Source organism: Gorilla gorilla, chromosome 4, assembly GCF_029281585.2.
Source record: "Gorilla gorilla gorilla isolate KB3781 chromosome 4, NHGRI_mGorGor1-v2.1_pri, whole genome shotgun sequence".
Lineage (NCBI taxonomy): Eukaryota > Metazoa > Chordata > Mammalia > Primates > Hominidae > Gorilla > Gorilla gorilla.
This window is the reverse complement of record NC_073228.2, coordinates 81858009-82142029: the sequence shown is the minus strand read 5'-3', so window position 1 is coordinate 82142029 and position 284021 is coordinate 81858009. Positions and strand designations below refer to the sequence as shown.

Below are 284021 nucleotides of genomic sequence, written 5' to 3'. Positions count from 1 at the left end.
AGACAAGAGACCCCATCCACAAGGGCAGCAAGCTCAAAGGCCTGAGGGCTCAGGAGGGAGAGAAGGCCAAAAAAAGCACAACTTTCTTTTCAACTTTTAAGTACAGGGATACAGGTGCAGATTTGTTATATAAATTGACTGTCTTGGGGGTTTAGTGTACAGATTATTATTACCCAGGTAAGAAGCGTAGTTCCTGATAGGTAGTTTTTTTCCATCCTCACCCTCCTCCCACTCTCCACCCTCAAGTAGGTCACCGTGTCTGTTGTCCCCATCATTACGTCCATGTTTACTTAATGTTTAGTTCCCGCTTTTAAGTGAGAGCATGAGGTATTTAATTTTCTGTTCCTGTGTTTGCTTAGGATAATTGTCTCCAGCTCCATCCATATGGGTGCAAAAGACATGATCTTATTCTTTTTTTATGACTGTGTAGTATTCTATGGTATATATGTACCACATTCTCTCCCTTTTTTTTTTTTTTTCTTGATAGGGAGTCTTGCTCTTGTTGCCCAGGCTGGAGTGCAGTGGCAGGATCTCGGCTCACTGCAACCTCCACCTCCCAGGTTCAAGCGATTCCCCTGCCTCAGCCTCCCAAGTGGTTGGGATTACAGGCGCCCACCACCACACCCAGCTTTTTTGCATTTTTAGTAGAGACAGGGTTTCACTATGTTAGCCAGGCTGATCTCCAACTCCTGACCTTGTGATCTGCCCGCCTCGGCCTCCCAAAGTGCCGGGGTTACCGGTGTGAGCCACCGCACCCGGCCGATTTTTGTATTTTTAGTAGAGACAGGGTTTCACCATGTTGGCCAGGCTGGCCTCAAACTCCTGACCTCAGGTGATCCGCCCCACCCCCCTCGGCCTCCCAAAGTGCTGGGATTAAAGGCGTGAGCCACTGCACCCAGCCTGTGTTACAGCTCTTTTAGCCCCACCATTTGGCAGGTCCCGAGTTCTTGTCCTGCATCCAGGAAGAATGGGGTAGGCAGACAAGTGGAGAGTGAGCAAGACGAAGAGGAGCTTTATTGAGCAACAGAATACTTCAAAAGAGACCTGCAGTGGGGCAGCTCCTCTCCATAGCCAGGGTTTCCCCACAAGTGTTCAGATTTCAGCAGAGAGGGTAGCTCCTCTCTGGTAGGCAGCTCATCCCAACAAGTGTCCAGCTCTCAGCAGAAAAGGTAGTTCCTCTCTGCAGCTGGTTTTCTCCCCATCTACCCGTCCTCTCTTTGAGTCTGGCTGAGTCCAGGGTTTTTTATGGACCTCAGAGGGGAAGAAGTGAGTGCTGATTGGTCCATGGGCGGCCATAGGTGGCCATGAGCAGGCCTGGGGAAAAGCACCACAAGTTCCCCGCTGTCGTACTGGGACTGGTGACCTGGCCCCCAGGCTTCAGGCCCTTCGAGGGTTGAAGGTGGGGCTTCACCAGGGACCCGCCCCCTTCCACCGAGGAGCTGTCTGCATCCTGCTGCTGTTCATGGCGCCCAGGCTGTTCATGGCGCCCAGGCTGTTCGTGCCAAGGGGTACCTGCAGGCCAACACCAGGCTGTCCTCATGCCCCCCTCGGCCGTTCTCCGATGCTTGTTGGCGCCCAAGTCCGGAGGGGGCCAAGGAGGCAGGGGGCTGGCGTGTCAGTGCTGCCCCGAGCGTGTGCACTCCCGGCCGGGCTGTGACAGCGCCCTGGCTCGGCCCGACTTTGCTCCGAGACTGAAGCAGGCACCAACAGCAGGGAGAAGCCAGGCAGCAGGAGCAGGCACTTCCGAGCCTGCGAGGGGCAGTGGAGCCTTCCCAGGTTCCCAAGAGCACAGAGATGCTGGGCCAGAGCCGCAGCAGGGCAACTGCAGCAGCACCTGGGGAACTCCCGCCCCGCCAACTCAGAAGGGGCGAGGCTCCTGCTGTGCCTTCTAGATTGAGTTGCCGTTGCAGTTTTTTAAAAACTCCATCCATCAGGCAGCGCACGGTGGCTCACGCCTGTAATCCCAGGATATGGGAGGCCGAGGCGGGCGGATCACCTGAGGTCGGGAGTTCGAGACCAGCCTGACCAACATGGAGAAACCCTGTCTCTACTAAAAATACAAAATTAGCCGGGCATGGTGGCGCATGCGTGTAATCCCAGCTACTCGGGAGGCTGAGGCAGGAGAATCGCTTGAACCCGGGAGACGGAAGTTGCAGTGAGCAGAGATCGCGCCATTGCACTCGAGCCTGGGCAACAAGAGTGAAACTCCGTCTCAAAAAAAAAAAAAAAAAAAAAAAAAAAAAAAAAAAAAAAAAAAAAAAAAAAAAAAAAAACAAACTCCATCCATCCTATTTCTGTGGATCTATTTCTAGACTCTCCTATTCTGTTCCATTGATCTGTATGTTTCTCCCTTCGCTATTAGCAAACTGTCTTGATTACTTTAGCTTCATAGTAAGTCTTAATATTAGGTATTGTGAGTCCCACAACTTCTTTTTCAAAATTGTTTTAACTATTCTAGTTTCATTGACTTTCCATATAAATTTTAGAATGAGCTAGTCTATATCTACACACACACACACACACACACACACACACAACTTCCTTGGTTTGGTTGGAAGTGCACTAAATCTGTAGATCAATTCGGAGTGACTTGACTTCTTAATTATGTTGACTATTCCAATCCATGAACACAGTATATCCCTCTTTTCTTTGGCTTCTTACACCAATGTTTTGTAGTTTTCAGTATACAGATCCTGCATGTGTTTTGTTGATGTATACCTAAATATTTCACTTTTTGGTTTCTTTTGTTTTGTTTTTGTTTTTTGAGACGGAGTTTTGCTGTCATTGCCCAGACTGGAGTGAGTGCAATGGCGTGATCTCGGCTCACTGCAACCTCCACATTCCAGGTTCAAGTGATTCTCCTGCCTCAGCCTCCTGAGTAGCTGGGATTACAGGCATGCACCACCATGCCCAGCTAATTTTGTATTTTCTTTAGTAGAAACGGGGTTTCTCCATGTTGATCAGGCTGGTCTCGAACTCCTGACTTCAGGTGATCTGCCTGCCTCAGCCTCCCAAAGTGCTGGGATTACAGGCATGAGCCACTGCACCCAGGCAGTATTTTTTAAATTTAAATTATTTTGTTTGGGAAAACTAAGACACATCATAATCAAATTGCTCAAAGCCAGAAATACACAGAATCTTAAAAGCATCCAGAAAAATAAAGACACATTATATACAAAGGAACAAAAAAAGAAAAGGATGGGCCAGGCACGGTGGCTCATGCTTGAAATCCCAGCACTTTGGGAGGCCAAGGTGGGCGGATCACAAGGTCAGGAGATCGAGACCATCCTGGCTAACACGGTAAAACCCCGTCTCTACTAAAAATACAAAAAATTAGCCCGGCGTGGTGGTGGGCGCCTGTAGTCCCAGCTACTCAGGAGGCTGAGGCAGGAGAATGGCGTGAACCCAGGAGGCTGAGCTTTCAGTGAGCCGTGATCACGCCACTGCACTCCAGCGTGGGTGACAGAGTGAGACTCCGTCTCAAAAAAAAAAAAAAGAAAAGGATGACAGCAGACTTTTTGTCAGAAACAATGCAGATTACATTAAAAATGAGCAACAAGGCCGGGCACAGTGGCTCACGCCTGTAATCCCAGCACTCTGGGAGGCCGAGGCAGGTGGATCACCTGAGGTAGGGAGTTTGAGACCAGCCTGGCCAAGATGGTGAAACCCCATCTCTACTAAAAATACAAAAATTAGTTGGGCATGGTGGTGCGCACCTGTAATCCCAGCTACTTGGGAGGCTGAGGCAGGAGAATTGCCTGAACCTGGGCAGTGGATGTTGCAGTGAGCCGAGTTTGCACTACTGCACTCCAGCCTGGGCAACAGAGTGAGACTCCATCTCAAAAAAAAAAAAAAATGAGCAACAGATTTGAATAGGCACTTCTCCAAAGACATACAGATGGCCAATAAGCACATGGAGAGACACTCAACATCACTATTAACTAGGGAAATGCAAATCAAAACCACAATGAGATACTACTGCATACCCATTAGGATGGCTATTATAAAAAACCAAAACAAAACAGAAAATAACAAGCATTAGTGAGGATGTGAAGAAATTAAAACCTTTATGCATTCTTAGTGGGAATGTATATGGTACAGCAACTGGGAAAAACAGCATGATGGTTCCTCAAATAATTAAACATAGAATTACCATTTGATCTAGAAATTCCACTTCTGGGTATGTACCCAAAAGAATTGAAAGCAGAGTCTTGAAGAGATATTTCTATACTCATGTTCATACCAGCATTTTGCACCATAGCCAAGAATTAGAAGCAACCCAGGGTCTATGAATGGATAAATAGATAAAATATGACATACATAATGGAATATTATTTAGACTTAAAATAGAAATGAAATTCTGACACATGGTACAACATGGATGAACCTCGAGGATATTATGCTAAGTGAAATTACTCACAAAATGACAAATACTATATGAGTCTTAGATGAGGTATTTAGAGTAGTCAAAGTTATAGAACTAGAAAGTAGAATTGTGGGTCCCAGGAGATGAGGGGAGAGGAAATGGAAAGTTATTTAATGGGTAGAGTTTCAGTTTTGCAAGATGTGCTCCAGCCTGGCGACAGAGTGAGACTCCATCTCAAAAATAAATAAATAAATAAATAAATAAATAGGCCAGGTGTGGTGGCTCACACCTGTAATCCCAGCACTTTGGGAGGCCGAGGCAGGTGAATCACCTGAGGTCAGGAGTTTGAGACTAGCTTGGCCATCATAGTGAAACCCTGTCTCTGCTAAAAAAAAATACAAGAATCAGCTGGGATGGTGGTGGGCACCTGTAATCCCAGCTACTCCAGGGGCTGAGGCAGGAGAATCACTTGAACCTAGGAGGTTGCAGTGAGCCGAGATTGCGCCACTGCACTCCAGCAGCTTGGGCAACAGAGAGAGACTCTGTCTCAAAAAACAATGAAAAAATAAATAAAATAACAGTTAGAAATTAGCCAGGCTTAGTAGTGTATGTCTGTAGTCCTAGCTACTCAGGGGTCTGAGGTGGGAGGATTACTTGAGCCCAGAAATTTGAGGCCATAGAGAAGTATGATCATGCCACTGCCTTCCAGCCTGAGTGACAGAGTGAGACCCTGTTTTTAATAATAATACCAATAATAATAGACTTCAATACCTTCCTTCAATAAGCGGTAGAACAACTAGGCCACAAGGAAATAAAAAACACAAATAATACTAAACCAACTAAACATAATAGACATCCACATCTATAGAACAACGCTCCACCGAACAACAGCGGAATACATGTTGTTCTCAAGCACATATGGGACATTTTCCAGGATAGGCCATATGCTAGTCATAAAACCAACCTCTATACATTTTAAAGAACTGAAGTCATACAAAGTAAGTAGTCCAACACATTGCTTACACTGGAGAGCAGTAACAGAGGAAACTTTGGGGAATTCACTAATATGTGGAATTTTAATTACATACTCCTAAATAATAATGGGTCAAAGGAGCAGCCACAAGAGAAATAAGAAAATCATTGGGAAAAAAAACGTAAATGAAAAAACATCATCCCCATATTTACACAATATAGCCAAAGCAGCACTTAGGAGGAAACTTATAGTTGTAAATGCCTATATTAAATAAGGACCTCAAATTAGTAACCTTTCACTTGAAGAATCTAGAAACAACCAAATCCAAAGCAAGCAAAAGTAAAGAATAACAAAGATTAGAGCAGAAATACAGGCAATAGAGACTAGAAAAATCAAGGAAACCAGAAGCTGGTTCTTTGAAAAGACCAACACAAATTGATAAACCTTTAGTTAGACTTACTAGGAAACAAAGAGAGAGGACTCAAATTACTAAAATCAGGAATGAAAGAGGAATATCCCTACCCACCTTAGAGAAACAAAGAAAAATATATATATGAAAATATTATGAGCAATTGTATGCCAAAAATTATATAACTTAGATGAAATGAACAAATTACTAGAAAGATACAAACTGCCAAACCCCATGACTCATATTCATATTTTCTTTTTCTAGTTCAAGAATAAAAAGAAAAAGAAAATATGAATATGCATATAACCATTAAAGAAGATTGAATGAGTAATTTTAAAAAACTTTCCCAAAATAAATGTCTAAGACCAGATGGCTTCACTGGTGAATTGTACCAAATATTTAAGAAGAAATAATAGCAATCCTTCACAACTCTCACAAAAAATCGAACAGAAGGGAACATGTCTCAACACATCCTGTGAGGCCAATTTACTCTGACACCAAACCAGAGAAAGATATCATAAGAAAAAGAAATCACATAGTAAGAACTCATTTCTAAAAAAAAGATTTTTTTGGCCGAGCTTGGTGGCTCATGCCTGTAATCCCAGCACTTTGGGAGGCGGAGACAGGCAGATCACCTGAGCTCAGGAGTTCAAGAGCAGCCTGGGCAATATGGTGAAACCCCATCTGTACTAAAAAAATACAAATATTAGCCGGGCATGGTGACGGATGCCTGTAGTCCCAGCTACTCCGGGGGCTGAGGCAGGAGAATCGCTTGAACCCGGGAGACGGTGGTTGCTGTGAGCTGAGATCATGCCACTGCACTCCAGCCTGGGCCACAGAGGAGACTCTGTCTTTAAAAAAACAAACAAACAAAAGCCCGGGCACAGTGGTTCACGCCTTTAATCCCAGCACTTTGGGAGACCGAGGCGGGCGGATCACGAGGTCAGGAGATCGAGACCATCCTGGCTAACACGGTGAAACCCCGTCTCTACTAAAAATACAAAAACAAAATTAGCCAGGTGTGGTGGTGGGCCCCTGTAGTCCCAGCTACTCAGGAGGCTGAGGCAGGAGAATGGCATGAACCTGGCAGGCGGAGCTTGCAGTGAGCCGAGATTCTGTCACTGCACTCCAGCCTGGGCGACAAAGACTCCAACTCAAAAAAAAAAAAAAAAAAATTTAATTAGCCAAGTGTGGTGGTGCACACCTGTAGTCCCAGCTACTTGGGAGGCTGAGGTGGGAGAGTCACTTGAACCCAAGAATTAGAGGCTGCAGCGAGCTATTATTGCCCCACTGCACTCCAGCCTGGGTAACAGAGCAAGACCCTGTCTCAAAAACAAACAAACAAACAAAAAAAAAAAAGGTGCAAGCAAGCCAAGTATCCACTGATAGATGAATGGATAAATACAAAGTGGTATATATGTACTATGACCTTGAAAAGGAAGGAAATTCTGGCACATGCCACAACATGGGTGGACCTTGAAGATGTTTTGCTAAGTGAAAGAAGCCAGTTACAAAAGGTCAGGTCTTAAAAGATTCTGTTTATATGAAATGTCCAGAATACAGGCAAATCTATAGAGGCAGAAAGTAGATTAGTAGTTGCCAGGTGTTGTGGGAAGGGTGAAATTGAAACTAATTGCTAAGAGCCTGGGCAACATGGTGAAACCCCATCTGTACAGAAATACAAAAACTAGCCAGGTGTGGTGGTGCACACCTGTGGTCCCAGCTACTTGAGAGGCTGAGGAGGTCAAGGCTGCCATGAGCCATGACTGTACTACTGCACTCCAGCCTGGGCAACAGAGTGAGGCCCCGCCTCAAAGAAAAAAGAGAATGAGGCCGGGCGCGGGGACTCATGCCTGTAGTCCCAGCACTTTGGGAGGCCGAGGCGGTGGATCACGAGGTCAGGAGACTGAGACCATCCTGGCTAACACGATGAAACCCCATCTTTACTAAAAATACAAAAAATTAGCCGGGTGTGGTGGTGGGTGCCTGTAGTCCCAGCTGCTCGGGAGGCTGAGGCAGGAGAATGGCATGAACCCGGGAGGCAGAGGTTGCAGTGAGCCAAGATAGTGCCACTGCACTCCAGCCTGCGCAACAGAGTGAGACTCCATCTCAAAAAAAAAAAAAAAGAAAAGAAAAGAAAAGAAAAAAGAAAAAAGAGAAGGGGAGGGAAGGGGAGGGGAGAGGAGAGGAGAGCTAATAAGTATACTGTTTCTTTCGTGGGTGATATAAATGCTCTGGAATTAAATGGTGATGGTTGTGCAACACAGCTTTAACATGGGTGAATTGTGTTATGTGAATTATATATTTAAATTTAAATAGTATTGTATTATATGGATGTATATAGTATACTCACACTTTAACATAGTGAATTTTGTTATGTGAATAATATATTTAAAATGAATATAAAAGTAGAATAAAAGGAAACACCGTTTTATAATATATAAAACTGCAAAGGGAAATAGGCAAATTCACAATTACTGTCAAATATTTTAATATTCCAGCTGGGCGCGGTAGCTCACACCTGTTATCCCAGCAGGCCTTTGGGAGGCCGAGGTGGGCAGATCACTTGAGGTCAGGAGTTTGAGATCAATCTGGCCAACATGGCAAACCCCATCTCTACTAAAAATACAAAAATTAGCTGGGCATGGTGGCGCATACCTATAATCCCAGCTACTCAGGAGGCTGAGGCAGGAGAATCACTTGAGCCTGGGAGGCAGAGGTTGCTGTGAACCAAGATCATGCCACTGCACTGCCGCCTGGGCAACAGGGCAAGACTCTGTCTCAAAAAAAGCAATTAATATTCCTATCTTAATAATAGAACAAGTAGACAGAAAGCAAGTAAGGATATAGAAGCCTCAAAGAACACTGTCAACCCACTTGACCTAATTGACATTTCTATGACATCCATACAACAGCAGAATAGACATTATTTTCCCGTGCATATAAAACATTTAAAAAGATAGGCCATACTCTGGGCTGTAAAAATATCCTCAATACGTTTTAAAGGATTCAGAGTACACAGAGTATGTTCTTTGATCTCAATAGAATTAAATTAGGCATCAATAACAGAAAGGTCTCTGAAAAATTCCCAAATATTTGTAAACTAAAACATACTTCTAAATAACCCATAGATCAAAGAAGAAATTAAAAGAAACATTAGAAGGTGATTTGACTTGAATTAAAATAGAAATATGGAAAAAAAAAAAAAAGAAATACAGCAGGGTGCGGTGGCTCATGCCTATAACCCAGAACTTTGGGAGGCCGAGGCAGGTGGATCACTTGAGGTCAGGAGTTTGAGACCAGCCTGGACAACATGGTGAGACCCCATCTCTACTAAAAATACAAAAATTAGCTGGGCATGGTGGCACACTCCTGTAATCCCAGCTACTTGGGAGGCTGAGGCAGGAGAATCGCTTGAGCCCAGGAGGCAGTGTTTGCAGTGAGCCGAGATGGCGCCACTGCACTCCAGCCTGGGACACAGAGTGAGACTCCATTTCAATAAATTAATAAATTAAATAGAAATACAATGCATCAACATTTTTCGGGTATCATTAAAGTAGTGGCAGTTATTTAAACAGACATTTCACCAAAGAAGATGTACACATGGCCAATATGCACATGAAAAGATGCTCAATATCATTAGTCCAAGGAAATGCAAATTAAAACCGCAGTGTGATACCACTTCACACCTACTAGGAGGATTAAAATGAAAGAGACTGACCATAGAAAATGCTGGCAAAGATGTGGAGGAACTGGAAGTCTCACACACAGCTGGTGGGATGAGAAATTAATTGTGCAAACACACTTTAGAACACATTTGGATGGTTTCTTAAAAAGTTGAAACAGGCCAGGTGGGGTGGCACACGCCTGTAATCCTAGCACTTTGGGAGGCCAAGGCGGGCTGATCATGAGGTCAGGAGATTGAGACCATCTTGGCTAACACAGTGAAACCCTGTCTCTACTAAAAGTACAAAAAATTAGCCGGGCATAGTGGCGGACGCCTGTAATCCCAGCTACTCAGGAGGCTGAGGCAGGAGAATGGTGTGAACCCGGGAGGCGGAGCTTGCAATGAGCCGAGATTGCACCACTGCACTCCAGCCTGGGCAACAGAGTGAGATTCCATCCCAAAAAAAAAAAAAAAAAAAAAAAAGTTGAAACATATACCTACTGTATGAGCTGGCTATTCCACTCCTGGCTGTGTACCCAAGAGGAAAGAAGATATGTTTATATAGAGACTTGTACATAAATATCCTTAGAAGCTTCCTTTGTAAGAGCTAAAAGGTAGAACAACCCAACTGTCCATCAACATGTGATAAACAAATTGTGATACATCCATATAATACAATACTATTTAACAATAAAAAGGAACAGGCGGCCGGGTGTGGTGGCTCACGCTTGTAATCCTAGCACTTTGGGAGGCCGAGGTGGGTGGATCATTTGAGGTCAGGAGTTCGAGACCAGACTGGCCAACATGGTGAAACACCCGCCCCCCCCCCCCACTAAAAATGCAAAAATCAGCCAGGCATAGTGGCAGGTGCCTGTAATCTCAACTATTTGGGAGGCTGAGGCAGGAGAATTACTTGAACCTGGAAGGCAGAGGTTGCCGTGAGCCGAGATTGCACCACTGCACTCCAGCCTGGGTGAAAGACTGAGACTCTGTCTCAAAAAAAAAGGAGGGCCAGGTGCAGTGGCTCACGCCTGTGCTCAAGCCTGGGTGCAGTGGCTCCCAGCACTTTGGGAGGCCAAGGCGGGCAAATCACAAGGTCTTGGAGTTCGAGACCAGCCTGGCCAACATGGTGAAACCTCATCTCTACTAAAAATACAAAAAATTAGCTGGGCATAGTGGCAGGTACCTCTAATCCCAGCTACTTGGGAGGCTGAGGCAGGAGAATCACTTGAACCCGGGAGGCGGAGGTTGCAGTGAGCCAAGATTGCGCCACTACACTCCAGCCTGAGTGACAGAGTGAGACTCCATCTCAAAAAAAAAAGGAACAGGCGCAGTGGCTCACACTTGTGATCTCAGCACAGCATTTTGGGAGGTTGAGGCAGGAGGAGTGCTTGAGCCCAGGAGTTGAAGGTTGTAGTGAGCTATGATCATGCCACTGCACTCCAGCCTGGGTGACAGAGCAAGACCCTGTCTCTAAAGAAAATGAAAAAGAAACAAACTAAGGACAAATGAAGAATATAGATGAGTCTTAAATTAATTATAATGAATGAAATAAACCAGATAAAAAAGAATATCTACAATATGATTCAATTTATATACATTTCTAGAAAATGTTAACTAATCTATAGTGACTGAAAGCAGATGGGGGATGTGGGGGATGAGAGGTATTTGCAAAGGGGCTGGGGGAACCTTTGAGGAGTGATGGATGTATTCACTACCTTGATTGAGAAGATGGTTTAACAGTGTGTACATAAGTCAAAATGTATCACATTTTACCAACAATCTATCAAATTTCTATCAAACTTTAAATGTATGCATTTTCTGTTGGTGAATTATACCTCATTTTAAAAACAGAATTCAGGCCCAGCGCAGTGGCTCACTTTAGGAGGCCGAGACGTGCGAATCACCTGAGGTCAGGAGTCAAAGACCAGCCTGGCCAACATGGTGAAACCTGTCTCTACCAAAAATACAAAAATTAGCTGGTCATGGTGGTGCACACCCGTAATACCACTACCCGGGAGGCTGAGGCAGGAGAATCACTGGAACCCAGGAGGCAGAGGCTGTAGTGAGCCGAGATCGCGCTACTGTACTCCAGCCTGGGCAACAGAGCGAGACTCCGTCTGAAAAAAAAAAAGTAAACAATAAAATGATAAAATAAAAACAGGATTCAGCCAGGTGTGGTAGCTCATTCCTGTAATTCTAGCACTTCGGGAGGCTGAGGTGGGAGCATTGCTTGAGTCCCGGAGTTTGAGACCAGCCTGGGCAACACAGGAGACCCCACCTCTACAAAAGAAATTTTTTTTTTTAATTAGCCAGCCTAATGGTGTGTGCCTGTAGCACTAGATACTTGGAAGTCTGAGGAAGTCGAGGCTGTAGTGATCCCTGATGGTGCCACAGCACTCCAGCCCAGGCAGCAGAGTGAGACTCTGTTTCTAAAAACAAAGCAAACAAACAAACAAACAAACCTCAAAAGTTTTATCCAAGAAATGGAAAGAAAAAAGACAAGTGAAATTGAGACAGTGTTCACATTGCTACATTGCCAAATCCATCTTTTCCTGAAGCTGTAGTCACTTGCCAGTAACATGGGCTGGTAAATTCGCCTTGTAATTAAACCAGTCTAAATTGTGCTTTCTGCCACTTGCAACTGAGAATCCTGGGTAGTACAATCCAGATCTCCGAGGGGTTGAGATGGAGGCTAGAATGGAAGTTGTGTGTGGGTGCAAGGAATCAGAGGCTTCACATATCTTAAAGGTAGAAGTGGCCGGGCATGGTAGCTCATGCCTGTAATCCCAGCAATTTGGGAGGCAGAGGCAGGCGGATCACAAGGTCAGGAGTTTGAGAGCAGCCTGATCAATATGGTGAAACCACGTCTCTACTAAAAATACAAAAATTAGCCGGGTGTAGTGGCTTACGCCTATAATCCCAGCTACTCAGTAGGCTGAGGCAGAAGAATCGCTTGAACTCAGGAGACAGACATTGCAGTGAGCCGAGATCATGCCACTGCACTCCAGCCTGGGAGACAGAGCGAGACTCTCTCAAAAAAAAAAAAAAGGGTGGAAGTGGCAGGAAAGGATAGCAGATCCTCCAGACAATAGGGAAAAGGGCTCTTGCTTGGCCTCCCAGCTGTGGGTAATGTGCTGCTCATATGGATGCACCAGTGTTGTTGGCCTACGAAGGATGTGGATACCTGCTTGGTTGCCACATGCTGTCACGAAAAGAGGTTTGGATGGGAACGCTGGCAATGTAGTCCTACCTCTGCCACTGGTTGCTGTGTGACCTTGGGTAAGTTGCAGTCTCTCTGGCCTTGAGGGACTCAACAGTCATAGGAAGGGGTTGACAAATGGCTTCACACACGTTGTCGCTGGAATGTATCCATCCTCTCAAGAAGCAGATTCTGCACGTGGCTGTGGATGGAAACATGGACCTGCTAAGCTAACAGAAGAATGATTATGAATATATCTGGGAATGTGGCTGTATTGTAGGAAATGATTACAAGATTGTGGGGTGTGTCCTTGTCTGTCGTCCTCTCACCCCACACAGTCAATAGGCCCTACCACATCAAAATGTGTCACGTTTTATCAACAGCTGCTATGAAGGGTTGCTACTGTCCCATGGACTGAAATTGAATACTTTTCCTATCCTCACGTTTCCCAGTCGCCCAATACATATAGTGAATAAAAGCTCAGGACCTGGAGGCCAGGCAGGGTGGCTCACATCTGTAATCCCAGCACTTTGGGAGGCTGAGGTGGGTGCATCACTTGAGGCCAGGAGTTCAAGAACAGTCTGCTCATAAGCTGAGATGGTGCCACAGCACTCCAGCCTGGGCGACAGAGTGAGACTATGTCTAAAACGAACAAACAAACAAACAAAAAAAAACTCAGGGCCTGAAGTCAGACAGATATAAGTTTTAATCCTAGTGCTGCCAGTACCTGGCTGTGTATCTTTAGCCAAATCCCTTAATCTTTCTGAGCATCAGTTTCTGAAGGATGGGAGATAAACATTGTGTCAGATGACAGGCTAGGTTATGTTGCAATACCAATGCCAAAATCTCAGTGGCTTAACAATAGTTTATTTCCCACTCATTGTGGTAGGCGGCCTCTAAAATGGCTCCCAGAATCGCTTGAACCTGGGAGGCAGAGGTTGCAGTGAGCCAAGATTGTGCCACTGCACTCCAGCCTGGGTGATAGAGAAAGACTCAGTCTCAAAATAAAGAAATAGCTGGGCTCATGCCTGTAATCCTGGCACTTTGGGAGGCCAAGGCGGGCAGATCACCTGAGATCAGGAGTTCGAGACCAGCCTGACCAACATGGAGAAACCCCGTCTCTACTAAAAATACAAAATTAGCCGGGAGTGGTGGCGCATGCCTGTAATCCCAGATACTCAGGAGGCTGAGACAAGAGAATCTCTTGAACCTGGGAGGCAGAGGTTGCGGTGAGCCAAGATCGCTCCATCGCACTCCAGCCGGGCAACAAAAGCAAAAACTCTGTAAATAAATATGGTGGCTCATGCCTGTAATCCCAGCACTTTGGGAGGCCGAGGTGGGCGGATTATGAGGTCAGGAGATCGAGACCATCCTAGCTAATATGGTGAAACCCCGTCTCTACTAAAAATACAAAAAAAAAAAAAAATTAGCCAGGCAGGGTGGCACGCACCTGTAGTCCCAGCTACTCAGGAAGCTAAGGCAGGAGAATCATTTGAACCCGGGAGGTGGAGGTTACAGTGAGCCGAGATTGTGCCACTGCACTCCAGCCTGGGTGACAGAGCGAGACTCCATCTCAAAAATAAATAAATAAATAAACAAAGAAAATAAAAAATAAGATAAAATAACTCACAATAAACCCTGCCTCCTGACACGCTGTTGGAACATCCCTGCTCTTGAGTATCAGCTACACCTAGCAACTCACTTCTAATGGATACACTATGGCAAAAGGGATGGGACATTAATTCCAAGATTAGGTTACAAAAAGCCTATGACTTTAGCATTACTTCTCTTCCCTTTCCTATCCCCTTCAGCATCCTCCTCCCCCTCCCCCTCCCCCACTCCTCCCCTCTCCTATTTTCTCTTTCTCTGAGAATCCATCTGCCATGTTCTGAGCTCCTTTATGGAGAAGCCCATGTGGCAAGCAACTGAGCAAGGCCCCTGGCCAATAGCCAGCAAGCAACTGAGGTCCTCATTCAAGCAGCCTATGAGTAGCTGAATCATTCCAGCGACCATGTAAATGAACTTGGAAACAGACTATTTCCAGTGAGCTTTCTGATGAGACCACAGCCCTAGATAATACCCAATTGCTGTCTTGTGTGAGACCTTGAGGCAGAGGCACCCAGCTAAGCCATGGCAGAATTCCTGAAACACAGAAATTGTGACATAATAACTGAGAAATAAAAAATGTTAAGCTTCTATGTTTGGGGGTAATTTGTTTTACTTTATATATATACATATAAAATAAAACATATATATAGAATAAAACATGTATATATATACACAAATATATATAAAATAAAACACATATATATACACAAACAGACACACATACACATTTCCAGTGTGGGTTCAGAAGGGTGGTTGGTGGCTTGACCATCCTATCCTGGTGCCCTGACACTTAAAGCTCCCACCCAAAAGTGAAACATGCCACTTCTACTTGTGTTTCAGTGGCCAAATAAAGTCACATAGTGATAACAAAATTCTAAGGGTGTGAAAGGAAAATAAATGGAATATTTGTGAAAAGCCTGGAGGATTCTACAATAGCACCTGCCTGGAAGGATTATGTGGAGACAAGGCCTACAAACTGCTCTAGAGCCAGGCACGGTAATTCACACCTGTAATCCCAGCACTTTGGGAGGCCGAGGCAGGCAGATCACTTGAGGCCAGGAGTTTGAGACCAGCCTGGCCAAAATGGCAAAACCCTGTCTCTACTAAAAATACAAAAATTGGCTGGGCAGCTAGGTGCAGTGGCTCACGCCTGTAATCCCAGCACTTTGGGAAGTCCAAGGCGGGCGGATCACGAGGTCAGATAGAGACCATCCTGGCTAACACGGTGAAGCCCCGTTTCTACTAAAAATGCAAAAAAAAATTAGCCGGGCTTGGTGGCGGGCGCCTGTAGTCCCAACTACTCGGGAGGCTGAGGCAGGAGAATGGCGTGAACTCACGAGGCGGAGCTTGCAGTGAGCCGAGATCGTGCCACTGCACTCTAGCCTGGGTGACAGAGCGAGACTCCATCTCAAAAGAAAAAAAAAAAAATTGGCTGGGCATGGTGACTCACACCTGTAATCCTAGCACTTTGGGAGGCCGAGGTGGGCAGACTGACTGCAGTCAGGACTTTGAGACCAGTCTGGCCAACATGGTGAAACCCCGTCTCTACTAAAAATAAAAAAAGAAATTAGCCAGGCATGGTGGTGTGTGCCTGTAATCCCAGCTACTTAGGAGGCTGAGGCAGGGGAATTGCTTGAACCAGGGAGGTGGAGGTTGCAGTGAGCCAAGATCGTGCCACTGCACTCCAGCCTGGGTGACAGAGCAAGACTCCATCTCAAAATAAATAAATAAATAAATAAATAGAAATGGAGAATGTGGAAGGTGTTTACAACAGTGCCTGACACTGTTCCTGCCCCTCCCCAAGTGCTATCTACTATTCCTTTTTTACAAGTCATCACTTGAAAAAATTTGTAGACATTACTGAATCCGAAAATGCTTTGCATTTAAAAATCTGGACAAATCTGAGATTGCTATAGACAAGCATTTCTCAAGTGAGACATGCCAGGATCCTCCTCACTCCCTATATTCTAGCTGCACTGGCATTTTTTTCTTTTCCTGAAACACACCAAGCTTGTTTGGATTTTAAGACCTTTGCCCACCATGCATATCCCTCTGTCTCCAACTCTGGCCCCACATCTCTCTTAACTGGCTCTTTCTCATCCTTGAGGGCTCAAAGAAGCATTTCCTGACCTTCCTATACCCCCATCGCCATGCTTTATTTTCTTCATAACACATATTGCTATCCAAATTATGTATTTGCTTGCTTATTGTTTTACTATCCAAACCAGAACTTCATGTGACCCGGGACTTTCTGTCTTGTTCACAGACATATTCCCAGCATCTGGCAAAGCCTTGACACATATTTGATACAAAGTAAATGTGTGTTCAAAGAATAAAAGAACAAAAGATTAAATGTATCATATCCACCCACTGCTGAGCCATCCTTCCTTGTGAGGCATTCTCAAGTAATTGCCAGATTTTACAAAAGTCTGGCTTTAAAAAACTACAGGTGAGAGGGCTGGGCCCGGTGGCTTACGCCTGTAATACCAGCACTTTGGGAGGCTGAGGCAGGTGGATCACAAGGTCAGGAGATCGAGACCATCTTATCTAACACAGTGAAACCCCGTCTCTACTAAAAATACAAAAAAAAATTAGCCAGGCATGGTGGGGGGGACCTGTAGTCCCAGCTACTCGGGAGGCTGAGGCAGGAGAATGACATGAACCCAGGAGGCGGAGCTTGCAGTAAGCCCAGATTGCGCCACTGCACTCCAGCCTGGGCGACAGAGCGAGACTCCATCTCAAAAGAAAAAAAAAATACGAGTTAGAGGCCAGGCACAGTGGCTCATCCCTGTAATCCCAGCACTTTGGGAGGCCGAGGTGGGCGGATCACCTGAGCTCAGGAGTTTGAGACCAGCCTGGCCAACATGGTGAAACCCCATCTCTACTAAAAATACAAAAATTAGCCAGGCATGGTGGCACACACCTGTAATCCCAGCTACTTGGGAGGCTGAGGCAGGAGAATCACTTGAACCTGGAAGGTAGAGATGGAGATGAGCCAAGATCACGCCACTGCACTCCAGCCTGGGTGACAGAGAGACTCTGTATAAAAAAACAAAACAAGGCCAGGCACAGTGGCTCATGCCTGTAATCCCAGCACTTTGGGAGGCCGAGGCAGGCAGATCATGAGGTCAGGAGATCGAGACCATCCTGGCTAACACGGTGAAACCCCGTCTCTAATAAAAATACAAAAAATTAGCCCAGTGTGGTGGCGGGCGCCTGTAGTCCCAGCTACTCGGGAGGCTGAGGCAGCAGGATGGCATGAACCCGGGAGGCAGAGCTTGCAGTGAGCCAAGATAGCGCCACTGCAGTCCAGCCTGGGCGAAAGAGTGAGACTCCGTCTCAAAAAAAAAAAAAAAAAAAAAAACAAGTTAGAATATATTCAGGTTTATCCCTATAATCACGTCTCTTTCAGTCATTTGTTTTTGAGAGGAAAGAGAAGGGTGGAATTACTTTTAGCTGTTTTGAAATGTTATTTGCATGCTGGCTCATCTGGAGGCCACGGTCCAGATGCTCTCAGAATTTAGCACCATCAGAATTACCTGCAGGCTTGTTAAACTCAGATTTCTGGGAATCACCTTTTTTTTTTTTTTCGAGACAGGGTCTCACTCTCTTGCCGAGACTGGAGCGCAGTGGCATGATTTCAGCTCACCACAACCTCCACCTCCCAGGCTCAAGCGATTCTCCTGCCTCAGACTCCCAAGTAGCTGGGATTACAGGTGTGCACCACTACCGCCTGGCTAATTTTTATATAGGCATGAGGGTCCGTGCCCAGTTTCAGAGCTCTTGATATAGGAAGTCTACAGTGGGGTCCAAGAATGTGCATTTCCAAGAAGATCCCAAATGACGCTGACGCTGCTGATTGGTGGAGTCACAGTTTGAGAGCAGCTGCCACAACCTAAATAGGCAATAATAAATAAACAATCAAAGTATTATTAGTAGCTGTGGCTACTTTGAATTATTGTAGTGCTTTACTTATCTTCAACATTTTTGGCTTTCACCAAAATCCATGTATATCCATGGAAATGTGTCCCATAAGTCAAAATGTCTGTCTTGTGTGTTGCAAATGATCAAAGATTAAGGACCAATTGCTTCCATAGAACATTCAGGAGCATTTCCATCTTAGAGTACAAGTGCTACAGTCATTCATCTAAACATGTCTCAAGTTCACCAATTTATCCTGGTGAATTTATCTACACTTTCGAAAGAACTATTATTATTATTATTTATTTGAAAGAAACAGGGTCTTACTCTGTCACCCAGGCTGGGGTGCAGTGGCGAGATCATAGCTCATTGCAGCCTTAAATTCCTGGGCTTAAGTGGTCCTCCCACCTCTGCCTCCAGAGTAGCTGAGACAACAGGCATGCACCACCACAACCAGCTAGTTTTTAAAATTTTTTTTGTAGAGACAAAGTCACGCTGTGTTGTCTAGGCTGGTCTCGAACTCCTGGTAAAAGTAAAACTATTAGCATTCAAGGCATAATTATTTAAAGTATAATTACTACTATTCTATTTTATGTTGACTATTGCAATAGCTTCCTGTCTCCCAAGTTATCCATGTGAAGCCAGACAAATCTTTTTAAAATGCAATTTTTGTTGTTGTTGTTTTGTTTTTTGAAGTTGAGTCTCTTTTTATTGTCCAGTCTGGAGTGCAGTGGCCTGATCTCAGCTCACTGCAACCTCCACCTCCCTGGTTCAAGCGATTCTCCTGCCTCAGCTCCTGAGTAGCTGGGATTACAAGCACGCGCCACCACACCCGGCTATTTTTTTGTATTTTTAGTAGAGACAGGATTTCATCTTTCTGGCCAGGCTGCTCTTGAACTCCTGACCTCGTGATCCACCCACCTCAGCCTCTCAAAGTGCTGGGATTACAGGCGTGAGCCACCACGCCCGGTCCTAAAACGCAAATTTGATCCTGCCACCTGCTTGCATAAAACTCTCCAGTCCTCCCAATCTTCTCAGGAAAAAGTCCAGTACCTTTAACACAGCTTACATGACCTGGCCCCTGTCCACCTTACAAACTACTCCCCTCCAACCACAAGGACATTCTTTCAGTTCTTCATTCTCAACTAGCATGCTCCTTTCACATGCAGGGTCTTAGCACCATACTGTCTTCTCACTCAGAAATATTTCTTCCCCCTTATCTTATTAACTCTTCCTCTTTCTTCGTTGCTCAGTTTATGCCATTTCCTCAAGAAAGCCTTCCCTGTTTCTCCCAAGCCAGGTCAATCTCCTCTGTGACATGATTTTATAGAACCACGTTCCATTCCTTCAGACCACTAACTCCTTTTATCTAGGGTCTTCATGTGTTGTCTGCAGGAGAGAAGGACCGAAACTGTTTTGTTTTGTTTTGTTTGAGTCAGATTCTTGCTCTGTCACCCAGGCTGGAGTGCAGTGGTGCCATCTCGGCTCACTGCAACCTCCACTTCCCGGGTTCAAGAGATTCTCCCATCTCAGCCTCCCGAGTAGTTGGGACTACAGGTACCCATCACCAAGCCCAGCTAATTTTTGTAGTATTTTTAGTAGAGATGGCTTTTCACCATGTTGGCCAGGCTGGTGTCCAACTCCTGACCTCAAGTGATCCACTTGCTTCAGTCTCCCAAAGTGCTGGATTACAAGCGTGAGAGACTGCACCAGGCCCCAAGACTGTTTTTACTACCACTGTATTTCTAGTGCCTGGTACAACACATTGTGTCAGTAAACATATGTTGGATAAAATTTTAAAATGCATGTTTATTTTCTCAGTCCCTACTATGCAGCAAATCCTATGCTGGGCCCTAAAGGGGAACCAAGGTTAGTAAGAGAAATGCTTGACCTTAAGGAACTCCATGCCAGTTAGAAGCAATGGATCCGTAAACCAAAAGTATCTGAGACCAGTCTCAATGGAGAAAGTTTATATTGCCAAGGTGAAGGATGCGATGATAACACGGCCTCAGGAGCTCCTCAGGACATGTGCCCAAGGTGGTCGGGTACGGTTTGGTTTTATACATTTTAGGGAGACATGAGTCATCAATCAATACATGTAAGATGTACGTTGGTTAGGTTCAGAAAGACGGGCTAACTTGGGGCAGTTGGGGGGCTTCTACCTTATAGGTAGACTTAAAGATTTTTTGATTGGTAATTGGTTGAAAGAGTTATTATCTAAAGACCTGGAAGTAAATAGAAAGAAATATCTGGGTTATGATTATAAGGGGTTGTGGAGACCAAGGTTTATCATGCAGATGAGGCTTCCAGGTAGCCTGCTATTCAGACAGAATAGATTGTAAATATTTCTTATCAGTCTTGAGTCTACCAGTCTTAAGGTCTCTGTGTTGATGTTTGTGAGGCATGTCTGACTACCACTTCCCATCATGGTCTGAACTAGTTTTTCAGGATAAATTGGAATGTCCTTGGCTTCGGATAGGGTCCACCAGTCAGTTGGGGGGCTTAGACTTTTATTTTTGGTTTACAGATATCACATGGACTATAGAGACACATTTCTGTAACAGAGTAGAAGTGCAACATGAGAAGAACAAAGTGCTTTAGGCGACAAGCGGAGGAGGGAGACATCAATCCCAGATGGGAAAAATCAATTCACTTTCTTTTTGTGTGTGGTGTTACTTATTTATTTATTTTTTGCAGGGAAGGGATCGATTCATTCAACGTACACCTTGAATGAATAACTATAGTTCTCCCTACGTGCTATATGCACTGTCCTAAGTGTTTTACGTGGTTAAGGACACTAAGATTTTACAAATGGGGAAAACAATGCACACGACGGTCAAGTGACTCGCTCAACGTCACACAGCTACTAAGTGGTAGAAAAGGCAGTTGAACCCAGGCTGCTTGGCTCCAGAGTCTAATATCATGGGGAAAACCTCACGGGAGACGTGGCAACGAAGTTGTGCTTCACTGAAGTATCTGTCCAGGTGGAAAACCGCAAGGCCTCTCTAGGAAAATCCAGAACCAGAAAATACTTGCTTAATTATGAGTTTCGTTCCTTCTTTTGCCCACTATCCCCATGTAACCTGCGGAGGGATTTCAGAAGTGCAGTGAATAAAGAAGCAGGGGACTATGGAACACTAATTTCCGGCAATGGCGAATTCAGGCTGTTTCCATGGAAACAGTAACGGGTTGGCAGCTAGGTATACTCTCGCGGTGCTTGAACCAGCGGAAGTGACGTCGCCGCTCGCGAGGACCTCAGGTGGATCGCCGCGGCCCCTCCTCCCAGACCGGCAGCCTTTTCCCGCGCGTGCTGCCTTCGCCGCTCGGGCCGCCCGGGGGAAAACATGGCGTCTGCCCTGGAGCAGTTCGTGAACAGTGTCCGACAGCTCTCAGCTCAAGGTAACGCCCTAGGCCGCCGGGCTGGGCATGGGCGGGTACCGGGAACGGGCCTGGATCCCCAGGCGCCAGCACGGACGGCTGGAACAGCCCTTTTAGTCCTGAGACTCTTCTCCGGGGCCGGGCTTGGGGTTGCGGCGTTTAGATCAGGGCAGGATCGAGCGCGGCCGAGTGTAGGCAGCCCCCTCGCGCTCCGCTGTCCTCGCCGGCCGGCCTCCCCTCCCTCGGGCCGCCGGGAGCCCCCTCCCCCCGGCCTGGGCCCCTTCCACCGGGCGCTTTGCTTGACAGTTTGGGGGCGTGACTTCCGCCAGGAGCCATCTCGGGCGACTATTGGTTCCTTCTGTCTCTCTTGCCTTCGGTGATTGGCGCACCGCCATGTCATCTTTGCCGCCGATCCGCCGCTTGCTGACTAGGCCGCCGGGAGCGGGCGGGAGGCGAGTCCGTTCTGGGTGTCTTGGCTCTGTGGCTCGCCTCTGCCAGCTCCTCCGCTGCCAGGCGGCGCACGCTCGGGAACCTGTGCGCCTATTTTGGTCCTACAGAATGCTGCGGAAGCTCTCGCTCGTAGGACTCCATTTCTTCTTTTTTTTTTTTTAGCCGAGGCTGGAGTGCAGTGGCGCGATCTCGGCTCACCTCAACCTTCGCCTCCGAGGTTCAAGCGATTCTCCTGTCTCAGCCTCCCTAGTAGCTGGGATTACAGGCGCCTGCCCGGCTAATTTTTGTATTTTTAGTAGAGACAGGGTTTCACCATGTTGGCCTGGCTGGTCTCGAACCTTGACCTCAGGTGATCCACTGTCCTCGGCCTCCCAAAGTGCTGGGATTACAGGCATGAGCCACCGCGGCCAGCCCACGCGGCTAATTTTTTCGTATTTTTAATAGAGATGGGGTTTTTACCATGTTGGCCAAGCTGGTTTTGAACTCCTTACCTGAAGTGATCCGCCCACCTCGGCCTCCCAAAGTGCTAGGATTACAGGCGTGAGCCACTGCGCCCGGCCAGGACTCCATTTCTAGGGGTAGAATTGTGATGATTTTACTCTCACTTTCCAGGTTGTTTGGTTCATTCGTTGCATATGAATGTACCGAATTCTGGACCTGAAATTCGAAGGATTAGATGCTGGCTGTGAAGGCCCTTTTAACTATCCCGTGCTTCAGTTTCTTCATCTGCAAAATAAGTCCCTAGTTTATATAGAGTTGTGAAGATTCAATGAGAGAAACCATGTAAAAGCAGTTGGAACAGTGCCTGTCATAAGGGGTGCAATAAATATAGCTGCAAATTATTGTTACCGTCATTAATTGCAAAGTTCTAGGAGCTGCTTGACCTTGGACAAATCACCTTTAATCTCTGAGTCTTTTGCATCTCCGTTGTAAAAATGGAGGGGTGCTTTTACCTCACTGGTGTAAGACAAATGATCTGATATGGAGCTGCACTTAATAAGAATTCTTCCTCTTTTTCCTTTTTATTAATAGAAATTAGGTTCACAGGGAAGGCACAGGCTTGCCTTTTCTATGAATAAAGGAACCACTGGTTTGTTAATTTATTCGACAAATACTTAGTGTTCTCCTTCCTGGGGTGTAGTGTAGTTAGAAGCTTCAGGTTGAAATCCTGTCGCGGTCACTTCTTGCGTGAGCCACTTAATTTCCCTGGGCCAATTTTCTTAATTACAAAACAGAACTAGGGCTGTTGTGGTCTTCAGGTTATAGGATGCTATAGGAGCAGTCTGCTAGACAGAGATAAATATGGTAACTTTCATTGCTGTCGGCTACTGTGCCTCACACTCACTGGATAGGAAATCTTTGAGTTTCAGGCCAGGCGCAGTGGCTCACTCCTGTAATTCCAGCACTTTGGGAGGCCGAGGCGGGCGGATCATCTGAGGTCAGGACTTCGAGACCAGCCTGGCCAACATGGCGAAACCCTGTCTCTACTAAAAATGCAAAATTAGCCAGGCATGGTGGCGGGCGCCTGTAATCTCAGCTACTCGGGAGGCTGAGGCAGGAGAATCGCTTGAACCTGGGAGGTGGAGGTTGCGGTGAGCTGAGATCGTGCCATTGCACTCCAGCCTGGGCAACAAGAGCGAAACTCTGTTTCAAAAAAATAAAATAAAAAAAGTAAAACTCAAAAAAGGAAATCTTTGAGTTTCTGTTTTCTCTGCTCTCCAGAATTTTCTAATGTAAACCTCAAGAGAATATTATAATATTCAGCTTTTTCTAATTAGAATTTTATTGGCCCTCATGCCTGTAATCCCAGCACTTTGGGAGGCCGAGGCGGGTGGATCATGAGGTCAGGAGATGAAGACCGTCCTGGCTAACACGGTGAAACCCTGTCTCTACTAAAAATACAAAAAAATTAGCCGGGCGTGGTGGTGGGCGCCTGTAGTCCCAGCTACTCGGGAGGCTGAGGCAGGAGAATGGCATGAACCTGGGAGGTGGAGCTTGCAGTGAGCCAAGATCGCGCCACTGCCCTCCAGTCTGGGTGACAGAGCAAGACTCCGTCTCAAAAAAAAAAAAAAAAAAAAGAATTTTATTGGCCACATCTCTGGTTACACTGATTTCAAATGCACTCTGTGACACTTAAACTTTTTTTTTTTTTTTTTTTACTCTGCCCTTGGCCCTGCACTAATTAATTATCTGGTGATTTCATAGTGACCCAGCTTTTATTTCAGTCTCAACTTGGCACTGATTGTTAACTAGTAGAGAACTAATGGATTGCAATGCTTATTTCTGGGTGTTACAAATTATTGTTAATATATTTAGAGTAATGGTTTACAAAGGCAAATTATTCAACTAGAAGTTACTTCATACCTACCAGTGAGATCTGTAATACAATGATGATGAGTTGGTATTTCCCAGTTAAATCTGTGTGATCTCAAGAGGTGACACCTAATAAGATCACAGCTGTTTTATTCTTGTTTTGTAATGCATGTATAATAATGATACATTTCCTTTGCTTTCAGTAAAATGTATCAGATTGAAAAGTGTTAAATTATCAAAAGTACCTAGCTGTAGTCACTTGTATTTTAAGCATTATACTATGTTGTATTCTTTTAGTAAGGAAAAGATTATGCATTTAGAATATTTCTCTGTAGAAATAGAGAAGTTGGAAACTTGAGGTTAATGCCCATGGACTTAAATATATCCTCACTGTTAACAGAAAGACAGCTAGAGTGTGACCGTGGTATCTGTCATGACAGTAATTGTCAAAATTGATGGGTCTACTTAAAGGTACCAATTCAGGCCTGATTTTTTTTTCCCCCGAAACAGAGTCTTGCTCTGTTGCCCAGGCTGGAGTACAGTGGCGCAATCTCAGCTCATTGCAGCCTCCATCTCCTGGGTTCAAGGATCGTCCCAGGTTAAAGGATTCTCCCACCTCAGCCTCCCGAGTAGCTGGGATTACAGTTGTGTGCCACCACACCCAGCTAATTTTTGTATTTTTAGTGGAGACAGGGTTTCACCATGTTGGCCAGCCTGGTCTTGAACTCCTGACCTCAAGAGATCTGCCCACCTTATCCTCCCAAAGTGCTGGGATTACAGGTGTGAGCCACAGCACCCAGCTGAGGCCTAATTATTAATAGATTCTGTACCTTAGTTGTTAAAATGTAGCATTGCAGGCTGAGTGTGGTGGCTCATGCCTCTAATCCCAGCACTTTGGGAGGCCAAAGTGGGAGGATTGCTTCAGCCCAGGAGTTAGAGACCAAACTGGGCAACATAGCAAGACCCCTGTCTCTGCAAAAAACTTAAAAAATAAGATGGGCATGGTGACGTACACCTGTAGTTCCAGCTACTCGGGAGGCTAAGGTGGGAGGATTGCTTGAGCCCAGGAGATGGAGGCTGCGTTGAGCTGTGATCACACCACTGCACTGCAGCCTGGGCGACAGAATGAGACCCTGTCTCAAAAAACAAAACAAAACAAACATAGTATTGCAGTATAGGGGGAAAATAGATCAATTAGGAGATTAATTCAACAAGTAGCTGCTTGATGAACTGCTAAGTAGGTGATGTATTCTAGAGCTGGAGAAAGGGACAATCCCTCCACCTGAGTTTACTGAATTACCTAACCACTACAGTCCTATGCGAGGCAGAGAGGGCAGATACCCAGCTTAGCCATGGGGAAGGGAGCTGAGATGAGGGTCTAGAGACGCCACAAGTTGATTGCTGAATGCTGGATGAGGCTCAGTCAGGTAGCAAAGGATGTGGGGGAGAAGGACAGAGAACAGCATGTGTAGAAGCATAAAGAGGAGAGAAGATAGAATGTTGATTTTCTGAGCTTGCTGTGATCGAAGAGTAGGTGTGTGAGGGGAAGTAGCAGGAGATAAGGCTGGAAAGGTAGCAGGGACCAGTTATTGAAGGGCCTTAGTTCAGGCTGAGGCGTTTGCACTTCTTAAAGTCATTGGAATAACTTGATTGAATGCAGTTTATAGAACAGACAGTACTAATATGGAGTGCGGGTTGGAGGAGAGAAAGATCACAGTAGGCAGACCATTTAGAAGATTTATGATGTAGGCTGGGCGCGGTGGATCATGAGGTCAGGAGTTCAAGACCAGCCTGGCCAAGAAGGTGAAACCCCCGTCTCTACTAAAAATACAAAAAAATTAGCCAGGTGCGGTGGCAGGCGCCTGTAATCCCAGCTACTTGGGAGGCTGAGGCAGGGGAATTGCTTGAACTTGGAGGGCGGAGGTTGTAGTGGACCGAGATTGCGCCACTGCACTCCAGCCTGGGCGACACAGTGAAACTCCATCTTAAAAAAAAAAAAAAAAAAAGATGTAGTCCAGACAAAAAATGATGAGGATCTGAATTAGGGCAGAGAGGGGAGAGAGAAAGAAATGGAGCTGAGAGACTTTGGAAGTAAAACTAAATCATTTGGATGCAGAGAGCTGTTAATAGTAACGTGCATTTCTGGCTTGGGAGACTAGAAAACAGAATAGAGAAAAAGGTGAAACATTCAGGGTCAGAGAGAAGTGGGAGGTCCAGTGTAATCTCTAATTCGTTTTGAGACCACGGACAGGTTGTTTCACTCCTCTGGTCCTTCTGGATCCTCATCTGAAGTGAAGGAGATTAAGAATCATTTTTGGGAACTTCAGGCTCTGAAGTACAAAGTTGTGCTTAGAGTTCCATCAGTTTGGTTAGTGCTGTAGCTGAAATGCAATAGTGTTGTTCCTGTTTTCCAGGGCAAATGACACAGCTTTGTGAACTGATCAACAAGAGTGGGGAACTCCTTGCGAAGAACTTATCCCATCTGGACACTGTGCTCGGGGCTCTGGATGTTCAAGAACACTCCTTGGGCGTCCTTGCTGTTTTGTAAGGGCATCTTCTTTTATAGTTTTGTGCTTGTTAAAACGGAACACTCTGCACTTTCTGGCTTTATTTTTATTTATTTATTTATATTTTTTGAGATGGAGTTTCGCTCTGTCGCCCAGGCTGGAGTGCAGTGGCACAATCTTGGCACACTGCAAGCTCCGCCTCCCGGGTTCACGCCATTCTCTTGCCTCAGCCTCTTGAGTAGCTGGGACTACAGGCACTTGCCACCCGCCCCAGCTAATTTTTGTATTTTTAGTAGAGACGGTTTCACCATGTTAGCCAGGATGATCTCGATCTCCTGACCTCATGATCCACCCACCTTGGCCTCCCAAAGTGCTAGGATTACAGGCGTGAGCCACCATGCCCAGCCCTGGCTTTATTTTTATTTATTTATTTATTTTTTGGTGTAGAAAGTAAACCATTGTAAATAACATTGAGCTCTTTTGCAAAACTAAAGTTATAGCAGTTACAGTTTATTGATTCCAGCTAATAATTGCTTGTTATATTTTGTTCAATTTTATCATTTTTAAAAACTCCTTTATGTATCCGGGCATAAAGAGGTTGCAGTGAGCCGAGATCGCGCCACTGTACTCCAGCCTGGGCGACAGAGCGAGACTGCCTCAAAAAAATAAAATCAGTTGTTGCAGCTGGGCACAGTGGCTCCCGCCTCTAATCCCAACATTTTGGGAGGTAGAGGCAGGTGGATCACTTGGGGCCAGGAGCTCCAGACCTGCCTGGCCAACCGGTGAAACCCTGTCTCTACTAATAAAAAAATTAGCTGGGTGTGGTGGCGCATGCCTGTAGTCCCAGCTACTCAGGTGGCTGAGGCATGAGAATTGCTTGAGCCTGGAAGGCAGAGGTTGCAGTGAGCCAAGATTGCACCACTGCACTCCAGCCTGGGCGACAGAGGGAGACTCTCTCAAAAAAAAAAATCAGTTGTTGCTTTTCCTGCTTTGAGAACATACTAAGGGGGACCAAGAGTGAGAGCTATGGGCTGGCTGGAGGTGGGCAGCAGCTTAAGTTAAAGATGCTGCCACCAGCTGTGTGGTCTATCTGAGAATAACACTGACAGAACAACTGATGGGCAGGACAAGAGGAGTGGAGTGGTGAGAAGAGGGAGGACTCAGGTGATCCTTCCCAAGTAACTCAGACTGCCATGAGAAACACTCCAAGGAGGCACTGGTGATAGGTTTTATGGGAGAAATCATGTAAACTTAGCACTATTAAGGCATTGGTTGTAAGTAAATTCCAAATTCTTTAAAAAAAAAAAAAAAACTATTGAAATGTAATTTCAAGAAAAATTAGGCCAGACACAGTGGCTCACATCTGTAATCCCGGCACTTTGGGAGGCCAAGGCGGGTGGATCACGAGTTCAGGAGTTCAAGACCAGCCTGGCCAACACAGTGAGACCCTGTCTCTACTAAAAATACAAAAATTAGCCAGGTGTGGTGGCATGCACCTGTAGTCACAGCTACTCGGGAGGCTGAGGCAGGAGAATGGCTTGAACCTGGGAGGCGGAGGTTGCAGTGAGCTGAGACAACGCCACTGCACTCCAGTCTGGGTGACAGAGTGTGAGACTCTGTCTCAAAAAAAAAAAAAAAAAAAAGCTAAATGGATATTATCTAATCATAATTTCTACTACATCTTTTGGTTTATCTGCTTCCATCTATACTGTATTATTTGACTTACCAATGTCACCATACATCTGTATTTACACTTTGTAATTATCAAGACATGTCAGAAACAATTTCATTTGGAGTTCACAATAGGTCAGTGAGGCATTGCGACTGCCAGTTTATAAATAAAAATATGAAGCTCAGGGCCCCACAACTCAAAATTGGAAGAATATGTAGATTCAAAACCAGGGTCCTCAGCCAGAAGCTCAGGGTTCTTTCCATACCTTATCTAACATATACAACGGTAAACACCTTATAGCTTCAAAATGCTTTCATGTCCATTACTCACCTGATATACATGTTTATGTGAGTTTATGTGTGTATAAAACATGCATGCTCTCTGTTCTTTTTTGAGATAGGGTCTTGATGTCACTCAGGCTGAAGTGCAGTGGTGCAAGCATAGCTCACTGTAGCCTTGACCTCCCAGGCTCAAGCAGTCCTCCCACTTCAGCCTCCTGGGTAGTGGGGACCACAGGCATGTGCCACCACACTCGGCTAACTTTTTTTCTTTTGGGGGGACAAGGTCTTGTTCTGTCACCCAGTCAGGAGTGCAGTGGCATGAGCACAGCTCACTGCAGCTTCACTCTCATGGACTCAAGTGATCTTCCAACCTCAGCCTCCTGAGTAGCCAGGACCACAGGTGGACACCACCACGCCCGCCTAATTTTTGTGTTTTTTTGTAAAGACAGGGTTTCACCACGTTTCCCAGGCTGGTCTTGAACTCCTGAGCTCAAGCAATCTGCCCATCTCAGCCTCCCAAAGTCCTGGGATTACAGGCATAAGCCACCATACCTGGCCACTTTTTTTTTTCTGTAGAGATGGGGTCTTGCTATGTTTCCCAGGCTGGTCTCAAACAGAGCCTCCCAAAGTGCTAGGATTACAGGTGTGAGCCACTGTGCCCAGCATCTGCTCTTTCATATAAATAAGAAAATACAGACAGTAGAAATCCTTACCAGCACTGTCCAATAGAACTATCTGCAGTGGTGGAAATGTTACAAACCTGTGCTAAGACAAGGACATGTGACCACATGTGGCTACTGAGTACTTGAAACATGGCAAGTGCACCTGAATCTTTAATTTTAATTTAAATAGCTGCATATGGCTAGTGGCCACCATACTGCAGAGCATAACTCTAGATCCTTCCATTCTGACAAAGCTTCTTCTCTAAACTCTGCTCCGGACACATACCTTTGTCTCAGGAATCCCAGCGTAAGTGAAGCCAGACTCTCACTTTAAGTCAATTTCTTCTCAGTTTATTTATGTCATTTCAAATTGTCATGACAACCACAATATCCCAATTTATAATACTATAACATCAAGAGAAAAAGAATTCTACTGTCAAGTACACAGTTACAAGGAACCCCAATTAAAATAAGGTCTATTTAATTTGGTCTTAAATAGCTTAAATTTGTTTGAAGGGAATTCTAAGCAATGTTGCTTTGGATCTTTGATACTTTTTATTTTTTTGAGAAAAGGTCTCACTTTGTCATGTAGGCTGGAGTGCAGTGGCTTAATTGTAGCTTACTGAAGCCTTGAACTTCTGGGCTCAAGCAATCCTCCCACCTCAGCATCTTGAGAAGCTAGGACTATAGGCATGTACCACTACACCCAGCTAATTTTTTTATTCTTTGCAGAGATAGGGCCTTATTATGTTGCCTAGGCTGGTCTCAAACTCCTGGCCTCAAATGATCCTCCGACCTTGGCCTCCCAAAGTGTTGGGATTATGAGCAACTGTGCCCAGCCGATATTTTCATTCAATGTATTCTGCCATGCCCTGTGGCAGTACTCTTCCGAACTTCTTTTTAATTTAGAAAATGTGGACATTCTTATGGATTACATGGATAAAAGTATTCAGATAAATGCAAACTATAGTCCCCACAATTGAGATGGCCATTTTTTAAAACAAATTTTCAGGATTTGTGTAAACATAAAGGAGTTTTTTTTTTGAGACAAGAGTCTCACTCTGTCACCCGGGCTGGAGTGCAGTGGCACGATCTCAGCTCACTGCAAACTCTGCCTCCTGGGTTCAAGCAATTCTCCTGTCTCAGCCTCCCAAATAGGTGGGATTACAGGCACCCGCCACCACACCCGGCTAATTTTTGTATTTTTTGTAGAGATGGGGTTTCACCCGATTGGTCAGGCTGGTCTTGAAATCCTGACCTCAGGTGATCCACCCGCCTTGGCCTCCCAAAGTGCTGGGATTATAGGCGTGAGCCACCGTTCCTGGCCAATTTTTGTATTTTTAGCAGACATGGGTTTTCACCATATTGGCTAGGCTGGTCTCGAACTCCTGACCTTGTGATCTGCCCATCTGCCCACCTTGGCCTCCCGTAGTGCTGGGATTACAGGCTTGAGCCACCATGCCCAGCCTATTTGGCTTCATTTAGTGGAATTTTTCATCTTGAAAGTTGTTCCTTATTAAACATATATATATATATATATATATATAAACACATATATATGTTTAATATATACATGTTTATTGTTTAATATATATTATTAAACATGTGTGTGTGTGTGTGTGTGTGTGTGTATATATATATATATATATATAATTTTTTTTTTTTTTTTTTTTGAGACAGAGTCTCGCTCTCGTTGCCCAGGCTGGAGTGCAGTGGCACCATCTCAGCTCACTGCAACCTCCGCCTCCTGAGTTCAAGCAGTTCCTCAGCCTCCCGAGTAGCTGGGGTTACAGGCATGCATGCACCACCACGCCCGGCTAATTTTTTTGTATTTGTAGTAGAGACGAGGTTTTTCCATGTTGATCAGGCTGGTCTCGAACTCCCGACCTTAGGTGATCCTCCTGCCTTGGCCTCCCAAGGTGCTGGGATTACAGGCGTGAGCCACTGCGCCAGGCCTAAACATATTTTTCTTAACCCTTATTTGTGTCCGTTCTGTATAGTGATTGTGCAAAATAACCAGGTCAGGAAAATCTCATGGATTCTAGTTCTTATTTATTTGTTTTTTGAGACTGGATCTTGCTCTGTCACCCAGGCTGGAGTGCAGTGGCATGATCATAGCTCACTGCAGCCTCAACCTTCTAGGCACAAGTGATCCTCCAGCCTCAGCCTCCCAAGTATCTGCAACTACAGGCATGTACCCCCACGCCTGGCTAATTTATTTTTTGTAGTAGAGACAGGGTCTCACCATGTTGCTCAGACTGGTCTCAAACTCCTGGCCTTAAGCAGTCCTCCTGCCTCAGCCTCCCAAAGTGCTTGGATTACAGGCATGAGCCACTGTCCTGGCCTAGTTCTTAATTCTAAAAAATACTGTTGCTCATTTAATTTTACAGAGTATTGGAGGCAGGATGGATTTCTTGCATACGTTGTTTCTGTATTTTATCCCATGAACTATCAGGGTAATTTGATTCTTTTCTCCTTATTCTAGGTTTGTGAAGTTTTCTATGCCCAGTGTTCCTGACTTCGAAACGCTATTCTCACAGGTTCAGCTCTTCATCAGTACTTGTAATGGGGAGCACATTCGATATGCAACAGACACTTGTAAGCTAAATAACATTTTATTCTCCATTGAAAATATTTTGCCCTTGTGGTTATATTTATATTTTGAATATTTTGTTATTGTATCTAGTTGCTGGGCTTTGCCATCAGCTAACAAATGCACTTGTGGAAAGAAAACAGGTAAGAAATACTATTCAAGTATTCCTGGTTTTGTTATAATATGTAACTAGCTTACACAATGAATTACTTTATCAAGATTCCAGTTAGTACTGAACATCCACCACCTAGATATCTGTGGTCACTTGAGAGCACTCACAGCCATTGCTGTAAGCTCAGGCAGTCCCCACGTCCCCTGAATGAGGTGGGGGCACGGGGTGGTTTGGCACCTCAGGGAGGCTGCTGCTGGAACTACCAAGTAGTTGGAATTACCAAGCCAGTACCCTTTATGTTGTAATATGCTGGGTTTTGTCTGTTACATTTTTTCTTTTAACTTTTAATTAGGACATTATTTTAGCCTTACAAAAAGCTTCAAAAATAATATAAAAAATTCTCATACATTTTACCTAGATTTTCCAAATGTTAACATTTTACCACACTTATTCTTTTTTTTTTCTCTTCCTCTTTTATTCTGTGCCATTGTAGAGTAAGTTGCACATATGCTATTGCTGTTCTTTATCCCTAAATACTTCAGTGGGTAAAGCCTAAAAATTAGGACATTCTCTTACATAGTACAGTGTAATGGTCAGCATCCAGAAATGAACTCTTACTGTTTTTTTTTTTTTTTTTTTTTTGGAGACAGAGTCTCGCTCTGATGCCTAGGCTGGAGTGCAGTGGCGCCATCTCTGGTCACTGCAACCTCCACCTCCCAGGTTCAAGCAGTTCTCCTGCCTCAGCCTCCTGAGTAGCTGGGGACTACAGGTGCATGCTGCCACACCCAGCTAGTTTTTTGTATTTTAGTAGAGACGGGGTTTCACCATGTTGCCAGGCTGGTCTTGAACTCCTGAGCTCAGGCAATCCTCCCGCCTTGGCCTCCCAAAGTGCCAGGATTACAGGCGTGAGCCACCACGCCCGGCCTAGAAATGAACGTTAATATAATGCATCAACAAATTGACAGACCCCATTTAGATTTTCCACCAGTGAAAAGGACTGTCTTTTGCTATAAAAGGACATTAGCTGTTTGGACAGTGTACTATATATTATATAGCAAAAGAAAACCGTGGACCATGGATTGCATTAGACTGCTTTGTTTCTTTAGTGTCCCTTAATCTGAACAGTTATTTCATTCTTTATCTTTTATAATACTGACACAATTTATAATGTGGATTTTTAAAAAATTTATTTAGTTATTTATTTTTTTGAAATGGAGTCTCATTCTGTTGCCTAGGCTGGAGTGCAGTGGTGTGATCTCAGCTCACTGCAACCTCCACCTTCCGGCTTCAGGCGATTCTTGTGCCTCAGCCTCCTGAGTAGCTGGGACTACAGGCGCATGTCACCTTTCCCAGCTGATTTTTGTTTTGTTTTGTTTTTTGAAATAGAGTCTCGCTCTGTCACCCAGGCTGAAGTGCAGTGGCGCGATCTCGGCTCACTGCAACCTCCGCCTCCTGGATTCAAGCAGTTCTTCTGCCTCAGCCTCCCAAGTAGCTGGGATTACAGGTGCCTGACACCATGCCCGGCTAATTTTTGTATTTTTAGTAGAGACAGGGTTTCACCATGTTTGCCAGGCTGGTGTCAAACTCCTGACCACAGGCGATCCGCCTGCCTCGGCCTCCCAGTGATTTTTGTATTTTTAGTAGAGGTGAGGTTTTGCCGTGTTGGCCAGGCTAGCCTCTAGAACTCCTGACCTCTGGTGATCCGCCTGCTTCAGCCTCCCAAAGGGCTGAGATTACAGGTGTGAGCCACTCCACCCAGCCAGGTGTTTCTTTTTAATTTGAAAGTAAATTTAAGATTAGTGGTTTGAAAGAGGCTGAAAATAGAACCAGTTGTTATTTTGTAGTACTAAGTAACCATGTTTGAAAGAGATGGTTAAGAAAAATCATGAGTTTTTGAAAAAGCTGTAAGTTATTGAGCTATTTTTAGTCTCTTCACACATATATATATATATATATATATATATATATATATATATTTTTTTTTTTTTTTTGAGACGGGGTCTTGCTCTGTTGCCCAGGCTGGAGTGCAGTGGCGCGATCTCAGCTCACTGCAACCTCCGCCTCCCGGGTTCAAGCGATTCTCCTGCCTCAGCCTCCTGAGTAGCTGGGACCACAGGCGCATGCCACCATGCCCGGCTAATTTTTGTATTTTTAGTAGACATGGGGTTTTGCCATGTTGGCCAGGATGGTCTTGATCTCCTGACCTCGTGATCCACCCATCTTGGCCTCCCAAAATGCTGGGATTACAGGTGTGAGCCACCGTGCCCGGCAATTTTGGAAGAGACTATATTTTAGTCTGCCAAAAACTGATTATGCCTTACTTGACACTTGGTCTTGTTATTTATAATCAGGGCAGGAAACAGTCCTTTTGAAATCTATGGTGTTAGTTTTGGTAGTAATTTACTACCAGGTAAGGGGTAGACTGCCCTATGGGAAAATGCCAACACCCTTAGCCACAAGTAATTTTCCTAAGCATAGGCTGTTGTCTCTTGTATAATAAGTGATTTGGAAAGTTTTCATTTGTTTAGATGTTAATATAATAAACTGTTGAGAAAGTAATACTGTTTTTGATTATTGATCTTCATTGTAAAAATAAAAGCTTTTTATGATTTAAAAAATGGTGCTGAGTTATCTAAAAATTCCAAGAAACAGCTTAAGAAAAGTTTTCTGACTTAAATGGGACAGAAATTTCCTGAAAGAGTATGGAAACCTCATATTGCTATTTAAAGGAACCTATCAATTAGTGTTATTTTTTATTTATAAGTGACAACATAAGATCCAATGTGCTGCCATCTTTGAGAACTTATCTGAAAGAGATGTCATTTCTGACAGCCCCTGCGAGGAATTGGCATCCTTAAGCAAGCCATAGACAAGATGCAGATGAATACAAACCAGCTGACCTCAATACATGCTGATCTCTGCCAGGTAAACAACCAAAGTGTGTGATTCACACCAAGTCAGAGGTGTAGGTTGTTTATGGGCTTGCTCAACATTGGGTTTGATAAACGCAGGCAAGTTGGCGGATATTGTGATGTGTTATAGAAGTTGGAATATGTAGGTACATCTATTACATTCAGGCGGGTGCTGGATGCAAACTGTAGGATGGGGCTCAACTAGTAAGCTTGTCGAACAGATAGGGTAATTAATAGTTGTAACTCTTTTTTTTTTTTTTTTTGAGACAGTCTCGCTTTGTCGCCCATGCTGGAGTGCAGTGGCACAATCTCAGCTCACTGCAACCTCTGCCTCCCGGGTTCAAGCAATTCTCCTGCCTCAGCCTCTCGCGTAGCTGAGACTACAAGCACCCACCACCAAGCCTAGCTAATTTTTGTATTTTTAGTAGAACAGGGTTTCACCGTGTTGGCTAGGCTGGCGTTGAACTCCTGACCTCATGATCCACCCACCTCAGCCTCCCAAAGTGCTGGGATTACAGGTTTGAGCCACCACACCTGGCCCTAGTTGTAACTTTTTTTTTTTTTTTTTTTTTTTGAGACGGAGTCTCGCTCTGTTGCCCAGGCTGGCGCGATCTCAGCTCACTGCAAGCTCCGCCTCCCGGGTTCACGCCATTCTCCCGCCTCAGCCTCCCGAGTAGCTGGGACTACAGGTGCCCGCTATCACGCCTGGCTAATTTTTTTGTATTTTTAGTAGACACGGGGTTTTACTGTGTTAGCCAGAATGGTCTCAATCTCCTGATGTCGTGATCCGCTCGCCTCGGCCTCCCAAAGTGCTGGGATTACAGGCGTGAGCCACCGTGCCCAGCCTGTAAATTTTTTTAAAATCCTGAATCATTTTTTTTAAATTGTGGAGCCTGCCAGGTGCAGTGGTTCACGCCTGTAATCCCAACACTTTGGGAGGCTGAGGCGGGTGGATCACCTGAGGTCCGGAGTTCCAGACCAGCCTGACCAACATGGAGAAACCCCATCTCTACTAAAAAAAAACTGTGGAACCTGAGACTTAACATAGCTAACTTCTTACACCTTAAAATGTTATTCATTTATCTTTTTTTTTTTTTATTTTTTGAGATGGAGTCTTGCTCTGTTGCCCAGGCTGGAGTGCAGTGGCATGATCTAGGCTCACTGCAAGCTCCGCCTCCCAGGTTCAAGCAATTCTCCTTCCTCAGCCTCCTGAGTAGCTGGGATTGTGGACGTGCACCACTACACCCGGCTAATTTTTGTATTTTTAGTAGAGATGGGGTTTCACCATTTTGGTCAGGCTGGTCTTGAACTCCTGACTTCAAGTGATCCGCCCACCTCAGCCTCCCAAAGTGCTGGGATTACAGGTGTGAACCACCATGCCTGGCCTCATTTATTTATCTTATTTTGCGATGTTCAAAGTCCAGAAGGCAAAAGGGCAGGTATATAATGAAGTCTCCTTCCCATTCTGTTTGCTAGCCATCTATTTCTTCTCTACAAAGGAAACTATGTTAGTTATTTCTTGTGTATCCTTCCAAAGACTTTTTATGGACATAAAAGCAAATACGAATATATATTTTCTCATTTTTTACACAAATTTTAATTATCTATGCATACTCTTATGTAGCTTGCTTTTTGTATTTAACATATCTTGGAGATGATTCTGTAGCGGTACTCTACAGGTACGGAGTATTCTATAATATGAGTATGCGATGGTTTTAGAAGTCTGCATGGGATAATTACATTGTTTCCTTCAAGAATAACATGGTATGTGGATTATTTCAAACACATGTTCTAGTTTCATATGAAGATGTGCTTTTTAATGTTTTAAAAAAATTGTGATTGAGGTACAACATACAGACAGTAAAATACTAAAGTGTATAGCTCAGTGAGTTTGTACGCATGTCTACACTGCGTCTCCATTAGCTAGATAACTGTTCTAAGGGCTTGCTTTCTTGAGTTGCACAATTCCCTATATTTACCTAAAGGATTAATTAAAGGAACCACTTCTACTTGTATCACACCATGCTGGTCTCTTTCTATTCCACTAGTTCAGTAAAGAAAGAGGACACACTCTTTTTCCCTCTTATCGGATGGGTAGGGATAGGTTAAGAGATAAGTGAGTCTTGTCTGTAGAGTTCTCTATTCTCAATCATCTATAGCATGCTTGGCCTTATAGCTGTTTAGCTTTTTATAAAGAAATGCTCCCCCAAGTGAAGTGGCTCATGCCTGTAATCCTAGCACATTTGGAGGCCAAGGTGGACGGATCACTTGAGGTCAGAAGTTCGAGACCAGCCTGGCTAATGTGGTGAAACGCTGTCTCTACTAAAAATACAAAAATTAGCTGGGTGTGGTGGTGCACGCCTGTAATCCCAGCTACTCGGGAGGCTAATGCAGGAGAATCACTTAAACCCGGGAGGTGGAGGTTGCAGTGAGCTGAGATCACGCCACTGCACTCCAGCCTGTGTGACAGAGTGAGACTCCATTTCAAAAAAAAAAAAAAAGTAATGCTATTTTCTTCTGAATGGCTAAGAAAATGGAGCACAGGTTGACTATTCCTAATCTGAAAATTTGAAACCCAATCCGAAAATTTGAAACCCAAAATGCTCCAAAATCTGAAATCTTTAGAATGTCAACTTGGCACTCAAAGTGCTCATTGGAGCAATTGGATTTCAGGTTTTCAGATTAGGGATGCTTATCTGGTATGTATTCTGCAAATATTCCAAAATTTGAAACACTTGTGGTCCTAAGCATTTCAGATAGCAGATACATGAAATGTGTTGACATTTAGATAATTTTAGTCAATAAAATGTAAAACACAATTACATTATTTGGAAATTTCTGGAATCAATGAATTTTCTCCTTCTGCTAATACCTGCCTAAGTAAAATTAAAGTGATGATTTAATATCAATTTGTTCACAGCTTTGTTTGCTAGCAAAATGCTTTAAGCCTGCCCTTCCATATCTTGACGTGGATATGATGGATATCTGTAAAGAGAATGGAGCCTATGATGCAAAGCACTTTTTATGTTACTATTATTATGGAGGGATGATCTATACTGGGCTGAAGAACTTTGAAAGAGCTCTCTACTTTTATGAACAGGTAATCGTCTCTCTAAAAATTAGCTGAGGTTGTTCTGAACTTGTGTGATCAAAAAAGTGCTCCCATAGGTTTGTGGCTAGAATGGTCTGATCCCAGGGCCTCCGTTTCAGGTGTTGGTCCTTTCAGAGACTACTTCTCTGTGATCATGTAAATAGTGGTAACCTGATCCCTAAGTTCAGGAGCAGTGCCAGTGCATAGAAGAGCACTTGTTTGGGGGTTCTAATCTAGGCTTGCACTTGTACCTTATCTGATTTGGAATAAGTTATGACATCTCTTGACCTTTATAGCTTCCTTTGCATATAAGGAAGAGATTGAACTGAGTGATCTTGGTTGTGTCTTATTCTAAAACCATGTGTGGTATTTTGTTAAGTTTTATTTAATCAGTGAAACATTCTCTTGATTCAAAATTTAAAGGGTAGAAAGGAGTACACAGTAAAAGTCCCTCCCACCCTTTCTGTGTCTGTGTAATGAAACATAGTATACACAATTTGATAGAATATTCTGGAGGTTTACTCAGACTCTGAAAAAGAGATACACAATATTGATTAATAAACCACTTTACTTAAGGTAAATTAGTTAGATGTTCGTAAGTTCCTATTTAGTTCATAGCATGTATTAAGTAATAAAGGATATTTAAAACCTTCAGAGAGCTCGGTTTAGTTGGAATTCTAATACATAATACACATGCACACATGTACACACATCCGTGGCTCTGAACCATACCACAATGAGTGGTTGATGTGCCCTGTTGAGGGGACCTGAGGAGGGCCACCATAAGGTGCCAGTAGGCAGAGATGGTGTCATTAAAGCACGTGTCTAGCCAGGTTAAATCTTCAAGGTGGCTTCTCTTTAAGACTACGCATTCGGAAAATTATAAAAATGCACTTCATAGCCACTGGATGCATTATCATTGCTGTAGCCAAATATAGTAACTCATGAGCAAACTTGATCTTGAAATATCAGGATGAGTGGGTGTTAAAAAGGTAAGAGGCGTCCGAGTGCGGTGGCTCACGCCTGTAATCCCAGCACTTTGGGAGGCCGAGGCCGGCGGATCACCTGAGGTCAGGAGTTCGAGACCAGCCTGACCAGCGTGGAGAAACCCCATCTCTACTAAAAATACAAAATTTAGCTGGGCATGGTGGTGCATGCCTGTAATCCTAGCTATTCAGGAGGCTGAAGCAGGAGAATTGCTTGAACCCAAGAGGCGGAGGTTGCAGTGAGCCGAGATCGTGCCATTGCACTCCAGCTTGGGTAACAAGAGCAAAACTCCATCTCAAAAAAAAAAAAAAGAAAAGAAAAGGCAAGAGGCTGGGTGAGGTGGCTCACACCTGTAATCCCAGCACACTGGGAGGCCGAGGCAGGCAAATCGCCTGAGGTCAGGAATTCAAGACCAGCCTGCCCAACATGGTGAAAATGTCTACTGAAAATGCAAAAATTAGCTGGGCCTGGCAGCAGGCGCCTGTAATCCCAGCTACTCGGGAGACTGAGGCAGGAGAATCTCTTTTTTTTTTTTTTTTTGAAATGGAGTCTTGCTCTGTCGCCTAGGCTGGAGTGCAGTGGCACGATCTCGGCTCACTGCAAGCTCCGCCTCCCGGGTTCACGCCATTCTCCTGCCTCAGCCTCGTGACTAGCTGGGACTACAGGTGCCTGCCACCACACCCGGCTAATTTTTTGTATTTTTAGTAGAGATGGGGTTTCACCATGTTAGCCAGGATGGTCTTGATCTCCTGATCTCGTGATCCGCCCGCCTCGGCCTCCCAAATTGCTGGGATTACAGGCGTGAGCCACCGCGCCCGGCCAGGAGAATCTCTTGAACCAGGAGATGGAGGTTGCAGTGAGCCAGGATTGCGCCACTGCACTCCAGCCTGGGTAACAGAGACTCGTCCTCAAAAATAAAAAGACAAGAAAGTGGCCAGGCGTGGTGGCTCATGCCAGTAATCCCAGCACTTTGGGATGCTGAAGTGGGAGGATTGCTTGAGCTCAGGAGTACAAGACTGAACAACATGGTGAGCAACATAGTGAGTCAGCCTGAGCAACACAGTGAGACTCCATCTCTACAAAAAAAATTTTTTTTTTTGAGACGGAGTCTCACTTTGTCGCCCAGGCTGGAGTGCAGTGGCGCGATCTCAGCTCACTGCAAGCTCCGCCTCCTGGGTTCACACCCTTCTCCTGCCCCAGCCTCCCAAGTAGCTGGGACTACAGGCGCCCACCACCACGCCCGGCTAATTTTTTTGTATTTTTAGTAGAGATGGGGTTTCACTGTGTTAGCCAGGTTGGTCTCAATCCCCTGACCTCGTGATCCACCCACCTCGGCCTCTCAAAGTGCTGGGATTACAGGCGTAAGCCACCGCGCCTGGCCTCTACAAAAAATTTTAAAATTAGTCAAGCATGGTGGCCTACGCCTATAGTCCCAGGTACTCAGGAGGCTGAGGCAGGAAGATTGCTTGAACCCAAGGAGTTTGAGGGTATAGTGAGCCATAATTGCATCACTGCGCTTCAGCCTAGATGACAGAGTGAGACCCTGTCTCTAAAAAATGCATAAATAAAAATAAAATGAATTCTATCTCAATAAGGCTGTTATAAAAATAATGGGACATTTAAAAAGTATTATTGACTTATAATTAATGTGATACATGTGGTTGATTGCTGTTTGCTACTGTGGTATGTTCTCTTTACAGCAAGCATTCTTCTCTTGCCTAGGCTATAACTACTCCTGCCATGGCGGTCAGTCATATCATGTTGGAATCATATAAAAAGTATATTTTAGTGTCTTTGATATTACTTGGCAAAGTACAACAGCTACCAAAATATACATCTCAAATTGTGGGTAGATTCATTAAGGTAAGTTTTTTACATAAAACTGATTTCTTACGTGAGCATGTTAAGTATATAAAGAAATTGCAATGATACAGTTCTGTAACTTCGTTTTATACTGATTTAGCTCTCCTAACAGCTTCAGGTGAGCAGACATTTATTGAATGTCTGCTACACATTCTCATTACCTGATTGGGATGGAATATTTCTCAGGAACCCGTTTTCAAACCTGTGCTCTAGATACTTACAGCTATAGATGTTTAAGCTCCTATAACAGTTGATTTTTTTTTTTTCCCCTAGAGACAGAGTCTCGCTATGTTGGCCAGGTTGGTGTTGAACTCCTGGCCTCAAGCAGTCCTTCTGCGTCTGCCTCCCAGAGTGCTGGGATTACAGGTGTGTGCCACTGAGCCTGGCCTTTATTTTGTTTTGTTATATTTTTTATTTTATTTATTTATTTATTTATTTAGAGATGGAGTTTCGCTCTTGTCACCAAGGCTGGAGTGCAGTGGCGTGATCTCAGCTCACTGCAACCTCTGCCTCCCGGGTTCAAGCGATTCTCCTGCCTTAGCCTCCCAAGTAGCTGGGACTACAGGCGTGTGCCACCATGCCCAGCTAATTTTTTGTATTTTTAGTGGAGATGTGGTTTCACCGTGTTAGCCAGGATTGTCTCGATCTCCTGACCTCGTGATCCACCCGCCTCGGCCTCCCAAAGTGCTGGGATTACAGGCGTGAGTCACCATGCCCGGCCCTGTCTTCCTTCTTGCTAGCAGAAGTAGCAGATTGTCCTATTGCATCTGGTGAGGTGTGAGAAAGAGAGAGGGAGAGTTGGGAATGATGAATGTTTTGACTCCTTTCTTCTCTATATGATTTATCAGTAGAAAAACAGAAGCACTGATGAAGATGTGTGCCTTCACTAAATTCAGTGGGTTTTCACCTGCTGTGTTATTACTTGGTCTGTAGTACAAAATTTTGTGGAAAATGAATTACTCCATAGTGACTTTCTATCCCTGGTCTTAAAAACCAGTCATTTGCTTTGGGTAAATTATAATTTGTAGGGTAACAGTGTGTAGTTACCTGACAATATGGGATATACTTGCTTAAAAAATAGTATGTAAGTGTGTTTTTGCTTCCTATACACATTTGAGTCTTCTGAAGTTTGTTTGTTTGTTTGTTTGTTTGTTTTTTTTTTTGAGACGGAGTTTTGCTTTGTTGCCCAGGCTGGAGTGCAGTGGCATGATCTTGGCTCACTGCAACCTCCACCTCCTGGGTTCAAGCGATTCTCTTGCCTCAGCCTCCCAAGTAGCTGGGATTACAGGCATGTGCTATCACGCTCGGTTAATTTTGTATTTTTAGTAGAGACGGGGTTTCTTCATGTTGGTCAGGCTGGTGTTTAACCCCTGACCTCAGGTGATTTGTCCGCCTCGGCCTCCCAAAGTGTTGAGATTACAGGCGTGAGTCCCCACGCCTGGCCTCTTCTGAAGTTTTAATCTGAATTTTTTCCCTCCTTTGCATCTTTAGCCTCTTAGCAATGCATACCACGAGTTAGCACAAGTGTATTCAACCAACAACCCCTCAGAACTCCGAAACCTGGTGAATAAGCACAGTGAAACCTTCACTCGCGATAACAACATGGGGCTGGTGAAGCAATGCTTGTCATCTCTTTATAAGAAGAATATTCAGAGGCTAACAAAGGTGAGGAAAGCGCCACCTTCACAGGGCAGCTCCTGACCCCCTGGGGGCCATGTTTCCCTTTCTCTCCCTTTTCAGAGCTGAGGAAGCAGGTACAGGGCAGGACTTCTGTGCTGAGAGAGAACTCTCTTGTGATTGGCTTCTTAGAAAGAATTTGATTTATACCTTTGGTCTTTTCAGGGCTAGAGCAGGGTATTTGGAGCAGGTGAAGAGGAAGAAAGGTAGGAGACAAGGCTACATTGGGAGACAGTGAAAGGCAGCCTCAGAGAGGTCAGCAGCTCCAGCAGGGCAGATGAGGGATGCTAATGATGCACACCTCAGTGTACTGTCACCAGCCTTGCAACCTGTCTGTTCTGTCTGTGCTGATCTCTATTAGAACATCTTTTTTTTTTTTTTTTTCTCTTGACACAGTGCCTTGCTCTGTTGCCCAGGCTGGAGTGCAGTGACGTGATTTCAGCTCATTGCACCCTCTGCCTCCTGAGCTCAAGTGATCTGCCCACCTCAGCCTCCCAAGCAGCTGGGACAACAGGTGTGAGCCACCACGCCCAGCTAATTTTTGTATTTTTTGTAGAGACAAGGTTTCGCTATGTTGGCCAGGCAGTCTCGAACCCCTGTCCTCATGTGATCCACCTGCCTTGGCCTCCCAAAGTGCTGGGATTACAGACATGAACCACCGCACCCAGCCAATGAGAACACCTTATGTGAACATAGTACTACTCGGACATTACCATTTAGGCCAGGGTTGTACAAACTTTGTGCAATTGACTTCTAGGATGTAAGCCAATTATATAATTTTTATTTTCTTCTAGGATGTAAGCCAATTCTATAATTTTTATTGTCAAGATGAAAATAACCTGCTAGGTTTTGACTATAGAAAATATGCTTAATGTCAAACATTCAAACAGTACAGAAAAATAATGAAAAATGAAATCTTTTGTGTTTTAGGAAGGTATAGGCTGCAAGTTACAGGAATCCTGTAGCTCAACAAATAGAGGATTGCTTTTTTCTCTTGGGAAGTCTGGCCAGAGATGCATAGTTCACAGCTGCTGAGAACACAGTGCATCTGTTCCTGTGCACATCCTTTGCCTTGTGTCAGCCATGGTGATGGATGGTTGGGGACGAGCCAAGGAACCAGAATAGGGTAGCTGTTTTTTTGCTAGACTACCCAGCAATGGAAAAGGCTGATGGATTTGGCTACGTGAGGACTTAGGGGAGAGGTGACTTCCCCTACCCCAATGGAGAAGCTAGAGAAGAGAGGTGGGTCGGGGTGGCCGTTGAGGTGGGCAGACCTCATACAAGGATAAAGGATCCTAAGGAGAAGAGGAAGGAAGGTGAGGAGAGGGTCAATAGGCAAGAAAAAGAATCCTTCCAAATACTCTAGAAAGACTAGCCATAGCTTCTAGAATAGAAGGAAATCAGTAGTGAATTTGTAAAAAGTTAATTTTTATGAGAGAAAAATGAACGTGAAAGAGAAATCAAGTCAAAGATCAAAACCAGTGTAATTTGTGAGCCAGAAAAACCAGCTTGACCTACAGGTTTAAAAGACCAGGATCTAAGAGACTTAAATAACAAGCAGCCTAATTCTCTCCATAAAATTTTCTTTTTGGCCCAAGTGCCAACAGAACCATTCTAAGTAAATTTCTGTCTTTTGCCATCAAGAGGTAGCCATTAAAAAACAGCTGCCATTAAAAACGCGAACTCTGTTTGTGACTAGTAATTGAGGTTTAGATAAAAGAACCCAAATGCTAACAAACATAAAAGATAGTACATGTTGCAAAAGATGTTAAATTGCAAAATAGCAAATGAAAATTAAATAACGGTTTCAAAAATTAGCTGGGCGTGGTGGCACATACCTGTAATCCCAGCTACTTGGAAGGCCGAGGCAGGAGAATCATTTGAACCCAGGAGACAGAGGTTGCAGTGAGCCGAGATTGCGCCACTGCACTCCAGTCTGGGGGACAAAGTGAGACTCCGTCTCAAAAAAAAATTTTTTTTTGATCAAACAGGAAGAGTCTCAACTTGAAATGGTCTTTCCAGGGCTGGGGTAGTGACTCACAAAGTCATCAAGGTCCTGGGTCCTTCGTATGTTGACACGAAGTGGTGGATTGTGGTACACTGAGCTCACAAGCACTGCCTGCCAGAGGGACTTGGGGAGGGCTACCATAAGGTATGGTGGGCAGGAACCGCGTCTTTAAAGGACATAGCTAGTCAGAAGGTTACATCTGTGATAGTGGCTGCTCCATTTTTGGCATGATGTCCCAGTGCTAAAATGAAAAGAACGGGGAAACATCAAAGGATTTTTCTAGCCAAGTTTTTCTTACTAGAAAATCCAAAGAAGTCTCAACAGGTAGACTGTATCAGTAGGTGATGGCATGGCTGGGATGGAAGGCAGCTGGGGATGGGTTAAATCTGCCACCTCTCCCATTGAAATATACTTTGTGTTAACATTTTAGTAGATGTTTTTCTTTTTCTTTTTCTTTTTCTTTTTTTTTTTTTTTTTTTTTTTGAGATGGAGTCTTGCTCTGTCGCCCAGGCTGGAGTGCAGTGGCGTGATCTCGGCTCACTGCAAGCTCCGCCTCCCGGGTTCACGCCATTCTTCTGCCTCAGCCTCCCGAGTAGCTGGGACTACAGGTGCCCGCCACCACACCTGGCTAATTTTTTGTATTTTTAGTAGAGACGGGGTTTCACCATGTTAGCTAGGATGGTCTCGATCTCCTGACCTTGTGATCCGCCTGCCTCGGCCTCCCAAAGTGCTGGGATTACAAGCATGAGCCACCACGCCTGGCCTAGTAGATGTTTTTCTAGGTTCCTCTTCTCTGTTTCTTTTCTATGTGTATGCATAGACTCTCCCAGTTATATGTAATTGGGGTCATACTCTATGTGCTATTCTTGACCCTGCTCTTTTGTTTGTTTGGTATTTTTTCTTTTTTTTTTTTTTTTTCTGAGACTGAGTCTCGCTCTGTTGTCCAGGCTGGAGTGTAGTGGTGCGATCTTTGCTCACTGCAGCCTCTGCCTCCTGGGTTCAAGCGATTCTCCTGCCTCAACCTCCTGAGTAGCTGGGACTACAGGTGCACACCACCACACCTGGCTAATTTTTGTATTTTTAGTAGACATGGGGTTTCGCCATGTTGGCCAGGCTGGTCTCAAACTTCTGACTTTAAGTGATCTGCCCACTTTGGCCTCCCAAAGTGCTAAGATGACAGGTGTGAGCCACCGCGCCTGGCCTACTTTTACATTTTTTGTAGAGATGGGATCCCACTGTGTTGGTCAGGCTAGAATGTTGACTTTTGAGTCTTTATTTGTGTTAAACTACTTGTGTACTTCTTAAAGTTAGCAGTAATTTCAATTTCTTGGGTACTATTCTCTGAACTAAAGTATATGTAGGTTTTAAAATTACTGGCTCATCAAGAATTTATGGCCAGGCACAGTGGCTTACCCCTATACTTCCAGCACTTTGGGGAGCTGAGGCTGGAAGATAGCTGGAAACCAGGAGCTTGAAACCAGTCTGGGCAACTAAGTAAGATCTCATCTCTACAAAAAATAAAAAAATAAAATTAGCTGGGCACAGTGGTGCACACCTGTAGTCTCAGCTACTCAGGAGGCTGAAACAGGAGGTTCCCTTGAACTGCTATGAACTATGATTGCGCCTCTGCACTCTAGCCTGGGCAACAGAGCAAGACTCCATCTCAAAAAAAAAGGAATTTTCAAGATGAGGGTTTTAATATGCCCAGCTCTGAAAATGCCATTGTTGTAAATATTACCAGCTGCCATTAAGAATAGAGCTCTTTTAATATGTTTCTGAAAGGGGTCATTTTCATCAGATCCCAAGAGAGCAGTGGTAAACACTGGTTTCCCTCATGTATCACAAGTGTGTAGCCTCTTTTATTTAACTCCCCCATTTGTTTAAAAATGTTAACTTTGAATTTTGAATGATGTTATTTTTTCAATTATATTTAATAGATTATACATTTATAATACAAAATTCAAAAGATGAAAATCTTCATAATGATGTGCATACCTTGGATTCCTTTTCAGTTTACATATATATAAAATTCTTTTTCATTACTCCTCTAGGAAATTGACAAACTACTGGGTTCATCAGTTTTTATTTTTTTATTTTTTTTTGTGACAGAGTCTTGCTTAGTTGCCCAGGCTGGAGTGCAGTGGCGTGATCTTGGCTTAAAACAAGCTCCGCCTCCTGGGTTCACGCCATTCTCCTGCCTCAGCCTCCCAAGTAGCTGGGACTACAAGTGCCCACCACCACGCCCGGCTAATTTTTTTTTTTTTTTTTTTTTTTTTTGTATTTTTAGTAGAGACAGGGTTTCACCACGTTAGCCAGGATGGTCTCGATCTCCTGACCTCGTGATGCACTCGCCTGGGCCTCCCAAAGTGCTGGGATTACAGGCATGAGCCACCGTGCCCGGCCTATCAGTTATTTATTTATTTATTTATTTATTTATTTATTTATTTATTTTTTATTTTGAGATGGAGTCTCACTCTGTTGCCCAGGCTGGAGTGAATCACACGATCTCGGCTTGCTGCAACCTCCACCTCCCAAGTTTAAGCGATTATCCTGCCTCAGCCTCCTGAGCAGCTGGGATTACAGGTGCCTGCCACCATGCCTGGCAAATTTTTGCGTTTTTAGTAGAGGTGGAGTTTCATCATGTTGGCCAGGCTGGTCTGGAACTCTTGACCTCAATTGATCCACCCACCTCGGCCTCCCAAAGTGCTGGGATTACAGGTGTGAGCCACCACGCCTCGCTATCAGTTTTAAGTCATCTACACAAATTTATTCTGTACATCAATGGGAAGAGCTCTGTACACTTTTTTTTTTTTTTTTTTTTTTTTTGAGATAGAGTCTTGCTCTGTCGTCCAGGCTGGAGAGCAGTGGCGCAGTCTCAGCTCACTGCAACATCCACCTCCTGGGTTCAAGCAATTCTCTGATTCTCTTGTCTCAGCCTCCCAAGTAGCTGGGACTACAGACGCATGCCACCACGCCTGGCTAATTCTTTTTTGTTTTTGTTTTGTTTTGTTTTTTGTTTTGAGACAGAGTCTCACTTTGTCACCCAGGCTGGAGTCCAATGGCTCAGTCTCCACTCACTGCAACCTCCGCCTCCTGGGTTCAAGTGATTCTCCTGTCTCAGCCTCCCAAGTAGCTGGGACTACAGGCGTGCACCACCATACCAGCTAATTTTTTGTATTTTTAGTAGAGACGGGGTTTCACCATGTTAGCCAAGATGGTCTCAATCTCCTGACCTCATGATCTGCCCACCTCAGCCTCCCAAAGTGCTGGGATTACAGACATGAGCCACCACGCCTGGCCGCTCTGTACACATTTAATAAAATGTCCTTCCTTCGTTGTTCCTACCTGTGACTAATTCTGCTTCTGACTTTCAGACCTTTTTAACTCTATCATTACAAGATATGGCAAGTCGTGTGCAGTTATCTGGACCTCAGGAGGCAGAAAAATATGTTCTGCACATGGTAAGTGGATTTTCTTTTTCTTTTTCTTTTTTTTTTTCCTTTTTGAGATGGAGTCTCGCTCTGTCACCAGGCTGGAGTGTAGTGGCGCAGTCTTGGCTCACTGCAACCTCCACCTCCCGGATTCAAGTGATTCTCTTGCCTCAGCCTCCCGAGAGCTGGGACTACAGGCATGCGCCACCATGCCCGGCTAAATTTTTGTATTTTTAGTAGAGATGGGGTTTCACCATGTTGGTCAGGCTGATCTCGAACTCCTGACCACGTGATCTGCCCGCCTCGGCCTCCCAAAGTGCTGGGATTATAGGCATGAGCCACCGTGCCTGGCCTTGATTTTCATTTTTTTGAAAATTAATTACTGGATTTTTGTTACTGTAAGAGTAACAGATGTTCATTGTGGAAAATATTAAAAAGGAGAAAAGCGGGGGGCGCCTCCAAAGTCTACTGCTATTGAAAATTTGGTCTATTTCCTTATAGTTTCGAGTTTTAGTGTGCTCATATGATATACACATCAGGCTTGCGTCCTATTTGTGCTTCTTTTTTTTTTTTTTTTTTTTTTGAGATGGCTTCATCTTGTTGCCCAGGCTGGTGTGCAGTGGTGCAATCTCGGCTCACTGCAGCCTCAATTCCCTGGGTTTAAGTAATCCGCCCACCTCAGCCTCCCAAGTAGCTGGGACTACAGGCATGTATGTGTCACCATGCCTGACTAATTTTTGTATTTTTTTGAAGAGATGGGGTTTCTCCATGTTGCCCAGGCTGGGTTTGAACTCCTAGGCTCAGTCTGCCCTCCTAGGCCTCCCAAACTGTTGGGATTACATACGTGAGCCACTGTGCCCAGCCCTGTACTCCTTATTATTTTCTTTTATTTTATTTTGAGGCGGACTCTCGCTTTGTTGCCCAGGCTGGAGTGCAGTGGTGTGATCTCAGCTCACTGCAACCCCCACCTCCAGGGTTCAAACAGTTCTCCTGTCTCAGCCTCCCGAGTAGCTGGTATTACAGGCGGCTATATTTACATATTTTCATTATGAGAATTTTTGTAAACCTCATAACGCTCATGAAATATTTTTGGTATACAAAGAGGTATAAGGTAGGGCTACTTCCTCTGCTTATCTGTGATGAGATCACAAGCTTTTGCCAGTACGTACATCAAGCAACTGCTGCAGCAAGAAATCTTGCTGAACAATGTTTGCTGAACTACACAGTGTGCTTAGCGACATCATTGACTGACATTCTGACTTAGCCTCTTCCCTCACTGAGGGTTTTGGTCCATAAGCAGCACTGACATAAAGGAGGCCAGAGCACACACCCAGGACTTAGCACTCAGCTTAGGAAATGAAATAGCACCAGTGCCCTGACACTCCCTCTTTATCACCTGCCAGTTGCATATCCCCACTCTCAGCCCTACCCCAACCAGGCAACCACTCCTGATTTGGATAAGCATCATTTAAATGACTATATGATAACCCACCACATTGATGTATTGTAATCTACCTACCTATTCAGTTACATAAGTACGTAGTTCTGATCTGGTTTTAGTTCACTGAAAACCTGTGTCCTTAGCTCAGGACAGGCAAAGCTTCATATGACCCCTTGTATGATTTCAGAATTAGGAGTATTTTGATTGATTGATTGATTGATTGAGACAAGGTCTTGCTGTGTTGCCCAGGCTGGAGTGCAGTGGCGTAATCATGGCTCATTGCAGCCTTGACTGCCTAGGCTTAAATGATCCTCTCACCTCAGCCTCCCAAGTAGCTGTGACTACAGATGTATGCCACCACACCCAGCTAATTTTTAAATTTTTTGTAGAGGCAGGGTCTCTTTATGTTGGCCAGGCATAACTTGAGACTTCTGGCCTCAAGTGACCTTCCCACCTTGGCCTCCCAAAGTGCTGGGATTACAGCTGGATACAGCCACTGCACCCAGCTGAGTATTTCATTTTGATAGTTGAATTTACAAGTGTTCTAAAGGGTTTTTTGCTTCAACCTACCATTCAAAACATGCACACACCAAACAAAACCATACCTCTATGACTTGTGTCTGCTAAGAGCATCTTGGTAACCCCACAGGGGTTACACAGAATAAGCTATAGACGCTTTCCCCAAGAAATTCCCTCTTCAGTGGCGAGTGAGAAGAAATACATGAGTGGTTATGACACCAGACAGGACATACTAGCTAGCAACGCGTTGAGGGGTCAAAGTGGGTGTGAGTTTTGAGCCCTGCTTAACCAGCCCAGACACCCTGACAGGCTCTGGAGCAGTGGTTCTCCTCTGAGGGTGATTTTGTCTGCCAGGAGACATTAGGCAACGTCTGGAAGCAGTTTTGGTTTTCACAGATGGGGGTGCTACTGGCATCTAATGGGTACAGGCCAGGGATGCTGCTAAACGTCCTACAGTACCCAGGACAGCCCACACACCAAAGCGTTATCTGCCCCCAAATGTCAGGACTGCCAGGCTTGAGAAACCCTTCTGGAATGAAGGGTCTGTGAGACCAGGTTTTTTTTTTTTTTTTTTTAAAGTAAACATTGGAAAAGTACACTTAAGTGTACGGCTAAACACATTTTCACAAAGATTCCAACACCTAGAAGAAGGAACAGAACATGACCAGCATCCAGAAAATATCCCTTGTGCCTGCTTCCAGCCCTGTGCCTCTCTAGAAAGGTTGTTCCCATCCTGACTTTTTTTTTTGAGACAGAGTCTGGCTCTGTTGCCCAGGCTTGGAGTGCAGTGGTGCGATCTCAGCTCACTGCAAGCTCCGCCTCCCAGGTTCACGCCATTCTCCTGCCTCAGCCTCCCGAGTAGCTGGGACTACAGGCACCCACCACTACGCCCGGCTAATTTTTTGTATTTTTAGTAGAGACGGGGTTTCACCATGTTAGCCAGGATGGTCTTGATCTCCTGACCTCGGCCTCCCAAAGTGCTGGGATTACAGGCGTGAGCCACCGTGCCCAGCCTCCCATCCTGACTTCTAACATCCTATTTTAGTTCTGTTTGTTTCTGAGTTTGATGTAGAAGGAAACACACAGCACATTCTTTCTGGGAATCTGGTTTTTTGGCTCAGCATTGTGAGAGTCATGCATGATGCTGTATGTAGCCGTAGTTCATTCGTTTTCAGGGCTACAATGTTCCAGTGTTTGATACACCTTTCCATTTTAATTAGTTGGACAGGCTGGGCGTGGTGCCTGTAATCTCAGCACTTTGGGAGGCTGAGGCAGGCAGCTCACCTGAGGTCAGGAGTTCAAGACCAGCCTGGCCAACATGGTGAAACCCCGTCTCTACTAAAAATACAAAAAAAATTAGCTAGGCATGGTGGCGGGTGCCTGTAATCCCAGCTACTTGGGAGGCTGAGGCTGGAGAATCGCTCAAACCCAGGAGGCGGAGGTTGCAGTGACTGGAGATCACACCATTGCACTCCAGCCTGGGTGATAAGAGCGAAACTCCGTCTCCAAAAAAATAAATAAATAGGCTGGGTATGGTGGCTCACACCTGTAATTCCAGCACTTTGGGAGGCTGAGGCGGGCAGATCTTGAGGTCAGGAGATTGAGACCATCCTGGCTAACACAGTGAAACCCCGTCTCTACTAAAAGTACAAAAAATTAGCCAGGCGTGGTGGCGGACGCTTGTAGTCCCAGCTACTCCGGAGGCTGAGGCAGGAGAATGGCATGAACCTGGGAGGTGGAGCTTGCAGTGAGCCGAGATTGCACCACTGCACTCCAGCCTGGGCAACAGTGCAAGACTGTTGTCTCAAATAATGTAAATAAATAAATAGTTGGACATTGGGGTTGTTTCCAGTTCCGGTTTATTTATTATGAATAGTGCTGCTGTGGTGAAGGTAGGTCCAAATTTTGCTTAGATACAGTCCATCTGCTTAAAGAGTCAGCTCTCTGTGATCACATAGAGAACTATGCATTTTGTATAATATGTATTGGGCTGGTTACTGTTTCACTAAATAGCATCTATCGCTTCCAAAGCTAGAGAGAAGTAGGCCAGCAGTTTCACTGCTAACAAATGGACAAGTTATTATCACCGTGTGGAACATCTTGTTAGGAATAAAATACCTGTTTTGTACTTTTATTGGTATCTGACTTTTTAACTTCATGGGCAGGATTTGGCTTTGAGGATCAGTCAAATAAGTCCCCAGTAACTGATGCAAATAAATAATATATAGACCTTGAATCTATCTTGGAATCCCCAGTGGTAGTAAAGTGTTTTTGAAGAATCGGAAGATAGGTTCCACTGGGATGAAAAGAAAACGTGTTAGGCTTTACTTTTTAAAATACAGTGGCCCAGCCTGGCCAACATGGCAAAACGTCATCTCTACTAAAAATAAAAAAAATTAGCTGGGCATGGTGGCGCATACCTGTAGTCCCAGGTACTTAGGAGGCCGAGGCAGGAGAATCCCCTGAACCCAGGAGGTGGAGGTTGCAGTGAGCAGAGATCAAGCCACTGCACTCCAGCCTGGGCAACAGAGCGAGACCCCGTCTCAAAAAAAAAAAAAAAAGGCAATGTAAGTTATATTTCAGTGCAGCTAATGTTGAAAAATGCAAGGGCACCTCAAATACATCATGCTAAGGGAAGCCAGACCACAAAAGATTACATAGTATATACTTCCATTCATATATCCAGAAAAGGCAAATCCATAAGAGACAAGAACAGATTGGTGGTTTCCAGGGGCTGGGAGGAGAAGGAGGGAATGGGGAGGGACTGCTAATGGGCCTAGGGCCTCTTTCTGGGGTGACGAAAATGCTCCAGAACTAGATAGAGATGGTGGTGGCACAACATTGTAGAATGCATTAAATGCCAATTAATTGCTCACTTTAAAAAGGTAGGCCAGACGCAGTGGCCCATGCCTGTAGTCCCAGCATTTTGGGAGGCCGAGGCAGGTAGATCACTTGAGGTTAAGAGTTCGAAACCAGCCTGGCCAACATGGTGAAACCCCGTGTTTATTAAAAATACGAAAAAATGGCCGGGCGCGGTGGCTTACGTAAGTCTGTAATCCCAGCACTTTGGGAGACCGAGGCAGATGGCTCACCCGAAGTCGGGAGTTGGAGACCAGCCTGACCAACGTGGAGAAACCCTGTCTCTACTAAAAATACAAAATTAGCCAGGCGTGGTGGTGCATGCCTGTAATGCTAGCTACTCAGGAGGCTGAAGCAGGAGAATTGCTTGAACTCAGGAGGCGGAGGTTGCGGTGAGCCGAGATTGCGCCATTACACTCCAGCCTGGGCAACAAGAGCGAAACTCCATCTCAAAAAAAACAACAAAAAAATTAGCCTGGTATGGTGGCGGGCACCTGTAATCCCAGTTACTTGGGAGGCTGAGGCAGGAGAATTGCTTGAACCCCGGAGGTAGAGGTTGCAGTGAGCCAAGAACGCACCACTGCACTCCAGCCTGGGGGACAGCGAGACTCCATCTCAAATAAATAAATAAATAAATAAATAAATAAATAAATAAATAAATAAAATGGTTAATTATGTTGTGTGGACTTCACCTCAATAACAAAAATGCAAGGGCAGGGATTTTGTGTGTATCAGTTTTATACCTCTTAGCATCTATAATGGTGCCTAGCAAATAGTAGGTATTTAATAAATACTTGGATAAACAGATGGCGCTTAAAAATATACAAGTTTATTTATATCCATGTTGCCTTCCGTGCTTTTCTGTGATTATACTGGATGACTATTCATATAGCATTCAGGTCTAAACTGCTTTCCTGATTTTTTTTTTTTTCTTTCTTTCTGCAGATAGAAGATGGTGAGATTTTTGCAAGTATTAACCAGAAGGACGGTATGGTCAGTTTCCATGATAACCCTGAAAAATATAATAACCCAGCCATGCTTCATAACATTGATCAGGAGGTAAACATGAATGTCAGGTTTTTATTTTTTTAATTGATGGTTGAGATGTATTTGAAAATTGCTCCTATGTTCCAGGATAATTTTAGTTTTAAGTACAGGTAGTTCCCAGTCTGTGAACATCTTAGTTACTAGAAAGTTAGTTTCAAAATGGGCTGCTTAAGGAGAATTGCTTGAACCCTGGGGACGGGTTACAGTGAGCCGAAATTGTGCCACTGTCCTCCACCTTGGGTGACAGAGCAAGACTCTGTCTCAAGAAAAGCAGCAACAACAACAAAAGAAACCCAGAATGGGCTGCTTAAAACTCTTCCAGGCCGGGTGTGGTGGCTCATGCCTGTAATCCCAACACTATGGGAGGCTGAGGTGGGTGGATCACCTGAGGTCAGGAGTTCAAGCCCAGCCTGCCCAACATGGCAAAACCCCGTCTCTACTAAAAAAAATAAAAAATCAGCCGGGTGTGGTGGTGCACGCCTGTAATCCCAGCTACTCTGGAGGCTGAGGCAGGAAAATCTCTTAGAACCTGGGAGGCAGATGTTACAGTAAGCTGAGATCATGCCACTGCACTCCAGCCTGGGCAACAGAGGGAGACTCTGTCTCAAAAAAACAAAACTCTCTCAGATTGTATGGCTGTAAATAAATGGTGGGTTAGATATCCCAGCTAGCTCATCAAAACCTCCCTTAACTGTGAAAACACTTAAAGGACCTAGTATAACTTTATCTATTCGCAGCTGCCACTTACAACATAGAGCCTTATGTTTTTGCTGAAATGTCTGTGGAGTTCCAGGTTGGGAGATTAGGAAACATCTCTCCCTATGTGAGAAGCAGAGTCGGGGTGGCTGGAGGAGAAGAGCAAAGCCCTCCCTGACGGTCCCCTTTAGGCAACAGCCTGGCTACAGCTGCAGCAGTCACCTCTGTGTCTCCTGAGGGCATGCTGCCCCTGATTCTGGGGGCTGAACGGGGAGTTTTGTGGGTGGTCTGTGTTTCTTACCTCTGAGCAGGGAAGTGAACCGAATATTAAATCTCAGAAAACTATGTTTTTTTGTAACTAATTTGATGGCAAAATGTCACCTGAAATGGTGTCTAGTCTTCATGTATCTCAGTGTGAATATACTCCAGTTTCACTGCAAAAGATACTATGTGTTTGATTATGAGGTTTGCCTAGATCCTGCTGGGTGGGATATTGGGTATTATATGATAGATGTATTAGCTTTCTGAGTCCAAAATACTCTGGCTCCAAAACCCATGTGGCCCCAGGGGTTTCACATCAAGAGATTGTGAACCTATAGCACCCTTGTGAACAGTGTAAGTTAGAAAGGATGCAGCTGACCTAAACCGCCGCTGACCACCTTCTAATGTGCCTGTCATGCAGATGCTGAAGTGCATTGAGCTGGATGAGCGGCTGAAAGCCATGGACCAGGAGATCACAGTGAACCCTCAGTTTGTACAAAAGGTGATGAGGGTTCCCTTATTATAAGAAGTAGGCTGGGTGGAGAAGGAGGGGTGTTGTCACATCAGGCACAGGAACTAAGTTTCAGGTTATTAAATATTTCTTGAAAACCTTACCAGTATGGTCATGGAGAAATACTAGTTGAGAGCATTTTCAAATGATGGCCTGGAAGTACACTTAGGGATGCTTAGGGTGGTTCCTGGAATTGCCTGCCCTTGTTCACAGGGGGCTTTGTTCTGGGAGGGACAGGGTAACTGGTGTGCTTATTGGGCTGCCGGGGAACCCTTGATAAAAGCAAACATAAATACATAACTTCACTTTACCTTTACAGAGTATGGGCTCACAAGAAGATGATTCAGGAAACAAACCATCCAGTTATTCTTGAAACTAACATCCATCCTGAGCTAAACAAGAGAAACTACCATCTTGGCCAGTGACAAGTGTTCGGAGGGCAGCAGAGAGGACCAAGCCTGTGTCACCTGGAGACTAAGAAATTAAGTTTTGTTTTGACATCTTCAGTCCTGTGTGCTTTCAGAAAACCATTCTCTCTGCAAAGAAAGGAAACAGATTTGCAAACTTTAAAGTCTGTCGTGGATTTATTTATCCTCAGATTATTGTTACTGCATTAAATCTACCTTTTTGTTTTAAGTTGCTTGAACATTAATGTGTCTTCTGTATCACTTTTTTCTCCTCTGAAGTTTTTAATAAGCACATTCATTGTGAACAGAAATAGCTGGAATTTAGGAATTTTTGGAAGATTTGGATCTGAAAGGTTTTTATTTATTGACAAATTTGTATCTACAAAAAAATCTAAAAGTTGTAATCAGTGTCTTCAGAAAATAAAAAGAAAAGAAAAGAAAGGCCAGACAGACACAGTGGCTCACACCTGTAATATCCTAGCACTTTGGGAGGCCGAGGCAGGATTGCTTGAGGCCAGGAATTCAGACCACCTTGGCCAACATAGTGAGACCCTGTCTCTGTTTACAAAAAAAAAAAAGGGTAGGAGCGTCCTTGAGGCATAAGCTAATTTTTAAAATTAAAATTAACGCATATTAGTGAGAGTATGAGTTGTGGATTATGAGATGCCATTGGTGCTTCACTTTTTTTTCTTTTTTTTTTTAAGAGACAGGGTCTCTGTCACCCAGGCTGCAGTGCAATGGTGCCATCATGGCTTACCTAAACTTCCCAGGCTCAGCTGATTCTCCTACCTCAGCTTCCTAAGTAGCTGGGACTACAGGCGAGCACCACCACAGCCAGCCTTTTTTTTTTTTTTTTTTTTTTTTGTAGAGATGGGGTTTTGCCGTGTTATCCAGGTGGTGTCAAAAGCACTTTACAACCTTTAGTGGGCGCTACACTTTTGTAGTCTTGAAAATGGCTTTTCTCCCCCTCTCAACTTACAGTTTTTAAGAGACAAATGGCAGGCTTTCCCACTTTTTCTTGTCAAAGCATATCAGGTAAACTGATAGTTGCATTTTGATTATGTTCAGGGCCTCTCCTGTCACAGGAATTTGGACTAGGATTTACTGATTTAGCCCTGGAATAGTGTGGAGCAGAATAAAGTGTGGTCAGGTTAAAACACATCAAATTTGGTCCTTAAAAAAATCTCTCTCACTACAAACATTCAGTTCTTAAAATGTTTCAAGTTGTCTGGTAAGGCACATTTTCATTATTTAAAAAAGAAACCTCAGCTGTGTGCAGTGGCTTATGCCTGTAATCCCAGCACTTTGGGAGGCCAAGGCAGGTGATCACCTGGGTCAGTAGTTTGAGACCAGCCTGGGCAATATGGTGAAACCCCATCTCTACTAAAAATACAAAAAATGAGCTGGGCATGGTGGTGGGTGCCCGTAATTTCAGCTACTCAGGAGGCTGAGGCAGGAGAATCGCTTGAACCCGGGAGGTGGAGGTTGCAGTGAGCCAAGATCATGCCACTGCAATCCAGCCTGGGTGACAACAGCAAGACTCTATTAAAAAAAAAAAAAGAAAAGAAACCTCATGAGTCACATAAAAAGTTACCCTAATAGAGTCCACACTTAGGCTTTGGAGGTCATATGGCCTATTGTAACTGTGGCCATTTTAGTAGTAAAACTTTATTTATAAAAAGTAGGCAGTGGCCAGGCATGGTGGCTCATGCCTGTAATCCCAGCACTTTGGGAGGCCAAGGCGGGTGGATCACCTGAGGTCGGGAGTTTGAGACCAGCCTGACCAACATGGTGAAACGCAGTCTCTACTAAAAATACAAAAATTAGCTGGGTGTGGTGGCAGGCGCCTGTAATCTCAGCTACTCAGGAGGCTGAGGCAGGAGAATCGCTTGAACCCGGGAGGTGGAGGTTGTGGTGAGCCAAGATCACGCCATTGCACTCCAGCCTGGGCGACAACAGCAAAACTCCATCTCAAAAAAAAAAAAAAAAAGGTAGTCAGCAGGCTAGGTCTGACCTGAAGTCTGTAGTTTGCTGACCTATCAACTAAACTGTCAAATTCTCTAGCACTTGAATTAGGACTATTTGTGGGTTGCATCCCTTTCACTTGTTTACGTATACCTGCACTTAGGAAACAAAATATTTAATGGGAAATGATCTTTTATCTGTGTAATGAATTATAGACCCGGTTTTATTTTTAAAAAACAATTAGCTTCTCATTTATCTGGATCTGAAATCAAAATCACTTAGAATGTGTCTGTGAACTGCTAGTACTTGTCAGTCGTGACTATATAAGTGAAAAGTAACTCTACTGTGAGCTGCTAATGATGTGGATGCTATTATAATTTTTTACCCAAGGTGGATTCATTAAAATACTGCATTTTTTGGAAACTTGAACTGAAAGGGGATATGTTATTTAGAACCTTGTCCTAGTACCTGCAAACCCTGAGTCTGTTTGAGGGGAGGGCTGGTCACAATCGTTTCAGCTTTGAATCCCCTGTTCTGTGTTCTGCTTTGTGATTCTTGGGCTAGACCTCTGCAAACCAGCAGGAAGGGGATTAGAGCTTGGGGGAGAAAGTGACAGGCTCCCTGCATCTGCCTCTGTTGAGCAGCATGGTCCAGGCAAGTCTGCTTCCAGTGTGCAGTTTCCCCCATGCTCCTAGAATCAGCCTCAGCACAGCCCCTTAGAGATAAAGGGGCCCAGGAGGCAGGCCTCCCCCATCTTCCCACTGTGCCCTCCTTCAGAATTTTAAATTCTATTCATCCCAATCTTTTCCCTTTGTTCCCCAACCCTTAAGGGGTGGTATCTGCTCACTGTAGCTACTACCTCAGTGAGACTCCTGAATTTTTTTTTTTGAGATGGAGTCTCCTCTGTAGCCCAGGGTGGAGTGAAGTGGTGTGATCTCGGCTCACTGCAACCTCCACCTCCTGGTTTAAGCAATTCTCCTGCCTCAGCCTCCCTAGTAGCTGGGATTACAGGCACCCACCACCATGTCTAGCTAACTTTTGCATTTTACTAGAGACAGGGTTTTGCCATGTTGTCCTGGCCAGGCTCAAACTCCTGACCTCAAGCAATCCACCCACCTTGGCCTCCCAAAGTGCTGGGCTCACAGGCGTTAAGCCACCGCACCCAGCCGATTTTTTTTTGTTTCTTTTACAGCAGTACTTTTATTTTTCCTTACACAATGACGTGTTGCTGGGGCCTGATGTTCTCACATAACAGTAAAAAAAACAAAATGTGTTGTCATCTCAAAGAATCGAGAATTGAGTACAAGAAAACCCTACATAAATTAAAGGGATGAATACATTTACAGGTGAAAATACAAACTGCTTCCAACTCAAGACAAGTAGCAGCTCATGGTGTTCTGGCATGAAAACATCAGCTAAGAGAGGAAACTTGGTCCTATGGCTTGGACTTTTCCAACCCTGATAGACTGGCAAGACAGAAACAATTGGTTCAGGAGCCCTTACCAGGCTCTACAGCAGAACACTCTGCCCTGACACATTAATACACTGCACAGATCGGAGACTGCTGGCCACACAGACTCACCAAACCACTGACCTGTCTTCCACAAGCCAGTTCTTAACCTCAGCCACGAAGTGACCAAGCCACACGTACTAAGGGTTGAAATCAAAGATGTATAGGGCATTACACAAATACCAAGGAGAACAGCTAACTTGAATACAAGGTCAAAATCAGCAACAAGTTTTACAATACAGTGCTGATATCAGATACAAACCTTAAGGACAAACTTCTTTCAAAGGCTTATTCCAGTTTCGTGAGGGTAGTATGAGGTGTATGCATTTGCCAGGGGCAAATTTTTTTTTTTCTTTTGAGACGGAGTTTCGCTCTGTTGCCCAGGCTGGAGTGCAGTGGCACGATCTCGTCTCACTGCAAGCTCCACCTCTCAGGTTCACACCATTCTTCTGCCTCAGCCTCCAGAGTAGCTGGGACTACAGGCACCCTCTACCACACCCGGCTAATTTTTTTGTATTTTTAGTAGAGATGGGGTTTCACCGTGCTAGCCAGGATGGTCTTGATCTCCTGACCTCGTGATCTGCCCACCTTGGCCTCCCAAAGTGCTGGGATTACAGGCGTGAGCCACCACGCCCGGCCTCCAAGGGCAAATTTATACTCTGGAATTAACCCATGCAGTAAATACTACTCATCGGCTCACAGTCCGTTTAAAAGCGTTTGTGGTGGATGATGGAGGGGCCTGACTCATCTTACTCCTGCTTGCTGATCCACATCTGCTGGAAGGTAGACAGTGAGGCCAGGATGGAACTGCCGATCCACACCGAGTACCTGTGCTTGGGGCGGGGCACAATGATCTTGATCTTCGTGGTGCTGGGCACCAGGGCAGTCATATCCTTCTGCATCCTGTCAGGATGCCCCAGTACATGGTGGTGCCACCAGACAGCACGTGTTGGCATATAAGTCTTTGCAGATGTCCACATCACACTTCATGATGGAGTTGAAGGTGGTCTTGTGGATGCTGCAACATTCCATGCCCAGGAAGGAAGGCTGGAACAGTGCCTCCAGACAATGGAACTGCTCGTTGCCAATGGCGATGACCTGGCCATGGGCACCTCACAGCTATTCTCCAGGGAGGAGGAGGAGGTTGCGGCGGTGGCCATCTCCTGCTCGAAGGGCAACACAGCTTCTCCTTGTCACGCATGATCTCCCGCTCGGCCGTGGTGATCAAGCTGTAGCCGAGCTTGGTGAGGATTTTCATGGGGTAGTCAGGTCCTGGCCAGCCAGGTCCAGACACAGGATGCCATGGGGGAGGGTACAGCCCTTGTAGATGGGCACCATGTGGATGACCCCATCTCCAGAGTCCAGGACAATGCCAGTGGTGTGCCCAGAGGTGTAGAGGGACAGCATGGCCTGGATGGCCACGTACATGGCCCAGGTGTTAAAGGTCTCAAACATGATCTGAGTTATCTTCTCTCTGTTGACCTTGGGGTTCAGGGGGGCCTTGGTCAGCAGCACTAGGTGCTCCTCTGGGGCCACGTGCAGCTCACTGCAGAAGGTGTGGTGCCAGATCTTCTCCATGTCATCTGTATTAGTCCATTTTTGCGCTGCTGATAAAGACACACCTGAGACTGGACAATTTACAAAAGAAAGAGGCCTAATGGACTTACAGTTCCAGGTGGCTGGGGAGGCCTCACAGTCATGGTGGGAGGCAAGTCACGTCTTACACGAATGGCAGCAGGCAAAGAGAGAGAGAGCTTGTGCAGGGAAACTCCCATTTTAAAAACCGTCAGATCGGCCAGGCACGGTGGCTCACGCCTGTAATCCCAGCACTTTGTTTGGGAGGCCGATGCAGGCAGATCATGACGTCAGGAAATTGAAACCATCCTAGCTAACATGGTAAAACCCTGTCTCTACTAAAAATATGAAAAATTAGCCGGGCGTAGTGGCACCTGCCTGTAGTCCCAGCTACTCAGGAGGCTGAAGCAGAAGAATCACTTGAATCCCGGAGGCGGAGCTTGCAGTGAGCCAAGATCGCACCACTGCGCTCCAGCCTGGGTGACAGAGTGAGACTCCATCTCAAAAAAAAAAACACAAAACAAAATATGAAGTTTTGGGTTTGTAAGTCCTAAGTTTCTGGGTTCCAACCTGAACTGGTACCCACTTTGTGGAAGGTTATGTTATTTGGACCTAAGTCTGAGCAGTTGCAAAGGGGCCAGAGAAAATAAATGACTAGGTAAATCAGGTATCTGTGAATAAGAAAATGTGATGGCTATCATTGTAAGTAACTGAATTACTTAATGATAGTGAACAAAGAAAATCCTATCTGTATCCTTTCCTAACATCAAAGGCTGAAATCAGAGAACTTTAATTGCAAAAAGCATTTAATAAGTCTGAATCCATAGGCTGGCTCTATAGTTGATTGTTAGACAAAAATGTCAACACATGGTATTTAATAGGCACCTAGTAGTAGATTAAAACACAAAAGGCATAGCAGATGAATTCTAATTGGTGGAGAGAGGTTAATTTTTAAAAGCTTACAGAAATTGCTATGGTAAGAAATATTAAATTAATCCTAATGGCCTTTATTGAACCACTAATAACTCATACCTCGCAACTGACTGGATGCCTTATGTGCAGAGTTGATTGTCTAATTACCTAAAACCTGAACTTAGAAACTGTGCATGGGCTAGGCCGGGCGCAGTGGCTCACGCCTGTAATCCCAGCACTTTGGGAGGCCGAGGCAGGCAGATCGCGAGCATCCTGGCTAACACAGTGAAACCCCGTCTCTACTAAAGATACAAAAAATTAGCCGGGCCTGGTGGCAGACGCCTGTAGTCCCAGCTACTCAGGAGGCTGAGGCAGGAGAATGGCATGAACCCTGGGGACAGAGCTTTCAGTGAGCAGACATGGCGCCACTGCACTCCAGCCTGGGCAACAGAGCAAGACTCCGTCTCAAAAAAAGAAAAAAAAAAAAAGAGAAAGAAAGAAATCGTGCATGGGCTGGGTGCAGTGGCTCACTCCTGTTATCCCAGCACTTTGGGAGGGCAGATCACAAGGTCAGCAGTTCGAGACCAGCCTGACCAACATGGTGAAACCCCTGTCTCTACTAAAAACACAAAAGTTAGCTGAGCCTGGTAGCATGCGCCTGTAGTCCCAGTTACTCGGGAGGCTGAGGCAGGAGAAGTGCTTGAACCCGGGAGGAGGAGGTTGCAGTGAGCGAAGATCACGCCACTGTACTCCAACCTAGTGACAGAGTGAGACTCCGTCTCAAAAAAAAAAAAAAGAAATTGTGCATTTATCTCACCTTCTGAAATGTTACTCATTGCTTGCTGCCTTTCAGCAGCTGGCCAGACTCCTAAACTGTTCAAAACATCTAAAAACGGAATGTTTTCTCAGTTGCTGGAAGAAACAAAAACTTAGATCATTATTTTTATAACAGGGAATCAATTATAGTAACTTGAAAATATGAGATGTGATTAAAAATATTAAATTGAAATGCTTACAAATGAAATACACCCCTTCTTCCTGAAACTGGAAACTAAGAGTCATTGACATGTGGTTTGACTGAAAGATAAAGCCCAGCTGTATCCTACAGCTACATCAGAGCCCCTGTGGCTAAGGGTACATATAAAAAACTCTAAAACAAATTTCTGAATAAGATGTGACTTTTCCCTACCACTTGGCTCTATGGTCCTGGCAACTGATGCCTTGGAAGTGATTGATCAGTTTGGATACTCAGCTATAATGAAGCCTCTTGGTTTAGCAGTAGTAAGAAGGCAGAAAAGCATCAGAAAACCTTAATTCTGATTGAGCCTATTTCAGTGGTGGAAAAAAATCTTAATTCTGATTGAACCTGTTTCAGTGGTGGAAAAAACACATGCTGGATTGTGTATGCATGCTAGGCAGTAACATATCCAGAGCTTCTGGAATCATTTCATACAATTTCCATTATGGGATAGAAGCTTTGAGATTAGCATTGCATTTCATTTGGTTGTGAATTGTTGAACATTATTGGTATCTGTGCTTTCTGAACATTACTGCTGAGTTTCAATTATCTTTCCCATGAGAATGGGCACATTTTCCGACTTCTAAGATGTCCCTTTTGTTGCATGTCCTTGAAAGTTTTTATACCCCATAAGAGCCCAATTTAAATAACCTTTGGTACAATTCACTGAGGCAAAGATTTGGCAGTTGTTAATTTTTTTTTTTTAAGATTTATAGGTTTATTTAAGAAAGTACCTCCAAAAGAGGTAGGTGGCTGAAGCCAGTGGTGTTGGGAAAGATGTTAATGGCCTAAATTGAGACCAGCTGTGGTAAATGCACATTGACTTTTACTGAAAATACACTAGTTGAATAACCTTCCGCCATTAGCCCATCACCATGGATAAGGATAATCTGAGCAAGGTGGTGATCTCCACTAACAAACTGAAAAAGGTAATTCCTGGAATTAAAGTTACAAGGTGAAAAAAACCTTGTTCTTGACTTAAAAATCTCATTAGCAAACATTAGTTTCAAGAACTTGAACCCGGGAGGTGGAGGTAGCAGTGAGCCGAGATCGGGCCACTGCACTCCAGCCTGGGAGACATAGCAAGACTCCGTCTCTAAAATAAAATAAAGTAAAATCACCCTGTAACTTACTACCTCCTCATAAATTAAGTTTGCGCTGTCCAACAGCAAGAGGAATTCGCTTGATAAGAATAATTAAACACATAAAGGCAATGCCTAACCTCGTAACGCCACCCCATATTCCTTAATCTTTACCAAGCCACTATAAGACGGCAGAAAACACAAGCTGCACTTTCGTTCTTTTCTCGTGTCCCGTTTTCAACAGACCATGGATTTTTTTTTTTTTTTTTTAGATGGAGTATCGCTCTGTGCCAGGCTGGAGTGCAGTGGCACGATCTCAGCTCACTGCAACCTCTGCCTCCCGGGTTTAAGCAATTCTCCTGCCTCAGCCACCCGAGTAGCTGGGACTACAGGCGTGTGCCACCACGCCCAGCTAATTTTTTTTGTATTCTTAGTAGAGAGGGGGTTTCACCTGTTGGCCAGGATGGTCTCAATCTCTTTACCTCGTAATCCGCACACCTCGGCCTCCCAAAGTGTTGGGATTACAGGCGTGAGCCACCGCGCCCGACCAGAACATGGAAATTTAAAGAGAAAAAAATAAGTGACCTCTGATTTCAAAAACACAACCACCCACTTTTCTATTCTATTCCTGGTGAGCACATTCTGGAGACTCTGGGGCAACCATAGCCTCCGCCGCGGCGGAAGGCTCCAGGGCGGCCACACCTCAGGGGGCAGCGCGCGCAGGCGGGTCAGGCTCTGATTCCCATCTCTCTCCGGTCTTCACTGGAAGGACCCACGCTACATCACAAACTAATGGCTTTACAATTAACTTCTAAGTAGCTAAATTTAGTAATGGGTGCTCAAGTTTTAAAAAATATTATTCAGGCCGGGCGCGGTGGCTCACGCCTCTAATCCCAGCACTTTGGGAGGCCGAGGCTGGTGGATCACCTGAGGTTAGGAGTTCAAGACCAGCCTGGCCAACAGGGTGAAACCCCGTCTCTGCAAAAATACAAAAAATTAGCCAGGCGTGGTGGCGGACGCCTGTAGTCCCCAGCTACTCGGGAGGCTGAGGCAGGAGAATCGCTTGAACCCGGGAAGCGGAGGTTGCAGTAAGGCGAGGTCGCGCCACTGGACTCCAGCCTGGGCAACAAGAGCGAAAGCGAAACTCTGTCTCAAAAAAAGAATATTATTCAAAAACTGATTTTCACGTTTTTAAAAAAGACCCACTGAGGGAGGAAGACCGAATCCCACACATGCGCGCGCACAGCGGTTCCGAGTTCTGCAACCAACCTCCCACGGGCGCCGGGCCTTCTCCGCGTCACGTGACGGCCGTCTCCCGCACCTTCCATACTCTCAATGTAGGGAGAGGACGGGTTCCATCAGCAATTTAATAAAAACCATTGGTGAAGCAAAAAAAAAAAAAGCCTGCCAACCTCTTATAACGTTTTTTCTTTATTTTTCTCTTTTATGTGGACAGGAAGCCTTAGGTTGGCTATATTTACCCTCAAATCTCTTTTTAAAATGATTTTTAAGTTTCAGCATACTCCCGCGCTTAATAAAATGGTTTCCCCCAGCATCTCCAGCTGGTGCGGTCTGAACCATTCGGAACTTCCCGGAGGGGGGCACCGGAATAGGGGCGGCGGAAAAGGGTAATTGTCGGGCAGCGGCCCCTGCTTCCCCGTCAGACCTCGGAGTTGCAGGACTCGGACTGTGTTCCTGGGCTTGCGGGAGCTAGGGAGGCCCGGCTCTCCTCGCGGTGCAGGACGCGCTCGGACGGCTCCCGCACCCCCACCGCAGGGTTGAGTGGTGGTACGGCTCAGGGAGTCACGCGCTTGGGTCTCGGCGGGGCTGCGGGACCGCGAGTGAGTGTGGTCGCTGCTGGTTCTGCCAGCTCCCCTGAGAGCCTGAACCCGGGCTTGAGAGCCTCGCCACCCCGGGTGACGTCCCTGCCGTGGGCTTGGGGGCTCTGGGTGTGAACCCGCCGGTCCGGGTCCCGCAGCGACCACCTACCCAGCGCAGTCAGGGGCGGGGCTGGGACCCAGAGCGGGACCCCGGCTGCCGAGTCCAGGTGTCCCGCGGGCCTCGATTCGGGGAGCAGGTAGGCGGGGGTCTGAGGGGTTGGCGGAGGGGCATGTCCGAGTTTTCGTTGGTCCCAGGTGGACGAGTAATGGGGGAGGGTTTAGGGCCAGAGTCCAGGGCGTCGCCGAGACCCTGATTTGAAGATAGGTTGGGGGCACGCCCATTAACCAAGTCTATGGGGATGAGGACTGTGATCTCATTTGATGTTGCCATGAAACGGGATTGTTTGCCTTCCCTTCTCCCAGGTTTTGTCTTCGCTCTGTTTGGAGGAGAGGGTGTGTGTCATCCTCTTCTCCCAGTTTAGCGTTCAGGAGTGTCCTCTGATGCGCTAATAGGGTAGCACCGTGTCCTCCAGGGAGGGTGGAAGACCGCGCTTCTCTCCAGTTGAGAGTACTGTCAGTCGCGTCCTTGTCTCCTGGAAAGAATGGATTGGCTTGTGGATTGAAGTCCAAGGTGTGGTCACTAGCAGTCTCTTCAAGTGGGGACACAGGGCAAGGAGGAGCTTGCTGGAAGTAGGTTCTGGCTCTCTAGCCTTTGGCCACAGCCAGTTTAGTGCCAGATTATCACCGTGGTCATCAAGTAATTGAGTAATAGTGGCAGGTGACACTGCGTTTGCCCTTCTAGTGTCCTATGTCAGGGAGCTCTGTGAATGGAAATCCAGGGAAACGGTGGAAATAGAGCCACAGTGAGAGTGGATCTGAGCTGGCAGTCATCCCCTGCAGAACTTTTCACCCTGGGCTTGTTGGGATCCCAGCTGCTAACTTAATGAGGCTCCCCAGTGGGAGACTAGTTATAGAAGCTGTGTGTCCGTTGCTGGTTAAGATCCGTTATAGTGCCTTGTTTATTTAGAGTGCCCTTACTTAGTGGCCTCTTTAATTCTCCACGATGCTATGAGAACACCATAGGAAGTAGAGTTGAAATAGGGCCAGGGCGCACCACGGGTGGTGGTGAGGTCACTGTCCAGGTCTGGGACTCAGCCATTGTGGGAGGGGGACATGAACGGACACTCTACCACATCAGGGAATTTGAATACTGTCTTTGGATATGTTGATGAAGAGACTGTCAGCCAGGGCATTTCGGCTTCCTATGTGGCTTCTGGAAAGCTTGTTGGAAACAGACTCGTGAGACACAGTCAAACCAGTTTGTTTTCTTCAGCAAACACCTGGTAGAGATTGGAATTGAACAGTGAGTGAAGAATGACCTCACGCTGCCCAGAATTCTGATTCCATGTGTAATGCGAATTCTGAGAGGCCTCTGTTTCTCAGCTTTTGGGTGGTATTCAGAGAGGTCTAGTAACATTTGGTGTCACCTGGCTGGTGAGGGCAGGCTCCGGTGACCGCAAAGCTAAGTGCTCTGTAGGGCACCTCCCTCTCTTTCAGGGGCTGCCTGGGCCTCTGGTGCACATGATCCATGGAGTCAGAGTCAGAGCTCTCGTCTGACAAGTGCTTTTGTTTTCTTTCTTTCTTTCTTTCTTTCTTTCTTGGAGACAGAATCTCATTCTGTCGCCCAGGCTGGAGTGCAGTGGTGCGATCTCGGCTCACTGCCACCTCCGCTTCCAGGCTCAAACGATTCTCCTGCCTCAGCCTCCTGAGTAGCTGGCACTACAGGCACGTGCCACCAGGCCTGGCTAATTTTCGTATTTTGTATTTTTTGAAATGGAGTTTTACTCTTATTGCCCAGGCTGGAGTGCAATGGCATGATCTCAGCTCACTGCAACCTCCATCTCCCAGGTTCAAGCAATTCTCCTGCCTCAGATTCCCCAGTAGCTGGGATTACAGGCATGCACCACCACCATGCCTGGCTTTTTTTTTTTTTTTTTTTTTTTTTTGAAATGGAGTCTTGCTCTGTGGCCCAGACTGGAGTGCAGTGGCGCAATCAGCTCACTGCAAGCTGTGCCTCCTGGGTTCACGCCATTCTCCTCCCTCGGCCTCCCCAGTAGCTGGGGCTACAGGTGCCCGCCACCATGCCCAGCTAATTTTTTGTATTTTTTAGTAGAGACGGGGTTTCACTGTGTTAGCCAGGATGGTCTCAATCTCCTGACCTCGTGATATGCCCACCTCGGCCTCCCAAAGTGCTGGGATTACAGGCGTGAGCCACCGCACCCGGCCTAATTTTTGTATTTTTAGTAGAGATGGGGTTTCAATATGTTGGCCAGGCTGGTCTCGAACTCCTGACCTCGTGGTCCGCCTGCCTCAGCCTCCCAAAGTGCTGGGATTACAAGCATGAGCCACCGCACCCGGCAATTTTTCTATTTTTAGTAGAGACAGGGTTTCACCGTGTTAGCCTGGCTGGTCACGAACTCCTGACCTTAGGTGATCTGCCCTCCTTGGCCTCCCAAAGTGCTAGGATTACAGGCTTAAGCCACTGCGCCCAGCGAGTGCTTTTCATTAGAAGGAAAAACGAATAAGAGTAGCCCATGTTTTGGCCAGACATGGTGGCTCATGCCTGTAATCCCAGCACTTTGGGAGGCCGAGGAGGCGGGAGAATCACCTGAGGTCAGGAGTTCAAGACCAGCCTGGCTAACATGGCAAAACCCCATCTCTACTAAAAATACAAAAGTTGGCTGGTCCTGGTGGCGCACGGCCATAATTCCAGCTACTCGGGAAGCTGAGGCAGGAGAATCGCTTGAACCTGGGAGGCGGAGGTGGCAGTGATCCGAGATTGCTGCACTGCACTCCAGCCTGGGCAACAGAATGAGACCCTTCCACAAAAAAAAAAAAAAAAAAAAAAAAAAAAAGTGTAGCCCATGTTGGCTCTGGGTGCTGGGAAGTGGCTTGTCAGCGTTGCCTCAGGCCTATGGCCTGAAAAGTAAGTTGGTGTGATGTAGATGCTGCCAGAGCACCCCCTTATAACCAAGAGTAAGAAAGATGGGGACTTGGCTGGATGCAGTGGCTCATGCCTGTAATCCTAGCACTTAGGGAGGCTGAGGTAGGTGAATCACCTGAGGTCGGGAGTTCGAGACCAGCCTGGCCAACATGGTGAAACTCTGTCTCTACTAAAATACAAAAATTAGCCAGGTGTGGTGGCAGACACCTGTAATCCCAGCTACTCAGGAGGCTGAGGCAGGAGAATCACTTAAACCCGGGAGGCAGAGGTTGCAGTGAGCTGAGATCATGCCATTGCACTCCAGCCTGGGTGACAAGAGTGAAACTTGGTCTCAAAAAAAAAAAAAAAAAAAAAAGGAAAGATGGGAACTTGCAGCCTTGACCTCCCAGGCTCAAGTGACCTCCCAACTTAGTCCCCCAAGTAACTTGGACTAGAGGCATGCCCGGCTAATTTTTTTTTTTTTTTTTTTTTGAGATGGAGTCTTGCTGTGTCGCCCAGGCTGGAGTGCAGTGCCGTGATCTTGGCTCACTGCAAGCTCTGCGTCTCAGATTCACGCCATTCTCCTGCCTCAGCCTCCCGAGTAGCTGGGACTACAGGCGCCTGTCACCATGCCTGGCTGATTTTTTTTGTATTTTTAGTAGAGATGGGGTTTCACCATGTTAGCCAGGATGGTCTCGATCTCCTGACCTCGTGATCTGCCCACCTCGGCCTCCCAAAGTGCCGGGGTTAGAGGCGTGAGCCACCGCGCCCGGCCTGGCTAATTTTTTAAAAAAATTTTTTGTAGAGACAGGGTCTCACTATGTTACCCAGGCTGGTCTCAAACTCATGGGCTGAAGCAGTCCTCCTGCCTTGGCCTCCCGAAGTGTTGGGATTACAAGCATGAGCCACTGAGCTGGCCTCAAGACCCTATCTCTAAAAAAATAAATACAGAGATCCTTGATCAAATACTGGTTTAGAGTGCCTCAGAGGTGCAAGAGTTCAGCTAAAATGTCAGCTCCTGCTCAGAAGGTCAGAGGCCTGCTAAGCCATTCAGAACCCTGGGGAGTGTCTACATCCTCATCGGACACGTTCTTATTTGAGACTGGCTGTAAGCTGCTCCCATTATTTTTCATGCTATGAAGGCCTCTAATCTTAGAAATAGCTCTAATTTTTTTTTTCTCTTACCTAGAAAACGCCAGGTCTTCAAGGATGTCTGCCACCACTATGCCTGACCCATTTGGCAGCAGCCTCGTGTGTGGTGGTCTGGTGTGGACGGTGGAAGTGTGATTCTGCTGAGTGTCAGGTTAGTGTGGGTGCTCTGCAGGTGGGCTGAGACTTGGCCCAGGCTTGCTGTCCTGTGCATGTCTTGCTAGAAGGAACCTTGTTTCTCTTACCCTGATGCCTCTCAGAGAAAGGCGTGGCCTTCCTTTTCGCAGTTTAATGCCTTTACCTTTCCTTTGGGTCCTGCTACCCCTTACTCCATCAGTGGTCACCCCATCTCCTGTTGAGCAGTAGATTTTTAAGCCACTCATCATAGTGAACCCTGTGGGCCCTTTATTGAAACTGTCTGTTTGGTTCCTGTGCCACTAGACTCTGGCTCCAGCCTTCCCCACAGCTGTGGCTCCTGAACCTCTGCCGCCCCTAGATTCCGCCCCTTTCTTGGCAACAGCTGTCATCTTTCCAAGGGCGACTTCTCAGTCCTCTCATTTATCTAACACGTGAATGTGGTGCCTCCTGTGTGTCAGGAAGGCACTTTGGAGGCGCAGTTCTGCGATGAGGAGCGCTACGACTCAAAGCAGGGCAGGGGAGGGTGTCGGGGTGGAGGGGAGCTCTTCTGATGGGCTGGCAAGGGGTCCTCTAAGCAGGGGAGCAAGTGGAGGCCGAGTGGTGAGGAGTGAGCCAGGTGACAGTGTGTGGAGCATTCCTGACCTTTGTCCCCAGCCCTCCCCTCTCCTGTCCTGCAGCCTGCATCTTTGCTGAGTCCTCAGGGCCTTCCAGCTAGAAGTTCTGCCATCTCTTAAATGCATATGTTTCCTCTCCCGCTGCCTGTCTGCCTCCCTCTCGGAGTGCACCTACAGAGCACCAGCCCTCCATTCCCTGCCAGCCACACCCAGGGTCTCCCTCTCTGACTCCCACACCTGCCTCACTGCCAGCCCAGCTAAGGTTCTCTTCAAATGTCTGTTTTCTGTCTGCCTCTGCCATTCCCAGCGTGACCACTCGTGCTCAGCCGTATCTCAGGCAGGAGGACAGGTGCCGGAGCAGCTCGTGCAGCTAAGCAGCCAACTGCAGAAACGTCAGGTGGGTGGTGCATTCACAGGCATGCTGAAGAAGCAGTTCCAGGCATGGGCCGCCGGCAGAGAGGCTGGCTGCAGCACCCCCCACCACCATGCACATTGTGCTTTGCTTCTTCCTAGAGTTAGCGGCTTTGGCAGGCCATGCCTTGTTTGTGTTCACAGCCTGCCTGTCAGGAGCGAAGACAGAATGTCTGACTTTTGGATCCGTAACAGGGGTGGGGGCTCCCCAGAAGAGAAGAGGCTTTGGGTCCTGGCCAGTGTCCACTGCTCAGTCAAACATTCAGAAACTTACATGATTCTTCATCATCCCAAGCAAGTCTGACTTGGGCCCTTTATTGAAACTCTGTTTCCTCTCCCGCTGCCTGTCTGCCTCCCTCTCAGAGTGCACCTACTGAGCACCAGCCCTCCATTCCCTGCCAGCCACACCCAGAAAGCAATGGGGCTTTCTGGGAAGGCAGAAATATTCTGTGACCTGGGCTATTCAGAGGGGTGGCATGAGTCGTGTGTGCCTAGCAAACACTCAGGACATGGCCGGTGAGACAGAAGGGCTGAGCTTTTGTCCTAGCTAATATATTAATTAATTCATTCATTATTTATTTTGAGACGGAGCCTCTCTGTCGCCCAGGCTGGAGTGCAGTTGCGCAGTCTTGGCTCACTGCAACCTTCACCTCCTAGGTTCAAGCAATTCTCCCGCCTCAGCCTCTTGAGTAGCTGGGACTACAGGTGTGCGCCACCATGCCTGGCTAATTTTTTTTGTACTTGTAGTAGAAATGGGGTTTTGCCATGTTGGCCAGGCTGGTCTTGAACTCCTGACCTCAAGTGATCTGCCCACCTCGGCCTCCCAAAGTGCTGGGATTACAGGCATGAACAGCCGCACTCAGCCTATTTATTTAATTTTTTTGAGACAAAGTCTCACTCTGTCACCCAGGCTGGAGTGTAGTAGTACGATCTCAGCTCACTGCAACCTCCACCTCCCAGGTTCGAGCGATTCTCCTGCCTAGGCCTCCCAAGTAGTTGGGACTACAAGTGTGCGCCACCACTCCAGGCTACTTTTTTTTTTTTTTTTTTTTGAGATGGAGTCTCGCCCTGTCATAAAGGCTGGAGTGCAGTGACCTAGTCTTGGCTCACTGCAACCTCCGCCTCCCAGGTTCAAGTGATTCTCCTCCCTCAGCCTGCCAAGTAGCTGGGTTTATAGGTGACCGCCAACACGCCCAGCTAAGGTTTTTGTTTTATTTTGTTTTGTTTTTGTTGTTTTTGGTTTTTTTTGAGACCAAGTCTCACTTTGTTGCCCAGGCTCGAGTGCCGTGGTGCGATCTCGGCTCACTGCAACCTTGCCTCCCAGGTTCAAGTGATTCTCGTGCCTCAGCCTCCTGAGTAGCTGGGACTACCAGCGCACACCACCACGCCTGGCTAATCTTTGTATTCTTAGTAGAGGCAGGGTTTCACTGCTTCGGCCAGGCTGGTCTCAAACTCCTGACCTCAAGTGATCCACCCGCCTCAGCCTCCCAAAGTGTTGGAATTACAGGCTCATGGGATTACAGGCATGAGCCACTGTGCCGGCCTCTCCTAGCTAATTTAAATTTTAAATTTAAGTTGTCACACATGGCTGTGGCCACCGTATGGACAATGTGGGTCTGGCTGCATGTGTCAGGCTGTGTCACATGTCAGGCTGTTGGCTGTGGCTGTCCCCACTGTGCACCTTTGCTTTTGCGGTCTCGTTTCCAGAACTTCTCTGCCAGTCAGAACCCCATGACACACCCCCATTTTAAAGCCTCCTCTGGCTTTCCTGCATCCGTTAGGAAGGCATACTGCCTCATGCTGCCGCGGCCATCCCTCTGCAATGAGTGCATGGTGTCCCTCAGACTTTGTGCCTGCAGCTGCCCCTGGCCTTCACATGGTTCCGCTGGCATTGCAGCTGTACTGTGGCCAAGCTTGGGGCTTTCCTTGACTCCATGTCCCCACCAGGTGTCCCATTGCTGGCTCTGCCACGGAAACTCTCCAAAGGGCTCTCTCTACCCACTCCTGTGAGCTTTTTCTCCACCGGAAACTGTGTTAAGGTCACCTTTGACTTCATCATTGTTCTGCAGGTTACCACTCCCCCTTTTAAAAAGATTGTGGTGAAATAATACATGACCTAAAATGCGCCATTTGAACCACCGTTCGGCGTGCAGTGCCGTGGCATGAAGTATGTTCACAGTGCTGTGCGGCCATCGCCACCTTCCGTCTCCAGAACTGAGCCCTGCTCTTCCCTCCCAGCCCCCGGCAGCTGCCATTCTGCTCTCTGTCTCTACGGCTTTGAGGACTCTAGGTACCTCCTATTTAAGTGGAATCCTACAGTGTTTATCCGTTTGTGACCAGTGTAGATCATTTGGTGTAATGTCCTTCAGGTTCAGCCGTGCCGTAGCTTGTGGCAGGGTTTCCTTCCTTTTTAAGGCCATGTGACATTCCAGTCCCACCTTGCTAAAGCAGTTCACCTGGTCACTGGGGTGACCCTGGAGCTCCCCTCTGGCCTCACTGCCTGTGCTTGGTCACGTTGGCTAGCTGTCCTCCCTTCTCCACCTCTGAGTCTACAAGGGCTGCACTCCATGGAGGTCCCATGCGTCAGCCCCGACCGCAGCACTTGGCTCTGCTGCTGTGTCCCGTCCCCGTGAAGGCTCAGCAGGCACTCACTGGGCCTCCTCCCCTGCTCACTCCTCCTCCGCGCTCTGCACCCCACCCGCACTGTGCGTCTTCACCCTGCCTGGCCTGGGCCACTGTCCCTTTCTGCTCAGATCAGTCAGCAGGGTGCCTCAGCTTGTTCCCCACCTCCACCCTGGCCCCCTGCCATCTTTTCTGCACATGGGCATGAGTGAACCTATTCAAGTGAAATTCACATTTTCTCATGTCTCATCAGAACCCCCAAAGCCTCCCCAGTCTCTGATAACACATCCAGGGTCTTTCGGTGGCCTGGAGGAGCTATAAGATCTGCTTCCTACAGCCTCCACCCTGTCTGCTGCTGCTCTTCGGACACCGGACCCTACACACCCCTCGGACAGTACGGCACCCACCCTGTCCTTCAACTCTTGCTTGGCCCCGTAAGCCAGTCCTTCCAGGCTCCTGCCTCCTCTGGTCATTCCCTGCGTGGGCCTCTCGCAGGAAGCAGTTTTCCTGTGTCCCCCGCCGACCCCCTGCAGGAGGTAAGCTGCATGAGGGCAGTATCATGTCGCCTAGCACCTTGGCCCACATGGAGCAGGTGCCAGGCAGATATGTATTGGGTGGAGGACCCTCTCCCTGTGGCCTTTTATCTATTTGTTCTCACAGGGTTTGCCATGTTTGGTTGCAGTTCATGTCACTCGAGGACATTCCTTTCCAGCGCCGTTGGCTTTGTGGCTGTGGCTCTGTCACAGCTCCAGCTGTGCTATCATTGGTCCACATTGTCCCCTCCCCTATTTGCTGTGACTTCCATGGGAAGATCCTATCTCTGTTCCTCTCGCACTGGGGCAAAGCAGTGCTGGCAGGGGGCTGGGGAACTGGCGGGTGGCCTCTCCTGGGCAGGAAGTCCATGGCACCCAGGTGCTCCCTGTGCTCCAGAGGGGCTGGGGAGGTTTCATGGAGTCAATAGGCATTGGCAAGCTGACATGTCCCCTGTCCCACGCAGGCCTGTTGCAGTCTCCAAGGCACCATGAATGCCATCGTGGCTCTCTGCCACTTCTGCGAGCTCCACGGCCCCCGCACTCTCTTCTGCACGGAGGTGCTGCACGCCCCACTTCCTCAAGGGGATGGGAATGAGGACAGTCCTGGCCAGGGTGAGCAGGCGGAAGAAGAGGAAGGTGGCATTCAGATGAGCAGTCGGATGCGTGCGCACAGCCCCGCAGAGGGGGCCAGCGTCGAGTCCAGCAGCCCGGGGCCCAAAAAGTCGGACATGTGCGAGGCAAGTGTCTTTGGGGTCTTGGTTTTGTGATCCCTGCAGTAGGTGTGGGATGGACAGGAGGACCTGAGAGCAGTGGACGGGGCCTCCCAGGGTGACACAGACTGCTTCTCAGGGGCCCTTCAGTTCTTTCCGCTCATCCTGACTATAGCTTTTGTTTTGTTTTGTTTTGTTTTGTTTTGAGACAGAGTTTTGCTGTTATTGCCCAGGCTGGAGTGCCATGGTGTGATCATGGCTCACTGCAACCTCCGCCTCCTGGGTTCAAGCAATTCTCCTGCCTCAGCCTCCCGAATAACGAATTACACGTGCCTGCCACCATGCCTGGCTAATTTTGTATTTTTAGTAGAGATGGGGTTTCACCATGTTGGGCAGGCTGGTCTTGAACTCGTGACCTCAGGTGATCCACCTGCCTCGGCCTCCCAAAGTGCTGAGATTACAGGCGTGAGCCACCACACCCAGCCTGTGTTAACTTCTTTAACCTACTCTGCCTCCCTGCCATGGCCTTCATGTTTGTATTCACACACTCCAGCCTGTCCTGGAGGCGGGTCCCCAAAGTCCCGTGCTCCCAGTGGAGTTTCCTGCTCCCAGGACCCGCAGTGTTCTCGGTGGGTCACTCCATCAGCTCTCGAACTCTCGGGAATTAGTGTGAGTTTTCCCCAGTGGGCCACTTGTTTGTGTGGAGGACCTGGGTCAGGGCCCAAAATCAGGGCTGGGTGTTGGACCTGCCACTGCAGTGCAAACGGGAACCCAAGCTTGTTCTTTTGGTTCTGCTGCAGAAGCAGAGGACGTGTAAGAGCTGCATCCATTGCTGGAATTGCCTGTAAGGAATGGGGGATGGGGAGCACCTCAGACCTGGGAAGGAGAGCACCGCCAGGCTGCTGGGGCATCCTTGAGCTGGTTTTGGGGTTGCCCATGGAGGAATCCTGCGACACTGTGGGGAGAGTCTTGCTGACGCACTACCGCGCAGTCTTGGGGTAGGAGCAGCTCCAGGGCGCATAGCCTCAGCATCGGAGTGGCTGTGGCTGCAGCAGGGCAGCGGGGCAGCAGTGGTGAGCTGCCACACCAACATCCTGGAGCTTGGTGCTCGCCCTATTTATTGGGCCTCTCGCCTGTGGCTGAAGGCCCTTCCAGGTGTTAGTTCAGAACCAATGATGGAGGCTGGGGGCAGTGGGTAATGTTACCACCACAGAGCCCCTCACCCTCAGGCCAGCTACTTCTCACTTCAGCCTCAGTGTTGTCTTCTGTAGAATGGGGCTTCTCACTGACATTATCTCAGAGGGTGGCACTTGGGATTGAATGAGATGGAGCATGCAGGGCCCTTTTCATGTTACCTACTTCGTAAGCGCTCAGCAAATACCTGTTAGGAACAACCTCTGGCAATCTCTGTGATCTCTGTGTTCTGTTTTCCTCTTTAGGAAACATTTAAATCTTCAGATAAGTATAAATCTGGAAGCCAATTATTTTTATACAAAAATAGCTTGAGTTTTCCGAGCTCAGATTTGCATAAACCAAGAGAGTTTGTTGCCCTGCTTCCCAACTAACAGATTTACTTTTCCTTTTCATGGACAGGGCTGCCGGTCACTTGCTGCAGGGCACCCGGGATATATCAGCCATGATAAAGAGACCTCCATTAAATACGTCAGCCACCAGCACCCCAGCCACCCCCAGCTCTTCAGCATTGTCCGCCAGGCCTGTGTCCGGAGCCTGAGCTGTGAGGTGAGCCTTGTGGCCACAGAGCCTGTCTCTGTGGGAGCCCACATACTCCCAGGTGCTCTGGGTGGGCTCGGAGCCAGCATTGCACAGGGAGGCAGGCACTGGTCCTCTCTCAGGGCGGACCCGCAGATCAGCACCGCACAGGGTACAGGATGCCTCCCTTGTCCAGAATTGCGGGAGGAGTCATGTTGGACTTGCTGAGCATTTTCTGATTGAGTGCTAGCTTTTGCACTTTAAGCACCGAACTTTTGTTATTTGTCCTTTCTTTATTATTATTGTTTTCTTTTTTCCTTCTTTTGTGTCAGGGTCTCGCTCTGTCGTCCAGATTGGAGTGCAGTGGCGCCGTCATGGTTCACTGCAACCTCAAACTCCTGGGCTCGAGCGATCCTCCCGCCTTAGCCTCCCAGGTGGCTGGGACCACTGGTGTGTGCCACCATGCTCAACTGGGGTTTGTTTTTTGTTGTTGTTAAGACAGAGTCTCACTCGGTTGCCCAGGCTGGAGTGCAGTGGTGCAATCTCGGCTTACTGCAACCTCCACCCTGGGTTTAAGCGATTCTTCTGTCTCAGCTATCCTGAGTAGCTGGGACAACAGGCGTGTGCCACCATGCCCGGCTAATTTTTTGTATTTTTAGTAGAGACGAGATTTCACCATGTTGGCCGAGCTGGTCTCGAACTCCTGACCTTGTGATTTGCCCGCCTCGGCCTCCCAAAGTGCTGGGATTACAGGTGGGAGCCACTGTGCCCCACCTTTTTAAAATTTTTTTGTAGAGATGAGGTCTCAGTATGTTGCCCAGGTTGTTCTCGAACTCAAGCAATCCTCTGGCTCATCCTCCCAAAGCACTAGGATTACAGGTGTGAGCCGCCATGCCCAGCCCTGTGTGTCCATTCTTGATGGATGTATTCCTAAGATAGGAAGCATTTCTAGGTTAGGTGGTTCATTGCATCAACATCACCTTTTTTTATTATCTCAGTCCTCATTCCAAGTCTCAGTGATGATCCCGTGCTGCTCTCAGCCTGCTGAGGTGTGGATGATTTCTTCCTAAACTACGTCGCTGCTGCTGTTGCTCTTGACTCTGAGCTCAGGTCTTTGTTACAAAGAGTTAGTCGTTCAGTTACTAAACTTCCTTGTCATTGGTGTCCACCCAGTTCGACACACCAAGCTCCCTTACTGTTCTCATTCAGTGTGGCTGTGTGCCTGCCCTCAACCGTCCTCTCCTTTTAATTTCCTACCGCTGGTCTGCTAGCAGGCAGCTCGGCATGTCTGTTAGAATTGTGTGTTAAGGAAGAGTAAGTATGTCATGAGGAGGGACCAAAATCCTCTTATAAGAATAAAGTATGTGGGGCTGGGCACGGTGGCCCACTCCTGTAATCCCAGCACTTAGGGAGGCCGAGGCCGGCAGATCACCTGAGGTCAGGAGTTCGAGACCAGCCTGGCCAACATGGTGAAACCCCCTCTCTAAAAAAAATACAAGAAAATTAGCCAGGCGTGGTGGCACACTCTTACAATCCCAGCTACTCAGGAGGCTGAGGCAGGAGAATTGCTTGAACCCAGGAGACGGAGGTTGCAGTGGGCCAAGATCACACCACTGCATTCCAGCCTGGGTGACAAGAGCGAGACTCCATCTCAAAGAAAGAAAGAAAGAAAAAGAATAAAATGTGTGGATTTCAGTGCAGGGAGAGTGCAGTGGCTGCTCTGACCTGCTAGTTCTTCTGCATGCTCCAGGTGAGTAAGCTGGTACATTGGAGTCTGGGAGAGGTGTGACATATGCATGGGAGTTATTTATGGCTCAAGGTGGAAGAAAAGCAATAAGCCTTGTTACCGGCCCTTGCAGGCCACAATGACAAGTGTTGTTGGAAGCTTGATCACAGGAGCAGAAGAGTACAGTCTTCGGCTCTCATGGCCCCCACCGTGCCACTCTCCCCGTTATTAACGCTGGCTGATTTGTGCCAGCTGACTCTGAAAAGTCTGAAGAAGAGGCTTTGATTTGGTGTCACTAAGCGAGGAAAGGGCTGTCTGAGTCACCGGTGCCCCTCCAGGTCTGCCCTGGCCGTGAAGGCCCCATCTTCTTCGGAGATGAGCAGCACGGCTTTGTGTTCAGCCACACCTTCTTCATCAAGGACAGCCTGGCCAGGGGCTTCCAGCGCTGGTACAGCATCATCACCATCATGATGGACCGGATCTACCTCATCAACTCCTGGCCCTTCCTGCTGGGGAAGGTCCGGGGAATCATCGATGAGCTCCAGGGCAAGGCGCTCAAGGTGAATTCAGAGACGACGTGCCTGGGTGGCAGGGGGCCCTGCACTGCATGAGTCGCTCTGTGCTGAGGTTGAAGCCTGGAGACCGCGTGGCGTCTTCCCCTCTGCTTACAGCCAGTGCACTGTGTGAATTGTAGTCTCTTGGCTTCAGAGCTGGAGGTCGTGGTGAGGAGCCTCCCAGGCCATCCCGCCTGCTTTGCTGGTCTCTCTTGTCCCCGTTGTCCTGGTTCTCGCTCAGCTCTGGTTTCTTTGCTGCAGTCAGACCCCTGGTGTCTTTGTTTCCTCTGGCCTTCATCTCAGGGATGTCTGTTAATCCCATTGAGTTGCACCACCGAATGTAGGCCTCCAGCTGTGGAGATGCAGCTCAGGCCAGGCCAGGCCAGGTCGTGCTCTGGTAACAGCCTCGGATCTCAGCACCTTCAAGCCGTAGGTCCTGTTTCTTACTCATGATGTGTGCATTGCAGGAGAGTGGGGCTCTGCTTGCTGTGGTCGTCCTGGCAGGCAGAGCGGCAGCCATATGAAAATGTTTCCCCTAGGCCGGGTGCAGTGGCTCATGCCTGTAATCCCAGCACTTTGGGAGGCCAAGGCGGGCAGATCACCTGAGGTCGGGAGTTTGAGACCAGCTTGACCAACATGGAGAAACCCCGTCTCTTCTAAAAATACAAAATTAGCCGGGCATGGTGGTGCATGCCTGTAATCCCAGCTACTTGGGAGGCTGAGGCAGGAGAAACACTTGAACCCATGAGGCAGAGGTTGTAGTGAGCCGAGATCACACCATTGCACTCCAGCCTGGGCGACAGAGTGAGACTCCATCTCAAAAAAAAAAAAGAAAAGAAAAAATGTTGCTCTTTCTGCCCTCCAGAAGCACAGATGGTGCTGAGGGCCTTGTTTGTCTCAGCTCATTGGCCAGAGCCAGTCACATGTGCCTTAGCCAAGTAGTGCACCCAGAAGGGGAGGTGGAGACAGGTGGGGAGCAGCGCAGATGGCCACTCACGAGAATCCCCCTGGGTGCCTTGGGTCACTCATTAGGAAGGGGACAGGAGAAGCTCAACCGATTTCTGTTCTCGGATAGCTCCTGATGTAGCCGGGGCAGAACTATGCTGTTGGGAATGATTGGACTGGTGGCACTTTGTGTGCTCTGCATGGAGAGAGTATAGTGGGACTGATCCTCCAGGAGTCAGGTCCTGGAGTTGGCTGTGAACAAGTGGGGGTCCGGGCTGCTGGCAGCTTTGGCTTAAAGAGGCCATCCCTTCCCTTTGCATTTCAGGTGTTTGAGGCAGAGCAGTTTGGATGCCCACAGCGTGCTCAGAGGATGAACACAGCCTTCACGCCATTCCTACACCAGAGGAACGGCAACGCCGCCCGCTCGCTGACATCGCTGACAAGTGATGACAACCTGTGGGCGTGCCTGCACACCTCCTTTGCCTGGTAACGGGCATCTCTGCTTTTGGCATATCTGTTAGGATAGAGCAGTCACGATACATTGGTTGGCTTTTCCATGGATTTGGGAGAACAGTCCTTAGCCGTGTTTGCTTGCTGCCTCTGTGAGGAGCACTGGCCTGTGGGCACTTGTCAGTGAGCACAGATCTGGGCTGGGAGTCCTTGTTCTGTAGGCCTCTTCCCCTGAGTGTGCGGAAAACATATTGACGTGGAACTCACTTCTTCCTGGGTTCAAGTGATTCTCCTGCCTCAGCCTCCCAAGTAGCTGGGATTACAGGCGCCTGTCACCACACCCAGCTAATTTTTTTATTTTTGGTAGAGACGGGGTTTCACCATGTTGGCCAGGCTGTTCTCAAACTCCTGACCTCAGGTGATCCACCCGCCTCAGCCTCCCAGAGTGCTGGGATTACAGGCGTGAGCCACCGCGCCTAGCCTTTTTTTTTTTTTTTTTTTTAAAGCAAATCTGAGTCGTATCATTCCAGCCATAAATATAATCACAATACTGTGATCATGTTCGACAAAACGGACAGATTCCTGAGTGTTCTCCAGGCTGCAAGCCCTTGTGCAGTTTACCTTTTGTCTCACAAGTGACTGCATTGGCATCGGAGCAGCGCCCCAAGTGTCTCTGGTTTAGAACAGCTCCCCCTTGCATCCCCTCCCCTCCAAGTTCCTCCCATCCATCTATTGAAGGACCTTGGTCGTTGACTTGTGGAACTGCCTGCATGCGGGATCTGGCTGGTTGTGCCCTGCTGGTGTTCTTTTATACCCATTTTTTCTTTAAACTGGTAGGATCAGGGGCTGGGTGAGCGTCAGGTTTGCTTTTTCCTTTGGCGAGAACGCTCATAGCTGGTGCTGTGTTCTCCAGGCTCCTGAAGGCGTGTGGCAGCCGGCTGACCGAGAAGCTCCTGGAAGGTGCTCCGACCGAGGACACCTTGGTCCAGATGGAGAAGCTCGCTGGTGAGGCAGGGGTGCTGTTGCCGGGGCCTTGGCCCAGATGGCCGTGGGGCGGTACCAGCTGTCTGCTCTCCTGGCAGGAAGAGCTGAGGGAGGGAAACGCGGCTCTGAATCAGCCCAGGACGAGCCTTCGGGAAGCGTACCCTCTGATCTCGGTGTGATTGTTGTGATTTCCTGTCTCGTTTGCCTTGACCGCCATGTGAAAGAATCTGTTCCCCAGCTAGGTGGGGAAAAATCACAGGTGGGCTGTCTGTAGAGAGAACTGGCTGATTAAAGGCTTCTCGTCCCGATTTTGTGATAGCCAAGTGCTTGGCCTGGTCAACGGTCTTTGCTCCTTTACAAATAAAGTGTTCTGTTTCAGTTCGTCCCAAGTTTTCCATGAAGGGCAGTGGTTCCCTGACCTCCCAGGTGCCTGGGCTTCCCCAGGTTCCTGATCTGGGGCTTGGGGCCCTGTGTCTGGGGATCGTGGCATTGTGTGCACCAGCCCGGAAGCACTGGGCCAGTCTTGGCCAAGCTTTCCATCAGGGATGATTTGATCTTGGTGCTACAGGTCTGTGGTACGACCATTGTTCCACACCACATGTCATTAATAATGCTTCCCATGCTTCTGCTTGCAAATGACCAGCCTTCCAAACAGCCAGAGCTGTTTCGAGGTGTTTCTGCAGGCAGGTGCAGGCGTGCCCTCAAATAAGCTTTGCCAATGGAGTCTCAGCAAGAGCAAAACCTGGTCAGGAAAGACAAAGCCTGGGAATCCACCCCCATGCCCTGCGGGTTGGCTGGCCCTGGAGCCATTTATTATAGTGCCAATCATGTTTCTAGGCAGGTGCAGATGGCAAGGGCAGTGTCTTGGTGAGCTTTTTAGCACAAAGAGCCAGGTCTGTCAAAGCCTTTGTGAGAGCTGGAAACACAGGTGTGCTGGGCATGCGCTGGGCATGCGCAGTGTGGGGTTTCGGGCTCAGGGCTTGCCCTTTGGCATCAGACAGACCTGGCTTCGCATCCTGGATTTGCTTCTCATGTGCACCCTTCCCTTTGGGTCTCGTGATGTGAAATGGAGATGTTGTCATTTGTGAGGGCTCCATGAAGTTTCATTGAAATGACAAATACTAATTTCTTCATCTGTGAAATGGAGATAATAGTGCTGACCTCAGAACAGCTGAGAGGACTAAATGAAATGATGGATGCAGCCATAAAGAACGAAGTCAGGCACTGGTGCACGCCTGGAATCCCAGCGCTTGGGAGACCGAGACAGGCGGATTGCTTGAGCTCAGGAGTTTGAGACCAGCCTGAGCAACATAGGGAGGTCCAGTCTCTACAAAAAATATGAAAAGTAGCTGGGCGTGGTGGCGCATGCCTGTAGTCCCAGCTACTTGGAAGGCTTCGTTGGGAGGATCACTTGAGCCCAGAAGATTGAGGCTGCAGTAAGCCATGATCGTGCCACTGCATTCCAGCCTGGGCAACAGAGCGAGACACTGTCTCAAATAAAAAAGATGGGAATAGTAGACACTGGGGGCTCTAGAAGGAGGGAGGGAGGGAGGAAGGGGAGGAAGGGCTGAAATACTTTCTGTTGGATACCATCTGGGCATATTACTTCCTGTGGTTCACTGTCTGGGTGACAGGATTCATAGAAGCCCAAACTTTAGCACCACGCAGCATACCCTTGTAACAAAGCCGCACACGTACGCCCTCAAGCTAAAATAAAAGTGGACCGGGAGGCCGAGGTGGGGGGATCATGAGGTCAGGAGTTTGAGACCAGCCTGGCAGATACGGTGAAACCCCATCTCTACTAAAAATACCAAAAAAAGTTAGCCGGACATGGTGGCAGGTGCCTGTAGTCCCAGCTACTTGGGAGGCTGGGGCCGAAGAATTGCTTGAACCCAGGAGGTGGAGGTTGCAGTGAGCCGAGACTGCGCCACTGCACTCCAGCCTGGGCGACAGAGTGAGACTCCGTCTCAGAAAAAAAAAAAAAAAAAAAAAAGTGGAAAAAAAAGAAACAATGTGTAGATCCTCGAGAACTGTGGCCGACTGGGTGTGTTCCGTAGACACGCTGTTGGCATTTTTCTTACTGATTTGAGTTTTCTCACCAGCAAAGAACAGCTGACGGTCTTTCCATAAGTGCTTCTAAGAGAGATGTGTGGTACCCCGGGCTAAGTAGACAGCAACTGAGCCCTCCCTCCCACCCCAGGGCTCCCAGAGCAACAGGGAGCAGGGAGCATAGGACCTGGCCGCAGCCAGGAATCTACACTGACCGGCTCAGCCCATGAAGTATCTTGGGCTGAAGTCACAGGATGAGACTGTTTGTATCTGTAACTGTCCTTGTCATCTGTCTTGCAGATTTAGAAGAGGAATCAGAAAGCTGGGACAACTCTGAGGCTGAAGAGGAGGAGAAAGCCCCTGTGTTGCCAGAGGGTACAGAAGGGCGGGAGCTGACCCAGGGCCCGGCAGAGTCCTCCTCTCTCTCAGGCTGTGGGAGCTGGCAGCCCCGGAAGCTGCCAGTCTTCAAGTCCCTCCGGCACATGAGGCAGGTAGGCGGCAGGGGCACAGCGCATCAGGAGCTCAGGAGGAGAGCCAGTAATGGGCTTTCCCTGCCCACACGCCTTGCCTCTGGACCGTCCACTTTCAAAACCCTGCAGGAAGTGACTGACAGCCTTCTCGGTGGGTGGCTGAGGGCACAGGGCGTCGGGGGTATTAGCCATAGGATCAGTGCTCCCCTTTCAGTGATGACCTAAGTATCTTCAAAGAAAAGCCCAGATAGTTGGCATCCTATGGTCGTCTAATCCTCTAAGAAGCTCCTAAAGGCATTGAACAGCACCGTAATTGGTTTGGATGCAGCCTGGACCCTGCCCATTGAAAGTGATGGTCTGGCCGGGCGTGGTGGCTCTCACCTGTAATCCCAGCACTTTGGGAGGCCAAGGGGGGTGGATCACGAGGTCAGGAGTTTGAGACCAGCCTGGCCAACATGGTGAAACCCCATCTCTATTAATACAAAAATTAGCTGGGCATGGTGGCATGTGCCTGTAGTCCCAGCTACTTGGAGGCTGAGGCAGGAGAATCGCTTGAACCTGGGAGGTGGAGGTTAACAGTGAGCCAAGATGGCACCACTGCACTCCAGCCTGGTGACAGAGCGAGACTCCATCTCAAAAAAAAAAAAAAAAAAAAAAGAAAGTGATGGTCATTCTTACAAAAAATTAGGAACAACTTGCATATCAAACCATACTAGTAAACAGTAGCCAAACCGTGGAATATGATTAATTAGAAGAAATAAAGCAGGCGGTGTGTGTTCAGGGTGATGTATGTACATGTGTGCCTGCCAGACATGACAAAATCTAACAGTGTTGCCTCCAGTTACATCGAGTCAGATGCCGGGAGAGAGGGGTGTGGGTTGCTGGATTACAAGGGCAGGCTGCCTTCTTATAAAATTCTTCTGCATGAATTTTTCCAATGAGCACTGATTCATTAGAAGAGAGTTATTTGTTTTTGAAAATGGAGTGAGACTGATTTCATGGCAGATGTCCTTGGGGCTTCTGGATGTAAACACCCATTCCATCAAAATCCTGCATTTGGCTGAAACCTTCCTTGTCCGTTGCTTATGTCGATGAAGGTTGGAAGGGGTCTGGAATTCCTCTGGAGGTGGGACTGCTTTGAGGCTGTTGGGGTTTGGTGAGACATGGTATTGTGGCCTCTCTCTTATGTTGTGTTTCAAAGCTGGGTTTGGCTTCTTAGAAGCCGTGAGACAGCAGGCTGGACTCTCCTAAGGTGTCAGTGTCACGGAAGTTAATAACAGGTGGGGTGTGGGGAGAGGCTGTTCTAGGTTAAAGAATAAGGACGTGACAACTAAAAGCAATGATGGGTCCTGTAGTATCTCCTGGATCCAAAGAACAGCAGCCGTCAAGCAGGCAGCGGCCCTGGGCTTGTGCACGCGGCTGGATGTCAGATGCGTCTGTCCGGGCACTCCTGGCTGCAGTTATGGTCTCAGCTGTGGAGATGCCCTTATTCTTCTGGGTGCTGCCATGTCGAGGGCCCTACAGCTTGCTTTCAAATAGTTCAGCAGAAAGTGTCTGTAGAGAGGAGGTGAATATTGCACAAAGTTAACATCTTTTTGCTTCAAATTTTAAAAAACAAAACTGGGAGAAAGATCTTGGAGCAAGAGCTTTGGAATCTAGCATTTATGTGCAAACCTGGAACTTCTCTCTCTGCCCCTTTAACCCTGGGCCGGGCACCTGCCTCCCTGAGAAGATAAGTGTCTTTCTCCTGAGCCCTGTCTTTGCTCTACAAAGTTTTATGAACACACGAATAACTTCATGGGAAGGGAGAGAAAAACCATTTCTACTAGTCACGCTGAAAGCACTGCACTCTCTTGTTTAGGTCCTGGGTGCCCCTTCTTTCCGCATGCTGGCCTGGCACGTTCTCATGGGGAACCAGGTGATCTGGAAAAGCGGAGACGTGGACCTCGTCCAGTCAGCTTTTGAAGTGCTTCGGGTGAGAACATCTTTTCCTTAGGTGTGCGGCGCAGGGCAGTATTGGCCTGGTGCCTGGCGTCAGGTGGGGATGCCAAGGTGCACCGACTGCCCAGCACAGAACCGCTGTGCACCACACGGTCTCCACTGGGGGCGCAGTGGGCACGGAGACCCGGGTCTGGTCTGATGATGTTTAAATCATCAGAAGGATGCGTGTGCCTGCTGACTGCCTAGGCCTGAGAGGGAACAAAAATGCATATGACACAGTCTTGGTAAAAGCTTCTTTGTGGGATGCGGTAAGAGACAAACATCTGTGCAGGCAAACATTAATATGAGTTAACACCACAGAGCGAGGGGCGGTACAAGCTGGTGTGTGACTGGCAGTCCAGACAAGTTAGGGACCTGGTGGTGGAGGACCCTCCCCGCTCACCCCCACTGTGGGCTGAAGTCTGGGGACTCCTCTGGCAGGAGGGAGGGCTTGGACCAGGCTGCAGGAGGTGTGTGGGGTTTGGGTAGTAGAGCATGGATGGCCGGGGCTGAGGGCTTCCTCGTGTCCTTGGTCTGAGTCCTGCTGTCCTCCTCAGACCATGCTACCCGTGGGCTGCGTCCGCATCATCCCATACAGCAGCCAGTACGAGGAGGCCTATCGGTGCAACTTCCTGGGGCTCAGCCCGCACGTGCAGATCCCCCCCCACGTGCTCTCCTCAGGTGCGTGCCCCCGCGGGCTGTGGGGCCATGCCCTGCACTGAGGGTCCCTACGCCTCAGGCCCAGAGTGGAACCAGATCTCTGTCATGGGTTGTGGAGAGGAGGCCTCATTGCAGGGCCAGCTTCCCCCATGGCTCTGGGCCTCGGTGTTCTATCTTCACACAGGCAGCGGTGGGTGAGTGGACCTGATGGGAAGGGTGGCTGGCAGGGACTGTCGTCAGTGGGCTGCAGGTCACCATCCTGGGGTGGGAGGATGTGTCCCTGGCCGGAGGATCCTGGTCGTCCTGGTGATTGGGTGCCTATGAGACGGAGGCCTGCTGAACGCTGGGTGTGAGCTGCCTGCTTCTGTGGGCCCTGCCGTCCTCTCCTCACTCTTCTACTATTCCCCTGTCCTGCCTTCTGCTCTTCTCCAGCCTTTTTCTTCACCTCATGTGCCCGAGGTCTTCCCGGCCTTCACTGGTGTGGTCAGGGCTCAGCAAACCCCTGGTCTTTTGGTTTGGGGATGTCCAGGGATCAGCCCCCCAGGCTCATCAGTGACTTCCCCCAGCACAGCTGTGACCAGCAGCTGCTGACTCATGGTCCGAGTGGAGCTACCCTGAGCCCCCAATCAGCACCCAGGCTGGGTCCTGACTCCCTGCGAGGCAGTGCCTTTTTTCCGGGTAGCATTGGAAACACAGGCTCTGGTTTCAAACAGACTTCAAATTCTTACTACTACGAGCAGGTTATTTAACATCTCCAGGCCTGTTTCCCCATCTGTAGAATAGGGTCATGGTGAGACCACCCTCATAGGGCTGCTTAGCCAGAGGTAAATTGATGTATATAAAGTACTTTGTGATTATTGTAATATAATAAATTATTAGTTTAACTGAGGCAAAAGTTAACCCTTAACTATTCACAAATAACCTGAAAGGTTTTAAATACCAAAGCATTGATTTGGGCCAGTCTTTTCACCAGCAGCCTTCCCCACTGACCTGGGATGAGCGGAGTGGGGCCCACGGTAGGCGAGCGCAGGGGAGGTGAGGAGCATGGGGGAGATGAGGAGCCACGGGCCTTGTGTTGTTACAGAGTTTGCTGTCATCGTGGAGGTCCACGCAGCCGCACGTTCCACCCTCCACCCTGTGGGGTGTGAGGATGACCAGTCTCTCAGCAAGTACGAGTTTGTGGTGACCAGCGGGAGCCCTGTAGCTGCAGACCGAGGTGGGTGCCCCCAGGCGGAGTGTCCTTTTTGTGAGAAGATGCCCCCGCCCCGCGCTAACGCCTGTTCTTGCTCTGCCCCTGCCCTTCTCCCCAGTGGGCCCCACCATCCTGAATAAGATTGAAGCGGCTCTGACCAACCAGAACCTGTCTGTGGATGTGGTGGACCAGTGCCTCGTCTGCCTCAAGGAGGAGTGGATGAAGTAAGCAACAGTGTGGGTGAGGCCCCTTTGCTTGCGACCCTGGAGAAAACCTGGAGCTGTTTCCAAAAGAGGAGCTGGGCCGTGGCCACTGAGGGAGGAGCCGAGAGAAGAGGTTGGGGGCGGGGTTCCAACTCCACGTCCGCCACTGCAAAGCTCAGGTGGCCTCGGGAGGTGGTCATCATGTCTGCCTCTGGCTCCTGCATGGGGAGGTGGGGGTGGCGCCTGCCTTGGAGAGCGACTGAGGCTTGGGCAAGGGCTCCAAGCTCACAGGAGGGTTCATAATGGAAGCTCTGTCATCTGCTGTGCAATTAACTTCAAAACCTAAAAGCCCAGTAACCCATGCCCCACCCCACTTTTTATTTTTTTTATTTTTATTTTTTATTTTTTTTGAGTCAGAGTTTGGCTCATGTTGCCCAGGCTGGAGTGCAATGGCATGATCTTGGCTCACCACAACCTCCGCCTCCCAGGTTCAAGAGATTCTTCTGCCTCAGCCTCTGGAGTAGCTGGGGTTACAGGCACCCACCACCATGCCTGGCTAATATTTGTGTTTTTAGTAGAGACAGGGTTTTAGCATGTTGGCCAGGCTGGTCTTGAACTCCTGACTTCGTGATCCACCCACCTTGGCCTCCCAAAGTGCTGGGATTACAGGCGTGAGCCACTGCACCCGGCCCCCCGGGTTTTTTTTTTTTTTTTTTTTTTTTTGTAAGCAAATTTACTTTATTTCCTCCTGCCTCGATTCTTGGTAATTTTGGGGGTCAAATTTATTAATCAAACATTGTCCTGATTTAAAATCATGCAGTGAAGCTTAGGAGCAACCAGTGTCTTCCACGAGTTTAAGGAAGGTTTTTCTTTCTTTCTTCTTGGCGTCTTGACAACAGCTTGAGGGAGGGTGTGGGAAGTGCACAGGCCCCCTACCTATACCCGACAGAGGGCCGAGCCCAGCCCCGACAGCTTCCCTTCCTTGCTGGGACACAGCTCCTTTCAGCAGTTCAGGGGCCAAGCCTGCTGCCCCGAGGGTGTGGATTCCAGCTCTGCCTGCACAGCTCCTGCTGGTGCCAAAGCCGTGTCACCCCTGGTTGGCCCCGTGACCAGGGCTCGAGGGATTGTGCTGTGGTGTCTGAGTGTTTTGTTTTGGTTTTCTTCAGCAAAGTGAAGGTGCTTTTTAAGTTCACCAAGGTGGACAGTCGACCCAAAGAGGACACACAGAAGCTGCTGAGCATCCTGGGTGCGTCCGAGGAGGACAATGTCAAGCTGCTGAAGTTCTGGATGACTGGCCTGAGCAAGACCTACAAGTCACACCTCATGTCCACGGTCCGCAGCCCCACAGCCTCGGAGTCTCGGAATTGACCCGTCACACACACCTGCCTAAAGACAGGGATGGCTGTCCACAGGCTCCTCCAGCCCTGTGAGAGGGACTGTCCCTTGAGTTTCTCAACTGCTGGAAGGAGCTGTGTCCCAGCAAGGAAGGGAAACCGTCGGGGCTGGGCTCGGCCATGTCAGGTTTGGGGCCTGTGTGCTTCCCAGACTCTCCCTCCAGTCGCTGGAATCGCTGAAGATGGCAATGAAAGGCGGAGGGATGATGGGCTCTCTCTGTGTTCAAACCCCTTGGAGAGACGACTAGGAGGACAGCTTGCCTCTCAGGCCCCTTGTGGACTTAGACTCAAAACCTGCAGGAGAAACAGGTCTGACTCAGTATGCAGTCGCAATAACATGTCTGCTCCCGAGGTTAACATTCAAGCATTTCTACTTTGAAATTCAGCAAGAGTTTCTGGGCCTTATGTTTGAGGATACCTTTTGCTGCAGTTGTGAATATTCAGTACATTGCCAGCTCTTGGTCACTGAATGATTGAGTTAGGGCTCCGCAAGAGACTTTGGGGAGTGAAGTGGATCTCTTCCTCATCTTCTGGTCCTCTGAAATGTGTGTTCTGAAGCCATGGGGCTCGTCTTCTGGGGTGTTCCCCTGCAGGTGCTGGTGAAGGTAACCTGGGGCTTAACGATGGAGTCCCTGATCATTTTTGCACAAGACAGGTTGCTGAGGGGTCGGCAAGCATCTGACTTGCCCAATCCCCTGGATATGGTGAGCCCCACCATGCTTTTATTCTGTATCGCTTTTATCTTTATTGCTGCTTTCAACATTTACGTTTGGTTACAGTTAACTATTTTCGGAGTGTGGTGATTGAAGACAATTTCATCATCCCACTGTACTTTTTTTTTTGAGAGGGAGTTTCACTCTTGTTGCCCAGGCTGGAGTGCAATGGCACGATCTTGGCTCACTGCAACCTCTGCCTCCTGGGTTCAAGCAATTCTCCTGCCTCAGCCTCCAGAGTAGCTGGGATTACAGGTACCCACCAACACACCCAGCTAGTTTTTTTTTTTTTTTTTTTTTGAGATGGAGTCTCACTCTGTTGCCCAGGCTGGAGTGCAGTGGTGCAATCTTGGCTCACTGCAAGCTCCGCCTCCCAGGTTCACGCCATTCTCCTGCCTCAGCCTCCCGAGTAGCTGGAACTACAGGTGCCCGCCACTATGCCCAGCTAATTTTTGTATTTTTTAGTAGAGACGGGGTTTCACCGTGTTGGCCGGGCTGGTCTCAAACTCCTGACCTCAGGTGATCCACCCACCTCAGCAGCCTCCCAAAGTGCTGGGATTACAAGCGTGAGCCACTGTGCCTGGCCCTTTTTTTTTTTTTTTTTTTTTTTTTTTTTAAAGAGATGGCATCTTGCTATGTCATCCAGGCTGGTCTTGAACTCCTGAGTTCAGGCAGTCCTCCTGCTTCAACCTACAGCTACAGGTACCCCCCACTATACATTTTTAATAAGGATTCATGGCTCAGAGGGATTTTCTGATGGTTTTGCTGATTTGTTTCTAGTTTTTTTGTGTTTAACATGAAGACCAAGTTTATATAACTAGGTATCTGTATAATGCAACAACATTGGAACACAATAAAGATGTATTTTTGTAAATTGTTACTACATGGTTTTATTGGTTTGATGCCTACTATTTATTTGCGCTCAGGCACAGGAAATACTATGGTTAAAAAATACCAGTGAGTCAGCCGGGCGCAGTGGCTCATGCCTGTAATCTCAGCACTTTGGGAGGCTGAGGCAGGCGGATCACGAGGTCAGGAGATCGAGACAATCCTGGCTAATACGGTGAAACCCTGTCTGTACTAAAAATACAAAAAATTAGCCAGGCATGGTGGCGGATGCCTGTAGTCCCAGCTGCTCAGGAAGCTGAGGCAGGAGAATCACTTGAACCCGGGAGGCAGAGGTTGCATTGAGCCAAGATCACACCACTGCACTCCAGCCTGGGCAACAGAGTGAGACTCCATCTCAAAACAAAACAAAACAAAATACCAGTGAGTGGCCAATTCGCATGGTTAAGCTGCTATAATGATCGTAGACAATCTTCTCCAAGTTAGTCGTTGGAGTTGGTGTTGGAGAAGCAAACACTCATTTATCCCAAGGACATCTGTTGAGTATCTATGCCCATGTGCTTTTCATTTTGTTCAGCGTTAGAAATGGCTCATCCCTTAATAATGATGATATTTAAAAGACATGTCCATCTGAGAGGAAGATGGCTGGAATCACCCTGTGTGACCGTGGCAATCCCTAAAACAGCAGGGTTCACGGTTTAGTCATCTACCTCGAGTGGGAGGGGACCCCCTGGCCAATGTGGGTCAAGGGAGAGATGACCACCCACTGTCCTCCCCGGCTTCGGGTACAGATTCCTGTCTTTCTCTCGTGCATGGCATTCCTGGGAACGTGGTTCTATGCTCAGTTTTTGCCAGTTGTCTGCCAGTCTAGTGGCTGAATCCACTTGGCAAGTAGGAGCCCAGTGTAAGTTAGCTCTGCATTCACTTCAGGGGCATGTGTGACCTGGATTTCCCATGTCTAACAGAGCTCGCTGGCAAGGGGGCAGGCAAGGCCCTATGCCGACCGGTGGTTTTGTTTTTGTTTTTGTTTTTTGAGACAGAGTCTTGCTCCGTTGCCAGGCTGTAGTGCAGTGGTGTGATTTCGGCTCACTGCAAGCTCCGACTCCCTGGTTCAAGCAATTCAGCCTCAGCCTCCCGAGTAACTGGGATTACAGGTACATGCCACCACACCTGGCTAATTTTTGTATTTTTAGTAGAGATGGGGTTTCACCATGTTGGCCAGACTGGTCTCAGACTCCTGACCTCGTGATCCGCCCGCCTCGGCCTCCTAAAGTGCTGGAATTAGAGGGGTGAGCCACCGCACTCAGCCGCCAACTGGTGTTTCTAGGCAGCTATGGGCTTTTTCTCCCCACAGGCATGCAGTTCTTGAAGATTTTTCCTATTGGTCATGAGTGCAGAAGAGCACGAGGCTGAGCTGAACCTATGCCAGCCCAAGACCAGGCCAGACTCTGCTGTCCTTGTGAGGGAATAGGGGTTCCTGATTTTGTAGCTTTTCACAAAATGGAAGAGACAGAAAACAAGTTCCAGATCTTGAACCTTCCCCATGTGTTTGAAGGCAGTCAAGGGTTTCCTGATTTTACATTCAAGATACTTACACTCAGGGCCGGGCATGGTGGCTCACGCCTATAATCCCAGCACTTTGGGAGGCCGAGGCGGGTGGATCACGAGGTCAGGAGTTCGAGACCAGCACGGCCAAGATGGTGAAACCCCATCTCTACTAAAAATACAAAAATTAGCCGGGTGTGGTGGTGGGCACCTGTAATCCCAGCTGCTTGGGAGGCTGACGCAGAGACTCACTTGAACCCCGGAGGCAGAGGTTGCAGTGAGCTGAGATCGCACCACTGCACACCAGCCTGGGCGAAAGAACGAGGCTCCGTCTTAAAAAAAAAAAAAAAAATTTTATTGACATAATCACTGACATACATTTTTAGTTATTTACACCATACAATTTGACGTATGTGTATACCCGTGAAACCACCACAGTCAACCTGATAAGCACACATCCATCACTCCACTTCCTTGTGGCTTTGTTGGCCTCCAGGCTACACTGGTCTGCTTTCCCTCAGTCTAGTTTGCGTTTTCTAGAATTTTATGAAAATGGAATCATACAGTACGTACTCTTTTTGTCTGGCTTTTCCCACTCAGTATTAATGAAATTCATCCACGTTGTAGCACATGTGAGTACTGTTTTTTTTTTTTTTTTGGTGGGGGGGGATAGGGTCTTGCTGTGTCACCCAGGCTGGAGTGCAATGGCATGATCTTGGCTCACTGCAACCTTAGTCTCCAGAGCTCAAGCAATTCTCCCACCTCAGCCTCCCGAGTAGCTGGGATTACAGGCACGTCAGCGCACTCAGCTAATTTTTGTATTTTTTGGTAGAGACAGTGTTTCACCATGTTGGCCAGGCTGGTTTCGAATTCCCGAACTCAAGCTATCCTCCTGCCTCAGCCTCCCAAAGTTCTGGGATAACAGGCATGAACCACCGTGGCAGGTCACTTCATTCTATTTTATTGCTAAATAGCATTCCCTTGTATAGATATACAAAAGCTTATTTACCTATTTACCTGCTGACGCCTGTTTGGGTTGTTCTAGGCACATACGCCTGCCAGGACACGTGCTTGTGTTCATGGATCTCGCCCTTTCTCCTAGGAGTGGGATAGCTGGATCATATGGAAGGTGCAAGTTTAATATTTTAATAAACTTTTAATTTAGAATAATTTGCTTTACAGAAAAGTTTCGAAGATAGAACAGAGAGATCCATTTACCCCCACGCAGCTTCCTTTGTTAACCTTTTACATTCCTTTCATACATTTGTCAAAGCTAAGAAACTGACATTGGTACAATGTGATTAAGCTCCAGACTTTATTTGGCTCTCACCAGTTTTTCCGTGAATGTCTTCTTTCGGTTCCAGGATCCAGCCCAGACCACCACATTGCCCCGTTTCCCTATGCCCCCGGCCCAGTGCCCTCGGCTGCCTTAGTCTCTTCCTCTGTTTATGCTTAAAGCAGGGCAGGCCTTCCAACAACGCCGGCTGGAAAAAACCTCTTGGGCTAGGAAAAAACCTCTGGGCCGCCACCGCCTCCAGTATGCTGGGTTCCAATGCTGCCTCCAGCTGTGTTGATTCCCTGATTGTCTGTGTTCCCAGGTCATTCCCCAGCCCAGCCTAGCTGCTCCCGAGAAGACAGTGAAGGTGTGACCCCACATTTCCGGAGCAGCTCTGCTGTGCTCCATGCGAGGAAAGCCGGGGTTGCTGTGGCTTCTAGCGCGGAGAGCGGTCTCTGGCCTGGGCAGGTGACGGGTGTGCTAGGGCCCGTGGCCCGCGGGTGTGCAGGTGCTGCCTGGTGGCGTGGGCTTGGGGACGCGGCTTGGCACGTGGTGGGAGGTGGAACCTGGAGGGCGTGGCCGAGCGCCTGGCTGGAAGGAAAATGGGGGGCACAGCCTGGCGTTGGGGGGGGGGGGGTCCTGTGGCATGGGGCGTGGCCTGGCGCGTGGAGGGAGGCGTGGTCACCTGTTGAGGGTTGGGGGCGGGCTGATGGGAGGCGTGGGTTCAGCTTGGTGCGTGACAGTTGTGGGGGCATGGCGCGGCCTAGCGCATGGCCCTCGGGGGCTGAGGGCGAGACCTTGCACGTGGCCGTTGGTGGGGCGTGACGGGGGCGTGGCCTGGTGCGTGGCAATTGGCAGGACGTGATAGGGCGTGGCCCGGCGCGTGGCCATGGGGGGCTGGGCGTGGCCTGGCACATGGCCGCTGGCGGCGCGTGACGGGGGCGTGGCCTGGCGGTCTGGGGCTGGGGGCGCGCAGACTCCGCTGCAGCGGCGTGGCTGTGGGTCCCGGATTAGCGGCGGCATGGGACGGCTGAGTTGGCAGGTGGCGGCCGCGGCGGCTGTGGGCCTGGCTCTGACTCTGGAGGCGCTGCCTTGGGTGCTGCGCTGGCTGCGGTCCAGGCGGCGGCGGCCGCGGCGCGAGGTGCTGTTCTTCCCGTCTCAGGTGACCTGTACCGAGGCCCTGCTGCGGGCTCCGGGCGCGGAGCTGGCCAAGCTCCCCGAGGGCTGCCCGTGCGGCCTGCCCCACGGCGAGAGCGCGCTAAGCCGCCTGCTGCGTGCCCTGCTGGCCGCCCGCGCCAGCCTGGATCTCTGCCTGTTCGCCTTCTCCAGCCCGCAGCTGGGCCGCGCCGTGCAGTTGCTGCACCAGCGTGGGGTGCGAGTGCGGGTCGTCACCGACTGCGACTACATGGCCCTCAACGGCTCGCAAATCGGTCTGCTGCGCAAGGCAGGTAGGCCCGGCGGGGTCCAAGCGGAGAAGGCCGGCTTGGCCCACGCGGGGTCCTAGGCGCAAAGGTGGACACTTAGGGGAGGGGGTCTGGGGACGGGCTGAGGCCTCATTTACTTTCCTCGTGGCCTTGTGGGGTCGGGGTGGTGTAACGCGGAGAAAGAAGAGCCCCCACAGAAAGTCTAGCCGGCTGCGTGGGCATAAGCGAGCCGGACCCTCGGTGCCTCCGCGGTGGGGGCGGTTCTCTCAGTGAACTGTCCCGGCATGCTGGAAGCAGGTGGGCCTGCGTGTGCCGGGTTAGAGGCGGAGCAGATTCCCCTAGCAACTCCTCGGGCGCCGCCGGCGGAGTTTTCGTGACTGCTGCAGCCCGGGCCCGCCCTCCTACGCTGCTGGAGACCCCCGGACAGCCTCTGGTAACCTGCATCCTGCTGGCCGGGGAGCTGGACGCCAGGGTTGTGCTTGGACTTCCAGACTGAAGGGCTCTGGGGAGAGGCGGCCACCTGCTGCCCAGTGAATCTCAGGCCACCGGGCTCTGGGAGACCTAAACATGTTCTAGAAAGCAGCGCCAGGACATGCGGTTGTTTTCCCAGCTGCAAAAGGAGGGGAACACATATTTCTGGCGGGGGCGCCTCTCTCATGGCGTGAGGACAGAAGGGACCAGGAAATGTGAATAATTGGGATCCTTGTCCCACCTGAGGATTCTCAGTCCATCCTGGCCCAGTTTGGCGGCCCAGCCTGCTGTTGCCTTTTGTGTATTTGCACCCACAGACTCTTGGGCCTGTCTCTGTCTCCATCACTCAGGCGCCCAGAAAGTCACGCCTGCACGTGCAACCGTTGGATCTGATAATGCTGGTGGTCGCAGTGACCGAGAGATGTGCGGAGCCCTGGGAATTGTCCAGGCTGGGCAGTGGCCACCGCCGCGCCGTTCCTTCTGCACAGCCATAGCCTCTTGTTGACTTGGGCCTCAGAGCAGCCTCTCCAGAGTCAGCCAGGGTCCCTCCCTGCTCTGGGTGGTGTGGGGCATGTTGCACGCCATGTGGGAGCAGAGTGGGGCACGTGGTTTTCATATTGAGGATGTCTCCTTCTCCTTGGGGCAGCCACAAGAGCTGTCCTCCCATGGGTTGGTCATTTTAACGGGAGGTTTGGGGACCTCCAGGCGTGCACAGTACAGTTCTGTTTGAGTTGCTTTTACAGTCGTAGAAGCTGAGGTTGGTGAAGACCCTTCAAGGGCCCCTAGACCAAGGTCCCATCGGATCCCCTCTGGGATGGCCTCCCAGCATCCTCGCTGACTTTGAGGCTGTCCAGTGGCATTCATCTGTTCAAGGAATGTCCCCTCTGTGCCAGTATTTGTGAGGAGCTGGAACATCCTAGGCACAAGGGCACAAGGCCAGGTTCCCACGGAGATGCCAACTAAGTCACGAATATTTCATTTAGGGCACTAAGAAGGGCCAAGAAAACTTCATAAAGCAGGGTAAGGAGGCAGTGGTGTGGGAGGAAGTGGCGTGGGCCAGGTCAGCTGCCCAGGGGCAGTGACACTCAGGGCAGGGACCTTGCTGACACCAGTGGACTGTTCGGAGGGAGAGGCATGCGGCTGGAAGGGGCAGCAGCACAGTCGCCCTGGGTCACAGACTGACTTCCTTTTGAGGAAGGGCAGGAAGTCCCCTGTGGCCAGAGGTGGCAGGCCGCGGGGAGGGGACGGGGAGGTGGGCAGTGGATCCCAGCGGAGGCAGGAGGTGTGAGCGATGGTGGGGTTTTACATTGCCCACCGTGTGGAGGAATGTGTTTGGAGGGCTGTGCCGACAGGACGTGCCGGAGGAGTGGCCAGAGTGTGAGAAGAAGGGCTGGCTCCCCGAGGTAAGGAAGCCACCGCGTCTTCATCCTGCCAGGCCCAATTTAGGGGGCACAATTAAATATGAGTTCCATGCACAGGGAGTGATTTTTAGGGTATGTTCCCAGTACTCCATGGGATACACTTCCCTTCAAAGATTACTCTCTATCTGAAATTCCATTTAACTTGGATGTTCTGTATTTTGATTCGGAAAATCTGGCAACTGTGTTCCATGGCAGCCTGTTTAAAACTTGTTTTAAGCCCCATTTCTGACGGCCTCATTCCTTAAGCAGGTCGTGAGTGAGGCAGTGTTATTCCAGGGGAGACAGACACAGGCCCTTCCCAAGAGGAGTTTGAAAGCTGGGAAGAGCAGAGGCCGGGATGCCTGGTTCTTTGGTGAAGGAAGCAGGGGGGTGCGGAAGAGGAGAATTCATTTGTGCGTTGTTAGTTAGGGCCCTTCCTGCCTTGGTGGCTGAGGTTGTGCCAGCAAATTGGGCTCTGCTCTCAGACGCCGGGGCCCCTCTGGGCAGAGTGGGCAGGCTGTCAGCCTTAGCTGTGGAAGAGTCAGAACCTGAAGGCTCACACGCTATCTTTGCCCTGGTCACCTCTGACTGCGTTAGTGACAGCCTTGGCAGCAACCAGTAACCCCGAAGGGACATACTGGCTGGCATAGACTCGGAGGTGTGGTCTCACCCAGACCACGGCCTGCCCAGTCCCCCATAGCCTTTGTGTGATGCTCTGGCCCTGTGTGTGATGTCCCCTCTGTGGTTCTCAGCGCCCCTCCTGGGAGCTTAGCCACCACCACTCTGTGAAAGCATGGTGGGCTTTCCTGGCCCACCAAAGTGGAAACATATAGTAAAGCCAGTAGCCCCCAGGAACAGTCCACACTGGAGGCGCGGGACTCCTGCATGGAATGAAATCACCTTGTCCTTTCTGCAGGGATCCAGGTCCGGCACGATCAAGACCCGGGCTACATGCATCACAAGTTTGCCATCGTGGACAAGAGGGTGCTCATCACTGGCTCGCTCAACTGGACCACGCAAGCCATCCAGAACAACAGGGAGAATGTTCTCATCATGGAGGACGATGAGTACGTGCGGCTTTTTCTGGAAGAATTTGAGCGCATTTGGGAACAGTTTAACCCTACAAAGTATACCTTTTTCCCACAAAAGAAAAGTCACGGAAGTTGTGCCCCACCTGTCTCCAGAGCTGGAGGGAGATTGCTTTCATGGCACAGAACTTGCGGCACCTCCAGTGAAAGCCAAACCTAACCAAGAATGGGGCTGAGCCCTCCCTGCGGGCTGCTGTGCGTTCTGAGGGAGGGAGACCTCGGCACTAGAAAAAAATCGTTAAACCAAAGTCTCGTCTATTAGAATACTAAATTGAACTAAAGAAGGTTAGGAAAGGGAAATTTCTGTTACTTTGGTCAGTTATTTCGGGCCAGACCTTTTTCTTGCTCCTTTGCCAAAATAACTTCAGTCACGACCTGCCACGGGGTGCTTTCAGGAGTGTGGTCCGTATCTTGGTTTGGAATCGAAGCGTCTGCTACAGCACAGAAAAGGCACAGTGCCTCTTCCAGGTCGATCCCATTCCCTTCCCTGATTCTAGAAAAGTCCCTTCTGCTTGGGCTGATGTGGGCCTTTTCAGCATCTCCCTGAGATTTCATCCCTCTCTCCATGTGGCACGACTGGGGTTGGTTGGGGCCTACAGTCTCCTTGTCCCTCACAGTCTGCCCCTGTCAGGGTTCTGTCCTCAGAGTAAGGAAAGGAAATGGAAGTCAGGAGGAAGGGAAGATGTGAGTGTGCGGTGCGGGTGGCAAAAGCAGCCTTCGGGGCAACCCCGTGAGCGTCATTGCCACCAAAGGCTGGCTGTTCCCTTGATTCCTCGCATAATTGCTCTTTAAAACCAGTATGCACGCCAGTGCCAAGCTCTTCAGCAGCCTGTCCTTGGGTAGTAAGTGCTGTGGTCTGTCAGGACTGATGGCCGGCAGCTGTTTCTATTTCTATGTTGGGCTTTTAACTTTTTTTATTTTATTTATTTATTTATTTATCTTTTTTGAGATGGAGTCTCTCACTCTGTGGCCCAGGCTGGAGTGCAGTGGCGCAACCTCGGCTCACTGCATCCTCTGCCTCCTGGGTTCAAACGATTCTCCTGCCTCAGCCTCCCGAGTAGCTGGGATTACAGGTGCCTGCCACAACACCTGGCTGATTTTTTTTTTTTTTTTTTGTATTTTTAGTAGAGACAGGGTTTCACCATGTTGTTTAGGCTGGTCTCAAACTCCTGACCTCAAGTGATCCACCAACTTCCGCCTCCCAAAGTGCTGGGATTACAGGTGTGAGCCGCCACACCCGGCCGGGCTTTTAACTTTTAATTTCCTAATGTTTAAGGTAATTTTGTTGTGTGTTTAGAAGTGACCTTACGTTTAACACCCGTGGAGTTAGTGCGTACACGTTGCTGGCTCAGCGTAACCCATCACGGGACCGGAGGAGAGGAGAGGAGGGAAGAGGAGAGCAGCTTCAGGCCGTGGTGTCTCCCACATCTGTGTTCTTATTTGCAGCTCAGGGTTTGCATTCCCAGGTAGAACAGGTGTCGTACACTGTGAAATGTTCCGGGTTATTTGTTTATAATGTGTGTGTCATATACAGATAGCTCCAATGACATCTGAAGTTGTGACTTCACCATCTTGTTAATTTCTGTATGATGAGCCCCAGGGCCGTCCTGAGGTCTGCTAGCCATGTGCTTAGTCTCACCTCCCCAGCCCACGCTGGCATTACCACCCAGAGACCCTTCAGTGCTGTGTGTTTTTCCTTTTTAGGGTTACTTTTGACTCACAGTGTTAGGCAAGCCAGCTTGGAAGTTAACTTTTAAAAAAATTCAGTTGAAGCTGTAAAGTATAATATATAGATTGGAAGTCACCAGAAATTGTTTTAGTTTGTGAATTCCCCCAGTGTATGTTCTGAAAAGAAAATGGGAGAGCTTGTGAAGCATCTCCTAAATGCGAAGCCGCGTGACCCTGGACTTCTGGCACATCTGAATAAACATGTTCTTATTCTGGCATGTGAGCGCTGGGTGTCTTTGCCTTAGCTTGCTGCTAAATCATTCAAATAGGGGCTCCTCTTTGTTAAATATAATTTTTGGGGGGGGCAGTATACAGCTATTTAGAAACTGTTGGTCAAAGAACAGGAGACTCAAAGAGGAGTAAAACTTTAAGCTGTTATTTGGGTGAAGGAAATAAGGTATACGGTGGTCCATTTTTAAGACAAAGTGCCTTGAATCGGCTTCGGTCAGCAAACTACGGAAGAAACGGGATGTACTAGGCCCCTCAGGCTAGCCAATGCCTTGTCGGCTTCCCCGTCTGCCCCCTTCCCCCTTCCTTGGTTGCCCTCACCCGAACCAAAAAAGTTTAAAATGAAAGTTTACTGGCCTGCAAAATAGCTCGCTTTGTCTGTTCCTACCAGCTGGCCTAGCTACTTAGGTCATAAGTCAAATACTTGAAGAGCCCCTAAGCAGACTAAGATTGCAATGCACTGTGGGCTGTAACAAAATGCAGCAAGACAACCCTAAAAAAAAAATACCTAAAGCCCCCGCCTAACAACCAATAAGCAATATCTGGGAAGATTGTAACCCCATAGTACTCAGCCTGTAAGGAAGGAGCCTACACACTAGGGGATAAATTGCTTGTTGAAACTGTGCTGGGTGTGCCTGCTCATCAGACACCCGATCTTGGAAGACGTTATTAAAAGTATAGAAGTATAGAAGATCCTTGGCCCACACGTAAAGATTGCTGTGCCAGTAACAGGCAGGCATGCCCAGGAGACCCTAGAACTGCACGCCGGCCTCTGCTCCAACACCTGAGGCGAGTGATGCTAGAAGGCAGGGGCTCGCTGAAGATGAGGGCTGGGGAGGGGGTTGTGTAGTGTGTGTGTCACCTGAAGCCTCTTTTTGCCTACAAGATTGTCTTGGCTCCTCTCAGAGAGAAACTTTAAAAGAAGTAATAAATTTGCCAAGTAGGCTCAGCAGTCACAAAAGAGGCTCTAGGAAGATTCCCCTCTAATTGCCCTCTTCTCCTGGGATGAGCTTTCATCAGCTTAGTGGTTTGGATTCAATGTTGTTAACTATGTGGGCAGTGATACAGCTTGAGAACGGTGAAACCCCATCTCTACTAAAAATACAAAAATTAGCCGGGTGTGGTGGTGGGCACCTATAGTCCCCGCTGCTCGGGAGGCTGAGGCAGAATGGTGTGAACCCGGGAGGCCCAGCTTGCAGTGAGCCGAGATCGCGCCACTGCACTCCAGCCTGGGAGACACAGAGTGAGACTCCGTCTCAAAAAAAGAAAAAAGATCGGTCTGGGCAACATGGCAAAACTCCGTCTCTACTAAAAATACAAAAATTAGCTGGGTGTGGTGGTGTGTACCTGTAATCCCAGCTACTCTGGAGGCTGAAAAAGGAGAATTGCTTGAACCCGGGAGGTGGGGGCTGCAGTGAGCCAAGCTCACGCCACTGCACTCCAGCCTGGGTGACAGAGCTTGACTCTGTCTCAAAACAAACAAAAAATTCTGATAGTACCATATGCCCTTAACAGTCTGCCCACACTGTTGAATATTCCTAGGTTGTTGGGATGAACCAATGCAATGATGCCATATTTTAAAGCACTATCTTGGTTCTATAGGGTTTTTGTTTTCTTTTGAGACGGAGTTTTCGCTCTTGTCCCCCAGGCTGGAGTGTAATGGTACAATCTTGGCTCACTGCAACCTCCGCCTCCCGGGTTCAAGCGATTCTCCTGCCTCAGCCTCCTGAGTAGCTGGGATTACAGGTATGTGCCACCACCAAATCCAGCTAATTTTTTTTTTTTTTATTCTTAGTAGAGACGGGGTTTTGCTACGTTGGCCAGGCTTGTCTTGAACTCCTGACCTCAGGTGATCCACCTGCCTCGGCCTCCCAAAGTGCTGGGATTACAGGCATGAGCCACCACGCCCAGCCAGTTCTATAGGTTTTTAAAGCAACCCACAATTTTTTTTTTTTGAGACAGAGTCTCTCTCTGTTGCCCAGGCTGGAGTGCAATGGCGCAATCTCAGCTCACGGCAACCTCCGCCTCTCGGGTTCAAGTGATTATCCTGCCTCAGCCTCCTGAGTAGCTGGGATTACAGGCACCCACAACTAAGCCCGGCTAATTTTTGTATTTTTAGTAGAGACGGGGTTTCACTGTGTTGGCCAGGCTGGTCTCGAACTCATAACGTCATAATCTGCCCACCTCGGCCTCCCAAAGTGCTGGGATTACCAGTGTGAGCCACTGTGCCCGGCCCAATTTTTTTTTTTTAGTCTGATCCAACAGAGTATATTCATGTCAATTTCAGTTTACAATCCTTGCAGTCCCATCAGTTTGTGAGATTATGCCCAGGTCATCCACACTGGAGGTCTGAAAATGTTCTTAGTTGTACTCAAGTTTCACTAGCTGCATGGTTTTCTGGGATAGTCTCAAGTCACTTGAATCCTTTAAAGATGAAGCCCAAAGAACCATGGAGATGACTTTAGAGGCATTAACAATGAGCAGCAGAGGCAGCCCTGGGTGGATCCCATCTGGTGTCACTGGGAGTGACATGCCTGAGAGACATCCTACTTTGGGTCCAAGTGGAGGTGCTGACTCAGGGCAGCTGCTACAGTGTGGCTACTAGAGGATCCTTCTCCAGTCTCAGAAATTGAAGCTGAGAATGGACCATTTTCAGAAATTTCATCATCAAGATCCTTACACTCAAAATCTTAAGGTGGCTGGGCACGGTGGCTCATGCCTGTAATCCCAGCACTTTGGGAGGCCAAGGCGGGCAGATCACGAGGTCAGGAGATCGAGACCATCCTGGCTAACATGGTGAAACCCCGTCTCTACTAAAAATGCAAAAAATTAGCTGGGCATGGTGGCGGGTGCCTGTAGTCCCAGCTACTTGGGAGGCTGAGGCAGAAGAATGGCGTGAACCCGGGAGGCGGAGCTTGCAGTGAGCCGAGATGGTGCCGCTACACTCCAGCCTGGGCGACAGAGCGAGACTTCGTCTCAAAAAAAAAAAAAAAAAATCTTAAGATGATGGGTTTCCGCATGACTCTTTTCAAGACCACAGCCGACGCCTTTAAAATCATGACTGGCTTATGTGTTGACATGTATTCTCACACTCAAATTTCAGAATAAGGCATGAGGTGGATGTATGTGATGGCACCAACTCTGCTTTCTCTTTTCTAGTGACCACTCAGGCCCTGCCTGCACCTATTCTTACTCATTTTAGGGCTCCGTCCATTACTCTGAGCCTTCAACCTGCAGCTCTGCTTTTCGCTGTCTGCAGACGCTGAAGAAAGGCGTCACTAAAGGCCTCGGGCTGCTGGCTGCGATCAGCACCGATGGGAGCTGCCAGGATCCAACCCAGTTTTTAAAAACACACTTGATCAAGATTCACATACCATAAAATCTGCACATTAAAAGCATGAGATTCAGTAGTGGGTTTGAGTATATTAACAAAGTTGTGTAACCATCACCCCAGAAAGAAACACTGTTCCAGTAGTAGTCACTCCCCATTCCGTACTACCCTCCAGCTCCTGGCAATCACTAGTCTACTTTGTCTCACAGATTTGCCTACTCTGGGCATTTCATAGAAATGGAATCCTCTCTGCAGCCTTTTGTCTCTGCCATCTTCACCTCGTGTCATGCTTCAAGGGAATCTGTGCTGCAGCATGTTTCAGCACCTCATTTCTTAGTTTGGCTGAATAACATTCCATTGTATGGATAACAAATTTTGTTTGCCCATTCATTCGTTGGTGGGAATTTGGGTTATTTCTATCTTTTGGCTGTTATGAATAATGCTGCTATAAACATTTGTGTACAAGTGTTTGCACAGACATGTTTTCATTTCTGTAGTATACACCTAGGAGTGAAATTATTGGGTCATATAACACTATTTAACCATTTGAGAAACTGCTAGACTTTTTCCAAAATGGAAGTATCATTTTATATTCCCACCAGCAGTGAATGAGGGTTCCTTTTCCTCCACATCCTTGCCAACATATGGCATGATCTAACTTTCTGATCATAGCCCTTCTAGGGGGTATGGTGTCTCATTGTGGTTTTGACTTGCATTTCTAATGACTAAAGATGATGAATGTCTTTTCATGAGCTTATTGGCCATTTGTATGTCATCTTTGAAGAAATGTCTATTCAAATCCTTTGCCCATTTTTTTGGGTTGTCTTTTTATTGTTGAGTTTTAAGAGTTCTTTGTATATGTTCTGGATATAAGAATCCCTTAACAGATACATAATTTGCAAGCTGGGGACAGTGGCCAATGCCTGTAATCCCAACACTTTAGGAGGTCGAGGCAGGAGGAATGCTTGACCTCAGGAGTTCGAGACTAGCTTGGACAACATAGCAAGATCTTGTCTCTACCAAAAATAAAAAATAAAAAAATAAAAAATAAGATTAGCTGGGCATAGTGGCACACTCCTGTAGTCTGAGCTACTCAGGAGGCTGAGGTGGGAGGATCGCTTGAGCCTGGGAAATTGAGGCTGCACTCCTGCCTGGGCAACAGAAAGAGACCCTATCTCAAAGAAAAAAAAAAGTGGTTTGCAAATGTTTCCCTTCTTTGGGTAATAGGTGTTGATGGAATTGTTTGCAGCATGTAAGCTTTTGATTTTGGCATAATCTATTAATATTTTTACAGTTGTTGCTTGTGCTTTGGTGTCATAGCTAAGAAACCATTGCCCAACCCAAGGTCACAAAGATTTGCTCCTATGTTTTTTTCTGTCATATATATAATTTTTTTCTTTTTGAGACAGTCTCACTCTATTGCCCAGGCTGGAGTGCAGTGGTGCAATCTCAACTCACTGCAACCTCCGCCTTCCAGGTTCAAGCGATTCTCCTGCCTCAGCCTCCCAAGTTGCTGGGACTAGAGGCGCCCACCATCACACCCAGCTAATTTTTGTATTTTTAGTACGGATGGGGTTTTGCTAGGCTTGGTTTCGAACTCCTGACCTCAAGTAATCTGCCTGCCTCGGCCTCCCAAAATGTTGGGATTACAGGCGTGAGCCACTGCACCCAGCCATTCTTGTATATTATATTCCTATCACTCATACTTAGGTCTGTGATCCGTTTTGAGTTAATTTTTGTGTATGGTGCAAGGTAGGAGGCCCAACTTCATTTTCTTTTGCATGTGGATATCTAGTTGTCCCAGTACCATTTGTTGAAAAGGTTATTGTTTCCTCACTGAATGGTCTGGGCATTATTGTTGAAAATCAATTGACTGTAAATGTAAGAACGCTTTTTCTGAACTCGCAATTCTGTTTCACTGATTTATCAATATCTCTCTTTATGCCAAGACCACACTGTTTGTTTGTTTGTTTTTTTGAGACAGAGTCTAGCTCTATAGCCCAGGCTGGAGTGCACTGATGCAATCTTGGTTCACTGGAACCTCTGCCTACTGGGTTCAAGCGATTCTTGTGCCTCAGCCTCCCAAGTAGCTGGGACTACAGGCATATGCCACCACGCCTGGCTAATTTTTGTATTTTTAGTAGAGACAGGGTTTCACCATATTGGCCAGGCTGGTCTCAAACTCCTGACCTTGTGATCTGCCTGCCTCAGCCTCCCAAAGTGCTAAGATTACAGGCGTGAGCCAGTGCGCCCGGCCTTTTTTTTTTTTTCTTTTTTTTGAGACAGATTCTCGCTCTGTCGCCAGGCTGTTATGAAACAGTGTTGGATTTTCAAATGCCAACTGATTTTAAAAGTTGCATTTACATAGCTTTACAAAAATAGCGTATGTTAAAACCATAGGAGGCCGGGAGCGGTGGTGCATGCATGTAATCTCAGCACTTTGGGAGGGTGAGGCAGGTGGATCACTTGAGATCAGGAGTTTGAGACCAGCTTGACCAACATGGTGAAACCCCATCTCTACTAAAAATACAAAAAAAGTAGCCAGGTATGGTAGTGTGCTCCTGCAGCCCCAGCTACTCAGGAGGCTGAGATGGGAGAATCACTTGAACCCGGGGGGTGGGTGGTGGCGGAGGCTGCAGTGAGCTGAGATCCCGCCACTGCACTCCTGCCTGGGTGACACAGTGAGACTCCATCTCAAAAAAAAAAAAAAAAAATTAGACAACTGGAATAGCAGACTGAAAATGTGTATCTTTTTATGTCTATACTTAACTTTTTTTGGCTATGTTTTATACATTTCTTGACTTTTTGTTTTGTTTTTCTGAGACAGAGTCTCACTCTGTAGTCCAGGCTAGAATGCAGTGGCGCGATCTCAGTAACTGCAACCTCTGCCCCCCATGCTCAAGTGATTCTCTCACCTCAGCCTCCCCAGTAGCTGGGATTACAAGTGTGTACTGCCACGCCCAGCTAATTTTTGTATTTTTAGTAGAGATGGGGTTTCACCATGTTGGTCAGGCTGGTCTCGAACTCCTGACCTCAAGTGATCCACCTGCCTCGGCCTCCCAAAGTGGTGGGATTACAGGTGTAAGCCACCACACCTGGCCTCTTAAATTGATTTATTGGTAGAATCAACTTTTTTTCAATGTTATCTAGATAAAAGTTTAGATTCCCACAAATTTCACCCATTTCATTCTAAAGGTTGTGAATATATTGTTTAAAAAACCCAGTTTTTCTTTTTTGAGACAGGGTCTTGCTCTGTTGCCCAGGTTGCAGTGCAGTGGCACGATCTAGGCTCACAGTAACCCCCGCCTCCTGGGTTCAAGCAATTCTTGTGCCTCAGCCTCCTGAGTAGCTGGGATTACAGGTAGGTGCACGCCACCATGCCTGGCTAATTTTTGTATTTTTAGTAGAGACGGTTTCCCCATGTGGCCAGGCTGGTCTTGAACTCCTGACTTCAAGTGATCCACCTGCCTCAGCCTCCCAAAGTGCTGGGATTACAGGCATGAGCCACTGCGCCCAACCTAAAAATCCCAGTTTGTTATTTTATTTAGTGGGTCACAATCAGAATTTTTAAAAGTGAACGAAATCATCAAAGTATATATAGTAAGCGTGCATTATTTTGTTAAATTTCAGGTTGTTGGTGTGTGTGTATATTGGGTCATGATGTAAAATGCAGTTTCTGTTTTAAGCAAAAGGTAAAATTTTATTGTAAATAAATCTATTAATAAGAGGCACAGGGATGGGGAATTACAAGATCTTGATTAATAAAAGCATCACCACCATTAGCACTTCTCGTTGTCCCTTTAGCCCCTGAAGGCTTCTTTAACTGGGCAGTGTACCTTAATTAGATTCTGCATGTAAAGTATTTCTTACAATGGCTTGTGTGTGAACAGGTAAAATCCAAATTTTTATGTCAACTACCGTAATTCTAAAATGCTGAAAACTGGCCAGGCACGGTGGTTCACACCTGTAATCCCAGCACTTTGGGAGGCCAAGGCAGGTGATCACCTGAGGTCAGGAGTTCGAGACCAGCCTGGGCAACATGGTGAAACCCCATCTCTACTAAACAAACACACACACACGCCAGGTGTGGTGGTGCATGCCTGTAATCCCAGCTACCTGGGAGGCTGAGGCGCGAGAATCGCTTGAACTTGGGAGACGGAGGTTGTAGTGAGCTGAGATCGCGCTACTGCACTCCAGCCTGGGTAACAGAGCAAGACTCTGTCTCAAAAAAGAAAAAAAAAATCCACTGTAATTCAAAAGGAGGTAATGAGGCCCTGGCACTGTGTTCATGCCTGTAATCTCAGCAATTTGGGAGGCAAAGGTGGGAGGATTGCTTGAGTCCAGGAGTTCGACACCAGCCTTGGCCACACAGGGAAACCCCGTCTCTACAAAAAATGCAAAATTAATTGATTGGGTGTGTTGGTGCATGCCTGTAGTCCCAGCTAGTTGGGAGGCTGAGGTGGGAGAATCACTTGAGCCTAGGAGGCAGAGGCTGCAGTGTGAACCAAGATCATGCCATTGCACTCTAACCTGGGTGACAGAGTGAGACCCTGCTCCAAAAAAAATAAAATAAAGGCTGGGCACGGTGGCTCACACCTGTAATCCCAGCACTTTAAGAAGCCAACGTGGGCGGATCATGAGATGGAGAGCATCCTGGGTAACACGGTGAAACCCCGTCTCTACTAAAAACACAAAAAATTAGTTGGGCCTGGTGGCGGCGCACCCCTCTAGTCCCAGCTACTTGGGAGGCTGAGGCAGGAGAATCACTTGAACCCCAGGGGCAGAGGTTGCAGTGAGCCGAGATCCCGCCACCGCACTCCAGCCTGGGCAACAGAGTGAGACTGTCTCAAAAAGAGGTAATGAAACTGAAATCAACCCACTCTAGAGCTGGAGGCTACTGTTCAGTTTGACTTTTGACCTGCGTGCTTATTTTGCAGATGTCTCTCAACTAAACAAAATCTCATTACACAGCATGCAAAGGGTGATGCAAAAATAGTTTATTATGATATAGTTTATGTAAAGTTAGGTAATATTTACAAAATAAAAATGATCAGCTACATCCAGGGAATCTAGCATGTCACACAAAGGAATAAATATTCTGACAAAGTAACACTTCAATTGTAGTGAATCGTTGATCACAAACTAACTTTGTAAAAAAAAAAAAAAGCCTCAAAAGACGCCCCCCCGCCCCCCGCCAAAAAAAAAAAAAAAGCAGCTCAGCTGGTCAGGCTTTCTTGAGACACTGGCCTGACAGTGGATGGCCCACCCTACCCCGGGGCTCTAGTTCTTAGACCCGAGCGCTGTGCTGGAACCTAGGGAGGCGGTACTCATTCAGCCCTTTCTTCTGCACACAGCTTTTAGTCTGTTAAGCGTTACCATTTAGCATTAGAACAGAAATGAAACACCAGTTGGAATTATACGAGCTGCTTCTTTTTATCATGTGACTGACAGAACGTTTGTGAGAACTGCTGGAATCACAAGCTGCGGCAGAGGTGACTGAAGCATTTCCACTCCGTTCACATATAGCGCCCCAGCTTGGCACAGTAGGTTTTGCCTTTGATAACGAATTTTGACACTGACCCTGACAGAAGGGCACAGCTGTGAGAAAAATCATTAAGAATTGTAATTGTTGAGGAGCCACTTGGATGCTTTCTACCTTTTATAAATTGTACCCTAGGAAAACCACATGAAGTAATTCTTATACTTAACTGGTTTTGAATCCTAACAGTATGTCAGTAGATACGTTGTTAATACTAAAGGTAAATCCTAAAATCCTTTAAAATCCATTTTAATTGAAGCTTGTGATATAAATGTAACACAGTAGTGAAGTGAGTGTTCTTCACAATCTATTCCTAGCTGTCTATAAAACTAAGGATGTGACACCACTAACTTCTCAAGGGGGGTGGGGGGCAGGGAGTGATGGGCGTGACTGTGAGGCTGCCAGCGCTGTGTGGCTGCGCCTCCGAAACACCCTTTCCTCAGGTGGCCGAGCTGCGCCTGGGGAAGGCCCCCACTGAGGCTGTGCCCGAGGAACATGCCGTGTCCACCCCTTGGGACTTGGACGTCCTCTCAGGCCATCCTACAGTACTGGAGTCTCCAATTCTTAAGTATTCTGTGACTCACTGTTTCCTTACCAATCTGACAAAAATAGGTGCTGTAAAAAACAGCTGCATCTAAGTTCTGCAGCCTCCATGGAATTCCGGGATATGACCAAAGGGCTGGGGAATCCAAACAGCTCCAGTGCTCCACAGAGCCCTGCCCAGTGAGTGGTCTTGAAGGTTCTCAGAAACTGCACATTTAGACCCTGATCCCAGAACTGTGCCTTCAACCAAGTCTCCCTAGGATAGCCTTAAATTACTGTGCAGAAGTCTGGTCAAGATGGCACCATCATTTTCTTCATTTTCCTGATTTTCCTTAAGGACTCTGGCTCTACCAAGAAGAGGCAATACAGAATTCTTTCAATGAAACAATGTACGGATACAGGGCTATCGTTATTTTGGATACTGTATACTTTAAAACCATCTGTTAGATGATCAAACGTTTTACAAAGATGCAGCAGTCATTAAAAACATTTCTTTATAATGCTGGGTGGGCTTCAACGGTGCAGTCAACCCTGTTCTCCCCATCTTAAAAAGGAGTGTCTGTTTAAGATTTTTTTAAAAACCCATACAAACTCTGTCACAAAAATCCCTGCAGTAACTTCTCAGTAATATTTACATTGCTTGCTCTAAATAATATACAGGTTATTTTGAAGAAAATAAACACAGCTGCTTTTAAATACAGAGAAATTGCAAGCTACACCAAGCATGCAGTAGCTTAAGTATTCACAAAGTACTGCATCCGAACACCTAAGGACTCGGACCCAAGACGTGTTCAGACAGAAACTTGTCCCATCTCTAGGGATGATCTAGTGTTGAGCTACTGACTCCCCTACCCTGCCAAGAGCCTTTTCTTTTGTTGAAGGATTTCAGAGAAGGGAGATGTCTTCCCTTTACAGAGAAGCAAGAATACTTGAAGCTCACAGTTCTGAAAAGGGCAAAAGAATGAACAGGGTCTTGTCCCTGGCAGACAAAATTTGAGATAACTGATAATGTTCCTTTCCATGCTGGGTTTATGCCAGGCTTTCCTTTTAAAGAGCCTACAGCACGGTGTTACTAGCCTTCAGCTCAGGCTGGTTCTTAACTGCCATCAGCTGTGGACACATGCCCTTGCTGAAAGCTGTTTGGCCCAAATGTGTAAACACAAGAACTGTACAAAGGTAAAACGAAGAGCCCCCTCTAAGGGGTGGCTGCAGAACAACCTGCCGTAGCTGCTGTGCAAGGAAGAACGCCCATCTCAGAACGTTCTGTTGCTTGGCATTGAGAACAGTGGTGGCCTTCACCTTTCAATGTGAAGATGACCGTTCACTGGATGAAAAATCTACTATCTGAGTTTACATCTTTAAAGTGGGTGGTGGCATGGAGAAGCCAGGGGAAGGAAGAAGTGTGCTTGTACATGGCACCTCCAAGCCTGAAGTGAGTGGAAAACCCACGTTCAGTTGCTGAGTATTACCTACTGGAGACGCTCGCGCTGAGCGGGCTAGGAACCTCTCTTCAGAAGAATGCTGGAGGGCAGGAAAGCCCAGGAAGGTGAAAGGTGGGAAAACAGTGGGTAGATACCTTAATTCTAAGGAACTTTTTAATAAGCAAGTTCCCAGCAGCTTTCTTCCCAAGTCCTTTTAGAAAGTGGGCTCTTTTGCCAGCACTGAGAACCTTCGCTCACTTCAGCTGAAAGGAGAAAACACAGGGCTGATCCCAGCTTGCAGGGAAGGGGAAACGAAACGTTGTCTCTGGCCTGTGTCACCTCTTAGTGCTCCAACATGGACCTTAGGGCAAGTTACAACTTGTTTAGAAAGCAAATTCCTCGTACAACAGACCTATGGCTCCCCTAGCCAGGACTTTTATCTCATACCCTAAAATGAATGAAGTTCCCAGGAAAGTGAAGCTTCTCATCAACATGACAAATTTTCTTTAAAATTTCAACATCAAATTCCTTTGAAGTATAATATCATACATTTCCATTCTTTATAGAGCTTTGACAATACTTAATTTCTTTCTCCCTTAGTGACAAAGGGGTCACAGTTTTTTTTTTTTTTACCGTTATCTTATAGGCCAGGCGCGGTGGCTCACGCCTGTAATCCCAGCACTTTGGGATCCGCCGAGACAGGCGGATCACAAGGTCAGGAAATCGAGACCATCCTGACCAACATGGTGAAACCCCGTCTCTACTAAAAATACAAAAAAATTAGCCAGGCGTGGCGGCAGACACCTGTAGTCCCAGCTACTCGGGAGGCTGAGGCAGGAGAATGGCATGAACCTGGGAGGCAGAGGTTGCAGTGAGCCGAGATCGTGCCACTACACTCCAGCCTGGACAACAGAGCGAGACTCTGTCTTGAAAACAAAAAACAAAAAACAAAAAACAACTCCCCCTCCACCCAAAAAAACCCCCACTATATCTTATAAAGGAAGGTCTTATAAATTCCAAGCTTCTTTAGGACCATGTTAGGCAAACTCTTCTTTTCAGGAAAAGTTAATGTTGATGTGTCACATTCTTTTCTAAGTGCGAACTGTCTTAGAACTTACCCAAGTCAGTGAATGAGTAGCTGGGAGAAAGGGGTATGTGGCCAGCCATTAAAGTCACCCAACATACAAAGGAGCAGGGGACAGCAGAGCTTCCCCTACACACCAAATTAGGCTGCAGGTCATATGCAAAACCTAGGAGGCCAAATAGGATTACTTGTTTGTGTAGGGACCTGGCTGCCGACAGGGACCCCACGCAGGGTGGCCTTGGCCTCCAGGGCCCTGCAACACCTAGCGGGCTCTGCTGTGTCCCAGCTCCGTGGCACCCGGCAGCCTCCCAGGAGACGGCCAGGCAGGAGTGATGATCAGGATTGTGTTCAATTTTCAGCATGTTTCCATGTACCCAAAAGTTAAGAGTCCCATCTACCTCTATAGTAAAACAAAATGGTAATAAATACATTCCATAAAAATGTTTTTCAAGCCATCAGTTTTGTTTCCGGCCTTATCTGTCAGTATTCCTTTCAGGCACATTCTGAGATTCACAACTGTGGTTCTTTAAACAGCCAAAATTCCCTCTTCTCCCTGTATGGCTGCATGAACTGGAGGGTCAAGGAGTGATGGGAGCTGGTGGCTGCTGCAGAAACAGGTTCTTGCCGGGCCTTCCACGTCACTAAGCAGGCTGTGGGACCTTGCTCTCTGTGCTCTTCTCTCTTCATACTTGCTGAATCCGAAGACAAGATCCTCTCCAATGTTACCTCGTTCAGTAAACCCGCAAATTCGCGCTACTGCCGCCTCTAGTCACCCTGGGATGTCCACTGCATCACCCACTTAGCACAGGCCCATTATGACTCCCTGAAGCACAGGCTTCCAGCTCACGGGGCAGCGCACTGTCTCCACCGCTGCCCAATGATCCACTCAGACCCGGGAGGCTGTGGACAGCGCGTCCTCTGAAATGCTGGTCTCCACACCTGCTTGGGGCTGGGGCACCATGTGTGGATAAAGAAACTGACCAGCAGAAAGTGACTATTCTGCACGTGCAGGCGTGCACACAAGGTAATTACCCACAAGCCTGCAAAAACTCACACGAGCACAACTGCCTCGCTTTCCCATTCATATGTGGGGCACAGCTTACTGGCTGGTGCTAGCATACTACACATAAATACATTTATAGGAAAATAATTAAAATGCTGAAGTCTATCTATTTGAACATCTTCCTCATCGGTAAAGCTGGGAAAGCTCACTACTGTGTGGCTGGTGCCAAGGAGCAGCCTGAGACCCCGCCTGCAGCTGTCCCTAAGACTTTCCTCTCCCCATACAGAAACCAGTTCTACTTCTTCACTGTTCTTCTTTCTTCTCTCTGGAATTCAGGGGCTAAATCCCTTCCAGGGTATTTGGATGCCTGCAGGAAGGAAACTGGAGAGAGGGCCCAGCCCTGTGCAGCACAAGGCTCCCTGCTCAGTGTGGCACCAGTTGGGCAGCCGTCAACATCTGTGCCAGTGTTGCCACCTGGGCAAGTCTCTGTTCCTGGGGCATGTCCAGGTGCAACATGAAGAACATCGTCATCCTTTCTCGCCTGGTTCACTCCATCGCAGGATGGAGCCCACCAGCAGGGAACCCAGACTTCCTTGACCCAGATGGTGGCTGTCCTTGTATGAGGGCTCTTCAGAAACGCCAGGACAGGCCCAGGGCATTTTCAGGAGCTCTTAGCAAAGCAGCCTCAGTCCGTTTCCTGGCAATACCCTACACTAAACCAGCCTCTGGGGAGAGACCTGTGGCAGGGAGGAATGCAGACGCCCCGCTGGCCTGTCTCTGACCCCTCACATGCTGCACTCATATTAATTTTCCAGGATTCCTGAAGTCCAGCCTCAAGAGATACGTGACGGAAAAAAGGGAATCAAATGCTCTTTTGACCTATGGGCAAACTTGCTTTAATTTAAAGCACTGTGAGGGCTGAAGGCAGATGATCCTGTCTCCAAGCATGGACTCTGGCCAGAACCCCCTGGAGGGCAGAAGGCAGGGAGCTGTCTGCAGAAGGGCCAGTGGGTCCACCCCCAGGGGCAGCAGGGATGGTCACGAAGGAAACCATGCCAGGAAGGGCAGGTGGTGGACCTCAGAGAACGGCACAAAATCGTAGCACCCAGATACCAGGCAAAAACTCCTATCTGGTCAGATCCTGATGCACTCCAGGTCCCTGTCTGTCCTGGAGCATTCATGTGTCCCAGCAGTGTCCTGGAGACAACAATGAGGCTGTGGGGGACAGTGGGGTCCCGAACGTTCCTTCTGTATATTCCATTGACACAGAAAGGTCATAGTGCATTTCTCAAAGCACTGCCAATCTAAATGGTCAGAGGGGTCTGATAAGTATATCTATATTTGATATGGGGCCTTGCTTTGTCACCCAGGCTGGAGTGCAGTGACACGATCATGACTGATTGCAGCCTCGACCTCCCGGGCTCAACCAATCCTCCTACCTCAGTCTCCTGAGTAGCTGGGACTACAGCTACACAACTGTGCCACCTCAGAGAAGGAGATTTTTAAACAAACCCAATTTTCTCTTGCTGTTAACAACACTGAAGACTAGTAGCAGAGGAGTGAAAGTGTGGGTTAAGAGCCTTAAAAACTTGTGGAAAGGGCTCGATGCCAGTGGAGAGCACTTAAGTTATTTCAGTGAGAAGACAGCACCTAAACCTGGGTCTGAAAACACATGAAAACTCCAGGCCTTGCTCCTGGCCCTTCTGCACATTGGGGGCGGGGCCAGAGCTCCAAAGATGGCCTTGCTCATGACTTCATCTAGAAACTGAGCAACAGGATTTCTAGATTTCAACGCCCAAAGCATCCACGCACCCACAGAGACCATCACACCAACGCAAGCATGAATACAAAGTGAAAGCATGTTCTTGGCATGAAAACCATCTGCTCACACCCCACCTTGCTCCTAAAGTAGCAGAACCTGTTCCACCAGCCAGGGGTTTATACTCCCTATCTTAATGGGATTAATGGTTTTCATGGGGCCATAATAGACTCCAATGTAAGAGATTTTCAAGAATTGCTAGAGAATGTTTTGTGGTGGTTAAAAAGGTCTTCCTCAAACTGTTAGAAAAAGCAAAATTGTTAGTATAGGTTTACTTTAACCAGGCTCTTTTAAAGATAAATGCTGCAAGATAGGTTTTCAGAGCTCAGATTAATTAAATGAGAGTTAAGATCGGAGTCTCAATACACACTAATGTGCTGTTCTCATCAGATTCTGACATCCTCTCTACTTTCTTCTTGACTTAACAGGGGTCTCCTCTCAACCTTTTCCAAAGCAATGTGACGGTTTCTTTTCCAAAAGGTAAAAAAAAAACAACCCAAACCCCCAAACCTTCCCCCACTTTGAATGATTCCTGGGGGGAATTCATTTGTTTTTTTCAATCAGAGTCTGAAACCTGGGCTGCAGGTCAACAATCTTGAGCAGTTATGAAAAGACCAGGGTTACTGGAGACCAAGAAAGGAACGAGCGGAGGAAGGAAGGAAGGAAGGAGAGGGGCCGGGGATTTTGTGCAAGATTTAATAAAAAACAAACAAAAATAGGAATGGTTGCTTTCAACATTTTCCAGGTTGTGAAAGGTTTGCCACCACTCTCAGGGGTGTGGTTCTAAGCTGCATCAGTGGAACAAATACAAAATGCTGTCCTCCTCCCAGGCTGGAAGGCAGTGTACCTTCTCCTCTTAACAGCCAGACTAGTGGGTGAGGAGTCAGTGCTGTGACCCAGGCCAAGCTGGAGTGTCCGCATGGCTTTTTTTCTGACCAGTGGGGATTCCATCTACCTTGAGGCATGCTGGCTGGGCCCCGTTTCCACACCAGCACATGGTGAGACAGGGTAGCTTATCAACAGGCTGCTGGGCCTTAATACTGACAGTGAGTGTGGCGGGTCACAGCCAGGAAGGGACTAACACAGATGTCCTCCCAGCCCCCACTGCTGGCCTAATTTTAGAATACCACGGAAAAAAGCTTTGATGAAGACAACAGGAAGTCAACACAGCAGAGAGTGGTGTGGACAACCCAGAAGCCAGCCTCACGCATTCCATGCCCACAGTTAACGATGACAACAACAGCAATAATAATAATAATAAAAAAACAAAGGTACAGGTGAAAAGCAGCGCTTGGGGTGTGCTGCTGCAAGCTGGGGAAGGCGCGTGCTCAACTTGGATGGGACACACCTAGTCGTTCTTCAAGTCCCTGGATTCAAAGAGCTTCAACCGTTCTTGCACCGTCAGGCCTTCCTTCAGACTCTGGGTAGAGACAGAGCAGGAGAAGAAAATAAACACACCGTTAGACCCCCTGCACTGGACCAGACCGGACCGCTGGTGGAGCCGGCATCAGTCAGAGAGCCGGGTGCAGGTGCGGTTAGTGGGCATGCCAGGAGGAGAGGCCCCGGGAAATGCTGTTATTGGTGGAGGATGTTTTCCCCTTCAGAAAATTACTTGGATGAAAAAGGAAAAAAAAATCAGAGAGACAAGACCATGTGTTTAAGCAGCTAAATTCTGAGCTTAGGGCTCTTTAGACAAGCAGTGATCAAACAAATCCAGCCAGGGAAAACAGTGCAATGAGCAAGGAGACTGCCCATCCCCGTGTCTTGTCTTGTGTATGCATTTGTCCACATCCAGCTCCAGAGATTCTTCACCTGACAGCCTCAGCTGAGGAGGACCAGATGCTCCAGGGCATCCCCAGCAGGATGGGTGTCCCGGGACAGGGCCTCGCTCCTACAGTGCCTCCACAGCACCTGCTGCCCTCAGACCCATTTCTGGCATTCCCTCATCAGAGGCCTGTGAGTGTTATGGGGATGTGGGAACACGCCAACGTATCTAGTAAGATTTTCAAAACATAAAACCAATACTCTGTTCACGTGGAATCTTGCTAAAGCTTAAATCTGTATGTCCAGAGATGAATGAGATCTTACTAACTGGGGGACAGAGTATTTTCCATCTCATTCTTACAGACTTTCCTCAATGATTTAATTTCTGAATAAGAAAAGGAAGAGCACTTTTCAGAGAATGACTGGAAATGAAGGGCATTCCAGTACTGACTGGAAAGTACTGACTGGAAAGTGCCGTGGCTCTTCACTTATCTCCCTCTTCACGCTAAGTGTCGCCATCACACTCAGCCCTGCTGACTCCCTGTGGCTTACCCTTGCCAGAGCTGATGCAGGTACAGGCTTTACTGAGAAACTGGAAGCTGAAGGGATGGGCTCTAGCTCAGGGTCTGCCTGATTCTACCAGTTTCAACCAAAAACCTGAGCAACGTGAAACTGCAGGCTGTACCCCATCTACTGGGAAGTCGCCAGCTTAGGCTCAGGCACTCTCTGGCACTGTCCTGGAGACTCTGATGTGATAGACTGGGGACTGAGCATGGGCTGGTCAGCTTGAGGCTCCCTCCAAAGCTCAAGGGAAGGGGGAGCTCCACTGTCCCCCACCCCACCCAGCTCTACCCAGAACAGACCTGCTTGTTTGCTATATTCTGGAGCTGTGTGTCTGTGTAAATAAATAAACAATGTGATCTTTAAATACAGGGTTCTGCTGCTAAGCATTTTAAAACTCACTGGTCCAGGCCGGGCGCGGTGGCTCACGCCTGTAATCCCAGCACTTTGGGAGGCCGAGGCGGGCAGATCACGATGTCAGATCGAGATCATCCTGGCTAACACAGTGAAACCCCGTCTCTACTAAAAAATACAAAAAATTAGCTGGGTGTGGTGGCGGGCACCTGTAGTCCCAGCTACATGGGAGGCTGAGGCAGGAGAATGGCATGAACCCGGGAGGCGGAGCTTGCAGTGAGCAGAGATCGCGCCACTGCAAACTAGCCTGGGCGACAGAGCGAGACTCCGTCTCAAAACAAACAAACAACCTCACTGGTCCAGGTGAGCCTCACCTCAAGCAGTCGTCACAGCTTGATAATTGTGTGTGTCTGAGAGGGTTTCTTTGGAAGCCTGCCACAGAGAGTGGCTGGGGGAATGGGGGGAAAATCCATCTCCCATTCTGAGCCCAGATGTACCTCAACACCCATGCCTGCTTCCAGGTGCCCTTGGGGGGTCCCTCCCCGCAGAGTGCAGGGTTCTCACAGCAGTCAGTCTTGCAGAGGACCTGGGTAGACATCTGGTCACCATTGAAGGGGCTGGGGCCAAGCCAGGCAGGCAGCCCCCGGAGCATGGCTGAGGGATGTCACTGTCACATCCCGGTTCCTGCCTGTTGGGGACTTGCTGTCAGGACTGTAGTGAGTTTGATCACTCCTAAGGCCTGGGTTTGCTCCTTGCAGGCACTGCGTCAGAAGCCCCAGAATCCTGCTACAGCAGGCCCAGGGGAGGGGAGCGCCCTGACAGACACAGCACCCAGCATGCTCGCTACTGGCTCCTGCCCCAGTGACAAGGGCAGAGCTCAGGCTCAGGTGATGCTGGGCTTGCTACAATTCCAAGGGTGGGAAGTAAGCGAAATCCCCTACGTTATTCCCACACTGGCTGCGGGAGGCTGTTTCTCTCTCTACGTCCTCTGGATTCTCTCCTGGTGGCTGCTCAGCCCAAGGCTCAGCCAGCTCCCTCTGGGGTTCATCTCCCCCTAGGCTGTTCTCTCCACTGAGTGCCTCCTGTAGCCCCACATACTGAGCTGACCACAGACACGGGGGCCCCTTAAGAACCCCGAGGGAAGCATTCTCTGGTCTCAATTCCAGAAAAGGCTGTGCTGCTCCTAAGCAACTTGCTGTCTTTGATTTTGTAGCAGCTGAGACTTGCGGTCCTTTTGAGCGAGGCAGGACAGAAAAACAGAACAGAACAAAAGACACAGATCAGTGCACATCAGATGCCACATCAAAAAACACCAATGAGAAGTACGGTTTCTGGGCAACTGCATTTCCATCTTCTTGAAGGGTTGGGTGGAGTCTTCAGATACAGTTGAGGAAAAGGATGACACCCACCCATGCCTGTGCCTCCTAATGTCTCCTGGGAGCGCTAACACGGCCCCATCCTGCCCTGTTGCACCACAGACATCTAGAAGTCCTCGTCTTTCTGCTGGGGCCAGCAGGACTGGCCCTGCACTCCAAGGATTTTTATTACGGAAACCCAGCCAAGCCAAACATCAACTTAAAAACACGTAAGGAGGAGAACCCCATCCCGGGGTTTCTCTCCATCCTTTTCAGTCTGCCCTGGGGCCCAGACAGTCTGCTCCCTCATCCCTGCTCTGGCTGGCTCCAGCCACTGTGAGAGGCCCCCACCCACTCACTGCACAGAGCTACTGTCAGGGGCCCGTGAGTGTTGCGCAGCCTCCCTGGAAGGGTCGTGTCAGTGACAGCCGGTCCCCTCCCCCGACTGTTACTTATAGGCATGGTCCAAAAGCCCAAATCACTAATAGTGAACTTCAAACTCCTTCAAGAAAAGCTCAAAGATACTAGCTATAGTTTAGCCTCAAATAAGTAGTAGAATCTTCAGTAAAAAAACAATGAACCAAAAAGAACAAGTTTCCTTTTGCTAAACAAAACGTTATGTTTAAAGAAAAATGCCCAAGCTAAGTTTTCAATCAAGCCTAAACCATATTTGGGTATAGGGGACTTAGAACTGTAGAAAAATAAAACCAAACTGACTAGGCTTAAAACCTTCAACTCTTTAACCAAGCCTCAGGATGAAGTCCTTCGGACGGCAGGGTGCTGTGGGTGTGCCTGAGAAAGGGCCAGCATGGGGAGGAAGACGTGGTTCTTGCTTTCCTCCATGTTCTCATTCCGGAATGAATGAGATCAAGCTACTGAGCCGGCAACTACTCATTCTCAGGGTGTCTCCCACCATGGGCCCTCCCCCACCTCCTCTCTGGGATAGGGCCTTCAATGGCACCTAGTGAGAAGCTTTTGTTTTATTAAAAAAAAAAAAAATACTGGTAAATATTTCGCCCCTATTGCTTGTAGTTATCACGCTCTTCTGAACCATCTTCACCAAGCTCTAGTCCTGGTTTATCCATTCCTAGAATGACCGCCCTGTTAGCCTTGACAGACACAGGCCACTAAGTGGCTCACTAGGTGGGCGAGGCCTTTGGTGACGGTAGACTTCACTTGCCAGCGTGGACATCTGTAAATTCCACCTCGTGACAGAGGGCAAGACAAGCGTCCCCTGAGGGGGTGGAGTGAGTTCAGCCGTTGTGCACAGATTATCCAACATGCATGCTGATGGGTGCCTGGCTCTCTGCCTGCGCACCAGGCTAGAGGAGCACCTCACTGCCAGGGTCATCTCTGTTAAGAGGTTAGAGTGCCAATTAACTCCCCAGAGCAGGTTAAAGAAACCTCACTTGGATTTGGTATGTGTTTGTTGGAGCAGGATGAATTGAAATAAAGTAACCATGACACAGGCGTTTGCCATGGGGGTGTGAGCAGTGCATGCAGGCGGTGGGAGAGGCGGTTTACCTCCTGCATGGGCCGGGAAGCGGGTGCATTTCAGGTATCCCACGAGACCTGCTCAATTACGGACTGTCAGAGGAGAGAGCAGACATGAGACACACAACCAATCCCAAACACACGCGGTGCCGCTCCCACCTCCGCCCGCCCTCCTGTGCATGGCTGGCTCTGGACAGCACACTAAAGATGTGCTGCTTCCTGGCTGGGGAACAAGAGCAGGCAGCATCATCTCTTGGAGGCGGCACCAGTGTCACAACAGTGATGTGCAAGGAACAACACAGGCACAGCTGACAGCAGGCCGACATGAGCAGGGCTGGGTGAAACCTGGCCTCGAGGCAGGAGCCAATCATGCCAAGCACTGCTCTTCACAGCCCTGGCCTGTCAGTGTCATTGCCAGGAGGTGGCTCCAAGACAGACACAGAGCTGAAAGCCACCAGAACCAGCCCAGCAGGGTGAGCTCGGGCTGGCTCAGTGCTGGGTCCTGGGGCTTTGGCAGCTGTGGCCCATGGGAGCACTCATACTTCAATTTGGGCTCCTCTCCCCAGTGTCCCTCAAGCCCCTCCCACCAGGGGGCTGGACCCCAGACTCACCTTGGACCTGATGTTTCTGAGTTGCCGGGTGACACAGGATCTGTCTTTCTTCAAGAAGTCAGGGTTGCTTTTAGATTTCATTATATCTGAGGTATATAATGAAAACAAACAGACCTGTTACCTTTGCTTTCTAAAACCCTCTGGAACCAGACTAAATCCTGAAACATTTCCCAAGCTTCCTACTGCAGCATACTTAGGACAATTCTTTAAACAACTCTAAGGGAATTCAAAGCCAATAACCATAAAACATGCTAGATCTCTTCAGACCACCATAAAACACCAGCACAATGGGAGAATGTGTATGTGGGGCCCCGCCAGGGCTTCCTGCACTGTGACTGTAGCCCACAACAGCATTCCCTCCAAAGGGACTTGGTCCCCTCACTCTGGTGTGGGACCTCGATGCTGAGCAGACCCCTACCCCCATTATCCATGATTCTCTACCTTCTTCCTGGTAGCACAGGGCTGTCTAAAGCAAGATGATAAGGCCAAGGCCTTCCCACTGTCCACCCACCCAGATAGCAGTCCTTTAGGCTTCTTAGAAATGTCTACTTAAGTACCTGTAACACAAACAGATACTGAGTCATATCACACATCTTGTGCATGTGTGGGGTTTTTTGTTTTTTTTTTTTTTTTTTTTTTTTTTTGAGATGGAGTCTTGCTCTGTCACCAGGCTGGAGTGCAGTGGCACAAACTCAGCAGCTCACTGCAACCTCTGCCTCCTGGGTTCAAGCGATTCTCCTGCCTCAGCCTCCCAAGTAGCTGGGACTACAGGTGCGTGCCACCATGTCTAGCTAATTTTTGTATTTTTAGTAGAGACGGGGTTTCACAATGTTGGCCAGACTGGTCTTGAACTCCTGACCTCGTGATCCACCCGCCTCAACCTCCCAAAGTGCTGGGATTACAGGCGTGTGCCACCACGCCCAGCCCTCTGTTTCTTTTAAGAGACAGATTCTTGCTGTGTTGCCCAGACTAGAATGCAGTGCCTATTCACAGGTGTGATTCCACCACAGGTCAGCACAGGTTTTTTTTTCTTTTTTTTTTTTTTGAGGCAGGGTCTCATTCTGTCACCCAGGCTGGAGTGCAGCAGTGTAATCATGGCTCACTGCCACTTCCACCTGCTGGGCTTAAGTGATCCTCCCACCTCAGCCTCCCAAGTAGCGCTGGGACTACAGGTGCATGCCAGCAATCCCAGCTAGTTTTTTTGTATTTTTTGTAGAGACAGGGTTTTGCCATGTTGCCCAGGCTGGTCTTGAACTTTTGAGATCAAGTGATCTGCCCACCTAGCTTCCCAAAGTGCTGGGATTACAGGTGTGAGCCACTGCGCCTTGCCAGCACAGGAGTTTTGACCTCTTTCATTTTGACCTGAGCCAGTTCACCCCTCCTTAGGCAACCTGGTGATCCCCTACTCGCAAGAGGTCACCATATTGATGCCAAACTTTGTGTGGACACCTGATCGACTTAGCTTTGTGTGTGACTGCCTAGAACTCCTGGGCTCAAGTGATCCTCCCACCTCAGCCTCCTGGGTAGCCAGGCCTACCACCAAGCCTGACTACTCAAGGTATTTATGGAAAAATGAAGTCTTCCTCCCAGCATCTGTCAATACATAATCACTATTCCTTGCCTGACAGAAAAAAAGTTGATTTTTTCTTTTTTGATATTAGTGAGCTAGCACATCTTTTCCTGTTTGTGCGTCTCTGTATAAAAAATCAAGATGAAGGTCAAATGAAATTATGTATAATCTGGCCAGGTGCACTGGCTCACACCTGTAATCTCAGCACTTTGGGAGGCCAAGGTGGCTGGATCGCTTGAGCCCAGGAGTTTGAGATCAGTCTGAGCAACGTGGTGAAACTCTGTCTCTACTAAAAATACAAAAATTAGCCAGGTGTTTTGTGGTGCACTCCTGTAGTCCCAGCTACTGGGGAGGCTAAGGTGGGAGAATCCTTGAGCCTGGGAGGCGGAGGCTGCAGTGAAATCACGCCATTGCATTCCACCCTGGGCAACAGAGCAAGACCCAGTTTCAAAAAAAAAAAAAAAAAAATTACGTATGAGCTGAAAATGCTTGATAAAATGTTAACTCTTTCATCCTCCCTGCCATCTATTTTTTACAGGGTACCTAAATGTTTTTAGCCAAGAAAAAAAAGGGCCAGTTCTGTTGTTCATTCCAGAAAGCAGGGAGCTCCCTCCCATTCTCCACTCTATGGCCTTTTACAGATATTACAGTCAAATCCTAGGATCAAGCAGCTAGTGAGAGCTACTTCTGCCCAGTGGTTGAGTTCTTTAGAAAAATAAGACTTGTTATTATTTCGAAAATATTATGCTGATACTATGGGTTCTCCCTAGAGCAATCAGCACAGCATCCACTGCTGCGATGGGGAGAGCAAGGCCTGTCTGGGGCAGCCGTGTGAGGCTGGTGCTCCTGCTCCACTGGGATGCCTGAGTCTACAAGCATCACTGGGACTCTTCTGCTTCAAGTCAAGCACCGGGAAACCTCTACGACCAAACCCCCATAAGCCCCCCAGCAATAACCGAGAGGGCATGACCCGAGGACGCACCATATCCGGACACCGTGGCACTGTCAGGGGACTTTTCCCCCAGTGCTTCCGTTGCAGCCTTGAGCTGCTCCTTCAACCTGCTGATGTCACAGTCAGCCTTAGCCTTCGCGATGCTGAGCTCTGTGTAGATGTCTTTGTACTTGTCACTTGCGTACTTCTTGTCCTTGGGAGTGAAATGACAGAGAATGGTAGTTACATCCAGGAAAGAGGAGCACATACAACGTGGCCTGTCTTCCTGGGGACTGAACACGGCGGGGAGGCTTGCTGTTGGCGGAAGAGGAGGCTTGTTCACCTCTGTCTTCTAGAGGCAGAGAGTGGACAGAGAGGAAAAACCACGGGGCCCAAGGACACGGGCACAGCCATCAGGACATGGCAGGATAATCTCCAGGCCCGGTGAGTGCAGGAGGCAGTTCCGGGATTGCCCGACCAGCCTGGTGTGGTCCTGAGTGCCCAGGCCCCTCCCTTGTGGGCTTCAGCCTGGAAAATCCTGTGTCTTAGATTCCCTAGGTGACTGAGTGACCACCAATGATTCTGTTGTCTCCCCTGACTCCAGGAGTCCCTGGAGGAGGCTGGTGGAAGCCAGGGGGCGGCTCAAATGGAAATCAAGCCTTGCCTCACTTCACAGGCCTTTTCTCTGGAACATTCCTCCCAAGGCACACAAAAAGCACATATACACTGAAGCTGGAGCCAGGCCAGGCAGGTTGCTCATGTCCACGTTCCCACAGCACCTGCCTGCAGGCTGGTCTTTTAAGAGGGCTTGATTTTGGAAACCTCCTTCCTCACAAGAGTAAAATCTGCTTCAGAAGAGCCTGCGCTGAGTGCCAGCCTGAGTTCAGGAGGCGCATGTCACCTAGAGCCTGTTCCCGTACCCGCCCTCCTGTGGTGCGGTGGCCTTACCCGCAGTGCCGTCTGCAGCTCATCCTTGAGGGAGCTAATCTCCTGTTTCAGGTACTGTATTTCCGATTCCTTTACCCGCAATAAGACCTAAAATGACAGAGAGATCAGGGACCAATATTCAGGAGCAAAGAAACCTCCAGAGTCTCCACAGCAGGCTGAAGCGTGCAGAGGGCTCTCCAATCACCAGTGAGCAGGGCAGCCTCGTGGTGCCCAATGCGGGGAAGCATCGTTTAAACACCGCTCACAGCTTCAGCCTCACATACAGCAACAGGAAGAGGAAGGAAACGGCCGTGATTCCTCCCAGTGCCAAGGACTCCCTCCTCAGCCTGGGGTGCTGTGAACTAGACCTGCTTGTCTCTGGGGACCAAGCCCGCGAGAATCAGGAAATGTTACCGCTGACACTTGTGTCAGACTCACTCAGCCTCTCTTGCCCACCCTTTTGGTAAAGCACTCATTTAGTACAAGGCACAGGCACAGCAGACAGCGGCCCAACACCTGGACTCCGGGCAGGAGCTGATCACACCAAGCACTGCTCCCTCCCAGCCTTGGCCTCTCAGTGTCACTGCCAAGAGGCGGCCCCACGACAGAGACAAAGCTCAAAGCCACCAGAACCAGCCCAGCTGGGTGAGCTCTGGCTGGCTGAGTGCTGAAATTTTAGCACATTTTAGGGTGAAATTTTAATTGAATGTGGAGAAATCTAAGTGCCTTCCTAAAAGGACACCCTATACTCCAGAATCCATCATTCTAACATAAAGCGAGCCTCCCTGACCTGAGCTGCAGCAGCCACATGGCTACAGAACGTGTCCTTTTGAGTGGTCAGTGTTTGTGGCATAGCAGAAATGGAGGGGAGTGGGTGGAGTGAGATGGGGTCAGGATCCCCACAGCCCCTCGAGGGCTCCACTCGGCTAGTGGCTCTCATGCCACCTGGCAGCTCACTGCTCCTCGCCACCTTCGGGTGATTTGGATCTTCCCGGACCCTGTGACTCCTGCTGTCTCAGGTCTGTCCCTCCCACAACCCTGTAAGACAGGGGCCATGCTGCACTCCCCTGGGGCTCCTGGGTGCAGAGCTGAGTCAGGCAGGGCCTGGCTCCTGATGGTACCTCTAGTTCATAGGCATCCTTGCCCTGTGCAAGGGGTGACCCAGTGGCCTCCCCACCGCCGTCCCCAGTCAGCAGCGTCCGCAACCGTGTGATCTCTGCAGCCAGGCGGTTGTTCAGCTCCTGGGGGACAGCAACACAACAGTGACACTCCAGAGCTGCCTGGGGCCAAGTCGCATGACACAACCCGGGAAGGCCATTTCCCTAGGTTCTTTGTGTATCTGTGGAACTGTGTAGGCAGGATCCAATCGATAACCCTTAATTCCTTTCTGTCACAATAACTAGTGTCAAATCTGTTCCATGGCTAGTCCCATCTGAGCTCCTGTGGGGTAATCTTTAATCCACAGCAGCAGTGAGTGGACCCAGTCCTGCCTGAGCAGCCTCATACACAGCCCTGTGCAGCAGCCATGCCCCTTGGGAAGGCCTCAGGTGAGAACAGGACTATGTGCCCAGCCCCAGGGGGTGTTTGTGCAGGGCAGGGTCATAGAGGGCTGTTTTAATTTGGTGCCCACAGAAAAGCCAATATTGAACGAATCCTGGCTTGAACCTTTCCATTAGCCAGGATTTAAATGCACCCCAATTAACTAAGGAGCAAGCAAATCTTTTTTTTTTTTTTAGATGGAGTCTCGCTCTGTCGCCCAGGCTGGAGTGCAGTGGCGCGATCTCAGCTCACTGCAAGCTCCGCCTCCTGAGTTCACACCATTCTCCTGCCTCAGCCTTTCCAGTAAATGGGACTATAGGCGCCCGCCACCACACCCAGCTAATTTTTTGTATTTTTAGTAGAGATGGGGTTTCACCATGTTAGCCAGGATGGTCTCAATCTCCTGACCTCGTGATCCACCCGTCTTGGCCTCCCAAAGCGCTGGGATTACAGGTGTGAGCCACCGCGCCCGGGCAGAGCAAGCAAATCTTAAGAAAAAAAATCTGACAAAAATAAATGTGAGCCGTAAGCCTGACCCTGAGAAGTGTCAGCTCAATCCCTGGTGGACAGGATCCTGGAGGATTGGGATGACCCTGCCAGGCCCTGCCCAGAAACAGTGAGCCAGAGGTTCAGAGGAGCACAGAGAAGACACCAAGACACCCGAGAGTCTCAGAAAGGGTCAAAGCAAGAGTGATGTCATGTGTAAGCAGGTGGTGCACATGGCAGTACAGCGTTGCTCTAGCTATCCGCGGTGACATTTCTGACAACACAGATGGCAACGCTGGGTGGCAGGGAGAAGCCCTGGGGCAGGTGACCACTCTGTGCTTCAGGGACCTTCATGCCACTTTGAGGGTGAGGCCTGGCTCCAGCTCCAGTGTGGACTCACCTGACTATGGGTCTACCTGACCTTGAGTGCCCCTGACTAACCTTGGGCTCACCTGGCTGCAGGCTCACCTGGTTGTGGGCATTGAGCTCCTGGTTCTCACGCTGGCACTGCCGCAGGGCCTGCCGCTCGGCCTCCAGCGCCTGGGCCAGATGGGCATTCTCCAGGCACTTCTGCGAGTACTGCTCCGAGAGGACCTCCAGTTCCCGCTGCACCGACTGCAGCTCCTCCCTGGGGAGAGGGCAGCACTCACTCCTCTGCCTGCTTCTGGACAAGGCCTCTCAGAGGCCGGTGTCCCTCCTTGACACCAGACACAGCCAAGCACAGGTCAGGCCCGCACAGTCTGTTGTCTTAATCAGCCTGGGTCATACAGAGTAAGGGATCCCTTACAGAGATGGCCTCACGCCCCTCCCTGGTCCTTTCTCACAGTCTGACAGTCCTACAGCTAGCACTTCTCTGGGGATGCCAGTCAGAACAGAGTCCAGTCTGCAGCCACACAGAACCCCCATTTCTAGAACTCTCTTCTGACTCAGAATTTGTTTTCAGTAAACCCACTTTTGAAGCCATCTGTGTCTGACAGCCAGGACCAGGCTCTACACAAGACTCAAAAACCCAAGCTTCCTGAGGCTGTTCTGCCACCCTGGATCCAGGAGGGCCGTCCTCCTGCAGGTGAACCAGGGATGAGGGGCTTCCAGGTGAGCCACCCTGCTCTGACCAAGGTCAGCGTGAGCCTCTACAGGGTGCTGCTGACTGCTGCCAGCTCCTGAGGCAGGGCCCCTGTCTTCGGCTATGCTATAAAGGCTCCTGGTAGAGCCTGAGTGCCGTGAGGCTCATGGTGGCCAATCCGTGGGCTTCTGGCTGTGTCAATTCTACCAAGTGAAAAAAGTCTACAGCAGTTTTTCTGGTATTGTTCTATCCTGCCTGTGCAGAGGGAATCAGCACGTGTGGTTTTAAACCACAGTGCTAGTTCTCACTTCTGCTCTGTACGACCAAGCCCGGCTGCCTGGCTCCTGGTGGGCTAGCAGGGCAGCTGTCGAGGAACACATCTGGGCAGTTGCTGGGATCAGCCCTGGACAAGAGGGGAGTTTAAGATTTCGTTTGTTACATCTCGTTCTTGGCATTTCGAGGAACAGTCTCTCTGAATAAAGGAGGCTCCACTTGGGCCATATCCTGCACTGGACAAGAGGGCATCTGAGCTGCCCTCAGCACCCAGGGGCCCCAGGCCCCACTTCTGGAGGCCTCTGCAAAGACACAGGAAGGGCCCAGCTGTGGCCTGGTCAGCACCCCCCAGGGGCCCTCCCAAGGGCAGATGGGCAGGCCCAGCCACTTACAGGTACTGGCGCCGCAGGGCCTCAACATCCGAGTTGACGCTGCTGATCTGGGACCGCTGGCTCTTCTCCAGCTCCCGCTCCATCTCCTCCCGGTGGGCGTTCTTCATGGCTTCGATGGCTGCAGGCAAGGACACGGCCTCAGCACCGAGGAGCCACGCCCTTCCTGCTGACAGGGGTGGGGAGCTCCACACAATGGGATGGCGCCTGCCACTGCTGATGCTTGCTTAGTCAATCAGCAGTTGGATTTTGCATGACAGGCTGGCCCCTCATGAACCAATTCTCTGAGGTGGGCGCAGGCTGGGAGAATTCTTCATGAACTCCCCCTGGAAGGAATGCACGTTTGGCTTTTTTTTTGGTGTTAGAAGAAAACCAAACTGATTAAATAAATGTCATTGTTAAATTCCAACATGAGTTTATAAAACAAGCAAGCTTTTGTGCTGGTGTATTTTCTTCCTTGGAACTAAATTAACAAACCACTGAGGTGGCGATTACATAAAGAGAAGGCAGCACAAGGCCGAGGGGACGTGCTTGTTTAGGGCCACCTGCCGGTGAAGCTACGTATCTTCACGCTGACGGCAGGGGCATTCTGGCCAGAGGTGGTCCCACGTTGACAGGTGTCTGTCAGGGGGAAAGTCACTGGCTGGACTGACACTGGTCAGTCTACTTGTTGGGACTGGAAAGTCACAGGTTGGGACAGCTCCTTGTGTGCAGCCGGCCACGACGGGGCTGTCAGGGGTCGAAGTGTGCGCTCTCAGTTTACAAGCTCTCAAAAGGGACCTAAAATTGGCCTTTGCCTCAGAGTGAATAGTCAAAGAACCCTTCAACAATGAAGTTTACATCTCAGCCAAAAGGTAATTTAAAGGCTGCCATTCCTCTGAGTTGTGTGTCTAGCTCAAAAAAAGCTGGCCACCCACCCTGCCCTCAGGGTTACCCCACCCCCCACCTGAGATGGTGGCCGCTGTCTCCTCGGCTAGGAGGCGGTCTTTCTCTTCTCGAAGTTTCTCTAGCTCCCGCTGGTGCTGCCTCTGGAGATCTTCAATCTTCTTCTGGTGCGTTTCTTCCATTGCTGCAAACCCTCGCTCGCACGTGGCCTGCAAAATGCAAAAGGGACTTCATCGACTTCTTTCTTTACCTCTAAGTTGGGGGCCCTTTTAAATAAAGGAGCCAGGAATCCCACCCTGTCCAGGCCCAGCTGTGACTGGGCATTCACTGAGCGTGCTCCACCATGGGCACCCTGAACAGGATCCCTGGGGCTGTCTGGGGATTCTCAGCAATGCCATCAGAGCATTCAGAAAAGGGTGTTACCAGTCAACTCTACCTCTTATTTCTGTGACTGTACTGTGCCCCATTTCTTCCTGGGAGAAGTTGGTATGGTAGGTGGGGAGAGGCTGCTATGAAATGGAAACCAGCCAATCCTGGACCTTCCTGCGTTGCTGCCAGGTGGGACCCACAGGAAGGAGGAGAGAGCACGTGGGCAGAGGCTGGCTGTGTCTGGTCTGGAGGGACACGGTGAAAGGCCCGTAAAACAGGGATGAGGGACTTGTCTGCTGGAGGGAACCAAGGCCATTCCACATATAGGGAGTGGCCTGGCGGGCACCAGGCTGGGAGCCTCTCAACCCACAGTGGGTTGGGGGTACATAGAGTCCACTTCTGGGAGCTGGGGGTTGGGACTCTGCCACTAGCCAGCTGACAACCTCCAGCTGGTCACTTAATGCTCAGGTGTTGACTGACGGAGTAAGATCAGGCTACAGGTTCTCCTTCCTTCTAGCCTGTCTTCTTTCTTACTCTTTTCTTAAAGAAGGGCACCAATGACTTAGCACCTCTGCTAACTCTAACAAGTACATGACAGGAGACCTGCTTTCCAAACTCTCCTGTGCCTCCCTAGAGCGACACAGGCATGCCCCAGGATGGGAGCAAGCCACACCAGGAAGCCCAGGCCTGGTTATCAGAGCTGTGCTCACTAACAAAGCAGATGAGCGTGCTGCACAGCTGCCGGGAAGGGTGGGTGTGCAGCTATTTTGAGCACGGAGGCACACACTTTCTGTCTAAATCCTTCAAGTGGTCTGCTTCAGAGAAGGGACTGGGCCTCTCGCTGAGTTTTAAAAACTGGAAGAACGTGGCCACATTCCATTCCAAATTCAAGTGTGGGGGGCTTCCCCACTCTGGGCTCATAGCCTGCACCACTTGGTTAATCTTCTTGCATGTGGATTCAAGAAAGGATACCAAGAAATCCTATCAGCATGCCTGGGCATCTTTCTCTGGGCCCACTTTTGGTGATGGCCAACTCTGAGAGCCTCAGGCAGTATTTCCAAACTCGTGGTCAGTCTGGACTTGACTGCAACCTATGTGCTGCTCTGGGCGAATGTCTCAGCTATTGCCACTATTAACTAGGCGTCCCATCCCCTCTCCCAGCAGCTCCACCTGGAAGCATCTGTCTCTTTCTGCCACCCTCACACCTCAGGACGGCTGCAGGAGCTCGGAGCTCTGGAGCTCCTGGTCCTCAGGCCCCAAGGTTGAGCTCTTCTTTCTTCCTCCCACTCGCTTTGGTTTGTATGTGGCTTCTCAGTTAACACATTTAACTAATAGGTCTTTTTAAATTAAAAAAAAAAAAAAAAAAAAAATATATATATATATATATATATATATATATATATATATGGAATACTTCATGAATTTGTGTGTCATCCTTGTAGAGGGGCCATACTAATCTTCTCTGTATCATTCCAATTTTAGTATATATGCTGCTAAAACGAGCACAACTAGTATTAATAGATCTTTTAAGTCTTATTTTTTTTTTCTTTGAGTCTACTTGCTGGGAAAAGTCTTATTTTGATCTGAGTGCTTTGGAATATTATGCAGGTAAGAGTCAAAAATCTAACAGAAGCACTGGGACATCTTTAAAGACCTAGTTGCTTCTTTGGAGAGAAACTATATGCTAAAAAATAATTGATCTTGCAAACAAATGTTAATTTAAGCCAATCATTCCTGACACCAAAAGAAGTTCCCCGATGACTGCAATCGTGGTGTGGTGGGAGCCTGTGGATGTCAGAGAACGGCTGTTAGGCCAAGACCCTGTCCCCAACGACCCAAGTGGAAATCTGCATAAAGTGATGAAATCTCAAGGTGCTGTCTATTTACAAGTTCTGTATGTCTGCAGGGGTGGGTGAGAACACCACACCTGGGCTAGAAGCTCCCAGGCACAGGAGGGGACACTATGCAACGGCAGCTAAGGCAGCAGGGAGTGGACAGTGTCCAAGCCCCTGGGAGGGGCCTCAACCCGACCTGCATCATCTGTTTCTCCCTCCTGGTGACACTGGCCCAACACAATCTCTGGTCAGTTCTCAACATAAGACAGTCCTCTTTTTTCTGATTTCTTGCTCACTGTTGGTATAATGGCACCTGCATGGGGCCTCCCCTGCACCTGGTTGGCTAACCTAAAGCAGCCTCGGTGTGGAGGGGGCTCTTATGGATGCAGACAGGAAGCAGGGCATTGCTGTGCCCAGGCCCTGCCCCCATGGACCCTGCTGATTGTCTGGGAAGCTGCAGGGAAGGGCACTAGCAAGCGTATTTGGGGTCAAAGCAAAGGTTTGTGCAATTAACTTTTCAAGGTGCACCTGGATCCATCTCAGTGCTGCTCTTGGTGAACTGACCACAGTGCCATCATATACACACACTTTCAAAACATAGCTGTTGAAACCTTCTCACAACTCATAATGGTTTTTAAAAGGTTTTGACTGATTTGGGGAAAGAATGGTGAAAAAGAGCTTCTCAGTTCTCCTGAGGTGCTCGATGACAACCACACCTGTGTGTCTGGGTGGGGCCGAGTCCGTCACACAGAGGTGACATGTGAGCTGCTGTTTCCATTCAGAGCTACAGGAGTAACGGGCTGGGAAAAACAGGTGTCCTGCTAGACAGTGGCTGTGAGGATTTGTAGGCAGGAGCAGTGGCAGCCGCCTGGGAGTCAGGAGCTTGCAGCACAATGGTGCTGGCTGTGTGCGCGCCCGGCTCTGCCACATGAGCGTGGAAGGCACCACCTGAACATGGCTTTTGAGGGGCCTAGTCATCCTAGTCATTTACTGGGGCAGCTTCCTGAGTGGAAGGAACATAAGGGCACAGGTATCATGGTAAACTTTTGAGTCTAAGGGATGATGCTTGACAGCCACACATGGTGGGTGTGGCCTGCAGCTACAAAGGGTGGGGCCAGAGAGCTGGGCCTCCACTCAGCCCACCACCACCTCCACGGCCTGGTATTTCGCCTTTGTGCTCCAGGACCTCAGCAGTGGGGATGCAGGACAGTTCTGGGGAAAATCTACTTGTAAAGGTCCTGGGGAAGGGGACAGGAGTGGCTGGAGGCTGTGCTCCGTGGGAAAGTTCTTCTCACCAGAGCACACATCAAATGCCAGTTCCAGAGAGGGACCCTCCGCCCAACTGTGCTCTCCTAAGGCAATCAGGAGGAGACTGCCCTCCAGCTGGGCCCTGGCTCTCCGGGGTGTTGCTGTGAGTACAAGGCTGTCCTCAGGCAGCTGCCTCAGATTTGGGCTGGGACTGGGCCAGACGGGGTTCCCGGGACAGGGGCAGGAAAGAGGCAAGGCTGGCAAGGGGATTGGGGGCTGCTCTCAGGAACACGGAGAGGCCGCATTAGGCAGGCAGAGAAGTGCTGGGAAGACTACGTGCTCCTCTCCCACCAGGGACCCTGGCGGCCCTCCTGCTAGTTCTCCTTCTGGTGGAGGACACTGGGGGATGCCGAACAAGAGGCTAAGCCTGCGGCCCAGGCCCTGCTGAGACCACACCATGGCTAGCAAGTAGAGGAACAGCAGCATATCCCCTCAATTCTGCCTGCACGGTAGCTGAGCCAGACGTCCCCACACCCACCCCATTATCAAGGAAGATCTGCTCTGCAAATTGAATGGGGCATTAAGACCTTAAGGCTCTCCAAGTCCCTCTGGTACTTCTCACGCAGTGTGGCCGCGTCGCCCTCCAGGTCCTTGTGTCCCAGCTCCTCCCGCATGACATCCATCTGGGCCTCCAGCTCCTGGATGCGCTCCCTCAGCCCCGTCATGGAGTCAGCCTCTCCCTGGGTGGCCTGCCAGTTGGGGGCAGGGGCTGGCAGGGCCTTGGGGTGTGGCCCCTGGTGGAGGCAGAGGGTGTCCTGAAGGCACCTCAGGCTCTGCGAGTAGTGCTCCTGCAGGGTCCTCAGCTCCTCCTCGTGGATCGTCTGCAGCTCCCGGACCTTGAGCTGGAACCTGTCCTCCAGGGTCTGTATCTGCTCGCCATGATGCCTCTCCATGTCCTGCCTGTCTCTGACCGAGGCATCCAGCTGGCTCAGGACCCGGCTGCGCTCAGCCTGCAGTGTGCTCTCGGTCCTGGTCAGCTGCTCCACCACACACCGAATCTCCTCCTCATACCTGCCCCGCAGGGTGAACATGCTCATGCTGTGCTTGCTCTCTGTATCCTCCAGACTCTGCTGCTGATGGTCTAGCTGGGCGGCCTTGGCCTTGAGCTCTGCATTCTCCCTTTCAACAATGGCGATCACATCCAGATACTCGCTCTTCTGCTTGCGGAGAAGCTCCTCGTACTCCTCCCTCAGGGCCTGGGCTGCCTGTGCCTGCTCTGAGCAGGAGGGCTCCCGGGTTTGCCAGGACTCCTTGCAGAGCTGGAGCTCCTTCTCATATTCTAGCCGGATTCTGCAGGACGCATAGCAAACCTGGGCCTGAATAATGGCATCCTGAACCAACAATGAAGAATACTGACTGAGGCCTCCCAAACAAGTGTTATACGAGAGACTCTGGGACACCTGGAGAAGCTTCTGGCAATCTCTCAGCGATTCCACAGGTGGCAGAGATGGTAAGGCAGCCGCTATCTCCTCTAAGAGGCTGGCCTTCTCCTTCAGCTGCTGGGCAAGCTCCTCCTGAATAGCAACAAAGGCCCCAGGGCTCTGGTCAGACACACGGAAGGGCTCCTGAGAGCCGTCTGAGTCTCGGCCCAGGACTTCTCCTAAGGGGCTCAGGTCCCAGGACAGCTGAACACCATCTTCATGGCCCGCTGGAAGCCTGAGGGCTTCCAAGACCTGCTGCATCACTCTTTCAAAGTCTGGGGTTTGGTAGGCTCCCAGGATTTCCCTCAGCAGGCATTTGTGCTGCCGCAGGGCCGTCTGGGTGCCCCGCAGGGTCTCCTGGATGCTCTGTAGCCTGCGGTGGAACGACTCCCTCACTGACTGTGTGGCAAAGCTGAGCTCTGCCCTGACCCATGTGGCATTGGCCAGGATGGGGGCCAGGCCCTGTGGGATGCTCTGCTGCCCGTCTCCTGAGGCACCGACTGCCTCTCCTCCCAGTGTCCCCAAGTACTTCCTCAGAGACTCAACCTGGCTCCAGAACTCACCATCCACTAGCACCTTCCTGGCCCAGGTGTCTACGGGGGCCCCAGCAGATTCCATCGGTGGCTGTCCTGACCAAGAAATCTCATGGAGCATTCGGGAGACATCTGATGTTGTGTTCTTCAGGGAATCTGCTATCTGGCTGATCAGCGAGGCCTCCAGAGCAATCTGGTCAGAAAGAAGCCTCACCTGCTCCTGCTCTGTCAGCTCAGACTGGGAGCACTGCTGCAGGCAGGCAGGCTTCCCATTCTCCTCGGCGCCACCTGTCTCCAGCTGTGCACGGGCCCCGCCATGGGCTGGGGCCGGCCAGTGCTGCAGGGCTTGGATGGCGCTGACGAGTGCACTCTCCACACTGGCCAGGGAGGCTGCGCGTGCGTCCTGCTCATCCTCCTGGCTGGCCCTAGGCAGAGATCTCAGTTGTTCTCGGCAATTTTCCAGGCACATCAGGGCCTGACTATTCTTGACCTGGAAGTCCCCAAGCTCTCCAACATGCCCTTCAACCCTCCTGGCCCTCTCCTGCCTCTCCTGCTCCAGCTGGGAGGCCAGTGCGCCAACCTGGAGCAGGCTGGCGCGGAGCTGCTCACGCAGCTGGGCCTCGGTGCCCGCCCACTGGTGGTGCAGTGCGAGCAGTGCCTCACGGCTCTGACCCTGCTGGCTCTCCAGCCTCACGGTCACGTCTTTGAGCTTTTCCTCTGTGACGTAGAGCTTGGTCTCCAGGGAGTGGATGATGGAGAGGTACGTGTCAGAGTCGCCAGTTGCAGGCAGTACACTGGGTGCAGGCTCTGAGGACATGCTTTCTTCCGAGGGTGACCGGTCCTGGCTGGTGTCGGAAGATGTGCTGCTGGTCCAGGTCTTCTCAGACCCCTCGGGGTGAATGTATCTTTGGCACTGGATTGTGGAGAACCGGATTCTTTGCCTTTTAACACCAGGTGCCCCCTGGTCTAGTTTGGCTGTGCCCTGCTGATGGCCCTCCCTGTCAAGCACTTCCACTGACTTTGGGGGCACCATGCTGTCTTCCCTACTGGGGCTGCCGTCACCGTACTCCTCCCCCGGAGGAGCCCCCAGGTCCTCGTCCTCATCCTCGAGCCTTGTGTGTGGGAGGCCTAGAGGTGCCCTAGTGGCTTGGACTGGTTGGCCTGGGAGCAAAGTGCCATCCCTTTCTGTCTCTTCAGGGGTACTCCGTGGCTCTTCCATGTCCTTTGGAGATTCACTTGCAAATTTCCTTAAAATCTCTTCTTTTGCCTGGAGCTTAATTTCTGTTTCCTCTAAGCTGCTCCCCAAGGCAACCATTTTAACCAAAGCCTCATTGAGGTCCTGCTCCTTCTTCTCCAGAACCTTCTCATGTGCTTCCTTAATGCGCTCCAGCTCTTCCTCCTTCTCTCTCAGCAGAGTGTGCATGCTCTGCAGCTGGCTGGAGACCCTCTGGTAGGAGTGCTCCAGGCTCTGGTTGTCAGCCTCTCTTCTCCTCAGCTTTTCCCGGAGCTCAGCCACATCCTCGTCGGACGTGGCCACGCGCTCTGTCAGCTCCTGGAACCGCTGCCTGAGGAGGTCCCGCTCATCACAGAGGCTCTGCACGTGCTCTGCGAGCCTGCGCACGCTGGCCTCTCGTGCCTCCAGCTGCTCCTCCAGCTGGTGCACCTGCTCACTGCCCTCGAAAGTGGCGCTCAGCTTCTCCTTCTGCAGGGTCTCCACCTGCTGTGCCTGACCCTGCAGCTGGTCCTCATAGGCGCTGGCCTTGTCTTCCACTTCCTTTAGGTTCTGCAGCAATGCCTGCTTCTCCTTCTCACAGCTCTCCAGCAGCAGCTCGTAGTTTCTCTGCAGCTTCTCCTCCATCAGCCGCTGCGCCTGCTCACTGGCGCCCAGTTGCTGGCTGAGGTCGGCAATGCGCTCCTGCAGCCTCTGGACCTCCTTCTGCCGGTCCCGCTGTAGCGCCTGCTGTGTCTCCAGGCCCCGTAGCTCCTGCGTCTTCTCCAGCAGCAGGGCCTCAGCACTCTTGAGCTTCTGCTCGCTAGCCCTCAGCTGGCTGCTCAGCGCCGCCTCGCTGTGTTGCCGCTCCTCCAGCTGCTCGCGGACCCGGCCCTGCTCCCGCTTCAGGTCGCCCTTGAGCTTGGCCAGCGCCTGCTCCTTGATGGCTAGCTCAGCGGCCGCATTGCTGAGCCGTGCCTGAAGGCTCCGGATCTCAGCCTCGTGGTGCCGGATCGTGTCCTTGGCCTCCCCATAGCTACGCTTCAGGGTCTGAATCTGGTGTGTAATCAGCTCCTGGCGCTGGCACTGGGCTTCAAGCTCACTTTGAAGGTCTTGGTTGACTCTATGGAGCCTCTGCCAGGCACCCGATGGGGAGGCGGCCACTTCAGTCTTAAAAAAACCGATTAAATACTGGTTAGTAACACTCGGGCCTCCCAGTTCTGAGTGTCACACCTCTGGCCAGGAACAACCACAGAAAGCTCCTTGATGGCTTTGGCTTTTATCCTTTGCACAACTTTATTTTTTTTTCCCATTAAAAAAAATCCAACAAATTATCTTTTTTTTTTTTTTTAGTAAGTAGCTGCTTCCAGGTAAACAGAAAACATGGACAATAACATCAGAAAACAGCTTTAACCAAACAGCTTCTAGGAGAAATAAACCAAACAAAACTGAATAATGGAACACACTAAGAAGCAAAACAAAGACTAAAGGACAAGAGAGCGCCAGGAAGAGGGACAGGCGGGAGGAGCACAGCACCTGCAGCTGTTTGTTTCACAAAACAAAAAGTATGCAGTCTTGACAACAAATCCTAAACAAGCGCAGGACACAAGGTGTAGGTAAATGATGCCACTTCCTTCTAAGACAGGAGGAGAAGGAAGGAAGGTAACACTCGGGAGATGTCAGCAAGGTGACATCCAAACATTTTCCTGTGGAAAGTGTAGTCAGTCCTCTAGAGTAACAGGAAGAACTAATCTCTACCTGTAAGAAGTCAAAACGAGGGGGGAACAGGAACCATGGAGTAAGATACAATAATCAACAAAACAAACAAACCTTTGTGGAGTTCAAAATAAGAAAAAGTGAAGCATGCAAAAACAAAACACAACGTAAATGAAACAAAACTCCCCACACTGAAAGGCATGCAGAGACAGAACTCATTAATACAGGGAAAAACAACACAAACAAGAGTGACCCGAGCCCAGCCTAAGAATCTGGCCTGCCTATGGCTCCCTCTCGGTCTGCTGGCCGGGGAAGCCACAGATGTGACACTCAGTTATGTTAAGTTCAAGTTACACTTCACACTCAATGTCCAAACCATGCAAGCTCCTCCCAGCAGTTAGTGTAGCACCCACCCCAGTAGCTGGCTCCTGACCCTTAACCCCACAGACCCCCTGCTCATTCTGAGTCGTGATTAAAAGCATTTCCAAAGCATAAAGGGTGGTGAGAAGTCACAGGTTATTAGACTTAGGGAAAAGGTATTAAAGACCAGCTTTGCCCAGTGCTGACCAACAGGGGCTTCAGTGTAGGCTCATGCAATTATGCAAGTTAGACAAAGAGGTAGGTTCCTAGGTTAGCAATGTGCAAAGTCCGCTGCTTAGTACAAGTTGAGTATCCCTTATCCAAAATACTTGGGACAAGAACTGTTTTGGATTTTAAAATATTTGCATTCTACTTACTGGTTGAGCATCCCCAATCCAAAAATCCAAAATCTGAAATGCTCCAGTGAGCATTTCCTTTCAGCATAATGTCAGCATTCAGTTTTGGATTTTGGAGCATTTCAGATTTTCGAATTTGGGATGCTGAACTTTTATCTTTACTACCTGATTTGAAGCCAGTTCTTATAGGATGAGGCCCAATCAAGAATTAAAAAGATGCTCCTCAAACCTGGAGGGCAAGCGCAAACGACCTTGGCAGGGAGGCCCACAGGGAGGCCCTGTTCACCAGGTCTGAACAGGGCATGGCAATGACTATGGCAGAAGAGGCTGGAGAGGAGAGTCTAGGGCACGTGGGGCAGAAAGAAAGAGAAGGCCCAGGGAGCACACAGGAGAAGAAACAGCAGAGAGTCTGCAAAGAGGCAGACTATGGTCAGAGGCCAGCTGAGTGCCCCCGTTCCATCTGCTGCCTGGGACAACTCAGACCAAGGTCAGCGCACTGCGGTCTGCAAATGTAGACACTCAATACGTGACAGAGACTCGGGGTCTAAGAGCCGGAAGGGCCCTCAGGGATCACTGGGTCTAAGTCTACACAGGCAGCAGACTGCCGCTGTAGAGGAGGGGACACATGCACTTGCTTTGGGGGTCAGTAGCAGGGCCAAGTCTTGAACCTAGGACCTTGATTCTAATGTTATACCCTCAGCCTTTGCCGAGAACTTAGGCTCCCTGTTCTGGTACCCCACTTCACTTCTCCTGCAGTATTTATATATCAATCTTCCTATCACAATCTCCTCTACCACTCAATGGGGACAAGAGTATATCTGTTTTATGCCCGATACCTGGCACAAGGCCTGGCACGCTGCAGGAAAGTCAGCAGACACAGGCACGCCCTTGGGCCAGGCTAGCTCCAGCCTTGTGACACCCCTATATCAGGGCTCTGTGGTACAGGATCTCAGTGGAGGTATCCCGGGGTTGGGCTAGTAGTGGTAAGAGCCCCAGCTCTGCCTGCCAGGTGTGGTATAGAAACAGATGGGAATGGGGTCCAGTACTAGCTTTGCCACTGACTTGCTGTTGGTTGTAAGCAGGCACTGGACTTGCTGTGTGATTCAATGTCTTCAATCTGTACAATAGGTCCAATATTACTATAGTGAAAACTATGAGAAATCACATGCAAATGTATGGTATTTACAATAAGTGTATATTGGCTACTTTCAGAGTCAAAGGGAAAGGTCACCAAAATGATTTTATTACCAAAAAAAGTCCTTAGATATGGAGGTTTCAGGGAGATTCCCCAAAATGTCATACCAGGAGGGAAAAACAAACAGACCCCCCCAAGCACATTTAGTGTCCAGTCCTGTGGCAGAAAAGCCCAGGGGCATGAGCTCCTGGGAGACAGCCCCTGCTCAGCCAAGTTTTGCACACTCCTAGCCTGCCGGAGCATGAACCCTTCACACTGAAGCTCCTGAGCGCACCATGGGCCACAGCAGCCCCTCCACCCTACCTGCAGCACGTAGCCCTCACGGGCGCTCTGCTCCCGGCCCAGGGCCACCCTCAGCTGGTCCTGCAGGAGCCGGTTCTGCTCCAGAAGGTCTGAGGCCTCCTTCTGGCTCTGCTCCAGCTGTTGGCAAAAAGACACACACTTTTATGCAAAATGACAATGATAAACAAAGCAGCTGCACAGCACAGACTCTTTCACTGGTCTTCCATGTAGCCCAAGAGTTTTGGAGTCTCCACATTTCAGCAGATGTGCTGATATGGCCTTTACCAGCAGCATTTGGAAGTGAAGGTTCCAATGCAAGCCATCAGTAACAATGCCAGACTCGGTACCTTCTGGGGACCAAGGGACTACCTCGTCCTTCCCTACTCCACGCACCCCTGGATGCCCACATACTTCCCACACCTGCTCAAGGTTCCAACATGCACGCCCTATATAGGTGCCAAGGCCCATACGGGGTGTTCATTTCTGAGAAGGGGAATGTGTCCACTGGGGAACAAGGGTTTTGCATCTGCATCTGGAGGAAGCACCCCATGGGGTCCTTTGGGTGTCCTCAGCTGGTCACACAGGCCAGGCTAGGCTCTACAGGGACCACTGTGAGTGGTGGCCCCAGGCAGGCCTCACTCCAGGGCCCACTATGGTCTCAACTGAAACCACTCCATTTGACCAGCTTTACATGATGGATTCCACAAAGTTCTGTTTGCAAAAACGGTTCCCGCAGTTCCCTCAAACAAGGTGTGGATACCCATGAGTAGGCTATTTTACACTCTTCTTGCTTTCAACAGCTTCAGCTACTCATTCATCCATCCACCTCTTCCCCACACACCTCCCAGGTGCCTCCTGATGCCTGGCCATGTGCAGGGCTACCCAACCTGCTCCCAGAGTTCGTGCTGAGTGGAGCTGTGTGTGTGGTGGACAGTCAGGCCAGTGCCGCCCAGGGTGCTGACAGACTGTGCTGTGAGAGGTGGGGAGACCCCTGACTTTTATTTATTTTTTTTGAGACGGACTCTCGCTCTGTCGCCAAGCTGGAGTACGATGGCGCGATCTCAGGTCACTGCAACCTCTGCCTCCTGGGTTCAAGTGATTCTCCTGCCTCAGCCTTCCAAGTAGCTGGGACTACAGGAATGCACCACCATGCCCAGCTAATTTTTGTATTTTTAGTAGAGACGGGGTTTCACCATGTTGGCCGGATGGTCTTGATCTCTTGACCTTGTGATCCACCCGCCTCGGCCTCCCAAAGTACTGGGATTACAGGCGTGAGCCACCATGCCCAGCCGACCCCTGACTTTTAAACAGTGAAGACTGACCCCCCAGATTGTTGAGCCAGCGTGTCGCCTGCTGGCTGGCCCATTTTGGTAGCCTGAAGTAATGTGAGTTTCAACTGTTATTTTATTTCATCTTGCCTTTGTTACTTGTTAATGGATGAGGAAAATGAAAAAGTACAAGTATTAGTGCTGGTGGTAACTCAGCCTCATACAGTTAATAAAATACAAAAAAGATGAGAAGCTTGAGGCATACCTAAGTGGCAAATCTTTAACAAGCTACTTACGTAAGAGAACACATTTGAAACACAGTGTTGAAAACTGTCCCTAAATGGAGAGTGAAACAGGGAGTTCTACAAAAACTGTAACGCTACACCTCCCCAGCTACGAGACTCCCTGCCCAGACATGTCAATCCACCACTGAAGTTCTGCAGACTGGATTTCTGGATACATTTCCATGAAAGAACATCTTATTTTATAGTTCAGGGGCCAGCTTGTTCATCTATGTACCTAGGTGCACTGAAGGTTTCGTGGAGGAGTGACAGTCACAGGGCAGCCTTCATCCACAGCCTACCCTGCCTCACCACTGCCTTCTGCTTCACATCCTCATGACTTAGGACCCAGCTGTCATCTCCTGCTGGATGCCCCTGGCTTCAGATCTGATCGGCCGTCCCCAAGCCACTGTAAGAGCACCTGGGGCTGGTCTCTGCCTACAGCTTTGACCTGTCCAAGCCAGGGCTGCGTAATACAAAAGCCTTGCCCTGCTCACTCCCCTCCTGCCATAGGGAGTCAGAGCGAGGAAACCATCTAGGCCCTGCAACGCCGCTTGCCTCTCAATGGCAGGGGCCCCCACCATCGGAAGAATTCCTCTGTGCCTGGAAGGCCCCTTTCCCTGCCCTGCATGCACTGGCACGCTCCCACAGCTCTCAGGTCTGCCTCAACTATGAGGATTCATCTATGCGTCTGTCTCCCCTAGGGGTCTGCAAGTCCCTCGCGGGTAGGACTATCTAGATGAACCCCTCAGGCCACAGCTGATGCTCTGGAAAGGCTGCTGGGAGCAGGAGGGGGGGGATCTGGTCCCAGGCTATTACCTCCTTCTCGAGCAGACAGGTCAGCTCGTGTGTGGAGAGCCGGTCACCCCCATCTTCAGAAGACAGGTGGACGGGGGCGATGGGCACCTGCTTCTCTTCCCGGAGAGGCGTGGTCTCCACCTGATGCCACCGCTGCTCGATCTCCACGTGGACGTTATGCGTTTTGAGGTCGCTCACAGGCAGCCCTGGGCTCCGGTCCACCTCCATGCGCAAGGCTGCATCCTCAGTGCCTGGCCCGTCTGTGGCGTCGAGCATCCCGAAGCGCTTGCGGCGCTCCTCCCGCCTCCGTGCACGCTCCCGCTCCAGCTCCCCAGGCTCCGCCTCAGGGCGCAGGGGCTCGTGGGTGTCAGCAGGCCCCACGCCGCCCACCCGCTCCTGAGCCAGGGCCTGCTGGATGGGACGGAACTCAGCCCAGTCAAAGGTCTTGGAGCGGCCCTCTCGCCTCCGCTCCCGCGCGCGGCTCCTCTTCTGCTCAGGGTCCGGCTCCCCCGGCTCTGCCTCTTGCTTCTCAGTAGGCCTCGGGCAGGTCTCAAAAGAGCAGCTGCTCTTGTTTTTTTCCTCTGGCAATGAGCTGTGGGGCAGGAGGATGGACATAGCCTGTCAGGGGCGGCTCTGGTGTGGCCTGCCAGGCAGAAGCTGGCAACTCTGAGCCACGACCCAGCCCCTGTGGGCACCACATCCTTTTTCTATCCTAATCCCAGCTTCCTAAGTGCAGGGAGGACAGGAATACTCTGCCTTTACCTCACATCCCTTCCCAAACTGGTTCTGAGTGGGGGAGGGGGAGGGGGACGGGGAGGGGAAGGGGAAAGGAAGGGAAAAGAGCCTCAGAAAGCTGAGGTTTCCCACATAATGACACTGGGGGGTTCCCTTGACTGAAGAGGCTGTGAGGGGCTCACTGTGGTGGCCCCGTTGCCAGGGTATGGAGCCAGGGGAGTCCCAGGACTCCCACAGCCTCAGAGGCAGGACGGGCCAGCCCTGCCTTGCTCAGGGCCAAGAACTACATTAGGCTGCACCTGGGCACAGCCACCGTACCTGCCAGGTGAGACCTGGGCCCTGTGCACCCCTGGACTGGACAGTGGTGACAGAATGAGGGAAAACTAGCACTTCTCTAGAAGGGCTTACCTTTTAATAAGCAGGTAACGTGATCAGATCTATGTTTTGTTTTTTTTTTTTTTGAGATGGAGTTTCACTCTTGTTACCCAGGCTGGAGTGCAATGGCGCGATCTCGGCTCACCACAACCTCTGCCTCCTGGGTTCAAGCAATTCTCCTGCCTCAGCCTCCCGAGTAGCTGGGATTACTGGCATGCGCTACCATGCCTGGCTAATTTTGTATTTTTAGTAGAAATGGGGTTTCTCCACGTTGGCCAGGCTGGTCTCAAACTCCTGACCTCAGGTGATCCGCCTGCCTCCCAAAGTGCTGGGATTACAGGCGTGAGCTACTGTGCCCAGCCTGAATCTATGTTTTAAAAGCCCAATCCAGCTGCTGGCATGACAGATGGATCAGTATGAAAGGCTGGGACCTCCTATGGGTGAGGGAAACAGGAGGCCCAGGTGGCCACGAGTTCACACCATGCAGTAGCCAGAGGCTTGGAGAGGAAGGCAGAAGGGGAGAAGGACACTGGGTTACCTGCCACCTTGAGCAGGCAAGCGGCAGCCAGCAACGGGACATGAGCTGCGCAGGTCGTGCTCATGGTGCTGCTACCTGCCCTGCAGTAAGTGGAGTGAAGCCAGGCCTGCCTGAGGAATCCATGTCTAGTCCCCATCTGCTAGAAGCAGAGATTCCTGGGGAGGCCTCGTCTGCAGTAGGGCAGGGACAGGGACATTGCTGATGGCAATTTGTTAAGGAGGCTGGGAGTGTTTGAGGCAAAGGTTTGTAGACTCTAGAGATAGGCCCCACAGACTGCCAGCTGGTCCGAGGCTGACTGAGTGGCCCCTAATCTCACCCAGGCCCTCAGAAGGCAGTTGCAAGCCCACCTGAGGACAGTGAGGGCCCAAGGAGGAGCTCCAGGGAGCACATGTGTTTCAATTAGGGCCAAAAGGAAAGGAGTCTTTAGAGAGAGAACCAAGGAAAAGAGGAAATGGTTGCCGTCACCACCTGGAGCAAGGGTCACCTGTCCAGGCAGCAATCGAGTGAGAGGCAAAGTGCTTCACAGCAACAGGATCTGCAGGTGTCCATTGTAAGAGCAGCTAACATCTGGATGAAAACGACACAGGGCAGATCTTGTGACGTCACTGAACTAAGAGCTCCTGGCCATGGAGAGTGTCAGGATGACACATAGGGCAGGGCATGCATGGAGGCCCCCAGCCTGGCCCTGACAGCCGCCAAAGTCACAGCCACACCAGAACCGGCCGCACTCCCTAGGAGAAACCTCCCCACAAGGCTCCTCTAGTGCCAAAGGCGGGAAGCACCCTGCAACTTCCCCACCCCAGGACTTCAAGATGGCGATGAGAGCAGGACGAGGACAGCAGCTTCTGAGACTGCAGTTTGTTTTCATGCCTCCTTGAGATTTTGCCTGGCAGCACTAAAAAACTCACATTTTTCCTCAAATAATAAAAGCCTACACAGAGGAAGAATAAATGCTGAAAACAAACTGGTGGAGGGTGAGCACTCTACCAGACTATGCAGATATGCTAGGTTATGAAGTAATTCTTAGTCAGGAGGCCAACTGCCAGGTCAACTTTCATGTGAGAGCAAAACCCTTGTCTCCTCATTCATTCCCCTGGGCCCATAGCCCCTGCACGCAGGGAAGCAGGCACTCAAGCGTGGAGGCGCCTCTCCTGAGCTGTGTGCAGGCACAGGCATGTGCACAGGTGCATTCCTGACACCTGCCCTGGGACATCCCAAAGCTGACTTCTTCCAGACAGGATTGCCAATCTACAGCACCGAGCCCAGGCCTGGCTGGGAAGAGGGGCAGGAGAGGACCTCAGGCCAGCTACCCATATGCACTGCCCACCACTCCCCATCCTGGACCCCCGTGATAAGCTCTGTCTGCTGCCAATAGCTTGGGCAAAGAAGCTGAGGCCTTTCTCACTTTGCTCTGGTGGCTTCCTAAAGGTGCTTGGAAAAGAGCACTTAGCTTGTCAAGCTTGGGTGTCTGCTCCTCATGGGAGAGCCACGGAAGCAGTAGCTGAGGCCACCACAGGATGTGGCCCCTGGAGGGCGGGAGAGCTTGCTGCAGCTCTGGGTGCCTCCTGCTGGCTGTGCACGAAGAGGACTTGTCACTAGCCAACAAGCCAGCTCTCTGCATAGGATCCTGAGAGACAGAGGGCAACCTGTCCCGGTCACGGCCTCTTGGCCTTACTAGACAGTGTTTGTTTAATAAATAAAGTCATGAACAAATGACAGACACAGAAAAGAGGACTATAAAGAAATCAATTTAGGAGTTCTTTCCTTCTTATGTAAAGAGGTGTGGAGTCTGCAGGAAGAAGGCAAAGGTTTGGATACAGAATGTGCCTTTAGGCCGGCTGCAGTGGCTCATGCCTGCAATTTCAGCACTTTGGGAGGCCAAGGCGAGTGGATCACCTGAGGTTACGAGTTCAAGGCCAGCCTGGCCAACATGGTGAAATCCCGTCTCTACTAAAAATACAAAAATTAGCCGGGTGTGGTGGGTAATCCCAGCTACTTGGGAGGCTGAGGCAGGAGAATTGCTTGAACCCAGGAGGTGGAGGTTGCAGCGAGCCGAGATCACGTTATTGCACTCTAGCCTAGGCAACAGAACAAGACTCCATCTCAAAAAAAAAAAAAAAGAACGCGCTTTTAGGTCAAAGCTTCCATGGACAGCCCCCGCTGTAACATTGCCACACCCAAGCAGCCTAACCCACAGCACAAGAAACACATTCGAGATGTAATCTACATCACATGACCTGAGAAATGGCACCAGAGGTGCTCAGATGCATGGAGGCTCTGAAGGTGGGGACAGCAGAGTTCTGGCCATCAAAGGACCAGCCCCCACACTGGAATCTTCTCTGCTTTTTTTGTTTTGTTTTGTTTTAGATATGTCTGAGTCTTCTGATTCTCCATCTTTTAAAATGAGAACTAGGTCTTTAACCTTCAGGGCAGGAGGAAAAAAGCCCAAAGCAAAATCTGAGACACATGAACCACAGAATGCTAAAACAGGAGAGGCTTTTTCAAACTGGCTGCACAGAAATCAAACAGACGTAGGAGTGAGGTGAAAAGAAGGCCAAGACAAAGAAGCACTGGGTGGCCTATGGATGCTGCACACGGGGCCACCCTTAGAGCAGCAGAGCCCAAGGCCTGAGAGCACCGACTGCGGGGCTCAGGCTGGTCTGGCCAAGTGCCTGCTGACACAGATGGAAGATTCTCCACCAAAGCCCAGTTCTAATGACCAGCACACATGCTACCTGCAAGATGAAATCGCTTGGGCTTAAAAGAGAAAAGAACCAGAAATGTTTGTTCTGATTACTTGGGACAGGAACCTGAGCAACAGAAGGACACAGGAAGGAAGGAGCAGCAGACTGGGATGCACTGAGCTCAGGTCTGACTTCAGACCTGAGTCTGACACTGCCCTGGCGGGAGTGGCACCCACAAGAGGCACAAAGGGCTCCCTGATGTCTTCACCATCCTACCTGGTCACATCTGGGGCGGTGGTCGGGTGCACGTGCTTCATGATGGTCTGGATCCAGTTCCGCCGAATCCCAGATGTCATGGCCGACAGGGTAAACTCGCCCTCTTTTGTCTACAGAGAAAAGATGAGGCACCATCAGTGACTGCCCCTAGGGTGCCTGCTGCCCTCCATCTCCAAAGAAGCCCCCTGCACTGGGTAAAGTCCCACAGGGAGAAAGGCTGTGACTGGGTGACCCTTCTAGGAGCGCAACATGTGCCCACTACTGGGACATGAGGGAGCTGGAGAGCAGGAGACGGCAAAGCTGTGGGAGGGACGTGTATTTGTGGCAATGGTAAATCCGGTATCTTCTCTCAGTAACAAGCTCACAGTTACTGAGCACCCACTACGCACCAGCAGCCTGTCCACTCAGACAGAGGAGGATGCTGCACCCCTCTTTAAGGAGTTCCCAGCCTCGGGGGAAGGGCAGAATCAGCATGTGCTGAGCAGTGGTGGAGGTGGGGAATCCGGAAGGGCGTGTGTGTTGGGCGTGGGGAGTGGCACCTGTAGTCTGCACTCACACAGGCACATGGCATGATGGGGCCCAGGGAGTGGTTAAGAACAAGGGGTATCAGGGTCTTGTTGGTGGCACTGACAAAAGGCAGGGAGACCTGCTGGGTGGTTACTGCAGCTGTCCAAGTGATGAGAATTAAGGTGATGGCAGGGGACAGGGCAGCTCAGAAGTAACAAAAGGGGTATGGACAGTGTCTGGCTGGTTGCGTTGGGGAGCACCTAGGACAAGCCCTAGACTCCTGCTTGGATGAGGTGGAGTCTAGGGCTTGTCCTCGGTGCTTGTGCAAGGTAGCAGGGGAGGAGCCTGTTTTGGGCGGGGAACGGGGCAGCAGGTAGGACAAAGCAGCAAAGAGCACATGGCTCTGGGACATGACCGCTGCGCCCCTGAGCAGACCTGCCTGGGTACCAGGCAGGGGAGGGCCAGTGGCCTGCATGGAGCTGGAGGCCTGCTTCTGCACCTACAGGCACCTGCCCAACAGAACCGAGGGCTGCAGCCCTGAACCGAGAGCTGCTCACAAGCAGACTCAGCAGCCAGGTCAGTAGGGAAGCTGACGGCAGGATGCAATCATGAGGATGGTTTTCGGATGGGTGCTAGTGGCCTGGCCAGAAGCCAAAACAGGAGATCACGCACCGGCCTGACATGCCACAAAGCACAGCTGGGAGGGACCTGATCTGCCCCTCCACATGCCCGATCAAGACACCACCACTGCCCAGCTCGGTCCTCCTTCATCAGTTCTCATATCCATGTGAGCTGAGTTGGGGGGGTACCACCTTCTCCTGGGTCCATCCTTCTCCACCCCCAGGTGTGGGCGTTGCTGGAGTTTGGCCTCAGCACTCCACATACAGCTGTTTTCTCCAGCTGAATTTTCTTTCCCAGCGGCTGCCTAATGTTCTCTGAGAGCCCATCATGCCTCAAATGGATCACAGCCGGAATTCCAGGGGATCCCCCTGCTTCTGTGAAGTCAGCTCTTCTGCTGGCTTCTAAGTGGGCGGGGCCTTCTTGCCAGGTCCTGGCCCTGCCCTCACCTCTTCCTCCCAGGTGCTGCTCCTTCCTTTCTTGCCCAGCTTTACCGTGCCAGCCTGGCTCCTTTCTAATGGACCTGCATGTCCCGCCAGACATGTATCACGAACGCACAACTGACTGGCATCTTCTAACACCCTTCAGTGCTCTCCACAAACGCTGGACCAGCGCCAACCTGACTCTCCACCCAGCACTCTAGCCCCAGACTGGCTCTGTGCTCTCTGTGCCACCAGGTCTGGAGTCCAGTCTGGGACATGCTTTCACACTCATCCCTCCTGCTGAGCCTCGAGGGATCCTTCTCCAGGAAGCCTCCCCCAGGAAGCCTTCTCCACACTGGAAGCATCTCCTCATTCCTTAGAACTCTCAGTAGTTGGGGATCACCGAAAGTCATAAGGATAAGCCCTACCAGGGTGAAGTGAGGAGGGGTTGATCAGTGGGTGAGAGTGGCTGATGCCCTCATTTGTCACTGGGAGAGCGGGGTGAGTTCTCAGACTTCAGGTGTGCCCTGCCTGGAGAAAGCTGCTCATGAAGATGGGAGGTGGACGGCAGGAGAGGAGGCTCACCGGGCACTATGCCCGCCTACCCCTCCCACAGCGGATGAGGACAGAGGAGCCTCGAAACTTGGGCAGTGCAGGCCACTAAGAGCAGACAACTCACACCCGGCCCTGGTGCCAGGCTGTCAGTGTAGCCTCCAACTGTGACTCAGCTCCTCTCACAGATGCCTGCACGCAGGAAGCCACAGCCAGCAGCCCAGTGGGCTGGCGGCCAGGATTTTCTTAGTAAATGAACACACTGGCCTTTGGGTCTATACTTCAGTCTCCTCTAAGTTGGGTCAAACTGAGTCAGCCCCAAATACTGGATCAACTCTCAACATAGCAATACAATTGAGTTTCTGGGCCCCAAAATTTGAAGGTATGACCCTGCCACAGGTGAGCCCACCAGAGTCTAGCCTTGTGTGAGAACCAAGTCCCAGGGCCAGGGCCCAGCCCCATGGGGGCAGCTCTCTACTCATCACACTCTCCACCCATCTTAAAGCCCTTGCGAGTGACGAACTAACTTTACCCAAAGAGAGGCCTGGCCTCTGTCCTAGCTCCTGGGAGGTTACTTCCAAACCTTGGAATTTCCTGAATGACTAGAGTCTTTGTTACTCATGGTGGTACCCTGGGACCCCACCTAACACTTCATGCTGACAAGACAACTCAGGATAGAGGCTGGCCTGGCCAGAAGCAGGAAGTTAGAGGAAACCCATTAAATCAGAGGGTTGGGGTTTGGGCCATGTGAAAGTAGCCAACCATGGCGGGAAGGGCTTTAGGTGGAGTTCAACTATGAGGACAACAACTCCATCAACCACAGCAGCTACAGAGCCTCCTAAAACTCAACACCGGGGCTCAGGTGGGCTTCTGGGCAACGCTCTGCGCACTGCCCCACATCAGGGCTAAGAGGACACCGTGTCCCCAAGGATGCAGAAACTTTTGGCATCTGTGACTCCCCCAGTCCCAGATTCTACTCCACATGGCTCTCCCTTGGCTGGTTCTGACTTACATACTTTCTCTATAATAAAACTCATTGTAAAGACAGTACTTTCCTGAATCCTGTGAGTCATTCTCGTGAATTTTTGAAACTGAAGGTGGTTTTGGAAACCTCCGGACTCACAACTGGTGTCAGAAGTGGGGGCAGGACTGGGCACAGTGATTCATGCCTATAATCCCAGCACTTTGGGAAGCCAAGGCAAGTGGATCGCTGGAGCCCAGGGGTTCAACACCCGCCTGGGCAACATGGTGAAACCCTGTCTCTCTAAATAATAATAATAGTAATAATGAAGAAGAAGAAGAAAGAAGAAAGAAGAAGAAGAAGAAGAAGAAAGAAGAAAGAAGAAAGAAGAAGAAGAAGAAGAAAGAAGAAAGAAGAAAGAAGAAGAAAAGAAGAAGAAGAAGAGGAAGAGGAAGAGGAAGGAGAAGGAGAAGGAGAAGGAGAAGGAGAAGAAGAAGAAGAAGAAGAAGAAGAAGAAGAAGAAGAAGACGACGACGACGAAAGAAGCAGCAGCAGCAGCTGGGCATGGTGGCATGCACCTGTAGTCCCAGTTACTCTGGAGGCTGAGGTAGAAGGATCGTTTGAGTCTAGGATTTCGAGCCTGCAGTGAGCCATGACTGTGCCACTACACTCAAGCCTGGACAGAGAGTGAGACCCTGTCTTGGGGGAAAAAAAAAGAAATGGAGGCAGATGTGGCAGTCGGGAGGACTGTGCTCTTAACCTGGGGTCTGGCTGACTGCAGGCAGTCCTTGATCCACACAGTTTTGAAGAAACAGCCAATAAGAACCATTTTCTCCTACCAACAAGATTTTTTTTTTTTTTTTTTTTTTTGAGAACAGCGCAATGCCTTGCTCATCTGAGTACCTCACAAGATTTTGGGAAAAAATAGCCTTGTAAGTAAATGAATGAACAAACACATGAATAAGTGAGTAAAAAGCGGATGTAAATAACTGACTAACACTTTCATTCTTATTCCCCATACCCCACATCCTTCCAATTGCCCCAACTCCAGCATTACAAAAAACAAAAGAAAAAAGGAACCTTCAGAAACAAAAAAGCTTTAAGCAGTCTTCAGAAAAAAGATACTAACGTCTAATGTACTGTTCACAACACGAATTGGGGAATAGGGTCAGGTGCCACAGGACAGAGGTGTCAAGGGTAGTGGGAAAGACTAATTGCTGACCACACACGCTGCATCAGGCCTGTCCAGAAGTGCCCCCAGCCCAGACATTAGGCACTCTGACATGCATCCCTGCCTGTCAAGCCTGTGGCCCCACTTCCATCCCTGGACTCACATGTATCTGGAAGCCATAGTTTCTCTGAACTGGATACTCTGTGACATCGTAACATGTGGACAAGTCAATTTCTCCATCCAAGTCGGCTGCCTGCAGAGGGAAGTGAGAATGTCTTGAGATTTTTAGGAAGTAGAACCAATGCCTAGATGAGCAAATTTCCGTAAGTGATTTTCTGCACTGACTTTATTTTTAATAGTATACACACTGACAAGTGAGGACACCGTCTATCCTACTACTGCATGACCCAGGCCCCTCACTGGGTGCAATCACACCACCATTTGTCCCTGTATCCAGCCAAAGATAGTCCACGCCAGTGGTCCTCAAACATGCTGCTATTGAAATCCCTTCACACTCTTAAAAACTGGTGGCCCTAGAAGAGCTTCTGTTAGGTGGCTTTCGTCTATTGATGGTATTTACCATGTTAGAAATTAAAATGTAAATATTTTAAAAATTTTAATTTAAAAAATATATATTAATATAAATGCAAAATTTAAATATATTTGTTCATTTGAGAATAAAATAAATTCATTTTAAAATAAAAATCTGATTTAGCAATCAGTGATGAGTCACATTGCTTTGAATTTTTGCAAATCTCTCTAACATCTGTCTTCAGAAAGGACAGCTGGATTCTTGTTTCTGCATTCCATCTGTTCAATATGGAAGTTTTTTTTTTTTTTGAGATGGGGTCTTGCTCTGTCACTCAGGCTGAAGTGCAGTGACACAATTTCAGCTCACTGCAACCTCTGCCTCCCGGGTTCAAGTGATTCTCTTGCCTCAGTCTCCCGAGTAGCTGGGACTACAGATGACCACCACCAAGCCCGGCTAATTTTTGTATTTTTAGTAGAGACAGGGTTTCACCATGTTGGCCAGGCTGGTCTCAAACTCCTGACCTCAGGTGATCCGCCTGCCTCGGCCTCCAAAGTGCTGGGATTACAGGCATGAGCCACCGCCCCCGGACAATAAAGGAAGTATTTTTAATAGCTTTTTCAGGTAGTTGTGGCTGTTCTTTGACAAGCAGTAGGCTCTTAAAGGTTAACTGCAATGTGGTATCTGAAATCATGCCCATGAACTCTCTGTACTGTGTTACATTAAAACCCAGGCATGCTTTTGTAACATTAGGTATTGGTCACATGGAAAATATTGTTATGCACAGCTTCCAATTGTCTACACATTTCATTATGTAATATTAAAATATCGCCTTTGCTAATACCACCACCTATTTCATCAGGAGAGTGTAAGTAAAGGGAAGTTCATGATGGTGAATACAAATTTTCCCAAGTTCTAATTATTGCTTGGAAGCTCAAATTATATCACTGGCAACAAACTCTGTCAGTTGTTTTCCTTAGAGGAATGAGCTAACTTGGTTCATTTTCATGAAAATATATGCCAAACACCCAAAATTAATGACCACAGTTTTGCCTATCAGTTGTTTTTCAAGTAAACGTGGTGCTCCAAAAGAAGCTGCTAGTTCAGCTGGCAACTCAATCACACAAGTCCTTTCCATGAGAAAGCCTGCACACTCTAGTATGCAGCCAGGCGATGCTTACTTCCCATTTCAAATCACAGAACATTAAAAAGATGGGCATTTAAAGATTGAGGCTTCATAAAATTAGTAACTTCTGCTGCTCCTTCAAGGACCTTTATTTATTTTAAAATGATTATTTATTTAAAATGTATGGCAGTGAAGAATCCAGTGTCCACTGGTCCAGCCTGTTGCTACAGATGGGGCTGTGCCAAGTGCTAGTGGCTTTACCTCCCATTGCTTTTGCACCATCAGTGCAGATGGTCACACGCAAAAAAAAAGTCAATGACATCTTAATATTACAAATTATTTTAACCACCACTGCTCTCCTGAAAGGGCCTCAGGGACCTCCAGAGGTCTACAGACCACACTCGGAAGTGCTCTTCTATGCACACGCAACCAAACACTTACATAGGCTCCTTACTTCCCCAACGCTGGATACCACCAGAGGCCCACCGCCCACACTCTCCTACCCCTACTTCTTATCACTACCATCTTTTCCCCTTCAGTCTGTAAAGACTGGCTCAGAGTATTTAATACATATCCCGGCCCTTAATGATGGGTATTTAGGCTCTTTCTAATCATCTGGCTGTTACAAACGTGTGGGAATGACTAACCTGAAACAGACGTTTTTCCATATGTGGGAGTTATCTGAGGGATTCCTGGAGTGGAACTACTGGGGAAAAGGCAAAAGAGACTTGCCAAACTGTTTAGAAGAGGTTATTTTATTTGTAGGTGAAGAAAAAAAGAACCCCTTCTATTTGGTCCTTGACCACAGAATCAGGACTGTCCAGGGGCCCAACAAAGCTCATCTATCATATCCTGTCCTTGTCCAGAAGGCAGGGCACAAGGTGTAGTTCAATTCTTCCAACTCCATTTACCATGAAATCTCTTTGTGGAAAAAACAAAATTGTTCATCCTGAGTTTTCAAATTTCAGTGTTTTTCAAAGAACGGAGAAAAGAAAAGCTGCCCAAACCCACTGCACTGGGCACTTAATTCAAGGCCTTGACGAAGCCCAGCATCACAGCCAGGAAAATGATCACAAGGACAAAGGCTGGTCTTGTGCTCACCTTCCCACCAGGTCGGGACTGAGAAACCCAAGAGGGCAACATGGACATACCTTCGGCAAGGTAACACCACCGAAGGGCGCTGTCCTCAGAAGTGGGGACATTAGCCCAGCGGGAAGCAGATCTACTAGCCCCAGATGCCGCCTGGACCCCTCCAGCTGTCTCCACAGCAGAGGCAAAGCCCAGACACTCACCTCCTCAGCCACTGAATCCCTGTAGTATCTCAGGCTTTGATCGGCGAGGACAAACCAGTGTTTCTTCCACTAAAGGGGAAGAAAAGAAAAATGACTCGACTACCAACTCCTATACAGCATGCCTGCCACGCCACGGCGGTGCACAGCCAGAGCCTGTGGGGCCCTCCCAGAGCACAGGGAAAGCAGGGGACAGGCTGGCCCCCCCCTTGACAGCATACAGAGGACTCTGCTCGGACTGCAGGCAGCCATGCGCTCACACCCTCAGGATGCTCACTAAGCTGTGACCCTCCAGTGAAGAGGCAGCACAGACAGCTGAGCAGGCCTTGGCTGTGGGCCCTATGACCAATGGTGTGGCTGGTGGCCAGGCCGTGCGGTCCTCAGTAACTACAGAGGCTGCAGACAACAGGCTGGGCCCATCAGAATGGAAAGGTGGCTGTGAAATGGCATCTCCACCTGCAGGTGGCAGCCCGCAAGCCATGGCCATGTGGCCTCCTAACCAGCAGGGTAACTAACCAGCTAGAGACCAAGTCTTCACTGTGAGCAGTAAGGAAGGGAACTTGAGTCTTCATGCCAGGCCAAGGGCATTTGATATGGAGGAGAAATAAAGAGGATGTCTTGGGATAGCAGCTCAGGAAGCAGGAAGGGAGTGTGGATGGGCTGGGCATCAGGGCCTCTTAGGTAAGGACACAGCAGGCTTTTCTTCATGCCTCCTTGGGAGGCCTGGCCTTCCAGCCCACGGCACAGGGTCAAGGTGGGCTGGCAGGTCCAGCCTCAGATGGCTCTTCCTGCTTGAGTCTGATGGCAAGAATGTACCATGTTTGCTCCTTCCAGGGCTAACACTGCCACTGGAGCTGAGGGGTCTCTGGCATGAGAGTCTTGCAGTGCTAGGCTACTGTCTACTTGGCTGGCTTGCATGGAAACACAAGCCAATCCCACAGCCAGAGAGTTTCTTTGTCCCTGGGGAAGCCAGGACCCTAAACAACTTTTAGGAAAGATCACCAGGTGGGGGCTAGTGTTACAAGGCATCCCTAAGGCCGGGCCAACACCCCCTTGCCATCAGCAGACAGGCCTACCGAGTGCCCCTCCAGAGCACCCCCCACTGCAGAAATGAAGGCTGTGTGCCTGCACTTCTAGGAGCAGATGGGAGTCTCAGCCACAGCCCTGGTCATGAAGACAAGGGGCATGGAGGAGGAAGGCATGGAGCCAGCACTTGCAGACTGGCTGGGGACAAAGACAGCTCACCCTCACCCTGTCCCCAGACCCCTCAGGGGCCACGGCAACCCTGCACACTCACCTGGCCGTCCTCATACTGCTTAGTCAGCCAGCCTTTCTTGAAATTCAGCAGGTCGGGCTGAGAAAGGGAGAAAAAAGAACAGCTCAGAGGAAACTCTTCTAGTGTCATGAGTGTCTGATGGCGCCAGTATTTCTGTCCAGATGAGGCGGGTACCAGGAAAGGGGTTTCTCCACCTGCCAGACAAGCCTGTGCAGCCCCCTCACCCTGGTGGGTGCTGCCCGCAACCAGCCTTCTGTAGGCACGCGCGACCTTGAGGAAGGAGATGCTGGGCTTGGCAGGCTGGCAGGAGAGAAGGTATGGTCTCATTGCCCTGTGAGCAGTGTGGGCTCCGGCCTGTACAGGGCCCACTGCACAGGGCCTATCTGGGAGGCAGAAAACAAGCCCAGATGAAGAGTCACAGAACATTTTATTTGAAGGGAAACATCTGCAGGGAAGGCTGAAAGGAGAATTGATTCAAAAGTTCTTGCAGAAGCCACAGGAAGCCTGGGAAACAGAGACGTGCGGTGTTGAGGAAGCAGCAGCTGCAGCCCCGCTGAGACCCTCAGGCCATTTCTCCACCAGGGATAGGCTTGACCTGTATTCCCCCACAAGCAGCAGGATGGCAGACAGGGGGGCAGCGCCCAGGCACAGCGCTCTGCCCTTCCTCCACCTGTGCCGCCCAGACACACCTGGGCCCTGAGGAACAGCCTGAGACAGCACTGCCATCTACAGCCCACCTGGCTGGCCCCACAGAGACATGGGTCACCCTACCTCTGGTCCCAGGTGCTCTCTTTTCTACAGCCATCTGAGCAGAAACTAGCTTTGATGTCTGTTTGTATTATTCCAAGGAGTGAGAGTGAGAACAGGCAAGATTTGTCAGGATATCTACCAGAACAAAGCGCTCTGGGAGCCTCTGCTCAGAACCCCGTCTCTGAGGAGTGAGGGAGGAACAACAGTCGGCTGCTGCCTAGGTCTGGCCAAGACTGACCCAGATAGATAAGAAGTCCCTCTACAGAGCCCTGTTTCAACCCCAACGTCCTGCCAAGCTGTGCAACTGTCCTTGCCGCCAGAGTTATTTGAAGCACCCAATCAAAAGCAACACTGTGAAATTAGGACACCCTACCCCAAGTGGCCCTTAAATAGGGAGGTCCTCTCCTGCAAGCTTGTAGCTGCCATTGCGGCACAGGACCTGAGACGTGGGACTGACACCTGCCCCCTCTCTGACAGCCTGCTTAGCTTGCAGATCTTTCTTTTTTTTTGAGACAGAGTCTCGCTCTGTCGCCAGGCCGGAGTGCAGTGGCACAATCTCAGCTCACTGCAACCTCCGCCTCCCGGGTTCAAGCGATTCTCCTGCCTCAGCCTCTCAAATAGCTGGGACTACAGGAGCGCGACACCACACCCAGCTAATTTTTGTATTTTTAGTAGATTCGGTGTTTCACCATGTTGGTCAGGATGGTCTCGATCTCTTGACCTCGTGATCTGCCCACCTCGGCCTCCCAAAGTGCTGGGATTACAGACGTGAGCCACCGTGCCCGGCCTAGCTTGCGGATCTTCAACAAAAACTCGTAATTTCCACATCATGGTTGTGCCATTGAAGCCAAGCCTGCAATCTGACCCCAATGGCAAGGCCTATGCAGGTGGGTTCCCTGCTGGTGCTCTCTGTTGGGGAAGGCGCACCCAGCTAAGTTAACAGAGAAACAAGGAGTTTTGTTCAAGACACCTGAAGCAAAACCCAGCCTGAAGGAAAAACCCAAACCTTACTCCTCCTCACACTCCATGTTATACATCAATCTGTGGTTGGCAGCCCCCAAGCCCTGGGGCAGGCCAGAGGCCCATGGTGAGCTGCTGTGCAGGCAGCAAGGAGGAGACAAGAGGCAGTGAGCAGGCCCCAGGTTCCCCTGGAGGCTGAAGACAGAGCGGGTAGGAGCTGGGTCAGCATGCTGAGTTGGCCTTGCTCCTGTACTCTGACCACTCCTTCCGCACCTCTGTTGTCACAGCTCTGAGGCCCATGGAGAACCTGCTCTTCCACTTGAGGCATGACACGGAGAACGAGACAAGCTCCAGCAAGACGTGGCCTCTGCCTCCAAAGTGCCACAAAAAGCAATGCCCAAAGCCAGAGGAGCGGAGGGTCCCTGCTGCAGCCCTGCCGCCTAGAGTCGGGAGTCTGCCTGGCCGAGGTGGCCTCCTCCGCAGGGCCTCCTCCCAGAGCTCAGGATGCCATGGAGCCCTTGGTTCTGCTGGGACCAGAAAAGGGAAGAAACAGAATCTGTGTTCGACGGCCTGTGGGTCGGTGGGTGGGGGTGCTCACGGACACGAGGGCCTGTGCACAGAGGGACAGCTGGCATGGACGCATAGACAGAAACAGACAGCGCCTCAGAGTGACCAGAAGCAGAGGAGCACGGCCTCCGGAGGACGCGGCGCCTGGGCTCACCGTCACGGAGGGCTCCGTGGACCTCCTGTCCAGTGACTTGGCTCTTCGGTGTGGAGACAGGGGGGAAGCCGAGGCGTCTGGGAGAGGAGCTGGGGGGGCTTCATTGGTGAAGTCCTGTGGCAGAGAGCAGCCGCCGGTCAGTGCAGCCCAGGGCAATGTGGGCATGTGAGGGACGAGCTGGTGCTGTCCACCCCTCCAAGAGCCGCCAGGGCCTTGCTCCTGGCGAGGGGCAGTGATCTGCCTAGCCCCCATAGCAAGTCTGCAGCAGGGCCAGGACAGGACCCGAGTCCTGAGATGCCCTGGTTGATAGAGCAGCCTTTTCTTTTGGATTCCCAGTCACTGTCACTTTCCTGGCCCCACCCCATCCTCCAGCTTCTCTGGGTCACAGAAGGAAGAGCCCTGGGCTCTGTGGTGGCAGGTGGCAAGCTGTGGGCCAGACAGTAGGCACTAGGCACCTTGTAAACAAGACAGAAGCCAGGAGAAGATGAGCTTAGACTTGGCCGGCTACAAAAGCAGCAGGCGGGTGCCCAGGAGGATTTCAGAAGCTGAGTCTACCTTGGGCTGAGTGGAGAAACGACGGGTGTAGTTGTACTGAAAGAAAGAGTTAGGAAGATGTGACATTCAGCCTTGTTGCTGGGCTGTCTCAGATAGGAAGAGAGTGATCCTAATTAAATCTGGGATCTAAAATGCATGAGAGTATCCTTCAGCAGAGACGGAGAAGGCTCTGATATGAAGCTGCAGGAGACAGGCCTGCTCTCGAGAAGTCACTATGCAGAGGAGGTGGTCGGAGAGAAGCCTGGCAGGAGCACATCCCAGGCCTGTGTGGAGGGGACTTGGCGCATGGGGTGCATGCTGACCCACCCCCGAGCCACCCCTGAGGTGCTGCCCGGCCCCAGGAGCTCACCCGCTTCCTAGGGAACGCCCTCTTCTCGCTGCGGCCCTGGCGTGTGTCGCTGGATGGTGAGGGCCCCACTGCATTGGTCTCCATGTGCTCTGCCTTCTCAATGTCCAAGGCCTCAAACTTTTCAATCACCTGGGACCTCCTGCAAGAGAGGACACGAGGCCCTGAGGTGGCAGTGAGGTGAGCTGTGAGGTGGCAGTGAGCCGACTCCTCCCATGCCCGGCCTGGCCCGGGCCTGATTCCCCTCAGGCTTGCACAGCACCGAGGTTGTCTAGACACGTGCTCAGCTGACCCGAGCTCTGCCTGCACCCCTCCACGGCCCTCCCTCCCATCAGGCCTGCGCTTGCCCCTGCCCTCTGCCCCCGCGCTAGAGGCCCTGCAGGCTCTGTGGTGTTGACCCACTCGGCATTCACACAGCTTGGCACCCGGCAGCCTCTCCTGAGCCACAGACATGATCAAAAGGCAACCACCACCACAGAAGGCGGCCTCCATTCTCATTGCATCCCTCATGGATCACAGTGCAGCCCCCACCCCAAAATTTAGCAAGGAAGAGGCCCAGGAATTAACATTGTTTCTGCCAACAGTAAAAGGAATCAAAGACCAAATTAAAACAAAAACAAAGCAGGCTGATTTCATGTGAAAGGGCTGGCGGCCTCCTCAGGCTGTCTACGGCCGGAGACGGAGCTTAGATGGGGGCGAAGCGGGTGGAGGAGGCGCAGCGCCACCCAGCGGCACAGCAGGAGAGCGCAGAGGCAAGACCTGAAAGAAAACAAGGCTGGGAAATGAATACATGGAAGAGCGCTGCTTTTTCAAATCAAATAATGGTGAACCAAAATTATCCAAAGAATTAAAGAAGCAAAAACCCAAGGTAATCACTGAAGAGGGAGAGAGACCATGATTGTCCTCCAGCTGCAAGAAGTCACGCTGGTGGGGTCACAGGTGGGGGACGCACCAGCTGAGGCTCAGTTCACGGGGCCGGGCCTGTTCTCCCAGGGGCACCTAAGTTACCTGGCGGGGAGGGTGTCACTGCTGCTCTGGACAAGAGGATAAGAACCCAGAAGAAGTGGGTAAAGGGCTCCCAAGCCTGGAAGCCTAATTATCTCCACAAGGAAGAGAGGAAACAACATCAATTCCTGAGACCCCACCTCCCCCAAGAGGCCAGCTGCTTCTCTGGGAGGGCGAGGGAAAACTGGCTGCCTAAGGCGTCTTCACCACCGGAGAGAGGAGGGCGAGGGCCCCGGGCTCTGCTTCCTCCCTGCGCTTAGACACAAAGTGTCTTCCTCAGCTCAGCTTCCTCCCTGCGCTTAGACACAAAGTGTCTTCCTCAGCTCAGCTTCCTCCCTGCGCTTAGACACAAAGTGTCTTCCTCAGGAAAGAAGCTTGTGCCGGGCCAGCCTGCTAGAACCGGCAGCGAAGGCAGGCGCTGGGGTAGGGGAGCAGGAGAGGCCGCGGCATTGTGAGAGCAGGAAGCTAAGGAAGCTGCTGGAGTTCCAGGGCACCCAGGGAAAGCTTGGTAAGTGCAAGCCAGGCGTCCACCACACTTGAGCGATTGTGGTGGGATCTTGGTGAGATTCAAGGCTCACCAACAGGCCACTTCCAGGATGAGGGCTCCTCTGCCCAACACTGGGGCCTAGAAAGCCCCAGGAAAGCAGTGAGGAACTGCTGGGCTTTAACCTCATGCAAATTGCATGCCGTGGTACTGTGGGGATCCAGACAGAGGAGTCGTGGTGGAGAAGAGGAAAGGCACTTGCTACAGTCGCTCTGCATGGGGGCCTGGGGAGATCCTGTAAGACCACAGGCTTGCACACTGGCTGCCCTGATCTACTGGGCGAGGTGGAAAGTTATTACTTGGTGCCCTGGAAGCTGCAGGTGGGACAGCAAGCACCTTACTGGTCAGCACAGAAAACGGGGCCTGCACCCTGCAGCTCCAGGGTTCCCAGGGCACTAACCGCTGTGCTGAGGGCAGGGGGGTTAGGGCTACGTGGGGAGCTGTCCTTGCTGCAAGTCACCAGCAGGCCAACCAGGAAAACAACTTCCCCCACTCAGCAGCCAGAGGTGACTCACTATCCAAGAAACACCCTGGAAGTCTGAGGAACAGACACATCGAAGCCCAGAGCCGGTCAGGTTCAGATAGGCCTGCCTAGATGACTGTGGCTTGTCAAAAAACCAACCCCGTGGTCCCAGCAGTCTGGCTCCTGGGCACACCTATTGTGGCTGCCATTTCAGGTAGGTGTGGCCAATAATCTCTTGCCAATTTGGAGATTCTGCTCTAATCAACCAGGGGACAGGAATCCAACCAAGCACAGGGTGGGCTACTAGGGATCCAGTGAGCAGGCCTCAGAAAGCGACAGCAGCCAATCAGATGTCACCAGGGTCAGGAGAAAGGGATGCTGCAGTATTAGTATGCAGAACTGGTGGGGGGTGGGGCCAGCACCAGGTGAAAACCCATCCCCGTGTGGCAGTGCATGCAGAGTACAAAGCCCCAGAGACTGCACCTGTCCCAGGCGACAGGAGACAAGAACGAGTTCAAAAGGAGTCTCTCCGAGAAGAAGCCAAGCCAAGCAGGTGTGCTGAATGCTAATTCTGTGGTCTGGCGCTAAACCAGGACATAGCTGACCCTGCTCTGGAGCCACCACGACACACAGCCTGCTTGCCAGCCAGCATGAAGCCTCCCCTGCCCACCCACTGGCCTCCTCCTCTCTCTAGCAAAACCCTTTACTTATATATTTTCTTAATTGCTTAAAAGAGCATCCTTGGCATCAGTCCTGGATCACAGGATGGGAGCAGGGACTTCCCGGCTAAGGCCCCACTGGGATCTGCACCAGCTATCCATTGTTGAGAAGTCACCTACTCCTGAGCCTCAGTTTTCACATCTATAACTGGGGGCGGTAGTAACAGATCCTCATCAGGCTACTATGAAACATTAAGGCAGCCAAGTGCTTAGCAGAGCACCCTGGGGCACTAGGCAGGGGCTGGGAACCACTTGGCTGCCCTTCCTTTCCCTAGGAAGTCAACGTGTCATTTTCCTCTCACCAGCAGTATCTCTGGGAGATGCTTCCTTATCCTGGAGACTAACCTGCAGGTTCACAGGCCTTTTCATCTGGGACGTTTGGAAGAGTGAGTGGGCTGTCAGCCAATGGTGGGTGCTCAGAAGAAAAGGGGGCAGGATGTAAAGACACTTCCCTCCACCTGCCCTTCAAGGCACGGGAGCCCATGGCTGCCTTCACCTGTCCCTCCTGGTAGCGTCTCTAACTCTGAGCTCCAGGTTGTGGCTGGGGAAGGGAGGACACTCTGAGAAGACTTCCAGAACTATGGTCTGAACCTCTTTTCTGGACAGTGAACCTTGGGAACCTAATGAAAGCTATGGGTCTTCTTCCCAGAAGAGTGCCTAACCCTAACTCTCTTCTGGGAAGAATACTGTGAAATTGTTTTATTGAGGGGGGCAGGTCATCATGGACCTCCAGAAGTCTGTTTAAGTCTATCCATAAACCGGGCTGAGGAACCCTGCTGTCAAGGCAAAGCCTCAGTATACAGATGCAGGGGTGCAAGCCTGATTGAAGGCGTGCTTGGGCACTTGCGTCTGGATTTGGGCTTGGAGGCCTTAGAGGACATCCAGCTCTTTCTCTAGTTCTCCAGGAAACTCTGGAGAACAAGGGCAGGGCAGGGCATGGGCCCTCGTCTTCTTAGGCAGCAGTCAAGTTCTGCACCTGTGCCCCTGGTCCCTGCCCTAGGCCCGGATGTCCAAACTTTCTCTCTCTCCAGCCAGTCAAAGTCTTAGAGGGCAAAAAGCAATGCTCCCCTGGAGGGCAAAAGCAATGCTATTGGGTGCTCAGCTGCTTCACAGGTTGCCTCAGGTTTCCTGGGGCTGTGGCTCCCCAGGGAGCATGTCCTTGAGAGAGGAACCTGTGCTGCCCCCACCTTCCTGGGCATGCCTGTCTGCCTCTCAACCTCTCAGTGCCCTTTGCCCACCCTGGGACTGCCAGGGTGAGGAGCACCTCTGTCACCACATGTAGCTCTAGGGACTCCCTGCCTCCATGCCACTTCAGAGAATAGAAATGGCCCAGGAGGAAAAGATCCAGCCCCACAAGGACCAGGCAGCTGAGAACCCATCAGGGAACCTTAAGGTCCCAGTCCTAGGAGGCACTGATGTGAAAACTGCTATTCCTGGCGTCGACCTCTGATGCTCAGAAATTCTGCATTCTGGCTACAAGAGCTGAGTTCTGGGCCCAGAGGGAAAATCCCCCTACGCTCTGAACAGAAAGCATGCTCCGCCAAGGGAGGCTTGGGGATTGTATGCGAGAGAAACAGAGAGTATGAGTGTATGTGCGTGGGTGGAAGTGCATGTGTGTGGGCCTGGGTGTTCAACCCTCTAACCTGCTCCTTACCTCCGCTCGTTGCCAAACAGACGGGCCACCTCCTCCCTGCCAGGGCTCCGGGCCCGAGTTCTACGCTCCAGCCGCCTTCTCTCCACCTGGAAGGCTTCTCGGTGGCTGATCCTGATGGCCTTAGGGACGTCGGCCAGGGTGGCATATTGCCTGCTGGCTTTAAAGGCAAAGGCGCTCCCCAGTCTCTCTGTCCCCCGCCCCCTAGTGCTGCCAGAGTCCACGTAGGCAGGTGGCTGGCTGGCCACATCCAGGGAGCTGAGGGAGATGCTGCAGACCATTTGGTGGGGGAGTCGAGGACCTGGGGAAGGAAGAGGACCACCGAGCTCCCGAGAGGGCGACTCGGGGCAACTGTACCTGTGGTTGGGGGTGCTGGGGCTGGGAGGGGAGAGCGGTGGGGGCAGCTGCTGTTCTTCGGCCTTCAAGTCCTGTTTGGTCTTCTCCAGAGAGAAGTAGCCGCTCTCCACCCGGACTTTGCGGCCACAGTCCATGCGGTCGCTACTCATGGCGCTCTCCTCTGGAAGAGACAGTGGGAGGGAGGAGACGCACTCAGCCTGCTGGCAGCTTTGCTTTGAGGACTTTTTTTTTTAAAGCCCATGTAGGATTCAAGCAGGGGCTTTCTCCACCTCCCGTCTCTAAAATCCAGCACAGCCCACTCAAGGGCAGAGTGAGATGGAAAGAACCATGGATGGGAATGAAATATTTCATGCATGCTTTTTTCTCTCATCCATCTCTCCCCTGCAGCTGGCTGCCTCTCAGCCAGACTGGCAGGCAGGCCCTGCACTTCTAGTCTGGGGGCTTGGCTGGAAGATCAGATCTGTACCTCAGGACGCAAGACCCCCACCACCAACCGCTTCTCACCAACATCAAGGGGGAAGCTGACAGCCAACAAGCCCTTCAGTCTTTTTTTTTTCTTTTTTTTTGAGATGGAATCTCACTCTGTCGCCAGGCTAGAGTGCAGTGGTGTGATCTCAGCTCACTGCAACCTCTGCCTCCTGGGCTCAAGTGATTCTCCTGCCTCAGCCTCCCAAGTAGCTAGGACTACAGGTGTGCACCCCCACATCTGGCTAATTTTTGTATTTTTAGCAGAGATGGGATTTCACTATGTTGGCCAGGCTGGTCTCAAACTCCTGACCTCAGGTGTTCCACCTGCCTCAGCCTCCCAAAGTGCTGGGATTATAGGCGTGAGCCACCATGCCCGGCCCCTTCAGTCTTTTAATGCATTCTGGTGGTGGGAAGGGGCAGGGGACTTCTACAGAAGTGAGACAGAGTGAATAGATTTTTGAATGGATAGGCCTGAGAGGAAGATTCAGACACCTTCCACCCAGAGTGCATGTAGAAGATGCAGACAGAGCGAGCTGGGCTGGCCCCCGCTGCTCACTTATTTTTAACAATCTAGACAAAATACAGATGGGAAAACCCAGCCTGTGTCTTACAGAGCCCTCTAGAGCCTGGGAACAAGAGAGACAAAGATGGAAGACCTGCTCCTGCTCAGGCAATTCCAAAGTGCTAAAAGATAGGGCATGAGGATGCCAACTGCTGCCTCTCCAGCACCCCTTCCCCTCCTTCTGCCAGGGGCCCAGGCAGAATGCGGATGGTGAGAGGGATGAGACTGACTGCTGCTTCTTGGGGCAGGATGCACACAGAAACACGATGGTGCAGTGACAGAGGCCTTCCCATCCACAGACCCTGCTGCAATACGTTTTTGATTCTCCTGACAAGCAACTGGGGCTGACAGAACAGGAGCTGTCTTCCTCCTTTAAAGATGGGATTTAAGAGCTAGAAGGGGCAAGGCCAAGACTGGAGCCCGGGAATCTCAGAACATACCAGGCCAGGTGCTACCCCAGGGCTGATGGACACAGGGAATCGAGGTCCAGGCTTGCGACTGGGCTCTACAGGCCTTGGCTGAATCCCCAGGGCCAGCTCTGATGGGAGGGAGGGCCATTCCAGTGCATACAAGCCAGCCTGGCCCCCGGGGGCTCACCTTCTTTGCTCTCTAGCCCAGGTTCCCGCAGGGAGCTGGCAGCAGGAGGCTGGCTCTGGCTGGGACTCTGAGCTGGACTCAGGCTGCTGCCATCTGGCTGGTCCTTGGTCCTCATTTCCTCCTGCCAGAGTGTGGACTTGGTGGTGGGGACTTTCTCAGCACTGGGGATGCTGCTGCTGCTGCTGCTGCTGCTGGTAACAGCCACCTTGGCAGGCCCAGGCTCCTGGAGGAGGAGAAAGTGGTGTTTGTGAAGGTGCAGGAGCACACAGCTCAGGTTGGGTCACAGGTCCTGGCTGCCTAGCTATAGGGGGCACCCGGGCCAGCTACACAATGTCAGGGGCCTGGAATCTTCAGATACTGCCCCAAAACAGTGAGACCACACTAGTTGCTTTGGAGTCTGTCATTCCTAGACATCCAAGACTCAAATAAGGTGAGACAGAACAGAGTGAGGAAAGAGAACACACCCTCGAGACAGGTCCAGCATCATCTGTAGCTCCTTACAGTGAATGCAAGAACAAGTTCACAGCGCCCAAGTCTGGGCCAGCCCTGTGGCCTTACCCACCCTCTGCTTTTTGCCCCTAAGAAGCTAAAATGGAGTGCCCAGACGCTATGTGAAGGAAAGAGTCGTCAGATGCAAATTAAATGCTATGGTTTCAATGTCTGTGTCTCCCCACAACTCATGTGTTGAAATCCTAACTCCCAAGGTGATGGTATCAGGAGGTGGGGCCTTTAGGAGATGATTAGGTCATGAGAGTGGAGCCCTTATGTACGGGATTAGTGCCTTCATAGAAGAGGCCTCAGAGAGCTGCCTTGCCCCTTCTAACATGTGAGGACCAGCAAGGGGGCCCTCACCAGACACCCAAAGTACTAGCACTTTAATCTTGGACTAACCAGCCTGCTGTGAGAAAAATTTCTATTATTTATAAGCTGACTAGCCTGTGGTATTTTATTATAGCAGACAGAACACACAAAGACACCAAATACCCCACTTGAATCTGCACACAGGCACACACTCACAAATGCATATACACATTCATGTGCACATGTTCGCTCTCTCACACTCACAAACTCACACAAAGCTAGATACAAGCCAGTAGCCCAGATGGAAAAGGTGTCAATCCCCAATCTCTCCAGGTTCTGGAAGTGGTATTGCTCCGAGGGAGAAGTGTTTGTGGGGCAGGCATTTAGGCAGATGCAGAGGGAGTCCCTGGGCAGAGAACCCTAACTCGACTCTGCAAACACAGAATCCAGACAACAGCAGGGCTGTGATCCTCAGCTGCTCCGCAGTGCCAGGTCACATCCTGGGCCCCAACAACCCTGCCCAGAGGGCTGCCAACAGGATGGCTTTGGCCTCTCTCCAAAAGTGAAGCACATCTCAGCTCTCTCGCAAAAGACAAGAGCATGATATACAAGTGCCCACTTCCCACTCCCATCCTGATGGCCAAGCCTCATTTTTAGAAACCCACCTTAGTCTCTCTCTGGCTTGGGCCCTTGGAGAGGCTTGCAGATGACACAGGTTCTTTATATGCATGTATGTGCGCACACTTGCAGATGCAGCATCACCACCAGACTATTTATCAATAGCCTGGCTGGAATCCATACATCCAGTCTCACCCACCTACCTCCCAAGGGAGGCCGCAGGCGCTGAGAGAAGAGGCAGCAGGCCCACACGCACACAGCCAGTGAGGGGCAGCATGGGGGTCTGAGTGTTTCCACCACGTGCTCCAGAAGCAGGAAGGCCATGGGGTGGTGGGGCACTGCCTTGGGTGGGGCTCTGGGTCCAAAGCTTTTGGCACTTTTGCAAGGATTCCAGGCCTCACGGACAGGTAAAGGCAGGGAGGCTCTTCCCACAGACCCAGGACGCACACCTGACCCATCTACTCAGCTTAGGGCTGCCAGCAGACAAACTCCCAGGCTGAAGGCTCCCCTCAGAAGAAGCCAGCTTCTCGGAAGCAAACAGTGAAGGTTTCTCCTGACAAGTTTCCCAAGGGCTCCAATGACCCAAGGGGATGCCGCCCCAGGACGACCTGTCCCTGCACCAAGCACAGCATCCTGGGCTGCTTACCCATGGGAAACCAGCAGCTGTGCTGCCCTGGGAAGAAGACCCAGGGCAGAACCACCCTAACTGCCCACCCCGGCAGCAGCGCTTCCCCAAAGCACAAGTTGCTCTAGAGCCTTGCTTGCCAAGCAGGGCCTCTCTCTGCAGCAGTTTCAGAAGGCTCCCCACTTCCCTAGCAGGAACACGGAGCATGGCAACCAACGGGAAGGAAGAATTCTAACTTGGAGTGGGGGTGACAGTAGACATCCCAGTAAAAAACAGGATTCTTAAGGAAGGAGACACACATGTGGGCCTGGTGGTGCTGGCTGGGCTCACACTGAACTCAGAAGAAAGCCAGAGAAAAGCAGAAGAACCTAGGGGGCTGGGAGATGGAGGAGCGGGCCTCCTTCAGCTCCACCAGAGGAGTGGAGACCCGGGGCCTGCACACCTGGCTGGAAACACAGCTCTGGGCTTCCCAACCATCTCCATCCTTCTGCCCTTCACATCTACATGGGTCATCATTTCCTTCTGCTCCAGGCTTTTTCCTTTATTGCCTGGAGCCCACGCCTCTCAGGCCACAGGCTTTGGAAACTCTTGTCAGGGCCAAGCCCTTCTCTTCTCCCAGGCCTAGACTCTATTGAGACTCCCGCCCTCAGCTGAAAGGCTGTCTGCTGCTCCCACAGTGTGATCCTTGGCCCCAACTTCTGGAAGCAGAACCTTCCAGAAGGTCCCACCTGAGTTCCTTAAGGGGAGAAGCTGATTCTTACTGGGCACAACAGGCAGCCAACACTTCAAGCTCTCCACTGGTTCAATCTGAAACTCTCCCGGGCCAACACTGGGCCATGGAGAAAGAAGTATAGCGTCTTGGGTTCTCGCCTCTCCAGGTGCTCTGAAGGTGTGAGGTTTACCCCAAGCCCCACCCTAGGCCATGAGAATGCCTTTAGCATCAGGCTGCATGCAGAGGGGAGGCCTGCCCAAAGATCCCATCTCAACCATGGACCCTGCTGCTCCTCTGCAGTGCCCCCACGTCACCCCACAAGACTGACTTGACAAAGAGATGGCCTCTGATTAAAATTCAAAGCTTCTGGAAACAAGCAGCCTCAAATGGGATGCTCTCGGGACCAAAGGGTAGAAAGGAGAGACCCCGCAAGGTTGTCTTAGGAGGGGGCTGAGTGCAGAAGGCTAGGAACCCTGTGCTCCAGACTCTAAGAGACCCTCAGTGAAGTGGGTAACCTACCCACCCTGGGATCATGTGGCTCCTTCTACCAACAAAAAAGTTGAAGCTTGGTCATGGGTAGCTGTTTTGGGGAGCTGGGTGTCATGAGGGAGGGAGAGCAAGCAAGTTCCACGGACTGGGCTGAGAGCGGCTTCTGCACTTGGAGTTACCTTATTAGAGGCAGGAGCTCCGCTTCTGCACTGTTTCCAAGGCATCACCATGGAAACGCAGTGTAACCCTAAACGCTGTTATTCTGCCTGTGATTTTTTTGTTTCTCTCCAACTGGGAAGCTTTGGGGGATTTACGTATTAACTGCTGTTCCCCAGCAGGAAGCTCCATTTTCAGTCCCAGGAACCACTCTGTATTTTTCGCCGACTTCTTGCTAGCGACATCTCCTTTCCAGCGGATGTTGGCTTGGGTGTCCCCCACCTGCCTCCCTGACCCCAGGATGGAGGGTGGATGACCATGGGCTAAGAGTGGCCCAGGCTGACTCCATCAGCAGGAGGGCCAATACAGCAGCCCAGGGCAGGTACATCCAAGGGCAGCCCAAGGGGCTGAGGAGAGAAAGGGACCCAGACCAGTGCATGCCCCCTGACCTCTGTAGCCCGTGGGCTGGCTCTCTTCACTTCTGTGGGCCTCTGGCCTTGTGATGCCCAAGGGACCCCCATCCCCACCCTGCTCCCTCTCGGGTGACTCTGAGGCTCAGGGCTTGGGAAGAGTAGCGTATGGTACAGAGGGAAAGGAATTACATTTACTGAGAACCTATAATAGGTCCAAAACTTCCTTTCATGCTCACAACAATCTTGGCGATTAGGCAGCAACAGGCCTGCTTTGCAAGTTGATTAACTGAGGCTCAAAAAAGGTTACCTCATTCCCCCATGGCCCCAGGAACGTGGGGAGTGTGGTAAGGCGGTGTAGGACCCTTCTATGCCTTAAGCCTTGCACACTGGCCAGGGAGGGAAGGAGGATCATGGCCTGTGGGGAAGGACTGGGCCTTGAGGGACCATCCCAGTCAGCCACGCCCTGCTCAGGTCACATGGGAGTTGCAGCAAGGGCCCCTGTGAGCTCCTTATGGGCCATACCACTCCAGAATTCTCCTCCCCATCCTACTGCATCCGGCTGCCTGCAGGGCCATCTGTGGGTGCAGAGTCCTTTTGACTGTGGCTGCAGGTTGCCCGTGCTGCCCCTCCCCAGCTGCCAGCAGGATAGCAAGGGGAGGGGTCACAGCTGTGTACTGCTAGCTGGCTGGAAACTTCCCTTGGGCAGCCCCAGAGCACACTAGCAGGCCACCCTGTCCCTGCTGTGGTTCCCCTGTGGCTTAGTGAGGATCTTGCAGATTGCAGCCCAAAGCAAGGATGTGCAGAGTTGGTGACTGCCTCAGCCCTGGCCTGACTGTGTCCTCACCCTCTAACCTCAGGGAGCCCTCACTTCTTCCCAAGCCCTGGCTCCACTGAGGGGATGCCACCTGGCAAACCCACTGCCTACCTGTGGTGTGGGGGGCTCCACTTTCCGTTTCTTCTTCTGATTCTGCTTGTTGGTCCGGGGATAGACCATGAGCATCTCCAGCCACCTGGGAAGAGAAAAGGAGACAAGTACCAGGTAAGACCCTGGCACTCGGGGACTAGGAGCCCCGGCCCTTGCCGGGTGGTCCAGGAGGAGAGCAGGGCATTGTCCCCAGTGACAGACTGCTATGCTGGGGCCAGAAGTGCCACAGAGCAAGCCCGGACGATGACCCTGCCACACCCACAGCAGGCTCAGGACACGACACAGACTCCGTGCTGGCAGAGAGGCCTGGCCTGGCCATGGCCTCAGAGCATAGGATGTGTAACTTCCATTACTGACCCTGTCTCCAGGGCCTGGAATTGCCCTAACACTGCTCTCCCAGAGTGGGCTTGGTGAGAGTACAGACGAGCTGTGCCCATTTAGGACAACAGAGGCAGGTGCTGGCCCTGAGGCCAGAATCTAGGAGCTGTGCTGGTCAAGTTCCCACAATGGGTACTCTTGAGCGACTAGGGTGTGGGGGGTTGCTGAACTCCCACAGTCCCTGCAGAGGGAGGGTGCTGGGCACCCTGGCTTTGAGGAAGGCTGGGCAGAGCTGCCCAGGGACCCATCAGGGATTGTGTGTGGCAAGTTCACTCTGGATAGACACCAGGGGTGCAGCAAGGGAACACAGCAAAAGCAGGCGCTGCCAGCAGGACGACTCTGGATCTGGTTCTGCCACCATCTCAGCACAATCTTGGGTGGCTCCTGGCCCCTTGGGAGCTTCAATCTTCTCATTTCTGAAATCAGGAGCTAGATCAGATCATGGCACAACTACTCCCACCATACAGAATTTTACAACAGACAAAGGAACCAACAGCAGTTGCCTTGCCAGAGCTGCCTGCCAGTCCTGTGGGGGCTAGAGGACGGGGGTGGGAGGAGCGGAGGGCAGTGTAGGTCCTGCCTCTGAAGCCCCAGCTCCAGCCCTGGGCCTGGTTGTGCAAGGGCAGCCCTAGTGTCCTCTCCAGAGTGGAAGGAGCCTCAGAAGACACCGCTCCAGGTCTTCTTTCAGCACCAGGGTCCACGCTGGGCCTGCTGGCAGCCTGGGCCCAGGGTTGGGGATGGGGGGGTCTGTACTGCTGCATCCTGCTAGAGATCACACGGGTGCAGCACCCAGCAGCACACTGAGCCTGGGGCAGGAGAAGGGCTCGAGTCTTCTGTGCCCAGAGGTATTTCTTTAATTTGAGGTGGAGAGGAGAGGAGGGGAGGGGGAAAAGGGATAGAGGAGCGAAGAGAGAAAGAGGATGGGGAGGAGGGAGGGAGGGGAGAAGGACAGGAAGAGAGGGAAGGAGAAAATGAAGAAAGGAGGGAAGGAGGGACAAACAGACAAAGGAAGGGTCAGTCACAATCACTGGCTTCTGAGACAGCCTCAGGATGGGTGTGCTGTTGACAGGTGGTGGCGGCAGAGGCCAGGCTTAATGCACGGAACCACAGCAACAGAGCTGAGGGGCCACCCTCAGCCCAGCTCAGCCCACAGCCAGTGATGCTCAACTTGCTGAGAGAATGAATAAACACCTGCAATGCCAGAGATCCAAGCCACAGGTCCTGTGGGTCATTCCTCCACGGCCCCAAAACAAGAAAGGAGGCTGTGACTATCTGCAAAGCCAGCACACAGGCAGGCCTTCTGAGGGTCCTGAGCCCCTCTCCTCCCTGGTCACACTTCTCATCAAGGCTGGCTGGGAGCAGAGGTCCCAGGAGAGGGCCTCGCTCATACAACCTGGGATGTTCACAAGCCCTATGGGATTAAAGAGGTTTGCCTTTCCAGTCTGCCATGGCAGCTGCCACTTCTTCTGACCACTCTGAGGGACTGTGCCTGCAGAAGGCTGCACTTAAAACTTCACCAAGGTGTGGAGCATGCTGGAGGTGCAGAACCCTGCCAGGTACCCCATGCCCCTGCAGACTGGCCCAGGTTCCATCAGTCAGCAATGACTAATGGCCTTGCAGGATGGAACCTGGAGAGGAGGGGAGAAGGCTGCACCGCAGGTGCTCTGCTGACTACGTGGAGCTGCTGAGCTCTCCTGGGCTGGCTCCAGCAAGCCTAGGACTGGGGAGGAGTCAGGACAGCAGGTGTCTCATGTGGCCTCAGTCCCATTATGCATCTTAATCTCTGTTCAGACTGCAGTCTGTGGCTGGAGTCGCAGAGATGCAGGGTCCAGGAATAGATGATGGAATGTGTCCTCTGCACTTGGATTTCTCAAGGAAGCCCAATAGGAAGCGTCTAACATCATCCAGATGTGTTATAAATGTTAACAAAACAAACCCCAAGAAGAGAGGAGAGGGGTGTGAATATGGGACTGGTAGGTGCTGGGGCTCCCCAGATAGGGACGGCAGAGCCCGGATGAGTGAGAACGGGGGAGTGGGTAAGGTTAAAAGGCAGGGCAGGGAGAAGGGAAGTCCAGACTTCACCCAGCTGAGAGCACAGAAGAGCTCCCTTGCCAACTCCTACCCAAACCCACCTCGTCTAAAAGAGCTATGTAAAGTGTGGCCCAGAATCCTGGAAGTGGGAATTGGAAAGAGCTGCCAACTTCCTCTACCCAGGCCCAGGAGAGACCCGGCAGCCCACGCAGCTGTCAGGGCTATGCAGAGAAGACCTGGGAAGAAGACTGGGTGGGACTGTCCCCAACCCACCCAGCTCCCAGCTGCCTGGTGGAAGTGTCTGCACCTTCTTAGGGACCAGCTTTGATGTGATCAGAGAGCTCAGACCCAGAATGGCGCTCCAGAGCCTAGGGATGAGGTTACTGGGAAGAGGAGTTATAATGGGTAACAGAGGGAGGCAAGAGAGGGAGCAGAGGAAGGGGGCTGTCAGCGAGGGCAGGAGACAGAGGAATGGGAGGAGGCGGCAAAAGCACTTGTCCCCAGGGTGCACAGGCCACGCCTGACTCCCTCACGCAGCTGAGCATCCCAGCTTGTGGGAAGGTGAGGGCGGATCACGAGGTTATGCCACGTGAGAACCTGCCTGTTGGACACGAACTAACGTGGCCCACAACCAGGGCAAGGGGAAGGGGAAGAGCGTCAGGCAGCTTATTCTGGCTTTGGATACGCCACTGAGCCACCACACACGTGAGGCCCAGATGGCATGTGCACCCGGTACCTTGGTCCATTAACGATCTTGTCTACCCAAGCTGCATGGGTATGGCAAGCCTGAATATGCAACAGAAGAGAGCAGAGAAGTGACCCAGGAGAGGGGCTTGGGATATAGTGAGGACCTCTGGCAGGACTTAAGCTGCCTGCTGGAGGCAGTCCAAATGCTAAACATCACCCTCTCCTAATACCACATGGTACAACACATACCTCTATGTGCTGGTCCTAGAACCAACCCTGCTCCAGACACTCCCCAGCTTGCCCTGGAGACCCAGGACTCCCATCCATCCCACCTGTTACCCACACCCTCCCTGGGACCCAGCTCCTGTGGAAAGGGTGAGGGTTTCCTAGGGAAGCCACCTGGACAGAGGAAGCCTCGGCTGTGTCCTGCCCGGCCAACAGCAGAAACAGGTGTGAGCAGAAGGTGCCCCTGGCCAGGCTCCCGTCTCCAGGCCCTGGGTCTCCTCAACTGTACCACGAGGGTTCTTCAGAAGCCCTTGACATTCTTGATCATATGGTTCTGGATTAAGATTGCGGGAGAGAGAAGTGCTCCTCCAGCTCGGCTCCAGGTGCTCAGAAATGCAAACCTGCCTCTCTCCAGGGGAGGACTCTAGGGGAGAGCACACCCCCGCAGAGAGCACCCCTGGGACCCAGCACTGGCTCCTGGACGCCTTGCCATGTGGCCCTGGACTTCCAGCTGTGCTCACTCACCAGGCTTGGCCAGGCTGCAGCTGAGAGGCTAAAGCAAGGCTGGTGCTCCAAGTCATCTGTGTGTTCTAACTCAAGGGCTTCGTATTCCTGATTCCCTCTACTCTGTACTGCTACAGTCAGCCTGGCCCAGCAAGCCCCAGGTTTACTTTCTCCCAGAGCTTCTTAGACTCATGTGCCTCCTTCCTAGCCTTAAGCAAGACAGGGATTCTCGGACATCCAGTTTGTGAGCTCCTGTCAGGCCCAATGAGCCTGTTCACCTGCACGGACTATGTACGGCTTTTCACCATGGCCCAGGCCATGTGGGTAGCAAAGAATTCCCTGCTAGACTGGGAGCTCTGGGAAGGCAGATGCTGCCCTGGGCTCAGCACTGTGCTCAGGCCCCTGGACTGTAGGCTCTCTCAACCTGAGCCAGTTCGCCACTCTCAGGGGACCTGGATGAGTGAGACACTTAGCCATTCTCTCCACTCACAGAAACCAATCTGTGCAGTGGCAGCAGAGTGGCCCGGGTGTGAGGTGCTGGGGATATGACTGAGACACCTCCCACCCCCACCACCACTGACAGAGACACACGTGGACACAGCAGATAACCTGGCACTTTCATAGGTGATGGAGCCCAGCACCAGCCCTGGAAGGAGGAGCAGCCACCCCAGACTGGGGGAGGGTGTGCCCAGGTCATGTGCTTCAGGGACTGATCCCCTTCCAGGTGGAGGGGCAGGTGAGTTGGGGGTGTGGTGAGTGCAAAGGTAGGGAGGCCCGAGGAGGGTAAGGTGGCCAGAGCAAAGAGGGGCCCCAGAGGCTGCAGGCGGAATGGTGAATGTCCTGATTTCTGCTGTGCTCAGCACATGGCGATGTTGAGAACAGAGACAGAGCCCAAGAATAGAGGCACACGGGGAAGCAGACAACATCGACACTGCCACAGGGGCAGGCGGCCCATCTGGTGTTGGCCCTGTGGCAGGTGGTGGTGCCTTGTTCCACAGTGCCAGCATACTCACCCACTGACAATCTCCTTGGTCTCCGCCCGGATGAAATGCTCCTTCTCAGGCGTCAGAATACACAGGGAGAACTTCTGGCCCGTGCGGCCCTCCCCATCCACCACATCTGTGCACTGGTTCATGTTGATGGTGCCCTGAGGAAGGGTCGTGGGCTGGAAGAAGGCGGCAGAGAGTCACCCAGAGGCCAGCCAATGGGGCCACAGACGTCCCACAGCCCCAGGCCATTCCTGACCCTCCCAGCCTGTGGGGCCTCTAGGAGTGCTCTCCCTCATTCCAGCCCCAGCTCCTCTTCCTTTGTGCCCATCCCAGGGAGGACGGGGACAGGCCTGGCCTTCTCCAGAGGACACCCAGCTAAACACCCCTCCTACATGGAGAGCGACATCCCACTTGCACTGGAGGGGATATGCAGGGGAGGACAGGATGGGGACAGCTGCGGTGACAGGGGCAGCCGAGATCCTGGTCTCAGAAGGGCTGCTGATCCCACAGAGAAGCAAGAAAAAGCTCCAGAGGAGGCAGTTTCAAAATAGCAGGGTTATTTTTAGAGGCAAGGAGGGGGCCAGAGAGAAGCCACATCCTTGAGAGCAGGCTGTGGGGTGGGTGCACTGTGCCTTCTTTAGAGGCGGCCAAGGAGCACGCCCGGCAGCCTGGCCCACGGCACCTTCCCAGGGCCATAGCAGAGCCCAGCAAAGGCTGCCACGCCAGCTCTGGCATGGCAAACAGTAACTTTTTTTCTTACAGCAAAAACTGTTACACACTGAAATTAGGGACAGAAAACCAAAAGCAGGAAAGGATGCCTTTAAGAAATCCCTACTGAGGCAAAGGGCTAGGCAAGAGGACCTTTATGGAGATGACTTGTTTAGCCCTGTACCCTCTGGCCTCTTTCTTACTCTCCCAACGTAAGGATGCTTTGGGAGAGCAGATGGGTTGCCATGGTTACCACCACACCAGGGGTGCCCCTGTCCTTAACACACTCCACACTGACTCCACCCCACTAATGGACAGCTGCTGGCTTCTCCACTGAGCACCCCCAACAGCCCACCATTTCCTTGTTCTCATTCTTGAAGAAGCAGAAGATGCTTCTGATCCATCTGAGGGGTGGCCTTCAGTTGGGCCTGCCTTCCACCCAGAGGCCATCCAGCCTCCAGCTCCTTGCTGACAGTCAATGGGGGCTTGGTCTGAAGAGCAGGATGCTGGGTCTGGTGCCCATGCTGAGCTCAGACCAACCACTCTCCACACCCCGACCTTCTTCCTTTCAGACACAGGTTAGGTGCAACCTCCTTGCCCCTCCACCTCAAGCTCCTGTGATCTTCCTGTTACTTCCTCTGACCTACTTGCCACCTCTTTCTACACCCCTTGATGCCTGCCTGCAGGAGTCAGACCCGAGGGCTGCTGGCTTTGCAGAGCCCTTGCCTACATGGCTGCTGGCTCTTTTCTCCATGGTTAAATGTCCAGGTCCAAGAAGCCTTTCCTTGTGGGGTCTCTGGACTCAGCCATCCCCCGTGGGTCCAGCTCAGAAGGGAGGTGGCACAGCAGGTGGAATGGAGGCTGGGCTCACAGGGAAGCCTCCTTCAGTGGCTTCACCCTTTCAGCATACACCATTGGCATCCTGCCTCAGCACTGACCCTGGGGGGACACGAGGAGGAGCCACATTCAAGCCCAGCTCAGTGCTCTCCCTCAGTGGAGTGGCCCGCAGGTGTCTCTTCCAAACACTCTTAGAGGGTCCTTGAGAAGGAGCCAGGAAAGGGAGATGGGTAGGGTTGCTCTGCAATCAAGCAGTGGGTGTTTCTTGAGAAGGAGAGGGTAGAGGAGGCAGACTCAGACCCCATCTTTATGTTAGTCCAGGAAGCCTGGATCCAAGCCCCTGCCACCTTCTGGTTGGGGAGACCCACACTGAGTGCTATGGCCACAGCCACAGGACAGGTGGGCCTTCCTGCCCAAGGTGGGGGTCCTGGCTTTCCTAATCTCCTCTCTCCAGCTCCAGCCCCTTTACTCTGTTTGACAGAAATTCTCATCCTGGGCATCCTGGCATAGTGCAGGTGCCTGTCTGAACCCTCTGGGCAAATGAAGGGTTGCTCTGACTTCCCTCTTGAGCCCAACACCCCCATGCAAAAGTGCACCCCACCTCCACCTCCCTAGACAAGGCATCTTGTCTCTCTGAGGTGGACTCTCTTGTTTGCTGAGGAAACTCCATGGACCACAGTGAGGACTGGATGACATGAAATGGTAAAGTGGCCAGTGCACTCGTTACTAGAGTGTCAGAAGCCATCCTGAAGGAACCACTGTGGAGGCAGAGGGGCTTTCCTAAGGTGGCCCTTCCTCTCTGGTCTTTGACTCCCACCCTGGTCCTTGGGACCGTGGTCTCAAACTGCTGACAGTACAGGCCCTGGATGAGCTGTGTATCCATACAATGGTGCCAGTCTATTATGAGTGTGCATGCGTGTGTGCACACACACACACAGAGACATATGTTAGATGGAATATATCAACAGAAATTCCAAAGTTTTCTTCTCAAGGGATCATCCACCGGCCCCCTGGAGGCACAGACCCCACTTTGAGGCCACTGTTCCAGGGTTCACTGTCACCAAATTGCTCACTGTCCCTGAAGCCCACTCTTCCCTCTTACGCAGTAATTGTTTGGGCACTTGGCCCCCAGCTGAACAAAGCCCCTGCTCTGCTGCTGAACGTGGTTGTGTCTCAGCCTCACCAAATGAGTATGAAGCAATGCCTTCCACCTCTCCACCTCTCTGGGCCTCAGTTTCCTCATGTGCAAAGTGAGGGTTCTACCTCCTTCCAAAAAGGATTTCAGAAGCATTAATAAAAGGCAAAAACATACCAAGCTGAGCCAGGACTGAAGGAAATTAGCATGCATTAACTACCTGTGTGTCAAGATTTCACAGTTACACTCCCTTTTATGCCCTCTTCAATATTACTTACTGTGAGGCGGGCATCACCTAACCCTATCACACACAGAGAAAGGAGAGCAAATGGGGGTAAATACGTTATCAAAGAAGGGAATATTTTAACTCCAGAGCCCAATCTATTTCCATGGAGGAGGGAAAAAGAACTTCCTGCTCTTAATCAGATGATCTCATTTTTATTTAATCCTGGTATTAACTTTTCGTTTTCTTTTTCTTTCTTTTTTTTTTTTTTTTTTGAGATGAAGTCTCGCTCTGTTGCCCAGGCTGGAGTGCAGTGGTGTGATCTCAGCTCACTGCAACCTCCATCCCCTGGGTTCAAGGGATTCTCCTGTCTCAGCCTCCCAACTAGCTGGGACTACAGGTGCATGCTACCACACCCAGCTAATTTTTGTATTTTTAGTATTATATTTTTGTATCTTATAGTAATTTTTGTATTTTTAGTAGAGACAGGGTTTCACCACGTTGGCCAGGCTGGTCTCGAACTCCTGACATCAACTGATCCACCTGCTTCAGCCTCCCACAGTGCTGGCATTACAGGCGCGAAGCCACTGCCCCTGGCCTAACTTTTCTTTTTAACAACAGCTTTATTGAGATATAATTTACATACAATTTACCTAAAGTGTACAGTTCAATGGCTTTTAGCATCATGTTCACAGAGCTGTTCTGCAATCAAGTGCAAACATTTCCATCTCCCCCTGAAAAGCCATTCGCAGTCACTTCCCTTTGACACCTGTCCCCACCTCAACAACTGCTAACCTGCTTCCTGCCTCTGTGGATGCATCTCTTCTGGATACCTTGCATAAATGGAAAAATCTGGCTTCCATTTAGCATATTTTCAAGGATTTAGCATATTTTCAAGGTTCCTCCACATTGCAGCATGTGTCAGTCTTTCAATCCTTTTTACAGCTGAATAACGTTCCATTGTGTGGCTATATCGCATTTTGTTTATCCATTCATCTGTTGATGGACATTTGGACTGTTTCCATTTTTTGGCTACTGTGTATAGTGCTGCTGTGCACGTTCCTGTACAGTGTTCCTGTGCTCTCATTTCTCTTGGGTGTGTACCTAGGAGCAGAAGTGCTGGGTCATATGGAAACTATATGTTTAACTCTGAGGAGCTGCCAGACTATTTCCCAAAGTGGCTGTGCCATCTCACATTCCCACTAGCACTGCGTGAGGGTTTGGGACTAACTTTTTAAATTGTATTTATGTACTGCTTCTAACCAGCACTCTTGGAAGACAGGTCCAGGTACGTACTGAGGACCTGCTATAAAATAGCTCCCTTTGGCCGGGCGCAGTGGCTCATGCCTGTAATCCCAGCACTTTGGGAGGCCAAGACGGGCGGATCACGAGGTCAGGAGATCGAGACCATCCTGGCTAACACGGTGAAACCCTGTCTCTACTAAAAATACAAAAAATTAGCTGGGCGTGGTGGCGGTCGCCTATAGTCCCAGCTACTCGGGAGGCTGAGGCAGGAGAATGGCGTGAACCCGGGAGGCGGAGCTTGCAGTGAGCTGAGACTGCGCCACTGCACTCCAGCCTGGGTGATGGAGCGAGATTCCATCTCAAAAACAAAACAAAACAAAACAAATAAACAAACAAAAAAACAACAAAATGAAAACAAAAAATAGCTCCCTTCGATTGTGGAGAGAAAGGAACACTTATACTTATACACTGTTGGTGGGAGTGTAAATTAGTTCAGCCATTGTGGAAGACAGTGTGGCAATTCCTCAAAGACCTAAAGATAGAAATACCATTTGATCCAGCAATCTCATTACTGGGTATATACCCAAAGGAATATAAGTCCTTCTATTATAAAGACACATGCATATGTATGTTCACTGTAGCACTATTCACAGTAGCAAAGACACGGAATGCCCATCAATGATACAGACCAGAGAAAGAAAATATGATATATATACACCATGGAATACTATGTAGCCATAAAAAAGAATGAGATAATACCCTTTGCAGGGACATGGATGGAGCTGGAGGCCACTATCTTTAGCAAACGAACACAGGAACAGAAAACCACACAGCACATGCTCTCACTTGTAAGTGGGAGCTAAATGATGAGAACACATAGACACATGGAGAGAAACAACACACACTGGGGCCTTTCAGAGTGGGGAGGGTGGGAAGAGGGAGAAGATCAGGAAAAGTAACTAATGGGTATTAGGCTTAATATCTGGGTGATGAAATAATCTGTACAACAAACTTCCATGACACAACTTTACCTATGTGACAAACCTGCACTTGCACCCCTGAACTTAAAAAAGAAAAAGAAAAAGAAAATAGCTCCCTCCAAGTCTCAGTAGTGCAGTGTTCTCCCTTCCCCTGCTGCCGATGGGGGAAGCAACAACGACAGCACCAGCACAGGCGCAGGGCACAATGGTGCTCATGTTTGCGCCCATGCCCTTGAATACCACGCACTGCTGCAAACTCTTCCCCTGTGTCCTCTCACTGAACATTCCGAACACACTATGAGGCAGGCACTACTGTCACTCCCATCCCGCAGACAAGGAAGCAGACTGCTAAGAAGCTAAGTGCAGTCATGCACCGCACAACGATGTTAGTCAACAGTGCCCTCTATGTTTTGCTAGGTTTGGATACATCAATACTTGCCACTGTGTTGTAACTGCTTGTGATATTGCAGTATATGCTGTACAGGTTTATGGCTTCGGAGCAATAGGCTCTACCACAAAGCCTAGGTGTGCAGTAAGCTGTACTGTCTAACTTTGTGTAAGTGCACTCTAGAATATTTACACAAGGACCAAACTGCCTAAGGATGCATTTCTCAGGATGTGTGCCTGTCATTAAACAACGCAGAACTGTAATTTAGATTTAAGGTCACAATGCTAGGAAGCAGCCATGTCAGGATTCAAACCCAGGCACTATGGTTCCAGAGCTGGTCCCCCTGCTGCTCTGCACTCAGCAGCATTTCCAGACTGAACACACTCAACCAATGGCTCCAGGGAGCCCCTCAGCCAGCACCTCTCCCCTCCCCTGCCTCTGCCTAGGGGGCAGGACACAACCATCTGTGTCTGGGTAGGCCTGAATCTTGTGCTGCGAGAGTAAGGGCAAATATCTAGGCTGTAACCCAAATCCAGCCAGAAGGAACGCCTCAGCTCTAACGCTGTCAGCAAAGCAACTCTGATGAGCTCCCTGCCCTAATTCTATACCTCCAGAGGCCAGGAATCCAGGTTTCCTAGGAGGCTGCGCTTCACCTAGTTTTGTTTGATACATTTTCCAAAAAAGAGATGGCCCTCTGTAGGCCATCGACTCTGCTATGTCACCAAGTTATGGGTTCAGCCCCCACATAGCCCTCCAGCTATCTGGAGCCTCTGGTCCTCTTCTGGGCTCCACCCTACCCCAGCTAAGGGGCAGAGTTGCTACAGGCTGCAGATTGTTTAGGCAGGAGGACACAGGACTAAGGCTTCTCTCCAAAGAGATGAGCACACCCTGCTCCTCCTGCCTGTCCTCTGTCCACAGGCCCACGGGAGGCTGGAAGCTCTGTGCACTGCAGCCAGGGCATCTTGTCAGAGGCCAGAGTGACCTTCCTGGGTTAGGGTAATACTGCTACAGCAGCCTCTCCAACCGGGGACTCTCCACCACACCCCTGGCCCAAGCAGAAGCACTTTTGGGAAAACAGGCCTTTGTTTCTTGTTGACCCCATGAGTGTGGGAAGGCAAGCCTCTAAGAGCCAGAGGGAAACAAGAGGAAAGTAAGCAGAAATATGGTGAGAGGCTGTTTGGCGTTATCATCAGGAGGCCCTTCCTTCCAGGCAGCTGCTGTTACAGAACCAGTTGCACGTGAGACCTGGGTGAGAGTCTTCCCTTTATCCCCCAATCCCTCATTCAGACCAGAAAACAGAGACCCAAGAAACAAAGGCTTTCCCCTAGGGCAAAGAACTACTCCCAAAATCTCAAGGTCAGAAAGGGGATTTCAAGGTGAAACCCGACTTCCCCCCACACCTGAGGTCCTGAGACAGCATGTTTCACAAACTCATCCAACCAAGGCCCACAAGGAACACCACATTCACACCATGATGAGCACACACACAAGTGCACACATGCACATGAAATGGAAAACGGTGAGTCAGTATTTCTACCATGTGCACTGTATTTATTATTTTTTCATATGCACTGTGACCCACTTAAGGAGTATGAAAAGCTTTGTCTGCAAACTTTGGGGTTGAGCGGTCGCCTTGCTCATCTGCACTCTGGCAGGGACAGGCAGCTCGGCACGTTCCAGGGAGGACACAGGGAATTGCCTTGCAGTAGAAGCAGGAAGTGTATTCACCACTTCCTGGGTGCTCACTGTGGCCAGGCCCTGAGTAGCTACAGGTACTGATGACAGCTTCAGGAGGCAGGCACATCATTGTTCTGACTTTCAAATGTACAAGCTGGGGCTCCAAATGGTTATGGGACGTGGCACTCTGTGGGGCCACCCAGAACAAGTCTGGTCCTCTCTGACTGGCACCCTTGCCCCTCTCTCCTTGGCATCTTTCCTCCCTGGACTTAACAATTGTTTGCACAAGGTCATGCCTAAGTTTATCAGAGAAACTGTAGGCAGGGCTACCCAGCCTGGACCACGTGGAGACTCGCCCAGCACGGCCCCTGCCTTCAGCCTGGCACTTCACTGAGCTATGGCCTGATTAGGCAGCGCCCAGGCAGGAACACCACCTCCCTCCTCCCTTGGGCTGGTGGGCTGTGCTGCAGACATGGTCTGGCTGCTCGAGCCAGGTCTAAGGAGAGGCCCCTCCTTTCTTTGGAATTCAGGACGTTGGCTCCAGAGTTTTCTCAGGAAGGAACACAGCCCATAGGGAGCACCAGCTGAGTTCCTAGGCGCCCCCGGAACCCACATCCTGGGAGGCACAACACAGGAGCAGGGCTCATGGGGGCTGTGTGGCTGGCTCAGGTCAAAGGTGGTCTCCCGGCTCTTCTTGCTGCAGCCAAACTGCTTCTAGGAGCCCGATCTAACAAATCACAAGCCCCTCTTTTGAGGAGGCGCTGGTGACTACCCCAAAGGCCATCAAGTGTAGAAAGGGCACTTAACTCTTGGCCCAAAGTCCCTCTGGGGCTGCAGACCTCCCCAGGGAGCAGCACTCTCCACAGACAGATATCCCCAAAGCCCAAGTCCTCTGAGGAAACTGGAAAGAGCCGCAGAAAAGGGGTCGTGATCCCATACAGGCCCAGAGTAAGCAAAGCCTCTGCCTGGCCTCTGTGCCACAACTCAGAGAAGTGTTAGGCCAACCACGCCTAGGGACTGACAATGGGCCTAGCAGGTACCCACCAGGCAGAACTCCCTTCCCCCTTCCCAGTCGTCACCGCCAGTCCTGGTGTACTCCACAGTCCTCATGGTTCAAAGGGCAGTTCCACAATCATCCTCCACACTGTAGCCTCCTGAGGCTGCATGGAACAGCCCCTAGGCTGGGCTGAGCCCTCATCCCAATGCCTGTCCTCAGGTGTCAGGTCTGATTCCAGGTCCTATCACCTCCTTGGGAAGGGAGCCATGATTCTGCACTCTTCCCCACCCTTCAGGTGTCCCACATGAAACCTGCATGCTATAACCTGGCAGACCCCAGAGAGGGTCCTGCAACCCCAGAGGGACTTCGGGCCAAGAGTTGGATGCCCATTCTACACCCGATGGCTTTTGGGGTGGTCCCCAGCACATCCTCAAAAGAGAGGCTTGTGATTTGTTAGATCAGGCTCCTAGAAGTAGTTTGGCTGCAGAAAGAAGGGCCGGGAGACCACCCCATGACCTGGGCTAGCCACACAGCCCCCGTGAGACTCCCAGGACCTTAGGCAGCTTTGGCCAGCCAGGGCTACCTAGGCTGGACCTACAGCACAGGCCAGGGAGACCAGCTCATGGGGCTTCCATCAGCCCAGGACAGGAGGGAGAGCTGGAGCCACAAACCACTGCTCTCCCAGCTGTTTCCCTCTGCAGAAGTTCTGAGATCTAAGGTAGACTCTGAGCAATCTGTTTTCAGAGCTCTCTAGCCAAGAAGAGCCTACCCTTGGAGTCAAGTCCTAGCTCTGCACTCACTAGCTCTGTGATTCTGGGCAAGTCGCAAATTGTGAGCCTCAGTTTCCCTAATGTAAAATGGTAGTAAATATAGGCCTCGTTTTGATTGTAAAATGGTGTAGCTATTGTGGAAAACTTTAGTAGTTCCTCAAAAAATTACAGTTTCCATATGACCCAACAAGTTGATTACTGGATATATACCCAAAAGAACAGAAGACAGGTACTCGAACATGTACACAAATCATATCGTAGCAGCATAATTTGCGATAGCCAAAAGGTGGAAACAGCCCAAATGTCCATCAGTGGACAAATGGATAGACAAAATGCAATATTCATACAATGGAATATTATTTTATTCAGCCATAAAAAGAATGAAATCCTGACACATGCTCCAACATGAGCAAACCTTGGAAACATCATGCTAAGTGAATGAAGCCAGTCACAAAAGGACACACACTGTGTGACTCCATCTTGGTGAAATGTTCAGAAAAGGCCAACCCATAGAGAAAAAGCAGAGGAGTGGTTGCCAGGGGCTAGGGGAGGGGAATGAGAAGTGGCCTAATGTTTTGGCCTAGAGATTTCCCTTTGGGGTGATAATCTACCCCCTTCTGTCACAAGACTACAAATGATACTGCACAGCTGAAGCAGGACTCGAGCTCAGGCTTGGGATGGCACACCCGTGCCACCTGCTGCTTCTCAGTGCACATCACCACTCTCCTACCAGGCAAGGGTGGTGGTCAGAAGACGATGGGTTCAACAACTTTCCTCGAATGCTTGGGAAGGAGGGAGGACAGTGTCGGGCATGTTCCGTCTTCTACCCTGTGGCAGAGAGGCAGGGCTCAGCAGACTGAGGAGCTCTGGGCATCATGGGCCACCGTCTTCTGCAAGGGGAGGGGGCACATCCTCTACTCAGAGACCATGGCCATCTACTTGTGCTAAGATGGCTGATAAGGGCTCTTGAAAACAATGGACCAAGCCGAACGGTCAATCCAAAGGCAGCTGAGTACCGTGCAGATTCTCCCTGTGCCTCTCTGGCCCTTGCCTTGGGGCCCTGGGGAGCACCAGAGGCTGGTTTCCCAGGCCACATTCCAGGGGAGAGCAGGGTCTGCCCCTCTGCTGAGCCCCAGGCTGACAGCACCTGGCCCCAGACACTACCTGCAAAACATTTCTGACCCCTCTCCCCAGCTGCAGACGCATGCGGGGCAGGCCCTTTCCCACTGCCCACCAATACAGACTGGGGACTGGCAGGACGGAGGCCTCAGACCTGTGATTCTGGGAGTTCCGTGGGAGGCTTGGCTAGATGTGGCCAGCTGGGAACACCTGGTACACAGTGAAGAGGCCCATGGGTTCTACCCTCCTAGGCACAGCAGCGCTGGGAGCCTCAGAATGGTTCAACAGGAACAGCCCCAGAACCATTCTTCATGAACATAGATCCGGCCAGGCCAACCCACAACTCGACTGCTCCAACAGCTCCCAGCCCAAGCTCTGCTCCCTGCACCAGTTGCCCCACCTTGCCTCCTGGACCTACTTGCTGGCCTGGGAGACCCACGGTTACCCGCTGCACAGAGCAGCCTCCTTTATCACTGTCCTGCCGGAGAGGCCTGCCTGGCACATCTCCCCTCCTGGATCATTGTCCTGTGCTCCCTGAAGGGAGTCCCTGTGCAGAGGCCATGGCCCACCCACAGGTCTGCCCAACTGCTCTGCATACTAAGCCACAAGGTGCCTGATAAAACTCCTTGTATTTACTCTATACACCTAGGTCAGCACCTTCCAATATGTGCTTCAGTAAACATTTCTGAATGACGGAACAAGCCAACCCTGCTAGATTTATATTATAGATTTAATTATAAATATTTGATTTACTTATATATGTAATAGATACGTTTTATTTATAAAATAGAAACCATCATTTTAACCAAAATCCCATATTCATTAAGGGTTAACAGGATGACATGTGTGCAAAGACCAGACAGTGGCAGGCTCTGCAGGGCGTGAGGTGGAGAAGCTGTCTGGAAAGAGATGCAGGCTCCTGAGGAATGGCCTTTGCATGATCAGCACCTAGGCCACCAAGGCCATGGTGTTGGTCTGAAGCCACCACCCCAGCCTTGGGCCAATGACTCTGCTGCAACCAGCAGATGGTAAAGTTGTGAGATGATGCTGCATGACTCCATTTACATCAAACGTCCAGGACAGGCCAATCGATAAAGATGGGAAGCAGGAGGGGAGGAGTGGCGGTGGCAGCTAAGGGATGCAGGGTTTGTTTGGGAGTTGATGAAAAATGCTCTGAAATTAGATTGTGTTGGTGGTTGTATAACCATGTGAATATCCTGAAAGACAATGACCTGTACACTTCAAACAAAACAAAACAGAACACTGCACAGATAACAGGGAGAAACCACAGGCTCAGCAGCAAGCAGGCCAGGCCTTTCAACAGGCCTTCATGGCTCCATCAGGAGAAAGAGCTCGCCTCCCTGCCAACCCAGGCCTGGAAGGCCCTCTACACCCCACCTCTCCCTAACGTCTGGATGTGGAAACTCAGGCCCAGGCTTCCTAACTCCTAGCCCACCACAGCATGCCGCCTCCATCACAGAAGAAGCAGGAACCATGCGGTCAGGGCCAAAATCCCGAGGCCCTACCTTTCCTTCCCTCTACTGGAATGTGACAGTGGGTGTCACCGCAGATGCAGAGCTACCGCTCCCATCCCAAGTAGGCCCTCTTCTAAGATTCAGCTCTGGCCCCAGAGACAGTGCATGCTTTCTGAGGCATTCATGGATTAGCAGGATGGGGCCTCCAAGATGTGCAGCATCTGCTAATGCCAGCAGCAACAATGCAGTGTGGGCCTCACCCCAGCCTTGGTGCTGCAGTGCGTGGGCTGGGCCTTCTGCTACAAGTGACTTTGTGGGATGCTGAGGAAATGACCCGTTCAGGGCTTTCCCAGGGGCATAGTTAGAACCACTAAACTACTTTTTTTTTAATAGAGAAAATAAGAAAACAAGGACCCTTTTCACTTGCTGCCAAGACCAGGAAGTTCCTCCTCACACCTGCTGTGCCAGGCTGGCCTGCTGGCTTCGGCCGCTGCCTGGGCAGCGAGATACCAGGGCCCCCACCAAATGGCCAAGGGCCCTCTGCCAGAGGAGCTTCCCTTGAGAGCCCTCACCTAGTTAAGGCCCACCTTCCTCCTAAAACTGTTGGGCGGGGGGGTAGATAGGAAGAAGGTGGGAGAGGCATGGGAACTGGGGAAGAACAGCTTTTCATCCCCCTCACCCACCACAATGGTCAGCTAGCAGGATCCACCAACCAAGAGTGACACTACACCATATGCAACAATGAACTTGAAATGGAGCAGATACCTCAATGCAAGAACAAAGGCTATAAAATGCACAGAAGACCAAGGAAAAAAGCCCCGTAACACTGGATTTAGCAACCATTTCTTGGATATGACGCCAAAAGCACAGGCAACAAAAGAAAAAAAAAAAAAGATAAACTAGACTTCATCAAAATTAAAAATCTTTGTACATCTAAGGACCAAGAGAGTGAAAAGGCAACCTAGGGAAGGGAAGGGAATACTTGCAAATCATATATCTGACAAAGTATTAGTATCTAGAATAAACAGCTCCTAAAACTCAACAACAAAAAACAATTAAAAATAGACAAAGGATGTGAATATACATTTCTCCAAAGAAGATATACAAACGGCCAAGACACACATAAAAAGGTGCCTGACATCATTAGTCATTAGAAAATGAAAGTCACCTAGCACTTCAGAAGGCCAAAGCAGGAGGATTGCTTGGGGCCAGAAGTTTGAGACCAACCTGGGCAAGATAGTGAGACCTCATCTCTAAAAATAAAAATTAAAAAATAAATAGCCAGATGTGGTGGTGTACTCTTATAGTCCCAGTTACTTGGGAGCAGGGAGGATCCCTTGAGCCCAGGAGTTTGAGGTTGCAGTGAGCTGTGATGGCACCACTGCACTCCAGTCTGGGCAACAGAGTGAGACCCTGTCTCTTAAGGAAAAAAAAAAAAAAGAAAAGAAAAGAAAAGAAAATGCAAATCAAATCAGCCACAATGAGATGCTAGTTCACATTCACTAGGGTAGAGGTAAGTTAAAAAACAGAAAACTGTCAGTGTTGGTGAGGTCATGGAGTAACTGGAACTGTGGTGCAGCCACTCTGGAAAGCAGTATGGAGCTTCTTCAAAAAATTAAACTGGACTTTATAGATTTGCTGTTTCATCCAGCAATTCCACTTGTAGGTATATACCCAGAGGAACTGAACACAGGGACTCGAACAGATACTTGTACACCCACGTACCATGGCAGCATTATTCACAATAGCCAACAGGTGGAAGCAGCTCCAGTGTCCACCAATAGATAGATGAATAAACAAAATGTAGTATGTACATACACTGCCATATAATTCAGCCATAAAAAGGAATGAAATTCTGGTATGTGCTATACTATGGATGAATCTTGAAAACACTATGCTAAGTGCAATAAGCCAGTCACAAAAGGATAGATACTGTATGATTCCACTTACATGAGGCACCCAAAGTACTCAAATTGATAGAGTAGAATGGTGGTTGCCAGGGTGAGAACAGGTACTGGCAAATTTCTTTTCAAAAATTCTGTACCTGACCTATACCCCAGCTACCTTTCTCTGGCATTTCTGTCCCTGTCTTCATAGAAAACAGACCCTTTAGAGCTATACCACTAGTGATGGACTCAGATGGGGAGGGCAGGCAGGGATACCAATCAGTGGAAGAAGAGACTGCAGGACAGGGCCAGGAGCCGTCTGCAAGGGCAGCCTCAAGTTGCCACCCCCCAGGGCATGAAACAGTTCCAGCCCCAACCCTGGGGAGTCCCCAAGTGGACAGCTCCCAAAGCTCATGAGAGCTAGTTAGACCCCAAGTTCCATCCCAGCTGTCTGAGCTCGGAGGGCCGCTGGGAAACAGCCCAGGGCTGACGATGCCTCACTGGCCTCCTGTGGCCAGGGAGAAAGGACAGAGTGAGTTGGCTGTGTCACCAGCAGAAATGCCTAGCCTCTCCCAAGGCCCGCGTGCTACTCAGTGGGGATGGAACGCAGTACAGGCACAGCCTGAGGGCCGCCTCATCCTCCCTCCCTCCCCCTCAATGCCACCGGCTGCGCTGAAACGCCTTTGTCCAGTGGCACCAACCCACAGCCCAGTTGCAGCCCTGTCCTCAGGAGGCTGTCCTCCTCCCGCAGAGCTGGGCTCCCCTTAAAGGGGCAGAGGGGAGGAGGCTGGGAGTAAGTGGAACTCAGTTCATGGGAGCGATGAACCATGCACATGATGGTCCTGAGTGAGCCCTGCAGGAGCAGACGGCAGGAGCCAGGACTGTTCCACGTGCAGAGGACAGGGGCAGCTGGGGAGGGGCTGGGGCTGCGGGGCAGGGCCACCATCCCCCAAATCCTTTAACTCCATGGCATCTACTGGACATCAGGCTTGGGGTCACAGTGATGAGGAAGACATGGTGCCTGCCACAGACTTCATGATCCAGGGGGAAGAGAGGACATACATAGCCGCTGTGAGATGGGCACTTGTGGGATGCAGGGGCAAGGAGGCCGGGTTTGGAGGATTCAGATGTCTTAAAGGCGGCCCCAGGCACAAGGCTCGAGACTTGTCCTGGGAGATCCCGACAGAGAGAGCTAGGCCCAAGGAGTGGGAGGGCAGAGACAGAGCTCAGCTGGAGATAAGAAAGCGCCGTTACCCAGGACTTTCACACAGGCATGTTCTGTCCCGCAAGTGTGAGGTGCATCACTGCCATCGCATACACAGGGACACCAGTTGGAAAAGCGCAGCAGCATGCCCAAGGTGGACCACACTGCCCACAGCACCCGCACACCTCGTAAATATTAATATTTACCCAACACCTGCTCTGTGTGGTGCCGACGACTGTCATGCGACAATGAACAGAACTGATGAAACCTGGCCTGGACGGTTGCCCTTCCAAGCAGTCGGGCAAGCTAAACAAATGCCAGAGTGGGTAGCATGTAGGGAAGGGCCTCAGTGAGAAGCCAGCAGATATGGTGGGAAAGGCCTCCTGGGAACAGAGAGTGAGTGGGCAGTGCTGGGGAAGGCGGCCCACTTGAGGGAGACTGGGCACAGGTCTGACCAGACATCACACTCAGGAAGGTAGGAGACTGCCTGCTGTTGGTACCACCCGTAACAGCTGAGTCAGTCCGCAGTTCCCACTTGGTCCTGCTGCCTCGGTTTAACAGGCAGAAGAGTCTGAACAAGTCCTACAACAACAGAACATGCGGTCCCAAGAAGGACGCTGGCTTCACTCTCCACAGCTATTCCCCAGCATGGTCTCTCAGGGGCCACCCGTTGCCAGGTCTCCCTCCTCAGCAGAAGCAGAAAACAGAGACCCCCCTGGACACATAGGCCAGCAGGCAGGTGCCCAGGCTGCAGGGGAGATGGGAGAAAGCCCCTGGTGAGGCTCCCTGCTGAGCCCCCACTTCCTAGCTTTCCTCTCATGACCTGGGGCCCTGGTCCTGCCTCAGGACACCTGCTGGGGCCTTCATGGCCAGGGTGCTGGTCTTCCCTGTCCTTCAAGGGCAAGGCCACTGGCACCTGCTTTCCAGGTCCTTCTTAGCAGCCTGGCCTACAGTGGCTTCCTCTCTCTTTGAGTCTCTATGGTACTTTTTTTTTTTTTTTTTTTGGTACTACTCCTTGTGAAACAGGGCTCTCCCACAGACACTGTGCCTAGAGGTTTTTTTTTTTTTTTTTTGGTTTTTTTAAAACTTTTAAAATAACCTTTTAATTTCAGAATAGATTCACATTTACAGAAAAGATGACAAGAGTGTGTGAAGAGTTCTCCTACACCTCTCACCCAGTTTACCCTGTTATTAATACATCAGTGCAGTGCATTTGCTACAATGAATAAACCAATACTGACCTGTTATTAACTAAAGCTCACACCTCAATTCAGCACAACTTGATTCAGGTGGCCTCAGCTTGCATCTACTGTTCTCCTCCTGCTCCAAGATCCCACTCAGGACCCCACATCACATTAAGTGTCCTGTCCCCTGAGGCTCCTTTTGGCTGCAACAGTTTCTCAGACCTTCTGTGTTTTGGGTGACCTTGATGGTTTTGAGGAGTGCTGATCAGGTGTGTTGTAGACTGCACCTCAATTTGGGTTTGTCTGACGTTGTTCTCATGACTAGACTGTGGTCATGTGTTTAAGGGAGGACAACCATAGAGGTGATACCCCTTCTCTTCCCATCCTTCCAAGGCTTCACGACTGATCACTGTTGATGATGACCTTAAGTGCCTGGCTGGGGTCGTGCCTGTCAGTTTCTCTGCTGCAGAGCTGCTCCCCACCCCTGTGCTCTCTGGAAGGAAGTCACCACTCAACACGGAGTGGGGAGCTATGGCCATCTCCTTAAGTAAGGAGTAACTGCATAAATAACCTGGAATTCTGCACAGGACATTCTGTTTCTTCTCTCCCATTTATTTATTTCTTTACTAAATGATTTCCTTATGCCAATACGGACTTGTGGATTTTATACCTTGGATTATAATTTGCCTTAGTCTGTTTTGTGCTGCTATAAGGGAATACCTGAAGCTGGGTCATCTATAAAGAAAAAGAGGGTTATTTGGCTCACAATTCTGGATGGCTGGAAAGTTCAAGATTGGGGATCTCATCTGGGGAGGGCCTTGTGCTGCTCTACTCAGGGTGGAAGGCAAATGGGCGCTGGTGTGTGCAGAGATCACATGGTCAGAGAGGAGGGCGGGAGTGAGAAGGAAGCTGCCAGGCACTTTTTAACAACCAGGTCTCCAGGAAACTAACAGAGCAAGAACCCACTTGCTGCCCCCACCTAGGGCAGGGCACTGATCTACTCATGAGGGATCTGCCTCATGACCCAAACGCCTCCCAACTAGGCCCCACCTCCAACACTGGGGAACACATTTCAACGTGAGGTTTGGAGGGGACAAACATCCACACTACACCATAATCCAACATTACAGTATTTATTTTGTTGCTCAAAGTGTTCCAGCTTTGGACACTGGGAGCTTTTCAGCCGGCTCCCATGTCCCCCTGACACACCCCCATCCGCACGTCCGCATGTGCACCTGTGCAGCCTCAAAGCACTTCCTGGCACTGCAAGGTGCTTCATGTACCTTTAGGGTATATTTCCTGCCCCAGCCCTAGAATTGATCATTTCCTCCAGAAGCCCTGGTTTACTTTTATTGGAAAGTGCCATTAAAAATCAAGATCTGGATGGCAGGTGTGCTCATTGTTTCGCGGGTCTCACAGCTTCTAGGCCCTCTCCGCTAATGGAACAAGGAAATAGAGGTGTATATAACCTGGGCATACCACATATCTATAAACACTTCTCTCTGTATCCTTATGTATCTTTATTAAAGTCTCTATCAACTAAACACACTAGTACCTCCGTGGATCAGTCTAGCCTCCTTCCCTTGCCTGCCTGTTCCTTGTCACTGTGTGCAACAGTGGCTCCTGCCACCTGCCGTCCATTTACTTAACTGTTGAATCCCAGTACACAGGCATGGTGGTCTCAAAAGTGTCAGTACTCGTGTGAGAGAACTGCTTCCCCTTGCACACAGAGCCTATGTATGGCTCCTCTGGCCTCTTGGCTTGCAGACTCCACTCTACTGCAAAAGTGCACACTCCCTTTTACACCACTGTCTGGAAGTCCCTCTGGTGAATTCTCAGAGAAGAACCTGCAACGGTGCCCCATATACCCACGAGCTCAGCAGTGGGCAGAACAGATATTGACTGAATATTTTATACCTTCGGCATGAGTTTTTGAGACCTTTCCAAGGCATGTTTGGATAAGAAGGGAGGGGAACAAAGTGGCGAGGGTAAGGAGAGGACACAGAAGGAAAGGGAGAGTAGGGGGCTAAGGGCCCTTCAGCCTGTTTGAGCGCTTTCAGAAATCTGCGCACCACAGCCGGCAGGAGAAGTTGCACTGGAGAAGAGGCAGTGCTAGCACACAGGTGAGCGGAGTGCTGCCACTGGCGGCTTCAGATGGAGCTTCCTGTGTCCCAGCTTGCCTGGTCTCCAAGTCTGCCTGAGCCTGAGAGGGAGAGGGCGCTGCCATGCCACATGGTGTAACTGCCTTTTCTGCCCAAAGGCCTGCCAGGCAGATCTAGAGAAAACAAGCTGCTGTTTGCTGCAGTGAGACTGAAAGCAATGCAGCTGTGAGGCCCATAACATTCACCCGGCCCCACCCCCAGCACCCTCCCGGTCACCCCTGAGGGATCTACAGCAGGGAGAAGCAGCTTCAGGGGGCCCAGACCTCTCTAGAGGCTAGAGACAAAGGCCAGCTGGCTTAAAATGGAAGGTTTTAGAGCTTAAAGCAATGGTTCCAAACTTCTGCTGAATAATGTAATCACCTGGGAAGATTTCAAAATAGAGGTTCTATGCCCAGAGAGAGACTCAGATTTAAATTCTCAGATGTAGGGCTGGGGCATAGGAATTCTTAAAAGCTTCTCTAGTGATTCTAATGTTCAGCCAAGGCTGGGAACCACTGCCTCAAAGGGAGACCTTGAACTATATTTGATGCCAGAGGCTTGGCTCCAATGGCTGTCTGTCCCAGGCTGGCCACCCAGCTGTATTAAGTCACTTACAACTTTTTGCTGGGCCAAAGAGGGCCTGATGAAAGCGAAGAAAGACAGAAGAGTGTGGAGACAAAATGCAGCTGTAAAGAGCCTGCTGGCAGTGGGGGTGAACGGACATGCTGGAGCTGCGATTATGATTCATAAAGTGCTTGGGGACAGTACCCTGAAAGGCCATGCCAGCCACAAGAAAACGAAACCCTCAGGCGGCCTGAGGGACAAGGCAGGAGGGAGGGCCATCCTTCTCCAGCAGGCCTGGGAAAAAGGGAGAGGTGGTGGCTGTGTCAGGCAACTGCTCTATCTACAGGGAAATGGCCCTTGCAGGTATGTGAGGCCGGACATGTGGCCAGGGCTCCGGGCAGGCCCCTGAGTAGCGAGCAACCTCTGCAGCCCTGGCCCTAAGCGGGCATACCATGGGTTCTCACACATGCACCTTCCTGCTAACCACTTACAGACCCAGAGGGCAGCAGGCAAGCACAGAGGAACCCATGCAAGCTGGAAGCCCAAAGGACTTCAAATCACCTGCTGGGGAGAAACTTAAGATTCCAAACCAGCTAGAGAGATGGGAACTCAAGAACAAGCTCAATGCACAACAGGAATCTCTGGGTTTCCCCCGCCATCAGGGTCTCAGACACGAAGGGGACAAAGGAGGGTAGGGATTGCGCTCTAGCAGGGGATGTGCAGGACCAGCCTGGGCCTGTGTGCCAAATCCACCTGAATACAGACCAGGCCACAGCCCTCCCTGCTGCCCCCCCAGGACACTGAAACTCCAGAGGAAGCTGCTGCGTGAGATGATGCAGGTGTCTCCCTGCACCAACAGTGTCAGGCTCACAAGGCACCTGCCAGCCCCAAGCCTTCTAAGGACAGGTCTTGTGCCCAAATGCCAGATGCTGGAGCAACCTGAATAGCACCCAGCCTCTGTCTGGCTCCTTCTCCCCACATCTACCCAAACCTGGCAGCAGCCTTGAAGTCCCCGCCCTGCCCAGGCTCTGAGGCTCCTTCCTGAAGACTCTTGTCTTCAGTGACTCTTTGTCACTGGGAGGAATTGGGCCTCCTGGCTGTAAGTCCAGAACCCTGAAAGAAGCTCTCTGGTGTTCTCAGAACTGATTCACAGAGAAAACCCACAAACACCAATCCACCCCCTCACTCTAAAGGGAGGGGCAGGGGGCTAGAGCCCATTAAATCCCGACACCCTCCAGGCTACGTTTCCAAAGGACAGGAGCAGAAGCTAAGAATCGACCAAATGTGTTGTAGATAAAACTTTCCTTGAGAAAGGGGTATGACATTAAGTTCCTCTTTGGCTTATTTTCTGCTTCCAAAGACTTCCCCACCCAATAAAATAATTATTAAGAACTGAGATCCTCTGCCAGCATTCCAGGAAGGCCAGCATTCCAGGAAGGCCAGCATCCGGGAAAGAAGTCGTTATCTTGGATGCTCTCATCTGCCTCTCTCCCACTGGGAATTCCCAATCTGCTTCTCAGAAATCCAACTTGTTATGGGAGCTCTGCATCAACAGTGATGTTTGAAGACCTATCCTTCTAGCCTGCCACTCCCACCTTGTCCCTCCAAGGTTGGGAAAATGTAGTTGGTCAGTTATGATGCCATAGTGGTGATTTCCTTCCATGTGTGGCGTCTTTTTTCCTTGTGTTCAGCCCTGACCCACCCATCCTCTGAGACTGACCTGCCTCCCAGACTAAACAGCTCTGCATCCCGGATCTCTCCAGCAGGCCTGGCCAGCCTTCACCAGTCAAAGCCACTGAGGGACTCAGGAAGATCCGGTTCTGGAAGGAGGAGAGGAAACACTATGTGGATTCTGTCTGGTGGGCACTGTCCAGGTCTCAAAGCACCAAGCTCTGTGGAGGGCAGGCTCCAGAGCACTCTTGCCGCCCTCTCTCAGAAGTGGTGGAGGCTCAACTCTTTCAAGATCACAGGTTCTGCCCACGCCAGGCATGGTGTGTTCCTGCTGCTGCCTGCCCAGGATCAAGTCCTCTGGGCAGAGGGGCTTCTACAAGTCGACCACAAAGAGTGAAGCAGCAGAAACACCAAGACACAGACTCCCTGGAAAAGACCAAGAGTGTAGGAATCCAGTTGCCTTTCACCCATTCAGTCACTCAGTGGAAAACGGGGTACTGAGCACCTCTGCTGTGTTGGACGCCGGCAGGGATGAGAGAGACATGGTGGTGAGGCCACCCCGTGCCTCACTGCAACACTGCAGACACTTCACCCTGGACAAGCTCCCACACCCACCTGGAGATGCCGTGCTCTGAGATCCCTCAAAGCCACTGAGGGACTCAGGAAGATCCTGATCATGGTACTGGCTACACAGGTGTGCTTAGTCTGTGAAACTTCATCAAGCCGAACCTGGGACGCACGTTTTTTTGTCTTACGGCTTGCCACAATAAAAGGTTTCTTTAACATGCCTCCCTTTGAGTGGCAGATGTCCTATATGGGGTAGGAAAAACTATTTTAAAGATCAAAACCTTAACCTAATCCTAACCCTAAATAAAGATCAAAACTATTATAAAGATCAAATCCTTGAAAGGAAGGCCCTGCCTAGGCCACCAGGCTGGTAATGGCTGAGCTGGAATTAGGGCCCAAATCAGACCCCCTTCCCATAGTCCTGGAGTCACACTGTTTCCAGGGAACAGCCCTCACTGAAAAGTATCTCATTACAGGACTTCAGATAATCAGAGACAGCGTCTCTCACACCACCACCAGTGAGTGACTGCCTGCCCTCCTCTGCCTCAGTGGCCTGACTCAGTGGCCAAGGGACCCATCCATCTCTGAGGTGAGAGCTTTCCTGTCTTGACTGGTCTCCAAGACAAGGTGAACAGGGACCCCTACCCCCTTCTTAGGGGGCGAGAACAGTACTGCCCCAGTCAAGAGGAGCACGGGGGAATGGAGGGGTCCCCACCCAGTTTCAAGACCGACTCCGCCTCCCTAGGACTATGGATGTAGAAAGATATGTGACCCCACAATAGCAATGGGCAACCCTGGACTCTTAGGAGACTGTTGGCCAGAGAGCAGCAATAGGGGCTGCCTGGGGGTGCTGGCTGAGGCCTGCAGTGAAAAAGCCCAAGAGCATCCCTGTTGGGCCCTCGACCTGCCCCACCACGAGGGTGGGTGAGACACGCTGTGGGACAGCAGGCAGTGCTCCGTGCCCTGGGAGAAAGCGATGCCCATCCCAGGTTCCATCGAATGGAATTAGTGCCTACTTGAGGATGAACAACGAAAGTCTATTTGTAGGCTTCTGTGTGCGGTTTATATAACCCCAAAGTGGGCTGTGACAGGGAAGACAGGAGAAAGCAGAAAACACGCCCAGTGGATACCTGGGACCACTCTACCAAAGCACCTGGAAGCAACAAGGCCCCTCTCAACTCCACCACATGCCAACCACCCTCCCTAAACCAAGAAGAATACCAACAGAGAAACCTGAACAAGTGCCCACACTGGGCCCCAGAGTGGGCTCAGGGAAATAATAAAGAGGGGTCTTAAGGACAAAGCTGGTGGCCCATACCACTGAGCCACAGGCCCACGCTTTTGTGAAAGATGGAAGGGAGACTGGAAGCATGGGTGCTCCGAAGGGAGGCAGCGGCTCCCTGCAGCAAGCTAGCTGGCACAGCACTGAGACCTCGTGGGTGGCTGAGGGGGAGGCAAGGAGCAGACGCAGCGGAAAGAAAACAATCGGGGCTCTGTCTCTCTGTGACACAGGACAGGTACTCTGCTAGCAGCCAGGGGAAGGTGACAGGGACAAAAGGAAGGACGGAGAAACGGTTCTGCCTTCACGGCTCCCCACCAGGCTTGAACACAGCCGTGGACTGGTCGGGAGGAAGGAAGGATGAAAGACACGGCCACCCAGCTGGCAGGAACAATCCTTGCCCACCCTTCATGTCACATCTCCTCAGGACACAGAAGCAATTCTCTACCAGGAAGGGGACAATGAATTCTGTTAGTTCACCAAAAACTCGCTCACGGCCAAAGGTTCTATGCAGCAGCACCCCACGGTCATGCAGCCTGGTACACTGCTGTATGCACATCCAGAAAACAGTCGCTCACGTCCACACATCAGGAGCGCTGGCACCATGTTAGATGGTGCAGGCACATGGTCACATAGCAGTGGGACGACTCAGACTCTCTAGGCCTCAGTTTTCCTCATCTGTATAATGGAGGTAAGCATGAGGCCTATTCCCTAAAGGCTGTCACAAGAATTAACTGAGAGTGTTTATGAGCACTTAGTGTCTGTGTCACATGAATATCTGACACAAATCAGACAGACATTATTCATTACCATCTTAGTTTTACTCCTGAGGAAATGGGCTCACACGCCATTCCCAGAGCCACCAGGGACACACAGAGTTCCTTTCCTTTGGGAAAAAGCTAAATGATGACTGTTCCCGAGAAAACACCCGGTCTCCCATCCTAGGAGATATCTCATTGCTAAAAAGGAACAAAGAGGCTTTACTCGAAGGTTTGGTTCTTTGGCTTAAAATAAAGTGAGGGCATCAAAAGTGAGAGAAATCATGTGCGAAGGGCCATCATCTGAGGCAGGATGTAGGACAGCATTTTTAAAACCAATCTGTTTTCCTGCAGAGAGTAATGCTTCCAACTTTTTCAATACTCTTTTCAGCCCCCACCCCTGATGTCCTGATATAGCAGATAAAAGGGGGAGATCTTATTAGGAAGGAACCAACATCAATGCTGACAACCCACTGGAAATTACTTAAGAGACAGAGCAGGGGCCGGGGAAGGGGCAGTTTTTTTAACAGCAAAAGCCTCTGTCTCCTGCAAAAACAAATCTGCTTTGGTCAGGGCATGAACTTCAGCTCTTTCCACATAAAAAGAGAAGGCCAAACAGAAGGATCAAAGCACAAGGTGAGCTGGTTAAGCTCCACCAGGACCTCCAATTAGGCAGCTTACTAAAAATAGCAGCCGCTGCTCCCAAAGAGCCACTGCAAGATACCCTCACGGCTGCCGGCCCTGGGGTCTGAGCTGCTTTCCCAGCAGTGCTGATGGGGACACATGGCTGGGGACAGGGCCAGCTCCTGGTGACAAGCCTGACCTCCTTAGCTTCACACGTCACCAATGCTTTTTTCCATACTTTCACCAGAGCGCATCTGACATAACCTCCTCATCTTACAAAGACCCCATGGCCAGAGAGTGGAAGTGACTTAATCTGTGGCTGCCTGAACTGCCTGGGCCTTCTGACTTAGTCCAGTACTCGCTCCACCACACCACTCTGCCTCAAGGGAGACAAGGCCTTGGCATGGAGGAAACAGGCTAGCTGTACCTGGAGGCTGGCACACATGAGTCTTCCAACCCCCAGCACTCTCACACTTGTGTCAAAGTACATGAGGCCTGCATGCAGCATCAACTCTTGGAGCTCATGCCAGACAGAAGTGGTTACAAACGGGATAAACAGAGGTCCACCCCCAGAAGGGTGCAGGTTTGGCTGGGTAAGGGCAGGAAGAAGAATTACATGGAGCTGCCTATCCACAGTGTCGACCTCAACGTTGCCCAGCAGGGCCCTAACCTTTCAGATGTTTCCTTCAGAGTCCTCTGTGGACAGGTGTCCACTAGCTGGGCTGGAACTGCAGAAGACAGGGAGGGTGGGTGTGCTGCCAGCAGATGTCACCTGGGCCACAGACTGAGGGGTACCTGTGTCAGCCCAGGCCTGGCCTCTCTTGGGGGTGTGCATACCAAGCACATGGGACATGAGACATGGCCATCTCACTACCTCCTTAATGACCCTGAGGAGGGGGCTGTCACCACTGCACAGGTGAGAAAGTGGCTTAGCCAAGGCTGCTCCACTAGTCATGGGTGGACCTGCTCGCACACTCCACACGTGCCCTGACGATCACCTGCCCCATCACAATGACCTGGCAGAGAAGAAAGCCTGACAGCTCCACACTGCACCAGCCCTCTGGAGGCCCAGGTGTCTCAGCACTGAAGGGGCAGCAGAGGGATTGGCTTTCTTGGCATCTCCCACAATGCCTGGCACAACATAGAGCACAAGGCAGGTGCTCATGTAGGCCAAAGGAGAGGCAAGGGCCTTGTACACTTGGGGAGCTGATGGTATAGCCCCCTTCCTGGCCCAAGGCCTGGCCTTGACTATGGGCAACGCAGACAGGAGTGGCCCATAAAGACAGGAAGGGAGGCTGGGTGCGGTGGCTCATGCCTGTAATTCCAGTGTTTTGGGAGGCCGAGGCAGGAGGATTGCCTGAGTCCAGGAGTTTGGGACCAGCCTGGGCAACATAGGGAGATCCTGTCTCTATTTTTAAAAAATAAAAAAAAATTAAAAAAAAAATGAAGATAGGAAAGGAAAGCCTAGAAGCCAGAGGACTACACCCACCTGGACGTTTCCTCTTCCTTAGCCCCCAGCTCCCTGCGGGTGACATTTGAGCCAAGGGTAAGCCAGCCCTCCTTTAGGCCAAGCCTGACCTCCTGGACATCAGGATGTAGAGCCAAGGCAGGCAGGCTTTCTGGGCATGGCTTGAAGGCAGCCCATGGCCTGGAAAGGGCACTTGAACTGCAGCTGCCTGAGCAGTCTGCAAACCTGCCACAGGAGCCACAGCAGTACCTACCCTACGGGCCTTTTCCGTTCTATTTCTAGAACTCTATCCTCAGGAAACAATTCCCCAGGCAGGAAAATGTATACACAACTGAAGTCCTCACTGCTGTCTACACTACTGTTTAATGTTGCTGAAGGTTTTTCTTTGAAGTAACTATATATATATATTTTTTTGTTTAAAAAAAATTTTTTTTTGAGATGGAGTTTCACTCTTGTTGCCCAGGCTGGAGTGCAGTGGTGCAATCTCAGCTCACTGCAACCTCTGCCTCCCGAGTTCAAGCGATTCTCCTGCCTCAGCCTCAGCCTGAGTGGCTGGGATTACAGGCGCCTGCCACCATGTCTGGCTAATTTTTGTATTTTTTAGTAGAGATGGGGTTTCATCCTGTTGGCCAGGCTGGTCTCGAACTCCTGACCTCAGGTGATCCACCTGCCTTGGCATCCCAAAGTGCTGGGATTACAGGTGTGGGCCACCACGCCCGGCCTTTTCTTTCTTAATATCCGGATATAACATTACTGAAATGTTAAACTCTGCTTCTTAACCAGTTGGCAGGTGTCACTGGGCCTGAGACCAGGAAGATACTTTATTGAGGGCGAAGCAAGGCTCTCCCTTGCTCAGAGGGCCACACAAGCATAGCAGGACATGGCAGAAGGTTCCCTTGCCTTCTCCCCAACTCTTATGATAAATTCCCTGAGTGAAGCAGAAGGGTGGCAGAGAAGACAGGATATAGCGCTCCACTGAGTTCTGGTTTAAATCCATAGTCATCCTAAAAAACTGTTCTTATTCTCCCCATTCTACAGATGAGGAAATTTAGGTTTAGTGAGATTGCAAAACTGTTCAAGGTTAGCTAATGCAGTGGTCCCCAAACTTTCTGGTACCGAGGACCACTTTTGTGGAAGGCAGTTTTTCCAGGGCCACAGGGAATGGATGGATGGTTTCAGGATTATTTAAGTGCATTACATTTACTGTGCACTTTATTTCTATTATTATTACATACTCACCATAATGTAGAATCAATCAGTGGGAGCCCTGAGCTTGTTTTCCTGCAACTAGATGGTGCCATCTGAGGGTGATGGGAGACAGTAACAGATCATCAGGCATTAGATTCTCATAAGGAGCACACGACCTAGACCCCTTGCATGTGCAGTTCAGAACTGGCTTCACGCTCCTATGAAAATCTAATGCTGAAAGAGGTGGAGCTCGGGCAGTAATGCTAGCTCGCCTGCCACTCACCTCCTGCTGTGCAGCCCAGTTCCTAATAAGCCATGGACCTGCCTGGGCACTGGGGGCCCCTGAGCCAACAGATGGCAGAACTGAAATACACACACACACACACACACACACCAATTTATGTATTTTCTGACAAAGTGCTTGAAGACAGACTAATCTAATTTCGTTTGTTTTGACTGGTTCGACAAGGGGGAAAAAGCTCAGCTTGAAATGAGCTGTGAGTCTGGCCTCTGTACCCTGGACTCACTGGGTCAGCCGTGCCATGTTCTCCAAGCCAGACTGAACTTGGTGATTCAGGAAGGGCATTGAGGTGCTCTGGAAACCTTGGATCTCAAGTCAGAATCTCTTTGGAATGGGGAAGGTAGGCTTCCAAATTAACGTGTTTCCAAGTCAACTCTAAATCTGTACCCTTCTATTCAACCCTCCGTCCAGGACAGCTATAGTGCAGGGTGGAGCCTGGTCAGAGCCACCAAAGGACCTCCAAAAGGTGGGCCTCCCCACCCAGCGCTATCCCAGGAGGAGACCACCACACAAGGATAAGTGTCCCCTTGCCTGCCATGAGTGACATCAGGTGGAGATGTCCCACCTGATTCTTCCTGGAAAACATCTTTTCATCTTTGTGCTTACCTATTTTCACAAAATTTATAATTTTTACAAAATTTGTACAAGACATATGTTAGTTTTATAATTGGGAAAAACACTTGGGACAGCAGACCATTTTCATGGCATCTACTCTCTTGCATATGACCACTCCTCTTGACTTGAGATCAAATCCAATCTTTATATATTTTTTATTGTCTACATTTTTTTAAAAAAAGAGATGGGGTCTCCCTGTCTGTCTCCCAGGCTAGACTGCAGTGGTGCAATCAAGGCTCACTGCAGCCTCCAACTCCCAGGCTCAAGTGATCCTCTGGCCTCAGCCTCCCAAGTAGCTAGGACTGTAGGTATGCACCACCACATCCAGCTAATTTTTAAAATTTTTGTAGAGACAGCGGTCTTGCTATGTTGCCCAGGCTGGTCTTGAACTCCTGGCCTCAACTGACTCTCCCACTTTGGCCTCCTGAGTCACTGTGCCTGGCTCTTGTCTACATTTTAGCTACAGGTTTGCTTCACTTTAAGGACTCTTAGTAGGAAAATTCAAAGTTGCAAGAAAAGTGAACCAAAGGAGGACTTTTCACATTTCCTCATGGGTTTTCACAAAAAGCTGTGACCGCCTATTAAGTGAATTTAGATGCAACTCAGTTACCCTATAGGGAGGTGCTGGACCCTACAAGGCTGCAGGACTGGTTGGCCCAGCAAGAGCCTGGAAAGAAGGGGATTGCAGAGGAAGGGGAGTGTGTCCAGGGGGGAGGGAGGGAGAAGCAAATGGCTTTCAGCTGGCTCTTCTCGGCTAGTTGCAATGTATGTGCCTTTGACATGGCTATTTTTGGGTTTCTGAGTAGGGGAAAATGAAAGAAAAGAAGCCTTTTGCACATCCACCCTTTGCCCTAGCCCACCCTCCTCCCTCCAAAGCCCCTCTAGGGGATGGTGGAAGCAGATCCTTGCGTATTCTTCATCCCCCACCCCACTACCCCCTGCTTTTGGAATATCTGTAGGCCTCACCCACGTGCTTGTCTCTTTATACAGAGCTGGGAAAATGTGGAGATAAATAAAGCCTCTATTAGGCAGGCATCCAATGCTGGGGGGTGGGGCAGGGAGGGGTCTGAGGCTCTGTCCCAATCTAGGAATGCCTGAGAAAGCTCCAGGGGCCTCAGGCAGCCTGGAGGTTGGAGGCTTCCCACAGACTCCTTTTGCCTGTGCTGACCAGGCGTGGCTGGGGCTTGGGAGCCCTGGGAGCCAGCTTCTTTCCCACCGGGGACCCACAGCAGGGCCTGGCTTCTCTTGGCCATCCCATATGCAGAGGGGAGAAAGGGGTTCTTGCTCTTTTCCCCTTCCTTCTTTCTCCTGGATTCCCTCCTCCGAGTGTGGGCCTGCACCAATGCCACGCCAGCCCTCCGGACCCGACAAAGGCAGCCCTACCCTTTCAACTCTGGAAACTCAGCCTTTCTTATTTATTCTGTTCTAATCCTGTCAAGAGAGGGAGATCTCATTTCCTCCCCTAGCCGAGGGTCGGGGGAGAGAAGTGGGCTCTGTGGGGACAGGCCTGGGTGGGAAGAGGCTTGCAGATATTTTTAGAGACATGGGAATTAGGCACGCAGGGGCCTTCTGGAGCTGGAAACAATTCCAGTCCCAATTCCAAAAGGCCAAATGGGTGGTGGAGAGTGAGGGGCCTTGGAGGTGGAGTGGGCAGGCGCAGGTTCTGGGGAAAGAGGTTGAGGCTGAGCGCTGAGCTCCCTGGAGCTGCTTTACCCTTTCTTCCTGCTGCCAGCGGTTTTCTCGCTTATCAAAAGGTGCGTGAATGCCACTACTTGGCATTGGAACCCTGGTGCCTGGCCCCAGCAGGACACCCCCAGCGGCCCACTCTTGGCAGAAGCAGCGTAGGGAGGCAACATGGCAGGTGGATGAAGGCCCATCACCCCCAGCTTCCTTTGCTGCTGGCTCTGGTTTGATAGCAGAAGAATGAAACGGGATCTAAAATAAGATTTTTTCAATTATCTGCAGGCTTCCAATGGGTCAGGCTACCTCGGTTCTCAAAGACCACAAACTTAGTCTTAAACATCTGTGTGGTGCCTCACTCAAAAAGCATCTCTCAACAGCCTCTGGAAAAGTCAGACAAATCTGGGGGTAGGATGTGGAGAAAGGAAAATTGAAAGGAAAGTGAGAGACCCTGGGTGCCTCCTGCTGCTGTTGGGAGTGAGCCAGTTCTGGACAGAGGTAACTATCAGCTGTCTCAAACATGCTTGCACCTCTGCACTGGCAACATTACTTCCAGGAATGTTCTCTGAAGCATCATATTAAAAAAGTAAAAATTTGAAAACAACTTGAATGTCCAGAAGTACAGAATAAAGGAATCAAATACAGCCACCCAGTGGAATGGGGTGTAGCTATTAAAGACCATGCATAGAAGGATAGGAAAGGAACTGTGAGATAGAATTTGTTTTGTTTTTTTAAGAGACAGGGTCTCCCTCTGTCACTCAGGCTGGAGTGCAGTAGTGCAATCCTAGCTCACTGCAGCCTGGAACCCCTGGCTTCAAGCAATCCGCCCACCTTGGCCTACCACAGTGTTGGGATTACAGGCATGAACCACCATGCCTGGCCAGAATATTCTTATTAAAAATAACTAGTTTATTTAAAAATTATTGTTTTTAGGTCTTACATAAGCACATAAATACACATCATAAGAGAATAGATACATAACCACAATATGAACCGATTTTTACCTCCGTGTGGGGTTTAACAGGCAATTTTGCTGCATGATTTTGTTTCCCCAAATTTTCACCATGAACTGATTTTACTTCTGACATTAGGTGGGGGAATCACTGCTTCTTCAGCCCCTCTGCTTTGGCTGATCCTGCCTTTTGCATGTGACACTCCCTCCCTGCTCCACACCCCAGAATGTTCCTAGATTGTTCTTCCCCAGGGAGTTGCAAGGCTGCCAGCCTGGCTACGATAGCCGGGCAGGCACGTGTGCCTGTCTCAGTGCTTATGCTCCCTGCGATGGCTGGCCCCTTGGTCTTCCCAGCAGCCGACGAGATTCTAGAAGACAAGGATGCTTTTTCATATTTATTTTCCACCTTTGAGCCCCTCTGAGGCACACAGCAAGGCAGCAACGGGTGAATGAATCCAAGCTCCCTTGTGGTTTCCCCAGGCCCCAAGGAGAGTCACTGGGAAGACATCTGGAGTGAGGAAAACGAAAATATATTAGTGCTCTGAGGCCCTGGGTAAGGACAGGGTTGAGCCCCAGATCTGCCTGATGGTATTGCTCAAGGCAGCCAGAGTATCAGCTGTGGAACCTGCCCAGTCAACAACAACGGTCTTATTGTTAGTCCCAGGTAGGTGATTGGGCCCCATCAGTAAATGGCCTTATTCACCAGAGGGAAATGAGATAAACTGTCTCCTCTCCCTCCAACCTTTCTGGAACAACAGTCATCATTAACCCTTGGGTTTCCAACCAGAAGAATCTGGAATTTCAACTATTTATGAAAGTATCTTTTCGTCATAAAATTTTCTCCAAGGAACTGGAGCAAATTATAGATGGTACATTTAATGCAGGATGCCAACACACACAGGTCCCCTGGCAGGCATGTGCGTTGACTCTGAGACACACACACACACACACACACACACACACACACACACACACACACCATGTGCGTTGACTCTGAGACACACACACACACACACACCATGTGCGTTGACTCTGAGACACACACACACACACACACACACACACACACACACCCTGCCAAGCACAAAGAGCTACACAGGCCCAGACCAACAATATGACCCACACAGGGGACAGTGTGGGAAAGGACAGGGAACAGTGGCATGGAAACAGGTGGGTACAAGGCAGGCACAATATGCCCATGATGGACACCAACACGTGTCGACAGGCTGCGGGCCAGTTTCTGACACACAGAGGGGTCTCCAGTTAAACACAGGTGACTTAACACACCAGAATGTTCAATTGCCTGCTAAAACCCTAATTAATATGACCATAAAGTATGTGTGTGGGGGAGGTATAAACTCTCAAGGATGAAAAGCTGGAGAGGAGACAAGAGCAGATATAAGATATCAAGTAAACTTTGAGTGGGAAGTGGCTGGATACATGGAAAGTGGCCTGGTGGCAAGGACGAAGCTTCCTGAGGACAGCTAGGAGGAGGCAGGCTGGCACTGCTGCAGACACCAGAAAGCTCAGGGCCTGGGGGCAGAAGGGACTCCAACAGCAGGGGCAGGGCTGAGAGCAGGAGAACTGATCAGCACCCGTACAAGGGCAGGCAGATCCCAGGGCTTGGCTCTGGCCAGAGAATCCTATATACTGACCAGCACGGAGGGTTGCCCTAGGAGGGCCCCTAGAGTCAGGGGCAGCAGGCACAGCTGAAGGGGCAGGGGAAGTAGGGGTGAAGGACTAACAGCAGGAAAAGTCCAAGAAAGTCTGCATCCTAAAAGTTGAGTCCCTCATCCCAAGCCCTTCTGCTGCCCACAGGTCTCCCTAGATTGGAGATGAGAGAATTCCTATCAGGGGAAACCAACAAGCCCAAGAGAAAGACCTCCTAAAACTGTCATTCTCCATTAATGGAGACGAGAGGGCTCGTACGTGCGGACATTCTAGGGTCTCTCCCAAAACAAACTGGTGCCCTGCCTGCCTGTCCTTCTAAGGCAAGGCCTGCCAGTCGATATTCCTACACGCACCCCATATACACACACAGCCTCCTTCTGAAGGGTCGCCACTCATTCGAGAAAGCCCGAGACCATAACAAACAGAAAGGGAACTAGGAGAATGAAAGTCAGACCAGAGACAGAATACAACTTCAAAATAACTGAAATGATTAGAGAAAGTACTGCATCCATGAAACACAAACAGAATGCTACAAAAGAGGACACACGGAAAACAAAAAACAAGCTCTAAGAAATTAAGAATTCAATAGGTGGAATCAGACCCCAACAGAAGGGTTAGAAGGCAAGGTTAATGTGATCTCAGGCACAACGAAGCCACAGAAAAAGACAATAAACTTAGAGAATCGAGTCAGAAGGACTAATAGCCAAATAACAGGAGTTTCAGAAGTAAAGACCAGGAAAAATTTTTTTTAAAAAATTACCAGGATGGGCACAGTGGCTCACTCCTGTAATCACAGCACTTTGGGAGGCCAAGGTGGGCAGACTGCTTGAGGACGGGGGATGGGTTGGGGCCGTAAGACCCTTCTGCCCCTGCGGGACAAGCCTGCCTTAGTGCGGCTGGTTGGAGGTAGGTCACAGCTGGGACAGCACAGTCCTTCAGAGCCTTGTGGCTCCAGGGAGTCTCTCTCCTCCTCCACCTGCTCTGTCCCTGTTCCTTCACCTTCGTGCCCCAAGGTCTTGGTCTGCAACACCATGCCTGTCTGCACCTCACACGTGAGAAACACAAAACCAGTCTCACCAACAAGACGACACTGCTCAAGGACAAGGAGTCTTTTCTGTCTCCCCACCTCCCCCTGGGGTTGAATCAGTGAACAGGACGCCGGGCGTCGTGTCTGCTGCGCTCTACACATTGAGGGGCTCAGCTTCCACGCTGACTTGAGTCACGGAAACCTTCAAAGCTCTGCAGTGTCAGGCTCCACGCTGCCCCAACCGGAGCAAAAGCCACTTCTCCATCGCCCCCAACTGTGGACGGGGCTGGCTCTTCCAGGTCCTTTCCAGCAATGACATTCCCTGATCCTGCTTCACACTGAAAACACAAATGCTCTGGAAGTGGGGTGATGCTGATACCCAGGTGGTGACTGTCATCCATCAGGGCAGTCTCTGGTGGCCCCATCTTCCTTTCCCCGTTTCTCACGCCTACACCTCACACCTAGCAGCAGCCCCCACAAGTCCTACTTAGCCCTGCTGAACTCCCCAGAGCTCAACACCGGAGCATCTGTAATCCCAGATACTCGAAAGGCTCAGGTAGGAAGATCACTTGGGCCCAGGAGCTCAAGGCTGCAGTGGGCTATGACTGCGCCACTGCACTCCAGGATAGGTGACCAAAAAAAACCCCAATCTCTAAAAAATAAAAAATGAAAGAAAAAGTCATCCAGATTCTGATCTAAGAGGGAGGCAGAGGAAAATGTGACAAAGAGGATAAGGAAATGTGATGACAGGAGCAAGAGACTGTAGTGGTGACAAGAAGAGGCCACGAGCCAAGGAAGGCAGGTGACCACTGGAGCCTGCAAACAGTGGAGAGGGGATTCTCCCCCGGGACCTCAGAAGGAAGCTGCCCTGCCCACAACTGGACCTTAGCTAAGTGGTACTCATTTTGGACTCTCAACCTTCAGAGCCATCAGAGAACAAAGATGTGTTGTTTTAAGCCACTAAGTTTGTGGCAACTTGTTACAGTGGCCACAGGAAACAAACACATCTGCCATGTTGTGTGCTGTGACCGGCACCTCCCACAAAGGAAGCCACCCTGGAGTTCGATTCTGACACACTGAGGGCAGATGTTTGCAAGTGACTGGTCCGTGCCTGTGTGTGGGCTGGACCAGCCCTCAGGCCAGTACGTGGCATAAGGTGAAGGACACCTCCTTCCTAAGGTCCCTGTGCTGCTGACCTGCATCTCTGAGATCCCACCAGTGCAACTGCTCTCCGGGTTCAGAGAGTTTTCCCTACCATAAAGAACATTTCCTTCCCGGCCAAAGAAAAGATTTTTCTGAAAAACAGTCTTGCAGAGGCCAGGAGAGGTTAAGACACTAACATACTACATTGCCTGCCAGAAGTGGTGCCCTACGTGGATCAGCTCATCAGACTGTTTTTGGACATTATATATTTTCCAGGAATGCCCCAGGCAAAAGACATGGCCAGGCAGGTGGGGATCTGAGTAGGGGGCAGAGCAAGGGGAAGCCTAAAAGGTGAGAGTGGAAGGGATGTGCCCCTGGGGGACTTTGCAGTCTGGCTCCATGCTGCCAGCCCTGTTTGTGCAAGTGTGTGAGCACTGCACAAACACGTGAAGACACTAGCACCAGCCATGTGGCTTTGCTTTTTCAACCCTAAATATTTTCTGTTCCAACTCCCATGAAATGATTTTTTTTGACACTTCTTTCCCCGCTGCTACTTAATTAGTTTCCTAACCAACTATTCCAAGCTTTCCACTTTCTTAATATCTAAAGTCATTTCTCTCTGTGTGGGAGGGAGACGCCCAGTGCATTATCACGAGCCTTCACGCTGCAGGGTACCGTCACAGCTGCTGCAGAGAAGTCCACCCACAGCTCTGAAGATAGACCAGCAAGGGTGCCAATCACAGCCCATCTTCCTGGCTGCCTCCCCAGTGGGGGTGTGGGCCACAGAAACCCCTTCACCCTCACGACAGCTCTCGCCGCTCCCATCACCTTCCATCACTGAAAGAGCTGTGCACATGGCAAAAGTCTGAACAGAGAGCACCTAAGTGGACAACCAGGTGGAACCCCTCTTCAGCCCCTTGATAATTAATTGTGGGTGGCCAGCAGTCACTCCACTCAGGCAACACAGGGAAGGCAGAGAGAGAATGTGGGTATCTCATTATAGCCCTGAACACAGGCGGGCAGCTAATTCCCATTTTGTGTCCTTGACTCACCACTTATGTAACAGGAAGGTAAGCGCACGGGACAGTCCTGATGAGACAGAAAGGCACTCACTGGGCACCTGAGGTCACCAAATCCTCTCAGTGCGGCCTGAGATTCAAAGAAGGGGGACTTTTGGGAGTGGCCTACCTGAAATCTTTACATCAGAAACTCAAGCAAGAAAGAGCTGGGGAGGACAGCTGCCTGATTCGCCAGCCAGCCAACATGTGCCCTGTCTACGCAGGCAGACACCAGTGCTGCCTAGAGGCGCTCACCGTCCTGTAGAGGGAGATCCTCGTGGAAGTTAAGGGCAAGGTGCTCCGCATGCTCTGACAGGTGTCCTAGGGTTAGGAACACAGGGAGGACTCACGTCTGGCCAGGGCCAACCTGTGTCTTCTCTTGGCTCTCCAGAATGACCCAGGGTGACCTGCAGAGCCCTCTCAGTACCTGCAGAGGTCCCTTCCTCTGATCCTCTTTGCCTGCTCACTCTGGCACGTTCTGCTCCAACTTCTTCCCTCTACAGGGCTCAGCCATCCACGTATGACTCCAACACTGGAGGTGCAGAACATCTAATACTGGAGGCACAGAACATTCAAACTGCCCCACACACTTCCCTCTCCCTCTTTCCTTCCCTGAAGGGCAACTCCCAGGCTCTAAGTCGGGACAGGAGATCCAGCGACCCGGCTGCTTGTCCACATCTGTGGTTCAGTCACTCCCTCCCCCTCCCCCTAGCTAAGCTTCCTCACTACAAAATGGAAGGTCTGGATCAGGTCACAGTGGGAACCCCCAACTGTCACCCTCAGGAGTTGGCTGTTTTTGGTCCACACAGCCCCACGATTAACCATTGCTGGCTTCCATTCCCTGATTCTTTCAGTGTGGGAAATGTCACTTGGGCCTTTGGGCAGAGGTGCAAAGAACAAGAAAGCTCCCAAAGGCAGAACCTGCCCCTGCCTAACAGTTCCGGGTCCAAGAGACTTATAAGACTGGGTCCCAAGCCCTTCCCGGACCTGTCATTAGCTCTTCTCCCCCAACCTCCCAACTATGACAAAAGGAAGGGAGGGGGCTTAAAGCTCAGCCTCCAGTTTCCAGAGAACATCCATCTTGAAGCTCCCATGGAGGTACAGAGAATGCTCTGACCTCTACGTGCTCCACTCAAATGGGTGAACTTTCATGAGCCACCGTAAATTATACTTCAGGGAAAAAAAGTGGGTGTCACTTGTCAGCAAACAGCTCTGAGCTTCCCTTATGACCCCTACCCTCTACTTTCACAACACTTAGGAAGCGTTTCCATCCCACCTGGGTTCACCTGCACCCAGACCTGGCTCACTCACCTTTAGTGTTTCAAAATAACTTAAATCTGGCCACAGATGCTCTAAGGCGAAGTGGCCTACACGAAGCTCAGTCGAGCAGGGCCCTCCCTGCCCCACTTATTATCCCACCAACTCCCTGCTGCTGAAAGAGCATCACACAGACTCCACCGCACTGGTTCAGACCTCATCTTCCAGCCAAGAATCTACCTTCCTTCATTAAGGAATTCATTGTTACAAATAGGCAACATCTCAATTGTCATGACCAAATCAAGATGGGATGGGGATTCATCTAAGGCTCTGTGTCCTGAAAAGTCAAGTCGGGTGGAGGGCAGGGGTAAAAAAACCTCAACACCCTGGAAGAACCTTCTCAACACCCTTGGCTTGTCCTCAATTTCTGGAATCTCGTGGCCATGCCAGCCCTGAAAGCCAATGGACTGTGCTCCGGGCCCAGCCGCTTCTCCTTGTGAACACAAGCCTCCGTGTGCCTGAGAGTTCACCTATAAACATGGGCACTGCTCATTCACCAGTCACCACTGGCAAAGAGCTTGAAGACATTGACTACTTTGGGAAATCTTTAAAAAATAAATTTATTCATTTGGAAAAATCATCAAATGATTGCACAAGAAGAGGTGCCTTTCCTGAACAGGTCTGTGATCTGGGCCTCTGGGCACCTGGATAATTCCGCAGAGAAGGAGGTTGGTCCGGTCTGGTCAGTGTGTATTCCTTTTTTGTTTTGAGACAGAGTCTCACTCTGCTGCCCAGGCTGGAGTGCAGTGGCGTGATCTCAGCTTACTGCAAGCTCTGCCTCCCGGGATCATGCCATTCTCCTGCCTCAGCCTCCCGAGTAGCTGGGAGTACAGGCACCCGCCACCATGCCTGGCTAATTTTTTTGTATTTTTAGTAGAGATGGGGTTTCACCGTGTTAGCTAGATGGTTTCGATCTCCTGACCTCGTGATCTGCTCACCTCGGCCTCCCAAAGTGCTGGGATTACAGGCGTGAGCCACCATACCCAGCCGTCAGTGTGTATTCTTTTCTGCAGCTGCCAGGGGCAGGGGTTGTTGATGAGGGAGGGGTCAGAAATATTCCAAAACTTCAAATAAAGCAGCATCTGACTGTATACATTTTAAAACTTGTATTAAGACTCCGTGCAGAATTCCACTTAAAGATCGAAGTCTCTCAACCAAAAGTCTGAAAGCACCTAGGGACCCCGGGGGAATGCGATGCACGGAGAGGGCCTGGGGGGGCTGCCTCCCCCATTAACAGCCCCTCATACCTTGCTCATGGGGCTCATGTAAAGATGAAAACACACCCGAGTCCAAAGTTGTTTTTTTAAATGATCTGATTCGGAAAACACACAGCACAGAAATAGAAATGAGCAGCTGAGCAGAGGAGGAAAGAACACAGGGCTTCCTGTGGTCCGAGTAGCCCGGGAGGTGCCTACACAGGGAGAGAGGGCCTGGGTGACCCCACAGTTACTGACCCCACTCCAACAAGCCCTCCCTAAGGTACTCAGGCTCCACGCACCACACAACAGGATCTGCCTCCTTTCCCTTGCGACCAGGACCTCAGCACAAAGGCCAGGGCAAGGCTGAAACATGACAGATTTAAAGCTAAACCTGAAAGTATAAGACTGACCCATAAAACATCTTCCCTGGTTCCCTGTCTTGCCCCTTCCTGTCCTTTAAACATGAAGGGTCTCCAGGCCTAAGGAAGCTTCTCTGCCTCTCAGACAATTACAGGCTCTATGTTCTTATTGTTCTGATTTCTGTAAATCTCTCTGAATATATATTCATATGCCCATGTAGCAAAGAAGGCAGGTGGACCCTACAGGGTTGCAGGCCTGCAGCTAGCTTGGTTCAATGGCATTAATAAAGACACAGGTCAGCTACTATAGTTGGGTCAGTCTGCAGCAACAGACAAGCCTGAGGGTCAGGAAGGACACTGAGAGCCCTGCCTGGCCTCCAGCAAGCCTTATTTTCCACCCGCACGAGGCAGCAGGTGCTGGTGGAGCAGCCTCTCTGAATGTGAAGGACAAGATCACTTGGTGAAGGAAAGACACCATCCCTCTCTCAGCAGGAGTCTGCCTTGCCTACACATCAAGGTCTGTCACTCATTAGTTGAGCCACCTCGCAATCTCTCTGGGCCTCAGTCTTTTCAACTGTGAAATGGACATGGTATCTACCATTGTGAGAAGTAGGATAGAGAATGGGCAGAAAGTGCCAGCAAGGAGCCCCGGCCGGGCGCATGGGTCCTCCCGAATCTGTGTGATGAGCGGAAAGGCAGCCAAGTGCCACCTCTCTCCTCCCAGAAGACTTCTCTGCCTCCCCAACCACCCACCGCCTTTAAGAGCCTACACATCATGGTTCTGCTAGGGATTTAGTCTGCATGTGTTCATGTGGGTCCTGAAAGGTATGAGCTTCACCACAGAAGAGGCCTTCCATGGCCTAGTGTCCTCTCAGCCGCTCTGTTACGGACACAGCAGCCACTATGGTTCCCAAAGAATCAGATGCCCAGGAGGTGCCTCAGCACCAAGGAGGAGCAGATGGTTCCTCTCGCCTGCCTGGGAAAGCTCCGAGCTAGAGGAAACAAAGTCAGAGCTTGAAGCAGCAGTTCTCAAATGGAGTGGTTAGAAATCACATGGACTCTGGGAGACCGAGGCGGGCGGATCACGAGGTCAGGAGATCGAGACCATCCTGGCTAACACGATGAAACCGTTTCTACTAAAAATACAAAAAATTAGCCGGGCATGGTGGCGCGGGCCTGTAGTTCCAGCTACTCGGGAGGCTGAAGCAGGAGAATCACTTGAACCCAGGAGATGGAGGTTGCAGTGAGCCAAGATCACGCCACTGCACTCCAGCCTGGTGACAGAGACTCCATCTCAAAAACAAACAAACAAAAACAAAAACAACAACAACAAAAACACACAAAGTGGTTATTTAAACTGGTTTCCCAGCCTCGCCCTGCAGATTCTGATGCAGGGCAACATCTGCAAAAAAATGGCTTAGGGAGCAACGGGAACTGGGCGATCAGCTGCAGAAAAGGGAGAGAAACCTCAAATGATAGATCCTAAAGACAGCAGGGCTCAGCGGTAATGCCCCTCCTCCTAGGCTCTCACAGGCCTAGGCAACGTTGGGCTGCTCATGGCTTTAATACCACCAAAAGTTGCAGAAATTTGTCAAGAGTGAGGTGAGCAGAGGTCCCAAGAACAAGGCAACCTCCTGGACGCTCTCCTACAGGAAGCAAACTCAAAATAAACCAGAATCCTAACCTGTCTGCACTTGGAGTGCTCTGAAGATCCTTTGGACCAAGCCTGTTTACTTTATACACAAGTACACAGGCACCCCAAATTAATTTCTCAGGCTGGAACTTCACATCTTACGGGACTGACAAACTCCCAGGTTGCCCCTGAAAAAGGCACATATCCAAGAGCTAGAAGTGTTTTCTCTACTATGTCTGAGACTGTGAGCTGAGATATGAGTCCTTAGCACGGCCCCTACACAGTCAGGCAGCTCTCATCTCTCGTGACGCTCAAGGACTCTCCAGGCTAGGATGGAGCAGAGCTCCACACCATGGAGGCCGGCCCTCAGCACCATGCCTGCCACAGAAGGTGGCCTCAGTCTCTCCATGGCTTCCATGTGTGAGAGGCTTGGGGTCAGCAGACATGGTCCAAGATCATCAGACCTACCATAATCAGGAGGGAGGAAATTCTGACAGCAACCAGGATGATCTTTCAGGACCTTATGCTGAGTGAAATACACCAGTCACAAAGGACAAACACTGCATGATCACATTTACGTGAGGTGCTGGAGGAGTAAAATTCATAGAGACAGAGAATAGCATGGGGGTTTCCAGGGGCTGGGGAAGGGAGTTATAGTTCAATGGGTGCACAGTTCAGTTAGCAAGTTGAAAAGGGTCCTGGAGAGAGACCGGTGGTGGTGGTTGTGCAACAATGTGAATGTACTTAATGCCACTGAACTGCACACTTAAAAACGATTAAGATGGTGAATTTCCGGTGTACTTACCACAGTTAAAAACATTCGAACAGACCGGGCACGGTGGCTCATGCCTGTAATCCCAGCACTTTGGGAGGCCGAGGCGGGCGGATCACCTGAGGTCTGGAGTTCAAGACCAGCCTGTCCAGCATGGAGAAACCCCATCTCTACTAAAAATACAAAATTAGCTGGGCATGGTGGCCCATGCCTGTAATCCCAGCTACTCCGGAGGCTGAGGCAGGATAATGGCTTGAACCTGGGAGTCGGAGGTTGCTGTGAGCCGAGATTGCGCCATTGCACTCCAGCCTGGGCAACAAGAGCGAAACTCCGTCTCAAAAAAAAAAAAATTGGAAAAAGCATTTGATCAGCTTTTTGCCTTGGAGAGCAGGCCCTTGAGAATCCCAAAGCCTCATGGCCTGGCCTGCTCCACCCCAAACTCCTGGCGCTCCCACTCTCCTTCTAGACCTGGAGCTCCTCCCAAGAGCCTTCTAGTGATGTCTGGTGACATCCACACCTCAGCTCGACATCAGTCCCCAAAAACTCGGTGACGGAATTAGGTAAAATCATGGGCAGCACTTTACAGGTGGAGAAACAAAGGCAGAGGACAGAGGCAGCAATCTGGGTTTCTAGATTGTTGCTTTGTCCACTCCTGAAAAACCAGGGGCCCAGCCAAATCTCTCAGGCTTTTACTTGTCTGTGAGGCTGCCCGGACCCCACCTCACCTCAGCCTGCATTTGAGAAATTTCTTTTCCTTTTTCGGGAAATTTGCCTCTCCTCCACACCCACCAGTTACAGGGTACGTGGGTGTATCGAGAAAGAAATTTCCCAAAAAAGGAAAAGAGATTCCCCAAAGTTAGTCCCATCTCAGGGCTGCCTGGAGAGGCAATGGTCAGCTTCCAGAACTGGATGAAGTCCAGCAGCCCCAGCCCCAGCAGAAGTCCCTGAGCAGAAAGGGCTTCCCGAAGCCACTGTCCCCAGATCCAGGGACTGACTGCTGCTGCCTTCCTCCCCCTCCTGCACGCTGTGACCTCCTGATGTCCACCTTCCTCTCCAGGTCCCAACCCAGTGGGGCTGAGGTAACCGAATTTTCCCCATCCCAGTTATCTGGAGCTCTTGGGAGGTTTTCTCCCTTCTGCTGAGTAATCCCTAAAGGTCACTACATTGCTAATCTCCCTCCGAGGAACACCCCTTTTCCTATCTTCTCTCTTTTCCTACCCGCCCTGTCTTAAGGTTTTCAAGCTGGGAGCAGAAATTATGCAGCAAGTCATTTACAAAGTTGGTAGTTCAACTCCACACATATTTACAGAACACCTGGCTAGATTTGTGCTGCCCCAAACCCCATGCTAGACAATGGGGAGACACACCAAGAATTATCACTGGCCCAACAACAACAAGAAGTCAGTCTAGTTGGCAAGATAACACTCAAGCAAATGAAATCAACACATCATATAAGTCAGTAACAATTCGAAATAGATGCTGATTGAGTGTGGAGGGCACAGACCAGCCATAAAATGCTACAGTTTATTATATGAGCCTGGGAGGGTCAGAGGTAGCCACGGGCTGCTTAGAGCTGCTGCTTTTGGAGACAAATGCCCAGGTAGGGATTGCTTTGCAACATCACGGTCTGAGGGCACCACGTAGGGAGTGCCACCTATGTGCTCCCTGGTACACACACACATAAGCAGTTCTGCAGGCCCTGTGGTTGCCTGGTGTGCAGGGGAACCCCGTAGACCTCTCTAGATCAGAAACAGGCCCACCCCATTCTACAACTGGCACTGCACCATCATCCCCCTCACTCCAGGAAATCTGACAGGTGAGTCCTGTGCTGTTTAAGAGCAGAGCTAATAGCAAATCACATTTACATTTTCATTTTTAAAAATAAATAAGAATTTAAATAAACCCCTGTCGAAATTGCTCAGTTTCTTGGCCTTGGCACTGTTGACATTTTGGGCTGGAGCCTTCCTTGTTCTGGGGGCTGTTCTTTGAAGGAGATTCAGTAGCATCCCTGGCCTCCACCCACTAGATGCCAGCAGCATTCCTGCCCCAGGTGTGACAATCAAGGATGACTCCAGACGTGGCCAGTGGCCCTGGGAGGCATGACGCTGAGAACCACTGGTCTATTTCCAGGCACTCACAAAGGAAGCTTCCAGCTTGGCTGGAGTTCACCCACACATAAGCCTACCTGAAATGGAGTTTTCCTGCTCCAGGTCTCAGGATCCTGCCAGCCTGTTTGGGGTGGGACTCTCAGCTCAGGGCGGTTGACCGTTAAGCTGGAGCTCCTGGGCTACAGGCTGTCTGCTCACTCTGGGGACTGGCTCTGAGGAGCAAACCCTGATGCAGAGCACTGGGTGCTAGAGAAATCTCTCCAGCCTCTGCCTCCTCCCACCGGGCTTCTACCCCAAGTGCCTCCTTGCAACCTTCCCCTGTGACCTTCCTGATACAACAGGGAAACCCCTCCACAGCCTCGGCTGGGCAAAGCAGTATTTACTGATGGGCTCACTGGGTCAGTTTTTCCACCTCCCAGGTCATCTGCCAGAAAGCAGCCCATGGCCCAAAACTCCCAGCTCTGTGCCTGTCCCCATGCCCTCTCTCAGTCCAAGTTTTCCCTGGGACTTCTTTCTTTCCCCACATCCCTGGCACAGTCCCACCTCTGCCTGAGCACTCCATGAAATAATACGCAACTCATATCCAGGTTGCTGGGAGACCACAGTGCACTGTGAAGTGTCAGTGCTCCTGGCTAAGCAGCCTCAATTATCCAGAAGCCGCGCCTGGGAGGCACCATGTGCTCTGCACTTGTGCCAGCACCAAGGCGTCCCCAGAAGCTACCCTCTTTGTGCTTGTGCAACTGAGCCAGAGGGAATAATGGATTTTGCTGGACTTTAGTTAGACCTAAAGAAAGATTTCCTGACCGAAATTATCAGTCCCCAAGGAAACAGTGCAGGGAACTTTGTTTTTTTGCGATGGTTCATGACCCAGCCCAGCCTGAATGTAATCCAGTGACCTCTTGAGGCTCCTCTGATACTGTTAAGTCAATTGCAGGACTTAGCCAGTCAGTCAGCCACAGGGAGGCAAGATAAACCTCACAGCTGCAGGAGCCCAGCTCTGACCCCAGGGCTACTCCCTGTGTAAGGACTAAGCCAGGAGAACACGAAGTGTCAAGTCTAATCCTCCAGGTCTGCTTTCTTGCCTCAAAGGAACGGAGTGTCCAAATGCTTTGTCTCCCTGCTCCTACTTCCAGCCAAGTCCACAATCGGTGCTCACCTCCAGTACACTACCCTGGAGCACAGACGTTCCCACAGCAAAAACCCCCTATGCTCTAATCATGATGTACAAATATGCTCACCGGAAAGAATGAAAAGGAAGACAATTCTTTTTAAGAAGGAACCAGTGAGGTGACAGTTGATACAGGATTATGGTACCATCCTCTTAATTCACCCCAGAAACAAAAGTAGAAACCATATCACATCACAAAGGTTAGGACTCGAGTACAAACACGCCCACTTCTGACCTTTGCACATGTGAGCTGTAATGACCACCCAAAAATCCCAGGCACCCCCGCCACCCCCTGCCGCAGTCTGGAAGGTACCTCTAGGGACAGTTATCTCCACTCATACTTCCAGAGTCTGTCTCGCCCCTGCAGCAAAGAAACAAACTCTGGGTAGGATAGGCAGGGGCTGCCTATTTTACATAGTGAGACTAGGCTTTCCAGGACAGCCCCAATTTTAAAATGCTGCACATATGGGCACACAAACATTCACCCACCAAGTGGAACTGGAGAAGGCGACCAAATCTCGCATCTTCAACCCTTTACAAAGTTTGGAATGCAGTCCTACTTTAGATTAATTAGGAGAGACTAATCTCCTTTAGAGAAAAAGTCAGGAGATAAAATGGGCGGAAAAAGAAAAGCCAGAAATTCCACCTAGTTGATTTTCAGGTTTGGCCTCTGGGGCAACAGCAGCAAACACTCATCCAGCCCAGGAAGCAACTGGAAAACCAGGGAGGTGGGGAGGAGGAAGAAGCCTGTCTGCCTGGTTTAGTGACCAGAAGAACGATGACCTTGTGACCAGGAGGCCTCTGAAGTCAGCTCAGAAAACTAAGCCAAGCTCAAATGAGACAAGCAAAACCAATTACAGTCGCAGAACTGACAGGCAACCCCAGGACTAGGTGCGTGAGCACATGTGCCAGCCCCAGGGCCAGCCCCCGCCCACGCCCACAGGTCCACAGCCTGCACACGTGATCCAGGACTTTGCCCTTGCTTTCCCCTAACCAGGAGTGCTCCGGTGAAGTCCACACTATTAGCCTTCAACAGAAATGACTTCCTCCCTCACTTCTTCCTCTCACTCAAGACCACAGAAGATGATGTTTCAAACCAAAGGTCTGGGTTTTTAAAGCTGTCTCCAGCAGGTGCCACAAGTTCTTCAAAACATTCCACACTCCCAAACAGACACAAACAGGAGCACGTGGCTGCTGTGCTCTCACATGACAACGCAAGGGCACTGTAATGGAGGGACTTGGTGAAGGCTGGGGACAGGGAGTGGGCAAGGATAACACTTACCATCTCATCCAGGGCGTAGCGCAAGAGGCCATGCTCGTAAAGGATGAAGAACCGTCGCTGCCATTTCTGCAACAGAGCACAAGGTGGGTGGTTAGGAGGATCTGGGTCCTGGCCCCAGAGCTTGGCTTCTGGAGTTCCCACGTCTGACAAGTCCATATCTAAGGAAGGTCACTCCACAGATTCCACTTCTGGGGCAGGTGGCAGGAAAAGAGGGACCCGAGGCACAAGAATGTTGATTCATCAGCCAGGACTGGGCTGGGAGACAGGCCCAAATCACATGAGTGATTGAGGCTTAATAAGAAGTCTTTTTTTTTTTTTAAACACTTAGAAGCTCCTCAGGAGCAGAAACAACGTGTGGTTACCTTTTTATATTCCTGATGGTGCTCAGCACAGAATGCATCACATGACATGTGTCAATATTTATTTGATGAATGATCTGACATGACATGGAATAATCCAGGAATGCCAAGGCATGGATTCACCACTTCTGAAAAAACCTGGGAAACTGCTACAAAAGGGGTTGTTCTGATGATCCACTGGCAAAGAGGAGGCACAAAAACAGCCAGGCTCCAGAATTCACTGAGGTGAAATGAGCTAATGAAAATCAAAACAGAGGAGCAGCAAGACCAGCGGAAATAACTCCAATATCCAAGGAGTGACCAACTGGCACAGATCATCCCCCGCTCTACTCTCCATCCAAAAGCCAGACCACTGGGAAGTGTCCATGGCGGTCAGATGCCATCAGGAGCTGAAATGAAATGGACTATGCGGTGTATGTCTTCCTTTGTGTGGGGAGAAGGGACTTGTCCATAATGCGAGTCTGCTGGCCCAGGTCGTGAATGACAGGCACAGCTCCCAGCCCCAAATCATCACAAGGGTCCATGACCTATTTTCAACATTTCAACAAGCCCAATCCAGCCTGGGCAGCATGGTGAAACCCCGTCTCTACAAAAAATACAAAAATTAGCTAGGCATGGTGATGCACGCCTGTAGCCCCAGCTACTCAGGAGGCTGAGGTAAGAGGATCACATGAACCTGGGAGGTCAAGACTGCACTGAATCGAGATCATGCCACTGCACTCCAGCCTGGGTGACAGAGCAAGACTCTGTCTCAAAAAAAAAAAAAAGCAAAGAGCCCAACAATACTCAGAGTTTAACTGGCAGTGAGGCCACATGAACTGACTATAAAAGCACATCTCTCTGCTTTGGGCCAGGGTTATCATTTATAAAAAGACTCCTGTCAGAGGCTGGAAATGGCAATTTTGTACAACCTTGATATAACATAGGAAAGGGAACTACTCCCTGGAAACTGCAGCCCAGCTGGACCAGTGATGCCTGAGTCCTCCTGTCTGGGTGGCATGAACAGGGACTCAAAGGGCCTTGCAAAGAGGCCTTGTAGAGGGCTGGTCTATGCTGGGTGTGTAGAGGAGGCCACCTGAACATGTTTCCCAGGAACATTTCCAAGGGCCTTATGTGCAGCCTCTGAAATCAAAACCCATTCCAGAAGGAATCCCAAAGAACAGAGACACAATGCAAGGCCTGTGGGACCAGAATACACAGCCCAAGGCCCCTACTCCAAAGTGTAATATTCAGGGTGGGGAAAGGGTGAGCAGCAGAAACTAAGAAGAAGAGGAAAGGGAGCTCCCGGGGATGGAGGGGGCTGAGTGGAAGCAATTTATAGGGTGTGAGCGGAAGCACTGTAAGAAAGTTTGTGAGGAAGGAGAGTTTTGTAACTGGAGTCAAATCCAGAGGGGCTTCCTGGCAGAGAAACAAACCACAGGTCAGGCCAATGATGGTCCCAGCTCTAGCGGGGCCCTGCCCTGGGCAATGCACATTTTAGTAAGAGGTAAGCCAAGGCCTCTGGGCCCCCAACCCTTCACTAGTGCTAGTGTGCTGAACCCCTGGCTCAGGAGGAAGGGAGGTGCTACATGGGCAGGCCTTGGCATGGAAGGAACTGGGAGCTGCTCGGTATAATGCAAACCTTTAACTGCTCTTTTGCCTCTTCCATTTTACTGTTCCTAGAGTCAACCTGACCCACAAAACAGGCAACACCCACATGAGAGCTCCTCATTCTGAAGGGAGCACTACACATAACTATGTATAATTGAGACCTTTTCTGTACAACGTACAAGTACACCAAATGGGGGAGCCCTGCTGGTCCTGCTATCCCAGGATCCACTGTTCAACTCTCCATCTCCCTCTTCCACTCTGCCAGTTCACCCTTAGATGGGTCCCTTCTCTGGTTCCTCCCTGAGAGTTGGCTCTGATGCCCTTACCCGAGACCGGTGCACTGGGTTGTCAAAGTCGGTCCCATCTGGAGCCAGGAGCAGCCAACCGCCATAAATGGGTTTTGCCTAGAGGAGAAAAAAGAGGGCAGGTCACCAGCAGCCTTCAACCCAGAAGAGAGAACAGGTCAAGTTAACAGCAAGCACTCGCTGGAAACAGACGTTGCCTCTGCTCTGCAGAGGTCATGACACCTATTTCCACTGCGGTGCGTCTGCAGCTGCTTGAGAGTCAGAGGCTGGCGGGGATTCTGCAGCATCCGGGGTGGAGAGCATACAGGCCCTGGCAGGAGTGTGAGAACCTGGAGAGTACAGGATCCCCTAAGACATGCTGTCTCCCGCAAGTTACTGATCAAGCCACCAAGATCAGGAAAAAATGACATGTTATTCAACAAATATGTGAGTGTCAGTGTGTGCCAGGTGCCAGGAAATAGGACATGAACAACACAGTCAAAAAGCTTCATCCTGAAGATACAAAACAGGGCCTGGAGAAGAGACTGCTTTCGTGATCAAAGCCAGCTCTGGCCAAAGAATCATCAACTGACTGGCTGTGTGACTGCGTGCAGAAACTCTTTGAGTTCAAACTCTCCCATTTGAAAAGTGAGAGTGATGACAATTCTACCTAAACCTCATGACTCTGATGTGAGGACTGATGAGATAATGCAATCAGTAAAACCCAGCACAGGGATGTAAAACGGTGCTGCCACCTTGGAAAAGTCTGGCAGTTCCTCAGAAAGTTAAAGTCAGAGTTACCCTAGGGCCCAGCAATTTCACCCCTATGTATACACACCCAAGAAAACGGAAAACAGGGGCTCAAATAAAAACCTGCACATGAATGTTCATAGCAGTATTATTCACACCTGCCAAAAGGTGGTAAAAGCCCAAATATCCATGGACAGATGAATGGATGAACAAAGTGTGATGGGTCCACACAAGGGAACATTATTCAGCCAGAAAAAGGAATGAAGCACTAACATACACCACAACACCGAGGAACCCCGAAAACATGATGCTAAGTCAAAGAAGCCAGGCACAAAAGCCCACATATTACAGAATTCCACTTATGCAAACGGTCCAGAATAGGCAAATCCACAGCACAGAAAGCAGATTAGTGGTCGCCAGGGACTGGAGGAAAGGAAATAAGGAGAGACAGCTAACAGGTATGGGGTTTCTTTCGTGGGTGACTAAAATATTCTAGAATTAGACAGTGGAGATGGTTGCACAACATTGTAAATATGCTAAAACTCACCAAACTGTATACTTTAAGAGAGTGAATCTTAAGATAGGTGAATTATAGCTCAACTTAAAAAGCTGCACAAAGAACACTGAGCACAGTGTCTGGCCTGTGAGGTCTCAACAAATGTGAAGCATTGCTATATTTTACCAGCCACAGAGTCCCCACTCCCCAGACCACGGGAGGAGCTCAACAAGGGGAATCTAGACAGACACTCTGGCTCAATCTCCTTCCTCAGCCACACCCAGCTGGCGAGAATGCAATGGAAAAGGTACAACCAGTCCCATTTATCCAGTGCCTTTCGGAGGGCGGTAACACAAATTAAAACCCAAGTTCTCTGACTGCTGCTTACACACACAGGACCCCTCATGGGTCCTCCTGATGTGCTTTTTATTCAGTGCTCTCCAAACTAGGAGGCCCCACCACACTACCTCATTTGGTAGCTGCAGACCGTGACTCAGAGAGGGCAGGCCACGTGCCAGAGGCCACACAGCCTCCAGGCTGAACCAAGAACCCCCCTTTACTTGGCTTCCGCCTGCAGGGTCCTCAAGGTCCCCAGGAGCAATGGCTTTCCCCATGAATGGTGCAAGTGGAGCTGTGTGCCTGGGGTCGGGGGAAAGCTGCAAGGACAGGAGAGGCTTGCTTTGCTGCAACAGTGGAGTGGGTGTTGGCTGCAGACATAGTCCAGGAGGGCCAAGGGGTATGTGGTGGAAATCCCACCTGGGAAGGCAGAAGCAAAGGCGAGGAGAGGTCTGTGCTCTCTACGAACTCCAAATGTGCCCAGCAAACCTCAAGGTGGGCACACACGCTCGGCCTCTCCACACCCCACCCAGGAGTGCACATCCTAAGCAGACCCCACCCAGAGGCCTTGCATGGGAAAGCTGGAGATGGACAACTCCCTGTGTATCTGGACTCTGTGACTCCCAGCTCGGCCTCTCACCGGCCACAAGTGCCCACCTGTGAGGCCAGAGGCTAGCCTGCCAAGCCATTCCTCTATCTCCATCTTGACTGTGCGCCACCACCCTGGCCTCTGGAGGCAGGGCTTGGGGTGTCATCACATAATCAGCTACATTTACCTGACCTTTCTCCAGGAGGAACTGTGGGGAGCCAAGGGATCAGCATCTGTTCCCTCAGAACCCGAGCCCTGGTCTCAACCCAGGCATCGTCAGCAAACCTCTGCTCAGGAACCCCGTGTGCATGGCCCTGGGTGCTGTATACCAGGGAGCCTGCAGCAGCCACCTTGCTGGGCTGTGACTTCCTGATATGGATCACCACAGAGGGGACTGATCCAGGTGGGCAGGCGGCGCAGACACAGAGCAGAGAGCAAGATGTAGGGCCTCTGGGTGGAGGAGCAGGCTGGGATGCAGGTGACACCCCATCCAGCGTTCATCAAAGCAATTCCAGAGTGATAGAGAGCAGAGGAGTGGCTGCCTGGGGCTGGGAGGGCGGAAGGGGGTGGTGACAGCCAAGAGGTGCAGGGTTTCTTTTGGCGATGATGTAATGTTCTAAAAGTGACTGTGATGATGGCTGCACATCTGTTGGAATATCCTAAAAATCATAGAATTGTATCATTTAAATGGGTTAAACGCATGACGTGTGAATTTTATCTTAATAAAGCTGTTTAAAAAAAGCCCTGAAGGTAAGGACCCCATAGATAACAGGGGGAGGCCTGGGGTGGAGAGGACTCTCTGGGCAAGGGCGCAGCTGATGCACAGGAGCAGAGGCAGGAATGATGGTGCCATGGGGCCACGAGGAGCCATCTGTAATTACTGAGAACTCACTCCTCAAGTCCAGGGAGCCAGGGACAGGAACTGGCCAGCTATATCGCCACCACTCTTGCCTCTCACAGCCAGCCACGTGAGCTGCGCAGCCTCCCCCAGCCTCCTCAGCTCCCCAAAACCTGGTCCTCTCTACCATCCCTCAGGGCTTCCCCGAAATGTCCCTTCCTCAAGAGGACAGTCCTGACCCTCCCCCTCAGTCTCTAACAACTCACTTCTGCCATTACCGTCACTGCACATCACAGAACTAATTTCTACCTACCATTTCATTATGTACGTAATTACATTGCTATGACATGTCTTGCCCCCCACCCCCACCCCAGAACCTTCGCTCCAGGAAGGCAGGGATGGGGTCTGCCTAGCCCTGGCTGTGTCCTTGATCCTGAGGCAGGAGTGCAGAGGGAGTGGAGGGGAGTGCCCGCCGGCCTAGGCCAGCAGTGGATGGGTGGTGCCCTCTCTGAGTTTCCTTCTCTTTACATAACCTAGGTCCTGACTCAGACAACCTGTCCTCATCCCCAAGGCGTGGGAAAGGCCTCCCAGGAAGAGCTGCTGCTTCTCTATGTCTCAGACTATCTAAAAATGCTGCATCCTCCCCCGCACAGCAGACCACAGTGTCTTTAAGTGCAGCAATGCCCACGGGCAGAGGCTCCCACGCACGCCCACCTGGTTCTGGGGCAGCACCTCTAAAAGGCCCTAAAGTATTCTCTTCCAGATGGTCCTATAATAATCTGAAACTGGGACACTATAAAACAGACAGCCCAAAAGGCAGCGGGCAGGAGGGAGTGTGCTCTGGAAATGCTGCGTGGGTAGGCTTAGCTTTGCTGTTTTCTGGTTGAGCTGCTGGGCATTTTGGAGGGAGGCAGGAGAAGCAGGTATCTGTTGTTGACATGGGAGATCTGAGCTGGGCTGTAAGGACCCAAAGGATGGGGCCCGAGTCCTGTTTCAAGCAGCCCTGCACACAGGGCCCCTTTCTATGCAGGTCCTCCCAGAGGATGCATGTGGCTCCGGATCCCATATAAAAGTAACCACATGAGAGACTCCCCCGAGCTACCTCCTCTCCAATTAAACTCGGCCTTCACTCATGACCCACACAAGTCGGAGGCTCCACTTCTGGCTGGCCTCTAGGAAGAGGCTGCTGGTGGTCTGGGTGTGCCTTCAACCTGAAGCTCTTTCAAAAACAGTGCCTTGAAACTTCTGCTTCCTGGACGATGGGGCAGATGTAGATTTCTCCTGCTAAGTACAACCAAAAACCTGGGGCCATCATGTATAAGACAAACATGAGAAGACTCTGAAAGGTGGAGAAAAAAAGGTAGGTGGGCCAGGGACCCAGGATCCAAGGAAGGACACCGTGGTGACTCTCCCAGGCTTTCTTTTTGTCTCACTATCCCAGAGTGGGTACTGGAGAAACTGGCAACCTGAAAACGCCAATGGGCACACAACCAAAAAAAAAAAAAAACAACAAAAAGCTACTTTCCATAGCTGAAGAACCAGAAAGGAGCAGCCCAACAAGACAGAGAACTCTTAGACAAGAACCGCCCTACTCTGGCCAAAAGTCACAGGAAAGGCAGCACCCCACCCCCAAGTGAGCAAAGGTTGGACTTCCACCCTTGTGAGGTGCCCCACACCCCGGCCAGGGTGGTGTCAGAAGACACAAGGGCCTTACATCCCACCAACAGCAATGACGACCCTTCTTGCTCCATGCTAGGGTATGTCAGAGGGCGCCCAGTGGAGGGTCAGGGTTTTTACCATTGCCCAGTGGGAAGGGAACCCATGATGAGGAGCCTCCCAGTTCAGGCATCAGTGGAGGCCGAGGGGTGGACTTCTGTCTCCATCTAAGTAACCAGGTGGTCATGGTGACTCCCTTCCCCCACGGAAGCACTGTCAGAAAAATCCACTGAAAGAGAAGGTTCAAATGAGACCCAGAGTCACCCAACAGAATACAAAAACACTTGGTTTCCACCAAAAATCATCATCATACCAAGAACCAGGAAGGTCACAAACTGAATGAACAAAGACAACCAAGAAATGCCAACAAGATGACAGCCATGCTAGAATTATCCCACATTTAAAGATTTTAAAGCACCCATGATAAAATGCTTCAACAAGAAATTATGAGCACACTTGAATTAAAGGGAAAGACAGCAAAGAAATAGAAGCTGTAAGAACCAAACAAAAATCCTGAAATTGAAAAATACGGTAACTGAAATAAAAGCTCCCGGGTGGGCTTAAGAGCAGAAGGATTGGGGGCAATGAAAGAATCAGTGAACTGGAACACAGAACAACAGAAATCATCCCATCTAATAACAGAGGAAAAACAGACAGGAAAAAATGAATAAATAAAAGGGAACTGTGGAACTGTTAACAAGAAGTCTAACATTCATGTCATCAGAGTCTCTGCAGGATAGGAGGAAGGGTGAAGCGGAAAAAGGGCTCAAAGAATGGCTAGAAACCTCCCAGATTTGGCAAAAGTGGCAACCTACACATTCAAGAAGTTTAGTGAACATCAAAGGATAAACCCAAAGAAATCCAGACCAAGACATACAATAACTAAACTAAAGAAAAACCTAAAAGACAAAGAAAGCCAAAGAAAAAAATCTCAAAAGCAGCCAGAGAAAAATAAGACCTTATAGTTTTGAGAAAACTAAGCAGAATGACAATAGATTTCTTATCAGGAACCATGGAGACCAGAAGGAAGTGGTATACTACTTTTTTGGTGCTGAAAGAAAACACCTGTCAACCGAGAATCCTATCACCAGTAAAAATATCCTTCAGGAATGAAAGGGAAATCCAGACCTTCTCAGATGAAGGAAAACTAAGAGAAGTTTTTTGCTGACTTACCCCTAGCAAAATGGCCAAAGGAAGTTTTCTAAACAAAAAGGAAATCATAGAAGAAGGAATCCTGGAACATCTGAAAGGAAGAAAGAACACAGTAAAATAAAGGGAGGGAGGGGGTAAATAATTAGGCTTTCCTTCTCTTGAGTTTTCTGTTTCGTGACTAAAGCAAAAACTGTCTAATGTGGTTCTAAACGTATGTGAAGTAAACACTTAAGACAATTATACAAGGAAAAGGTAAAGGATTGAACAGATAGGTACTCTCTTGAACTGGTAAAATGACACCACCAAGAGACTGTGACAAGTTATGTCTATATAAAGTCATGTCTTATTATAACCAGTAAAAAATACATACAAAGAGATATACTTAAAAAACTATATTTTGATATATAAATCAAAATACAATTCTAAAGAAAATGTTCAAGTAACCCAAAGGAAGCAGGAAAAAAAAAAGCAAAACAAAACAGAAATAATAACCAGAGACACATTAACTATGCCCTAAGTTATCCGTAAATATTTTAAATGTAAATGATCTAAATACACCAATTAAAAGATTGATAGAGTAGATTTTTAAAATAATTCAACTGTACACTGTCTACAAAAAATTCACTGCAAATATAATGATGACAGGCAGGTTGAAAAGAAAAAACTAAAAATGATACATCCTGAAAATATTAATCTAAGGAGAGCAGAGTTGTTATATTGTCAGATAAATTATATTTCAGCACAAAGAAAATGACCAGAGACAAAGAGGAATATTATATAATGATGAAAGGGTCAATTCACTGAGACACAGTGAGCCTAAATGTTCATGCACCTTTAAACATCAGAGCTGGAAAATAATGTGAAGTTAAAACCAATAGAACTAAAAGGAAAAATAAATAAATCCACAAATATTGTTGGAGACTTCAACATCCCTCTCAATAACACAATTAAAGCAGTCCTAGGAGGGAACTAACGTAACTACGATGCTCACATTAGAAAAGAGGAAAGGTCTCAAATCAATAATCTAAGCTTCTATCTCAAGAACCTAGAAAAATAAGTACAAAATATATCAAAAGCAAGAAAAAGAAGGAAATAATAAAAGATAAAAGTAGAAATCGGGCTGGGCGCGGTGGCTCACACCTGTAATCCCAGCACTATGGGAGGCCGAGGCAAGCGGATCACAAGGTCAGGAGTTCGAGACCAGCCTGGCCAACACAGTGAAACCCCATCTCTACTAAAAATACAAAAATTAGCTGGGTGTGGTGGCACACGCCTGTAGTCCCAGCTACTCAGGAGGCTGAGGCAGGAGAATTGCCTGAAACCGGGAGGCGGAGGTTGCAGTGAGCCAAGACTGTAACACTGCACTCCAGCATGGGCAACAGAGTGAGACTTCGTCTCAAAAAGAAAAAAAAAAAAAAAAGATAAAGGTAGAAATCAATGAAAAAATCAGTGAAACAGAGCTGGTTCTTTGAACAGACTGATAAAACTGATCAACTTCAGCCAGGCGCGGTGGTTCATGCCTGTAATTCCAGCACTTTGGGAGGCCGAGGTGGGCAGATCACCTGAGGTCGGGAGTTCGAGATCAGCCTGACCAATATGAAGAAACCCCGTCTCTACTAAAAATATAAAATTAGCCGGGCGTAGTGGAGCATGCCTGTAATCCCAGCTACTCTGGAGGCTGAGGCAGCAGAATCGCTTGAACCCAGGAGGCAGAGGTTGCAGTGAGCCGAGATCGCTCCATTGCATTCCAGCCTGGGCAACAAGAGCGAAACTTCATCTCAAAAAACAAAAAACAAAACAAAAAACACTGCTGACAAGACCAAAAAAGAAAAAAAAAAGACATGATGGCACAAATTGTTATCAGAAATAAAACAGGGATAGCATCACAGATTCTGCAGACATCAAAAGGATAATGAGGAATACTAATACAATTCTACCAACATTAATTTGACAACATATAGGAAATGGACCCACTTCTCTAAAAAACACATAATTTAAATGATTATATAACTATTAAGGAAATTGAATATGTAATTCCATAACTCACAAAAAAGAAATCTCCAAGCCCAGATGGTTTTACTGGAGATTTCTAACAAGTGTTTAAGGAACTGACACTAATTCTATATAATTGTTAAAAAAAAAAAAAAAGAAGAAGAAGAGGAAGAAACACTTTCCAATTCATTTTATAAAGCTGGTGTTACCCTGACACCAAAACCAAACAAACTACATGACAAAACCCCAAAATTTTTTAAAAATGAAATAAAGAACTATGGACTAATATTCCTCATTAATACACAGTAGTTCCCCCCTCCTCCATCCACAGTTTCACGGTTTCCCTTACCCATGGTCAACCACAGCCTTAAAATATTAAATGGAAAATTCCTGAAATAATTTACAGGTTTTAAACTGCATGCCATTCTGAGTAGTGTGATGAAATCTTGCATCGTCCTGCTCCATCTTCCCGGGATGTGGAGCCTCCCCTTTGTCCAGCGCATCCACGCTGTATACTCTACCTGCCCCTTAGTCACTTAGTAGCCGTCAGTTATCAGATGGACTGTGGTGGTGTTGCAGTGCTTGTGCATCCAGCTAGCATTATACATAATGGCCCCAAAGCACAGAGCAGTGATGACAGCAATTTGAATATGCCAAAGAGAAGCCATAAAGTGCTTCCTTTAAGGGAAATGGTAAAAGTTTTCAATTTAAGAAAAAAAAATCATATGCTGAGGTTGCTAAGATTACAGTAAGAATAAATCTTCTATCGCTGAAATTGAGAAAGAAAAATAAATTCATGCTAATTTTTCTATCACACCTCGAACTGCAAATGTTACAGCTACCTTGTGCGTGATAAAGTGCCCAGGTAAGATAGAAAAAGCATTTATGGCTGGGTGTGGTGGCTCACACCTGTAATTCCAGCATTTGGGAGGCTGAAGCAGGAGGATGGCATGAAGCCAGGAGTTTGAGACCAGCCTGGGAACTACAAGACCCTGTTTCTACCAAAAAAAAATTATTAATAGCTAGGTGTGGTGGCAAGTGCTGGCAGAGGCCCAGCTACTTGGGAGGCTGAGGCATGAGGATCACTTGAGCCCAGGAATTCGAGGTTGCAGTGAGCTACGCTTTTACCACTACACTCCGGCCTGGGCAACAGGGCAGGGCAAGACCCTGTCTCAAAAAAAAAAAAAAGATGAAAAAAGTATTTGTGGGTTTGACATGAGGGGATATCTAGGTTGTTTCCAATCAGAAATGAGTTCCAACTGAGAGCAATCAGGTTCAGTACTATCCGTGGTTTGAGGAATCCACTGGGGCTGTTGGAATGTTATCTCTTGCAGATAAAGGGGGACTGCTATAGATGCAAAAATCAACAAAATATTAGTAAATAGAATTCAGCAATATATTTATAGAATTATACACCATGACCAAGGGGGTTTATTCCAGGGATGCCGGTTTAATATTCAAAAATCAACCAATGTAATTGATTAATGCTCTATCAACTGATGCAGAAAAAGCATTTGACAAAATCCAACATCCATTCATAATTATTTTAAAAAAACCTCTCAGAAAGTAGGAATAGAGGGGAACTTGCTCAACTTCATAAAACCATCTCTAAATAACCTCCAGCTAGCATTATACATAATGGGGAAATGCTGATTGCTTTCCCTCTAATATCAGGAACTAGGCAATGATGGCCATCTCAGAATTCTTATTCAACATAGTGCGCGAATTTCTAGCTAGTGCAGTAAGGCAGGAAAAGGAAATAAAAGGCATATAGATCAAAATTAACAAAATAAAATCTTCACAGATGACATAGCTGTCTGTATAGAAAATCCCAGAATCTACAAAAAACTCCTAGAACTAGTGAGTTCAACAAAGTTTCAGGATACACGATCAGCATACAAAAATCAATTGTATCTCTATATGCTAGCAACGGACACGTGGACATCAAAATTAAAATACAATACCACTTAAAATTGCTTCAAAAAAAAGAAATACTTAGGTGTATATACCACACAATATGTACAGGAAATGCTGAACACTACACAACACTGATGAGAGAAATCAAAGAAGATCTAAATAAGAGAGACATAATGTGTTCGTGGACTGCAAGATTCTAAGATGTCTATTCTCACCCAATTGATATTCAGTTTAACACAATTCCCATCAAAATCCCAGCGAGACTTTTTATAGATATGGACAAGATTATTCTAAAATTTACATGGAAAGGCAAATGAACTAGAATATTTTTAATTAAAAAAAAGAGGATATAATCTATTTACCCAATCACAAGACTTATTATATATCCAGAGTAATGAAGACTGTGTGGTATTGGTGGAAAGTCAGACACATGGATCAATGGAACAGAAGTTAGTAATAAACCAACACAAATATGCCCAATTTTGACAAAGGTGCAGAAAGAATTCAATGGAGGAAAGACAGTCTTTCAACAAATGGTGCTAGAGTGACCCTTCGTCCACAGGCAAAAAAAAAAAATCATCTCAAGCTGATACAGAAAGTAATGTTATACAAAAAACAAGACAAAAACATATTTAAATGGATAAACTGGACTTCATTAAAATTAAAAACTTTTGCTCTGCACAAAGTCCTAAGGAAGATGAAAAGATAAGCCACGAAGTAGGATAAAATATTTTGCAAACGTCCTTTTGCAAAGGACTAATATCTAGACTATATACTAGTATTTAGACTATATAAAGACCCTCAAACTCAATAGTGAAAACACAAAACAATCCAATTAGAATATGAGCAAAAGACAAGAGAAGACTTTCTACAGAAGATAAATAGCATGAAGAGGTGTTCATGCTACTTATGAACATCTTATTTTATAATGGCTAAAAAAAACAAATGGTGACAACACCAAATGCTGGCAAGGTCACAAAGTAAGTATATCTATCACTCATACACTGCTGGTGTGAACCAGTTTGGCAGTTTTTTAAAAAACTAAACATGCAACTACCATACAACCTAGGAACTGCACTCCTGGATATTTATTCCAGAGAATGAAAACATACACTCACACAAAAACTACATGTGAATGGTTATAGCAGCTTTGTTCGTAGCAGACCAAAACTGGAAACAGCCTAGGTGTCCCCTCTTACCATGGAATGCGAGTCAGCAATAAAAAGGAGCAAACTACTGATCCAAGCAACAACCTGGATGAATAGCCAGAGAATTCTAGGTGAAAAAAGCCAATCTCAAAGGTTCCAGGTTGTATGATTTTCTTCACATAACATTCTTGAAATGTCAGATTTATGGAAATGGAGCAGGATTCCTGGGTGGCTGGGGTTGGGTTGATGTGGGAGGGAGAAGGCAATGGAGACACTGGGTGCTTTCTGCATTGTAGTCAGTATCCCAGCTGTGGTGCTGTACCACAGTGTTGCAGAAGGTCACCATCGGAGGACCTGGGCAAAGGGGTACATGGGATCTCTGTTATTTGTTACAACCACAGGGGAAACACGATTATGTCAACATAAGTAGTTTAATAAAAAAGGAAAAACAGTGGCACGCACCTGTAGTCCCAGCTACTTGGGACGCTGAGGCAGGAGAATCGCTTCAACCCAGGAAGCGGAGGTTGCAGTGAGCCGAGATCGCGCCACTGCACCCCAGGCTGGGCAACAGAGCTAGACTCCATCTCAAAAAAAAAAAAAAAAAAGAAAGAAAAACAAAACTCAGCCACTGTGGCCTCTGCAGTCAGTCCTCAGGGGTCTACAGGGTATGGCCACGGGCCTCCTTCAGTGACGCCTGCCTGCCATGGCCCTGAGCTGCACTGAGTATGCTCTGCTGGCCTCTCCAGCTACTTCCCTGAAGGCCACCCACATCTCTTCTCTCAAGGGTTCTTCTGTCCCTTCCCCTCACCACCCTCCCCAGGCAAATCTGGGATGCATGCCAGGATGAACCCAGCTGTCTCAACTCTGGGTTGCCCAACTGCCCCAAGCGGGTGGCCAGGGGCAAGGGACGGAGAAACATCTCAGCCTGCTATACCCAGTGTTGTCAAGCTGCCACCACTGATGCGTCTCAGACGTGCACAGGTCTCTGGACACAGCCACCCCATCACAACCAGCCCACACAACATGCTTGGCTCTCACTCCGTGTGGCCTGTCTGTGGCTCCAAGAGAAGGGAACAGTCGGTGACAAGATCTCTAATGGTGGTTAACCCAGGTTTCCTGTCCCCTTGGACTCACCTGTCCTTAGACTGCAGTGGGTGGGGAGAAAGGTAGTCAGACACATTGCGCAATCCGGCACCAAAGAGGGCAGGCCTCAAACAGTCGATGCAGACAGGTGGGTCTCACTCTTCTCACCCCGTCACATCCTGCCACCCAGAAGGCCCTCTATGGTCCCATGCCCCCTCACCTCCCATACACAAACATCTTCTATTCCATGGAATAAGGAGATTCACTGTCTCATACACAGACCCCTCAAAACCCCACACCTCCTTCAAGAACACTAGCCGGCCCCAGGCCAAATGTACTCCTTCTCTCTCACAACACCACATCTCCTCGCTGGGGACAAGAATCCTGCCTCATCCAGTGAAGCACCCAGTACAAAGTTGAGCTCCAATGACCAAATAAATAAACACAAGTCTATGGGTACACTTATTAGTCACCCCCACCCAGCTGAAAAGGTAACTGCTCCCTAACAGCTCTGAGTGCTGCTGGAAGGCCCTCCCAGCCAAGACCTGGGCAAGCCAGGCTGCACTGCACCTCTGCCTCCCACACCCGAGCTCCCAGGTCACTAGGACAACGCTGGTCAGCACCCAGGAGTGAGGGACGATCAGCACTGAGGCGCAAGTAGACACAAGCCAGGGCCTGCCCCCGCACATGGCTGAATCCAACTTGTACTTCTCCTTTCTCGAGTCCAAGTCTCCAGTTGTGCCACTGTGTGTACTATGCCACCAAGGACAAGAGACAGGGTGTGGACAAAGCTGGCACTCAGACAGCAGCACACGGCCACATGCAAGAGCCACGATGCTTCCACACTCCTGATACAGTGAGCCCATGTCCAGAGCCTGGGCCTGAAGAACTCACAAAGAGAGAAGCAAACAGTCTCATTCCTGATGTGGGAAGAGCTCAACACCCAACAGAGAAACAGTTTCGAGAGTGACTATACATCCACTCCCTAACACGCTACCTGGCCATTAATTACCAGCGAGGACAAGGATTCAAGATGCCCTCCAGGGCACCGCCCACACTATCAACGCCGCTGGCCTGTCCTGCACAGGCCTTCATGGCTCCGCTGCTCTGTCCGCTGGTGAACAGCACCCCCTGGAAGTGTGCAACAGAATTTCTCCAGCAGCTGCCCTGAAGCTGGCACCACTCAAGGCCCTGCAGATAAAAACATGGAGCACACACATCTCCCAAGGGGCTCGTGGTCAGTTCTGTTTATAACACATGTAAGGATGGACAAAGATTGAGAGTTGATGAGAAAACAGCTATTATGCGGACTGCCAAGATCAGCAGCAGGTTTGGGGGCTTTTGCTTGATTTTACCATTTTTGTAATGTAAATGCCACTACATGGCACTTACCAGTTATTATTTAAGGGAGGGGAAGATGCCTGCCTGACCGAGCACGCAGGACTTCTGATATAACCCTGGCAGAGTGGCTTCAATAGGGGAGATCTTGGTCATTCCCAGCAGAACAAGAAGTAGGTGTACTTAGGGAACCCCTACACTCTGCTGTCCACCAACAGGACCTCACAGCTCCAGGTATTTAATGTACACTGGCCTGGGAACGAGAAGGCCAATTCAAGTCTTGGCTCCACCACCTACTCGATGTGTGACCCAGGGCAAGGCAGTATCTCTGTGATTCTCAGTTTCATCATCTACAGTAGAAAAATATACATACTCCTTCCATGCCATTTTTTATTAAAAAAAAAAAAAGATCACGTCAGACACAAGCATACCCTAGGTAACTGCACAATCAAGAATGCCTCAAGGTCAGGAACATACACCCAACACTTGTACTGGTATTCAAACCAAAGCAGTGTTCACAGGAGTGCTCCACAGTGGAAGGAGCCAGTGGGAGCCCCAGAACAGCACCGGTCAGTCCAAGGGCTGCTGGGCTCCTGCTTCTGAGGGTGGGGCAGGCACCCAAACCCTACGCTGGCTCCCTCACACCAGGCTCTACCCCAGACTCCAAGCAGAGTGGTCATCCCCAGGAAAGTTCTTCAAAAGGAAAAGTTCCACACAGTCCTGAAGAAGGACCCACACCTGTAGGGGCTGATGCCCTAACTCTGGGCAGATTCTTGGGGCAAAGACTTCTCTGGACCAAAGGTGGGGGTGGGGGCTGCACTCAGGCACTGGATGGGACAGATGGCCCCTCACTGGAGTCACTGAAAGATCCATAAGCAGAATGCGTGCAAACCGTGGCTAATATATCCTCTGTAGTTTTCAGGTTGATTCTTGCCCTTTTCTTTTTCCCAAAAAGGTGTCTGTGGAAACACTTCCACACTCACAGCAAACAGGCTGTTTAATAATGTTCTCTGCATTTCAATTCCAAAGAGAAAGGATACCTGGGTAGCAGCCGTCTGGCCCTCTTTCTAAGCTTGTAAATCATGGGAGACTTCAAGGTTGTCCGTCTTTTCTGGGACATTCTGATGAAAGTCAGTAAAAGACAGTCAGGGGTGAGCACACAGCAAAGTCCAGTCTCAAGCCTCACCCCTGCCAAGACCTTGTGTGTCCTGTGGCCACCCAGATGGACTGCAAGAGGATCAGTGGCTCTGAATCCCAGCACTTGGGGAGGGAAGCTTCTTGGCGGAGCTGTGCCCACCTGCCTCACCCACAGCGGGTTCTCACCACACACCTCTGACCATACTCAGAATGGGGGCTTCTCTTTCAGAACAAGCCTGCCAGGGCCGACGAACACTGGTCACCACTGCAGACCCCTCAAGAGGCCACAGGCTTGTCCTGTGTTGACCAAACTGTGCTAGAACTACTAAAAGTTGTCCATGGGGCCTTGAGTCCTGGAGAATACTGTTCTATTGCTCTATAGCCACACAGTTGTGGACCCAAACTACCTTCCTCAATACAGGCTTCCACAAACAGCCAGCCACTGTACAGATACAAAAGATGGAGCTACAGCCCCTCCAAGTGTTTCAACATCATCAGGACCCAGAGCCCTGTCCCGGGAGGAAGCCAAGCCTCCGAGGGAGAACACCTGCTCACCAGCTGCCAGGAATGCATTCTGCAGGGAGGACATACATCCCAGCTATGGGAGCACGAGGGCAGGTCTGCACTCCTCCCCGCTGGCAGTGGAGCTGACCCCAGGGCTTAGGGCATATGAGCTCTCATGACCTCCATTTTATACCCCAGGAAACCGAGGCACACAGAGACTCAGTGGTCTGCCCAAGTAAATAGAGCCAGGAAGCAGTGGAAGCAAAACAGGCACCAAGGCCACCTGGTTCCACACTGGCCCTGGCACATGGGACAGTCCTCCCCAGTTTAGCAGGCCACTCCAGAAGGTAAAGGGTGACACAGGTGAAGGGCATGTTCCCAAGTGAGATGTGCTCCCAGGGGTAGGGGTCTGGTCCTCACCAGCACAGCACTCAGTTCTGCCCCACATCCATGCAGCTGGGGCCACGGCCCTGGGAGGCTGCAAGTGGGGGCTTAGGGACTCGGTGGGGCCCCAAAGCACATTGCCCATGAGGCACACATGGAAGGAAGAGCCCTACAGCCTTTACTTCCAGATGAGCCAGCCACAGACCACCCTCCCGCAGCACACACCCAGCCTGGCCAGCTGCGCAGGAGTTCAGGAAGCTGGCGGAGATTGGGGGCTGTCCTCCAGAAGGACTCTTTCCTACCTGTGCAAAGACATCAAGGCTGGGTGCAGGCTACCACCTCCACCCATCCCAGGAAAAGCTGGGCCAATAAGCCACCTACTTCAGAGCCTCATCAGTAAGGTGCTCAACGTAATTTATTGTCTTAATTGGGAGTACTTGGGGAAGGAAAAGGGATTCTGCTAATTATGCCAGGACTGCTGGTCCCAGAACTCAGAACAGCCATGCCCACCCGGGCCCCTGCAGACTGCAATTGGCTCACCTCCCAACTGGGCCACTCCCCATCCCCACATTCTGCTGCTCTCTATGGAGGCAGGTCAGGGATGCCCCTGATGTCTACCAGCCTCTGCAAGGCCACTGATGCAAAGATCGCACAGCCTCTGGGAATACCAACAAGGAGACGAAGACACGAAAGGTGGTGCAAAGGGAAAGGAACTCAGCACCGTGCCAGGGAGCAAAGGGGAGGAGTGTGGGAGACTTCCCTGGGAGGGGGCAAATGACAGACTTCAGAAATGGAAGTCAGGGGACACCGTCTGTGGGAAGCTGACACAGCCACAGCCAAGCAGGCCCCAAGGCAGCGGCGCAGCCTGGAACAGTGAACTGCACTGCCCCTCCTATAGAGGCCGGCGTGCTCCTCAAGCCCATGGCCCAACTTGAGCTCGACCAGTGGTCTGCAAAGGGGGGAGTCCCTGAGGCCCTTTTTGGGGTCCCTGAGTCAAAACCATTTTAATAAAAATACTAAAACATCCTTTGCCTCCTCTCTCACTCTTTCATGAGTGTACAGTAGAGCTGCCCAAAGGCTACACAGGACATGCTATGGCCACAGACTGTAGAAGCTCTGAGAACCCAGCTGTCTTTCATTATGGCAGACCGTAAAGAGCTCTTCAAAGAGTTAAAAATGTGGGGCTTTTCAGCAAATTTTTGTCTTAGAAAAGTTATTTTTCAGAATATATGTTACTTACGTGACTACATAATAGGCTTATTGTTACTTTTAAGTGAATTCATGAATAAACTTTTTCAGTTTTAACTTCTAATACAAGAAATACCAATGGACATAACCCAGGTAAACTAAAGCGTTCTGAGGGCCTCAATAATCAAGAGCATAAAGGGGTCTGGAACCCAAAAAGTTTGAGAACTGCTGACTTAGCCACCCACTCCCCTAGCACGTCCCCACCCCTTCTGCACCTTTGCTTGGGGAGCAGCCCTGCTGATCCCACTTCTCAGTTGCCATGTGCCCAAACACAAACTTGCCTTTAAGTCTGTCTCCTGGTTTCTACTCAAGAGTCCTTTCTATCCAACAGCACTGCCTTAAAAGGCGACATCTAACCCCAGACTTGTTCCTGGTGGCTGTGTTACATATGGTCCATCTGGAAATGAAACAGACTCCAAGGCACAGGCAGACAGGAAAACCTTTCTCTCAACAATGTGGACCTCTGCCTTGGTGAGGAGGCCAGGAGGAGGGGCTGCGACAGAGGCAACACCTGTTTCTCAATGGACCTGGAGCCCTCCCTGGGTCCCCACTCCCCACAGTCCCTGGAGCTCTCCTCCCCGGGTCCCCACTCCCCACAGCCCTGGAGCTCCTCTCCCCGGGTCCCCACTCCTAATAGTCCTAAAGCTCTCCTCCCCAGGTCCCCATTCCCCACGGCCCTGGAGCTCCCCTCCCGGGGTCCCTACTCCTAATAGTCCTGGAGCTCTCCTCCCTGGGTCCCCATTCCCCATAGTCTTAGATCCCCTCCCTGGGTCCCTGCTCCCCCTGGCCCCTAGAATCCTCTTCCCAGGTCCCTGCTTGCAAAGAGGGGCTTGAAGGACCACAAACATAAGCACCTTTACTGTGCCACAGGACTAACGTCCCTGAGCCTGTGGAGAGGAGTCAGAAAAGCAGGGGACTCCACTGGAATGTGCTTCTGTCCGTGTTCCCTAGAACAGCTCGACCAGCACTGGTGTGAAGGGCAATGCCTGAGCTACCCACCTGGGCCTCGGCTCCCACCCCTAAATCATCTCAGGTCACCTCTGTGAAAGGGATACCACTGGGGAGGGGCGTGAAGGATGCTTTGAATGGATGTCAGTGTTCTCTTTCTTAAGTTGGGTGGCAGGTTCACGAGCATTCATTTTTGTTATTTAGATTTATATTGTAAATGTATGCTGCTTGTATCCTTTTGTGTACATCCAATATTACATTCTATTAAAAAATATTACTGCAAGTATTAGAGTATATCAGCGGCTCTTCAAACTGTGAAGATCCCTGGAGGTCATGCTTCAGGGGCCACCTCGGGTGTAGGATGGGGCAGCGGGTGGGGGTCAGGGTGGTCTCATAGCTGATGCCATTCCTCTTCCTGGCCTTCAACATGAGAACATTCATGCATCATATATGTGAGCTCCATGTTTCATTTCAAGGGGGTGGGTGTTTTGCTGCCAAAGAAATAAAGGTTGAAAACTGGTAACAGTGACGAACAGCGCAGCAAAGGCCTTTTCCCTCTAGCTGACCCCAAGGTCCTCTGGGGACCACTGTGGGGCTCTGTTGGCCCTCTGCCAGCAGCTCCCAGCACCTAGCACTGGGAAGGCACCGCGTCTCCCTGGGGTCTCCAGCCTTCAGCTCCCATGCCCCACAGCCCTCCTTCCAACAATGTTTAAGGATTAACTTGCCTCTTTCTTGGCAGCTCAGCTGATCTTCAGGTCAGACAAAAAGGGAAGAAGAAGGCGTGTACCTCCGAGCAGCTGAGCCACCCCTGCACCTGCACTGCCCCGTGACACTGCCTCATGGCGGCATTTCATGTGTGCGACTCTTGAGGGATGGTCCAGGAACCCAGTTTCCATCCCAGACTCCTCTGTGAAGAGCCCCAGGCTCTGGGCAGGCCTTATTTGGGACCCACCCATAGCCCTCCCACCCAGCAGTCTGCAGGGCTGACATGTGGCTCCAGGTGCTGATGCCAAACAGCTCACTGACAGAATGGCCACAGGCCAGCAAGTCCTCTCCTGGGGTCCGCTGAAAGGAGGTGTTCAGACAAATGCCCGCACACCTGTGTTCACAGCAGCACTATCCACAACGGCCAAAAGGGTGAAGCAATCCCAGTGTCCACCATCCGCACAAGGAATGAATTCTGACCTGTGCTACAAGGTGGATGAACCTTGAAAGCATTAGGCCAAGTGCAAGACACCACAGACAAAAGGTCACATATGGTATGGTATGATTCTGTTTTGATGAAATTTCCAGAATAGGTAAATCCATTGAGGCACAAAGCAGATTTGTAGTTGCTGGGGACTAAAGGCGGGGGTGACTGCTTAATAGTTAAGGTGGGGGGGTTCTTTTGGAGCAATGGAAATGTTTTCAACTGAAGAGGGGTGGCAGTTGTACAATACTGTATGCTAAATGCAATGGAATTGTACATGCTAAAATGGTTAATTTTATGTTGCGTGAATTTCACCTCAAAAAAAAAAACCCTCAAAACCAAGGAACCACACACACAGTTCACCCCATCATAGCACGGGGACAGCAGGGCCCACAGCTGCTGGCCGGCTGTAAACTCCCCCCAACTCCCACTGGGCTCCTGGCCTCCCTCTGCCCACACACAGGTCCTGCAAGCCCAGCCCCGGCCCCTGCCCCTGCTCCCCACTGTATTCAAGCTGGAGGGGGAAAGTGACATTTTAAAAGCCTCTTCCCTGTTTGGTCTTGACAAACAGCCCATGGCCACAGGATTTTTGGAACATGACGCCATTCATGGCAAAGGGAAGAGGGCTGGAGAATGCGTGGGGACAAATTTCTGGGGCAACGTCTTCGCAGGGAAGAGTCACACCCTGTTCCTCAAAAAGCCGTCCTTCCCATTCAGAAACAGGTAGGACAGAAGCACGGTGGAAGGAGGAGCCAAAAAGGGCAGGAAAGCTAAATGAGGTCAGCCCCACCCTTCCCTGCACATGCCAAGGTGGTCAGCCCCGCTCCTGGACACTAGGGGCCAAGGGGGCCACACACAGCCAGACATTGATGGTCTCAAGGCCAAGCTCAGTCCTCTCGGGTCATGTGGAGACAGGGAAGGCCTGGAGTCCCACAGCTGGGTTTCCTCCTGGCTTTGCCACCAGAGGAGCTGCTCTAGGCATATTATACTACCTCTCTCTACCCTTCTCTTAACTCCGCCTTCCGAGGCTGCTGGAAATATAAATGAGCTAATAGTGGCCTGGCACATGGCAATTCCTGTCAGCTATGAATACCACCAACAGCGCCACAAAACAATGCCAGGGCAGGCCACCCTTCAGCAATTTCCGTATAGGAAAACCTCCACACCATAGAAGGCCAGGTGCTAGCTGGCCGGGCCCCCTAGGAAGAGGACTCCTAAGCTCCCAGGCTCACAGGGTTTCCAGGCGGGAAGAGAGATGTGGAATTGAGAAGTAGTGGGCTGTCTGCCGAGGTGACATCTGCCTATTAGAAGAGCTCGTTCTCAGGCTCAAAAGAAGAGACTCCTCCTGTTTAGATCTCATAGAAGGGTCCCCTCAGCAGAGGCTCCTTTCCCTGCAAGGGTGAATGACTTGTAAAGGCTGGGGGTGGGGTGGACAGAGAGGCTGGAAGGACCTGCCTGCCAGCTGAGGGGACCTACTCAACACTGGTGACCAGGGGGCCACGAAACGTCCTGGCCAGATCTCCCACCCACCCAGTGATTTGGGACTAGACCCGGCTCCCCAGCTCTGGGATCCGCTCTACCTTCCTTGGGCATTTCACCCAGGCCCGGCACAAGGATTTTCCTTCCCAGACAACTGCAAGGCAGTTGCTCCATGGATACGAGTGGGATAAGCATGGCTTCTCTTAATCTTCTCCCACACTGCCCATGGCAACTCATACTCCCATCAAAGAAATTCCTAAAATTGGGATCTGCTCTGCCCTTCATGGGACCTGCATGACTTCTCTGGGCTTGACAGGGGCACAGAAGTGGTCTCTAACACTAAATCCTAAGCTGATGAAGCCTGGTCCCTTCACTTCCTACCCTCTAAAAAAAAAAAAATTTATTTATTTTTTTTTTTTGATACAGGGTCTCGCTCTATTACCCAGGTTGGAGTGCAGTGGCATGATCTCAGCACACTGCAACCTCCACCTCCTGCCTCAGGCGATCCTTCTACCTCAGCCTCCCAAGTAGCTGGGACCACAGGCATGTGCCACCAAGCTTGGCTATGTTTTTTACTTTTTTGTAGAGACAGGGTTTCCCTGTCTTGCCCAGGCTGATCTCGAACTCCTGGGCTCAAGCAATCTGCCCACCTTGGCCTCCCAAAGTTCCGGGATAACAGGTGTGAGCTGCAGCACCTGACCTAAAAATTCTTAAAATCAGTTCAGTCCTTACACAGCAGGTCCTCAAATAATGCCATTTCATTCAACATTGATTTGTTATAACAATGTTGAGAAAAAAAAAAAAAGAATTCCTGCACCCACTGCCTGTGTGGAGTTTGTGTGCTCTCACGACTCCGTGGGTTTTCTCTGTACTCTGCTTTCTTTCACATCTCAGAGATGTGCACATTCAGTGAACTGGACATCTAAGTGGTCCCAGTCTGAGCAGGTGTGGGTGCGAGTGTGTCCTGTGATGGAACGGCGTCCTGTCCAGGCTTTGTGCCCCGGGAGAGGCTCCAGCCACCAGTGACATTGAACTGGAATAAGTAAGCTGGAAAACGCATGAATGAATATAGGTAACTGCCTACTAAAAAGTCATCAAGTCTACGATAATCACACAAACACATGACAATAAACTATGCAGTAAGAAGCACTCAGCGAGCCCACCGCTTTTGTTCTTGTTTTTGAACTTCCTGGTGGTAGGAGGTATGCCTTACAATTTTCACTTTGCAGACATTTTTCCTTGATTTAACCTATCACCATGACTGTCATCACTCACTGTCATCACTCACCAAAACTTGTATAGATAATGATCTTACTTGTTTTTATTCATCTTCCTGAAATGTATATAATAGCTCACATGTATTTCCATGTTTAATATTAGAAATACTTTGGATCTTTATTTAGAAGTTTGGTTAATTTTTATAACCTGAAATATGCCGTAGAAACTTAAATCCTGTTTATATCAATTAGCTTATGATAAAATTGGTGTGGTTGTGTGTTGTTATGCTTACAGTAGCAGTTTCCAAGAGCCCATCAATGACGGTGAGGACTTACTGTACTTACACATTCTGAAAAATCAAACACACACAAGGCAAACTGACTACTTCCTTCCAGTCCTCAAGGGGCTGACATAAGAAAGCTGCTAGGGTGGTGCAGAGCAGCTGAGTGGGAGAGGAGACAGCCTGAGCATCTGTTTAATGGGCATGGGCCTGAGCTTCTGTTTAATGGGCATGGGACAGAAAGAAACAGGTTTGAGGGCCAGCTTGCCCACAAAATCACAGTGGAAGGTCCCCTCCCTGGGCTGTTTTCTCTGCAGTAACCTAAGAGGGATGGGGACCTGGTGCTCCCTGCACTGCCCCTGCCCCATCTCGCCCATGGCCTGGCCCATGGTGGACATTCAAGAGCAGATGGGCCAGCATGCTAAGTGAGAGCTTCCCAAGGGCAAGATCCATGTCCCACACACAGCTCCATACTACATGGTTTACTGCTGATAAAACGGACCCCATTTACTAAGCACCCACCATATAACCCAGTATTTACAAACTCTGCCCTTGCCACGGATCCTGCGGTTGCTGAGGACTTTGGAAGCATCTTCCTGCATCCTCATCAGGACCCAAAGCCATGGGTACTATTATTATAACCCCCCAGTTTTCAGATGAGGGGCATAGATGCTTCAGCTCTAAGTAACTTGCTCCATCAGCATGGAAAATGGAGCTAGAATGGAAACTCAAATCTGGGCTCGCCACCATTCCAATTCCCTTGCCTGGGCGCACTGAAATGAAAAGTGGGACTGTGTCAGATTTCTAGGTCAGAGCAGGTCCCCAAGCAGAAGCCATGCAAATGCCCTGACCCACCCCTCCCGCGGCCCTGAGGCTCCTGAGCCTCAAGTGGCTCACCCAGTCCTGATAGTGAGGCTCTGGGTCTGGCATCAGGAGACCCAGGAGACATGGCCCCTTTCTCTGGCTCAGCTGGGGCTCCCTGCAGCTGCTCCCCCTTCCCTTGGCCCCTTTATCTATGGGCAGGACCACGAGGAGGTCAGAAACCTTGTGTGGAAAGTGCACCATGGTTGCTTGTGGGTCTGTTAAATCCAGTGCCTCAGAACCTACAGAGATCAAGGACAAAGCTATTTCCTGATTCTGAATTCCTCTTTCAGAGGAAAAAATTGTGCTTCCTGTTCAGAGCTGTGCCAAAGGTGTGGTTGCTGCCTAGGCCAGTAGCCCATGTTGGGGATGTGGGGCACCCCGAGGCTGAGGAGAGGTGAAGATCTGGGCGATGCCCTGCACAACAGCCTGCACCATTCACACACACGCCCCACCACACACTCAAGAACTAAGGAGTCCAAGTTGGGGCAAGGCCCTGTTCCTGACAGCAAAGGTTAACACTTATTAGAGACAAGGTGGCCAAACAGGACTTTGGAAAAAATCGTGCTGGACTTTCTGTGACCTAGGCAGGTCGCTGAACCTCTGCTGAACCTCTCCAGGTCTCGGCGGCTCCATCTGCTAATTGAAGACAATCCCTCACCTGCATAATGTGGGGGAAAGGCAGGGAGGGCGGGTGCAGACAGCCCCAGCAGGTCCCTCTTCCCAGGGCTAGGAACTAGAAGTCCAGGAAACAGCTGTGATTTATTCTGCAGCACTGCAATATACCAATCTCCCTACTACCCATCTGCCCCGGGCCAAACAAAAACACTAAGGAGTTTACAAAGCAAAGTGGCCTTCCCAAGGACAGGGAGGATGAGTCTGGAGCCAGGGTGGACTCTGGCACGGGAGCCTCATGGAGCTGAAATCTGTATCACGGCCCCATTGCTGAGCAGCTCAGTGACCTTGGGCAGGCCGCTCAACCACTCTGAAAACTCAGGGTCCCCTCCTCCGAGGGAGGCCTTGCTGCCACCAGCCCTGCTGGCCACCCTTGCCTGCTGAGGTCTGTGTGAAATCACAGGCTATGACACAATATAGCAGGTAGAGGTTCAAAGGATCCGGCAGGCCCATCCACTCAGAGTCTCGCTGCAAAGCAGCTCTGACACCAGGGCCACCTCTGGCACAGCATGCAACCGCCAAGCTGCGCCCAAGGGGAAGGAGCCAGACGGGTTACAGCCTCCAGGCAAAAACCAGGCTGTGGTTTCATGTGAACTAGGATGACCCTGACTGAGAAAACCAGTGAGTGGTTTGGAAGATTTCTGTTCCAGCTTCCAGAGACAAAATGTCAGTGAATCAACCCCCCAGGTGCTCTTGCCCCCAACGGAAGTGACAATGCCTTGAGAGCTCTGGGTAGGGCATGGGAGCTCCATTCCAGAGCAGCTGTAAGACTGCCTCAATTGCTAAAATTGGAAAAAGCACAAAATCTAGGGCAGAGTTTTCGAACCTGCCCCAAATGGCCCCAGAGATGACCCAAGGCCCTCCCCCGCCACTCCGCCCCAGGATGGGAGGCCAAGCTCCAGGCTTTGGCTGCCTTGCCCAGAGCCGCACTGCTTTTGATGAAAGCTTGAAAACCATCCACCTGGTCCAACTGTGTCATTCAGCTGAGAAAGAGTGGCTGGGGGAATGAGTTTCCCAGGATAAAAGAAGAGCCCGTTTTCTTAGGTCAGATGCTTCCAAATTAGCACCCAATGATCCTCCATGTCCAGTAGTAGGATGTCTTCCCCTGTGCCTCGCTGCCACGCTCTCTCCCTCTTTCAAGACTAAGTGGCAGCTTGGGAACAATTTAAACATTCCGAGTTAAATTTCTTTATTTCTGCTAAAGAGCATGAGGTTGCCCAAAGAAAGGCTACTTCCCCCAGAGGCGGCAGCCAGCGTGCTTCCTGGAACATCCCTCACCACATGGGGGGCTCAGGAACTCCCCATTCCATCAGCACACTACTCCTCCCCTGCAAAGAGAAGGCAGGCACCCGCTTTACAGGTGGGAGACATAAGTCACCTTCCTGGGTCACCCTGCACATTTGTGTCAGGAAGAGAACACAGGCCTTGGACTATAGTCCTTCTGTGTGGCAAGGGAAAGAGAAATCAGAGGAAAAGATCGGGTAACAGGCTAGAACCCAGGGAAAAAAGCTAGGGTGCAATTACATAATACTGGAACATTGCACGTCCAGTTTAGAGGGGGATACGCCAGCCTGCCCACCACGGCCCTCACCGGCTCCCCACGGGACAGGCCTGAGGCCCTGGCAAGGACCCTCCTCCCTTCTGCCCCTAAACTCTGCCTCTGGGCAGGGAGTGGGGATCAGAGCCCAGAAGAGAACTTCTAACACACCAAAAGAAGCCATCAAAGATGTGATAATCAAAGAAAGAAACTTCAAAAGTTGGCAATAGACACCAAGGGCCAAGGAGGAGTGGGGACACAAACAGGAGTAACAAGTCCCAGAGAAGCAGCACTCCAGGAACCTTCCAACCCAAGGCCCAAGGGAGGGACGGAGGAAACTCACCACCACCTGTGGCACCCCAGGGCTGCCACCAGGACTGCGGGCAGTGGCCACACCACCAGGCTACTAAGCAGTGGGAAAGTGGCTCATCTGAGCTGAAATGTGCTGTAACGTAAAATGCTCACGTCATAACTTTTTTGCATGGTGTAATGACAGTATTTTGGATATATCTGGTTAAATAAAACATAATTAAAATTAATTTCACTTTTTTTTTTTTTTTTGAGACGGAGTCTCACTCTATTGCCCAGGCTGGAGTGCAGGGGCGCAATCTCAGCTCACTGCAAGCTCCGCCTCCCGGGTTCACACCATCCTCCTGCCTCAGCCTCCTGAGTAGCTGGGACTACAGGCACCCACCACCACGCCCGATTAATTTTTTGTATTTTTAGTAGAGACAGGGTTTCACCGTGGTCTCGATCTCCTGACCTCGTGATCCACCCGCCTCGGCCTCCCAAAGTGCTGGGATTACAGGCATGAGCCACTGCGCCTGGCCCCGACTAATTTATTGTATTTTTAGTAGAGACGGGTTTCACTGTGTTAGCCAGGATGGTCTTGATCTCCTGACCTCGTGATCCGCCCGTCTCGGCCTCCCAAAGTGCTGAAATTACAGGCGTGAGCCACTGCACCCGGCCCCTCTTTTTACTTTTTTAATGTAGCCGCTGGAAAATTTAAAATTTCCTATGTGGCTTCCATTACAGTTCTAGAGGACAGGGCTGGTCTGAGGGGTGGCACACTGTGCCCCTGTGCCAAATTGGCCCACCAGCTGCTTTTCTAAGACCCCAAAACCAAGAATGGCTTTTACATTTTTAAGTGGCTATATCCTACACAACCTCCTCGATTTTGCCTGTTGGCCTGCAAAACCTAAAATATACAAGATTTCTTTTGAGTAAAAGGCTCCGGGATGTGATGAAAGCTTGAAAACCACCGACCTGGTCCAACTGTGTCATTCAGGTGGGAGAGTGGCTTGGGGAAGGAGTTCCCCAGGATAAAAGAAGAGTCCTTTATAAAAAAAATTGCCAAGCCCTGGTCTAGACTCTAGAAACAATCAGATATTCACTCCAGGTGACACAAGGAGCAGAAGGCAGGTGTGTGTGTGAGAGAGCGATTCTTGTACAGACAGTCCCTGACTTATAATTTTGACTTTGTGATAGGTCTGATGGGTTTTACCTGGATGTACCCCCACCATAAGTCCCATCATAAGTCAAGGAGCATTTGGAAGTGAACAATTCAGGGGCATTTAGTACATTTCACAATGTTGTGCAACCAGCACTTTTATCTAGTTCCAAAACATTTCATCACCCCCAAAATAGAACCCCAGTCTCATTACCAGTCATTCCACATTGCCCACCCAACCCTCAGGCTCTGGCAACAACCGATCTGCTTTCTGTTTCTACAGATTTACCTGTTTTGGACATTTTACATAAATGGAATCACACAGTATGTGACACATGACCTTTCATGTCTGCTTCTTAGCACAATGTTTTCTAGGTTCGTCCATGTTGTGGCATGTCTCAGTACTTCGCTCCTTCTTAGAACTGAATGATATTCCATGGTACGGATACACTATGATTTGCTTATCTACGCATTAGTGGATGGACACTTGGATTGTTGCTGCCTTTTGGCTATTGTGAGTAGTGCTGTTATGAACATTTGTATACAAGTATCTGTTTGAATACACCTGTCCTCAATTCTTCTGGGCATATACCTAGAAGTGGGAATGCTGGCTCATGTGGTAGGTTCTATGCTGAACTTTTTGAGAAACCCCCAAACTGTTTCCACAGCAGCTACACCATTTCATTCCCACCAGCAACGCGCAAGAGTTATAACTTCTTCACATCCTCGCCAACATGTTATATTCTTATTTTTTTAATTCTAGCCCTCCTGACAGGTATGAAGTGATATCTCACTGTGGTTTCAATTTGGGTTTCGCTGATGACAACGCTGAGCATTTGTCATGGTGCTTGGCCGTCTGAAATGGGATTTTGTGTGTCTGAGATTTTTGACACGCTCCCTGCCAAGCAACACACCAACTCCTGTTACAGATCTTCTACAAGGGGGGGATGCGAAATCTCCCCATTGTTTCTGAGATACACATTAAGTCAAATCAGGAAGTCCTATGCCTTAGAACTTCTATGAATGTCTACAGGAACAAAGGGAAACCTGATGAAATGCTTCCCTGAGACCTCGTCCTGGCCCACATCCTCTACGTCTGAAATTCCCACCTGAGGCCCCCGCAGCCTTGGCAGTGGGGTATGGGCACAGCGAGGGCAGAATCACACCAGGAAGACTAAGAACCCTGGGAGAGATCAAGACCGAGCTCATTTCCAGATGGGAAAACAGGCCTGAGCAATGAAAATGACCCAGCCAAGGTCCCACGAAAAAACAGGGCTAGACAAAGAACTAGAAACAGGCTTGCAGGCTCCTTCCACAGAGGCAATGCCTGAAGTCACACAGTCAGCAGGAGAAAGAGACATCACCCCCAGATCAACATCCGCTGGGAACGCACACAGATGTAGAAGCTGAGCACCCTGGGTTCCAGACCTGCTTCTCCCACTAACGCCCACCCCTCTGATTCACCTCCCAGCCTCTGCACCTGCTCCCCTTTTGCCTGCCCACTACATGGGGGCTTCCTAGGCTGGTTGCTCTCCTTTCACTCTATGCAGCCTCCTGAGTGCTCACACTCACTCCCATGATTTCAGCAACCACCTCCACATCCAAGACTTAAGAATTCCAACCCAGCCTCCCTCTACGTCCATAAGGGTCAAACTTACCATATTATTTTTTACCCCTCCCCATCCCCCAAGTTTACTCCAAATCTGTTCTTCTCAATCTCTGTTAAAGGTACTTCTAACTACCCCAGGTTCCTCAACACCCACCTCTGATCAACCAACAACATCCTGTCCCTAGAGTCTGATTCCTTCCATCCTCACCAGCACTGATCTGGGGAGAATGCCTTGATTGTAATTTACCTACTTTAATAGCCTCCAGTAGATCTTCTGCCTTTAACCAGAATTATTTTCCTAAAAAACAAGTCTGATAGATTAAAAAGCTAAGTATAAAAATAGCTATAAAAGAATATGAGAAATTATTTTACAAATCTTGGAAAGTAGGCCTTAAACATGACATTAAAACTACAAACTATTAAAAAAAAAAGACCAACTGCATTTATATTATGAAAAAGAAAAATAACCACACAAAAAAGACAAGTGGCATTCTGGGAAAAAATACCTGCAATACGTGGCAAGCATCGGATTAATATCTAGTGCAGGGTCAGCAAACTATGGCTCGCAGGCCACACATCATGCCAGCTGCCTGTTTTTGTAAATAAAGTTTTTAAAATTTATTATTATTATTACTTTTTTGAGAAGGAGTCTCACTTTGTTGCCCAGGCTGCAGTGCTGTGGCACGATCTTGGCTCAATGCAACCTCTGCCTCCTGGGTTCAAGCAATTCTTGTGCCTCAGCCTCCCAAGGAGTAGCTGGGATTACAGGCATGTGCCACCACACCCAGCTAGTTTTTGTATTTTTAGTAGAGACAGAGTTTCACCATGTTGGCCAGGCTGGTCTTGAACTCCTGACCTCAGATCATCCACCCACCTCAGCCTCCCTAAGTGCTGGGATTACAGGCATGAGCCACTGCGCCCTGCCGGTAAATAAAGTTTTACTGGAACACAGTAACTCATTCAAACTCATTCGTTAATGTGTTGTCTACGGCTGCCTTTGTGATGAGACGGCAAAGTCTGCACAGTTGTGACAGAGACCATATAGCCCACAGAGACTATATTTACTATTTGGCCTTTTACCAAAAAAGTTTGCAGACCCCTGACCTAAAGCACTTATAGAAAGCTCCTACAAATCAACTGGGGGAAAAACTAACCTGACAGAAAAATGGGCAAGCAATACGAACAGGCAATCCACAAAAGAAACAAAAATACTCAGTAAATACTATAAAAAAGGCTCAACTTCATGAGTAATTAGGAAAATTATTAGAGAATTAAATCATTTGATAATATCCAGTCCTGGAAATGTTATGACACAGCCTTTTTTGGAAGGCAATTTCGTGGTATCTGAAAAAAAAAATTTATGCGCTTGATGTCAACCCAGCCATTCTATTTATAGGTATCTGCCCCCAGAGAAATACTTGCATTCATGCATGCACGCACACACACCCAGAAGTATTTATAAGACTCTTTGCCGAAACATTCACTGTATATAACAGCAAAACCCGTAAGCAACCTTGACGTCTATCAATAAGGAAACGGGTTAAATTATAGTACACTCCTAAAGGCCTAATATGCAAAATGGTTCTGGCATCTTTACATGCAACACCATGAAAAGAACGTGAAGATATGCTGATAAGCAGAAAACAAAAAATATGTCGCAGAGCAAATACATGCACACAGTTCAGGATAAAAAGGTTTAACTGTATATTTGAGCTGGGCACAGTGACTCACGCCTGTAATCCCGGCACTCTGGGAGGCCGAGGCAGGCGGATCACGAGGTCAGGAGATCAAGACCATCCTGGCTAACACAGTGAAACCTTGTCTCTACTAAAAATACAAAAAATTAGCCAGGCATGGTGGCGGGTGCCTGTAGTCCCAGCTACTCGGGAGGCTGAAGCAAAAGAATGGCATGAACCTGGGAGGCGGAGCTTGCAGTGAGCCCAGATCGCGCCACTGCACTCCAGCCTGGGCAACAGAGCCAGACTCCGCCTCAAAAAAAAAAAAAAATACTGTATATTTGGGTCCGTATGTCGCTGAGAAATGCACAGGAAAACTGGAGGATAAATGACACTCTGTGAACAGGGGCCTGGAACAAGCAATAAAGGACGGTCACTTATCACTTATCCCAGATTACTCCAAATTTCCGTGAGGAGGAAAAGGCAAAGAACTCCACTGCTCCAAGCCAGCAATCTCAAGGCACCTCCTGCAACATAACTATCCCTGACATTATTGTCCTCATCATGTGCTCATGGTGTGGCCACTGTAGACCCTGAACAGGAGTAGGGGAACTAACATTGGCTTCAGAATCCTGGCTCCATCCCTGAACTGGGCAAGTCACTTCCCTTCTCTGGGTTTCAATCTTCTCACCGGTAAGAGGAAGTGGTTACATTAGCTGATCTCCAAGTCCCTTCCAGGTCTGATGCCATAATACAGTCCCTGCAAGAGGTTTCTGTGCCTCTCTAGGGGAAAAACAAACAAACAAAACCCACAGCTGAGGAAATAAACCTCAAACCAAAAGGCTCAGAGAAATGTCTGCTCCTGGGAAGATGACATCTCCAGAGCAAAAGCCAGCCAAGGCTGCCCACCACCTCCCTGGGCCCAGTATCCTCTCCTCTTAAAGAGGGAGTGGCCTCGATGGTGGCTGATGTATCTTCCAGCTTTGACGGTCTAAAATAAGCTCCAGGCTGGGAGGGGCAGCAGGAAGCAGGGGCTTGGGGGAGACTGATGGGAACCGATTGGTTGAGGTTTTCTAATGGAGCCATAAGGATGAGAGTGAGAGGGAGGGCCGGATGCAGAGAGCAGCAGAGAAGGCTGTTGGCAACAGCCCTGAGTCTCCCTCCTCTCTTTTCAAGAGCAGTTTCTTCCTGAAAGATCCCAGGAGGTAGAATGCTGGGCTAACCTCTCCCAGCACAAATAACCCCACTCATTATTTCAGAAACTACCATTCCAGTTGTGCCCTGAAGGTCTCAGGCCTGTTTCAAAACCCACAATTCAACTTCGAATACAGTGAGAGTACAGTATTTTAAGTTTGCCTCTCCCCGTGAATCCAATTAATAATCAACAGATTAAAAAAAATCTTAGCAGATTGGACTCAAACATGCAGATTCCATCCTAGTTTATCTAAGCTTAAGAATTCGCAAACAGCCCCTATAAGGTGTAAATTTACCAATTTTGACAGTTCCTTAGAATAACCAGGAAACTTACAAACCTCTCTCAGAACATCCCTTGCCCAGAAACTTCTTCAAGTGGCAGGTTTTTTTGGTTTGTTAAATTGTAAGAGAAAAAAGTTTCATAAAATATCATTTCTTGCTTTTCACAAATGCTCAGTGAAGGAGGTAAGCCAGGGACCAGGATTCCCAATTTACAGATAAGGAAATTAAAAGATACAGAAGTAAAGGGATTTGTTCAAGGTCACACAGCTGGAAGTGACAGCCAAGACCTGAAGCAAAGTCTCCTAACAACTCCTCATCGCTTAAACTGTTTCATCCAAAAAAGCATCCAGATGAGAAGGAATCAAGTTCTCCTTTACACTCCAAAACATCCTCCGAGGTAAATGAGTTCTATCCGTCCCAAGCTGACCGTCCTTAAAACCCTTGGTATCTTAACCATCTATGACTTTGCAGCCTTGAGTGTTTCGTTAAGCTTTTGGGGTTTAGATGAAAGGAATCTTTTCCTGGCAGTTGGAAACCTGACCTCAGAGAAAGGCCCCGTGCCCCAGGCCGTAACCCCTGCTCCACCACCCTACTCCAGTCGGCCATGTAAACAAGTCAAACCCTGGGTGCACTGAAGTGGCATTAAAAACAACCAGGCCCGTTCACTCGTTTTCAGTCTAAGAGGTTCTTCTGCGACAGGAGTGGCTACAACTAGGTCACACTGGACTGGAATGTGAAGGGACTTCCCCTGGCTTCATTCAGGAGGCTGAGAGAAAGCTCTGAAAAGGATGGAGATGATGGCCGTGGGGAGGGTACCGAGGCACATCCCAAGGAGGTGCACACAAGGCTCGGAATCCTGGAACACTAGGAGTTCAAATAGCAATCACTGCAGGGGTTCCCAAGGGCCATGGGGGCTGCAACCAAGCCTCTTGGAGCCTTTCATCAATACAAATTCCCCATCTCCCCAATCACTCCAGGGCGGGGGCCCCAGAACTCTGTGTTTAATGGCTATGACTCTAATGCACGTTTGGGAGTCACAACTAGCTCAAAGCCCTGTTTGACAGTTAAGGCTGGGAGACAGAAATCAACTTTCCCGAGGACCCACAGGTCTCCTCACCCCTCGGCCAGTGACCAGGGAACTGGTCCCAGCTCCCCGCTAAACTACGGCCTGCCAGACTAAGTTCAAGAACAAGACCCTCCTCGCCAGACTTGGACACCCTTCACCTCTCTCCAGTGCTTGACAGTGACGATGATTCAGAATCGGGGCAGGCTGCGTCCCACTAGACGGAAGCCCACAGTCCTCCCCAACAATCCGACCCCTGGGCCACTCTGGCTGGACAAATCCAAGTCCAGTCCCAAGCCAGAATCTCAGGGGGGTCCCGTCAAGCGGCATGCAATCCCTAAGCGCTTTGTTCCTACTAAGCGAAACCAGGCACTTTTGAGTCACCCAAAAAGCATGAATCACACAGCCGGGCAATGGGAACGGGAAAGGATGTTATTTTTCGGCATACTCGAGGATTTTCCCTTTGTCCCAGCTCTGTCAATGCACTTCCCGTCCCCATGCCCCAGGACTCGCGCATTTCCCTGCTCCATTTTTATTTTCCCTGCAGCCCTTGGCGGCGCCCCGGCCGCCGACCCGCGGCTCCCAGAACGGAGGTGTCCGGGCCGGCCCCAGTCGCTCACCTGCGTCAGGTCCTCGTCGTTGAGCAAATGCGACTCGCGGGGCTTGAAGCAGTTCTGACACTTGCTCTTGTTGAAGATGTTGGCCTGGAATTTCCTGCACGGGTTCTCCTTGGCTGCCGACATGGTCGGCGCGGCGGCGGCGGCGGCGGCGGCGGCGCAGGCCTGGCCGGCCTGGCGCTCCCGGCGGGCTAGGGGCTCAGCGCGGCCACCGCCGCATCCCTCGCCGGCCCCGCCGCAGGCCCGGCCCGGCCTCCTTCCCGGCGGGCGGTTCGCTGCACGCGCCGAGGCTCCTGAGCCGCCCGGGCCTCACAGCGCGCGCGACGCCCAGCTCCCGCCCGCACCGCCGCCGCCCGGCCGCCGCGGGCCCATGGACGCGGCCTCGGGCCCGCTGCTTCCCGCTGCGGCCCGCCTCTCAGGCTCCGGTCGCCGCCGTCCCGGCTCGTCCGCGCCGCCGCAGCTGCCCTCGGCGCCCCGCGGCCGCTGCAAATGGGAGCGGAGCACCTCACGCACTACGGGCGGGGCGGGCGGGCGGGCGGGCGGGCGCGGGGAGGTGCCGGGGCGTACGGGGCGGGGCCGCGCCAGACGCGATCGGCAGCCCCACCGGCCAATGGCGTTGGCGCGCTCTCGCTAACAAAGGAACCTCTGGGCCAATGGCAGTCGGGGGCGGGACCGAGGGCCGCCGAGCGCAAGGTAAGTTGTGCAGGCCGGGAAGGTGGGGGCGCCGGCATGGGACGTTCAGGTTTGGTGGACTGGTGCCGAGGCCGGCCGGGCTGACAGCTGCAGGGCCCGGGCGGGGGCTGCGGGGGAAGGCGGAGCCGACCTCAGGCTGCCTCTCTGCAACCCCCTCGCTCCCAGGCTCGCCTTCCCGCGCCCACGCTGTACACCCAACGGAGGCATCTTCCCCAAGCCCAGCTCGGAGAGGATTAGTTTAGCACCTACTGTGTACCAGGCCCCCTCGTAGGAGTCAGTTAGCGTCGGGAAGGGCTGGATACTCCAAGGGCTCGCTCATTAAAGTTTCGCAACCTCTCCATTCTCATCCCCATTTTACATAGGAGGAGACTGAGGAGCAGAGAAGTAACAGCGGGTAGTATTTCAAGGGATGACTAAGAGAAGATGTCAGCGGACTTGAAGAGCTGTCAGCTCCATTAGGGGAGATGAGCGAAGGCTGACTCTGCCAGGTGCTGAGCTAGGCATTCTTTCCCCCATGATGTGCTTGAGGAAATGAAGGGTCAGACACCTGGAGTAATTTGTGTAGGATCACTCTGCTAGGAAGGGGCTGAGCTGTCACTCCCGTCCTCCATTGTCCAGCCTCCTGGCCAAAAGACAACCTGGAAAAGGCTGTCAAAGGCTCAGGCAGAAGGTTGCAGGAGCCCAGAGAGGGGAGAAATGCGCTCTTTAGAAAAATTCGGGTGGCTTCAAGGAGGAGGGGAAGTTTAAGTGGACAGTGAGAGGGTTGAGTGTGGCTGGAAGTGGAGATAGGGGAAGAAGGAGCAAGAGGGATTGGAAGAGGGCTCTATCACCCAGGCCTTGTATTCCAAGCCCAGGCGTGCACATGTCATCCCACTGGCAGCTGGGAGTCATGGTGAGTCTTTAAACAGGGGGGTGAGCTAACCCAGCCTTCATGGAGGAGGTGACATTGGAGCATGTGGTAGTGGCAGCCACAGCAGCTGTCGCTCAGGGAATGGAGGAGGTTTTAGGAGGAGAAGTAGCAAATGCTTCCAGAGCTGTGTACTTTTCCACGGATCATCTGGTAAATATCCCAGGGAGGTGGATTTCAACTTAGTGTAAGAAAATGCTTTTCCTCCAAAGGGAGCTGTGGGAAGGCAGATCAAAGTCCTTTGGCAGCCTAAGGGGGAAAGCCCAGCTCCACCAGGCAGGAGCTCTGTGGCCTCGGGCAAGTCCCTTAACTTGCCTGGTGCCTCAGTGACCTCATGTACAAAATTGCCATTAATTAATTAATGTGAACATTAAATGATATAATGCTTGTTAAGTAGCATAATGTTAATTGGTGAATCTAGGCAAAAGGTGTTTATTGTACTATTCTTGCAACTTTTCTGTTGCTTTAAATTTTTGCAAAATAAAAAAGGGACGGAAGACTGACAATTCTGCCCTGCAGAGAATACTCAGAAACTCATAGAAGAGGTGGCCACTGGGGAGGGGAGCTGGGTGGTTGAGAGGTGACCTACTTTTAATTTTCATTGCAATCCCTTTTGTTTCTGCTGAATTTAGTATTGTGTGCATGTACAACTTGTTTAAAAATATATATATACATATATATACACATATATATACATATATACACATATATATACATATATGTACACATATATATACATATATATACACATATATATATACACATATATATACACATATATATACACATATATACACATATATACACATATATATACATATATATACATATATATACATATATATACATATATATACATATATATACATATATATACATATATATACATATATATACATATATATATATATATACATATTCTTTCTTGATGTCCTGCCCATGCCTCAAGGCCACCTCCCTTAAAGTGCTCAACATGTTCTGCTCAGGTCAGTAGGCACATCCAGCACCTGCACTGGACTGGAAGGGTCCACAGTAGGGGCGCAAAGAAGAGTTTCATTCAGCAACTCAGAGGCAGCCTGCCCGGCAGGAGCCCACACTCAAGCAAGTGGAGACAAACAGAAACAGGAGACAGAGAAGTTCAATCCGGGTTGTTGTGGGGGCCCACACAGGGGCACCCAGCCCCGTAGGCAGCTTCAGGGAAGGCTCCTGGAGGAGGCAATGCCTAGGCCGAGTCTGGAGCTGAGTAAGACCCAGCCAGAGAAGGTGAAGGGAAAGACACGTCAAACTGGGGCACCAATTATAGAGTCCCAGGCCTTGAAACCAAAGGGTGTGTTCATGAACAGAAGCAGCTTTCTATCACTGGGTAGTTCAGAGAGGCAGGAGTGACCAGCATTGAGAGGCACTGGGAGGAGTAGTGGATGGTGCAAGCCTAGCCTCTTCAGGGAGACAGGTATGGTTTTTGTTGTTAATACTATTTCATCTCCATTTTATAGAAGACACAACGAGGCTCAGGACATATCAGGAATTTGCCTGTGGTCACAATTATAGATCCTACAGGTGAAGATTTGAGCCCACACAGGCCAGCACCGGAGCCTCCTGGGCCAGGGGCAGTCATCAATTTTGAATTTTTTTCGGCTGAGCACTTAGGTAAGGACTGCTGATCTGGAGAATGAATCAGGGGCAAGGACTGAGAGAGCTGCAGAGGAGAGAGGGTAGCAGCCTGACTAGGATAGGGTCAGTGGGAGGCAAGGGAATGAATTTGGAAAATGTTTAGGAGGTAGAATCAATTAGTTGTGCTCCTCTCCAAAACCCTCAGGGTAGAGTGGGGTCTTGGTTGCTACTCCATTTCCCCTGTCTAGTTCAGTGCCTGGCATAGAGCAGGGGCTCAAAAACACCCCATGGGGGTGCAGTGGCTCACACCTGTAGTCCCAGCACTTTGGGAGGCCAAGGCGGGCAGATCATGAGATCAGAGGAGTTTGAGACCATCCTGGCTAACACAGTGAAACCCCGTCTCTACTAAATATATAAAAAATTAGCCAGGCTTGGTGGCAGGTGCCTGTAGTCCCAGCTACTAGGGAGGCTGAGGCAGGATAATGGCATGAACCCCGGAGGCGGAGCTTGCAGTGAGCCGAGATCGTGCCACTGCACTCCAGCCTGGGTGACAGAGTGAGACTCTGTCTCAAAAAACAAAACAAAACAAACAAGAAAAACACCCCATGGGTGAAAGGATGAAAAGTCATCGTTCCACCTTTATTGTAATATCTCCTCCACCAGATTATGAAATCCATACCGACAGAGTCTGTGTCTCATAACCTTGGCTTCCCTTTCCAGGGGCCTAGAACAGCACTTTGCATGAAGTTCAATACTCAGTGTAAACATGTAAAGATTCACTGGGCTGGCCGGGCGCGGTGGCTCACGCCTGTAATCCCAGCACTTTGGGAGGCCGAGGCGGGCGGATCACGAGGTCAGGAGATCGAGACCATCCTGGCTAACATGGTGAAACCCCGTCTCTACTAAAAATACAAAAAATTAGCCGGGCGTGGTGGCGGGCGCCTGTAGTCCCAGCTACTCGGGAGGCTGAGGCAGGAGAATGGCATGAATCCGGGAGGTGGAGCTTGCAGTGAGCTGAGATTGCGCCACTGCACTCCAGCCTGGGCGACAGAGCCAGACTCCGTCTCAAAAAAAAAAAAAAAAGATTCACTGGGCTGTATGCTTTTTTCACTGCATTGTGTACACCTCAATGTATATTGTTTATCTCAAAAAAGCAAATAAGCAAGCAAGCGAGAAAAGGCCGCTCAGGTGAGCCCCAAATGCAGGTAAGTCTTGATTTGTGGCTCTGACTGCCATCCTGGGAAGTTTTCTCTGTGTCCTGTTAGGGAGCAGAATTTACACACAGATACCCAGAGGTAACCACTATTTTGATCTCCATCACCACAGATGAGTGGAATCCGCTGTGAGCTATGCCTGGCTCTTCTCATTCAACAGTATGCCTGTGAAATTCAATCCACACGGCTACTGTATATATCAGTACTTCATTCTTTTTCATTGCTGCCTGGTAGTCCCTTGTGTGGAAATACTACAATTTATCTGTCCATGTTCCCGTGGATAGACATTCAGGATGTTTCCAGTTTGGGGCCATTATGAATAATGCTACGAATATCTTCGTGCTTGTCTTTGGTGGACATAAGCACTTCTTTCTTTCTTTTTTTTTTTTTGTTTGAGATGGAGTCTCGCTCTTTCGCCCAGGCTGGAGTGCAGTGGCACGATCTTGGCTCACTGCAAGCTCCGCCTCCTGGGTTCAGGCCATTCTCCTGCCTCAGCCTTCTGAGTAGCTGGGACTACAGGCACCCGCCATCACGCCCGGCTAATTTTTTTTGTATTTTTTTAGTAGAGACGGGGTTTCACTGTGTTAGGATGGTCTCGATCTCCTGACCTCGTGATCTGCCTGCCTCGGCCTCCCAAAGTGCTGGGATTACAGGCATGAGCCACCGCGCCCGGCCAAGCACTTATTTCTATTGGGAATACCCAAGAGTAGGGATGGCTAAGTTTTGGGAAGTGAATGTTTAACCTGATGGGAAACTGCCAAGCAGTTCTCCACACCTGAGAGCTGGGCTCTCATCTCGCCCTTTTTCTGCTAATCATTGATAATAAAATTCATCTGGAGGAATGTGTGAATGCTACAGGTTTCCAGGGCCTCCCACGGAATTGTGTATCTGTTGGAGTGCACGAATCTATTTTGTCATTGCTATTGAGACGGGGTCTTACTCTGTCGCCCAGGAGTGCAGTGGTGTGATCTGGGCTCACTGCAGCTTTGACCTCCCAGGCCCAAGTGATCCTCCTACCTCAGCTTCCCAAGTAGCTGGGACTACAGGAGTGTGCCACCTTGCTTGCTAATTTTCCTGTAGAGACAGGGTCTCACTATGTTGCCCAGGCTGGTCTCGAACTCCTGGGCTCAAGAGATCCTCCTGTTTCAGCCTTCCAAAGTGCTGGGATTACAGATATGAGTCACTGTGCCCAGCCGAAGAATCTGTTTTTAAAATATTTCTTCTAGGCAAGTTTTGGAAATAGTGGGTGGAGCTGTGGTTCTCAAATCCTGGAGGATTAAAAAAATTCCTACTCTGGAGGCTGGGTGCGGTGGCTCAGGCCTGTAATCCCAGCACTTTGGGAGGCCGAGGCAGGTGGATCACTTGAGGCCAGGAGTTCGAGACCAGCTTGGCCAACATGGCAAAACTCATCTCTACTAAAAATACAAAAATTAGCTAGGCATCATGGTGCAGGCCAGTAATCCCAGCTACTAGGGTGGCTTGAACCTGGGAGACAGAGGTTGCAGTAAGCCGAGATTGTGCCACAGTGCTACTACAGCCTGAGTGACAGAGCTAGACCCTGTCTCAGAAAAAAAAAAAAAAGGATTCCTATTCTGGTCCATTTCCAGATATTCTGATTTAATCGGTGTCTGTAAAGGCTACTGGGGGATTCTCATAACCACACAGGAGTTCAAACCACTGGATAAAGGAGGGTGGAAAGGCGAAGGCTCTGGTGTGGTGTGTCTCAGCCAGCTATTGCTGCAGAACCACCCCACCCCACAAAGCAGAGTGGCTTGAGCACTATTTTCTTGTCTCTCTGGTTCTGAGAGTTGACTGGGCTCTGCCCGGCAGTCCTGCTGGTCTTGCTTGCTGTAAGTGTGGCTGCATGGTAGCTGGGTGAGGTCACTGGAGGCTGGACTAAGACAGGGCTGGCTGGACCTTCGTCCTCTCCTTGCAGCCTCAGAGCCTCTCCTTTCCCCATGGCTTCCCCTTCTGCTCTGCATGCAGCACCTCAGTGTTCCCCAGAGCAAAGAAGCAGAAGTACCCATCCTCCTTAATGCCAGGCCTGGCACTCGACCGCATGCCATTAGTCAGCACATGGCACAGGATGTCCCAGACTCGAGGTGGGGGGCCCACAGAGGCGTGAGCCCCAGGAGACGTGGTTCACTGGGGCCACCATTGAGACTAGCTACCATAAATAGTAGCCATGTCATACGAGTATTGTGAGGACTAAAGAAATTTATATATGTGACGTGCTTAGAACAGTCCCTGAAACACGGTGTGAGCTCAAGAACTATCAGCATGTATTAGTATGCCTATAACCCCTATGCCAGGGGTTGGCAGATTTTTTCTGTAAAGGGCCAGATACTAAATATTTTAGCCTTGTCAGGCCATATGGTCTCTGTCGAAACTACTCAGCTTTGATATTGTCAAGTGCAAGCATCCATAGACAATACATAATGAAGGGGCGCAGCTGTGTTACAATCAAACTTTATTTAAGTAGTAAGTGGCGGGCTGGATTAGGCTGTTTCTCGGGTCCCCTCTTTTCCTGTTGCTCGGGCCTCCCTCTCCTGGACAGTCTCTCTGAAATGTTGGTCTCCCTGTCCCAGACAGCACCTGTCAGCATTCAAGAATTCATGACCATCGAGCACTGACAGTGTGCCAGGCTGTGTGCCGTGTGCTGGGCATTCGTCACGTCGAATCTCACTAAGTCCAGCTGTCACTATTTGAAATTAGCTCTGGCAGCGCTGGTGGTGTCTGATGGGAGTCCTTAGTGCCCACCCCCCATCATCCATCAATCCCCTGAAAGCCACCCCAAATAAATATATACTTTGTTAATGTAGCTTCAAGAAAAATCTCCTAACCCCTTTCCAGTTGCCACCCCAGAATTAGTATTATCCTCAGCTTACAGATGAGAAAACTGAGGCACGGACAAGGCAAGTATTCAAGGTCATACAACAGTAAATGGTAAGCCTGGGATTCAGACATGGGCAGTATCTTCGTGAGCACTGCTCTACACAACCTCCAGCCCAGGGAGCTGCATGTGGCCCTGACAGCATCGGGGGCTGGGCCCCACCCTTCCCTGGAAGCAAGACCACAAGATCTCGGAGGCCCTTTCCAGCTGTGACTCCATGAGGCTTTTCTACAGCAGGCACCAAATGACAATAGTCTCCAGATGTGCACTAGGAGAGAATGTAGTGCACTTGACACAGAAAGTCCACCAGAAGGGCAAGTTGGACATGTTATTTAAATTTTAAGTCTGTGACCACTTTGACATAGTGATTCCACTTCTAGAAAGATAGGTTGTAAAATTGCTCACACAGGTACACAGATATTATGTACAAGGATGTTCATTCCATCATTGTTCTTAATAGCAAAAATTGGAGATACTCCAATTGTCTATCATTAGAGGATTGGATGAATAAATTATGGCTCTTTGATACAGGGGAGTACCATGGGGCTAGTTGTTAAAGACTGAGATAGTGTTGACGTGGCCATCCATCTCAAAATATGGTGAAGTGAAAAGCTGTTGGAGAAATGGTGTGCATTGTAGTAGCTCATCCTTGTTTTAAGAGTGTGTGTGTTAGCAATATTCACAGTTAGTGTTTACATGGAGAAGGTCAGGGGCACATACACCTAACCGTTCATTGCAGTTAACCCTGGGAGGTGAAAGAATGGGGACTCACACTTAAGCTAGAGATTTATATCATGTTTAAAATTTTTAATAAAAGCTTTTGTTTTCTTACTAATATAGAGAAAATTATACAATGAAGGTGGATGTATCCATTACCCAGCTTCCATATCAACTCAGGACAAGTCTTGTTTCAACCATACTCCCTCATCCACTGTGTGTGTCTGTAAAAGATAAGAACTATTTTCAAAAAGTAGCCACAATACCATTATCACACCTAAAAAAACAATAATTCTTTAATATCATTAAATGCCCAGTGAGTGATTTCCAGTTATCTCCTAAAAACAGAAATTATTTTTGTAATAAGAAAAAAAAGGCTGAAAAAGACAAAATTGTCAATCCAAAGAGCAGATTAGTACAAGTTTCCTGGAGCTTTGTTTAGTGATACTTATCAAGAGCCTTAACAATGTGCTTACCTTTTGCCCTAGTAATCCCAACCTGTGAATTTATTCTAAGAAGAAAAAAGAACATTGAAGAGGTATACAAACATTGTTCACTAGAGTGTGCAGTGTCTGTTACAGAGAAGTTGTTTGAAAACTATTTGTTGAGGCCAGATGTGGTGGCTTACATCTGTAATACTAGTACTTTGGGAGACTGAGGCAGGAGGATTGCTTGAGGCCAGGAGTTCCAGACCAGCCTGAGCAACATAGCAATACCCCATCTCTACAAAAACATTTTTTAAAAATTAGCCAGGCATGGTGGCTCATGCCATAATTCTAACTACTTGGGAGGCCAAGACAGGAGGGTTGCTTGAACCTAGGATTTCAAGGCTATAGTGAGCTGTGATCACATCACTAAAACTCCAGCCTGGATGACAGAGCAAGACCCTATCTCAAAAGAAAAAAAAAAAAAACCACAATTTTTTTTGAATTTGAAGTTGAGCTCCTGCTGTGGTTTGCAGCTTTGTTTGTAAAAGAAAAGCTGAAAGTCATGGAAGTGTGTGACATTAGGGTACTGGCTAAATAAATGAGGGCAGATCCATAAAATGAAACATTATTCTGTCATATAAAATCAGATTCTAATAATACACATAGATAACCACCCCTTCCAAGAGGCAAAACTTCATCCTCATCCTCTAATGGACTATGGAAAGAAGAAAAACAGTCCTTTTACAGTGAAGAAACTCAGCAGGTGCTCCCTCAACATCGCTGGTGGTAAGTCTTGTGGCTACTGGGTACCCCCTGATACAATGACAGGGGCACCCACCTCTGTGATCTTTTACCCAAAAACTAATAACCTCAGTCTCATGAGAAAAACATCAGACAAACTCAGATGAGGGGCATTCTACAAAATACGTGAGCAGCACTCTTCGAATGTGTCAAGGTCGTGAAAAACAAGAAAAGACTCAGAACTGTTAGGGACCAGAGGAGCCTCAGGAGATGACGGAGACTGAATGCCATGTGGGATGCCGGATGAGATCTTGGAACAGAAAAAGGGCATTAGTGGGAAACTGGCGAAATCCTAATAGAGTCTGTCGTCCAGCTAATAATGTTTTACTAATGTTAATTTTTAGTTTTGACAAATGTAGCATGATTATGTAAGATGTTCACATTAGGGGAAGGTGGGGGAAGAGTATGGGAACTTTGTGGAACTTTGCTGTAAATCTAAAATCACTAAACAAAAATTATTCAAAAAATCAGGGTTTAGATATTTATTAGTATAGAAATGTATTCACAACATATTAAGGGGAAAGTATGTATGACCTCACATAGTTTTTGCTGAATGAGGCCGTATTTGTAAAAATTCTAATAACAAGGTATATGTCTACATGAATGTGTATATATGCACATGTAGGCTGGGCACGGTGGCTCATGCCTGTAATCCCAGCACTTTGGGAGGCCAGGGTGGGTGGATCACCTGAGGTTAGGAGTTCGAGACCAGCCTGGCCAACATGGTGAAACCCCATCTCTACTAAAGATACAAAAAAATTAGCCAGGCATGGTGGTGTGCGCCTATAATCCCAGCTACTCGGGGGGCTGAGGTAGGACAATCTCTTGAACCGGGGAGGTAGAGGTTGCAGTGAGCTGAGATGGCGCCACTGCACTCCAGCCTGGGTGACAGAGCAAGACTCCATCTTAAAAAATTATATATGGCCGGGCGCGGTGGCTCACGCCTGTAATCCCAGCACTTTGGGAGGCCGAGGCGGGTGGATCACGAGGTCAGGAGATCGAGACCATCCTGGCTAACGCGGTGAAACCCCGTCTCTACTAAAAATACAAAAAATTAGCCGGGCGAGGTGGCGGGCGCCTGTAGTCCCAGCTACTCGGGAGGCTGAGGCAGGAGAATGGCGTGAACCCCGGGGGGCGGAGCCTGCAGTGAGCCGAGATCGCGCCACTGCACTCCAACCTGGGCGACAGCGAGACTCCGTCTCAAAAAAAAAAAAAAAAAAAAAAAAATTATATATATATGTACATGTGCATACACACAGGGACACAGGGCTGCATATGTATGCGTATGTGCATATCTAGCCATTCATGAACAATGTTTGTGTACTTTTTAAATTTTTTTTTTCTTAGGATAAATTCATGGGTTGGGATTGCTAAGTCAAAAGATAAACACATTGGTAAGGCTCTTGATAAGTATCACTAAACAAAGAGCCAAGAAAGTTGTAGTAATCTGCTCTCTGGATTGACATGTTTTTCTTTTTCAGGACATGCAGGGAAGCATGTAGTTCCAGGGTTGCACACTCAGAGGCCTCTAGGGCCAGGCAGGTGGCAGCAGTGGCCTCAGTGATCTGGGGTGTCCATGCTCCTACAACAGGCAGCAGCTCCATGGCCTCGGTCATAGCCATCTGTCCTACAGGATTTGGGCCTGGTCGTGATCGATCTTTTAATTTTCCAAAAGAAATCAGAAATCGAGGTTGTTGCACAAATTGTCAGGGCCTACTCAGCTGTGGGGAGGGGGCCTTCAGGGTCCCACAGCCAAGAAGAAGAGGCCTGGGACTCAAGAGGCAGGCAACACAGGCCACAGGCTGGGCTGTCCCTGCCCTGGCCCCACCATCTGCACCAAGCCTGGAGGACTGCCAGCTGGCCGGGGCAGGGAGAGGCGGCAGCTCTTCCGGCCTGCGTGCCTGCGTGTGGCCAGGCTGGGGAGTGGAGGTTTGCTCAGAGTCCACAGGAATGGGGGCTGACACTTCCAGTTCACCATATCACTTCAGGGGCTGTGACTCGTGGGTGTGTGTAAGAGTCATTGATATATCATCTCCTTATGTGTCTGTGTCTGTGCATGTCCGGAGGGTGGTCTGGCTATGTCTGAGGGTGTTTCTGGGAATGACCATGTTATGTGTCTACCTGCATGTTGGCCTGTTTATCTGGGGGTCTGACCTGCATCTCTGACTTGTGAATATGTGTGTGAATTGTACAGATGCATCTATCTTTGCATGTCATATGATCTGTGAGATGATGGTACATATTTATGTGTGTTTGTGGGCAACTGGGCTATCTGGCTGGCCCCACTGCATATATATCTGGGCTTCTATGTGATTGTCTATGAGTGTCATTGTGTGTGTGTATTCTGTCTGATTGAGCTGTATATGTTTGCATGTCTGTTTTATATATGCAGGTCCATGTGTCCATATCTATGTGCATGTTTGGGCTTGGCAAGTTGCCTCATACCTATAATCCCAGCACTTTGGGAGGCTGAGGCAGGAGGATCGCTTGAGGCCAGGAGTTTGAGACCAACCCGGACAGCATGGTGAGACCTCATCTCTACAAAAAAATTAAAAATTAGCTGGGCATGGTGGCACACACCTGTAGGCCCAGCTACTTGAAAGACTGAGGCAGGGGGATCGCTTGAGCCCAGGAAATTGAGGCTGCAGTGAGCTAGGATGGCATGACTGCACTCCAGGCTGGGCAACAGAGTGAGAACTTGTCTCTAAAAATAAAATAAAAATAATAAATAGAATAAGGTAAGTGCAGTCTGTGCCTATGCCTCTGCACAACTGCGTGTCAGCATGCATAGTTGTGTGTTGTGTCCAGGTGAGTAGGCACATGTGCATGCGTGTGAGTGTTGGATGCTGGGGCAGTCAGGGTTCGAGTCACTCACAGTCAGCACCCACTCCTCACTTCCTCATGCCTGGTTCCTACAGGTCCCCACAAGAAGTATGTAGGGCCCAAGCACCCCCTGCCACCTCTGAACCCCAAGCACAGGCATGAGAAGGTAAGGGTGGCCGACTGCAGGGCCCAGGCTTGGAGGACCCTGGAGCCGACTCCTGGTGCACGTACCACAACTGCCAGCCTGCCCTGGCCTGGCTCCTGGGAAACACTTGCCTTTGGCCAACTGGAGAGCTGTTGATTTGGGACACAGCCCCACAGTGGCCACCACTTTATCCCACCCTCAAATACTTCCTAAGGCCATTTGTTGCTAGGAGACGGGTACAGCCTGCTTTGATGGCTCTCTAGACACAGGCTCCAGGGACAGGAAGCCTGTCTGGCCCCTTTCCTATGAAGTGGCTGGGGAGGCTGGGGGTGGGCATCGGGGATGAAGGACAGATGGGGCAGCTTGGACAGAGTAAGCAGCAGGAAGTCTCAGAGCCTTAGGAGCAGAGGGGCCCTGGTACCCCTTGGTCAGGATGCTGAGCCCAGAGAGGGCAAGATCCTGACTTAGGTCACACAGCAACAATCCCCGGCAGAACTAGCATTCCTTTTGGAGAAATTCAGAGTTCATGGCCCCAGGAGTCATTCATTCACTCATGCATTCATGCATTCATTCATTCATTCATTCAGCAATTACATATTAAGCATCTACTATACGCCAGGCCCACTACTAAGCCCCAGCATACAACAGTGGAAAAGACAGAGGCAATCCTCACCTCACAAAGCTGATACTCTGGTCAGAGAGACAGAAAACAAGTGAAGTAAGATCACGTCACTTTGTGCTAAGGGCTAGTAAATAAAATTACACCATGTAGAACATTGGAGTCGCTCTGTCCAAATGGTGGCCAATAGCCCCATGTGGCTATATGAGTTTCAAGTAATTGGAGTAATTGAAAATTAAGAGTCCTGTTCCTCCATTGCAGTAACCACATTTCAGGGGCTTGTTAGCCACACGGGGCTGGTAGCTTCTGACAGAGGCTGGTGACAGTGGACAAAGAGCACTTCCATCACAGAAGGAGCTGCCGGACAGGGCTGATGTGGGGAGTGGACAGAAGGCTGGGGGCTGGATGGCCGAGGACAGCGACATCTAGGCTGTCCTGCTGAGAAGGGGCGGCCACATGGTGATGCACCCGGGGGAGGGGACAGCAGGTGCAATGCTGGCCAGGTGTGCTTGGTGTGTTCAAGGGACAGAAAGGACAGAGGCAGCGAGGGGAGAGGAGAGAGAGGTGGGGTTGGGGAGGTCAGCGGGGGTCTCTGAGGCCTGGGTAAGGAGTTTCTGCTTTATTTGGAGGGCGTCAGGAAGCCATGGGGGGAGGGGTTAAGCAGGAGAGTGGCATGGTTTTAACAATATAAGGAGAATGGATTTGTGGGGTCAAGAGTGGAAGGAAGGAGCCCTAGGGAGGAGGCTGTTGTGTCACAGAGAGGGAGGTGACTGAGACCTGGGTGATATGGGAGTGGGGGTTGGGCAACAGCCATCATAGCCCAAGCCTCAGGGTTATGGATCCAGCTGTGCCTGAAGCTACGGCTTGCTTGACCCCCCTCCACCTCCTTCCTCTTCTTGGTTGCTGGGCACTGACTTGAACACCCCTCATTACTACCACCCACCTATCCCCTCCCTCACAAAACCCCCGACTCTCTCCTCCTGTCCCTGTGCAGAGCACTCAGACGGGGTCTGACCTGCATCTCTGACTTGTGACTATGTGTGTGAATTGTACAGATGCATCCATCTTTGCATGTCATATGATCTGTGAGATGATGGTACATATTTATGTGTGTTTGTGGGCAACTGGGCTATCTGGCTGGCCCCACTGCATATATATCAGTGCCCTGGGTCCAGTTTCTTTTGCCAGGCTTTGCCCCTCTCATCGCATCCCAGGGTTGATAAGTTAGCCCTGTCTAGTCACATTGAGGTCCTGGGAAAATACCTTAGGCCACCTGGTGTTTCACTGACTTTCCCCACCAGGACGCTTTCCTGGAGCTGTGAGCAGGATGCAGGAGGAATCAGCTGGCTCTGGGTCTGGGGGGTGGGAGTGACTAAAAGAGAAGGCTCAGCTTCAGTTGCAAAGTCCCCCAGAGGGACTTTGGTTTGTTTACGGGAAGAACTTCCCCTCTATAAAAGGGCCGACGTCATCCTCGTGCATTCGTGCATTCACGGTGGAGGGGATCCCCTAGGGTCCCCTAGGACCCTAAGAATGAGGTGGAAAACCTTTGCCCTAGGGCAGGCATCCAGAGGCCGGCTCTGCTTCTCAAACGCTGGGCACTCATTCCCTCTCAGGATCTTTGCAGCTGCAGTTCCCTCTGCCTGGAATGCTGTTCCCCCAAGACCCCAGGTGGCTTCTCCATCTGGCTGCCAAGTCTCCTCCTGAGCGGTTATGCGGATTACCTGATGAGCACGGCTTCCTCCTTGGAAGCACCTTGTTTTGTCTCCGGTACTAGAATGCCAGCTCCACAAGGGCAGGGCGGTTGTTGATCTTGTTTTTCTCTGTCCCCTCCTGTCTGACACTATGCCTGGCATACGGTGGACGTTCCCAGGAGGTTTCTGGAATGAGCAGATGTCTGGGGTGAGTGTGGGCAGGTGGCTGCCATGCATACAGAGCCTGCCAGGCCCCAGGGGGCTCAGACTCACCCTCTCACTGCACCCTCCCAATGGGGATCAGGACTTTGAGGCCTGGAGAGGTGAGATCACTCACCCGAGGTTGCACAGGCAGTATGTGGTGGGCCTGGTCTGGAGAGGCCTGGAGAGGACTCTGGAGGGGTGGAAGCTGGGCCAGGGCCTGGGGACACACTGCCTTTCCACATGGCAGCTCTCCATCCGTCCACAGGCCCTGCTTCCTTTGCCAAGTCGCACCTGGGGCTTCCCCGGCCACCTTGGGTCCTCAGGTACAGTCACCACTGCAGGGGACTGTCCTGTGGCACACAGCAGCAGGCCCTGCAGCCCAGATTCACACAGCAAGCGAATGAGGCATAGCTGAAAACCGTGCACATGGTGGCCTCAGTCCACACAGGGTGGACCCAGCCCTGGACAGGCATGTGGCTCCACCCAACACTGGGCAGGCAGCCCTGCCTCCTGAGTGCACCTGCCACGCCCGGGGCTTACGTCAGCTGGGGGGACTGGGGCAGCCTCTCTGAAGAATGCAGCTCATTGTCAGCGATGGGGCAGGATTCCTTCGCAATGGCCACACCCAGAGGCAAGTCTGTCCAGGCGGACAAGGGCAGCTGAGTGAGGCGCCCAAGGAAGTCTGACCCCCTCTGCCCTGTGATGGTCCAGCAGCTCCAGGAAAAAGGACCAGAGTACCCATTGCCACCTGACCTTGCAACCACACACACGTGTGACTTTTATAATGAGAGAAAATAAAAACATGTTATAAAAACAACTTCTGTATGACTTGCCCAATGCCAGGATTATTCTAAGCATGGACTCTTTTTTTCATTAATTTTAAAAAAATGTTCGAGATGAGATCGTGTTCTGTCACCCAAGCTGGAGGGCAGTGGTGTGATCATAGCTCACAGTATCTTGGAACGTCCAGACTCAAGGGATCCTCCTGCCTCAGCCTCCTAAAGTTCTGGGATTACAGGTTTGAGCCACCACACCCGGTTTAAGCTCATATCTTGATCCTCACAACAACTGTCTGAGGAGGAAGTATTATCCTTACTCACACTTTGTAGTTGGGGAAACTGAGATCTGGGTAACTGGCCCACGTTCACACAGCCAGGAAGCGGGGGGCCAGGATTCACACCCAGTGTGGCCCAGTGTCCTCCTGGCTCCTGAGCAGCACCACACACAGCTTTCAGAATCGTGCACACAGCCATCACTCTGGAACCATAGGGTAGGGCTGAGAAAACTGGGCATGAGGGTTGAGTTCCACCTACCCGTCCACAGGGCCTGGTCCAGAATTTGCTCAAGATCTTTATTGAACAAACGACACAGCATACCATGATGGCAAAAAGGCCAGGCTCTGGTTGAATTTCAAGAACAGGCAAAGGCAGGTATGGCAGCTCACGCTGGTAATCCCAGCACTTTGAGAGGCTGGGGTGAAAGGATCTCCTGAGCCCAGGAGACCAGCCTGGGCAACATGGAAAAACCCTGCCTCTAAAAAAATACAAAGATTAGCTGGGTGTGATTGTGCGCCCCTTGTAGTCCTAGCTACTTGGGAGGCTGAGGTGGGAGGATCACTTGAGCTGGGGAGGTTGAGGCTGCAGTGAGCAGTGATGGCACCACTGCACTCCAGCCTTGGCAACAGAGTGAGACCCCATCTCAAAAAATAAAGAAATATATACATACATATATAAATAAATAAATGCTGGCTGGGTCCAGTGGCCCACACCTGTAATCCCAGCGCTTTGGGAGGCCGAGACGGGTGGATCACAAGGTCAGGAGTTCAAGACCAGCCTGGCCAACATGGTGAAACCCCCTTCTCTACTAAAAATACAAAAATTAGCTGGGCATGGTGGCACACCCCTGTAATCCCAGCTGCTCCGGAGGTTGAGGCAGGAGAATCGCTTGAACCTGGGAGGCGGAGGTTGCAGTAAGCCGAGATTGCGCCACTGTGCTCCAGCCTGGGAGACAGAGAGAGACTCTATCTCCAAAAAATTAATTAATTAAAAATAAATAAGTAAATGTTATTGGGTAGATTTAAGGTATAAAAGCTATATATAAAGATAGTAAAAGTATAACTATAATGAAACAAATGAACAGATCCATCATCTGAGATATTAACAGTGAACCGTAGTTTTTGCTTTTGTGGCAGGAACAGCTAAAATCTACTTAACATGAATCCCATGCACTGTGCAACTTTCTTACCTGTGGTTCCCATGCTGTACATTAGATCTCTAGGCTTGTTTTGTTCTTTGTGTGTATTTGACTTGTTTTCTTCGATTCCACACATAATTTCCTCTTTTTTTTTTTTTGAGACGGAGCCTCGTTCTGTGGCCCAGGTTTAGTGCAGTAGCGCAATCTCGGCTCTCGGCTCACTGCAACCTCCGTCTCCCTGGTTCAAGTGATTCTCATGTCTCAGCTTCCGAGTAGCTGGGAGTACAGGCGTGTGCTGCCACACCTGGCTATGTTTTGTATTTTTAGTAGAGATGGGGTTTCACCATGTTGTCCAGGCTGGTCTCAAATGCCTGACCTCAAGGGACCCTCCCACCTCGGCCTCCCAAAGTGCTGGGCTTACAGGTGTGAGCTAGTGTGCCCGGCCTAATTTTTTTTAATGAATAAGAAATGCAGGCTCTGGAACCTGGCTTAAATCTCTGCTACTTTTGGCTGGGTGACCTTCGTTTCTCTGCTTCCGTTTCATCATGTGTATGTTTGGGAGTGATCCTACTACTGTAACAACAATGGATTATCCAGAGCAGAAATGAGGGGCCAAGCACCCAGCGCCGTGCCTGGCACATAGGAAGTGTCAATGAATTGGTACCAATGATTGATAGTGAGATTTACACCATGAGCCACGAGACATTTACCTACAAATATTAGCCAAGCACTGCGTGTGCCAGACCCTGGGCTGGGCTCTGGGGATAAAGCAGGAAACAGAACAGACCCAGCCCCTTTGCTCAGGGAGCTGACATTCTAGCGCCTTTGCTGTCAGCAACAGCTCACTGTGACTTGCCCACAGCTGCACAGCTAGAAGTGCTTCAGGGGACCCGAGCCTGACCCCTCTGCAGGGGAAGCATATGCTTTTGCTGCCTGTGCTTGGGGTATTCCTGAGGTCCTGACAGACAGTCCCTGCCCAGCCCAGGGATCCTGTGCCTGTCACCTCCAGAGAGGTGGGACAGAAATCCTGGGAGCTCAGAGCAATAAGGGCTGTGAGTTAGTGAGTGACACCCACTACTGGGCTCCAGGAGGGAGAGTACAGGGTGCTCTGCCTCTCTGCAGGGTCTCCAGGGGAGCCAGGCCCACAGCAAGGCCCCACTCACTAACATAGGTCACTTTGGCCTCCCTCCCCTATCGATGTTTCCTGGGACCATATGTCCCCCAAAACAACTTGTCCCCAACCCTATGTCAGAGCCTGCTTTTGAGGGTGCCCCTTAACAGAGCCAGCCATGGGCCATGTGGGGTGATATATCAGAGGGGGTAGGGATGCCCCTGGCCAGGGGTGTGGGCCCGGCTGCCCTCTGGGACAGCTAGACAGGAGCCCTGTTCTTTCTCAGGAAGGTTCTGCAGAGAGCAAGTGGTCTGGCTGTGGACTCAGTCAGCTCCTGGCTTTTGGAGATACTCCTGGCTGCTCTCCCAACCCTGAGTCCCTCGGGAGGCCATGGTCACCAAAGGGAGGGGGCTGGCTTTCAGCAGGACCATGTGGTTGGCCCTGACCCAAGGGAGAGGGGCCTACCCATGTGCGGCATGGGGGATGGAGTCAGGTACTTCCCAACAAGCCTGGCTGGAGCCCTGCTCGAGGAATGGGGTGCCTCAGGGTCTCCTGCTGCCCACCTGCCCTGAACTCTGGCCCCAGGCTCTGTCCTTACTAATAGCCTCTGGACAGCAGGCAGAAGCCCAGAGCTGTGTGGCCTTCCCCGAGCTCTCCGAGGCCTGCCGTGGCTCCCCCTGCCCCTACAGTTTCTGCCTGTGCTTTGTACTTGGGATCTCGGGGGCTTCGTGGCACCAAGGGCCTACCAGGCTTTTCGGGAATTTAGCACTGGGGATCACAGGGCATAGGGTAGGTAGGATCAGGCACCCAGGCGGGGAAAAGAGCCCTCTCGGACGGCCAGGAAGATGCTGCCAGCCTGGATCCCAATGTCGCGGACGCTCTCAGTTCATCCTTCTTGCCACGAATCCCCCGAATGGCATCAATAGCCACAGCAACAGGAGCAATAATTATCTCTCTCTATGTGGAGATGGGCTCTTTACAGAGGTCATCAAGTTAAACTGAGGTCAGTAGTGTGAGCCCTTATCCAGCATGACCCATGTCCTCATAAAAAGGGGAAATTTGGGTCCGGGCATGGTGGCTCACGCCTGTAATCCCAGCACTTTGGGAGGCCAAGGCGAGCAGATCACAAGGTCAGGAGTTCCAGATCAGTCTGGCCAATATGGTGAAACCCCGTCTCTACTAAAAATACAAAAATTACCCGGGCGTGGTGGTGGGTGCCTGTAGTCCCAGCTACTCGGGAGGCTGAGGCAGGAGAATCGCTTGAACCCAGGAGGCGGAGGTTGCAGTGAAGCCAAGATTGTGCCACTGCACTCCACCCTGGGCAACAGAGCAAGACTCCATCTCAAAGAAAAAAAAAAATGGTGGGGGGGAATTTGGACCCAGAGATGTGCATAGAGGGAAGACAAGGAGAAGAGACATGGGGGGAAGACAGCGCTGCCGTGCCAAGGAGACAGTCCCAGAACAGAGCCTTCCTGCACAGCCCTCGGAAGGCCCTGTCCACGGACACCTTGATCTGGGATTTACAGCCTCCAGAACTCTGAGAAAATTGCTCGTTTTAGCCACCCAGTCCATGGTATTTTGCCACAGCAGCCCTAGTAGACTAATGCACATTTTTATTGCGATACAGTCCACTCGCCAGGCGTGGTGGCTCATGCCTGTAATCCCAGCACTTTGGGAGGTCAAGGCAGGTGGATCACTTGAAGTCAGGAGTTTGAGATCAGCCTGGCCAGCATGGTGAAACCCTGTCTCTACTAAAAATACAAAATTAACTCGGGTGTGGTAGTGGGTGCCTATAGTCCCAGCTACTCAGGGGGCAGAGGTGAGAGAATCGCTTGAACCCAGGAGGCAGAGGTTGCAGTGGGCCTAGATCGTAACATCGCACTCCAGCCTGGGTGACAGAGAGAGACTCCATCTTAAAAAAAAAAAAAAAGAGAGAGAGAGAGATACAATCCGCATGCCAGAAAATTCATTCATTTAAATTGTACAATTCAGTGATTTTTTATTCTAGTAAAATAGTTGTGCAACCATCACCATGACCTAAGTTTAAAAGATTTTCTTCACCCCAAAAGGAAGCCCTGTACCCACTAAGTGGTCACTCCCCATCCCCTCCCCGCAGCCCCTGGTAGACACTCGCCTGCTTTCTGTCTCCACGGATTTGCCTGAGCTGGACATTTCAATACACGGGATCAGACAATCTGCAGCATTTTGTGTCTGATTCCTTCACTCAGCATCATGTCTTCGAGGCTCATGCACACCATGGCAAATCCACACATCATTCCTCTCTACGAGCGAATAACAGTCCATTGTATTGATGATCCGTTCATCAATTGCTGTGTCATACAATTTTGTTTTAAAAGGAGGATCTGAAGCATGGCAAATGTTCACATGTGTTAAATCCAAGTGGTGAGAACATGGATATTTGGTATTTTTCCTTATATTTTTCTGGATGTTTGAAAGGTTTTATAATTTGTATGTTAATAAATATCATTTCAAAATATGTATTGAAGGAGAAAGAGGAATCTCCAGGCGCAGAAGGGAGGGGAGTTGTTGACATGCTAAAGAAAAAGACGGGTCTGGTGTTAGGAAAACAGCAAAGGATTCCTGAACCTTCTTTCTTGACTTCCTGTTCCGAGTGTCACAGGGACAGGGATGTTACTTAGCAGCCTCAGCCTATGAGCCCCGCAAGGGTGGGGACCAGTCTGTGGTATTCTCAGCTCCCTTCCCAGCAGGGCCTGGCCCAGAGGCAGTGCTCAGGGAAGGTGTGGGATATTCCCTGAGAGTGGGAAGGGGCCACCAGGCTGCTGGGTTGGACCTGGCTCCCCAGCCACTGCAGCCTTCCCCTCTCCCCACCAGCAGGCTCAGCCCCAGCCCCAGCCCCACTTCAGTAACCGCCACGTGCATTGATGGGGAACTCACTGCCTTAGGAGGTGGTCACCCCACTGCTGACCACCAGGGAGGGGCGCCCATAGCCCCTTCTACTTGAGAGATAGTCCAGTGGCAAGCCCAAGGTGAAAGGCTCAGAGGACAGATGTGTCTGGGGACATGGAGTGGTCTCACCTGTCACCACTGACCCTGTGCCCGGGCTTTCCATTGTGTTTCATTCTCCCAACAGCTGCAAGAGAAGGACTCTACTGATCCCATGGAAAGATGGGCTCCAAGGGGCACAGCGCTGGCCAGATGTTCCATGGCCAGGACCCGAGCTCATTCTGCACACCATGCCCTCCTTATTAACTCATCACACCCAGCAGCAGACCCAAGGCCCTGGGACTGTGAGACCTGCCTCTGCCCAGGGACTCCCAAGCTCACCGGGTCATCAAGCCCCCACTGCCCTAGCCCGCGGTGGGTTGCCTGCATGGCACCCCGGGCAAGGAAGATCTGGGCCTACCGGATGAGCTAGATCTGTCAGCCCTTTTGTTTATAGAAGCTTTTGGGGGGCCTTGTGGCCAGGTGTTGAAACAAAGGTGTCTGTGTCTCCCTAAGTCCATTTGGATTTCATCCTACTTGCGTTTCACAGGAGGGAAAGTCTACATTTTTCACCCAAGATGATGCCTTATCTGACAAACACTGTGCCGTGATGGGATTATAGGCGCTGTGGCTGAAAGGCAACTCTAGGCCTAAAGGAGAGGCTGTTTCAGATTCCCCTGTGAGCTGGAAGTGGTGGGAGGAGAGCAGGCTTCCTTATCCCAGTGTCATGACCAGGCCAGGCCAGCCCTGCACACTCTTCACCAAGGTCCTGCCTAGCTCTGCTCCGGGGCAGGCTGAGCTGGGAAACAAGTCAGTAAGTCCATAGTGCAGCTGGGGGCCCCTCCTTCAGTGAAAAGGCACAATCGTGCTTCTCAGGAACCAGCTTCAGATGGAGCCCAGAGGGGTGGGAGGGAGGGGACTGGTCTCCCCTCCTACCACACTGGCATTCTTTCCTCGAAACCTTGCAAAATATGACTGTGCGGCTCCCTGCTGTGGCCCGGCACTTGTGGTATCATTGAAATGCCAGTAGGGGCTGGCACCGGGCTGCCCACGGCCCCAGCAGGCACTGTCCCCGCTCCCCTGGGCTATGAGGAGCTAAGTGGGTGGGCCCCTCCCACTTCATCTGAGGCCCAAGAATGCTGTCATCTGGCCACCCACAGCTTTATCAGTGTGGCCTTTCTCAGGATTGCTGGGACAAAGGGCGTGGGTGTCTTCAGGACTCCGGCGGATTCTGGGAATGTCTCTGCCTTCCCAAATCGCCAGTTCCCGGAGGAGGACAGGACCCTCACCCACCTCCTCACTAAAGGAGAAACTGAGGCCCAGAGCAGGGTAGGGACTTGTCTGAGGTCATGCCTGCTTTGTTGGTGAGAATCGGACCTTACTTACCATTTCTGGGTCACAGGCTCCTTCGACAATGTGAAGGAAATTCTAGACCCATGACTCCAATGCCCAAGGGCCAGGCCTGCGGTGTTGATGGCTGGCATGGTCTGCTCAGCACGGGATTTGTCTGGAGCCCATGTCCCCCACCTCTGGCTCACTGTGGCCCTGCAGGGCACCTGGTCGTCCAGTGTTTCAGAGGAGCCAAAGAGCCATCTTTCTGTGGGAAAGCTACTCATGTTCAAATGTCGGCAATGCATTAAAAATGTAAAACTAGACCGGGCGCGGTGGCTCACGCCTGTAATCCCAGCACTTTGGGAGGCCAAGGCAGGCATATTACGAGGTCAGCAGATCGAGACCATCCTGGTTAACATGGTGAGACCCTGTCTCTACTAACAATACAAAAAAATTAGCCGGGCGTGGTGGCGGGTGCCTGTAGTCCCAGCTACTCGGGAGGCTGAGGCAGGAGAATGGCGTGAACCTGGGAGGCGGAGCTTGTAGTGAGCCGAGATGGCGCCACTGCACTCCAGCCTGGGCAACAGAGTGAGACTCCGTCTCAAAAAAAAAAAAAAAAAAAAGGTAAAACTATATATTATGTTAGCCCAATTAAACATCTGTGGGCCAGATGCGGGCTGAGGACCACCAGGATGGGACCCTTGCTCTCGATCCTCTTCCTGTGAAAAAGCGCACACCATAGCATGGGCCTGGGAAGCTCATCACCCAGGCAAGAGGCCTGTTACCTGAAGCTGGTGGCCATGCGGTTGCCGTGAGAGGCACTGGTGGAGTTGACAGAGTTCTGGACAAGGAGTCGCAGGCTGGCCGTCAGGCTGGCTTGCCCAGACTTGCCAGGAGGAACTCCACAAGCATCTCTTTCCAGCTGAAGAGCCTGGAGCCCAGAGTGGCTGAACAAGCTGGCCAGGCCCCCCGCTGAAGGAGTCAGGGAGCTGGGAGGAGGTGAGGTCAGAGCGGAGGTGGCTCATCACTCCGGGCCGTGGCTTGAGGAAGGAGAAGAGGGTGGGATCCAACTTTGTTCCTGCACTTGGCCCTTAATTTGTTGAAGCTCAGTGGTCAGTTCACATCGGGGGTCAGAGTGACTCTGGGGTGCGAGATGACTAAATACCCACAGGGCCCAGGCTGGGGACACAGCCTTCCCAAGGAGTCAGACACAGCCAATTCTCACTCCTGGACAGGGAGGTGAGCACAACATACCAATAACAAGCTCTGGGGACCCTGGATAGGGGGCTGGGCCGCCTGGCCTTTCGCCTGCTGCCCAGTTGTGTGTGAGAGGCAGTAATCACCTCCCTGGTTCAATTTCCTTCTCCCTTCCCACCCAAAGTTTCTTACCTGACAGATTGGGGGCAGTGTGGGGTGGTGAGAAGAGAGCAGTCTGGGACCAGGTGCACCTGTCTAGGTACAATTCCGGGCCAAGGGACCTTGGCCATTCCCTTCCCTTCTCTGAACCTGTTTCCTGAAGTGTTAAGTGAAAAGGGGCAGTGGAGAGTGGGGCACGAGGTCACCAATGGAAAGCCACGTCCGGGCCGCTTCACGCCCTCTCCCCTTCCCAGGTGCCTTGCAGTGAAAATAGTCACAGCCCAGCTGTCGCTCTCCCTTCCTGTGGTCCAGATCCCAAGTCCTGACTGCAGGGGTCTGCTAAAAACACAAATCGAGTCTGGCCACCTTCCACCTCACCCTGTCCTCTTGGCTCCTCCATGCCCCCAGAACCACACTTGGTTGCCCCCGTGGCTTCCTGGCCCTGAGGCCTGCTCCCCACCCCGGCTGCCACCTCCTTTCTCCCCACTGCCAGCCTCTGTTCAGGACCTCAAAATCCTCATTCTTTCCTGCCTCGAGACCTTTGCACTCACCATGCCCCAACCCAAGCTAGTCTTTGTAGTCCACCCCCTCCAAGCCACCTTCCCCACTCCCCCAAACAACCTCCTCTGTCCTTGGCCCTCAGAGCTGCCCATGGAGCTGCCACCATCCCCCCGCCTTGAGTTCCCATCTCCCTGTGTGTCCACTTGGTTCTCATCTGCCCCCTGCCCCACCAGGATGGAAGATCCATCAGATCAGGCAGCAGACCCCTCCTGCCCGTCCCATGTCCCCAGCTGAACTGGAATGTTCAGCAACCATGAACGAATTCTGGAATCTATATTGGTCCTTAGACAGGCCAAACACTGTCCTGGGCTGTGGCCCTGGGCAAGTCTGGTGTGAGCCCTGTCTAGGGAGGGGCCCTGGAGGGGGAAAGCTGCCTGATGGTCCTCGCCTGAGGACACCTGCCCCTGAGCGTGGATATGGACCCTGAAGCTCTGTACCCGGCCAGACAGGTTCGACAGGATTGCTGTGGACAGAACTCACTCAGCCTCTGTTCAGAACAGCGTGTCCCTCACCTGCGGGAGGTCTAAGGGCTCCTGGCCCAGGAGGTCTGGCTGAGCCTCTCTCTCCCTGGCCTGGGGACTCTTCCTCAGCCTCCCTGGCCTTCAGGGCCCACCTCACCATCCCTCCAACAACACCTACCAGGAGTCTATGATGCACAGGGGCTCTGCCTGGAGTTGGGGGTTCAGCGGTGAGCAGGAAGGATGGATCCCAACCTTTTGTGGGAGTCATAGTTCAGGAACATCAGGTGACATCGAGTAGCTGGGGCCTGAGAGTGGGGATACATGTATGTCTCTGGGAAGAGCCCTGGCTATGGTGGGCTCCCCCGACCTGAGAGGAGGATCTGAGCATATGTGGAGGGGTCCAGAAAACACCAGTTGCTGAGTCAGGAAATGAGGCAGGAAGTGAGGCAGGCAAGAGAAAGAGCCGAGGCAGGCTGTGCCAGGGAGCGCTCTGGGCACCTGAACCTCCATCCCTGGGGGAGGATCCCTTCCTGGCGGGGTGGAGGGGGTGACAGGGAGCGCTGTGGGCACATGGAGCTCCCCTTCTGGGGGAGCAGAACATACCTCAGAGGCTCCCCAGCCCGGCCAACCAGCTGGGGTGTTGAACCCAACTCTCACGGGCATTGGCTGCCAGCAGCTCTGGGTTGATGGTGATGGAGCTGGTTCTGCGGTTCCCCGTGGGGTGCAGTGTGTCACAGAGAAAGCCCCAGGCAGCCAGAAGCACGGCCCATATCCTTGTGGCTGGGCCTGGGGTGTGGGTACTGGGACAGCTTCTGCCACAATCTCTAAGGCCCTTTTCATGGCCATGGAAGGAGTGCTCACTCCCACATAGTCACATCTCTCACCCAGTGCCATGGCCTGGCCGCTAGAAACACCATGGCCGCCACAGTGTTCCCAGGTACACTCAGAATAAAAGCCTGCCAGACCAACGAGCAGGATCCCACCTGTGTCCACGCCATCCTGCCTGACTGCTTCGGCTCACTCTCTCTGTCCCAGCCAGTCTGGAGCCACACTTCCTTGCAGCGCTTCGGCTCCTTCCAACTGCACGGCCTTCCCTGGGCCACTTCCCCTGCCTAGAAGGCTCTTTGCCCGTTGTTTCCATTTCTGCCAGGTCTTGGTTACATGGTCTTGGTTGGAGGACGGTCTCTCTGATTGACACCCCTGCCCGTGGGACCCTCTCCCTGTGGCCTCCATGCTCAAAATGCTCATTCTCACCTGCCTCAGGGCCTTTGCACTTGCCATGCCCCAACCCAAGCTAGTCTTTCCAAGCCACCTCCTCCAAGCCACCTCCCCACTTCCCCAAACAGGCTCCTCTGTCCTTGGCCTGCAGGGCAGCTATGGTTGCCTTTGCATGTGGAGTTGGTGCTCACTATGGCACAGCCCTGCCTGTAAGCTGGGGAATCCAGCCATTGAGGAGTGCTTGCCAAGAGAATGAACGAGCCCTCAACAGTGATTCAGAAAGGGTCTCCTGGACCCACATGTGTCCCCCAACACAGTGTGTGACCTGGGACAGCTCCCCCTCTGCACCGCATCTCCTCTGTCCACTGTGGTGATTGGTCCCCAAGATCCCCAAGGGCCCTGCTGGCCCTCACCTTTGAAGCTCTGGGACACAATTATCAAGGGAGACCACTGCCTACACTCCCAGAGCTGAGAGCCCAAACAAGCTCTTAAATCAATCAGTGACATCACCTTCCAAGTGAAGAAAACAGGACCTCTGGCCTAGACATGAGGACAGGGCGGAGGAGGCTGCAAATGCCCCTGAGCAAGCTGGCTAGGAAGGGTCACTAGTTGCCTGGACCTGGAAGTTGAGGGACCCACAGAGAAAAGCAGGGAATCTCAGCTGGAAGATGGGGACGATATCAACTCAGACCCTCAGACTCAACCTGGTAAGGGAGAGTGGATACATCAAGACTCCTCACACCACTGAAATCAGCTCTGGCTAAGTCTAGCCAAGGCAAAGCAAGCAAGGAATGTGCTGGGAGGTTATAGGTTAGCTCACAGAACCAAAAAAAGTAGTGAAAAAACACATCCTGGAAAGGACTGGTTTGGATATGAGTTTTAGGTAGCCAAATGGGAAGCCCTTGGATGAATGAATTTTCTCTGCTTTCATCCTCAAGTCACTCTACTCAAGATCCAAATTTCCTTAATATATAAAGAGCTCCTAACAATCAATAAGACAAATAAAACTTCAATAGAAAAAACGTCCACAAGTATGGACATGAACAGATAGTTCACAGAACAGGAAGTAGAAATGGTCCTGGAGCTTATAAACAATGTTTAGCCTTATTTATAATCAGAGAAGTGCAAATGGAAACTACAGTTCAAGACTATTTTTCAACTATCAGATTGGCAATCATCCAAAACTGTGATAACACTGTGTCACCGTGGGTGTGGGAGACAAGCTCTCTCACACATTACTGGTGGGAGTATAAACTGGTAAGGCCACTATCAACATTTTTTTTAATGCACATGCCTTTTGATCTGAAAACTTATTCCTAGAAATGTACAGGGACACTTGCAAATGTGCTGATGGCCCTAGTACAAGGATATTTATTGTGGTGTGTTTTTCTTGTAATAGCAAGATTGGAAACAATCTAAATACCCATCAATAGAGGTTGGTGAGCTCCATAATAATGTAGCCACTCAGTGAACACTACAACTGTGAAAAAGAAGAATGAGGTAGCTTTACATAACGCAGCCTGGAATGATCTTCCAGATAGACTATCCCATGAAAAAGCATGGTGCATGCATATTTGTGAAAGCCTCCATTTCTGGTCTCTGAATTCAGAACGCTCACTTTTGTCTTGTGTGGCTACCGTCCACTCTCCACCGGCAGGTCACAGAAGCGTGGCCCCTCGCACCTTCCCATGCGCCCCCTTCCTGGCCTGAATGGCCTTGGTTTCCAACTGTCCACCCCTATGAATCTTTGCAGCAAGACTGTCATCAGGCTATTGGAGCCCCTTGGTCCTTTCTGCAGAGAGCTGGAAGTGTCCCCCTGCCGCAGGATGGCCCTTCACTAATGACTGACATGTGTATCCTTAGTTCAGGCTGGGAAACAGAGATGTGACTCCACTCCACAGTCCCCCGAGGGACCTGCTTCTGTAGGATTTTGCCTGGGGCCACAGACTTGCATGGCTTTTCCCCTCTCTGTCTGCTACCCACGTTCCCTTACTGCTCTCCTTGGGTGCCTGTCCTTCATCAGTCACTGCCATACAAATCAGGCTCTACTTCTGGGGAACATGATCAAGATAGCTGCTCCCTTACCCTGCTCCTTGCTTTTTGCAGGTAGGATGTGCCTGCGTATGCAAGTGTATGATGCAACGTGGGCACCGTGGTTCTTCCCATTTCACAGGTGAGGGACCTAGAGCTCCACAGCTCGCCTTAGGTCCCAGGTAGGAAGTGGCAAGCGACTTTGAAGCCAAGTAGTCTGGCTCCAAGAACAAACTCACATCCACTGTTATATTGAAAATAACCTAGAGAAGGAAAGCTCCAAGTGCAAGAAAAATCTGCATTGTCAAAGAAGGCCAAGCATGGAAGAACTCTCATTTATTTTCCCAAAATATTCTATTCTGTGGTCTTCCCTTCATAAACACACATCCCACTCTCAGATGCAAATCCTAGAGCTAGAAATGGGGCATTCAAGGTAGACAGAGCTCCTGGGAACAGCACGTTTGCAGAGATAGGAAGGGAACCTCCCACTGGTTTTGGTTTCTCCATGGCTACAGGCAAAGCCTGCCTGCTCTGCATCCGGGGATCTTGGTCAGGTGTTGGAATCGGTGGGTGGATTGCCGGTACATTTGCACTGTGTCCTAGAGAGCCTCTATGCATTTCAACTCTGATTCTCCTTCACCATCTATGTGCAGCCCACAACCGCAGGACCCCGCCCCTGGCCCTGAATCTCCCATGTCCTGGCACCAAGCAGGTGAGTCAGCCTAGGAGGAGGAAGGGCTCCCGGAAGCCAAGCCCATGCTGGGGTGGTGAGAAACAACTTTTCTATGCAAGGAGGTGCCTGAGCACCCCCTGATGATCAAGCCGGGGGACCCTCACTTCCCCGAAGTGTGCTGGAGGAAAGACAGGCCAGAAAGAGGCGGAAGTCTTCACCCGCTGAGGTTGAGTTTCTCACTTGTGCCAAGTTTTACATAAGCTAGGGACCATGTGCTTCAAGGCTAGAGGTCTTGGCAGGCCCAGGGCCTTGGAAGGGCCTGGATGACCAAGGGGTCTGAGGCTTAGGCCCTGGCTCTGCATGGGGAATCTTGGGAAGGTTGGAAGCCCACAGCCATTACCGAGGAAGGAGCCACAGGCCAGGTCTTTTGCACAAATCCCGCCTGTGCTCCTTGACTGTCTCTCCCCACAAGGGCCACAGTGACCAGGCAGACAGGAGCCTCCATCCATTCACGGGACCAGCATCTTGGGGGGCCCTGGCCTGAGTGAACTGCTGCAGGGCACCCTCATGCTGGATGGGTGGCCACTCAGCACCCTTTTCTCTGTGGGGCAGGGATGACATTTGAGAGCCACCAAAAATGGGCAGGAAAAACAAAGGCCACCACGGAGGAAGCTGAAGGCAGAAAGAGATGCAGAGAAAGTGGGAGAAACTCAGCTGTGATTTGTGGGGGCCCTGCAGGGACACTGGCTCCTGAAGGGGTGAGAGACAGGGTCCCCTGAACTTTGACACTCTGTTCTCCTCGAGGCTTGGCCAGCCCTGTGGCTCCTCAGAGGAATCTGGGTGCCTTCTGTCCCTAGTACCTGACAAGCCCCAGGTGAGAAGACCTGAGTTCACCTGCGCTACCACGCGTAACCTGATGGCCCTGGCACCCTCGCAGGGTCCGAATAGCTGCCCTTTCCACCTGTTTCCCAAATTTTCCACACCACCCAGAGGCTCATATTCAACCCCACAGCCTACAAGTCAGCCAGGGGCCTTTGGCCACATGTACTGATGATGAGAATCACTGGATTGTAAGCTGCAAAAGGGCAAGGATGGTGTTTTGTTCCCCGCTACCCCCTGCACCTGAGGCCCAGGGAGGATTGCTGCTCGGATGAAGGAGAGCGAGTGTTCGTGGAGCTCTTTGCAGAAGCCACGGGAATCCCTTCCTGTGCCTTCTCAGGTTTAGTTCTCAGACAGCCCCACCTTCCAGATGAGGAAACGGAGGCTAAGAAAGGAGAATAAACTTGTCCAGAATCAGTGGTGAGGCTGGGATTTGAACCCCATCCTGTTGGACTCAACACTTCCTCTGAAAAGACAGCATAAGGGAGCTGCCTACTTCTGGCTTCGGGAACCGGCAGAGAGGAGCAGAGCTGGGCCAGACGCGTCAACTCCCGAGCTCTGCTGCACCCAAGGGTTCCCAGGGTCCTCTTCCTCCATTTGGCTCTTTTCTTCTCTGGACTCTCCCACCTTCAAGGATTGGACTCCTTGCAGGGAGAGCAAAGCAGAGAACAGAGGAGGCCCATCTGAGGAGAGTGTGCTGGAGCAGATGGGGCACACAGAGAGCCCCCAAACCTGAGCCTCACCGGGAGAGCGGCTCCCTGCAAGCTCAGCCCCTGTGTGACAAGAAGTGACATAGGCATTCAGGAAAAGGACTGAGGGAGGAAAGAAGGAGCCATTCCTCTTCCCAGGGGCGCCTGCCCTGGGTTCCTGAGGGAGGCTCCATGTTTACATCTGCAAAGTCCAGTCCCAAACACGCCAGAGTGCAATGCCCTCCCTCAGACCCAGGGCCATCCTCAGAGCAGCCGGGAGGCAGCCTTTCCACCACTTACCGCAGGCAGGTCACCCAGGCAGCCTCCTCTTAGAGCTCCTGAATTCTGG

At 50.0% G+C, this 284021-nt stretch overlaps 4 protein-coding genes, 1 non-coding gene and 1 pseudogene across 29 annotated transcripts; 3 read left to right on the top strand and 3 right to left on the bottom strand.

Moving 5' to 3' along the window:
- Nucleotides 1–20647: 20647 nt before the first annotated feature.
- COPS3 (COP9 signalosome subunit 3) lies at nucleotides 20648–56053 on the top strand. Of its 10 annotated transcripts, none has more exons than XM_055386008.2 (13): nucleotides 20648–21545; nucleotides 26702–26831; nucleotides 31895–32007; nucleotides 32096–32145; nucleotides 34947–35039; nucleotides 37947–38126; nucleotides 40827–40967; nucleotides 41241–41333; nucleotides 42459–42632; nucleotides 48027–48113; nucleotides 53848–53961; nucleotides 55328–55408; nucleotides 55737–56053. In XM_055386008.2, the coding sequence occupies exons 1-13, from the start codon at nucleotides 21491–21493 to the stop codon at nucleotides 55788–55790; spliced, it is 1365 nt and encodes a 454-aa protein (XP_055241983.1). In that variant the 5' UTR covers nucleotides 20648–21490; the 3' UTR covers nucleotides 55791–56053. The 10 variants fall into 10 exon arrangements, with proteins under 10 accessions (XP_055241983.1, XP_055241984.1, XP_055241988.1 ...); XM_055386009.2 differs by having other exon boundaries at nucleotides 26683–26831; XM_055386013.2 differs by lacking the exon at nucleotides 26702–26831.
- Nucleotides 55711–62622, bottom strand: LOC101142988 (actin-like; annotated as a pseudogene).
- A 3044-nt stretch (nucleotides 62623–65666) lies between these two features.
- Nucleotides 65667–90830, top strand: FLCN (folliculin). Of its 5 annotated transcripts, none has more exons than XM_019027067.3 (16): nucleotides 65667–65963; nucleotides 69939–70052; nucleotides 70958–71047; nucleotides 73131–73351; nucleotides 74021–74219; nucleotides 74681–74953; nucleotides 76520–76666; nucleotides 78701–78922; nucleotides 80187–80347; nucleotides 81225–81316; nucleotides 83645–83835; nucleotides 85676–85789; nucleotides 86352–86475; nucleotides 87539–87670; nucleotides 87765–87870; nucleotides 89016–90830. In XM_019027067.3, the coding sequence occupies exons 4-16, from the start codon at nucleotides 73224–73226 to the stop codon at nucleotides 89215–89217; spliced, it is 2091 nt and encodes a 696-aa protein (XP_018882612.3). In that variant the 5' UTR covers nucleotides 65667–65963; nucleotides 69939–70052; nucleotides 70958–71047; nucleotides 73131–73223; the 3' UTR covers nucleotides 89218–90830. The 5 variants fall into 5 exon arrangements, with proteins under 5 accessions (XP_018882612.3, XP_055241979.2, XP_063562690.1 ...); XM_063706620.1 differs by having other exon boundaries at nucleotides 65678–65963; nucleotides 73009–73351; XM_055386004.2 differs by lacking the exon at nucleotides 78701–78922 and having other exon boundaries at nucleotides 65677–65963.
- Nucleotides 90831–93004: 2174 nt separating this feature from the next.
- On the top strand, nucleotides 93005–99952 carry PLD6 (phospholipase D family member 6). 3 transcript variants are annotated; one of them, XM_055386018.2, is made up of 4 exons: nucleotides 93005–93476; nucleotides 93946–94091; nucleotides 94786–95071; nucleotides 97835–99952. In XM_055386018.2, exons 1-4 carry the CDS (start codon nucleotides 93470–93472, stop codon nucleotides 98164–98166), a joined length of 771 nt encoding a protein of 256 aa, XP_055241993.1. In that variant the 5' UTR covers nucleotides 93005–93469; the 3' UTR covers nucleotides 98167–99952. The 3 variants fall into 3 exon arrangements, with proteins under 3 accessions (XP_055241993.1, XP_055241992.2, XP_030866889.1); XM_055386017.2 differs by lacking the exon at nucleotides 93005–93476 and having other exon boundaries at nucleotides 93963–95067; XM_031011029.3 differs by lacking the exon at nucleotides 93005–93476 and having other exon boundaries at nucleotides 93963–95071.
- An 8316-nt stretch (nucleotides 99953–108268) lies between these two features.
- MPRIP (myosin phosphatase Rho interacting protein) lies at nucleotides 108269–253991 on the bottom strand. Of its 10 annotated transcripts, XM_019027057.4 has the most exons (25): nucleotides 253462–253990; nucleotides 220795–220872; nucleotides 218520–218585; nucleotides 174171–174322; nucleotides 169333–169417; nucleotides 164594–164816; nucleotides 162613–163126; nucleotides 158231–158369; nucleotides 157327–157440; nucleotides 154917–154973; nucleotides 153623–153691; nucleotides 150839–150928; nucleotides 146445–146554; nucleotides 141858–142428; nucleotides 139511–139627; nucleotides 132944–136750; nucleotides 128966–129113; nucleotides 128023–128140; nucleotides 126763–126922; nucleotides 125391–125510; nucleotides 124291–124377; nucleotides 123394–123556; nucleotides 120842–120927; nucleotides 120261–120323; nucleotides 116036–116122 (listed from the first exon to the last, which is right to left on the bottom strand). In XM_019027057.4, the coding sequence occupies exons 1-24, from the start codon at nucleotides 253582–253584 to the stop codon at nucleotides 120291–120293; spliced, it is 7230 nt and encodes a 2409-aa protein (XP_018882602.3). In that variant the 5' UTR covers nucleotides 253585–253990; the 3' UTR covers nucleotides 116036–116122; nucleotides 120261–120290. The 10 variants fall into 10 exon arrangements, with proteins under 10 accessions (XP_018882600.3, XP_018882605.3, XP_055241974.1 ...); XM_019027055.4 differs by lacking the exon at nucleotides 120261–120323 and having other exon boundaries at nucleotides 108269–116122; XM_019027060.4 differs by lacking the exon at nucleotides 120261–120323 and having other exon boundaries at nucleotides 108269–116122; nucleotides 162967–163126; nucleotides 253462–253989.
- LOC115934730 (U6 spliceosomal RNA) lies at nucleotides 130673–130779 on the bottom strand. Its single transcript, XR_004070493.3, has one exon. It is a non-coding gene; the product is annotated as a U6 spliceosomal RNA (small nuclear RNA).
- Nucleotides 253992–284021: the final 30030 nt, after the last annotated feature.

Excerpts from the sequence above, each read along its gene's own strand:
- PLD6 (XM_055386017.2), top strand. The coding sequence starts at position 94,513 with ATGGGGGGCTGGGCGTGGCCTGGCACATGGCCGCTGGCGGCGCGTGAC. Across the intron at positions 95,068-97,834 it reads AAATCGGTCTGCTGCGCAAG|GGATCCAGGTCCGGCACGAT; the intron begins GCAGGTAGGCCC and ends TCCTTTCTGCAG.
- COPS3 (XM_055386008.2), top strand. The coding sequence starts at position 21,491 with ATGGCGTCTGCCCTGGAGCAGTTCGTGAACAGTGTCCGACAGCTCTCA. Across the intron at positions 21,546-26,701 it reads CCGACAGCTCTCAGCTCAAG|GGCAAATGACACAGCTTTGT; the intron begins GTAACGCCCTAG and ends CCTGTTTTCCAG. Across the intron at positions 38,127-40,826 it reads CTCTCTACTTTTATGAACAG|GCTATAACTACTCCTGCCAT; the intron begins GTAATCGTCTCT and ends TCTCTTGCCTAG.
- FLCN (XM_019027067.3), top strand. The coding sequence starts at position 73,224 with ATGAAGTATGTTCACAGTGCTGTGCGGCCATCGCCACCTTCCGTCTCC. Across the intron at positions 81,317-83,644 it reads CCAGATGGAGAAGCTCGCTG|ATTTAGAAGAGGAATCAGAA; the intron begins GTGAGGCAGGGG and ends TCTGTCTTGCAG. Across the intron at positions 87,871-89,015 it reads CTCAAGGAGGAGTGGATGAA|CAAAGTGAAGGTGCTTTTTA; the intron begins GTAAGCAACAGT and ends GGTTTTCTTCAG.
- MPRIP (XM_019027055.4), bottom strand. The coding sequence starts at position 253,584 with ATGTCGGCAGCCAAGGAGAACCCGTGCAGGAAATTCCAGGCCAACATC. Across the intron at positions 157,441-158,230 it reads GGGCGTTCCCTAGGAAGCGG|GACTTCACCAATGAAGCCCC; the intron begins GTGAGCTCCTGG and ends TCTCTGCCACAG. Across the intron at positions 146,555-150,838 it reads ACTATGGCTTCCAGATACAT|ACAAAAGAGGGCGAGTTTAC; the intron begins GTGAGTCCAGGG and ends TTTTCTCTGTAG.